The sequence below is a fragment of the Rhinopithecus roxellana genome, chromosome 16 (assembly GCF_007565055.1).
Source record: "Rhinopithecus roxellana isolate Shanxi Qingling chromosome 16, ASM756505v1, whole genome shotgun sequence".
In the NCBI taxonomy this organism is placed as follows: Eukaryota; Metazoa; Chordata; class Mammalia; order Primates; family Cercopithecidae; genus Rhinopithecus; species Rhinopithecus roxellana.
The window spans coordinates 24,354,056-24,587,031 of record NC_044564.1 but is presented as its reverse complement, the minus strand read 5'-3'; the positions used below and the strand labels follow the sequence as shown (position 1 = coordinate 24,587,031).

General features: G+C 49.0%; 6 protein-coding genes and 1 long non-coding RNA gene across 20 annotated transcripts; 2 read left to right on the top strand and 5 right to left on the bottom strand.

The window, feature by feature from the left end:
- Positions 1–13,720: 13,720 nt before the first annotated feature.
- C16H9orf24 (chromosome 16 C9orf24 homolog) lies at positions 13,721–45,491 on the bottom strand. The gene is made up of 7 exons (XM_030919418.1): positions 45,108–45,491; positions 33,348–33,492; positions 30,103–30,215; positions 28,715–28,790; positions 28,261–28,490; positions 27,016–27,102; positions 13,721–13,949 (listed from the first exon to the last, which is right to left on the bottom strand). Exons 1-6 carry the CDS (start codon positions 45,240–45,242, stop codon positions 27,016–27,018), a joined length of 786 nt encoding a protein of 261 aa, XP_030775278.1. The 5' UTR covers positions 45,243–45,491; the 3' UTR covers positions 13,721–13,949.
- On the bottom strand, positions 15,943–24,356 carry MYORG (myogenesis regulating glycosidase (putative)). The gene is made up of 2 exons (XM_010385773.2): positions 24,163–24,356; positions 15,943–20,091 (listed from the first exon to the last, which is right to left on the bottom strand). Exon 2 carries the CDS (start codon positions 20,026–20,028, stop codon positions 17,884–17,886), a length of 2,145 nt encoding a protein of 714 aa, XP_010384075.1. The 5' UTR covers positions 20,029–20,091; positions 24,163–24,356; the 3' UTR covers positions 15,943–17,883.
- Positions 45,492–45,792: 301 nt separating the features above from the next.
- Positions 45,793–104,725, bottom strand: FAM219A (family with sequence similarity 219 member A). 11 transcript variants are annotated; one of them, XM_030919420.1, is made up of 7 exons: positions 104,320–104,725; positions 53,481–53,580; positions 53,248–53,322; positions 50,301–50,403; positions 49,980–50,060; positions 49,260–49,314; positions 45,793–48,731 (listed from the first exon to the last, which is right to left on the bottom strand). In XM_030919420.1, the coding sequence occupies exons 1-7, from the start codon at positions 104,377–104,379 to the stop codon at positions 48,576–48,578; spliced, it is 630 nt and encodes a 209-aa protein (XP_030775280.1). In that variant the 5' UTR covers positions 104,380–104,725; the 3' UTR covers positions 45,793–48,575. The 11 variants fall into 11 exon arrangements, with proteins under 11 accessions (XP_030775280.1, XP_030775279.1, XP_030775281.1 ...); XM_030919419.1 differs by having other exon boundaries at positions 45,793–48,734; positions 104,320–104,721; XM_030919421.1 differs by having other exon boundaries at positions 45,793–48,734; positions 104,353–104,721.
- A 142-nt stretch (positions 104,726–104,867) lies between these two features.
- On the top strand, positions 104,868–169,147 carry DNAI1 (dynein axonemal intermediate chain 1). 3 transcript variants are annotated; one of them, XM_010385784.2, is made up of 20 exons: positions 104,868–105,167; positions 131,264–131,296; positions 133,318–133,416; positions 133,613–133,693; positions 137,501–137,627; positions 138,221–138,345; positions 138,593–138,712; positions 139,719–139,778; positions 141,387–141,521; positions 145,306–145,390; positions 148,920–149,037; positions 149,342–149,385; positions 154,799–155,046; positions 160,159–160,248; positions 160,386–160,473; positions 161,160–161,239; positions 162,451–162,599; positions 162,697–162,796; positions 165,351–165,536; positions 168,820–169,147. In XM_010385784.2, the coding sequence occupies exons 1-20, from the start codon at positions 105,120–105,122 to the stop codon at positions 168,916–168,918; spliced, it is 2,115 nt and encodes a 704-aa protein (XP_010384086.1). In that variant the 5' UTR covers positions 104,868–105,119; the 3' UTR covers positions 168,919–169,147. The 3 variants fall into 3 exon arrangements, with proteins under 3 accessions (XP_010384086.1, XP_010384087.1, XP_010384088.1); XM_010385785.2 differs by having other exon boundaries at positions 104,922–105,167; positions 138,233–138,345; XM_010385786.2 differs by lacking the exons at positions 133,318–133,416; positions 133,613–133,693; positions 137,501–137,627 and adding an exon at positions 136,190–136,196 and having other exon boundaries at positions 105,007–105,167; positions 138,253–138,345.
- Positions 169,148–169,203: 56 nt separating this feature from the next.
- ENHO (energy homeostasis associated) lies at positions 169,204–171,227 on the bottom strand. Its single transcript, XM_030919417.1, has 2 exons — positions 170,937–171,227; positions 169,204–170,018 (listed from the first exon to the last, which is right to left on the bottom strand). Exon 2 carries the CDS (start codon positions 169,855–169,857, stop codon positions 169,627–169,629), a length of 231 nt encoding a protein of 76 aa, XP_030775277.1. The 5' UTR covers positions 169,858–170,018; positions 170,937–171,227; the 3' UTR covers positions 169,204–169,626.
- Positions 171,228–191,321: 20,094 nt separating this feature from the next.
- On the bottom strand, positions 191,322–229,848 carry CNTFR (ciliary neurotrophic factor receptor). 2 transcript variants are annotated; one of them, XM_030920435.1, is made up of 10 exons: positions 229,762–229,848; positions 220,597–220,707; positions 208,626–208,710; positions 204,333–204,566; positions 197,566–197,683; positions 197,224–197,390; positions 195,943–196,106; positions 192,576–192,756; positions 192,049–192,217; positions 191,322–191,960 (listed from the first exon to the last, which is right to left on the bottom strand). In XM_030920435.1, coding segments are annotated over exons 3-10 (1,119 nt in total). In that variant the 5' UTR covers positions 220,597–220,707; positions 229,762–229,848; the 3' UTR covers positions 191,322–191,959. The 2 variants fall into 2 exon arrangements, with proteins under 2 accessions (XP_030776295.1, XP_010384090.1); XM_010385788.2 differs by lacking the exon at positions 229,762–229,848 and adding an exon at positions 229,083–229,246.
- LOC104680007 lies at positions 207,731–222,555 on the top strand. Its single transcript, XR_750388.2, has 5 exons — positions 207,731–207,873; positions 209,147–209,380; positions 210,978–211,075; positions 219,600–219,701; positions 221,827–222,555. It is a non-coding gene; the product is annotated as an uncharacterized LOC104680007 (long non-coding RNA).
- Positions 229,849–232,976: the final 3,128 nt, after the last annotated feature.

The following is a 232,976-nucleotide window of genomic DNA, read 5'->3' as shown; positions in this document are numbered from 1 at the left end:
CATGGTGGCTCACACCTATAATCCCAGCACTTTGAGAGGCCGAGGTGGGTGGATAACTTGAGGTCAGGAGTTTAAGACTATCTTGGCCAACTTGGTGAAACTCTACTAAAAACACAAACAGCTGGGCGTGGTGGTGCACACCTGTAATCCCAGCTTCTTGGGAGGCTGAGGCAGGAGAATTGCTTGAACCTGGGAGGTGGAGGTTGCAGTGAGCTGAGACGGTGCCATTGTACTCCAGCCTAGGCAACAGAGTGAGACTGTCTCAAAAGTAAATAAATAGGCTGGGCACGGTGGCTCACACCTGTAATCCCAGCACTTTGGGAGGCCAAGGCAGGTGGATCTGAAGTCAGGAGCTCAAGACCAGCCTGGCCAACATGGTGAAAACCCGTCTCTACTAAAAATGCAAAAATTAGCCTGGCATGGTGGCTCATGCCTGTAGTCCCAACTACTCGGGAGGCTGAGGCAGGAGAATCACTTGAACCCAGGATGCGGAGGTTGCAGTGAGCTGAGAGCCCACTGCACTCCAGCCTGGGCAACAGAGTGAGATTCCACTTCAAATAAATAAATAATTAGAGATAGAAGGAATTTTGGACTCCCCAAGTCACAACAGAGGAGGGACAGGCAACCCTGGACCCCCAGGTCAGTGACACATGCACTCTGTGGTCTCAGCACAGGCCTGCCTCACAGAGTGATAAGTCTTGTCAACATGACTAAGGTCACTGGGAATGAGGCAAGCCCAGACCCAAAGGAATCTGCTAGGCCACCCAGCAGTCACATCATTACACCTGTGCATTCCTCACCTGCAGCTGCCTTCCCTACCCTCAGCAAAACCTCATCATTAATGTTTCTCTCTTTCTATCTACTTTTTGTTTTGTTTTGTTTTGTTTTGTTTTGTTTTGTTTTGTTTTGAGACAGAGTTTTGCTCTTCTTGCCCTGGCTGAAGTGCAATGGCATGGTCTCAGCTCACTGCAACCTCTGTCTCCTGGGTTCAACTGATTCTCCTGCCTCAGCCTCCCGAGTAGCTGGGATTATAGGCATATGCCACTGTGCCCAGCTAATTTTGTGTTTTTAGTAGAGATGGGATTTCACCACGTTGGTCAGGCTGGTCTCGAACTCTGGACCTCAGATGATCCGCCCACCTTGGCCTCCCAAAGTTCTGGGATTACAGGCGTGAGCCACCACACCCAGCCTTCCTATCTACTCTCTTTGTCCACAACTCCACTGTAAGACCCAGAGATGCTACAGTTGGGTCTCAGCCCTCCCTTGCTACTAGGGCTCAAGGAATGCAGGAGCAGGTGTTAGATCCCACAGCCCTTCCAGGAGCTGTTAGCAGCTGGATTCATGTGGATTTTATTAGAAAGTTGTTGCCCAATGAAGTGCAGAAGATTGAAAGCGAAGGGGCATTGGCAGAGGTCAGCCTGGATTACCAGGGTCAAGAACAGCCACCCCCAAAGGAAGAAAAGACAACTTGCCCAGGTCTTAAGCAGACTTCCAGATGTTTTTAGTCCCCAGTTCTCCGTGCAGACAGGGCAAAAGTACTAGTGAACAGGATCTTGGAGCACAGCCAGGGTTCTGAATGGTTTTGTTCCTCACCCCTCTGAGCAGCATTCTCTGAAGGAGGCCTGCTGCAGGAAGTTTTTGGAGCTTAATGTTCTTTTTCCAGGCCAGCAGGGACCACGTCGCACTGATTTAATAAATGCCTGCTGGGCAGTGGTGCCAAACCACAGACGAGCTGCCTCCTAACAAGGGCTGGCCGGCTCCGCACTCTCAGAATGGGAGGCTGTGGAATCTCAAGTCTAAGATCTCATACATCAAAGTTGGAAGGGACTTGGAAAATGACCTGATTTGGCTGCTCATTTTTATTGCTGGGGAAATTGAGACTTAACATGGTAGATGGCCCTGGCAGTATCTATATGTGGGGTGCTTTGAGGAGTGGGTGCCAGAGGGAAGACTGCTTTAGAATATATATATAGCTTTGAAGTCATTCATCTGGGCCTTACAGAGTGTTCCATTAAAATGTAGGTACTTCAGTTAAGAGGTCACCCGTAAGTTGTATTCTTTTTTTTTTTTTTTGAGAAGGAGTCTCACTGTGTTGCCCAGGCTGGAGTACAGTGGTGTGATCTCGGCTCACTGCCATCTCCGCCTCCTGGGTTCATGCCATTCTCCTGCCTCAGCCTCCGGAGTAGCTGGGACTACAGGTGCCGCCACCACTCCCACCTAATTTTTGTTGTTGTTGTTGTATTTTTAGTAGAGATGCGGTTTCACCTTGTTAGCCAGGATGGTCTCAATCTCCTAACCTTGTGATCCCCCGCCTCGGCCTCCCAAAGTGCTGGGATTGCAGGCGTGAGCCACCGCGCCCAGCTGTAAGTTGTATTATTTGCAGGAATGATTGACAGTAGGGTGGGACTAAAGCATGTTATGGGAGGTGGATGAGGGTGGGAGAGAGAGAGGAGCTGAGATTGGGATGTAGCAGGTGAGTAGGCTTTGACAACATCACCACTTTGCTTTTGGCCAGTGGGGCTTGTTCAATCTGAACTCAGAGGTCCCAGAGCATTACAAAGTCCAGTTTCCATGCCCTACCACCCACCTCTCAACTGGCAGAGCAGCACTCTGCCGATGCCGCACTTTGGGTTAGGCCAGGCCTCAGGGAGACCTCAGCAGAGTTGCACCAGTTCAGGAGATGCTTCCATGTTGAAGTTTTCCTCCAGAGAATGGTGATGGTCAGAACTAATCTAAAATTGGAGGAGAGCCCTGCCCCAGCCCCTCTGAGGGAGAGCTCTCCCCTGGGACCTCAGCCAGTTTACCAGCTCTTTGGCTGGCAGAGTCTCAGAGTTCTAGAGTCCAGTCCTTCCCAGGTTCTTACGTTCTTTTTTTGTTTTTGTTTTGTTTTTTTGAGATGGAGTCTTGCTCTGTTGCCCAGGCTGGAGTGCAGTGGCGCGATCTCAGCTCACTGCAACCTCCACTTCCTGGGTTCAAGTAATTCTCCTGCCTCAGCTCCCCAAGTAGCTGGGATTACTGGCACCCACCACCGTGCCCAGCTAACTTTTGTATTTTTAGTAGAGATGGGGTTTCGTCATGTTGACCGGGCTGGTTTCGAACCTCTGACCTCAGGTGATCCACCCGTCTCAGCCTCTCAAAGTGCTGGCCCAGGTTCTTTTATTTTTATTTTTTATTTTTTATTTTTGAGATGGAGTCTCTCTCTGTCCCCCCAGGCTGGAGTGCAGTAGGGCAATCTTGGCTCACTGCAAGCTCCGCCTCCCATGGCCCAGGTTCTTTATGTAGAGTTTCAGTGGATTAAGTGAGCAGGTCAAGCAGAGATTGCTGACGTGGTCATCTTTACACTCCACAGGAGTTTCCCCAGGAAATAAGCTTAGGGAACAGGGAGCTAGAAGAGCATCTTGCTCCATCATGGAGTTGGCTTCAGAGTGTAGCTTCTTGCTTCTTTTTACAGGTATCAGAAGAAAGATGACCAAGGTTGAGCATGTGGCATTGGCTCACACCTGTAATCCCAGCACTTTGGGAGGAGAGGCAGGAGGATCACTGAGCCCAGGAGTTAGAGACCAGTCTGGGCAATGTAGTGAGACCCCATCTCTACAAAAAAAAAAAATTAGCCAGGCATGGTGGTGTGTACCTGTAGACCCAGCTACTCAGAAGACTGAGGAGGGGAGAACTGCTTAAGCCCAGGAGGTTGAGGTTGCAGTGAACCAAGATTGTGACACTGTGCTCCAGCCTGGGTGCCAGAGCGAGACCCTTATCTCAAAATTAATTAATTTTTTTTTTTTTTGAGATGGAGTCTTGCTCTGTCACCCAGGCTGGAGTGGAGTGGCACAACCTCGACTCACTCCAGCCTCCACCTCCCCAGTTCAAGCGATTCTCCTGCCTCAACTTCCTGAGTAGCTGGGACTATAGGCGTGTGCCACCACACCCAACTAATTTTTTTTTTTTTTTTTTTTTTGTATTTTTAGTAGAGACAGGGTTTCACCGTGTAAACCAGGATGGTCTCAATCTCCCGACCTCATGTTCTTATGATCCACCCGCCTTGACCTCCCAAAGTGTTGGGATTACAGGCGTGAGCCACTGCGCCCAACCAATTAATTTTTTAAAAAAAGGAAGAAAAAGAAAAATGACCAGTCCTTCCCAACTTCTCCACAGAGGGTGACTTAGGGAAGGAGCCTAGGCAGAACCACAGTTTGGAGAGAAGCAGCCTCTGGCTTGACATACCTTTGTTTAAACATTTATGTCATCACTTTTTTTTTTTTTTTTTTTTTTTTTTTTTTTTTTTTTTTTGAGGCAGAGTCTCACTCTGTTGCGCCGGGGCTGGAGTGCAGTGGCCGGATCTCAGCTCACTGCAAGCTCCGCCTCCCGGGTTTACGCCATTCTCCTGCCTCAGCCTCCCGAGTAGCTGGGACTACAGGCGCCCGCCATTTGCCCGGCTAGTTATTGTATTTTTAGTAGAGACGGGGTTTCACCGTGTTAGCCAGGATGGTCTCGATCTCCTGACCTCGTGATCCGCCGGTCTCAGCCTCCCAAAGTGCTGGGATTACAGGCTTTGAGCCACCGCGCCCGGCCGTCATCACTTTTATGGCTCCTAAAGTCCTGCCTCCTTCAAATAGCTTTCCCAGGATACTCAGAAATTGCTGGTTTCTGTTTTCCTTATGGCTACTTCCCCTCTTAAAACTCATCTGGCACCTTAGGAAGTTGTTTCATTAAAAAAAAAAAATCTGCATCCGGTATGACCGTTGCTCCTTTAGCTCAGGGGTGCCTTCCCACCCACCCTCTCAAGATGACTAGTGTTGGCTGGGCACAGTTGCTTACGCATATAATCCCAGCACTTTGGGAGGTCAAGGTGGGTGGATCACCAGAGGTCAGGAGTTCCAGACCAGCCTGACCAACATGGTGAAACCCCGTCTCTACTAAAAAATACAAAATATTAGCCAGGCGTGGTGGCGGGCGCCTATAATCCCAGCTACTCAGGAGGCTGAGGCAGGAGAATCACTTGAACCCGGGAGACAGAGGTTGCAGTGAGCTGAGATCGTGCCATTGCACTTCAGCCAGGGCAAGAAGAGCAAAACTCTGTCTCAAAACAAAACAAAAAAAAAGTAGATAGAAAGAGAGAAACATTAATGATGAGGTTTTGCTGAGGGTGGGGAAGGCAGCTGCAGGTGAGGAATGCACAGGTGTAATGATGTGACTGCTGGGTGGCCTAGCAGATTCCTTTGGGTCTGGGCTTGCCTTATTCCCAGTGACCTTAGTCATGTTGACAAGGCTTATCACTCTGTGAGGCAGGCCTGTGCTGAGACCACAGAGTGCATGTGTCACTGACCTGGGGGTCCAGGGTTGCCTGTCCCTCCTCTGTTGTGACTTGGGGAGTCCAAAATTCCTTCTATCTCTAATTATTTATTTATTTGAAGTAGAATCTCGCTCTGTTGCCCAGGCTGGAGTGCAATGGTGTGCTCTCAGCTCACTGCAACCTCTGCTTCCCGGATCCAAGTGATTCTCCTGCCTCAGCCTCCCGGGTAGCTGGGATTACAGGTGTCCGCCACCATACGTGGCTAGTTTTTGTAGTTTTAGTAGAGACAGGGTTTCACCATCTTGGTCAGTCTGGTCTTGAACTCCTGACCTCAGGTGATCCAACCACCTTGGCCTCCCAAAGTGCTGGGATTACAGGTGTGAGCCACCGAACCCGGACTATCTCAAAGAATTTTTTAATTTATCTTGTGATTTATTATTTGATCACTGGTTATTCAGGAGTGTATTGTTTAAATTCCACACATTTGTTAATTTCTCCAACTTCCTTCTGTTATTAATTTCTAATTTTATTGCATTGTGACTACAGAATATACTTTGTATGATTTCAATCCTTTTAAATGCATTAAGACTTATTTTATGAAATAACAGATTATCTACCTTGGAGAATGTTCCATGTGCTCTTGAGAAGAAGATATATTCTGTTGTTGCTCATGGAGTATACTATAGATGTATTAGGTCTGGTTGGTTCAAATATTCTATTTCCTTGTTGATCTTCTGTCTAGTTGTTCTATGTATTATTGAAAGTGGGGCATGGAAATCTCCAACTATTATTGGTTTTTTTTTGGCCATGGAAAAACCCTCTTATTTATTTGATTAAACAAAAATAAAATAAGCTGCATAGGAACAATTTTAAAGTCCACAGAGACACCAACTTGTTTTAGGGCTGTAGTAGTTGATATAGCATCTCTGCTGCCTTCTCCAGCCTACTCTGTAGACCACAGCAATACATTCAAAAGCTTGTTAGCTAATGCAGGTGTTTTTGAACACTTTTCCATTGGTTCTTCACCTGCTCATTGCCTGTCATATGTGCAGCCTGCAATCATAGCGTTTAAGTTTTAAAAGTGAAAGCCAAAAGAAAAACAAGCAAACAAAAACTCACTTTTGCCTAAAGCTTTGGGCGAAATGTTCATTTCCCCACCCATCCAGTGAATTGACAGAATTCACACCACCATGGCAATACCCTGTTCAAAGTGGCAAAAGGCAGTCAGCCCCCAGAGAAACTTACAGCATGGTTTCTGCAGCCAGGGGAGTTGTTTTGGTAGTACGTAGTCCTTGTATCATGTCTGCCTTGGACAAATAAAAATTAAGAGGTTTAACTTAGTCATTCTAACATAGGCAACATGCCCATGTTAATCCCCCCAATTCTGCATTTACTTTTTTCTTAAAAAAGTAAAATAAACTCAACTGAATCATATGTTCTGCAGTTAAAAATTAAAGCACTAGGCTGGGCACGGTGGCTCATGCCTGTAATCCCAGCAGTTTGGGAAGCCAAGGCAGGCAGATCACAAGGTCGGGAGAGTGATACCATCCTGGCCAATATGGTGAAACCCCATCTCTACTACAAGTACAAAAAAACTAGCTGGGCATGGTGGCATGTGCCTGTACTCTCAGCTACTCGGGAGACTGAGGCAGGAGAATCGCTTGAACCCAGGAAACAGAGGTTACAGTGAGCTGAGATCATATCACTGCACTCCAGCCTGGCTACAGAGCGAGAGTCTGTCTCAAAAAAGAAAGAAAGAAAGAAAAAGAGAAAGGAAGGAAGGAAGGAAGGAAGGAAGGAAGGAAGGAAGGAAAAGGAAAAGGAAGGAAAAAAAAGGAAAGGAAAGGAAGAAAGAAAGGAAAGAAAAGAAAGAAAGAAAGCACTAGCTACTTGGGAGGTTGAGGTGGGAGGATCTCTTGAGCCCAGGAGGTCAAGGTGACAGTGAGCCATGATCACACCACTGCACTCCAGCCTCGGCAACAGAACAAGACCCTGTCTTAAAAAAAAATAATAAATAAATAAAGCATTTTGCCAATATTGCACAAGGTCTAATGGACAGTATTAAGCAAGATTCTAAAAAAATACTAACAACCCTCCTATCTACCCAAGTATACCTAACATGGTAGTAAAAAACAACATCCCTTACCAACCCACCTGCATCGATTTCAGGAGAAAAGGAAAAAAGAATGAAATCTTACCATCCTAAAAACATGATAACTGCAGGAAAAATATTTATCTGAAGAAAGACAACTACAGAGACTGCTAGAAACATAAAGAATGATTACAGAGCTGGTTATTTAAAGCAAGTAAACACTTTGCTACACATATTAACATTCAGTCAGTGTGCTCTAAGACAGTCTTAAGGAAAATAGTACCCGAGCTTTTAAGTTAATACAATCATTAAAAGAAGGTCTAAGACCATATGGATACACAAAACTTTCAGAACCATTATTGGTTAAGCGATGATGGCAAACATCCCACCAGACTGGCTTGTTAACCTGTAAGATGAATTTTAAAAACGGACATTCTCGAGATGTCTCTTCACCATGGTATTTATAAGCCAAACTCACAATAACGACAATGGTTTTAGGACCCTCCTCTCTTCCAACTAAACCAAAAATTAACTAGGGAAGAAAAGAGGCAGGAGGGCCAATACGATATATTTTGGTAATGCGCGTCTCAACTTTATCCAGTATTTAATAAACAAGTAAAGGGGAAAAACAACCCATCAACGTGTTACCTTTGGTAGAAAAAAATTAAAACACAAAACAAAAGAGCAACACACACTTCATCAGTCATTGCTCAGTAAAAACAGTGATTGTCCAATATTGTTATTATTATTATTATTTTTTTGAGACGGAGTCTTGCTGTGTTGCCCAGGCTGGAGTGCAGTGGCGTGATCTCAGCTCACTGCAAGCTCCACCTCCTGGGTTCACGCCATTCTCTCGCCTCAGCCTCCCGAGCAGCTGGGATTACAGGCGCCCACCACACGCCCGGCTAGTTTTTTGTATTTTTAGTAGAGACGGGGTTTCACCGTGTTAGCCAGGATGGTCTCGATCTCCTGACCCCATGATCCGCCCGTCTCGGCCTCCCAAAGTGCTGGAATTACAAGCGTGAGCCACCGCATCCAGCCCAATATTGTTATTTTTAATTTTTTTTTTTTTTTTTTTTTTTAGATGGAGCCTTGCTCTGTTGCCCAGGCTGGAGTACAATGGAGCGATCTCAGCTCACTGCAACCTCCAGCTCACTGCAACCTGCGCCTCCCGGGTTCAAGCAATTCTCCTGCCTCAGCCTCCTGAGTAGCTGGGATTACAGGCACCCGCCACCATACCCAGCTGATTTTTGTATTTTTAGTAGAGACGGGGTTTCACCATTTTGCTCAGGCTGGTCTCGAACTCCTGACCTTGTGATCCGCCCGCCTTGGGCTCCCAAAGTGCTGGGATTACAGGCGTGAGCCACTGCGCCACTGCACCCAGCCCCTTTTCTTTTTATAATAGCGATGGGGTCTCACCGTATTGCCCAGGCTGATCTTGAACTCCTGGGCTCAAGCAATCCTCCCACTTCAGCCTCCCAAAGTGGTAGGATTACAGGTGTGAGGACTGGCTGTTGTTATTGAAATGTCTATTCTGCCTTCAATTCTGACAGTTTTTGCTGTATGTATCTTTGGACTTTTTGTTTCACCCAACTTTTATGCTAAAACTAGAGTTAGACTAAATCATAACTCATCATTGAAGTCCATTAAAAGTGGGTCAAATTGTATGTGTTACACTATCTAAAATCTTGCTTATCATTGCATATCACTTTTTAAATAGAATGTAATTTATTTTGTGGCCAGGCTCAGTGGCTCATGCCTGTAATCCTAGCACTTTGGGAGGCTGAGGCAGGTGGATTGCCTAAACTCAGGAGCTCGAGACCACCCTGGGCAACATGGTCAAACCATGTCTCTACTAAAACACAAAAAATTAGCTGAGTGTGGTGGTGCACACCTGTAGTCCCAGCTGCTCAGGAGGCTGAAGCATGAGAATCATTTGAGCCTGGGAGGCAGAGGTTGCAGTGAGCTGAGATCACACCACTGCACTCCAGCCTAGGTGACAGAAGACTCTGTCTCTGAAAAAAAAAAAAAAAAAAAAAAGAATATAATTTATTTTGTGCTTTTGATTTTTTCTAGAAATTTACTTAGACAAAAAGCACTATTTATTTGTTTTAAAGAGATGGAGTCTTACTATATTAGCTAGGCTGGTCTCAAACTCCTGGCCTCAAGCAATCCTCCCTCCTCAGCCTCCTAAAGTGCTGGGATTACAGGCATTAGCCACTGTGCCCAGCACCTGAAAAAGCACTATTTGGTAGAATCATGTCTTAACATAGACTCAACGGTTCCCTGCCCCGAAGAGGAGTCACAAAGTCCTAGTCTAGCTCCTATGTCATGTTTAAAGGATGGGTCCAGACAGAATCATCAATGGTCAGGGTCAGGGCTCAACCTGGGGTCCAGAGTGGTTATGTCTGGGAGGCTCAGTGGTATCGCTAGGCGTGGAATTCAAGCATAACACTATTGAGAGGCCAATTGCGGGCACTAGGGAGGGAAGAGGGAGCAAGTGTTCTAAGTGCAACAGACTATGTATGTCCCTGTGCCTGAAAGAACTGGTTCCAGCCAGGTTCTGGCCCCCAAGGTTTATAAGGTTTAGAAAGTGGCCAATATCTCTTGTGATGTCTCAGGCACAGAGATGAATGTGCAAGGAACTATGTACCTCTTCTGGCCCCTGTGGGGTAGACTAAGGCTGGGTGATAAGGAAGGCAACTAGGTAAATATTGTGGGAGTCAGTAAAGGTGGGTAGTTTACCTCTTTGTATTGGATGTGGTTTCACCTATGACGGGACATGTGGGGCTGAGACCTCAATTTCCCCTTCAATCGGGAGCCCTCCAAGCTCCAGAGCATCTCCTCCTGGAAACTTTCCCTAATAACCACTCATCCTATTTTCCCACCCACAGGAAAGACGCTCTGCCTGGAGCACCACCTGTTTCCCCACTACCCGCTTCACTGCCCAGAGTGAAGCAGCATCAAATGACCCTCTCCCCAGCAGGATGGTCTTAAGCTTTCACCTCCTAGGGGCATTTAATAGAGGCAGTAGAAAACCAAAATACTCTTTTGACCTTAAAAAAACAATGCCTTACACCTCTATTGAAAGTGCTCGTTTGCTGAATTGAAGACTTTAAGGAATGAAGTTATAGTGGTAGAATATCAACTGAAATTCTTGTGCAGATATGTGACCCCAGGTGAGGCCCCTAGTTTGGGGAGTACAGGCTCTGACCTCTAGCCATCCAGCCTTTAGCCCAACTCATTCTTTCTTTTCTAGAAGTGCCATTCCGCCTTCCCCCTGCTGCTGCCCTCTTGAAGCTGTGCTATGGGGGCCCAATCTCGGTGAGTCTGGTTGTCTGCCTTTCCCCAATCCCCACCAAATCCATTTTCCGTCCCCTCCCACCCCCTATCCTGCTTGGGATTATGTAATAGGAAGTTCTCAACTAGACTCCCTTGGGAGGGAAAAGGGGCCTGAGAGGGAAAAACAGCACAAGAATACAGAGCACATGAGGCACAACCTCTTCCTGTCCTCTAGACTGAGAGCTCCCCAGAACGGGGCCTCCTCTTCTGTTTTCTCCCATACCTCCCCCCAACCCTGGAGCCATGTAACCCAGGGCTTGCCACATAAGGCTGAGTATTCTACCCTCCACTCAAGCTGCTGGAAAGATCCTCGGGCAGGACTAGCCTTAAGATAAAAAGCAGGCTGTTTCCTTGGGAGCAGGGGTGTGTCTGGAGAGGGTAGGGTATCAGCAGAAGCCCCACTGAGTCGAACAATGGCAGGAAAGGAAACCACATAGTTGCCACTGCATTTTTCTTCAAGGCTGAGTCCACGCAGACCTTTCCTGGAAGGGATGGTTGTATAGCTATTTCCAGAATAGAAGGTAGTATTTCTTCAAATGCTTTTCAAAATGGTGTGTGTGTGTGTGTGTGTGTGTGTCCCTCACAGAAGCAGAGACAGAGGAGCAAAAAGGAGCCAGATCATAGAGGCCTTCAGCACCACCAAAATCAAAAAAGCTTTGATTTTTTTCTAAATGACATGATTGAATTTCACAAAGATTTCCTTGGCTGCTGTGTGGATTGGTTTGCTGGGTCCAAGAGCGGAAAGAGTTAGGAGGCCATTACAGTGGTCCAGGCTCCAATTGATTAGTTCCAGTGTGGGATAGTGGTCAGGAGACAAAGAGGTCAACACTGGCCCTTACTCAGGGAGGGGAGAAGGGACCAGAGTACTTGGTGAGGGGAACCAGGAGAATAAGACTTGCTCTAGAGCCAGATCGAGGGTCAGATATCTGGGAAAACAACGACAAGAACTCTCCCAGAAAACCCATAGCTTGGGCTCATAGAACAGGCTTGGCTGGGGCTCAACCCCTTCATATGGTGTTGGAAGGCAAACTGAGACACACTCTCAGGAACAGAGGGTCACAGAATGGGAACCTAGGCTCCAGTCCCAGGCTTCCTGCAATGGTCACTCAGTTCATCCCCATTACTCCTGAAGACGGGAGTTCCCATTTATGCATATCACACCCACCGCCCACCAGCCCAGGGGTAGAGGGGAGACCAATGAGGAATTCTGGCTATGACAAGGCTGCTGGAAGCTCCACAGAGGAGGGTCAGCACCCGCCTCCACCCAGATCCAGATGTACAGAGAGAGATAAATTTAGAATGTGCAGGGATAGGGGACTGGACAAGGCTGGCAGGAGCCAGAGTTCCTGGCACCCTGGGAAATTCGGGATAGGGATAGCTGGCAGCCCAATTCTTTTCTCTTTCCCTAGCTCCAAGAAAGATCCTCGTGAATCCTGACATTTCAGCATGCCCTCCCAATTACTTGAATCTTTTTTTAGTGTCAATGGAGAAAGGGGAAACACTTCTCGGCCTAGAATCAGGCCCACTGGGTGGCAGCTTCAGAGATGCACATTTCAGCCAGCTCCCATCCTTGGAGGTATACAGACTGGGATGGGCCATGCTGTTGAAAGGGGGTGAGTTCTGGGTCTGAGATTCTAGGTCCCTGGAAACAGGATACCAAAGTTCTAGTGCAGCTGTGGTTACTAATTTTCCATATGACCTCAGGCCAATACCCTCCTCTCTCAGAGTTTCAGTTTGTTCTTCTGTGCTTTTGTGATTAATGGGGTCAATGGCAGAAGCCAGACGAGAAACCAGATCCCAAGCCAAGGGCCAGTTTGTTGGAATTTGGCCAGACAGGGTGTGCAGTCTGGTTTCCATCCAGGCCGTCAGACACTCCTGCCTGCCTTCAATGCCCTTCTAAAAGGTACTCCTCCTCCAGGGAAGCCTCACAGATTATCTTCTTCCTCCCCATGTCATACACTGCTTGGTCCAGGGCTGTCCAATAATACTTGTTGCAACTGTGGAAAAGTTCTATAATTTGCACTGTCCAATGTATTAGCCACCAGTCACATATGGCTGTTGAACATTTGAAGTGTGGCTAATGTTCTAAAGAACTGAATTTTAATTAATTTTAAAAGTAAATTGAAGAAGCCATATGTGGCTACTGACTACCATATTGGACAATACAAGTTTTAGCCAAGGCTTTTCTCTCTCTGTTTCTTGGTTATAATAGTTCATAGGAGTTACCATTTATTGAGCACTTACTCTTTGCCAATTTTTACATAAGTGCTTTTTTTTTTCCTCTCTTTTTCTTTCTTTTTATTTATTTATTATACTTTAAGTTCTAGGGTACATGTGCACAACATGCAGGTTTGTTACATATGTATACATGTGCCATGTTGGTGTACTGCACCCATTAATTCATCATTTACATTAGGTACGTCTCCTAATGCTATCCCTCCACCTTCCCCCTGCATAAGTGTTTTATACACATCTCAGTGAATCCTGGAAATTCCATTTTAAAGATGAAGAAACCAAGGTTAGGTAAAACTGGTTTCAGGTTGCATAGAAAGCTGAAGAACCATTCAAGTGTGGGTCATGTTCTCTAGCCATTTAAGGAACTTTCCAGGGCCCAGCCTGGGGTTCTCTTTCTATACTTACTCTAGAGCACATGGCTGGACACCAGGGCCTGGGGAGGCTTATCAGCAAGTATCAATTGGTAGATGGTAGACACCTGATGAAAAGGAGAGAAACTATATTCACTTTCCATCTCCCAGGGACCCAGAAATCCTGGCTCCTGACATCCCACCTTAGGTATCTCTCTTTTTGCCTTTCTCCTGGACTACAGTGTCCTTTGGGTCACAAACTCAGAGCTCAACTGGGTGCTATGTGCAGAGGGCCGGGGAGGGGGTGTCACAGGCAGGCCCAGAGAAAGCCATCTAGGCTGAGCTGGGTTCTAGAAGGATCCTTGTTTTTAATCAAGAAAACAATAAATAGTATTATAATAGCTACCTTTTATTGAGCACCCACTTTGTGCCAGGCACTTTACATACATTTGTGCTTATAATTCTTACAACAACCTGGGGAGGTAGGCATTATTATCATCATTTTACATATGAGAAAACAGAGGCTCAGCAAGGTTAAGCAGCTTGTTCAAGGTCACAGAGCTGGTAGATGAGTGATAGAATCAGCACTTGACTTGTGCATCTGTGAGGGCCCCAAAGCTTTCATCAGGCATTTTCCACACTGAGAAAATAAAGAAGGTAGAGGAGTGGTGTATTAATCTGTTTTCACACTGCTGGTAAAGACATGCCTGAGACTGGGTAATTTATATAGAAAAAGAGGTTTAATGAACTCACAGTTCCATGTGGCTGGGGAGGCCTCACAATCATGGTGGAAGGCGAAAGGCACATCTAACATGGCAGCAGGCAAGAGAGAATGAGAGCCAAGCTAAAGGGGAAACCCCTTATAAAACCATCAGATCTTGTGAGACTTATTCACTACCACCAGAACAGTATGGGAGAAACTGCCCCCATGATTCAATTATCTCCCACCAGGTCCCTCCCACAATTATGGGAGCTACAGTTTAAGGTGAGATGTGGGTGGGGACACAGCCAAACCATATCATTCTCTCCCTGGCCCCTCTCAAATCTCATGTCCTCTCATTTAAAAATCAGTCATGCCTTCCCAACAGTCTCCCAAAGTCTTAACTCATTTCAGCATTAACTCAAAAGTCCACAGTCCAAAGTCTCATCTGAAACAAGGCAAGTCCCTTCCGCCTATGAGCCTGTAAAATCGAAGGCAAGTTAGTTACTTCCTAGATACAATGGAGGTACAGGCATTGGATAAATACACCCATTTCAAGTGGGAGAAGTTGGCCAAAACAAAGGGGCTAATGGCCCCGTGCAGGTCCAAAATCCAGCAGGGCAGTTAAATCTTAAAGCTCCAAAATGATTTCCTTTGACTCCATGTCTCACATCCAGGTCACACTGATGTAGAAGGTGGGTTCTTATGGTCTTGGGCAGCTCCACCCCTGTGGCATTGCAGGGTACAGCCTACTTCTTGGCTGCTTTTACAGGCTGGCATTGAGTGTCTACAGCTTTTCCAGGTGCGTTGTGCAAGCTGTCAGTGGATACACCATTCTGATGTCTGGAGGATGGTGGCCCTCTTCTCACAGCTCTACTAGGCAGTGTCCCAGTGGGGTCTCTGCGTGGGGCCTTCCCCTCCCACATTGTCTTAACAGAGGTTCTCCATGAGGGCCCCACTCCTGTAGCAAACTTCTGCCTGTACATCCATTCATTTCCATACATTCTCTGAAATCTAGGCAGAGGTTCCCAAACCTCAGTTCTTGACTTCTGTGCACCCACAGGCTCAACACTACATGGAAGATGCCAAGGCTTGGGGCTTGCACCCTCTGAAGCCAAGGCCTGAGCTGTACCTTGGCCCCTTTTAGCCATGGCTAGAGCAGCTGGGATGCAGGGTAACAAGTCCCTGGGCTGCACACAGCAGGGGGACCCTGAGCCTGGCCCATGAAACCATTTTTTCCTCCTAGGCCTCCAGGCTTGTGATGGGAGGCACTGCTGCAAAGGTCTCTGACATGCCCTGCAGACATTTTCCCCATGTCTTGGTGATTAACATTTGGCTCCTTGTTACTTATGCAAATTTCTGCAGCAGGCTTGAATTTATCCTCAGAAAATGGGTTTTTCTTTCTGTCTCATCGTCAGGCTGCAAATTTTCCAAACTTTTATGCTCTGTTTCCCTTTTAAAACTGAATGCTTTTAACAGCACCCAAGTCAATTCATGAATACTTTACTGCTTAGAAACTTCTTCTGCCAGATACCCTAAATCATCTCCCTCAAGTTCAAAGTTCCACAAATCTCTAGGGCAGGGGCAAAATGCAGCCAGTCTTTTTGCTAAAACATAGCAAGAGTCACCTGTACTCCAGTATCAAACAAGTTCCTCATCTCTATCTGAGACCACCTCAGCCTGGATTTCATGTCCATATCATTATCAGAATTTTGGTCAAAGCCATTTAACAAGTCTCTAGGAAGTTCCAAACTTTCCCACATTTTCCTGTCTTCTGATCCCTCCAAACAGTTCCAACCTCTGTTTGTTACCCAGTTCCAAAGTTGCTTCCACATTTTCGGGTATTTACAGCAGCGCCCCACTCTACTGGTATCAATTTACAGTATTAGTTCATTTTCACAGTGCTGATAAAGACATAACCAAGACTGGGTAATTATAAAGAAAAAGAGGTTTACTGAACTCAAAGTTCCACATGGCTGGGGAGGCCTCACAATCATGACAGAAAGGCACGTCTTACACGGCGGCAGACAAGAGAGAATGAGAGCCAAGCGAAAGGAGAAAACCCTTAAAAATCATCAGATCTCATGATACCTATTCACTACTACCAGAACAGTATGGTGGAAACTGCTCCCATATTTCAATTGTCTCCCACTGGGTCCTTCCCACAACACATGGCAATTATGGGAGCTACAATTCAAGATGAGTTTTAGGTGGGGACACAGCCAAAGCATATCAGGTAGGGAAAGGGCTGCATTCTTTAGGGGGTAGGGGACTGGTTTTGCTACAAGAGCTGTTGATAGAAGCTAAAGTTCACCCTGTTTCCCACTTACCCTCTCTGGCATGCCACTTTTCTCCAGACTCAGCTGCAAAGTCAGAAAAAACTCACTCCGACTGAGGTTGCTCTTCTTAGAAAGAGAAATGGCTGGTGTGGTGGCTTATGCCTATAATCCCAACAATTCGGGAGGCCAAGGTGGGTGGATCACGAGGTCAGGAGTTTGAGACCAGCCTGGCCAACATGGTGAAACCCCATCTATTAAAAAATACAAAAAGCCAGGCATAGTGATGCACGCCTGTAATCTCAGCTACTCAGGAGGCTGAGGCAGGAGAATCGCTTGAACCTAGGATGGGGAGGTTGCAGTCAGCTGAGATTGTGCCACTGCACTCCAACCTGGGTGACAGAGCAAGACTCCATCTTGGGGAAAAAAAAGAGAGAAAGAAAATGGCTGAGATGAAAGAGCTTCCCATCTGTTTATTGGTAGTTGTCAGCATGTGCATGTAGCCTGTGTTCAGAAGCACAGACCATCAGAATAAGAACATCACTCCCTTCTAGACCACACCCCAGGCACATGTGCAGGGAGTGAGGCAGCTGAGGAATCTTAAAAGGGCTATTTATTTCCTACTAGAGTCCCAGGGAAACCACCTGGGAGGAGGCTGGCTCAGCAGTCAGAGCCTCAAATTTGCTCCATGCTCCCCCTCCAGTTTATCCAGCCTCAGAAAGGTTGTGTTCATTTCATAGATCAGGGACCCATGATTTGTGTCTCTCTCTTTCTCTCACTCTCTCTCTCCCCCTTTCCCCCACAAACACACACACACACACACACACACACACACACTCACACACACTTGAGTTAAGGCACAAAGTCTGGCCTGCATGGCCCTGCAAGTCTGTTTCCATCAGGCACATCTGGCCCAGGGCTGAGGCCATGTATGTACACAAATGGGTGAGTGCAGTGTTAGAAGTCTCTTCACAAATAAGGAACATGATGATGGCTCTGTGCTAAGCCCAGTCCTCCTGTTCCCTGGGAGGGGATCTCTTGCCTCCTTGTCAGTTAGCCAAACACCTTCTCCCCAGATGGACTGGGACCAAATCAGCCACAGTTCAGGTGAGTACTGGGGACTCAGGGCCTGGCTTCTAACACTAAGGAAGCACACTTTCTAAGTGTGGTGGGGGCTATTTGGGGACCTTAAATAAGATCAAGTCCCCACTTCAGATGGAAAAAGATGGCCACCAAAGGAAGGATGGAGAGGTTTCTCTTTGTGCTTTGAAACCTCAAGCATGTATAACAGGAACAGAGCTGACGTTTTTCCTCTAAGCTCTCTGGCTTCCACCCCAGGGAAGAGGTTTCTGCAGACTGGTGTGAGTGTGGGGGTGGAAAGGGCACAGTCAGGACTGTGCGTTGGAGCAGGAGATTGCTTCAGTGCCCCCTCCCCAGACCCCACCCTCAGCAGCTGGTTCCAGCACATTTAGGTCAACAACCATTTAATGGGTGGCATAGAGGTGGAGGTTCCTGGGAGCACATGGTGCGGGTGTGACGGAAGGTTCGAGGTCTGCATGAAGGCTGGGAGCTGTGCGGTTACTGGGCCCTGGGCTGGGTCAGGATGCCCAGGTAAAGTAGGCGATCTCATCCAGGTCGACCGGGTAATCGGTGAGCAGCACCGGCGTCTTGTCGAAAAGCTCACCCTTGTAGCTGCGCCACTTGCCGGCGGGCAAATAGACGTCACGCTCCTGCTTGCCCGGCTCCAGCACCGGGGCCACAAGCAGCGTGTCCCCAATAAGGAACTGAGAGTCTATGCGGTGAGCTGTCTCATCGCCGGGCGCAATCCACCAAAGGGGGCGCACGATGGGGTCACCCGTGTCGGTGACCTCGCCCGCCAGCTCAAGCAACAGCGGCGCCACAAGCGAGGCCCGCAGGGCGGCGAACTTCTGCGCGATGGCCACCACTTCCGCGTCGTAGCGCCAGGGCGGGATAGAGAACTGCATGGCTGGCATAAAAGCGGCCACTTCCAGCCAGCGAATGTAGAGCTCGCGCTCGGGCACATCGCCGCCGGCTGTACGCTGGGGCACGGCGTTGCCGCCCACCATATCGGGTAGGATGAATGGGTAGCCCAGCATGCTGACGGTGAGCACCGCAGGGATGAGTGAGCGCAGCCCCAGGTCGTAGCCCCACACAGAGTCGCGATCAACCAGGCGAAAGAAGCAGGAGATGTTCTGTGACTGGTAGCCCACGCGCACCTCTGCCAGCGAGAAGAAGGGTAGCGCCATCTCAGTGTAGCGCCGGCTCCAGACGCTGGGGTCCGGTAGGGGCCGGTAGGTGCTGAAGTCCCGCGGCAGGTAGCTGACCTCACCCGCGTCAAACTTGAAGGAAGCCACGGAGTAGCGAGAGCGCAGCCTCCGCAGGTGTCCCTGGAACCAGTCGCGGGCTTTTGGGTGCGTGAAGTCGAGCACCGCGCCGATGCCGTTCCACCAGCGCACCAGCGCGGGTAACCGGCCCGTGGGTTCGCGCACGAACAGCTCGCGCTCCACGCCCTCGCCGAAGCGCGACGAGTTGTAGTTGACAAACGGGTGCACCCAGAGCGTGACACGGAAGCCGGCGTCGCGCAGGCGGCGGAACATGTCACTGACGTTGGGGAATTTGATCTCGTCGAAGTCGAAGTCGCCATAAGCAGGTGTGTACATGTCGTCGATTTCCAGGTGGCTGCTGTTGAAGTGGTGCTGGCGGATCTGTTGGGCAAAACGCAGCACCTTGTCCTCGTCCACGGCGCGCCCGTACAGCGCCCACGTGGACCAAATAGGGTCTCGGAAGGCCTCGGGTGCTGGCACCCTCGACGGCTTGTTGAAGTAGCGGCGAACCATGTACTTGTGGATGGAGGTGACGTCCGAGCCCACGCACACTCGGTAGCTCAGCTCTGGTGCTGCGGCGCTGCCGGTGGGTGGCTTGTAGGGCGTGTCGTGGTAGCGCGCCTGAAGCCGCAGCGAGCGCTCCGTGCTGTTCCAGCCCAGGTGGAAGGGCACTGAGTCGTTGACTTTGATGGCGGCCGCGCGCGAAGATAGCCAGTAGCGCTCGAGGATGCCCCCAAACGCGGCATCGGAGGAGTAGACATCGCTTGTGACGAAGGGCTGGGGCTCCTGCTGGCCTTCCAGGCGGATGGGCCAGTGTTGCGTCCTCATCTCGGCGCCACCATACCAGTGGGCCGCTGCGTCGCCCAAGAACATGGCGTGCTCCACGGCCCGGCCCGGCGCCGCCTCTTCCCAGCGCACACGGTAGCACATCACTGTGTCCTTGGGCCGCACGGTCTGGATGAAGAAGTGCAGCGGCCGCCCATCGGCCGTGAGTGAGCAGCCCAGCAGTGCGCCATCGCGACTGCAGGAGTCGAGGTCCAGCGCGCCGGAACGGAAGGCCAGGCGGAAGACCTGCTCTGCCTTCTGGTTGCGGATGGAGAATCCGCCAGCGTTGAGGTCCAGCAGCTCCGCGCGAAGTCGCTCCGCCTTGCGTAGGGAGACGCTGTAGTAGCACCAGGCAACCACCGCGGCCAGCACAAGCAGCAGCCCCAGAACCGCAGAGCCCAGCAGCGGTTTCAGTTCTTTGGAAGGCTTGGGCTTGGCAGGCGAGAAGTTGTCGGGCAGGAAGGTGTACATAGCTGCGGCTGCGATGGCCTCGGGGTTCTGATGGCCTGCGTAGCAGCCAGACCGGCGGCGGCGGGGGTAGGCCTGGCTCTTCTCCTGAGGATTCTGGAGCATTAGTGGGCTGCTAAGAAAGGAGCGGGCCGTGGGACTATCTGACTGAGCTCATCTCAACCTGCTCTGGAAGGAGGAGAGAGAGACAGAACTGAGCTTTCTCATCCCATGATATTTCCATTTGCTGCTGCAAGCTACAAGGAGGTGTATACTTTGGGAAGGTGAATACTGGAACCTGAGGGTTTGACGAGTTTCAAAGGTGAGACCTTTACCAGGACAATCTGTGTCTAACTCACCCTTTCTCATGGGTCCTAATGCTTGCCCAAATTAGGAGTCTGTGACTGGGGGGTGGTGCATGCGACTGGGAGATGGCACGCATCCTTATTTTCCCAGTGGAGAAAAGAACCCTGAGAGGGTCAGGAAGCTTTCCAGGATCACTGGATAAGCCAGGCCTCCCTGGATCACACATGGGGCCTTTTGGGCTGAAGAGACGGGGAAGGAGCTAGAGAAGTCCTGCTCTCCTAGAGGTGTGGATGGCTGGGGTGGGAGAGGGTGGATTGTCCAGCCAGCTCCTTGAGACTTTTTTTTTTTTTGAGATGGTGTCTCCCTCTATCACCCAGACTGGAGTGCAGTGGTGTGATCTCAGCTCACTGTAACCTCTGCCTCTTGGGTTCAAGTGATTCTCCTGCCTCAGCCTCCCGAGTAGCTGGGATTAAAGGCGCACACCACCACACCCAGCTAATTTTTGTATTTTTATTAGAGACGGGGTTTCCCCATGGTGGTCAGGCTGGCCTCGAACTCATGACCTCAAGTGATCCACTTGCCTCCATAATTGCTGGGATTACAGGTGTTAGCCACCTCGCCTGGTTCCCCTTGAGACTTTTAACAGGATGGTAGGCTAGCTTCCCTGTCCCCAGAGCGGGGAGAGGAGGAAGGAAGGGAGAACAGCTCAAGGATGTGTTTTTATCCTGAGTCAAAAGCCTGATGAAATCTGGAGATTAAAGAAGACACCCAAAGCCAGACTTAGTCCCAGGGCCTGGTTTGGAGGGAGGTAGAGTTGGGTTCAGACATTAGGGCCTGGGGCAGGAGCCTGGCATGGGGGCCAGTTGTTTCTCACATCTGCTTCTCTTTGCCCTCAAACTCACCCTGCTGTCAGCCATTCATCACCAAATCCATTTCCCTGCCTGCCTTCCTGCTCTGCTCCTGGCACCACATCTGTGGGCCAGCTACTTCCTAGCTCTGTTTCTGTCATAGTTTGGGCGCTGTCACTTTTCCCCTGTATTACTGAACGCTTTCCCCAATAGGCCTCTCTGCCTCTAACTTCTTTTTTTTTTTGAGACGGAGTCTCGCTCTGTCGTCCAGGCTGGAGTGCAATGGTGGGATCTCAGCTCACTGCAAGCTCCGCCTCTCGGGTTCGCGCCATTCTCCTGCCTCAGCCTCCCGAGTGGCTGGGACTACAGGCGCCCGCCACCTCGCCCAGCTAGTTTTTTGTATTTTTTAGTAGAGACGGGATTTCACCGTGTTCACCAGGATGGTCTCGATCTCCTGACCTCGTGATCCACCCGTCTCGGCCTCCCCAAGTGCTGGGATTACAGGCTTGAGCCACCGCGCCCGGCCTCTGCCTCTAACTTCTTTCTCACCAGTGCCTTCTGATCACGGCAACCACAGTGATCTTTCTACAGCACTTGTCAAACTATGTCTATCCCTAGCTTCGAGAGCTGCTCATTACTTCCATGATGAAATTTAAAAGTGCTTTCCATTGGAGGCATGATGTGTTCTCAGCTACTGTTCTGATTCCATTTCTAGCCAGGCCTATCTTGTGATTACCAAGCTCATTCCTTCCCCACCCTAAATCCTTTAGGCCACCTGCTGCAGGAGATTTCACCCACCTAGCTTCGGCCAATGCACCTCCTCCACCTACCTGCTCTCCAGGGATCGGACACCTACCACTACCACTAACACATATAAACTCTGACATACTATATGCTAAACATCCAGATATGAGGCCATGCACGGTCCTCGTGCCTGTAATCCTAGCACTTTGGGAGGCCAAGGAGGGCTGATCGCTTGAGCTCAGGAGTTTGAGACCAGCCTGGGCAACATGGTGAAACCCTGTCTCTACCAAAAATAAAAAAAATAAAAATAGCCAGGCATGGTGTTGCGCACCTGTAGTCCCAGCTACTTGGGGGGGCTGAGGTGGGAGGATCACTTGAGCCCAGGAGGTCGAGGCTGCAGTAAGCCGAGATTGTGCCACTGCACTCCATCCTGGGTGACAAAACAACGACAACAACAACAACAACAACAACAGATATGACTGCAGGGAAACACAGGCTCAGGGGAAGAATTGTGTCCTACTCTGCCACTCAAGGCCACTGACCGTTCCTGTCCCAGGCTTCAGAGCAGAGTCCAACAAAGAAATAGCACCACCCAGGTGCACACACTTGCATACACACAGCCAGACAGTTGGTTGCCCAACTGCTCCAGCTCAGAGGAAGAGAAAGAGACTGGCAAATAATAATTAGCCTCCTCCCAGATGCCAGTGTCTGTCTCTAAGTCCCCAGGGACTTCCAAGGAGATGCCGGAACTACTCAGGTTTTTCACTTCCCCCATGCAAGAATGTAAGGTGTAGAGCAGAATTTGATCCTACATGTCAATACACAGCTCCTCCCATAGGCACTCCCCACATGGTGCTAGCTCAGGGCCTCATTCTCAGTGCCCTCTGCCCCTAGATGCCTAAGCTTGTCTGGAACAGACTCTTATTCCCTTTCTCTCAGTCTACAATGACTTAGCTTTCCTCCCCATTCCTATATAGATACAGCTTAGAAAACCCCTCCTGGAAAATGTAGCCAGTGGCCTTTAGCTGATGCCCTCAAGCTGAGCAGAACCCAAAGAAGGCCTTAGGTGGTTCAGATCACACCTGTGAGTTTATATTCATTCATTCAAGATAACCAAAGCCCCATTCTGGGCACCAAGGAAATAAGGAGAGAGGGGGTCAGTATCTGAAGAGGAGAGAGACTTCCTCATCCTCAAAACTTTCATATGAAGTCAGCCTATCTCATGAGCCCTGGAGGCAGGAAGAGGCCACCAAGGTGGATTCAAAAGCCTTTCCAATAGTTAGGTTTTGAGAATCTTAATTTTCCGGAATCTGACGTTCTTTGATGAAAGACAGAAGCCCACAGGCCTGGGAACCCACCCGCCCCAGGCACCATGATAGTGTCCCAAATGCCACCATAGCATCCAGTTCTATCAACAATGTGGAACAGCAGACATAGCTACAGTGTCCATTTTACAGATGAGGAAACGTGGCCCAAACAGAGAAAGGAACTTGTCTGAAGTTAGCCAGGTAGCAAGGCTGCCTGGATCTAAAATCCCAGCTCAGCTCCCCACAGTGTTAAGTTTTAGGAGATGGGAGATAATGATCTGAACTGGCTGCCTGAATGCAGTAGCAGAAGGGAGCCCTGGGGCTGAGCTGGTGGGACCGGCTTCCATCAGATGGACATGGCATGGTGAGGCCTGTCTTTCTAAGGGCTGGTGCTGCTGCTTGCTCCATGCCGACCACGAGAGCCTCTTAGGGGCAGCAGAGAGGGCAATTTTAATGGCATCTGGTACCGGGACTTTGGGGAAGTCTGTGGTTCCGGTGTTAACAGTGGTGCTAGAGACCTCTAATCTGCTGCCTCCGCCATCTAGTCAACCCAAGGCTAGTGCTAGCAGGTGGAGTCTGCAGGGTGGGCCTCCCTGGGCTCTGCCCGCTGAGCCTTTCCCCACTGGACCCTCAACCTCAGTCTTGGCTGCCACGGCTAGTCTGGTCTAAGGGGGGAGGGCCACGCCCAGCTCGGCTGAGGGGAACCCATTCCAAGTAGTATCGTTAGTTGAACACGTTCCCGGGGGGGATGGAAATATCAAAGGCAACTCGATCCGGCCCATCTCCCTCTCCTGCCCGGCGACGGGATCCGCGGGGATCGAGTGACTGCTTACACAGCCTGGAATACTGCACAGCCACCCGAGCACCCCGCCCGAAGGCTATACTGTCCGAGGGGCCGACCGAGGTCAAGGGACCTGTCGCCTGGCGGGAATGCGGCCGTGGAATGGGCCCAGGTGTTCAGGCTCGCTCCACCCATTCATCGGTGGGAGCGAAAGTTCAGGAATCGTGCTCCTTCAGCAGCCCCTCGCCTCCCACAGCCCTCCCGCTGGGCTCACCCATTGCAGTTACAGCCCGGCAGAACCGGGGGTGAAGGAGCTTCCCGCCGATCCCCTGCGCTTGAACCAGAGTGAAGCTGCCACCGCGCCGCGCAGGGCTCTGCCTGGCAGAGTACAGCTGAGCCCCTCCTTGGGCCCCGCCCTGGGGCTCCTCGGCCACGCCCCAGTCATCCAGTCTCGCCTCGGGCCTCAGAGTCCAGCCCTGCCCTTGACGTTCGACCCCTCCTCCCAGGTTATCAGGCGGACCTGAGGCCCCGCCCCGCAGCCCCACCTTCCTGCCACTGCTCTGTGCTTTGCCCCTGGCATTTCGGGCTTGCTCAGTCCTGCGTCCCGAGTCTCCGACTCCCGCCGGCGGGCCCGCCCCTGCTGGGCCACTGCTTAACCGCAAGCGGGCTGGGCTCGACCCCAGGCCTGCTGGGACATGTAGTTCTGCAGAAAGGAGCAGCTGCGGGAGGTTGGGGTTCTTGCACCTCTAGGCTAGGTTTGAAATGAGAATGAGAGGGAGAGAGCTGCAGGGTAAAGGAGTAGGGCTGGCCATTGGAATTCCTTTTTTCCTGATTTGGGCAGGTGGAGGCCATATCGGTATAACGCTCTCACAAACCCTCAGTTTTCCATATGGAAAAGTGGTGGCGGAATTCCGCGATTATCTTAGCGCCCAATGCAGGGTGCTTCCAATCAAGGGCCCCACGGAGGGAGCTGTAGTTCCAACCTGCCGGGAGCCCAAGCTGTCGGTTCCCACCAAACCAGCGGTGTCCGAGGTCAGGGACTGAGAAGACCGGTTTCTGCTCGGTGTTTTGCAATGTCACTCGCCTCCCCGACCGATACCCCCAGACTAGTTATTTATAGGGTCCAGCCCCTCCTCCTAAGTTACAGCCTTTAGTTAGAAACGCCCAAGCTGCGGGAAAGTGGGCGTGCCCCGCCATGCCCTTCTCCCCGGGGGCTGGGCAAGACTCTGAGGTTTTATTTCTTTTTTATTTTATTTTTATATTTATTTATTTTTGAGTTTCGTTCTTGTTGCCCAGACTGTAGTGCAATGGCACGATCTCGGCTCACTGTAACCTCCGCCTTCCGGGTTCAAGCAATTCTCCTGCCTCAGCCTCCCAAGTAGCTGGGATTACAGGCACGTGCCACCACACCCAGCTAATTTTGCATTTTTAGTAAAGTTTAGTTTCACCATGTTGGTCAGGCTGGTCTCAAACTCCTGACCTCGGGTGATCTACCTGCCTTGGCCTCCCAAAGTGCTGGGATTACAAGCATGGGCCACCACGTTGGGTCGTATTTTATTTTTTTGAGAGAGGGTCTCGCTCTGTCGCCCAGGCTGGAGTGCAGTGGCGTGAACATAGCTCGCTGCAGCCTCAGTGTCCTTGGTTCAAGCTATCCCCTCCTACCTCAGCCTCCTGAGTAACTGGGACCACATGTACGTGCCACCATACCCTGCTAATTTTTACATTTTTTGTAGAGAAGGGGTCTCCTTATGTTGCCCCAGGCTGTTATCGAATTCCTGGGCACAAGTGATCCTCCTGCCTTGGCCTCCCACAGTGCTGGGATTACAGGTGTGAGCCACTGGACCCAGCTAGTTTCATATCAATTGATGCAGAAAGGAAAATACTGAAGATCCCAGAGATTTTAGAATGGCCCTTCTCGCTCCCTGAGGGGCAGAGAAACAGGGCTTTGTTTTGCAACTTGAAATTTCGTGGTCATGAGACCCTTCAAAATTATGTTTTCACCAGTTGGACTTGGAATGGGGGACACACCTTTGCAGCAAGGGTGTCTGAGCACAGAGAGGCTTTTGGAAGGCTGTGATAGGGACTCCTGGAAGCAGAGATCAAGAGCTTTGGGTGTAGGGATACGGCTTTGACTGTGGAAGGAAGGATCCTGGGTCCTTTGATGAGTGGGAGGGCATCTAAGTTTGGGGGCATACTGAAGAAATGTTAGCTGGAGGGTCTTCGTGGGGTGGGAAGTAGATGGCTCCTGCCTGCATTGCAGGGTGGACCCATTCGTTTGGGCTCTGGGATGCAGGGGAGGAGGACAGCAGCTGGATATAGGGCTACTGTTCTGTGTCAGGAGGGCACTCAGGGACATACTGAGATGATGGGGTTGGAAGGGCTCAGGGAAGGGTGACTTTGAGAAAAATTGCATCTCAGTTGAAGGGGTTTGGTAGAGGCCCGAGTGACTGGCCCTTCACTTCCAGATTCTGCTGGGTAAGGACACAGGAGGCAGGCTTTGGGGGTGAAGAGTTTATTTATTGCTCTGTCCCCGTGGCCCAGCAAGCCCAGGCTCTACCAGCAACGATAGTCAGGATAGGTCTCAGACACAAACTCAGGATGGATAACATAGTTGTTTCTCTGGGGACCACCAGACTTCTTGAAGTGACTTGTGTCCCATCTACAGGAAGAGATGGGTCAGCCCTTTTGGATCCTCATGTGTCAAAGTGAATATCTGACTCCAGTTTGCGATGCTAACCTTATCCCTACACTTTGCCTAGAGCACTGAACTTGGGTTCCAATACTGACCTCCTGACTTTAGGTTCTACTGTTAAGTTGCTGATACCCAATATTTCCTCCGTAACATCGACTTCTTACTCGTTACTTCAAGCTCTAAACCCAACGCCTTTGGCTGTAAGCCCACTGCCAACCTGTAACCCTTCAATACAGGCCTCCCAGCTGTGTCCTAAGGTCCTCTGTCCTTACCACCTTTGACTGCGCCATGGCACTAGCTCCCCCTGGTGGTATCTGCCTGTCAGTGCACCGCAGCGGGGTGTTCTCATCCCATCTACGAGCCATCCTCCCCCAGCCCCGCCTCACCAAGACTCCAGGGTGCGTGTGCAAATGAGTGTGTGCCCGTTAGACTTACCTAAGGTTCGGATATGGGTAGTATGACGGCGGGGGAGTTGTAACAGCACACTGCATTCCGGGCCGGTGCTCGTAGGGAGGTACACAACTGGAGAAGAAGGAAGCCACGAGCAGGGAGGGGTTGGGCCTTTTGACTCTCATCCCCGACTTAGATCAAGCCCTTGGGCGGCACTTAAGGTGTCCGTCTCAAGGCTCGGAAATCTTTCTCTCCTTTCTCACCCTTCAAAACCCCCACTGCAGCACCGACTCGGGAACCCCCCTTGGAAGTCTCCCTCCCGGTAAGGCCTCATTTCTGCCGTTCAGAGAAGAGCGCTGGTCCCTGGGGAGGGTCGGGCTCCGATCGTTAAGGACCTGGAACCACCGGATCCCCGCCACTGAACAGCAATTTCTCCAGCACTAGGATGAGGCATCGTTTCTGAGCTTCCTAGAGGCTGACACTTTCCCACTCCCGTATGCCTTTGAGAGGGGTAAGACTCAGTCTTGCACAATGAATCAGGCTCTCTCGGCCTGGAGAGGGGCGGGGGATCACTATGGACCCCCACTGCACAGCTCTCTGGGCTACCGCGGACAAAGTTCTCCCAGGCTTGGCTGCCGCCGGGTGCAGGACGAATGCCGCGCTGCAGTCTGGGCTCCAGCTGTGCGCTCGGACCCCAGTTTTCTTAGCAATAACACGGGAGAGTGCCTACCTCCGCAGGTGGTGCGGGATCCGAGGAGGCCAGAGCCATTCTGGTAAAGTGGTCACCATTTCCTGGCTCACGTAGCCCCCGCGAATGACCGCACCCACTACCGACGGTGACGGGGGCCCAGCAAGAGAGGACATTTTTCTGAGAACGCAAGACACTCCACAGGCTAGAACCTGCGTCTCTAGGGCCAGGTGTCCAGGGAAGGGGGCAGGGCCGACGAGATGTGGGAAGAGGATGCCACTGATGTGCGGGGTTTCTTCCTCAAAAACCCTCCGGCGGGACCTCCAGAGCACATAGAGAGGCCAGGCTGACCTTGAGCCCAGTTTGAGCGGGACAGGGGTCGGGGACGTAACCTTCGTGCTGGTTCTCCGGCCTCAGTTGTTAGTTCAGGCCTTGGAGCCCGAGGGCGGGACACGGCGCGGCCTCGAGAGCCTGCGGCGCAGTGCTAGAGCAGGCTGGGGGCCGGCACGGAGGCGGGCCGGGCTGGAAGCGGGCGGGGTTCTGGGGCGGGGCTTGTGTGGGGTGGAGCCCGGCTGAGGCGGGCGGAGCCCTGCGAACCTTACAGTCGGTAGCTCTCGGCACCAAGGCCGCAGGCGGCGGTCGGTGCAGGGCGCCCCGCTGGCGTAGTAGTCCATCCCACGCAGACAGTAGTGGCGGCCCGAGCAAGCACTTTCGTAACCTTGGAAGGGCAAGCGGCCGGGCAGCGGGTCCACGCACCCGCATCGGGGCGTGATCCGCGGCAGCTGCTGGTTCCGCGACAGTGAGTTCAGCATGTTCACCATCACTTCGCGCTCTGCGCCCGCGGGTCCCCAGCGCAGGAGACCCCAAGACAGATGCACAGGGATGGGAAGAGGCCGGGTCACAGAGTGAGGCGGAGACAAAAGCAGGGACGGATAGATTCAGGGTTCCACCCTCTCCAGGACCCTCGGCCTCCTACCCATCCTTCAGGTCCCCATCCCGCCCTCCCCCCGGCCTCCTGGAAGGCGTTCTTTCCAACGCCCCACTACCACTCTTTACCGTAGGCATTGAGCCGCTCCGGCTTAGGAGGGCATTCCAAGGGCATTCCTCGAACTGCTGTCTCCATGCCGGCCTCCTGGAAGTGGCACACATGCTACCTCAAGCTCTGACCTGGCAGAGCTGCTCCCTTTTAGGGGTCCTCCCAGAACACCCAGACCTATCGCCACGCCGCGCCTTCTCCCGCCCTTCAGCAGCTCCCCACCTCTCCAGGACTCTGAGTGTTTGCGGCTGTCGCCGGGCAACGCGTTTACGCTGCCTACAGGGGTGGGGTGGGGTGGGGAGAGCTGAAGGTGCATGGGGTTTGGCTCCTGGGCCTGTGACAATCCTGTCTCGGCGTTTGCCTTTGATCTTACCCCTCTTTGTCTAGCTGACTCTGTTTAGCTGTGTCTGGGTGTCTCTCTAATGGGGGGTTTTCAATATTGCTTGCCCATTCCGTGAAGAACTCGTGAAAGATTCTGATTCTTGAGGAAGTTATAATTCAAAAGGGTTCGTCAACCCAGGGTCAGCCATCAGCCTGCAGTTAAGAGCCCCGGCTCTGGTTTTGGGTCCTCTCAGGTGCCCTTGAGTCTGTGGCCATGGCTGGACCTTCTCCTACGTCCTTGGAAGACTCTCCTGTATCTGCACTGCTACTGAGTAGCCTTGGTCTTCCTCCCGTCTGTGCTCACATCACAAAGGAGGAGAAGGTGGAGCAGGGAGATGCAGTGTATCACTGACTCTTTGGCTAGCCCCAGTATCACAGGGGCCAGACTATATGGGGAGGGGTCAGCTGGCAAGCTTCGGAAAAGTAGCATATCATGGAGTGCACACCAGCCATGTCCCTACAGAGCCCAGCCAGGGATTGGGGCCCAGGGCACCCAGTCCCCAGAGACTGAGAACCAGGGGGCCAGCACAGCCCCACTTCTGGGTTCCTTTTTCAACTAAAAAAATTCAAAGCCGGCCAGACGCAGTGGCTCATGCAGGTAATCCCAGCACTTTAGGAGGCCGATGCAGGTGGACCACTTGAGACCAGCCTGGCCAACATGGCAACATCCCCAACTCTACTAAAAATACAAAAATTAGCCAGGTGTGATGGCACACGCCTATAATCCCAGCTGCTCGGGAGTCTGAGGCAGCAGAATTGCTTGAACCCAGGAGGCAGAGGTTGCAGTGAGCCAAGATTGTGCCACTGCACTCCAGCCTGGGTGATAGAGTGAGACTCTATCTAAAAAAAAAAAAAAAAAAAAAAAAAAAAAATACAAACTCTAGTTTCACAGATGGGGAAGAGACCTGGGGCATTTGTTGGGAAAGCAATGATGACCTAATAGTGAAATATCAGTCACTGTGGTTTGGGAGGTGGTGGAGTATGCGTGTCCCAGTCCCCAGGCATCTGTGCAGGGTGCAGTAGATACCTTAGGCAGCCGAGGAAGGTAGGTGGTATACTTGTTACAGCAGCTGCTGTTGTAAGGTTCCATCCTCCATGTGTTGTACCGGTCACTGCCCAGGTAGTTTGGGCTGCATTTGTCTGCAGGATAATAGGAGGGGAGATGTCAAATAGTGTTACTTCTTACTTCTTACTCGACTCCAGGACCTGGGATCCCCTACATGTTTCTCTTCCGATTCCCAGCACAAAGCTGACCCTCACAGACTGTCCTCAAGCCAGACCACAAGCCCAGCCAGGCCTACACTTGTCTTAAACACTGAGATGTAGCCCATGTCCCACCTAAGGCAACCTTCTGAGTTTAGTCTGGATACACTGTGCCAGCCACTTTTCATCCTGCTACTACCCTTTTTGAATCAGCCAGCCTGGACAAGGGGCCTCTTCCCAATTCCTCCCTCTCTCTCATCTTCTACTCTAGGCCCCAAGGTTTGCCTATTCTGCCTCCTTCAAAATCACTTGAATCTAGCCAGGCAAGGTGGCTCATGCCTGTAATCCTAGCACTTTGGGATGCCAGGGCAGGAAGATCACTTGAGATCAGGAGTTTGAGATCAGCCTGGCCAACATGGCAAAATCCTGTCTCTACTAAAATACAAAAATTAGTTGGGCATGGTTGGCATGCACCTGTAAACCCAGCTACTCAGGGGGCTGAGGCACGAGAATCGCTCAAACCAGGGAGGCAGAGGTTTCAGTGAGCCGAGGTTGTGCCACTGCACTCCAGCCTGGGTGACGGATCAAGACTTAGTCTCAATCGATCGATCAATCAATAACTTGAATCTACTCCGTCTTCCAGTACCCCATGATCTCACTTTCATATCTTCTCAGCACCTTAACCAGGAGACAATATAATGTCTTGGTTAATAGATACCTATCTCTGCAGATAGACTGCTTGTGTTTAAATTTCAGTTTTGCCAGTTGTTAGGTGTGTGACCTTGACCAAGTTAATTAATTTTGCTGTGTCTCAGTTTCTCCAACTTTAAAATGGGGATGATAGTACTATTTACTTCACAGGGTTGCTGTGAGGTTTAAATAAGTTAGTATATGTAAGACATTTAGAATGATGCTTGGCACATAAAAAACTATTATGATTATTCTACTATTCTCCTTGCCTCACCTTTGAAATCCTATAATCCAGCCTTGACATAGCAGCTGTGGTACTTTTTCACAAATGAAAATTTGACCGAGACATTCTCCTACTTAAAACCCTACAGGGAGGCCGGGCGCGGTGGCTCAAGCCTGTAATCCCAGCACTTTGGGAGGCCGAGACAGGTGGATCACGAGGTCAGGAGATCGAGACCATCCTGGCTAACACGGTGAAACCCCGTCTCTACTAAAAATACAAAAAACTAGCCGGGCGAGGTGGCGGGCGCCTGTAGTCCCAGCTACTTCGGAGGCTGAGGCAGGAGAATGGCGTAAACCCGGGAGGCGGAGCTTGCAGTGAGTTGAGATCCCGCCACTGCACTCCAGTCCGGGCGACAGAGCAAGACTCCGTCTCAACAAAACAAAACAAAACAAAACAAAACAAAACAAAACAAAACACCCTACAGGGTTTGTCCCCCTTAGCCCCTAGTCGTCTAAAGCCTGTCCTACAAGGCCCTCCACGATCCAACAGTCTGAAAGAATACTTATGTGAGACGGTGTGGAGGAAGCCCTAGCAAAGAGCAGCTGTGTGAGGGGAGGGGTGGAGTGCTGGGATTTGGGGTTCGGGGATGGCGATTTGCACATACTGAAACTGAGGTGTTTGGGGACATCCAGGTCAAGATAACTATAAGCATATGAAGAAGGGTGGAATTCAGGTGAGATGACAAATCTGGAAATTAGGATTTGAAGCTGTCAGTAATTATTAAAGCCTTGTGTTAAATCAAATGGCCTTGGAGGAGGAGCAAGGGGAGAAGAGGGTGCAGGATAACATCCCGAGGAACCCCATGTTTCCACAGTGGATGCACAGGAAAGGTAGGCATCAGACAAACTGAGGAGGAAGTTGTTTCAAGAAATAGAGTGGGGTCATAGCATGTGTGCTGGAGGATTAACATACAAAACAACAACAACAACAAAACAAGTAGACAGTGGTCAGAAGAGTGCAATTCATTGGTCTAGGAGGGTAAAGGTCTCAGAGGGTAAAGACTGCAGACTCCTGTGGATTTGGTAATCAGAGCCATGCAAGAGCAATTTATTGTTTCATTGTAGGAGATGCACATTCCCAACTTCCATTGAGAATTCTCAGTCCATTCAACAAAGACTTATGAAGCCTGGCGCTGTGCTCGATGGAGGGGCACAGCTGTGAATAAGACCAGATTCATAGCTGTACATTCCTTTCGAATGTACAGCTAGACAGATAATAGACATCCAAGCAAATGAGAAAGACAGTTTCTCATAAGGTATAAGAAAGGGTGAGGAAATAGAGACAGTGAGTATGGACCATGTTTCTGAGAACCTAGGCTATTGAGGAGAGGAGCAAGAGATAATTTTTAGTTGGGAAGAAACCAGAGAAGGTTCCAGGTTGAGGGAAAGAGGTGTGGTGGGGCAGAGGGATGCAGGAGAGATGGAGGGAGCTGATGGGAAGAGGGTGGCTGGGAAGATGGGAGGAGATGGCATCCAGAATGCACTTGGAGGGAGCTGTTTGTGGGAAGTTAATCCTTTCTCCAACTCTCTAAGAATAGGACCCAGTGCCCTTCCAGCTTTTTTTTCCCCACAGACAAGAACACCAAAAGACAGGGCCTAGGTCATCTCCTCCAGGGCCAGGGTCAGGTCAGGTGGTTGGGAGTGGAGGGTGGTTAGGGAAGAAATCTAGGTCATGAGTGGAGATAAAGTTGACATCGAATCAGGATGGAGGCTGGGCATGTGGCTCAGGCCTGTAATCCCAGCACTTTGGGAGGCTGAGGCAGGTGGATCACCTGAGGTCAGAAGTTCGAGACCAGCCTGGCCAACATGGTGAAACCCTGTCTCTACTGAAAATGCAAAAATTAGCAGGGCCTGGCGGCACATGCCTGTAGTCCCAGCTACTCAGGAGGCTGAGGTAGGAAAATCACCTGGACCCGGGAGGTGGAAGTGGGTTGCAGTGAGCCGAGATGATCACACCATTGCACCCAGACTGGGCAACAATAGCGAAACTCCGTCTCGAAAAAAAAAAAAAAGAGAGAATCAGGATGGAGGTCAGGATCCAGGTGGTTGGGTTCAGGTTGGGCGTCATTTTAGGGGTCAGCAAAGGGGAGGCCTTACCTTCCTCTTGAGAAAGCCAGTACTTCTCAGGCAAGTAGGGGTGGCCTGATATGGACCCCCTATAAGTGTAGTCCTGTACAGCACATTTGGCCATCTTCTGCAGGGCTTCGGGATCCACATGTCGCTCCATGGTATGAGTCAGACCCTGGGCAAGGGGAGAGGGGAGAAGTGGTTAGGGGCACAGAGACCCCAGCCCTGGGCTCTTGCTGGAACTAGATCCAGCCTCTCTTGAGAAGGTCAGCCCAGGTGGGTCTCCCAACACCCCTCCCCATGTCAGAGGGATTCCCATGCCAGCTTTGGATCCTCTGCACAGTTGTTTTGTCTGAATTACTCTTTCTTCCTTTCTTTTCATCCAAGCTTGGGGCTTGGAGCCAAGCAGTGGCCTTAAGTCAGAGTAGTTTTCTGACTTTCTCATTTCTGCCATTTCGCGGGGAGCTCATGAAGGTCAGAGCTACATGTACCTGTCCTTTTTCTCCTAGACTGTATGCTCCCTGGGAGTAGGGCTGGGTCTCTGCCAACAGTGCATCAGGCCCTGGCACAATCTGTAGTCTCAGAAAAGGGGGCTACCCTGGGAGCTGACTGCCTTATGTAGGTGTCTTGGACAGTAAAGGCTCTCTGGGAATCTGGCATCTTAAAGAAAATGAAGGACAGTGCTGGAGGGGCATCTACTTTAAAATGTAATTCCCGGCTGGGCATAGTGGCTCACACCTGTAATCCTAGCCTTTGGGAGGCCAAGGCGGGCGGATCATGAGGTCAAGACATAGAGACTATCCTGGCCAACATGGTGAAACCCTGTCTCTACTAAAAATACAAAAATTAGCTGGGTGTGGTGGTGAGCTCCTGGACTCAAGGGATCGTCCCATCTTGGCTTCCCAAAATGCTGGGATTACAGGCATGAACCACCACACCTTGCCCTTCTCTTGGCCAAGGCTGAGACCTGGTTGCTCCCAGTGCTCTAACCATCCTGAAAACCTCTCTGCTTAGGGGCTTGTGGGATCAACTGTGCCCAGCTGACATTGTTCTGTGAGCAGATCCTGCACAGTCACACTTCTATGTGGGTGGAGGGCAGAATATGGCAGATGTGGGTGCATGGATCCTGTGACTCAGCATTTCTCTGAGCTTTACACACACACACATACACATACACATGGCCCTGTGTACCCAGATACACCCATAGATGCACATATAGATGAATATTCATACATACACACTCAGATATACCCACTTACACACTAAACACACATACACACACAAAAACAAAACAGTCACTTAGAAGAATTCGTAGATATCATCAATTTTTCTATTAGATGCTTTCCTCAGATGTTTCCTCTTTGTCTGCTCCTGTTGATAAGTAGCAGATTATAAAAGCTTATTGAAGGCTTTGAGCTGTGTGTGGGCTTTGTCCACCATCAGCATCACTGCAGGATGATCTCGTTGGACAATGTTTTGCAAACTCTAATGTCAATATCTGTAGGTCTTTCCTCTTGGCTGATGAGATTCTTCAGAAAAGACTCCTTCAACCTTTGGCCTGAGGTTAATGACTTAGCTGCCAGTGTTCTGAGAATCTAGTGCTGAAGATTGCGCTGGGGATTTTAGCATTTAATATATGGAGGTTCACTTGTTTTCAAAATGGTACCCTGTCCTCAATTGGTATCCCCAGTCCTGAAGTCCTTGCCAAAAATTAGTCTCCTGACTTAGCAGAGACAGAGGTGGGCAGTTACCCTGTGGCATGAAATAGAAGGGGTAATTAGTGGGTTTAACTGCTTTTTTTTTTTTAGATGGAGTTTCGCTCTTCTCACCCAGGCTGGAGTGCAATGGTGCCATCTTGGCTCACTGCAACCTCTGCCTCCCAGGTTCAAGTGATTCTCCTGCCTCAGCCTCCCAAGTAGCTGGGATTATAGGCGCCTGCCACCACGCCCGGCTTTTTTTTTTTTTTTTTTTTTTTTTTTTTTTTTTTTTGTATTTTTAGTAGAGTAGGTTTCACCATGTTGGCCAGGCTGGTCTCAAACTCCTGACCCCAAGTGGTCCGTCCACCTTAGCCTCCCAGAGTGCTGGGATTACAGGCGTGAGCCACCTCGCCTGGCCTAACTACTTCTTAACAGCTTTCAAATAATCCTTATTTTTGCCTTGGTCCTGTCCCATCCTCAGTTCCAGAGAAGCCTAGGATTACCAGTTCCTGAGCCTTTCAGAAATTCTGCAGTTTTAAGTTGAATTATGGCTTGGTTTTTCCATTGCTGGCTTTAGATTTAGCTTTCTCAGATCTGCTAAGTCAGTTACTACTTATTTATCATCTTTTCCAGCTTCCAAAATTGTGTTGTCATTGCCTCTTCCTTCCTACCGTCTCTTAAATATTCATTTACTGTAGTTTTAGAGGGGTTTTAGGAGGGTGTCAAAACATGTGTTCAATTTTAACCAAGAGAATTATAATTCTTTATATATTCTGTATATTAGTCCTTTACTATTGGCACTTATACATGTTGCAAATATCTTTTCTGTTTGTGATTTCTGTCTTATTTTTTTTTTTTTTTTTGGAGATAGGGTTTCACTGTTGCCCACGCTGCAGTGTAGTGGCACAATCACAGTTCACTGCAACCTCTACCTCCTGGGCTAAAGCTATCCTCTTGCCTTAGCCTACCAAGTAGCTGGGACTACAGGTGCACACCACCACACCCAGCTGAATTTTTTTTTTTTTAATTGGTTTGTAGAGAAGATGTCTCCCTGTGTTGCCCAGGGTGGTCTTGAACTACTGAGCTCAAGTGATCCTCCTGCCTTAGACTCCCAAAGTACTTGGATTACAGGTGTGAGCCATTGCACCTGGCTTTTACTTTTCTTTTTGTTTTTTTTTTTTTTTTTTTTGAGACGGAGTCTCGCTCTGTCGCCCAAACTGGAGTGCAGTGGCCGGATCTCAGCTCACTGCAAGCTCCGCCTTTCGAGTTCACGCCATTCTTCTGCCTCAGCCTCCCGAGTAGCTGGGACTATAGGCGCCCGCCACCTCGCCTGGCTAGTTTTTTGTATTTTTTTTAGTAGAGACGGGGGTTTCACCGGGTTAGCCAGGATGGTCTCGATCTCCTGACCTTGTGATCCGCCCGTCTCGGCCTCCCAAAGTGCTGGGATTACAGGCTTGAGCCACCGCGCCCGGCCATACTTTTCTTTATAGTGTCTTGATGAACCTCTTCTTTTGTGGTCAGTGCTTTCTGTGAATTGTTTAAGAAATTCATCCATACTCTCAGATAATGGAGACAATGTTCTGTATTTCCTTGTAAACACAAAACAGTTTTACTTTCCATATTTAATCTGTCAGGAGTTTGGATAACTCATCTTCTTTAGGTGTGTTATAGCTATTTCTTGAACTTTTGCCCATCTCTATAAATTTTTAAAAGTTTGTTGAAGTCTTCAAAAAATCCTGTTGGGATTTTAATTAGTAGCTGGGACTACAGGTATACGCCACCATGCCCTGCCAATTTTTGTATTTTTTGTAGAGATGAGGTTTCACCATATTGCCCAGGCTGGTCTTGAACTCCTGAGTTCAAGCAATCTGCCTGCCTCAGCCTCCTAAAGTGCTGAGAACTGTGCCTGGTGATACTGAATCTTTATGATAGTAACTCTTCCCATTCGTGAGCATGTTATATCTCTCCATTTATTTAAGTATTTTTTTAAAATTATTCAATAAAGTTTTACAATATTATCCATATAGTTTTATACACATCGTTAGATTTCTAATTATTTTTTGATGCTAGAATGAATGATGTATATTTTTAAAATTATGCTTCCTAAATATTTGTTTGTGTGAAGAAATGTGATTGACTTTTAATATTTATCCAATTATTCTAACAATGTGTGTAGATTCTTTTTTTTTTCTAAGACTAGTCCAGCACACTAGTGAGAAGGAGAGAAAGAGTGGAACAAGGAGTTTGATCTGTAACTGACTGTGAACAATCAATTGAGATAACTCACTACCTTGGGCCAGCCAATTTGTAGATTCTATATATGCAGTTGTATTGTCTGCAAATAATGACAATTTTGTTTTTTCCTTTCCTATTCTTATATCTTTTTACTTTTTTTGTGGTGTCCTTGCCAGGACTTCCAGTACAATGCTGAATAGAAGTAGTGAACATCCTTGCCTTGATTCCAACTTTTAAAAGAATGCTTCTAATATTTAATCAGAATAATGTTGACTGTATATTTTTGGTATATTTTTAAAATCAGGTTATATTTGCTAAGTTTTTCTCTTTTAGTTATAAATGGGTAATATATTTTAGCAACTGCTATTTCTGCATGTTTTTTAAATGGCTTCATTGAGGTATAATTTACATACCATAAACTTCACTCAAAGTGTACAGTTCAAGAATTTTTAGTAAGATCTCATGTCCATTTCTGCATATTTTGAAATGATCTTTTTTCTTGAATCTGTTAATGTGATGAATGATATTTATTTTTCTAATGTTAAACCATCCTTGCACTTATGAAATAAATATAATGTAACATCACAAATTATTTTTTATACACTGCTGGATACAGTTTTCTAATATTTTATTTAGAATTTTTGCTTTTGTATTTATGAGTGAATTGGCCTGTATACTTTTTTTCTTATACACTTTTGATTAATTTTTTTTGTGGACTCACGCAGTCCTCCTGCTTCAGCCTCCATAGCAGCTGGGACCATAGGTGTGTGCCACCACACCTGGCTAATTTTTTTTTTTTTTTTTTTTTTTTTGAGGTGGAGTCTCGCTCTGTCGCCCAGGCTGGAGTGCAGTGGCCGGATCTCAGCTCACTGCAAGCTCCGCCTTCCAGGTTTATGCCATTCTCCTGCCTCAGCCTCCCGAGTAGCTGGGACTACAGGCACCCGCCACCTCACCCAGCTAATTTTTGTATTTTTAGTAGAGACGGGGTTTCACCGTGTTAGCCAGGATGGTCTCGATCTCCTGACCTCGTGATCCACCTGTCTCGGCCTCCCAAAGTGCTGGGATTACAGGCTTGAGCCACCGCGCCCGGCCTAATTTTTAAATTTTTTTTAGAGAAGGGGTCTCGCTATGTTGCCCAGGCTGGTCTTGAACTCCTGGGCTCAAGCAATCCTCCTGCCTCAGCCTCTCAAAGTCCTAGGATTACAGGTGTGAGCCACTGCACCTGGCCTTCTTGATTAATTTTGTATCAAAGTTATGCTGGGTTCATAGAATGAGTTAGGAAGCATCCTCTTTTTTTCTGTTCTCTGACAGTTCGTATAAGATTAAGACAACTGTTCTTCAAGCATTTGAGGAATGTAACTGTTTATCTATGCTGGGTGTTTTCTTTGGGGAAAGTTTTCAAATTACTGGTTTAATTTTTTAAATTGTTATAGGAGCATTCAGATTTTTTCCAATTCTTGAACAGGTTTGGCAAGTTTTATTTTTCTAGTGTTTGTCCATTTGTTTTCAATTTTATTAGCATAAAGTTGTTCAGAACATTCTCTTACTTTTTTTCTACATCCATTGTTAGACTCTTCTTTTCTTTGTCTGTGCCTTGTTTTTCTTAATTCTCTAGAGATTTGTCTATTTTATGAGCCTCATCAAAGAACCAACTTTTGCTTGTTCATCTTGCTGAATCTTTGCTTTCTAGTTTAACTTTTGCTCTTATTTTCTTATCTCCATTCTTCTATTTTTTTTACATTTATTCCTTTCCCCGTAAGTTGTTAAGTTTGATGCTGAGGTAATTTAGATTTCACATTTTTTTTTAAGACAAGGATTTAGGGATATAGGTTTTCCTCTACAACTTTTATTGTACCCCACAAGTTTTGATATGCAGTCTTTTCAGTTCTGAATATATTTCCATTTGTTGTGATTTCTTATTTGACCCATTATTTAGAATGGTGTTTTTCAAAATTTTAAACTTACAAAGGATTTTGGTTATCCTTTTCTTGTTGATCTGTAATTTTATTACATTGAGGTTAGAGACAGTTATTTTGCATGATGTCAATCTTTGAATTCTATTTATGTGTGTTTTATAACCTAGTACTTGGTCACCTTTATCATGTTCCTTGTATGTTTAAATCTGTAGTTGTTGGGTTCAGGGTTTTATTTATGTTAAATAAATCAAGTATATTAATTATATTTCAAGAGTTTTAGATCTTTGCTTTTTTGGGGGGTTGGGGATGTCTGCTTGACCTATCAGTAATTGTAGTGTGTTACAATCTAATATGGTATATTTTGCCAATTTCTCAGTCTGGTAATTCTTTATTTTTATTTAAAAAAATTGTAGAGATGATATCTTGCTTTGTTGCTCAGGCTGGCATTTTTGTTTTGTTTTGTTTGTTTTTGTTTTTGTGTTTTTGAGACAGGGTCTCACTTTGTCACCCAGGCTGGAACACAGTGGTGTGATTGTGGTTCATTGCAGCCTCAAACTCCTGGGCTCAAGCCATCTTCCTGTCTCAGCTTCCTGACTATAGGCACACACCATCACACCCAGCTAATTTTTAAATTTTTTTGTGGAGATGGGGATCTTGCTACATTGTCCAGGCTGGTCCTAAACTCCTGGGCTCAAATGATACTCCTACCTGGGCCTCCCAAAGTGCTAGAATTACAGGTCCTTTTAGTAATTCTATCAGGCCAATACAAGTTTGTAATTATAATATCTTTCTGGTGAATTGAAACTTTGTCAATTATGTAGTGATCCATCTAAAAACTGTGTGTGTGTGTGTGTGTGTGTGTTTAATCTGAAAATCTCTTTTGTCTGTTACTTTTTAGCTTACTCAGCTTTTTTTGTTGTATCCATATCAGTCAAATTTGGATCAGAGAAACCACTTTTAGTGATATAGCATAAGGGATTTACTTGAGAGATGAGACTTTACACAATTGTGGATATTGGTTAAGAACTCTGCAAAGCTGTTTCTTTGCATCTATTTTTAAGCCTGAAGTCAGTGGCTGGCATCAGGAAGGAGAACTGGACATGAAGTGGGTAAGAGCAAGGACAAACTGGAACTCATGAGGAGGACAAAGTCAAATTTGCGTCTATCTCATTACCTACAACACTGATGATATGGATAGCCTTCAGGACAAGCTGGTGCCCTTTGCCGTGGAATTGCACATACACCTGGCCCAGGACCCAGAGAGGCTGAAGGAGATACAGTGGGAGCTAGAGGAGTTGTAGCCAAATGCTGCCCTATGGCAATAAGGTGAACTACTAAATCAGCAATATTGTGCATAAGCTGCCACAGTGCTTGGTACCCCACATCAATCTTCAGAGGGTAAAAATGGCTATTCTTTCATTTATGCTTTCCAAATGTGCAGATTTCTCTCCTGGCCAATTGGGAAACATTTAGCAAAGGAAATTCTTGCAAGTATAGTTCCAGCTAGTTGACAGTACAAAACTGTAATATCTTATGCTCTCCTTAGAACAATGGGAGAATCTAGGAACACCTAACTCTGTCCTATTCCAACTTAAATGATAGTTTTCTAATATTTTAGTTCTTCCTTTAAATATTACAAATTAAAAGTCATTGTAATTATTTTCTATAGATAATGTTTGCTTAAATTTACCTCATGTTTATCAGTTCCTTACCATGCATCTCAGACTTTCCTTCTGTGATCGTTTTCCTTCTCCCCAGAGTATATCCTTTAGAAGTTCCTTTATTGTATATAGACCTGATGGTAGTAAACATTTTCATTTTTGTTTGCCTGTAAATGTCTTATCTTTTCTTGGTTTTTGAAAGGATGACACTTTGAAAATATTTTTTTCTCTGTCTGCTTTTAAGGTCATCTCTTAAGCTGGTGAACTGCAATTTCACTGTGAGGTGTCTAACTGTGGAATTTCTTCTATTTTTTTCTCCATTTGTGGATTCACTTATTTTGTTAGTTCTGGAAAATTTTGAGCCTTTTTCTTTGTAGATAATGCCTGTTCTTTATGCTCTTTCCTTCTGAGACTCCCATTAGATGTGTGTGGGATCTTCTCATTCTGTCTTTCATATCGTTTAATGTTTCTTTCATATTTTCATCTCTTTGTCCCTCTGTGCTGCATTCTGGGAAAATTCTTTCAGTCTATTTTGCATTTCACTGGACTTTTCAGCTGTGTTGACTCTGCTCTTTAATCCACCTGCTGAGTTTTTGGTTTAGCAAATACATTTTTCATTTCTAAAAATTCTATTCAGTTCCTTTTTACATTTGTCTACTCATTTTTTAATAATCTCTTAATGCTTGCTTATTTTAATGATTTCATATTTTTAGTTATTTTTATTTTTTAAATAGAGACAAGGTCTCACTATGTTGCCCAGGCTAGTCTTGAACTCTTGGCCTCAAGTGATCTTCCTGTCTCAGCCTTCCAGAGTGCTGGGATTACTACAGGCGTGAGCCACTATGCCTGTCCAGATTTCACATTTTAAAAAAAATCATAATTCTGTATTATTATTATTATTATTATTATTATTTGAGACGGAGTCTCGCTCTGTCACCCAGGCTGGAGTGCAGTGGCACGATCTCGGCTCACTGCAAGCTCTGCCTCCTGGGTTCACGCCATTCTCCTGCCTCAGCCTCCTGAGTAGCTGGGACTACAGGTGCGTGCCACTATGCCGGCTAATTTTTTGTATTTTTTAGTAGAGACAGGGTTTCACTGTGTTAGCCAGGATGGTCTCAACCTCCTGACCTCGTGATCCACCCGCCTTGGCCTCCCAAAGTGCTGGGATTACAGGCGTGAGCCACTGCACCCGGCCCAGTTATTCTATATTATTTAACTGTTAATTCTAATATCTGAAATTCTTGGGAGTTTAAGTTTATTGTTTGTTGTGTCTGCAGATTCTGTAATATGGTGTTTGTTTTCTTTTATCTCTTATTGTGAGCTCATGTTTAATTGCCCTTTCTTCAAAGGATACCTGGAAACCTACATTGAGGATGTTTTCCACCATTGAAGATAAATATTCATGGGGTGTGTGTGTGTATGTGTATGTTGGGGGGCAGAGACATGAAACTTTCTGGTTAAATTTGGAATTTACAGATTTAATTCCTCTATCTTTCAGCTAGTTTAAGGCTTAAATGCCTGTTTGTAGTGCTAATAATGGCATTTGTCCTCAGGACAATCCTGTCTTTTTAACCATACTTACCACTCATCTCCATGACAGTCCAACACAAAATAAAAATTAATTTTTATTCAGAACTTGTTGTTTCAAAGCAGGAGGGCCCTTCAGAGTTTCTAGACCACCACACTGCCAAAAGCAGAAGCCTTTCCTTCTTCTTTTTTTTTTTTTATTTATTTTTTTATTTAAAGAGACAGGGCCTTGCTCTGTCATCCAGGCTGGAGTAAAGTAGTGTGATCACGGCTCACTGCAGCCTCAACCTCCTGGGCTCAAGTGATTCTCCCACCTCAGCCTCCCGAGTAGCTGGGACTATGGGCACATGCCACTGCACCTGGCTAATCTTTGTAGTTTCAGTAGAGACAGGATTTCACCATGTTGCCCAGGCTGGTCTTGAACTCATAGGCTCAAACAATCTGCCTGTCTGCCTCAACCTCCCAAAGTGCTTGGATTACAGGCGCGAGCCACCATGCCTGGCTTTTCCTTCATTCTTAATACCACTGCTATCTGACTTTCACTCCTCGCCATTCACTGAAGCTGTCTGGCTGTTACCAAGAGTCACTACATCCAAGAGATCACTTTCTCTGTCACTAATGCTTGACACTGATCTTTGGCTAATAATGCTGTATTTATTGGTTTATCTTTGATTTTCCTCCTAGTTCTCTGGCAATAATTCCCTGTCTTCTTTTATGGCTTTTCTTCCTTTACCTACCCTTAAATATTTATATTCTCCAAAGTTATGTCCTTGGCCATTTTCTCTCTCTTCTTTGGCAATTTCATCTCTTCCTATGACTTCACCTACCATTTATATGATGATGACTTCAAGATCTCTATCTATAACCCAGACCTTTCCTTTGCTTCAGATAACTATATCTAACTACTTGCCGAACATCTTTTCCTGTATATCCTCAAATATTTTTGTCCTAAAATGAACTCCAAATCTCTAATCTGCTATTCCAAACCTCAGTTGATAGCATTAGCATTCCTCCAGTTGCCACAGCCAAAAACTAGGGTCACCCTAATCTCTCCCCTTACCATCCAGATGGTGACCAAAATCTGTTCATCTACTTTTTAAAATTCCCTCCTATTGAGTATGGAAAAGCAGTCAGGCACTCTCATATTTTGCTTGTGGAAATGTAAATTGTTACAGCCCTTACTTATTATGGCAATTTGAGGTGTAGAGCAAAAGTTTTAAAAATGTGTGTATCCTTTCTCCCAATAATTTCATGTCTAGTAATTTATCCTAAGGGAATAATTGGAAATGTGTACAAAGATACATGTATAAGAATGATTATACTAGCAAAATTTTATAAAGAACCTAAATTTTCAATAAGATTCTTTAAATACAACGTTTTGTAATAAATTTTATTTATTTTTATAATAAACAATATTTGCTTCCTGAAAGGGCATATAATAATATATTAACAATGGTTATTTTAGGTAGTAGGATTTTAGACCTTTTTTCTTTGTGCGTCTCTGAGTTATCCGCATTTTCTACATTGAGCATATATTTATTTTGTAGTTAGACAAAATACATTATTTTAAAAAATTGTCTCCTATTCAACAAATTCATTTTTTCACTGTGACAATCATCTTATCTCCTACCTACATCCTCCTTCCTCATCTTTTACCCCTCGTTGGCCTTCCTGCCCTCAACCCCAGCCCCTGCAGTTCCCTGACACTGTGGCCAGAGTGACCTAACTCACAATTGAACCATGACTCTTCCTCCCAGGTTCAAAAACCTGGAGCCTTATGTCCACGCTCCTAAACATAGCCAGCCAGAGAGGCCCTTCTTGGTCTGGAGACTCCTCCCTCACCCAAGGACTAAACTCTCCTGCTCTAGCAGTTTCAGTTTCTGGTAGGTCCCTGCCCACAGGCTGCCTTTTCTCATGACTCTCTTCTGCTGGAAGCCGCCTCCTCCTGGATCCCTCAGTAGATCTGCCCTTCAGGTTGGGCAGTGCTCTCCCCTTTCTGGCTCTCCACCTCTGCTGGTGCATGTTCCACATCAGGCAACTCTACTTTGTTCACTTGTTTGCTGTGGGCTCCTCAAAGGCAAGGTCTGGCCTTTCCCTTTTGTATCCTGAGTTGCCTACAGATAAAGATACTCAGCAAAGTTTTGTTGGATGGTACACACAGATAAATTCTCTTAGGCAGAGTCACAGTTAGACTCACAGATTTCCTCCCACCTGGCCACCAATCTTCAAGCACAGACGCAAGGAAACTGTGATACATATACATTAAAGGGATGCGTATAGGACAGTTTCTGGCCTATTCCATAGGCAGCCTCAGGGCCTTTGCACTTTCTGATCACTCGTCTGGAACTTTCAGCTCTTCTATTCTTTCAGTTCTTCATGTGGCTAGTTCTATTTCATCCTTCCAGTCTCAGTTTATTGTCACCTTGAGAGAGGGTTTTCCATGACCTAAGTAGCCCTCCCTTTCCATTTCCACTTCCACTACTCTGTTTATTTCCTTTACAGTATTTTTGAAGAATTTATAAAACTCGTGTTTATTTCTTGTTTATTATCTGCCTGTTCCTACCTCCTACCCTAATGTAATTCCATGAAGGCAGGATTTTGTGGTATTTTACATACCATTGTAAATTCTGTGCCTAGGTAAATGAATAAAACACACACACACACAAAGCTACAAATAATTACAAACACACATTGCCAGGCATCCAGACTGGCCATACACTCTGGCCTGCTCCTCCCCGCCAATCTCCCACTTACCGGAGTCAGAAACTTGTTGGCTTCCCAGGCACATAGAGGTGGGTCCTTATAGACCTCCTTGATGGAGGTGGGAGCCCTGTAGGAGTCACTGTAGGTACTGATAGGGGTCTTGGTCTTATGGGAGAACAGGAACATGGTGTGGTCTTGGAGATGCTGTGATGGGCTCTACCTGTCAAGGGCTCCTGCTGGACATCAGTGACCACCCTTCCCCTAGATAACCCACACCTCCAGCCTGGCAGGTGCTCCTAGCTGCTGTAATACCCTCCTGCAGAGGATCTCTCAGCTTCCTTCCCCAACAGCCTTCCTGCTCCCACCCCACACTGATGTCCCCTCCAGCATGGGCACTGCCCATTGTGATATCACCTGACTCAGCCCCATCCCCGGGAAGGTGAGGAGGTCTAATTCCCTCCCTGATCCTGACCCCCTCCTGCCTCAAGTCTATCAAAAAAGCCCAATTTCTAAGAGTTCAGAGGGCCTCTGGAGATCTTCTAGGTCAGGCTTCTCACTGTTGAAGAGAAACAGAGGTTCGGAGGGGTTGTGACTCATCCAGGGTCATGCAGCAGGTCAGTGGCATGCCTGGGAACCCACGGGTGGAGGTGGAGTAACATGTGTGCCCAGAGGACTGGTTCTCTCTGCTTCCCAGCCCATCTGCCCCTTGCCCATACCCCAGGGAGGGAGCTGAGGCTGGCTTGTTTGATGCTTTTAATATCATTATTTATGTTACACGATACACAACCAAGGATGATGGTCAATACTGCAATGAAAATGTTAAAAAAAATATTATACACGGCTCATGTCTTCCACACACCTTCCTGGAAATAAATTAGTGAGCACGGAGAAACCTGGCTGGGTGGCAGCCACGGCTGAGAGAGGAGGGAGTGTTAAGGCAGTATCTACAAGGGGAAGGGTGGCAGGAGGGCAAGCTAAGGCCTAGATTCTTCCCTCCAACCTCCCAGACAGGGAAGGAGGGAGCCACGCCCCTCCCTAGACACGGAAGCTGCCACTGCCGGCTTCCTGCCTCTCTCTGCCACACATACACTGCCTCAGTTGGAAGCCCTTGCCTGCCAGGGAACTAATGTGTCCTGTGGGAGGGAGATTTTCCCTGGTGTCTAAGGGCCACAGGGATTGAACAATGGGCCCGAGTCACACAGCAAGTCAGCAGCAAAGGCAGCAGTCTAAATGAGCCCCCAAAAAGAGGAGGTACCCATGTTCTAGAAAGGTGAATCAAGGAGCCCCGGGGTGGTGGTGGTGGTAGTGGGAGGCCTGGCTCTGGGTTCCAGATGATGGGGGCACAGGGGTTGGGGGGATGTTGATCTGGGTGGGAGAGGTGGGCTCAGATGGGGGCCAGTATGAGCCTTGTGGGTCCTGCAGGTACCTTCTCTGTCCTTGCCTCCCTTTGTTTGGCATTTTCTCATCATCTAACTTGGGTCCCTGGCACTAGAGGAGGTAGGGATGGGTTGGAGGAGTGGGGGTGGTAAGCTGCACCCCAATATTTTGGAGTTGGCACTTCCTGGGTATGATGCAGGGAGAGGTGCCACCCTTCCTAAGCCAACAGCCTCACTCCCTCCTCTCATTGCTCCCCATTCCAGCTGCCACCTCCCAGGACTGGTGTCCAGAGAGTGGGCTGTGGGTGAATCTACTGCATGCCTGCAGCATGTGAGTGGATCTATGGGAGTGGATCCAGCAGCACATGTGGGGTGTTAGCATGAGATGATCCACCTGGGCCTGTGCTATAAGGTATGTGGGCACAGGCCTGTGCAGTTTTAGGCTATCTGTGCTTTCATTTTTCTTCACACGGTGTCAGGTCTACACTGCCCAGCTCCAGAGGAGGGCCTTCCTTACCTCTTCCCTCTTGATTTTCAGCCTCAGCTTTCCGGAACCCTCCCCCAAACCAGCAATAGCAGAAGCAGCTGTATACACATCTTGACCTACAGACACCCTATACAGCCACACACAGTAGACACCCCCCAACACACATACACATTCACAGAAAACACGTAATCCCAAACAGAGCCACGTGTGCTCAGACATACACAGTCCTGATAGGTACTGCCCCTTCCCCTTTCCACAGAGACACACAACTCAGCCCCACCCCAACCTTTAGGTGTACTGAGACACACAGAGATCGCCCCCTCCCCACCACAGAAATTCCTATAAAGAAACTCTTTCAGGTATAAAAGGATTTTAAACATAATTTCAGCTGCTGTTCATTTTCTCGTTGAGGAAACTGAAGACCAGAGAAAGGAAGTGGCTTGTTGAAGATCACAGGGAGGGGCCAGAGCTACAACCAGAACCCAGGCTTCTGACTCCTGGTCCAAGGCTGTCAGCCCATTGCACTGCTGAGCCGCCTTCTGCACTGTAAACAGACCACACAGGCACTTGCCCACCAGGGACACCCACATCTATGACAGGAATAGACTGAGGAGAGACAGGTCCAACAGAGACACACACACACCCACCCCCTGACAGCCTCAGAGACATACACGCATTCTGCTAAGCACTCCCTACCACATCCAAACAACCACATCCATACAACCACTCAGCCCACTGGATTCTCCAAAGCTTGCTCCTGGATTCTTACTGGGAAGCAGCCTCCCGGGTCTTGGGCTGGGATGAGGGGAATGGGCCATTGGAGGCCAGCCTTACTCCCTGCTTCCAGCCTGGGATTGAGACCAATGAGCAGAAGGATAGGTGAGGGTGGGGGTGGGGTGGGCTGGTGGCAGAGAGATAGATGCATTGGTGAAGGGCCAATGAGGACAGATCACACCACTCAAACCTCAGCCTGTCTCTAAGGCCCACCTTACCCTGCCCCACTCCCAGGGAGCAAGGAAGCGGGTGAATGGGTCAAGAGGAGGAAGAAGGCAGTGATCCGATGGGTAAGGGGCACTACCCGGTTGGGCAGCTTTGCCAGGCTTCCCATCTGAGGAGGGGGAAATGCAAATAGAAACATGGACCGGTAGGGGGCATGTGCAGGGGGCTCCGAGGTGCTGGGACCCATCCCCACTGCCCTGGGCCTTTCTCCCTCTGAGCCCATTTCCTGGTTAGGCTGAGGCCGGGGCTGGGGGGTTCATGGCTTCGCTGGGGTGGGGCCAAGCCCCTGGCTTTGTGATCCCCCCACTCATTAATGTTGACCTCCCTCCCGTCCAGTCTTCTCTTTTGGCCACCGGACTGCAGCCCTGGGAAGTGGGGCAGGGTGCTGGGTGAGGTTCCCCCAGGTAACTGAACAAACGGCCCCCACCCCTCCTCAGCTCCTGGGTGGAGAGAGACCCGGTTTTGGTTTCTCCGGCTCCATGAACACACAGAGGTACACGTCCTACCATAGGAGGAAGCAATGACTGTTATACAAGGTTGGCGGCTGTAGGGGCGTGGGGCCGGGGGGCAGACAGACGAGCTGGGGAGGGGTCGGCCTCTGCCCGTCATGCCCAGCCCTTGGCGGCCCCACCCTGGCGGCCGCAGCAGCCCCGCCCGCTACTGAATGTGGCAGGCGGTGGAGGACGTGGCCTGGCAGCACATGCAGGTGGGGTTCACGGACTTGGGGGGGATGAGATCTAGGTCCTCGTCGTCGGGGATCTCATCTAACCGATAGCCATCCTTCAGCAGCTGGATGTTCAAATCTTGGTTGATCTGCTGTAGGCAAAGGGGAGGGAGGTCAGGCCCGAGTGGCAGGGAGGCACCACCCACAGCTCTGCGGCCACTCCAGGCCGTCTGTGCCCCAATCCAGCCGGTGCCTTGGATATCAGCCCCGCTCTGTCCCGCGTCTGTCCATACCCCCAGGCCCTGCTCCTGCCTAGGCGCCCTCCTCCACCTCTGGCCTCTCTTTCTAGTCATCCCTCCCCATTCTAAGGTCAACTTCACACCTCTGGTCCTGTCCCTATCTCAGGCTGGCTACTAGAGGATATCACCTGTATTTTACACCTGTTCTATTTAAATGGCCTGCTGCAATCTAAAGCCCCACTCCTAACCCTAGTCTCCCTGCACTTGAGGCCAGTAACCACTTCTTTTCCATCCTATCCCAGGCCCACCCTGTGCAGGGCACGGCCCAGCCCTGCCCAGCCCTCTTTTTCATTGTACTTGGGCGTTGGCCCCAGCCCTCCCCCTGATGGTGATGATCCTGCCCAGTGGTGTCTAGGGCGAGAAGGGGTAGGGGCTCACCTCAGCAGAGGAGTAGCCGGAGGAGGAGTATCTAGACATATCAAAGTCATCATCGCTGGCCATGGAGGAAAGAGAGGGAAAGTGATACCAAGAAATTAAATAGAAAACTCTCCGCAATCCCACCTCCCATTAGTCAGCATCCCACACCTCCCTCATAGTTCCAAATGGCAAAATCTCAATACAAACTGTACTTGCTGTGCAAATGCAGGATTTTAAAGACAAGTTCCCTAGCCCCACCCTTAAAATCAATTGCTATCCTTAACCTCCTTCTAAATATAGCAGTTACTCCTTTCACCCCCTTCCTTCTCATCTTTTGTTTTTCTAGACTCAAATCACCCTGACTTGTAGGGTATTCCCAAAGTCCAAGTGTAGCCAAGTGTTTTCCAGGGAGTAGGGCTCCTCCCTGAGGGGATGGGGCATTAAGCATCATATTCTGCTGTCCAGAGACAACATCACAGGCCAGTTAGGGACAACCGTTGGATCAGTTGTCCCAGGATGACAGGAGACAGCACAGGCCCCCCTTTCCTCTCTCTGCCACCTTTCTTCAACCCCTAGTCCCTGGTGTAAAAAAATTCCCATCCCTGGAGAATTCACCCTTGGAGAGATTCTGGCTGAAGAATACCCCAGTTCTGACATTAGAGCAGGTATGGCCTGTATAGTCCACTTGTGCTACACAGGTTCCTTTGGGCTGCCCAGCTGCCCCCAAACCCCCATACACACCTGTCCGTGTCAAGGGCTACCAGTGGCTTCTCATCAGGGCTCTGGTCAAGCGAGGAGTACCCTTTATTGGGGACAACCAGCCTGGGTGAAGAATTTTGGGAGTTAAAGTGGCAAGTGGAGCATAGAAACCTGGCAAGAGACTGGGTTAGGTCCCGTCCCACCACTTCCTTCCTTCCCTCCCTCCCCACCTTGGATCCTGTTAAGGCTGTCTCCTCTCAGAGAGGAGCTGGGCCTGAGGAGCAGGGGAAGAGAAGGAGGCTCAGGACCAGCAGAAATAGATCCTGGCTGGCAGGGTCCAGGTTGGGTAGGGAGGGCCTCTACCTTGTTCGGGCCATGACATTGTTCTTCTTGGGTTGCTGGTTGACAGGGCTACCCATGCTGCCATTCTTCAGGGAGCCCTTCCGGGCCAGTTCCCGCTGCTTCTCTGCAAGAGAACATGGGAAGGAAGCTGTGTCCTGCCCCTGAGGCCACCCTGCCTTACTACTCAGGGCAGCCTGGGCTGGGCCTTCACTGTGAAACCACTTGCTCCTAGAAGGACTGAGGCAGGGATCCCAACTCCAGGCCCCTGCTGCTTTGTGGAGCTAGTACCTGGCCCTGCACAACCTGAGGCAGACAGTAGGGGGCAAAAAGAGGAGGCTGTCCCTTGTTTTCCAGGAACTACAACTCCCATGTTAGGGTAGTTAGTGTGTACTTGATGCCAGGGAAAGGCTGGAGGAGAAGAGACAATCACAGAAGGCTGGCACAGTCAGAGAGGGCTTCCTTTAGGTGACACCATGACTTGGAGAGAGGTGGGCATTCTAGGAAGGAGGGACAGTGCATGCAAAAATGCATTTAAAAGTGAGCATAAGTGTCGCTCTGGATAGAGGGGTGAAGAGAAAGGTCAGGTTAGAGAAGTAAAATTCATTTATTCAGCCACTTATTCATTCAACAAATATCCATGTCACTAATTATATGTCAGGTCCTGTGCTAAGGGGCTGAAGACTCTCTCTGGTTACAAACTCAGAACATGAAGGACTTGAATGCCAGACAGAGGAGTTTGGGATTAACACAGAAGGAAAAAGAAGCCACTGAAGATTGTGATGTGGGAGGGGCAGGATGGGGCTGCAAGGTAAGGGGCAGGAGGCTGGGGGAGCCCATTTGGCTACACTGCCTGAGTGGTGCTCCTGACTCCTTTGCCAAGGTCTGAGTTCTCCAAGGTTCCAAAGCCTACCAGGTTCATGGAGCTGGCCATCAGGTGACCCACTCCACTGCCTGGTATGAGACAACTGTTCCCAGAAGTAGCTGCCTGGGTCTTGGAGGAGTCCCATCTGCCCTTCCCTACTCATCTCAATTAAAGCCCAGATCTAGGAAAAGGAACTGTTAGGTAGAGAGGGACACTAGGGAAAATGACTCATAAAATAACCAAATGCTCCAGAGGGTAAGGATGGGGAGGACCTTTACAGCTACTGTGACTCACTTTGAAATTTCCCCTGACCTCATGTCTCTGAATCTCTGTCTCCTACTCTTTGACCCTCTTTCTTTGCCACTGCTCATCTGATTCCAGTTTTTTCCCAGCTTCTTTCCAGCAGGTGGCAGCTGCCATTACCACTGTAGGCCTCTAGGGGGTGCAATTTGCCTTAAAGTTTCTGGCAGTACTTGGTGCAACTGGGACAATGCTGTGAATTTTCATGAGGAGCTTTGATGGTAATGTAATGGGGAGGAAAAAAGATGTGATTTTAAAACTTGCTGAAATTGTCTGAAATAGTGGGAAAAAAGCAAACAATAAACTGGCAAAACCAAACTACAGACTACTATACAACCATTTAAAAGAATGAAGTCACTATATGCTGACATTAGAAGGAGCTCCAAGATTTAGGTGGTGGGAGAGGGAAGGCCAAGTTTCAGAAAATGTGCACAATATGACACCACTTATATTAAAATACAAAGTAAAACTACAAAAACTAAAAAGGCTTGGAACGGTTACCTCTTAGGAGGAGAATGTGATGGGGGAGAGCAAAGAAGTTATGCTTGTTAAAATACTTGTATTGTTACATTAAACAATATTAGGCTGGGCATGGTGGCTCATGTCTGTAATCTCAGCACTTTGAGAGGCCGAGGTGGGTGGATCACTTGAAGCCAGGAGTTCCAGACCAGCCTGGCCAATATGGTGAAAGCCTATCTTTACTAAACATATAAAAATTAGCTGGGCGTGGTGGTGTGCACCTATAATCCCAGCTACTTGGGAGGCTGAGGTAGGAGAATCACTTGAATCGGGGAAGCAGAAGTTGCAGTGAGCCAGGATCATGCCACTGCAGTCCAGCCTGGACAACAGAGAGAGACTCTGTCTCAAAAAAAAAAAAAAAAAGAAAAAAGAAAGAAAAAAAAAAAAAAGACCAACCCCATCCCCCCAGTAAATAAAATTGGCTACAGTTTTAATCTGATGTCCTAGGAATAGAAACAAATTCCAAGGAGAGAACTATTCTCGTTTAGAAAAACAGCTCGAGGGGCTCCTTGGATGTGGTCTGGAAGGAGAGAAGCAAGCAAGGTAAGAAAAAAAAATAGCAGTTGAATAATAAAAGTACAGGCCTCTGTGGAAAGGAGGGAGAAAGCTGTAGGGAAAGGACCCTTAGAACTGAGGAGGCATCAGTAATTGTTGGGCACCTGGAGCCTGAGGAGGAGGATGGACAGGACGGTGGCCTGGATGGCAGAGGAGCTTGGAAGGATAATAATGACCTATATTTAATTGTAAACTCTTTCCTGTATGTCCTGTTTTGTAATTTCTCTTCAAGAAACCAAAGTTTTCATAAAACTATGTTATACACAGCAGCCGTGAGACAGTGAAACTTTGGTCCCTGAAGGGAGAGGGGCAGCACATGGGGTGAAGGGAGGGCAATGGTGGCAGGAGCTGTGGACAGTGGCCAGGAGCGAGGGGACTTCACAGGATCAGGCTGCACAGTAAACTGACTTTGGAGTGGACATGAGACAAAGCCACAAGGGAAATGTGACCCGGAAAGGGAGGGAGATATTTGGGTTTTCTAAGAAATTAAGGGAAAAATCCCTCAAATAGGTGCCAACTGGGCCCAGAGATCTCTAGATGGGCTGAGGTTGTAATCAGGAGAAGGGCCCAGCTTCTAGGATTGAAACTCTCATTCCTTTCTATCCCTTAGACATAACAAGTAACACCCCACTTCTAAGGCAGCTTCCTCTCAGCCTGACCCAGTGTTTGATGGGACTTCCAAGTCCTCTCTCTAGGGTTCCATGAAAACCCTGCAGCTATCCCCCAGAATACCTGGAACGTCCTTGGCTTCAGAGATGCCTCCTAGAGTTTCAGGCTCCTGTAGAGAACTGTAATTGCCCTCTTTGCCTGCAGGAAACAAGGTGCCTGGCAGTGCCAATGACTTGAAGGTTTGAGTCTTGGAATCATCTAGGCTGAGCTGGTTTATTTGTGGCACCTCATTGTAGACCCAGCCCAGAGCATCTTGCCTACTCCCCACATCTCCCTCATCCCCCAGACACACTCACCCAGCTTCACTTGGAGCGGGGATGGTTTGTAATTCATGGCTACTGACTCACCCTCCCGGGCGTCACAGTCTCCGTCTGAGATGGAGGCGGCGGTTGGGTCCTGTGGGGAGAAAGCAGTAAGACAGAGTTGTTAGGGAGTGAAGACAGGGGTTGCTCAGCCCTGAAGCTAGCCTTCCTACCTGCTCTCTGGGCTTCTGTGAGCATTCCCCACTCACAGCAGGCAGGGCATTCAGGGAGAGAGGGGCAGACCTATCTACTGTGGGACAAAAACACTGGGCTAGGTAGAAGAACCAAGGATCTGGGTTTCACGTACACCCAACTTGGTGTCTGTCCTCAAAGTCCTGTGTGGTCCAGCCTCCTCCAGAAAGCCCATCATGATTTCTTTAAACTCACAGGACTTCCTTCTCCTAACTCCCATACTAGTAGCCCTTCCCTTCAGGCCCTTCCTGTGTACTTGCTTGGCAAGGTCTTCCTAGGTTCCTGTGAGTTTAAGTCTGGGTTAAGGGGAGAGTAGGTGCTGTCTGAGATGGGTCGTCTCCCTCTGTTTCCCAGTGCTGGACAGGTTCCTTCACAGGATCCAGAGAACTGACTGGCCAAGCCACACCAGCCTTCAAGGCTACAGCCACTGGACAAAAAATAGTTCTAATGAGGACTTCTCCAGTTCACAAATGACGCCTAAAGAGTGTCTCCTGGGAGAACCTGAAAAGTTGGCTAGGTATGGTAGATGAGAAGACAAATAATGACAAACCAGCAGGTGGCCAGTTAGTCTTTTGCTGCCCAGAGGGCAAAACACTTGATTCTACAGATGGCCAGGAAGATAGGAAAGCACAAATTCTGTGTATTGTCCTGAGTCTGGAACCTCTGACATCCTCTTCACTGCCCTCTTCACTAATCTCTAATTGGGCTGGGTACTGTGCTGTGCAGAGTCTTTTTTTTTTTTTTTTTTTTTTTTTGAGACGGAGTCTTGCTCTGTTGCCCAGGCTGGAGTGCAGTGGTGCAATCTTAGCTTACTACAACCTCCGCCTCCCAGGTTCAAGCGATTCTCCTGCCTCAGCCTCCTAAGCAGTTGGGACTACAGGTGCATGCCACCATGCCCAGCTAATTTTTGTATTTTTAGTAGAGATGGGGTTTCACCATATTGGCCAGGCTGGTCTCGAACTCCTGACCTCATGATCCGCCTGCCTCAGCCTCCCAAAGTGCTAGGATTACAGGTGTGAGCCACCATGCCCAGCTAAGAGTCCTTATCTAGCCTTGCCATCCCCTCCCAAACACCCTCCTCTGCTGCAAGATCCAGGGCCCTGGCCCAGCCTGCCTCAGTCAGTTGGAAGTGGCTGAAGTCATCCACATTCTCCCTGAGACTCTGAGGACCAACCATTGACAGGGGTGCTGCCATCCTAGTTGTCTTTGCATTTTAACCAGGGCCTGTAGAGTGCTAAACCTAAGGTGTGAGGAGTGCAGAGGGGATCCAAGGCTGCTGCCTGTTCTGCCTCTGCGGATGCAGGGAGTAGACAGATGGGCATGTAGAATGCTGCCACGGTGTCAGGCCCAGCGATCTGAGTGGCTGCTGGTGACCCAGCAAGGGAAGGATATATAACCATTATGGTGCCTTCTGTTCCCTTTAAAATGAGGCAGTGGGAATGAAAATATGCTTGTCACTAAGGGGAAAGGGAAAAGTCTAGCAGGTTTGAGAGGGAAATCCTGGCCTTGTCTGTGTTCCTTCAGGCCATCCAGAGCACAAGACTCTGGGTGGGCTGTGTTGCCACAGGGGTTTGCAAGTTCCTGAGGGCAAAACCTGTGCCTCCCTCCCCTGCTTTGATCCCTAGCCCTTAGCCTTGACTGAGTAGAAGGGCAGAAGGCTTTGCTCAGAAAGGCTAGGTGCTGCAGTGCCTGCATCTTGGGCAACTTCCCATGCTGCAAGTCCTTCATCCTCCCTGGCTCAGCAACCTCTTTGAGAGACTCATAGACAACACCTGTCCTGCACAGCCTTGGAGAAGCAAACCTCTACTGGCCCTGATGTGCCTCTCTGCAGCCAAAACAGCCTCTCAGCTGCTACCTGCAGGGGAGGTGAAGATGGAACAGCTGGGTTCTGGATTTCCTGTGGGCCACAGAAAGTGCTCGCTGCAAAGCAGCCAGAGGGAAGGCTTTTTAAAGGGCAAATCCCATAAACATGCTGATAGGACCCTACCAGGGCAGCACTGGCACATTTCCAAGTCCCAAGTCACATTCCCTCACTTTTTTGGTAGCATTCATCACATGTCACATATACCACATCCATTTGGAAAAGGCTTCCTCCCTTGGCTCATCTCTTGCCTCTCTATCATTTCTCTGTCCTCCCACAACCCTTTGCCTCCTCTGTAGGGTCCTGCCCTTGGCCCTCCTCTCGCTCCTCAGGGAGCCCTGATGTCTCCTATAGTTCTGATGGACATTTTTATACTGAAGACTTCTAAATCTGTGGCATTTCAATCCTGCTTCTCCTCCTTAACCTTCCACCCCATCTATCACATGAGAGTGTTAGGCCTCACCATCCTTTCCCTGGGGCTGATTTTTAAAAACACAAGCCCTTAGATGTTTGGGGCTAACTTTTTACTCCTCAGTGCAGATGAGTTAATCAAAGTTTCTTCTCTCAGTCTGGAGGTACTGGGTGTAAATGGTAACATGGGAGGTAGATTGCACAGGAAGGACAGGGCGAGGAAGCTGTTGAGCAACTCTGGTCACAGGGACCCACATGTAGTCCTTGAGGCCTACAGCGCAGTTCCTGGTGGTATTTGATCCTGAGTGAAACTGCCAGCTCCTCTGGACCACAACTTAGGAGGGGCCTGACCAGGTGGCAGAGCCCTAGGCTGAGAGGTCCCATGCAAAGCCCACCATTCAGCATCTCCTCCATCACTATCCATGACAGAAGGCCACCTTCGTGGCAAGCACAAAGATCGCTGGCACTGTGCCTGCAAACATAAGCCTTTACTGTGAGCTTCCTTTATATCTTCCCTTAGAAATGCAGCCAATGCACCACAACCGTCTCATGGCAATGTAATCAGGGAGATTAAATGTAAAATATTCATGAATATAAGTATCAGGAAAGACTCCAGGCAGAAGGAAGTGCCTGGCTCCAAGAAATCAGGGAGAATTTAAAGTGCCCCCCAAGGACATCTGAAGGCGTGAGCTAGATCCGGGAACTAGAGATTAACAAGATTATTAATAAACACTCAGCAGAGACAGACATTGAAATGCATCTCTAACAGCAAACCCTGTTTCTGCAACCCTTCAAATAAATTCTCCAAAGACTGCAGAAATGATTAACAGCCCAGCCTCACTGTTTCTGGGACAGGATATATAGGCTAATGGCTAGTGCAAAGCCAATATAGCTAGAGGAAGGCAAAAGCATCAGAAGAATCCTTAGAATTATAATAGTTTGGTCCACTGATTTTCATTAAACTGTGTTCCCTGAGTGATTGTGAGGGGGGAGCTATAGAATGGGGGTCTGGCTTCCCTTTAATAAAAGTAGATTCACCTTTATTTCATTTATATATTAGCCTGTTGCAACATTTTGGTTGGAGAAAAGGTTCTACTTTTTTTAAAATGTTAAAATCTTTTGATTTTAAATCTTTAAAAATGTTTTATTATGGAAATTATAACAAGTAGAGAAAATAATATAGTGAAATCATGGATACCTATTAACAGCTTCAACAAATATCAACTTATCACCCCTTCTTTTTAAAAATGAGGAAACCTGGGCCGAGAGTAGAAGTGTCTTACCCAAGGTCAGTGATGGAGTCAATAACCTTTCAAAGCATGCAGGGAGGGACATAGGGAAGATAACATGACTTGGGCTTGGAGCTAAAGAGAGGCCCTCTGGGAGGCTGCTCCATTCCTGCAGGCCCAAGCATCAGTCTGCATATTAACCTCTTCCTTTGTCCCCCTGCCCCAGGGCTGTACCAACTCGTGAACTGTCTTTAGCTGGCTGGCTTTACTTGTTGGAGCTGTAGGTATTGCAGCCAATACAATGGTAGGCTGGGACCCAAGAGACCCCAAATAAGCAGGATAAAATTGGGTGGGTAAAAAGGAAACAAAGGAAAAAAACCAAAGTGTAGAACCTTCAAGGCTAATACCTGGAGTCTTAAGAAGGAGGATCTGGAGAAGCAGATGGAAGAGTCTGCTTTCCTGAATGACCCACAGACCTTTACGGGCTACTCTGGTAGGACTCTGGGTGGCAAAAAAGAAGACTTGTAGAGGGTCTTGTAGTTCCTAATGTATGTATTCAGATCCATGAGCTTATCTGATTCTCCTAAGTACCCAGTAGACATGTGATTGCCTCCCCAACATTCAAATTATACTCCTCCACTGGGCAACAGACATATGGCTTGGATGGTCTGACCTCACTCTCAGTGCTAAGGGAATGCTCTGACTAAAGGAAGACAACCTACACAATCCCATTCTCCTTGCCACACAAACTGAAAGGAAGATTGTAATGGTTAAAAGCACAGACTCTGGAGCCAGAGTGCCTAGGTTCAAATTCCAGCTCCTCCAGTTAGTAGCTGTAAGATCTGGGTTTCAGCTTCCTCATCTGTAAATGGGACCAACACTAATACCTAGGTCAAGGGTTCTTGTGAGGATAAAAGGAGTTAATATGTATTAAGCAGTTAGAATAGTCCTTAGCATAGTATACCCTGAGCACTATATCCATGTTAACTATAAAGATATCGCTATTATAGGTTCAGTGAGGAATACACTATCATGGTCAGTGTGCACTGGGAGTGGCTGGCCTGCAGCTGCAGCCCTGATACCACATAGGTTGGAGCCTGGCTTATATATGGAGGTATCTGTAGAAAAGGTGTGCCCTCCTTAGGGTGATGAAAGGCCTGGCCACAGGGCACCCTGTTTCCTCTCTTCCCTCACTCCAGCATGATACAATTCTTTCATTTATTTAATGATGCTAGGGCTCACAAATACAAATAGAAAAGAGTCGCAGCTGGGCATGCTGGCATGCACTTGTAGTCCTGGCTACATGAGGCTGAGACAGGAGGATCATTTAAACCCAGGAGTTCAAGTCCAGTCTGGGCAACATATTGACATATTGAGACCCTGTCTTTAAAAATAAAAATAAAAAAGAAAGAAAAGAAAACAGTTCATCTTTAAGAAGCTCCCAATAATTATTAATAAACATAACCAAGAGCCATATAAAAGTAGAGGGAATGACAAAGGGAGGGTGGTCAAAGGAGACACTTGAAAAGATCTTAAAACATTAGGTCACCAGTTAGTTTAAGAGCGAGGAGTAAGGACATTCAGGGAACATGTGAAAAGTCTCAGAAGCACGAAACTAGCATAGTACATTCAAGGAATGGTCGGCATTTTGCTATAGTTGCAGCTTAGAAGGTATGGTGAAAAGTTGCAGGAAATCAAGTTGGTGGAGTCAGGAGGGAACTCAGATCATGCTGGAATGTGGGCTTTGATTTTTTTCTTTACTCAGAAGACTATGGGGAGCCAATGAAGCCTTAAGAAGGGAGTAACATGTTCAGATTTGAGTTGGAAAAGGACCCTCCGACAGCCATGTGCAAGACGAGTGGGAAGGGAGTGAGACTGGAGGTAAGGATAATTAGGAAACTACCACAACAATGCTTGCAAGAGATAACAGGGGCCTGAACCAAGCAGCAGCAGAAGATAAAAGGACAGAAAGGAAGATGTCAAAAAAGAGTAGAATTGGCAGGCTTCTGATATAAAATGTAAAACAAAGGTTCTGGACATTCCTAGTTTTCTGTCTGGAGTTAATTGGGAAGAGTACTAATTTTTTTTTTTTTTTTTTTGAGACAGAGTCTCACTCTGTCACCCAGGCTGGAGTGCAGTGGCGTGATCTCTGCTCACTGCAAGCTCCACCTCCCGGGTTCACGCCGTTCTCCTGCCTCCACCTCCCGAGTAGCTGGGACTACAGGCGCCTGCCACCACGCCTGGCTAATTTTTTTTTTCGTATTTTCAGTAGAGATGGGGTTTCACCATGTTAGCCAGGATGGTCACGATTTCCTGACCTCGTGATCCGCCCATCTCGGCCTCCCAAAGTGCTGCGATTACAGGCGTGAGCCACTGCGCCCGGCCTAGAGTACTAATTATTAAGACAAGTTATTAAATGCAGAAGAAGGCACAACTGCATTGCTAGGGAAAAATCAGATGAGTTCATTTGGGAACATGTTGAATTTTGAGGTGTCTTTTGGACACCAGATGATATCACTAGTTGGTAGGATTTGAAGTGTGGGAGCTCAGAAAATAGGTGTGGGCTGGTGGTGATGTAAGTCACAGTGAAGAATAAGCTCTCTCAGAATGAGCAGAGTGAAAAAAAACCAAGGGTGAAGTTCTGGGAAATATCCAACCTTAGGTAATGAATGGAGGAAGGAGACTGGGTAGGAGCAGAGAGGAATGTAAGAGTAGAACTAGGAACCATTCAAGTAGAGTTTCAAGGTGGAAGAAATCAACAGTGTCAAATAAGCAGATGGGTCCATAAGATAAAGACAAAATGTAGAAATAAGAAAGTCATAGGTAATCTCAGTGAACACAATTTTAGCTGAAGAGTAGAAACAGAGCCCAGATGACAGGGGATTTAGGAGAGAACAGGAGATGAAGAAGCAGACAGAGTGAGCACAGGCTGTTCTTTAAAGGAGCAAGACTGAGAAGGGAAGGAATGAGAATGGGTGGCAGCCAGAGGGAGCTTTCGATTTCTAGGATTTCTTTATAGCTAGGGAAAACTAGACCTGTCCTACACTGAGGGGAAGGAAGCTGTGTAGAAAAGGAGATGTTTGAGGGGGCATGGTCTTTGAGGAATCATGAGCAGATGGAGCCAGAACTTTGGACCATAGGAGGGAGTCTCCTTAACAAAACAGAAGGGAGGTAAGGAAGGTGAGGTGAGGAGGAGAGGAAAAAAGGAAGGGAGGTGGCAGATTCAGATAACATGGAGGCAGAAAGGGGGTAGAAAATTAGGGGAGCTCCTTCCTAAAAAAACTCATTAGCAAAAGGAAAAAGGTGAACACTAAGGGGTTGGGAAAAAGAGGAATATTTGGTGGCTGGCCAGAGTGGAAGGAGATCAGACTGCCTGGGCTCTCAGCTACAATCCTCATCTTTCACCCACCCACGATCCAGTCCTGAGGATGAAAGGCGCTCTCCGTGGTGCTGAACAATCTTGCCATTGTCTTGTGGACTGAACATGGTAATCCAGGGTAAAGAAATGATTCAGTATCAGCCTTCCCAAGAAGAGAAGGTGACCTCTGTTCTCACCTCCAAGTACTAATTCTCAGGAAGATGAAAATGGAAATGGACTTAGAGTGAGGTATGAAGAAGCAAAGTGTTCATACCAATACTATCTAACCATTCTTCACAGAACACAGAATAATTTTTCTTTAGTTTTAAGGTTAATTGGGGAAGGCAGTTCTGAGTTGGAGAATGCTGGAAGGCTACTTCTGGAATAAAGTCATGTCTGTACCTGTTTATTTTCCCTGGATAATAGCAGGAGGCAGGATAGACAGAAAAGCAGAAAACAGAAATCAGGGCCAAGAAGGATGGTGCTGTTAAGAAATGGGAAGTCAGGGAAGGTCTGTGGCTCAGGCCACTCTCTGACAAGTGGGCACAGTAAAATAGAGCATCAAAGACCAGCTGTTTTATCACAAATTTATCCAGAGGTCAGCTGAGAAACTACTTAGAGCTGTGGTCTTCCTGTTCAGGGCTATTCCATTCCAAAATATCTCATGGCAGTGTGTAGAAATAAACATGTTTAGATATCAAATTTTAGAGGGAGATCCAGCAAATATAACTTCACTAAATGCTCATTGTTGGGTAGAAATCTTGCCTCTGGTCCAAGAATAGTTAGTAGCAATCTATGCATTAGTTAGATGGCTCTACTTCCCTGCTGAGGGCTGTCCATTCAGCCTAAGGCATTCCCATCTTCTCTGACTCAACACCTCAACATATAAGTCATCTGGCCAGTGACAGCTCTTACTCTGCAGTATGACCTGAAGTCATACCTCAACACATTGGCCACTTGTGAATCCCACTGTTGGGCAGCTCCTGTTTTTGTTCCCCATCTCCCTTTCTCCAAGTTTTCTCCAGGCACTGCCTGCAAAGCCAGGTAATTGGCCAGGACTTAGATATTTTTGGGACATATTAAGATCCTTAGGGGATAGGTGCAGCAAGCCACCATGGCACATGTATACCTATGTAACAAACCTGCACATTCTGCACATGTGTCCCAGAACTTAAAGTAAAATAAAATAAAATTAAAAGGTCCTTAGGGATCCCACTTACAGGGAAAGACAGAGACTTCTCATAGGGATAAGGTCTTTGTGGGAGATCTAGAGGAGAATCAGGGGAACATAATGGAGAGGATCTCTCCAAGTGTTAGTGGGTCTTACAAATAGAGGGAGAACAGAAAATCTGGAGAGAAAGTTTGTGAAGCCTACATTTAGGAGAGAGGGCAGAGAATCCTGGCTGGCTCAGGGAGGCTTCTCTTATCAGTTCAAATCTCCCAAATCTTCTAAGTTTTTCTCTAACGGAAGTCCCAATTCAAACAGTCAACACACTGAGTGTCCACTCTCCAGCTCTGGACTATAAGCTGGCAGTAGAATGCAGAAGAGGAAAGCATCTTTTCTCTTTCTTTTCTTTTCTTTGTTTCTTTCTTTTTCTTTTAGTTTTTTAGAGACAGGGTCTCACTCTGTCATCCAGGCTGGAATGCAGTGGTGCTGTCATAGCTCACTGTAACCTTGACCTCCTGGGCTCAAATGACCTCCTACCTCTGCCCCCTGAGTAACTACAACTGTAGGCACACATAACCACTATGCCTGACTAATTTTTTTTTTTCTTTAGAGAGGGGATCTCACTATGATGCCCAAGTTGGGAAAGCACTCTTTCTTTCTACACACATTTCTGCAGAGCATTTGCATTTTGGGGTATAGTCAAGTTCACCAGAAAGAAAGAGAAAGGATTATCATGCTCGGGCTAGAGTTTGGGTCTCCAACTGGTCTTGGGAGTCGCTGAGGATTTTCTGACTCCTTAAACAGCTGCTAGTATAGAATTCATTACCAAAAGTAAGCACTGCCAAGCCTTAGTATCTTGAATGGTATCTGTCACCGGGACAATCAAAATGGAGGAGGGTGCTACTGCCCCCAAGCCTAGTAACAACTGTAGCTATGAAAAGTTTTATAGATTTCTCTACTATAAAGTAATACATGCTAAAATTTTTTAAAATCACCTTTAGTTTCACCACCTTGAGAAAAACACTTGTTAATGTTCTACTGTATCTGAGCCTTTTGCGTATGCTACAGCAGCAACACTCTGGGGCTTCCCTTCCTTCTTTGGGAGTTGGTGCTGTTCCCATCTTCATGGTCATAGGAATAAGCCTCCAGGAACTGTGCTGGTTCTATGTGATTCCACCCCTTTGGATATATGCCTGGATGAGGCAGAGCAAATCAGTCTCCCCCAGAATCGGGAAGTGGGACTTAAATGGAGATGTAAAGTTCAAGACTATGGACTGGGTAACACAGAAAGCCATTGGGGAGGAAAACAAGAATACAGCTGATGTTCAGAAAGAAGTAAACACAAGAGATGGTGAGAGTGCTCCCCAGGTTTCAGGCTCTGGTTCTAGAGCCTGCCTTACCCATCCAAAGCCTGACTTCATGCTGTGCTTAGGCATTAAAAGAAACCCAGCCTAGGCAAGATAGCGAGATGGTGACTCTCCAAAAAGACAAAAAATTAGCCAGGTGTGGTGGCACACACCTGTAGCCCCAGCTACTCAGAAGGCTGAGGTGGGAGGATCGCCTGAGCCCAGGAGGTTGAGGCTGGAGTGAGCCATGATTGTGCCACTGCATTCCAGCCTGAGTGACAGAGTGAAATCCTGAGAAAGAAAAGAAAAAAGAAAAGAAAAGAGAAAAGAAAAAAAAGAGAGAGAAAAGAAAGAAACCCTAGTGTCTTCATAGTCTATTCTCTTTCTTAGCTTCAACTTGGATTTTTTATTTTGTTACTGTAATCAGAGAGTAGCAACTAATACATGTGTATAGAACAACGTTTAAAGAACGTTTAAAGAACACAGCCTGTTTTGTGGCCGGGCGCTGTGGTTCACGCCTGTAATCCCAGCACTTTGGGAGGCCGAGGCAGGAGGATCACTTGAGACCAGGAGTTCGAGCCCAGCTTGGCCAACGTGGCAAAACCCCTTCTCTACTAAAAAATATAAAAGTTAGCTGGGTGTGGTGGGGTGCTGAGGCACGAGAATCACTTGAACCTGGGAGGTGGAGGTTGCAGTGAGCCAAGATTAAGTCACTGGATTCTAGTCTGGGCAACAGCCTGGAGATTCCATCTCAAAAAAAAAAAAAGTATTATATTTTGTATTTCTGTATTTTTAAAATTAGTATCAGAACATAGTCAGCTCTCCATATTCTTTTTTTTTTTTTTTTTTAAATAGAGGCAGGGTCTTTCCTGTTGCTCAGGATGGAGTGCACTGGCTATTCACAGGCACAGTCATAGCTCACTACAGCCTTGAACTCCTGGACTCAAGTGATCCACTACTTCAGCTTCCTGAGTATCTGGGATTACAGGTACATGCCACTGCACCTAGCTTTATATTCTTCTTCCTTTTCTTTCTTTTTTTTTTTTTTTTTTTGGAGTCAGAGTTTCACTCTGTTGCCCAGGCTGGTTGCCTAGGCTGGAGTGCAGTGGTGTGATCTTGGCTCACTGCCTCAGCCTCCCAAGTAGCTGGGATTACAGGCATGCACCACCATATCTGGCTAATTTTTGTATTTTTAGTAGAGACAGGGTTTTGCCATGTTGACCGGGCTGGTCTCGAACTCGTGACCTCAAGTGATCCTCCTGCCTCTGCCTCCCAAAGTACTGGGATTACAGGTGTGAGCCACCATGCCCAGCCCCTAGCTTTATATTCTTACATAGTTTTCGTAACTATTAGTTTAATGGGTGCATAATATCCATAGAGAGGATGTATAGTAACTTTGTAACCATTCATTTATTTTTGACATTTAAGTTGCTTGCAACTTTTCACTATTACAGATAATGCTACACTGAAATCCACATATGTTTACATTTAGGATCATTTCCTAAATAAAGTAGATTACTCAGTAAAAAACATGAGTGCTTTTAAGTTTCTTGATAGATATTGCCAAAATGCTTTCCCAAAGGATTGTTCCAATTTACAATGCCTCCAGTCATGACTGAGAGTATAGCTGGTTTTTAATGCTTTATTTTTCACTGTGTGCCAGGGAATTTCAGGTCATCACATTTACCCATTATCTTCCATGAGAGCTCTGTTCCAGTCCTCATTTACCTGGTTCCCTCTGGGGAATCTTCTTTCATAGAACAGAATTTCCTCTGGGCATCACCTGCCAGACAAAATACTCCTGACTTGAGGCCACCAATTAAGAACGAAAGGAGGGAAGACTCTTACACTGCAGATTGGGAAGGGCTTTAAGTGGAGCACCGGTGCTGCCTGGCAACTGGGCACTGTGCTTTAGCCAGTCCTCCCCTGTGCCAGCATGTCAGCTGTAGGAACCGTGATGGTAATTGCAGAGCTAGAAAGGAAATCTCACAGAGCGTCTCCCTTGCTTTTAGATGTGGGGTGGGAGAATTAACCAAAATGGCTCTGGAGTTACCCCAGCTAGGGCAGCAGCTCCCATTACCTTACCTATTATTTAGTTTTCAGAAGTAGCTACTCAGGAACAGGGAGAGAAAAGGATGGTGAAAGTATGAAGCTGGTAGTGAGATGGCAAAAAAAAAAAAAAAAAAAAAGGATTTGTTTTTGAAATGAAGAGACAGGGGGCCAGTGAATTTTTAAAAAGATGACTTAGAATCCTGCTCTGCTTCTTCATGGTTAGACAAGACTGATGTCTTACATTGATGCTCTGCTATTCATTCCTATTACCATTCACCAGGAAACCCTGTCATCAAAAAGCCTTCATTTGGGAGATAGGATAAATACCTCAACTCAGGGATACTCACTGTAGCTATGGCTTGGGGGAAGCCTGTGCACAAGGGCCTAAGGGCCAAGCCTCATGACCCAGGAGGTAGGTGCCAGAGTCATAAGTGGAGAAGACTTACTTCCTTCTGGGAGGACTGGCTTGGTCTACTCCTGACCCTCATCCCCTGAGCCACATGTTGAGGAGGCTCCTGCCTTACTGTAACTTAGACCAGTTTAAGACATAGGTCTCGGCCTATGTCAAATCTTGTGACCTACAAGGTCTTTGAACCCCACATTACCCTCGCCTCCCCCATTTCAATCTCTTTAGGGAAAGATCACCTAATTTAATGGAGAAAGGGGTTAACATACAAAGTTCTTTTTTTTTTTTTTGAGACGGAGTCTCACTCTGTCACCCAGGCTGGAGTGCAGTGGCTGGATCTCAGCTCACTGCAAGCTCCGCCTCCCGGGTTTACGCCATTCTCCTGCCTCAGCCTCCCAAGTAGCTGGGACTACAGGCGCCCGCCACCACGCCTGGCTAGTTTTTTGTATTTTTTAGTAGAGACGGGGTTTCACTGTGTTAGCCAGGATGGTCTCTATCTCCTGACCTCGTGATCCGTCCATCTCGGCCTCCCAAAGTGCTGGGATTACAGGCTTGAGCCACCGCACCCGGCCAAGGTACAAAGTTCTTTAAAAATAGATCTACAATGGTTAAAATTGGCCAGATGCAGTGGCTCACGCCTGCAATCCCAGCACTTTGGGAGGCCGAGGTGGGTGGATCACTTGAGGCCAGGAGTTTGAGACCAGCCTGGCCAACACGGTGAAATCCTGTCTCTACTAAAAACACACACAAAAAATTAGCCAGGTGTGGTGTTGCACACCTGTTATCCCAACTACTCAGGAGGCTGAGGTAGGAGAATCTCTTGAATCTGGGAGGCAAAGGTTGCAGTGAGCCAAGATTGCACCACTGTACTCCAGCTTGGGTGATAGAGCAAGACTCTGTCACAAACAAACAAACAAACAAACAAACAAACAAAAAAAGCCCCATGATGGTTAAAATGGTAACTTTTATGTTATGCATATTCTAATACAATTTTTTAAAAAAGATTGAGAAGCAGGACCTAGGCAGAAAAATAAGAAGGTGTGTGGTGGGCAGTGGGGAGAAGGCAGTCCCTTCCCTTTTCATATTCAGATTCAGACAACACAGACTTTTGGGGATGAGGCCTTTCAGAGGAGAGGGAAAATTATTCTAAGAACACGGGAGTTGGAGGGGGCTGGGGATTTGGGGTTGGGTTTCTGGGGGCTTTCTACTTGAGGTGCTCCTTAGACAGGGCCCAGAGGACAGAAAGATGGAAAGGTTGTTCAAGGTTAACAGAGCTTTAGGGAGCATGGTCCAGAGGATCTTTCAGTTTCCTTCTAGAATATGGATTCTAGTTCTTCAAGGTAAGGGAGGAGGCACAGACATGGAGGAGAATACTGCCCAGGAATCAGTACAGGACATGTGGTTGGAGACTCCTTGAGAGCCCCACACGTGGTAGGAAGCAGAAGCAGAAATGCCAGCAGACACTGACATTTGTCTGGGCCAGACTGACTTGTGGATCCTTCTCTGAATCTTGGCCCCAAATCTCACTTACGGCTTTTTAGCAAGCTTCAATTACTCAAGGAACTGAGCTTGGCCTGCACTAGTTCATAAATCTTTGGGGCTCCTTGATTTCCCAGGAAAGCAAAGTAATTGGCAGAGTCTATGGGATTTCTTTCCTCAGGCCTTGGAAGAATAAGGACCAACTTGTCTGCAATGGACAATGGACTTGGAGGGCTGGTATCAAACAGCTTTTCCCCTCTGTGGCATTTCCTATCGCTGCCCTTCCTCTCCTTTTTAGCTTGTTCTAAGTCTGTAACCCCAATTATGCCTGGCAGGCACTACTCTTTGCCCACAAAGATAATTTGCAGCTCTGAAGCTCAGCTCTCTAGTCAGAGCAGTCTCCTAGTCTTTCCTTTTTGTCATCTCAATAATTAAACATTGGTGAACTCACCACTTGTTTAGAACTTTGATAGTCACTGAACACCAACAAGGGGGAAGGCACAGTGTACACTGGGGAGGGAAAAACACCAAGCCCTAGTTCTTGCCAAGAAGAATTTAAAAGTGTGGAGATGACAGGCACACACATCAGCCTATTTAAGGAAGAGAGAGGAACAGCAGAGGCAGGAATGCATGGAGGGTGGTAGGAGCACAGAGGACAGCGATAATGATAGCGATATTATCTTCTCTGACATAGAGGACTGGGCCTGGGCAGGAGCTGGGTTAAAGTGGAGACCTGGCTATTGGTCACTGGGTACTTTGGCAGAGGGTTTAAAGCAACTACTGGTGAAGCTCATCCCTGGGGACTAGGACTCTACCCTGATGACTTTTTGTTGCTACTAATGTAGCTCCTACCCTGCCACAGGGCACTCACTTACCCCCCACCTCATTTTCGGGGGGTCAGTTGCAGCAGGGCCTTTTCCTTTACCATTGAGATAAACAGGAAGGTTATAAAGGAAGGTTATAAAGGGAAGGGTCAAGAGGCTCTAGGTCAGTGGCTGGAAAGGGTTTTTATTAAGAAGGCAATCAGGGACTGAGAGTCCTGTCCTAAGAGTGCTTAAGAAAGAGAAAAGCCAGGCATGGTGGCTCATGAGCCTGTAATCTCAGCACTTCAGGAGGCTGAGGCAGGAGGACTGCTTGAGCCCAGGAGTTCAAGACTAGCCTGGGCAACAAAGTGAGACCCCATCTCTACAAAAAAGAAAAAAAACACTTAGCCGGGTGTGGTAGCGTGTGCTTGTGGTCCCAGCTACTTGGGAACCTGAGGCAAGAGGATCACTTGAGCCTGAGAAGTTGAGGCTGCAGTGAGCTGTGATCACACCACTGCACTCCAGCCTGGGTGACAGAGTAAGACTATGTGTGTGTGTGTGTGTGTGTGTGTGTGTGTGTGAGAGAGAGAGAGAGAGAGAGAGAGAGAGCAAGAGAGCGAGAGAGAGAGAATGGCTCTGCTGAAACAAATTTTTGCTGCACCTAACCAAGCCTAGGGCCTGCAGTCACTCTCACAAGGCCTGCTCTGTATAGCAGGGAGGTCAGGGCTGAGGGGCCCATAGAGGCTTGGGGGCCAGCCTGGGGTCAAGCAGGTCAGAGAGGGGAAGGGGAGGGTTAACCCTACTTATGAACTCCCATCTGAGTCTCCCAAGCAAGAAAGTTCATGTGTGTGTTATAGGGGTGCACATGTGCCAGCTGGGGGTACAGAGGTGAGGAGGGGAGACTGTAGCCTAACACCAGCTCAGGGTATGTTTTTAGGGGTGAGGCTAGCCAGTTGCTGGTTATGCATCTCCGTGGAAAACAATACTCATCTGCTAAGCTAGATGGTCCTAGGGTCCTTGCAGGAGTGTCTCTACAGGCTTAGGGCAGTAGAGAGCCTTTCCCTGCCCACCTGTCACTCTCTGGCTGGTGCAGTGACACTCACTGGCTAACTTATACTCAAGGCATCAATAGGAAGGAGCCCTGAAACAGCAAATTACCAATGCCTCCCAAAGAGCCCCTACAGCTCTACAAACCACATCTCTGAGGACACTTCTTCTTTTCTGAGTACACCCCCCTGCCACAGCCTCCCCCACCCCCATACAACCTCTACCTCTTTTAGACAGCTGACACACCTGCACTGCCTCAACCCTCCACCCCTGCTGAACCCATCTGTGCCCCTAGGACAGTGTTTCTTAATATATTAATGCACAGATAAATCATCTGGGCATATTATTTAAATGCAGATTCTGATTCAGTAAGTCTGGAACCTGAATTGTCAGCATTTCATATTAGCTCCCAGGTGGTACCAATGCTGTTAATACAGGGACCACACTTGGAATAGTGTGGCTCTAGGCCAGCCTCTCTATGCCCATACCATTCCCAGGCAGCTTCTCAAAGAGCCCTCCACCCTGACCTTAACCTGGTTACATTTCTAGTGGCAAGAGGGAACAATAGTCTGGGAAGGGAAGAGAGGAGAGGAGGGACCTCTCAAAGCTCACGTTGGGGAGGTAGCTGTGCTAAGAACTCTGGCTGGACCCAGGCAGGGAGTTGTTTGGAACAATGTAGCCCAGGTGTAGTTCTTCCAAAGCTCATCCAATCATTTAGTTAATGTTGCTTAAATACCTGCCAGAGGTACGGCCATGGTGCTAGGTACTTTATCTATATTATTTCATTGAATCCTCCCCAAAACCACGTAAGGCAAATACCATTTTCATTTTAAAATTGAAGAACTAGGTTGCATAAAGTAATATGTCCAAAGTCACACCTTGTAGGCAATTTGAATCTAATTTACTCATCTCTCTTACCCCAGCCCCTTCTAAGAGACTTAGATAAAATCATGAGATTAACAACGCACCAGAACTTACACCTCTGTAGGACTGTTGTCTTGCAAAGCAGTCACTTGGAAGGCTAGTACCTAGTCCAATCATGTCTCTAGAGCTCAACACACACTTGTAGCCCCTCTTTAGAAAATAGCATGGATGCTTTCTGATCACAAGCCTCCTGCTCAGTGAGTTCTCCACAGGAAGGAAATATTGGTGCTACTGAAGCAGTCGATAGCTCAAGATGGAGAGAGAGACTGGCAGGAAGCAGCAAGAAAGAAAATGCATTGGAAACTGAGAATGGTGAGCCCAGGAGACAAAAGAAGAGGGCACTGCAAGAAAAGGAGGTGAAAGGGGCCTTAGCCACCAAATTCAGTTCTGGTCCTACATTTTAAGGGCATCTATATTCTAGGCACTGTCCTGGGTTCTGGACATATAAAAATAATGTGGGCTGGGTGCAGTGGCTCACACCTGTAATCCCAGCACTTTGGAAGGCCGAAGTGGGAGGATTGCTTGAGCCCAGGAGTTTGAGATCAGCCTGGGCAACATAGTAGGACCCCATTTCTACAGAAAAATTAAAGAAAATTAGCCAGGCATGGTGGCAGGTATCTGTAGTCCTAGCTACTCAGAAGGCTGAGGTGGGAGGATTACTTGAGCCTGGGAGGTTGAGACTGTAGTGAGCCATGATTGCACAGAGCGACAGAGTGAGACCCCTTCTTCTAAATAATAATAACAATAATAAGGTCCCTGCCCATGAAGAGCTCATAAGCCAGTGAGGGAAGCAAGTGAATAAGCAGATAATTTTAATAAAAGTAAGCAGAAGACTGACAGCCATGGTCAGAGGGGTAGTAATGAAGGAGAGATCAAAGTCATGGCTGTCTGGGAAAGGCAGAGTTTTGAGAAGAATAATATAAGACAGAGTAACCAGAACCAGAGTCCTAGAGGGGCTTTTGTATGACAAGAGAGACTGGAAAATAGTTGAGGCCGGGGGAAAGAACCAGCAGAGAATGGCCAGCTGTTTGAAGGACTCAAGATGCTGTTCTCAGGCTTGCTGATATTTCAGCAAAAACTTATTTTGTTCTAAGAAAAATTGTGGGTCTGATTCTTGTGAGGCTTGCAAGTCCCCACAGAGAGATGTTCTCTAGTAGAAAAGTCCAGTTACAGTCCAGAGATCATGGCACATCTGCTATTTTTTAGGAAGTGTGGGCAAGGGGTGGGCTGAAGGCAAGGGAGGCTGACCAGGGCTTGACCAATCTAGAGGTAATAGTAAGCAGTTGGGTGGGTAGTCGCCCCAAATTCTGGCTGCCCCAGAGTCCCCTAATTTAGTTTTGGCCTATCTTCCCCAGGCTATGGCAAAAAGCAGCAAAGATCCATGACTTCTAGTCCTTGAGGCAGGGGGCCAAAGCCAACATGGACCTACCAGGAGTGGCCTGAGAATCCAGAACACAGAGAGGAGCAGCCTGCATTGCGATTTTCCCAGAACCCACAACACTTGTTCCACCAACAGTGAACATCCAGAGAGAGGCTCAACCATGGAACCTATACTCTGATATGTGGTGATCATTCTTTCTCATCTTTTTATTTTATTTTTTGAAATAGGATCTCACTCTGTCACTCAGGCTGGAGTGCAATGGCACGATCTCAGGTCACTGCAATCTCCACCTCAGCTCAAGCAACCTGCCACCTTAGCCTCCCAAGTAACTAGGACTACTGGTGCGTACCAGCACACCTAGCTAATTTTTTGTATTTTTGGTAGAGACGGGGTTTTGCCATGTTGCCCAGGCTGGTCTCGAACTCCTGAGCTCAAGCAATCCACCCACCTCGGCCTCCCAAAGTGCTAGAATTACAGGCATGAGCCACCATGCCCAGCCCTTTCTCACTTTTATTATTATTATTCCTCATGCCTAGTCAAAACTTTTTCACATTTAAAACCTTCAGTAATAGTTTTCTGTAAAAATAAACAAATGAGGCTGGGCGCAGTGGCTTATACCTGTAATCCCAGCACTTTGGTAGACCAAGGCAGGCGGATCACCTGTAGTCAGGAGTTTGAGACCAGCCTGGTCAACATGGTGAAACCCTGTCTCTACTGAAAATACAAAAATTAGCTGGGCATGGTGGTGGGTGCCTGTAATCCCAGCTACTTGAGAGGCTGGGGCAAGAGAATCTCATGACCCTGGGAGGTGGAGGTGGCAGTGAGCTGAGATGGTGCCACTGCACTCCAGCCTGGGCAACAAGAACAAACCTCTGTCTTTTAATTAATAAATAAATAAAATAAACAAATGAATAAATACAAATAATCACTTGACTTAATTATTAGTCTTTAGAGCCAGTAATGTAGTCAGTAACCTGCACGCCTCCACTGTGCTCGGAGAAGTTGAAAAATGTGCAGTTAATGTTGGGGGAGATCCTTGTTCTTCTGTCTCCTGCATGTAAACACTGACACCTATGAGTGAGTGGGCAGTGCACTGAGGTGCAGGAAAGCCAGGCTCACACAAGGGCAGAGGACTGACAGCCTCAATGAGGACAGACTGACTTTTCCCAAAACTCTGACCTTTGGGACCTACTGCATTATTTAAAAAAAAAACAACAAAAAAAATCATATTCTGAGAAAGAACAGCCTGTGTTTGGCTATTTACAAAAGTAGGTCTGTGAACGCTGTCAGAGTTGAATGAATGTTTTATGCTATTTGGTGCATTTTAAGTAACCCAATAGGCTGAAATATTTTTGTTGTGAAGGGAATGCTTGTTCTGTAGAATTAAATCTTGGTTAGAATTAGAAACTCCAAAATTCCTTTGTTCCTGGCAGGGGAGCAATAGTTTGTCTTACCCACGCTGCAACCTTGTGGCTGTCAGAGGGTTAGTTATAAGGCCTTCGCATCTGGGCTTCACAGAAGCACAGAATAGCCATTTCAAGGAGTATTTTGGCTTTTATATGGACACCTAATTTCACAGGCAGTAGGATCTTGAATTTTTTTTTTATTATACTTTAAGTTCTAGGGTACATGTGCACAACGTGCAGGTTTGTTACATATGTATACATGTGCCATGTTGGTGTGCTGCACCCATTAACTCGTCATTTACATTAGGTATATCTCCTAATGCTATCCCTCCCCCCAAACCCCTCCCCACAATAGGACACGGTGTGTGATGATCCCCTTCCTGTGTCCAAGTGTTCTCATTGTTCATTTCCCACCTATGAGTGAGAACATGCAGTATTTGGTTTTCTGTTCTTGTGGTAGTTTGCTGAGAATGATGGTTTCACTCTTTCCACCACTCCCTTCTATTTTTCACTCCAATGAAAACATCCCGAATGTTGACACATCAGTGATTTTGTCCTCTTCTGATGTTTAGGAGAGGAAATTTCAGCTCCTTGTTATGTGCAGGTGGGGCTAAGATGAGTTGTATCTTTGTAGATAGGAGAAATGATGGTATATGGAAAGCACCCAAAAATCCCAGACCCTAGTCCATAGCACACCCTGGGCTGTTTTGGATTCTGAGATAATTTTGCATCCTCCTCCTCCCCACCACTGGCCCAGCTCTAGCCAGCTGCAAATTGTCTGGATCGAGCTGCTTCGACATGCTGATGTTATCAGCCTCACAGTGCCTGGAGCATACAGATAGGAACAGGCAATGGCGCCGTCTCACTGGACGTAGTAATGTAATTTAGTTTCTGAAATCCAAGTATAAAATCTTGAAAGCTGACTTTAAAATCTGCCTCAGGAGGGATGGTGGTGGTGTGGAATTCCCAGTAGAACCATCTAAATAGGGAAATAGCTTCTGTCATGTATTGATAAACAGTTTGAGCAATGGAAAAATATAGAGAGAATTGCAGGGAAAGTGAGTGCCTAGTTTTTCTTCCTCCTCCCTCTTCTGAACTGTGCTGCCAGGTGAGGACCACTCCATTTGTGTGATCCCCAGGTTGGGGCTAGAAGCACCTCTCCCTGAGCATTCCTGCGAGGCCCCTCCTGCTAGGAAGATGGAACAGCAGTTTGGGTGGTCTCAAACAGCACTTTTTTTTTTTTTTTTCCAGACCAGGCTAAGAATGATGGTAAAGGAGCAGTCACTTGCCTTTCCTTCTATCTCCCCAATCTCATCTTGTGCCACTAGTTTGCACACTGGTCTTTACTCCTGATGGGGCATCAACATCCTTTTTAACCTCATGCTCCCCTTCTGGTTAATTCTTACTGCATCTTTCAGGCCTCAGCTGACACACATCACCTCTTGTTTTTTTTGAGACCGTGCCTCACTCAGTTGCCCAGGCTGGAGTGCAGTGGTGCAATCTCAGCTCACTGCAGCCTCACCCTCCTGGGCTCAAGTGATCCACCTACCTCAGCCTCCCAAGTACCTGGGACTACAGGTGCACGCCACCACACCTGGCTAATTTTTGTATACATACATATTTTTGTTGACATGGAGTCTATTTTGCCCCGGCTGGGACACAACACCTCTTAAAAGAAGTTTCCCATAAATGCCAGGCTCAGTTAGATCCTTCTATAATGTAGTCTCACAGCCCCTGCTCCCCCATACATTTCTTTCATGCACTTAGCAAATTTTATTTAAATGACTATTTATATAATTTGTTTAATAAATGTTCATGAAGGTAGGGACCGTGCCTGCCTCCACTGTGTCCTCCCAATGCTTGGCATAGAAAATGAAAGGCCATAATCTGAAAAGACAAACACTGCCTTCTACTTGATTTGAAGGCACAGCAAGGATCTTTCTATAACAGAGAGGTGGCAAACACTGCTGACCTATCAGACCACGTTGGGGTCTTGTCTAATGGTGTCCCACAGACAGATGTTTCATTTTGTGCTCTTTGTAGGACTACTTCTTCACTGTAAGCCTCTGGTCGGGCTGAAAGTTATTTTGGAGTCAAAGTAGGAGTCCCCCAAACCCTCCCTCAACTCACCTGAAGGCTTGGCCTACTTAAAACTCCACTTAGGGTCCACAGCCAAAGCAGCAACTCAATTTCAGGTCAACTTCTCATGGAGACTAACAACAAACTGAGCAGATAGATGCAGGTTTCTTTGTGACTAAAGGGCTAAGATCAGCCATTAGCTTGCAGATATATACCTCCACAATCAAATGATTAAGGCCCAACTCTTGTTACTGAGTTCAGAAGAATGGGAAACCAGCTTGGAATCCAAACCATCAGAAAACTCTTTTTTTTTTGAGACGGAGTCTCGCTCTGTCACCCAGGCTGGAGTGCAGTGGCCGGATCTCAGCTTACTGCAAGCTCCAACTCCTGGGTTTACGTCATTCTCCTGCCTCAGCCTCCCGTGTAGCTGGGACTACAGGCGCCCACCACCTTGCCTGGCTAGTTTTTTTTTTTTTTTTTGTATTTTTTAGTAGAGACGGGTTTTCACCGTTTTAGCCAGGATGGTCTCAATCTCCTGACCTCGTGATCCGCCCGTCTCGGCCTCCCAAAGTGCTAGGATTACAGGCTTGAGCCACCGCGCCCGGCCCAGAAAACTCTTTGGAAGGAGATAGGAGTGGGGCTGTTCTGATCCTCTATCTGTTCAGAGTACTTTCTGACAACCTGGGGCTTGTAACCATATTCACCAGGCAGTAAACACCCAAGGCAGGGAAGCTCTTCGGGGTTCACACATAAGGGCAAACGATGGCAAAGGAAAATGCAAGAAACCTCCTGGAATAGTAAACACAACTCTGGCTGCAGAGTAGGGCCTCTGAACGGTTTACCTGTGAACTGCACTGACTCTGAGAGTCTAGACAGGTTGTTTCACTTTCTGAGCTTCTAGGTCTGTTTTTATTCAGGCCCTTAGATCCCAGAAAGAGCCTCCAGGGTAGAGAGGAAATGAGTTGTCCCAGGTCAATGCCAGATGGCAGCCCTGGGATTAGAATTCATGGGCCCTTGTTTCCAGCCAGCTGCGCCCTCCCCTGAGTCCTGTACTGTTTCTTCTTCTGAATGCTCAGGATTGTATTCAATTTAGTAAGGTTTGTGGACACATAATCACAGCTCCTAAATAAAACAATGACTACAGAGCATCCGCTATTAGGAAGACAAACACTGGGCGCCTTTGCCCCTGAGAGCAGACTGAGAGCGAGCTCTGGTTGAGGTTAGGTCTGTTCCACTTGAACAAAACCCAACACAAACAAACCCTCTTGGGATCTGGCAAAGTCCTCATCTGTTCTTGTTTCTTCTCCAAGCTTCCTTGTGCATTAAAATAGCCTGTGCTTAAACCCCACAGTAAGGGCCTCTGCTGGAAGCTGGAATGTGCTGTTTTCAGGAGCAAGAGAGAAGCCAAGCTGAGGGACAGCCTGGATCCAGATCCTCTGAACATTTTTTCACCCATAAATTCATTACTACATTGTCAATGGCCCCATCTCCAGGAGCACTATCATGCAACACCTCTTGAGGTGGGCTGGGGGCAGTCCTAGTCCTTCCAGCCCAAACTCTGCCAGGCCTACTCAAGGCTTAGTGAACACCAAAAGTTCTTTTCTTCTCCTTGCTCTCCCCTCCCACTATGACTGGTTGGTGCTAGAAGAGGGAGCCTGCAGTTGTTCTCTCAGGGCTTCATTATTTAGCATCAATTTCTTTGACTAGGGATTCTTTGAGGTATATGCATGCCTTTGGGCTTGACAGTTCCTTCAGTAAGGGACTGAGAAGCCTAAGAGAGGTGAAGAAAACAAGGTCTCAAAAGGCGGAGGGCCTTGCACAAATTCCAGAGCAGGGCTGGTTGAGAGGAACAGGGTCCTAAGTGTTTTCATTGAGCCTCAATCCAGGCACACTTACCCTCCTCACTCACCAGCTCAGGGAATCATAAAGTGAGAGCTGCTCTGATTCATTTAGCCATGGAAGAGACCTGGAGGTAGAGGAGGAACTTTTAGCCAGAAAATTCAATCCCTAGTATATGATTATGATTCTTCTGACCTTTCAGACTCCTCACACATGACTTGGGGAATTGGGAGGAAATCCCTCTATAGTATGAATTTAACTCTTCTCTGCTTGTGGGCTCTGGGGGCCACATGCATGACTAGTGTGGGGGTGGCAGGTTGCAAGTCTCCAGACTCGCTAGTTTTATTTCTGCTTCCATTTGCTACAACCTCGCCCTCCGACTCATGTCAGTGTCCTTCCCCCCGCAAAAAAAGGACATATTTAAATTAAGTATATTCCTACTGGTAGGCCGAAAGTCCAGTGATGGCTCATGAAAGGATTCTGCTTCAGGCCTTGAAACCTGCTCAGTGTCTCTCCTTAATTTCCCCTCCTCATGCTCTGTTCTCCCAGATTGAAGAGGGAAGTACAGGGGTATTAGAGACAAAGGACCTTTTAATATTCCCTTGTTCCACTGGTTTCTTACCCATCCCCAGGACTCCTACTATCCTGAAGTATTAGGGAATCAGGCCCTGGCCAGGGACAGCTCAGGAGATGACATAATTGTCTTGCAAGCTTACTTCACCTTCAGAGTGGTGGTGACCTCAACAGAGAGCTAGACATGTGTAGGGGAGGTAGGGCAGCACCTGGAGGGGATAAGGGGGAATCCCTAGACCTGCAGGACTGGTCTTGAAAGAGAAGAGGCCATGCCCCTTTCACAGCCAGAGATATGTGCAGGAAGGCTATTCAAAATTAAATAGGCACGGTAGGGCTCAGTGGCTCATCCCTGTAATCCCAGCACTCTGGGAGGCTGAGGTGGGTGGAGCTCTTGAGCCCAGGATATCGAGACCAGCCTAGGCAACATGTCAAAACCCTGTCTCTACAACAAAAATTAAAAAAAAAAAAAAAAAAGAAAAGAAAAAAGAAAAGAAAAGAAAACACACTTTGGGAGGCCGAGGTGGGCAGATCACGAGGTCAGGAGACCGAGACCATCCTGGCTAACATAGTGAAACCCCATCTCTATTAAAAATATGAAAAATTAGCCTGGTGTGGTGGCGGGCACCTGTAGTCCCAGCTACTTGGGAGGCTGAGGCAGGAGAATGGCGTGAACCCATGAGGCGGAACGTGCAGTGAGCCGAGATCACACCACTGCGCTCCAGCCTGGGTGACAGAGCGAGACTCCGTCTCAAAAAACAAACAAACAAACAAACAACAACAACAAAACATTAGCTGGGCACGGTGGTACATGCCTGTGGTCCCAGCTACCCGGGAGGCTGAGGTGGGAGGATCACCTGAGTCTAGCAGGTGGAAGCTGTAGTGAGTAGTGATCATGCCATTACATTCCAGTCTGGGTGCCCGAGTGAGACTGTGTCTCCAAACAACAACAACAACAATAACAACAACAACAACAACAACAACAACAACAAGTTAAATGGGCACCAGGCCTTAAGGACACAGCATCCAAGCCTTTCAGACCCAGCACAAACAGGAGGAGCTCTCCAGGGTTCTGAACCACCTCCCCTTAAGTCCTTGGAGGCTCTAGGCAAGAGCCCTGACTGCTGGTTAATGCCGATCTTACATGCCACTGGCTCATCTCTGCCCATTGTTGATACCAACTGCTTGCTTGGACCCATGGCCCGCATGAACTGAAGTAGCTCCTGCATGACTCCAATCACTCTCTACGGCTGCAGCCTAGGCTTCATGCCAGCAGCCTGGCTGCCTGGCCAGATTTTCAAGGGGTGAGGCAGAGTTTCTTGGTGTGTGTGAAAAAATATCTCCCAGTACCTCTGGAAGCTCAGGATAAAATGGACCTGGCTTGGGGACAAAGTGGCCATAGGGGAGGAAGGGAATTCTCCATGTGATAAATCAATAGACAGCTCATCAGCTCCTCCCCTGCCCTCAGCAGCTGCTGCACACACACGGACACACACACATACTCACACACGCATATACATGCATGCCAGATTCTCCTTCCTGTCACTGCAGAGCCTGTATTGCTGCAGAGAAGGTAGGGTCTCTTCTGTCGGCACTTCAGCAGAATGCACCTGCTTTGTTTCCCTCATAGATACCACAGAAATTTGGCAAAGAGCACCAAAACTTAAAACTTAAATTAAATAAAATAATTATTTCTTTTCCTAAATCCAAGAGGAGAGAGCTGGGTGTGGCGGTATACGCCTGTAGTCCCTGCTACCAGGAAGGCTCAGGTGGGAGGATTGCTTGAGTCCTGGAGTTTGACTCCAGCCTGGGCAACACAGTGAGACCCCCTCTCTAAGAAAAGCTAATAAAAAATAAAAACATTTTAAAAAGAGGAGTACATAGTCACTGTAAAAAGTCCAGATAAGCACAAAAGAAAAAGGAAAAAAAATAAACTTACTCCTACTATCTAGAGCTATCCAGTGTTAATCTCCTGGCACACAGCCCAGGTCCTTGGATGTATGTGCATATGTGCACGCATGTGAGTATGTCAGTAAGAGGCAGTATAGCGCAGTGCTTAAAAGCATTGGTTTTGGAGTAAGTCCTATTTGTGCCGTTTACTTATCTGTGTAATCTGGATAAGTTTCTAACCTCTCTGGGTCTCAGTGTTTCATCTTTAACATGAGGAAAATAATAGTACCTGTAGCTTCCAGTCTACATTCTGTAGCCACAGCCAGGAGATGGCGGGGGCTTCCTTTTGGTCAAAGTTCTCTCTTCTTGAACTTTGGGCCTCAGCCCTTTCACCCACTTGTTCTGGCCATCACTTTCTGCCTTTGTGCCCAGGGTGTACCATTCTTCTCCAGGGGCTCCTTATGTCAGTCTGTTTGCCTGGCTTGGGCAAGCCTGCTCCTCACTCTGAGTCCTGGCAATTTGATTCTCACATCCATCACCCTCACCTCTCCTTACCTGCTCTAACACTGTTCTCCCTGCAGTCAGCACGGAGCTCCTGGTGGCTGAGCGAGTGGCTTTTTCTCAGGTGATCTTCTACCACCTTGGGCATCATTGGACAGTGCTGACCACATTATTCTGCAAGCTATTTTCCCTTGGCTTGTATGGAAACATTATATGTCTCTTTGTTTTGACTGCCCTGCCTACTGTTCCTCCTCTTAAACTCTAGACATAAGTGCCTTTCCCAATGGTCAGTGATTCTCTTTCCACATGTTCTCTCTTCTCATCTCATATAAACATATTAGTTCAAGTAATAGCTCTCTGGGCTTTATAATCCCAAGCCCATATCTCTAGCTCTGACCTCTCTCTCCAGACCGCATTTCCAACTGCCTACTGTCTCCACTGATGTCACGTTCCTCCCCCAACCACGTTGTTCCTTTTAACTATCTTTATCTTGTTATTGGCAAACCACTTTCCCAGTTAAATAAACTCAAAAATGGGGAGGGGCAGTGGGGTATCATTTTGGAAACTTTTAATTATTGAAGTAGTTTTAAAAAATTGTTTAAAGAGGCAGTGTCTCACAATGTTGCCCACGCTGGTCTCGAACTCCTGGCCTCAAGGGATCCTCCTGCCTAAACTTCCTGAGTTGCTGGGATTATAGGCATGAGCCACCATGCCTGGCTTATTATTCAATTTTATTATATTTATAATATTATTCAATTATTATTATAATTTTACATTTACAGAAGAGTTACAAAGACATACAGAGAGTCTTTGTATTCACTTCATAAATAAAAAATTGGAATCCTTCTGAAAGAAATATTTATCCTTTCTCCTCCATTTACTTATTCAATCATGTATTTATATCAGTATGGATTAATGTATACTTATTTTGGGGTGTTATAATCCAATATTATCATATTTGTTTTGTTGCTCAAATGGTTCCAGTTTTGGCCACTGAGAACACTTTCAGGTTGGCTGCTGTTTTAACCTCCCTGTGGGCTCATTTTGATCTACTTCTTTCCCCTTTATCTCTATGGGAAACTAATTATGAACCTAGAAGGTTCTGCAGAATATCTAACGTTTAGCTTAAAAAAAAATTCTCAGCCAACATCCTGCTTCAGGCCCTTCTCAACATATTCCAGGATCACTGCAGTAGTAACCCACTCATCTCCCCACCTTGTCTCCTCTTCCTCCAACTCATCTTGTATGTTACTGTTAAAAGACTCTTCTGATAATTAAATACTGCTCTGATTGCAGTACTCCTTTGCTCAGAACCTTCTGATAGCTCCTACCACTTAAAAACTCCTCAATCTGACATCCAATAAGTTTTAAAAACATGACCCCAGTTTGCCAATCTGGCTGCTCCTCCAACTGCCGTCTTTCTAAATCCTTTGATCTCTTTGCCCTAACTGTCAGCCCTCTATGCAGATGACTTCCAATTTCTATATCCAGACTGACTATCTCATTTTAAGCATTAAAAAAAATCTGTATTGGTTTCCTTAACTTATAAAACTAATGCATATTCAATGGGGAAAGCAAAACAATACAGAAGTGAATCAAGCAGGAAATGAGCCTGTGACTTTCCTCTCTCCTCCCTGTTCCTCAGGTTGGTTTTAAGAATGAAGTGGCCTCTCCAGATTCTTCAGTGTATCTCCTATCTTCCTATTAAATTGCTATACCACAGTAAACAGATTTAGAGACATGCTTCTTGACATAAGAGTTCACAATACAAATCAGAAAAGGTTAAATTCAGAAAATATAGATATTTATTTTTATATTGTAACTTAATACTTCAAGGCTTTTTCCTCATTTTATCTCATTTAATCTCTGATAATCCATCTATCATTTATCTCAATTTTACAGAAAAATAATCTGAAGCCCTATAGAGCAGAGTAACTTCCCTTAAGTCCCATATCCAGAACTGGGTCCCAAGTTTCCTGGTCCCTTTCCAACTTTACCACATAAAATGGCCATACAGAAAACCACAACACAACAAGAGACAACACTAATGGGAGAAAGGCCAGAAGCCAAAGAGAACCATCCAGAACATTCAAGTATTAGTGATCACAGTTTTACCTTGGGGAATGTGACAGTAAATTTGTCCCTGTGCTTTCCTTTTCTTATATGGTGAAAGTGGAACTGTAGGGAGATCTCTCAACAGGGAGTAAGACACAGGAATGTATCTGCTCAGTGTTGATGGTTTTCTTTTTCTTTTTTTAATTTCATTTATTTATTTTTTTGAGACAAAGTCTCACTTTGTCGCCCTGACTGAAGTGCAGTGGCGGGATCTCAGTTCACTGCAACCTCCACCTCCTGGGCTCAAGCGATCCTCCTACCTCAGCCTCCCAAGTAGCTGGGACTACAGGCATGTGCCACCACACCTGGTTAACTTTTTGTATTTTTGGTAGAGATGGGGTTTCACCATGTTGGCCAGGCTAGTCTTGAACTCCTGAGTTCAAGTGATCTGCCTGCCTCGGCCTCCCAAAGTACTGGGATTATAGGCCTGAGCCACTGTGCCTGGCCAATGTTGATGATTTTCTGTTTCCAAAGAAATGCCCTGCCTCCTAGAAGCTACAGGGCTCTGTAGAACTTGAGAAGGAGTTGGGAAGATATGAGTCAAGTGTGGCACATCGAAGCCGGGGTGTGTAGCAGGAACAAGATTGTTTAGAGAAGTGGCACACAGGTCTCTGTCAGGATTTCCACACTCAATTCATCTTACTCCCTTGTTGGTATGCATACGCAATGGAAATATGGAAAAATATGGAAAGCATGAGCTTTATCACCTGGGTAAAAATGACAGAATCAAAGAGCATGATTTTTGACCATTTGTTTCCCCAAATGGAAAAAAAATTCAAAGAAAAAGGTGATGTTGTTTTGTCATAACAAATTCAAATGCAGAAAGGTGAATACAGAATATGAAAGTTCTCCTATAATTCATTACTGTTGCCAGTTTATTTTATGCTTCCAGACTTTAAAAATATATAATCATATATACCAATTTAGACACAGATGGAATCAGATGATCCATCTTCCATATGTATTTTACCGGGTAACTTTTGTGTTATGTGCACTTTACCACAGTGAAATACACCTATCGTGAATATCTTTTTATGTCAATTCATATTAGATTTACATCCTCCTTTTAAAGGGCTGCCCATCTGTATGCTATGGGATGGAGGTATCATGATTTATTAAATCAGTCCTCCCTGATGAAGGTTTAGATTGTGGTTTTTTTTTTTTTTTTTTTTGAGATGGAGTCTCACTGTATCACCCAGGCTGGAGTGCAATGGCACAATCTCAGCTCACTGCAACCCCTGCCTTCTGGATTCAAGCGATTTTCCTGCCTCAGACTCCCAAGTTGCTGGGATTACAAGTGCCCACCACCAGAACTGGCTCATTTTGTATTTTTAGTAAAGATGGGGTTTCACCATGTTGATCAGGCTGGTCTCGAACTCCTGACCTCAAGTGATCTACCTGCCTTGGCTTCCCAATGTGCTGGGATTACAGGTGTGAGCCACCACGCCCAGCCTAGATTGCTCTTTTCCCACCTTTTTCTCACTATTATAATGTTGCAGCTACTAATGACTATTATAATATCTATTATAACTATATTATAAAATTATGTATATGTATTTATGTATAATTATTATAATTTCTGGGGTTTGGGGGGTTTCTTTTTTGAGACAAGGTCTCACTCTGTCACTCAGACTGCAGTGTAGTGGCAACCACAACTCACTGCAGCCTTGACCTCCTGGGTTCAAGTGATCCTCCCATCTCAGCCTCCCAAGCAGCTGGGCTACAGGCACATGCCACCATGCCTGGCTATTTTTTTTTTAAATGTTGTAGAGATGAGGTCTTGCTTTGTTGCCCAGACTGGTCTCAAACTCCTGGGTTCAAGCAATCCTCCCACCTTGGCCTCCCAAAGTGCTGGGATTATAGGTGTGAGCCACAGAGCCTGGCCTATGATAATTTCTTATTAAAGAGTGTCTTTATATGTTTGTCTATTTCTTTAAGAAATTCCTAGAAGTAGAATAGCTGAGGGGGTCAATGGGAAATGTACACATTATATTTTGAGACACTGTTGCCAGTTATTGTTCCAGAGAGGCTGTGACAATGTATACTCTCACCAACTGGCTGTGGGAGGTACTTGGGTTTTGAATTTGAAAAGACCTAGATTAGTTCTCAAGCCAGCTGGTTGTATGACTTTTGGCAAGTTATCTTTCTTAATGTCCCTTTCCCTTCATGGGTGTCATATTACCTACTTTGCAAGGCTGGTGTTAGAATGAGATGAAATAATGTATATAGAACACTTTGCAGCATGCCTGGCATGTACAACAAAGGGTAGCTGGTTTTTGTTTGTTTGTTTTTATGTTGCTCTCTCCTCATTTACTTTGTTTCCATCTAGTCTAAAGTATTCATCAGTCCTAATTTCCCTGCCCCCAGAAGGAACTTGGGATGTGGACTAACTGGAGCTATGAGAATCAGCAGCAAGAGGTGTTGCCCTCTTAATGGGTTTGCACTTCCCAGGAAAGCCTTGAAGTCAATTTTCGGGGCTCTATCTTTCATGAGGATATCGCAAGAAGACAAACACTACTCTCTTCCTCTCAATTATCTTGACTAGGATCTTAATCAGGTCATGCTTATTCTCCAGGACACTGCCGGATCACGCCATGTCAACAGCTCGCCCTTCTCTTTAAAACAGGACACTACATTATGATCTGGAGGCTACAAAGGATCCATGGAAACAGATGGGGTGAGAGACCCTGAGACATATGCACCCTGGAACCCTGGGGAGTCCTGGTTGAATTCTGTCCTCCGTGTCCTTCCACAGCAGGGCCAAAAGTGGAGCGCTAAACTGAAGTGTGGCTTCTTGGGGCTTTCAGTTCTAAAAGATACGGGACTGTTGAATTAACCAGGGCGCAGTGACAATGCTCCAAAATACCAAAAGGGGGCAGTGTAGTGTTACAGTTAAGAGCATGGCCTAAGACTCCATCCACTTGGGCTTGAAATGGTTTTGCCACTTACTAAGTTGTGTGACCTTGGGTCTCACTTTCCTTCTCTGTAGATTAAGGGTATACCTTCTTTGCAGAGTTGAGAGGATTAAATGAAACACTGTGTGTCTGGTGGCAGATAAGCAGTAAGTGCTTCTAAACAGTAGGACACACGTCTGCAGGGTGTATGGTTGAATGTCAGATACGACATGGGTTACCAAGTAAATGAGACTAGAAGACAATTCATTCAGTAATTCATTCATTCAACCAAAAGATAATTTAGTGAATGTCCATTATGTGAAGGCACAGGAGACAAATGGTAAGTAAAAATGAATTTGGTTTCATGCAACAGCCTTCAAAAGGACCCATGTTAATAGACTAATTATACATACTTAAGTAAAATTATAAATGTGAAAAGTGCAATAAGGGGAAGACTACTGACCAAGTCTAGGGATTGTTCTCTGTGATGAAACTATAGCTGAGCTAAGAACTGAAAGATGAGTAGGAGTCAACAACAAAAAAAAGGTAGAAGATGCAGCAAAAGCATTCCAGGCAGCAAGAACATTATGCGCAAAGGCCCTCAAGCAGAAGGGAGCCTGGGACATTAGAGAAGTGGAGGAAAAGCCAGTGAGGCTGAATGCAGTGATGGGGGGTAATGTGGTATGAGACGAACTGAGGAGGAAGGCAGGAGCCAGATCACATATTAGGGTTATATTAAGGATTTGAGTCTTTATAGTAAGAGTGAGTGGAAGCTGTTGAAGTGTCAGGGGCTACACAGGGCACTCCTGCTACTTGGGGACACTTTCCTCTGATGTTTACTTTCATGTGGATAAAAGGAATAGGGCTTCACACAATCCCTTCTGTGACCGCCCAGGAGAGGGGAGCAAAGAAGTAATCGGCAACAGGTCCCTTCCCAAAACAGAATGAGGCCCTCTGGATTCTCACAGCCTCAGGAAGAACTAGACATAAGGAGGAATGTGGGCAGGGTATCCAAGACTGTGAGGTTCTTACCAGGAATCCTGGGTGGTCAGGTACTGGGTGGTCAGCTGTCACTACAGACCCCTGTGTTTTCTAGCTGTTGCACAGCTGGTCCCTAGCTAGCCTCCACCTCTCAGACTTCCTGCTCCATCAGATGCTTCATTGTGTTGGACATAATTATCAGGGGACTAACAGCTCTTAGGCTGGGTGGTAGAGGTGCAAGACTCCCATGGGCAGGGAACCAGACCTAAGGGTGGGTACAGGTTTGCAAGAGGCAGTTCTCAACTTCTGTGTGCTTCCCCAGTGAGCTGGCTTGCAGTGCCTTCAGTGCATGCACTGTATTTGTCTGGGGCACATGTACACACTCTCCTCTGTGAGGAGAGACAATAGGGGTGGAGATACTGGGGCAACACAGGAATGCCAAAGTACCAGAAGGTGTTGATGTGTCCCAGCCCTCACAGGTTTTTTTTTTTTTTTTTTTTTTCTTAATTAAAAAAACAATTTTTAAAGAAATGTTATCTTACTGTGTTGCCCAGGCTAGAGTGCAGTGGCTATTCACAGGCCTGATCATACAGCACTTACAGCCTTTAACTCCTGGGCTCAAGTGATCCTCCTTCTTCAGCCTCTTGAGTAGCTGGGACTCCAGGCTCCACACCTGGCTCTCACATAGGTTTTTAAACTTGGCTGGAAAGAGAAAAGGACCTAAGAGTGCTAGAATTGCCTGTCCCATCCCTCCCCGCAACCTCTCCCGGCTTGTAGCCCAGCTAAACAGGAAACCAGGCTTGGGTCCTTGCCAGGGCCCAGGCTGGGGCAGGAAGCTCAGGAAACAAGTTAAGACCCTCCTCAGCGGCCGGGCGTGTGTGGCTCAAGCCTGTAATCTCAGCACTTTGGGAGGCTGAGACGGGCGGATCATGAGGTCAGGAGATCGAGACCATCCTGGCTAACACGGTGAAACCCCGTCTCTACTAAAAATACAAAAAACTAGCCGGGCGAGGTGGTGGGCGCCTGTAGTCCCAGCTACTCCGGAGGCTGAGGCAGGAGGATGGCGTAAACCTGGGAGGCGGAGCTTGCAGTGAGCTAAGATCCGGCCACTGCACTTCAGCCCGGGCGACAGAGCGAGACTCCATCTCAGAAAAAAAAAAAAAAAAAAAGACCCTCCTCAGCATAGAAGAAGGCTGCTCAGAAATCCTTGGGAAGCTAAAATAAACCCAACCCTTGCTGAACTCTCTCCCAGAGGAGGAAAAGACCACAGTTGCTTCTACTCCCTAGTATGAGTCAAGCATAGCCCTAGGAAGATTCACAGAGAGCAGATGCAGGAGCTTCATGAAGTGAGATACTGCTGTCCCAGTGAGAACACACTCAGTAAGGACCCTCCCCTCAGAGAAGCACAGGGCTTAGTGAAGCAGGGTGGAATACATGTGGACTGAATACACTCCAGGGCTATCTTGGGCTGATAAGGAAGGAAATGATGGTGCAGGATAAGAGCAGTGGTGGAAGCAGAAGACCTAAAGGAGAGAGGGCCTGAGACCAGGTGATACCTGTGGGGTATGAAGGCAGAGAATTAACAGGGTTCTTTGATGTACAAATGTGAAGGAAATTCCTGATGGAATAATGAATCAAGGCAATGACAGTCAAGGGCTGTAAAAACATTAGGTGAAAGGCTGAAGGGGGCTTTTATTTATTTTTTATTTTTGAGACAGGGTCTCACTCTGTTACCCAGGCTGGAGTACAGTGGCACGATCATGGCTCACTGCAGCCTTGACCTCCTGGGCTCAAGCAATCCTCCTGCCTCAGCCTCCCAAGTAGCTAGGACTACAGATGCACGCCACCATGCCTAATTTTTGTATTTTTTTTATGGGGACGGGGTCTCACTATGTTACCCAAACTGGTTTCCAACTCCTGGCCTTAAGTGATCCTCCTGCCTTGGCCACCCAAAGTGCTGAATTACAGGCATGAGCCACTATGATCAGCCAACTTTTATAAAGGAGAGATCAGGTTAACTACACCACGAATCAATGTGAACATCACAAAAAATAGGATGAACATAGGTCATGTGCTTCCTGGTGTGAAATACATACACATCACACCTCAAAAGGTAAACTGTGGCATACACATCACACCTCAGAAGGATACTTTACAAAAAAGTTGAATTTAAGCCTGATCAAACCCTGCGATCTAACTACTGATTTGCAAAAATACAGGAGTCAGAATAGGATAAAAAACATCACAAGGATGCAATAAACACAATCCAGAATGTGGGAAACTCTATAGGACAAAGGACTGAGCTTTTTTTGTTTGTTTTTGTTTTTAACAAATAAATTTCAAGAAAAGAAAAAGTGGTGGGAGAACTACAGATTAGAAGAGACATATCAGGCCAGGCATGGTGGCTCATGCCTGTAATCCCAGCACTTTGGGAGGCTGAGGCAGGTGGATCACCTGAAGTCAGGAGTTTGAGACCAGCCTGGAAAACTTGGCAACACTCTCTCTCTACTGAAAATATGAAAATTAGCTGGGCATGATGGCATGTGCGTGTAATCCCAGCTACTCAGGAGGCTGAGGCAGGAGAATCACTTGAACCTGGGAGACGAAGGTTGTAGTAGGCCAAGATCACATCACTGCACTCCAGCCTGGGTGACAGAGCGAGACTTCGTCTCAAAACAAAACAAAAAAAAGAGACACATCAGCCAAATGCAATGTGTGAGCCAGATCCAAACAAACCAACCAATTTTTATGATATTAAGGAATTAAAGGAGTTTAGGAGTGATAATGGTATTCATGTTAACAACAGTAATGGTGTGATAATGGTAGTTATGTTGAAAATTATCATTTTTAGAGATAGTATAATGTTATAGATGATTATTCACCCATACCCCACCTACTGGATTATCTTGAATATTAAATTATTAAATTTAATTCAAATATTCAAACATTAAATTAAATAGATATTCAAATATTAAATTATCCAAGATAATCCAGTAGGTGGGGTATGGGTGAAATAAGATTAACCTTGTGTTGATAGTTGTTGAAGTTGGGTGACAAGTACTAGGGGATATGTGTTTGAAAATTTCCAGGGCAAACCATTGAAAAATGTGAAGGAAGTGAGCAAACTGGATCTGTCTCTTCTAGCCCACTGACATGGGGGAGAGTAATAGCAATGTCGACTTTTTCATATGTTTCATGAGCCCTGAAAATTGACCTTTGGGAACTGAAACAGCAGTAGGACACCCTCCACTATCACCAATGATGGGGATCTCCAGGAAGGCCCACTCTGCTAACAGACTCAGCCGCCCTCTACAGGTCCCCCAGCCCAGTCCCACTCAATGGGAATCTCTTTCAAAGGTCAGTGAAAGCACAGAGCAGGCCCTTCTCCAGCCTGGCCTCACCACAGCCCTGTCGAGGAGGCCAAAGACTCTTCTCATTTGGTGATGAGAAGAATAACCCATCTCCTCACTCTCTCCCACAAAAGTTCCCTTGGGAATCACAGACAGAAAAAGGAAATCAGCAAGCCTTTCATCATCATCAACACTTAGACCAGAAATAATATAGTAATTTGCAGCTCATTTTCACGTACATGATCTTATTTATTTTACAAATAGCCCGAAAGAGGTTAGGAGGCTGGCCAAAGGTCACAACAAAAATGGTAGTAGCTAGGATGTATCCAGCTTTCTTACCACTGCTGTGCACAGCTCCTGCCCTGGGGCCTGTGCCCCCCATTAGCTTATCCTAATTTCCCCACCCTCTCAAGGATACTCAAACCGATTCCTCCTGTGGGAGCTTCCTGTGACTGTCTCTCTGCTGTATCAGAGCCCATGGCAAATGAAGGATGTGAAATATGAGATTCCATCAGGAAGTTGATAGGGAGGCTAACAGATGGTCAAATCTTGGTTCCTGACTGGTTCCCTTTGGTACCAATGTTTGCTACATTAAATACCACCCTCCAACTTGGTCTCCCTCCCTGACTCCACATAATTCTCCCTCCTCTTCCTTAAAACACGAGCTACCACCACTTCCCCATATCATTATCCCCACTTGGCCTTTCACTGAGTCGTCTAGGCCAGAGCTGGATGCAGCAGGTCAGCTGAGAGGAGAGAAGACTTTCTGGAAGCTAAAATCCTCAGGGAAGAGCTTTGGCATCCATTTGGCATAGGAGGCCCAGTGGAGGCCCCTTTCACCAGCTGCTGCAATCTGTATGCCAATGTGGCTACTGGCTTTCCCACCAGAGGCAAGCCTGCCCCAGACAGAATGACCTATACATTTGGGTTTTGTGGTAAGGAGAACCTCATGCCTGATACACGAAGAACAGGACATCCAGGTTGGCACTCTTCCCTTCCTCCAAGATCCCCAGAGACTTTCTCCATTTCCAGGAGTATATGTACAAGTCATATAATGTTGGAAGACTCAGGTAGGAGCTCTTCATCAGCAAAGCTAAGTTTTTTCCTCATTAAATATTAAAGCTTACAACTCCATTAATAGCTTCTCCAGCCCCCACAACAAAGCTGACAGCACAGTTATCAGCTCTGCTAGCAATGGCAGAAGGGCTAGATTGGCCCTCTTATGTTCTTCTATGTCCCTCACTTCTGAAAACGTACCTAATGCTGCAAAGGGAGAAGATGGGAAAAGGCCAATTTGTAAGGAACTCAGACTGCTAACTCAGCTAGGGACCCCTGCCCACTAGGGAGCCAGGAGCACGTCACTCTTTGTAAGAATCAAATCCTTCTCATCCTGTGGTCTGAGTTCAAACATCACTTTCTCATAGAAGCCTTACCTGACATCCACAATCTAATGTAAGAGAATAATTTATTATTCTCTCTTTTCCTGCTGTATTTCTTGTCTTTTCTATCACTTGTCATAGTTGGTAATTGTGTTTGTGCATTTTGTTTAGTATGTCTCTCCTACTGGATTGCCAGCTTATGAAGGTAGGTACCATGTTTGCTTTATTCATCATTTTACCTCCTATGTTTGGCTCAGTGTCTTGCATATAGCAGATGCTCAAAAGATGTTATTTGAATAATGAATGAATGCCCCATCCCTGTATTCCCCTGAATTTCCCTTAATTCCCCAACATGTAGCTTCCACTCTACTAATTCTCACCTACTCATCCCCCTCTAGGTCTTTACTGTTCCCCTCCTTAGAATAATCTCCCAACCTCCTCTCCACTCTTAACTCATCTTTAAAGGAGCCAGCTGTATTCTTCTATAGTTCTGTTTCATAAGAGCAAGAATCTTCTTTACTAGTCTGTAAGTTCTAGAGGCAGAAGCTACCTGCCAAGGAGATCAAAGGGGAGTTTGGGTGACAAGACTCACAGCACATTAAAGTGGACACCCTAAACCAGAATATCATTTGTATAAAGTTATGTGCTAGAGGTTATAGAGGCTTTGGGATTGGTTAAGAGCTCACTAGAATATTCAGGGAAAGTTCCCTAAAGAATGGGAGTTTATATTGATCTCTGAAGAATGTGTAAGAGTGAAATGGGCAGAAGAGAATTGTTAAGAGGAGAGGAGGCCTCAAGGTGCCAATAGATGAAAGAAGGTGAAGGACATGGCTGGACTTACTAGAAAGAAAGTTGGCTTGAATGGTAGCAAGTACGGCCAGCTTTGAGGAGTAAAAGCCTAGTGTAGATGCCTCAAAAGCCAGTGGAGAAGTTCAAGCTTGATGTAGAACTTAATCGGGTTCCAAGTTGTGAAGGAGGGTCTAATAAAGGCCATGCCAACCTCCAGCTGGGTAATGGCTAAGCCTGTTTACCTTTTTGGGAGTCTGCTTGCAGATCTATAAAGTGGGAATAATTATTTTCCTAATCTACTTAATGAGATGGTTCAGGTGCTTTGGAAACATCTTTTCACTTACCTTAAAAAGAAATTAAAGATAGGCTGGGTGCAGTGGCTCATGCCTGTAATCCCAGCACTTTGGGAGTCTGAGGCGGGAAGATCACTTGAAGTCAGGAGTTTAAGACCAGTCTAGCCAACATTGTGAAACTGTCTCTACTAAAAATACAAAAATTAGCTGGGTATGGTGGTGTGCACCTGCAGTCCCAGCTGCTCGGAAGGCTGAGGTAGAAGAATTGCTTGAACCTGGGAGACAGAGGCTGCAGTGAGCCAAGATCGTGCCACTGCACTCCAGCCTGAGCAACAGAGCTGGGCAGACAGACTCTGTCTCAAAAAAAAAAAAAAAAAAAAAAAAAGAGAGAGGGGGAATTAAAGGTAGGGATAAGACATTGTACTCATAAACTTTACACAATGACAAGGTATTAGGGCCACAGGACAGGTAAATGGAGAGCTCATATCTCACTGAAGGAAAGAAAGGGATACATGAAGAAGATGGTGTTTTTGTGACAGGCCTTGATATATAGGAAAGATTAGCAAACACTGACAGAAAACTAGAAATGTGCTGCTTGTGCTAAGTTCCACGGTGGATTTTTGGACACGTTTATAGTACACACACATAACAGAGCCATGTTTACTGCTAGAATATTACTCCTAGCATCTTCTTTGGAAAGACTAGGGCATTTGCACAGAGCAATGTGTCTTCCTGGTGTCCTGGCCTCTGGCCCAGTTTAAGAACTGCTACCATAGAGAATGTGAGGTAAGAACACATTCACATTCCCACCATGGCTCTGGTTCTCCCTGTGAAGCTACAGATAACATGAAGTCTACCCTCTTTTTCTTTCCTAATCCCAGTCCTTTAGGTATTTGAAAATCTTAAAATGCTTCATCTGAGACTGCTTATTCATAGGCCAAATAGCTCAGTTCTTCCAACTATTCTCACATGACATGGTTTTGACTCCCTTCATTATTCTAGTCACCCAATCTCTTGAATGATGATATCAGTATAGAATGCAGGACTTCAGATGGTGCTGACCAGTACAGAACAGGGCAGAGTAGGATGATTACCTCCTAGGAACTGAACTCCATGCTTCTATTAATGTAGTCCAACAGCACATTAGCTTTGTTATATAGTGGACTTATATTAAGCTTTCTGTCCACTCAAGGTCCCTACCTTCTCCAATCACACAGCCTCCCTAGATTCCTATTGAAATTCCATCTTGCTGAACTCAGCCAGCTACCTTTCTGAGAATAAGAGTCACATTATACATGTGTGGTGTAATTTCTAATAAATGTGGAACCATCATCTCACTATCCTCAGTGGACTCTTACCTGTATTGGCAGTAAGCCTAGCTCAAGATGTGATTCTAGGTTCTTGCCTTGATTTTACACTGCTGAGGGAAAGGGCTACTCTATTCCAGATATGTTCTGAGTTCAATATAACAATAGGGATGGCTATTAAATATGATCATGGAAGCTCAATTGACAATAATAGAAGTACAATATCAATATTATGGGTAGTGGCAGTCCCACAATAATCTGTGCTGTGCAGGTCACATGGAGAGCTCTGTGTTCAGTTTCAGGGGTGAGAAACGTAAAAGTATCCACTAGGGCAGCTAGGATGACTGGGGATTTGGAAGTCAGTGTCCCAGGAAATGGTAAGAAGAAAAAACAGGCCTGTTTAGCCTGGGTAAACAAAAGAGGGCTAAGGCTGTATAACCTATAAAAGGGCCTTTCCACACCAATAACTTCTGGCTTATGGGTCTCTTCTTGTAGCCTATTCCTTCTTGCTCCTTTGGTCAAGGGCTTATAATTTCATATTAAGTATGGTCAACCACTCATATGAAATTCATGAGATCTTTTCCTGAATCTGTTTCTTTTCCCCTCTTATCTGCTCAGCAGAGTCAAGGTTACTCCCTCTCACCTGGCCTATTTATTTCAAAAGGATTTTAAACTTTATATTAATTCAATACTTCAGAAACCAGTGCTGAAGATCAAGTAGAAAAAAACAGTTTTCTTCTTCTTCTTCTTCTTCTTCTTCTTCTTTTTTTTTTTTAAAGTCAGGGTCTTGCTTTGTTGCCTAGGCTAGAGTGTAATGGTACAATCATAGCTCATTGCAGCCTCTAACTCCTGGGCTCAAGTCATCCTCCCACCCCAACCTCCCTAATGGCTAGGACTACAGGCATGCATCATCATGCCTGGCTACTTTTTAATTTTTTGTAGAGACAGGGTCTCACTATGTTGCCCAGGCTGGTCTCGAATTCATGACCTTAAGCAATCCTCCTGCCTTGGCCTCTCTAAGAACTGGGATTACAGGCATGAGCTGCTGCACCTGGCCCCTTTATTCATTTCTTAAGGAGCCATATCATAAAACTTTAGCCCCTCAGTGAAACAGATTGCTTGGCTGGCTAACATCCCCAAGAGTTCGCCTTTCCTGTGTTCTTTGTCCAGGATAACTATGATGATTCAGGGCTGCTGGGATGGCAAGCAGAATACTAGAACTGTTGTTCCCCCTGCTGAAGACCATAGCAGACATGGAAAATCAACCAAACCATGTCAGTCTTTCATGTGGAACCAGGACTCTGCCTTAGCATCCATCTTAACACAATGCTCTAAGCAGCAACTACTGATCAAGGGGCATTGGCATGAAGGGTAATGCCTGTTTATCATCCATGCTTTATGTAGCCTGTGGAGTAGGAGGGTATAAAATAATTATGCAGGAATGTCTCTTGAGCTGTTGTGAACAGTGGGAACATTTACTGATACTGCAGAGGAAGTACTGAAACATCCCCTAATCTGGGAATCCACTATTCACCTTAAATCTCAATTGAGATGGGATTCTTCCTGATAAAAGATTTGGATTATCTTTATCTTCTCTACTGCTTGGCAGAACATGAAAGCACAGAGCACAGCCCAAGGTAAAAATGAGAAATAGAACTAGGCCATGGTGGGAGCTAAGCTATGAGGACACAAAGGCATAAGAATGATATAATGGACTTTGGGGACTCATGGAAGAAGGGTGGGCGAACAGTGAGGGATAAAAGACTACACGTTGGGTACATTGTACACTGCTAGGGTGACACATGCACCAAAATCCCAGAAATTACCAAAGAACTTATCCATGTAACCAAAAACCACCTGTTCCCCAAACACTATTAAAAAAACAAAAACAAAAACAAAAACAAAAACTAACTCAGCCATGGGATAGCCACACCGGTTTAAAAGTAAAGTACTAGTTGGATGCAGTGGCTTACACCTGTGATCTTAGCACTTTGGGAGGGCATGGCAGGTGGATCTCTTGAGCCCAGGAGTTTGAGACCAGCCTGGGCAACAGGGCAAAACCCCATCTGTACCAGAAAAATACAAAAATTAGCTGGGCATGGTGGTACACACCTGTAGTCCTAGTTACTTGGGAGGCGGAGGTGGGAGCTTGGGAAGGTCAAGGCTGTAGGAGACAGAGTGAGACTGTGTCTCAAAAAAAAAAAAAAAAAAGTAAAGTACTAAATGGCTAACATATAGAATATATAAATTATATCTCAATAAAATCGTCCAAAAAAATAAGCATCAAACCAACATTTGGTAGAGGGACATAAGGGAAATAAAACTCCCTTAGAAATATCATAAGAAAAACAAGGCACTTGGTATTTGCCTGTGCACCTAACCAAAGTTCACCAAGAGCTTCCTACTGATAGCAGCAAGTTCAGACCCTGAAACAAATCAGCAACATCCCATTAAACACTAGCATAGGAAAAATGGTGTGGGTTATAAAAGACACTCAAAAGAACTAGGAAGGCCAGGCACGGTGGCTCATGCCTGTAATCCTAGCACTTTGGGAGGCAGAGGAGGGCGGATCACGAGGTCAGGAGATCAAGACCACAGTGAAACCCCATCTCTACTAAAAATACAAAAAATTAGCCAAGCATGGTGGCGGATGCCTGTAGTCCCAGCTACTCGGGAGGCTGAGGCAGGAGAATGGTAGGAACCCGGGAGGCGGAGCTTGCAGTGAACTGAGATTGCGCCACTGCACTCCAGACTGGGTGACAGAGCGAGACTCCGTCTCAAAAAATAAATAAATAAATAAAGGAACTAGGAAGACTATAAATCTAGACTGGATCAGCACAGATACTAATTTCTAAGCTAAAGTTTTTCAAAGAGTATATTCCATGAAACACATTGGTTCTGTAAGATGTTAACAGATGTAACATGAAAAAAGGTTCTACAGTTAAATAAGCTTGGGTAACATTGAATTAAACAAAGTTGAAAAGGTTTCTTTACTGCAGGACATCTCAGAGCCTTTAAAATGTCAGTGGGTATTGTGATGGGATAGAGCATATAGTCTTTCCCAAAGAAATTTTTCTATGGGCCGGGCACGGTGGCTCAAGCCTGTAATCCCAGCACTTTGGGAGGCTGAGACAGGCGGATCACAAGGTCAGGAGATCGAGACCATCCTGGCTAACATGGTGAAACCCTGTCTCTACTAAAAAATACAAAAAATTAGCCGGGCGAGGTGGCGGCCGCCTGTAGTCCCAGCTACTCGGGAGGCTGAGGCAGGAGAATGGCGTAAAAAACCCAGGAGGCGGAGCTTGCAGTGAGATGAGATCCCGTCACTGCACTCCAGCCTGGGCGACAGAGCGAGACTCCGTCTCAAAAAAAAAAAAAAAAAAAGAAATTTTTCTATGGAGCGTCTTTCCCCCATAAAGCATCCCAAAGTATCAATATTCCTAATAGAATACTATAAGAAATCCTAGTCTAAACCATGCATGGCGTGTGGCCAAGGGCTTCACCAATTCCTCCATAAGGATAAAATGGGAAATTAATATGGGAACTAGGTCAGGCATGGTGGCTCACACCTGTAATCCCAGCACTTTGGGAGGCCAAGGTGAAGAGATCACTTGAGCTCAGGAGTTTGCGACCAGTCTGGGCAATATGGCGAAACCCCTTCTCTACAAAAACTACAAAAAATTAGCTGGGCGTGGTGGTGCATGAATGTAGTCCCAGCTACTCAGGAGGGTGAGGCGGGAGGATTGCTTGAGCCTGGAAGGCAGAGGTTGCAGTGAGCCAAGATTAAGTCACTGCACTCCAGCCTTGGTGACAGAGACCCTGTATCAAAAAAAAAGTGGGGGAAACTATAATTTATAGCTCGTACATGATTATGTTTAACTACATAGTGAAATATATGTGGTTCTCACTCCACAGTTTGCATGTAGTTAATTCAATAAATCTTTTTTTTTTTTTTTTTCTTGAGACAGACTCTTGCTCTGTCGCCCAGGCTAGAGTGCAGTGGTACAATCTCGGCTCACTGCAACCTCCGCCTCCTGGGTTCAAGCAATTTTCTGCCTCAGCCTCCCAAGTAGCGGGATTACAGGTGCCCGCCACCATGCCTGGCTAATTTTTGTATTTTTAGTAGGGACAGGATTTTACCATCTTGGCCAGGCTGTTCTTGAACTCCTGACCTCGTGATCCACCTGCCTCGGCTTCCCAAAGTGCTGGAATTGCATGCGTGAGCCACCACGCCCGGCCAATTCAATAAATCTTAAAATGCTCCTTCAGGTATTGTTCTCGATAGATGGGATGTACTCTGCTTATAACAGCCAAGAATCTGGTGGCCAAATCAGGCAAAACCAGGCAAGGAGCCACAATCACTGGTCTTATTTCTGCCTGGATGTGGCCTCTTGTCATATATTTAGACTTAGGGCTGGAATGGTCATTCAGAAAACACCATTCATAGCTGTATGTCCCCTCTTTCTTGCACGCACAGTCACATACCTCGCCACCATCATAAAAACTTAAAATTGACCTTCAATAACCACAACCATCCGATCCTCAATTTGCTATCTCTGAATAACAATAATAACAACAAATACAAGTATAGATTTGCTTGAACTCTCTCCTGAGAACGTAAAGCCTAGGAGGAAACTCCTGCGGGCGTGTCTACCCTCTCTCCCAGACCAGACACTACAGGCCTCTTTCCTAGACAACTTCCCTACTCCAGAGTCCCTCCCTGCAACCAGAAGTTGATTTGACTGTCCCACAGTGAGGCCTGTGGGTCATGTGCCAATTTCTAAACTCCAGAGCAGACTCAAAGCCAGAGCTTGTTCTCCTTCCTACCCTCCTTCCCTCCCTCCCTCCCTTCTTTCCTTCCTCCTGCCCAGAAAGCCAGATTCCCACCAGAGCCTCCATAAGAAACAATGACTTGGGACCCTGCTGAGCCACACCTCTTGCTTCCTTCAACCAGCACCTCTGTTTATCTGCCTCAGCCCAATTCTCCCCTTCCCACATGCTCTGGAGCTCCCTGAACCAGTTCTCCCAGGTCTCTAGGAAGGCACAAAGCAACTAAGCCCAAGAAGCTACATTTCCCATGTTCCCTTTCCAGATACAAGGCTCCACCTGCCTTTTTCAGGAGGCAAGAGGGTCCCTGAGACTAATCAGGTTTGAGTGAAGAAGCCTGTTTTCCATTTCTGCTCACGCTGGGCTATATAGGCACTCAAGGGCAGCAGGCAGCTGGGGCTGGGAATGACTCAGCCTGAACCCCAGCTACCACAGAAGCACCTACCCACAGAGGCCACATGTGGGACCTCTGAGAAGCCAAGTCACCTCTGAGCCATCTCACCCCAGAATTCTGCTCCTTTGGTACACCTTGTCTGGAAGAAGCAACTTGGGCTCTGCTTCTACCCAATTGCAGATTTTCAGGCTGGTCTCAGAAAAGGGAAGTGCACATCCTTTTCCATTATGACTCTTGCAGTGATGTAGTAATACATATATCCATTCCAGAAGGAATCAGTGAAAGAACCCAGCTCAATCAGTCAGAAAAAAAAAAAACCATAGATTTGACTAGAATGATAGTAAAAGGCAAAGCCAGAAACTGCAACATAAAGCACTCAGGCAACAAAGGATTTTATTTTTTCTTCATCAAAGTGCTATTGGAAAGAAAATAACAACAACAAAACCCACTATGGCTCCTTGCTGCTACCACCAATTCTCTTGAATTCATCAAAGCAAGTTGCAGGGGAGAAGTATTCACTGGCAGATGAGCGTGTTTCTCAGCAGCCCTTTTGAGGCAGATGGGGGACCAGTGCCGCTCTGACCTTTGGTTTTCTAGGACTTCTGGGTTCCTCATAACCCCAAAAATGTAGCTTCAGCAGTAGAGCAAAGGAAAACAGCAGCCTTCTCTGTTATAAGAAGTCCCTGAAACCAAACGGTACATGGGCTCCTGAGTTTCCTGAGGTGGTGATGGTCTCTTCCTCCATCCAGGTGTCCATGCCACAAACTCAAGAGTCATCCTTAACTCTCTACCTCTCCATTCCACCTCCCAACAGGTATCATATCCTGCCTATTCCACCTTATTAGTATTTGTGTATCTGTCCCACCATGTTTCTCTGCTTCTGCAGGCCTTTATCATCTCCTAGCAGAATTATTATACCCAGGTCTGTAGTCGTTTTCCAACTTCCAATCTCATCTTCTCCAATCTCTCATCCACCACTGGAGTGATAACCTAAACTCAGATTTGATCATGTTATTCCCTTAATTATAACTCTCCATTCATTCCAAATGCGCTCTTTTGTTTCTTCTTCCATGCCCTTTCTTGGCTTAGCCTCATTTTGTCAGTCTGCCAAGCTTCTAGTACTCTTCCTAGGGCCAGTTCCTAGGGCCTCTGTGAAGCCTTCCCTGACCACTCAATGACAGCCTTTCCTTTCCTGCTTTCATTTGTGCTCCTGGGCCTGGTTCTTCTCTTGCAGTGCTCACTATTCTGTAGTGCCTCAATCTGAGTTCTGGACTGTGCTGTGCATCTCACTGGAGCAACATTCTGTGTTATTGAGCCCAGAACAACATCTAGCAGAGAGTAGGTTCTTAGTTGGTGTTTGTTTGATGAGGAGATGAGTAGTAAGGAGCTGCAGGCTTGAACAAACCTGATCCTCAGTTTGTAATATAGGGCAGGAAAGAAGAGTGCCTCTGCCCAGGAGCTTGAGAAATACTGCTGGGTCATGAGCCACATGGACCCACTAGGAGAATCCACCCTTAAATTGAAAAGTCATCTGGCAAGGAGGCAACTTAAGGTGCCCAGAACATAGAATATATATAGGTCAATTTTCCACAGTGGCTACTTGCTATCTTTAAAATGTTCTCTCTGCCACTTTCAGGAGCTGCTGTGGCCTACCCACTGAATTAAATGTCCCGTCCTAACCATCCCCATCCATCCCTGAGTGTCAGGAAGCAGTAGGAGTCTGAAACTCCCTCCCAAGCTCATGTAATCAAAGAGTCAGAATCTCAGCATTCCTCACCCTCTCCCAAAGGAGGGTGTCACTCTTTCTCATGACACTCCATTGATCTCTACTCTTTTTGACATATATCTAAAAACCTTTCTATAGCCATCTGAGCCCATCCTTCTCTTGGCCACCCACTGGAGAGATCTTACTTGTCCCTGTATCCTTAAAGTACCTGATCTGAGTAGATGCTCGCGAACTAAACCAATGAGTTAACCAATAACCTAGTTTCAGTGAGGCTAGAGTAACATTTCTCTCAGCTGTGCAGAGACCCTGTCTGGTGCCATTTGCCATTCTTTAAGTCTCTTTAGTCCCTGAGAGCACAGGAGACAGGGTGTTGCCTGACACAATTAAGTGCTTAAAAGCTCCATTTGTTCTTCTTACAACAATTCTCTTCCTCTCCAATTGCAGCAGAAGAGAAGACATAGACTGTGTGGCTACACCAACAAGCTGAGCAGACAGACAATAGGGCCAGAGAGCAATATTCCTGTTGCTCATACAAACAATATACCAAACTCAATCCAACTGATCAACAGAGAGCCTTGAGCTGCTGGAACTTCTCTAGATCAGTGAGGTGTATGACTCAGACACAGAGCTGACACACAAAATGTGCCTATCCCTGGCAGTTTCTTTGGGAGAATCTGTGCTCAGAAACACTCAGGATTGTCTGAGAGACAGATACAGCAGGAATGGAGTCCAGTGGATAGGTCTGTAAGAGGAGCTCTCATTTCATAAGAAGATAGGAGGCTGAGTGCGGTGGCTCACGCCTATAATCCCAGCACTTTGGGAAGCCAGGTGGGCAGATCATGAGGTCGAGAGATCGATACCATCCTGGCCAACATGGTGAAACCCCGTCTCTACTAAAAATACAAAAATTAGCTGGGCGTGGTGGTATGCGCCTGTAGTCCCAGCTATTCAGGAGGCTGAGACAGGAGAATCACTTGAACCTTGGAGGCAGAGGTTGCAGTGAGCCGAGATCGCGCCACTGAACTCCAGCCTGGGCAACAGAGTGAGATTCCGTCTCAAAAGAAAAAAAAAAAAAAAAGGAGACAGGAAGAGACCCTGGGGACCTCTCAGGGATAGACCTGGGCCTGGTTCAGCTGCTGAGTTGCAACAAGGCCAATTAAATAATTGGTGTGATGGGGAAAGGAGGGAAGCCACTCCTTTCAGGCAAACTCCTACCAGAGACAGGAGGCTCCATGCAGCTGTGACAACAGCAGCAGCAATAACAGGGCAGGGATCTCCTCCTCTTCCTCCCACTAGCTGAGATCTAATGCTTAAATTAGCACCTTGGAAACACCCAGATCTGCTGGCTGCCTTCTCTGCCAGTTCTGCCACGCCCCCGGGCCTTCTTTTCAAGCCTGAGTTTCTCTTTCAATTAAATAATTTCAAAAATAAAGATGTGCTCTCCCTAGAGTTTATCTTTCCAAGTAGGGAATGGCCGGCCTCTGGATTCTTCCCATCACTATGGGATGGGGAGAGTTATTTGATGATGGCGCCCATGTGACAAGCTTTTATCCATACAGCTTGGTCCAGAAAGGGACAATGATGACACCAGCATTGCCTGGCTCCCTTGGGGCTTAAGGAGTCAGCCCCTACTCTGTCCTCAGTGGAGGATCACACTAAGACAGTGAGCAAGAGAAACAAACTTTGATAAACTGTGAGCTCAAGAGCAGGGTCACATCTGTGTCTGTGTTGCTAACTACTCTATCCCTAATACTCAGTTTAATATTTGGGACAGAGCAGATGCTCAATAGTTATTTGGTAAATTAATTGCTAAATCAATGATATCAGGTCTCTGTGATATTCTTAGAAGGGAGAGTGAGGAGCTATTGTTTAAACTTTAAAGAGATAGTTTGTCTTCATCTCATACATAGAAAAACAGGAGGAGAGACTTCCTAGAGGTCTCAGTAAATGGCAAAAAATGAAATAGGTCATAGCTAAGTCTGAGGCTGGGACCCTGGTTTTCATGGCCTATCCAAATACCCTTAAAGAGCCATTTTGCCCTCTTTTTTGCCCTTTACCTCTATGACATGCTATCTTGATTTTTTTTTTCTTTCTTTCTTTCTTTTTTTTTTTTTTTTGAGACAGAGTCTTGCTCTGTTGCCTAGGCTGGAATGTAGTGGTATGAACATGGCTCACTGCAGCCTCGACCTCCTGGGCTCAAGCAATCCTCCGGCCTCGGCCTCCTGAGTAGCTGGTACTACAGGCATGCAGTACCAAGCTGAGCTAATTTTTAAATATTTTTGCAGAGATGAGTCTCACTATGTTTCCCAGGCTGGGCTATCTTAATTCTTTATGCCGCAAAATGAAGACTCCTGAAGAAACATCACACAAGATTCTGCTGGTCAACAATACACAGGGGATTTAACGGTTTTTGAGGTGCCTCTGGAATACAACCTGGAGACAGAGGTCAGGAAGCGGGGCAATGTCTATGACCCTCAAATGAGGGATGACTATATTGCTATTTCCATAAGGCTCTCACTCAACCTCAATAAAGTATTCTCAGGCCGGGCATAGTGGCTCGCTCTTGTAATCCCAGCATTTTGGGAGGCTGAGGCGCGCAGACCAATTGAGGTCAGGCATTCAAGACCAGCCTGGCCAACATGGTGAAACCCCATCTCTACTAAAAATACAAAAATTAGCCATGTGTGGTGGCAGGGGCCTATAATCCCAGCTATTTGGGAAGCTGAGGTAGGAGAATCGCTTGAATCCAGGAGGTGAAGGTTGCAGTGGGCCAAAATCATGCCACTGCACTCTAGCCTGGGTGACAGAGGGGGACCCTGTCTCAAAAAAATATATATATATTCTCTTGCAGACAAGGGTGACTTTAGCAGTTAAAAGGGTCTGAAGGCAGTCAGAGCTTTTCTAAGTGCCTCCTTGCCACAGATACTTCTCCAACTCCAGGTTCACACAGACCAGAAACAGCTCAAGAGTCCTCTACCCAGCCAAACCACTATTCAGAATTTCAGGCAATAACAGAAGCACCAAGGACAATTGAGAGAGCCTGCTGGCTCTATTTCTTCTCCCCTTTGCTTGAACAGCTATTTCCTCCCTTTTTGGAAACCCCAGCTGGGAGACAAGAAACAACTCATTGCTTCCTTTTCCTGACACATTTGAACCTCCTCTTCCTTCATCCACCCTCTATTTTGATTCTTGATTAGATGCTTAGAACTGGAAGGGCAATCTAGTTTGATAAGTCAGGTTAGCTAGAAAGAGAACTCAGAAAGGAAAATTCTCTTCAGCCAGCCCGAAGTCCTTCTTTAAGTTCATGGGATGGACTTCTCTCCAGGATTTTCTGGCTCCCAAATAATCCAATGATGGCATGAGTCTAGGAAAAAGTCCTGCAATACCTCTCTCTGGTTTAATATTGTATGCTTCTGTAAAACTTCTTTGTTTTGGCTTTTAGAACTGTCTAAGTAGTCATGAAAGGGGGAAAAAGCCTTTTGTCTCCTGCTAAGTGGCCACTAATAATTCTCTCTACCATCCCCCAAAAGGTGTGACAAAAAGGCGGTGATGGGTCCCTGCCAAGGTCCATCTTGGCTGCTGTAATGGGTGGGTTACTCGTCCAGGAAGCTATAAAGCACATCTGTCAGCCAGGGGGTTATAGGCCCAAGGGTAGACCTGTTTCTGGCCACCCTGCCTAACACAGAAGCAGAGCTTCAGAACTTGGAGAGCTCAGCTCTGCTCCAGCCAGCATAGCTCAGAGAAATGGGGCATCCACACTTTCGGGTTTGTAGCCCACCTTGCCTCCTTCCAATTCCAGCTCAGGCTCCAGAGGGATAAAGCGAACACAGCCTAGACATTCCTTGTCTTCTCCCTTCACTATACGAGCTGGCTAGGCCTCCACGTCTCCCACCCGGTTGCCTGACAGACATGCGAGGTCAGGTAGCCCTCGGGGCGGTGGCCAGCAAGCATGGTCTCCCTTAGGCCTACCCTCGGTGCACCCGAGTTGCCCTCCCCCTTCTATTCCCTCCGCGCCAGCAGCGATGACATCATTCCTCCCTGACTCCGGGACCGCGGACAGGCGGCAGGATCCGCGCCCAGCAAGGACTTCAGGCACGTAGGCCTAAGATGATGGGGGCTCTTCCCAACCAGTGGGCACAGGCAACTCCAGCGCGGCCCCACTTCCTCTCCCGTCGGTTCTCGAGCACTCTCATCTGCACCCCGATTCCCCATCTGGTCGCCGTGCACTCTCCTTCCCGGTTTAGATGCCCCCAGCCTGGACTGCCTGCGCTCCCCAACGGAGAATGGAATTCCCAGGTTCTGCACCAACCACCTTCCCCCACTGGGTCCCTCGCCCCGGCCCAGCTTTCCTATCCGTATATCCAGCGGACAGGCGGGCAGGCCCCTCCTCTTCTAAAAGCTGATTCCCAATCTCTCTTAGCCTGATTGCTCCCCCGCCCTAAGCATCACAGGCCTCTAGGATTAAACGCCTCCCCACCTCCCATCCCAGCCCCCTGGGCCTGCCGCCGGCGATGCCCCATGACAGTTCCTTCGCCACCCCCCGCTATGGGCCTCCACTAGCTGTGTGCACCTTTGTGCCACCTCCGTTCCATCCGACGGTGCTCTGTCTCCACCGACGGTGCCCTCCGCCCTTACAGGTCCCTTTGCTCTCATCCAGCATATTCTCCCACGGTTTTCTTGTCCTGCAAGTCCCCGTCCCCCGGCAATACGTTTTCAGGGATCTCTTTGCCCCATCCGATGGCGCCCCTCCGCACAATCCCCCCGGCCTGATTCCCTCCCTCCCCCTCAAGCGACGCCCCCTCCCGGCCTTGGCCTGCCAGCCGCCCGCCCCCTCACCAGCGGCTGCATCTCCGAGTGCGCGGTGGGCACCTGGAACCGGTCGATCTCCTCCATCATGGTGCCGGCGGGCTAGCGGGCCAGGGGCCGGGCGCGGCCAGGGACGCCGACAGGACCGCGCGGGGCGGCGGCCCCAGGAGCCCGGCGGGTGGTGCAGACTAGGCCTTCCCGGACCAGTCGGGCTGGCAGGGGCCGGGCGGATGCAGGGGTGGGCGGGGGCGAGAGGTTCGCAGACTGGCTGAAGCCGGCGTGACTCTGTGGGCTTGCCTAGCACTACCGCGGCTGTGGCCGGGCCGAGCCGCAGGTCTTGCCTCGCCTCCTACTCCGCCGCCGCCTCCTGTCAACAGCTCAGCCACTGCCGTGACTCGGCAACTCCACTTCCGGGTCCGGGACACCGCCCGGGACTTGCATTATTCATGAGGAGGCGGTGTCTGGGGACCCCAGCCCCACCCACATGCGGGAGTTCCGAAGGCGCGCGACCGCCCGGCTGTGATTCCTGAGGGGGCGGGGCTTAGTGGAGACTGGCTCACTGTGCGCCCAACCCCGCTTCCTTCCCGGGCCGGCTGGGCGCGCCAGAGGCGCCTGCGCCTTGGCTGCAGGTCGGTTGCTGGGTAACCGCGTCAGGGAGTTGGATTCTGTCCTGCAAGGGCACGGGGACCCACAACGACGGCTGTCCCTAAAGAACACTTGCGACTGGTAGTTGAAGTGGAGAGTCCAGATTTCTTGTGTGTGGTCAAGGAGACGGACAAACTTTTTGTCTTCAGACGAGGGAGCGTTTTGTAGACTCTCCAGGGGTTGAGATGCTTCCTGCTTCTGCGAAGGCTCCCCATAAACAGTCTCGTAAGCAGGTAACGCACGCACACCTTCCTTCTGATGACCTCTGACCTTCATCGTCGCCAGTGACCACTAATCATACCTCTCCTACTGATCCTTGATCTTTTATCTTTTGACCCCTAACCTTCTCACCCCCGTGACCTCTGGCAAGTGCTCCCACTGACTTCTGACTCTGTCCTACTCTTTCCCACTAATCCTGGCCTCCTCTCCCATACTACCCCAACCCACTGTTTCTTACCTCTCTCCTTTTATCCACCATTCCCATCTCTTCACTTTACCCCACGGACTCATTCTGACCAGTCTATCCTCCTTAACTCCCCCATCCCCATTCCCACGAGTCCCTTCCTCCTTGTCCTCACATTCTTGTCCCAAAGGAATTTTTCTTGTTCTCTTTCTTTCTTTCTTTCTTTCTTTCTTTCTTTCTTTCTTTCTTTCTTTCTTTCTTTCTTTCTTTCTTTCTTTCTTTCTTTCTCTTTCTTTCTCTCTCTCTCTCTCTCTCTCTCTCTCTCTTTCTTCTTTTTTTTGAGACAGAGGCTCACCCTGTAGCCCAGGCTGGAGTGCAGTGGCGCCATCTCAGCTCTCTGTAACCTCTGCCTCCTGGGGGCAAGCGATTCTCCCACAAGCGATTCTCCCACTTCAGCCTCCCGAGTAGCTGGGACCAAAGGCATAGGCCACCACTTCCGGCTAAATTTTGTATTTTTGGTAGAGACAGGGTTTCCCCATGTTGTCCAGGCTCGTCTGGAACTCCTGAGCTCAAGCGATCCCGCTACCTTGACCTCCCGAAGTTCTGGGATTACACGTGAGCCACTGCGCCCGGCCTCAAAGGCATTACTGCGCCCAGCCTCAAAGGCATTCTTTATCCAACCCTTTGCTGTGTGCTTAGCTCCAGGCTAGGTGGCAACACAGGCCTTGCTGTTTGGGAGCCCACAGAGGTTGCGCAAGAGAACTAAACAGAATACAGGATAGGCTATGTGCAGGAGTTTGTTTTATTTTCTGTGCTGGGAGATTTATGAGGAGAAAGAGGGCAGGCAAAGAGGAAGAGGAGAGAGGCCCTTTTCTCATCCCTGTCCCCACCCCTACACTGCACAACCCAGACACTCGCCCCCAACTATTTCTAGAGCCTCATGTGTCTCTCTTCCCTGCGAGCCCCTGGTCCACTCCTGTGATTCATTCAGCTATGTGAACATTATGCTCTGATTACCGCCTGGACAGATGTCATCCCTTCGCACAGGAAACCCGAGTCATACCCCCGTTAACCCACTGAGCACCGAGTTCTGCCTTCTGCCTCAGCATCACCACGGAAGGCTACGCAGTCCCAGTTTCCCAAGGAGTCTTCTGTGATGAAGCAACTTAGTCCTTCAGGAACTTTTTCCAAACCCTTTATGAATTACCACTCTGGCTAATGTGTAGTTTCTAGCTCTGGAAAGCAGGACTTCTATTTATTTATTCCAGATTTACCTCACTCAAGTCTAGGTATATTGAGGTTTAGAGAGCCAATCTGTGTCCATGCTACTTACGACTTTGCATATTTTGGTCTGGCCATCGCCATGTTAGCCTTTGCTCCTCTGCCTCTTTTACCTGGCCTTCTGTAGCAGATGGCTGTGACTTTCTTAGGTCTCTGCAGCCTTGGGGAAGCTGCTAGTCCTGTAAGAACATGCCCTATTTTTATGTCAGGGTTGGGCTTTACGTTGAAGTTCATGTACTGTGTTTTAGCCTCCTGACCCTATATTTACAGGCAGTTTGCTTTTATTTATTTATTATTATTATTTTTTGAGACGGAGTCTCGCTCTGTCGCCCAGGCTGGAGTGCAGTGGCCGGATCTCAGCTCACTGCAAGCTCCGCCTCCCGGGTTTACGCCATTCTCCTGCCTCAGCCTCCCGAGTAGCTGGGACTACAGGAGCCCGCCACCTCGCCCGGCTAGTTTTTTGTATTTTTTAGTAGAGATGGGGTTTCACTGTGTTAGCCAGGATGGTCTCAATCTCCTGACCTCGTGATCCGCCCGTCTCGGCTTCCCAAAGTGCTGGGATTACAGGCTTGAGCCACCGCACCTGGCCTATTTTTTATTATTTATTATTTATTATTTATTATTATTATTATTATTTTTGAGACGGAGTCTCGCTCTGTCTCCCAGGCTCGAGTGCAGTGGTGTGATCTCGGCTCACTGCAAGCTCCACCTCCCGGGTTTACGCCATTCTCCTGCCTCAGGCTCCAGAGTAGCTGAGACTACAGGCGCCCGCCACCGCGCCCGGCTAATTTTTTGTATTTTTTAGTAGAGACGGGGTTTCACTGTGTTAGCCAGGATGGTCTCGATCTCCTGACCTCGTGATCCGCCCGCCTCGGCCTCCCAAAGTGCTGAGATTACAGGCTTGAGCCACCGCGCCCGGCCTATTTTTTATTTTTGAAACGGAGTTTCGCTCTTGTCACCCAGGGTGGAGTGCAGTGGCACGATCTTGGCTCACTGCAACCTCCACCTCCCGGTTCAAGGGATTCTCCTGCCTCAGCCTCCCAAGGAGCTGGGATTACAGGCATCTGCCACCACGCCTGGCTAGTTTTTTTTTTTGTTTTGTTTTTTTGGTTTTTTTTTTTTTTTTTTTTTTTTTGAGACAGGTCTTGCTCTGTCGCCCTCGCTGGAGTGCAGTGGCACGATCTTGGCTCACTGCAAGCTCCGCCTCCTGGGTTCACGTCATTCTCCTGCCTCAGTCTCCTAAGTAGCTGGGACTATAGGCGCCTGCCACCACGCCCGGCTATTTTTTTTGTATTTTTAGTAGAGACAGGGTTTCACTGTGTTAACCACGATGGTCTTGATCTCCTGAACTCGTGATCCGTCCGCTTCGGCCTCCCAAAGTGCTGGGATTACAGGTGTGAGACACCGCACCAAGCCAATTTTTGTATTTTTAGTAGAGACGGGGTTTCACCATATTGGTCAGGCTGGTCTTGGACTCCTGACCTCAGGTGATCCACAGGCCTAGGACTCCCAAAATGCTAGGATTACAGGCGTGAGCCCCCGCGCCCCAGCAGTTTGCTTTTAAAATTATTGAGGTTTGGTTTACATATAATAGAATGTACCATTTTAGTTGTATGTGTTGACAAATTTTAACAAATTTACACACGTATGAACCACGACCGCACTCAAGATATAGGATACTTTCTCTATCCCAAGAAGTTCCCTGTGCCTCATCCCACCTCCTATCCCCCACCCCTGGCCTGCCTAGGTAACCACAGATCTGCTTTCTGTCATTACAGATTCTATTTGTCTTTTCTAGCAACTTGCAATTTGAACAAACTTGGGGATGGGTTGCTGTAGCCCATTAGGGAGACATTAGAGACTAGTTACACTGAGAGGAGAGAGAGGTGATAGTAAACAGAAAGCAGAAAAAACTGGGTCAACTGGCCCCGTACCCATCAGCACTGCTCTATGGAGGGAAGGGTTGTTTTAATTCAGAGTAAATATTGGTGTGCGGGGTGTGAGAAAAGGTTGGGTTGTGCTAGGTTGTATTCATCATTTTCTTGCCTCAGTGAAGACCAATTTGAGTCAGTGCTAATCAGGTGTGGGATGTCCTAGAGATGTTTGAGAAGTTGTCCCTGTCCTCTGGGAATTCAGTTCAATGGGGGAGACAGAACACAGGCATACAAAAATAAAGGAGGATGGAATCCCTGAGGATGAAGGAGAGAGAGGGCTGCAGGTTATAGCAGCAGAAAGACTTCAGAGAGGAGGTAGGTAGGACTGGGATGCCAGGGGTGAGGGATAGAGGGATAGAGGATAGAGAGGAGTTTAAATTCCATTTGTTCATGTCACTCCACTGGTCACCTTTTATTGGTTCCCTGTTGCTCTCAGGATAAAGTCCCAAAAGTCCAATTTGCTTGGTATGGCCTTTGCCACCCTGCATGATCTTGCCTTTGCTACCCATCCTACTTCAAATCACCATCTATATGAAAATTCCACAATCCCAGCAAACTGAACTGCCCTCACTTCCTAGAAAGTAATATTCACACTCGTTATCTCCTCTAAGCTTTTGAAATCTTTTCTGTCTGCTTCTACCTACTCTACTCCATCCTGCCCCAAATCTTTCATTCGTATCCTATTCATACTGCGGGTCTAAGCTTGGCCTTCATATTCTCCTACAAAGGATTAAGTCCCCTTTCTGGAGGCAGGATAGGGTGATATCCCCACTAGACTATAAACTCTGTTATGGTAAGGATCATGTCTGTCTTGTTCATTGTTGATTCCCCTCTGCCTAGCACAATACCTGGAATACATTGAATTCTAAGGAAATGAGTTCAATATGAATTCTGAATGCCCTAAATTGTTCTTGGAAATTATCATCTGAATGTGTTTGAAGGATAGGAAGGGGTGAAACTGGTATGGGGAAACTAGTGGGGAATTATAACAAGGAAATGTAACTGTGTAAGCATGGTTTTCCAGGTGCATGTTTATATCTGCTTCGGCAGTAGGGCTATGAATGATTCAAATTTGAACCATACGTATCCATGCCTTGAGAGATGGGTTTTGGAGACTAAGAGATAAAAATATTGATGTGTAAATATTCATGCAGTAATTATTTATTGTACCCACTCTGTGTTAGGTACTGTTCTAGGTATTGGTGATATAGCAAGAAACAAAACAAACAAAAATCCCTGCTCTCATGGAGCTTATTTTTTAGTTGGAAGTAAAGTGGCAATAAATAAATATGTAAAATATATAGTATATTAGATGGTGATAGATGCCAAGAAGAAAACTAAATCAGAGAAGTAGACTAAGAAGTTCAGGGAATCAGAAGATTATCATTTAAATAGGATGAACAGGGAAGGTATCACAGAGGTGGCGTATGAGCAAAGACCTGAAGGAAATGAAAGAGCTATGCAATATCTAGAGGTGGGATGTGGGGTGAAAGGGTGGGGATAGGGGAAGCATTCCAGACAGATGGCATAGCAAGTATAAAGTCCCTGAGATGGGAGCCTGCTACGCATCTTCTGGATCAGCAAGGAAGGGAGTGGGGAATGTGGCAGGAGATAAGGTCAAAGAGGTATATTCCCCTACTCCATAGAGTTAATCAAATAACCCATGGCATATTAAATTGGTCATTATGGAGCTCCATGAATCATAATTTGTAATTAAAATATATGGATGTCAGGTACCATAAACCATGCATGACCAGCTCAAAACATCACTTGTAATGCCCCAATAGCAAAGCGTCCTTCCTGAAAATTGTGAGAATGCCAACTGGCTGCATGTATACATGTACAGGAGGAGCTTTGCAGCATTGCCAAACATTGCCTGGCAGCCAAACTTCTTAGTAGAAAACCGAATTAGAATCTTCTGTGAACTCCAGTTAAAAGCTAATTTTAGTTTATGACTAGCAAATTTTAGTACCCCTTTATAACTCAGTTGGTTACCATAAAAAAAAAATCAAAGTCTGGAATTTTACATCATTCTCCTGTAAAAGCCAAAGAAAATACTTTTATTTTGGATAATTTTGTGGTCTCTCAAGAAGCTCCTATGGTACAATACTTTTAGAAATATTGATATAGATTAGGGGTGACTAGGGTAGGAGTGAGTGGGCAGGATTGGGCATAAGGCCAAAAGAGAGTCTTGGATGATTCAGAGATTTTGAGCCTGGTGATGGGGCCTGGTATCTGTAGATGAAAAGACAGGAGGTGAACAGAATCTAGGGGAAGTTGATGTGTTTCTGTATGTCCAAAGTAAGATAGCTTCACTCCTGTGACCTCAGTGTCATTCTTACACATATATTCTTCAAGCCCTAGATATGATCTTTTACTCCCTTACCTCTTAAATATGTCTCAAGTTAAACTACTTTTTTCATATACACTGCCACCTCCCTAGCCCAGCCTACAGTCATCTCTCACCAAAGAGTGCTATAAAAGCCATGTAACTAGTCTTCCCTCATTCACTCGTGCCCTTTCCAATCCATTCTCTACACTGCATCAAAAGTGATCTTTTCAAACTGTCAATCTGATTATGCCATCCCCCACTCAGAACACTTCAGTGACTTCCCATTGCTCTTAGGATAGGGACCAGAATTTTAGATAATCCCTCCAGAGGCCTGAATGGGCCTGAGACCTACTTGGGTTTCTATACCTTAATTTGTACCACTCTTCTCCCATTATTGCTGTACCTTTGTTCTATGTGCTGCCCCCTCTTTCTGGAATGCTCTTCACACCCTCCCTCACACATGTACTCACTCCTAAGATTTCAGCCCCCAAATCAATCCCCACAACCTGCCCCAATTCCCTCTGCCCTGTTATGGAAGATAGGGTAAGTTTCCTCTGTTATATAGTCTCATTGCTCTGTGTTCCTTTCTTCCATAGCATGCATCACGGTTTGTAATTATTCACTTATTTGTGTAATTATTTGATTATTGTATATCTCTCCCATTAGATTGTGAGCTCCTTGAGAGCAGGGCCTGTGGATGTTTTTGCTTATATCTGTATTCTCAGCTCCTAAAACAGTGGCCATCATGACCTCAGAAGCTCTTGATGAATGTTGAATGAATGATCAACTGTGGTTGGGGAAGTAGCACAGTGTTCTATGGAAGCACGTGGTAGGCGGTCTTCATTCTGATTCTGGGGAAATTAGGGAAGACTTCTGGGGGAACCACCAGTATTTAAGGTTTGGATAGAAGAAGAAGAGTTCAAAATGGAGAATAAGAAGGCATAATCAGAGAAGTAATAAGACAACAAAGAAAACTAATATCCCAGAAGTCAAAGGACGAATGTGTTTCAGTGAAACTGTATGGTCAGCCAAGTTGCATGTTGCTAAGGTGTCAATGAAGATAAACACTAAGATATAACTATTAGATTTAATAACTTGGAAGTTATTGGGGACCTTGGAAAGGACAATTTCAGAGGGAAAAGCTAAACTGAATTGAGCTAAGAAGGCAGTAAGGACTATGTAGGCAGATTGTTTTTTAAGATGAAAGACTTGAATATATTAAATGCTGAGGGGAAGGATCCTAAACGGAGAGACAAGTTGAAGATAAAGGAGGAAGATTAAATAATGACTAGAGCCAAGTCTCTGAGGAGATGATGTTGTGGACAGGAGGTGGCACACTTTGTAACAGGACAGGAGAAGGGATGGATGCAGTTGATGATAATTCTGAGGTTTAGCAGCAGAAAACTGAGAGAGTGTTTTCTTCTTTCCCCTACTAGTGTTATGGAATTCCTTCTGGAAGTGATAACTAGAAAACAATTTTTGCCAATGGCAGTTCCATTTTGTTATGATTATAGTCATGCTATTTTCAGAGTTAGAGTCTGAGGTTTGTCATGCACAATTATCAGATTACAAAACAGCTGTGAGCATTTGAGGCCAGAACTTGTTTTCCTCCCCTGTGTACTAGGGGGCCTAGCACATTGTTAGCACTCGATACATGCCAGGTACTCAAATAATAATGGCAGAGGGTTCTTGTGCTTGTTGCTGGGCTTTGCAGACTGCAAGTTGATGCTAAGGAGTAATGTTGACTCTCTAACTCCAGCTGTGAACAAGCCACATGAAATTGTTTTCTGCCAGTTAGGAATTTGTATCAAGTGTTCAATCTTTGCAGTCACTGAGCACTGACAGAGTTGTATGCAAGAAGCAAGCAAAGGACAAAGCTGTTGTAACTTTAGTTTCACTGGTTTGAGTTTCGCAACACTTTGTCCTACTCATAGAGTCACTGAATTCTGGTTTGTATGGTGGATTTATGTCCTCTATTTATCTCACCTCCTAAATTGAGAACCCTGGGTGTGAGAACCAGCTCAATCTTGGTTCCTCTTTAGCTGTCATCCAAGGACCTGGCACGTAGTAGATGCTTAATAAATGCTGGATGAATGAATAATGACTGAATGAGTTAGTTGATGAGTGAATAAATGAGTGATGGGAAGGTCTGTACTGTGTTACCCTGAATACTAACTTTTCTTTCTTGTCCTGCAGAAGAAGCAATTCATGCCTCCTTCATCCTAGTCAAAGTAGCCTAATCCTATTAATTATGTAGGGACCCTACCCCTAATGTTAAGCTTATTTTTCTACTTTTATTCTTACGTCACATCCATTTGCTCATTTACTTATTTTCTCAATGTGTCATGTATTCAGCCTCAAATCTTATTTGGGAACAAACTGGAGTGTATATGGACAAAATAATCTGCTGCTCCTTGGAGAGGCATCTGCTTCTGTGCCTCTGTGTCTTTGTTAATTATTTTGTTCCTTCTGCATGGAATGCCCAAGTCTTCTCTACTCTTCCTACCCTTTACAGACCTGGCAAACTCTAAGGCACATTACTTTAGTTAAGTTCTTTAGCTTACAAAGAACAGAGGCTCACTCAAGTTACCTCAGATAAAACAGGATGAGAGAAGGGGGAAGGTATATATGTGGGGAGTTACAGATGGTTATTATAAATACATAGATAACCTAGAATTGAAATTTGAAAACAATTGATTCTGAAACAGGTATAGGAACCAACTGCTTTCTCCATGTTTCTCACGGCCTGTCTATTTATCTTAACAACTATGTTTCATTCTTATTCTTATTTCCCAACTGGCCAGATTTCCATGGTCTCTGCTCCCTCAAAATTTTAGTGTGTTTCCAGCTTATCATAACTGTTCTGACCTCTCTACCTCACAAACATTTCCATCAATATCTCCATCCAACTACTGGTTCACCCTGTAGTCCTAGTTCAAATTCTTAAGGAGGGAATCTGATTGACCCTAGCTCATCTGTTCATGCTAGGCAATGTCAGCAAGGGACAAGATCCTATGGCTTTTAAGCAACCAAAGCTAGAAGGAGGTATTCTCTTTGCTCAGCTCCTCCAGTGGAAGATATAACTTGCTTTACTCTAAAGTAACTTCTATGTTGTTTCTGGTAAATCTCTTTCTCATGAATTGTACAGGAAGGGGCCTCAGATTTCTTCTAGTCCAATGCTTTTATTCAGGGCTTATATTTACATTACAAAAGGTCCTGTCCTTTACAAAATGCTTTACTGTAGGGTTTTAAAAATAGCACATTTCTGCAATGAATTTTAAAATACAGCACACAGGCCGGGCATGATGGCTTATGGCTATAATCCTAGCACTTTGGGAGGCTGAGGCAGGAGGATCACTTGAGCCTAGGAGTTTGAGACCACGCTGGACAACATAGCAAGACCCCATCTCTACACACACATACAAAAATTAGCCAGGTGGCATGCACCTGTAGTTCCAGCTACTCAGAAGGCTGAGGTGGGAGGATGCCTTGAGCCCAGGAGTTCAAGACTCCAGTGAGCTATGATTGTTACCACTGCACTCCAGCCTGGGCAACAGAGTGAGAACCTGTCTCTAAAATAAATAAATAAAATGCAGTATACTTTATATATAACCTTAAAGACCTTGATTTAGGGGATTTATATTCTGGCCATGGTGCAGAAATCTACACTTGACTTTCCCTCCTACTGTAAACAGCTGTAAGCCTGTACACAATATATAACACTAATATTTTTAGGTATTGGACAATAAACAACATAGGACAGTAACTCCTGAGGGAAGGAAAACACTCAACGTGAGTCACACATTTACCCTTGCTCTCTGCCTAAGGACAATTTCTTGATCATGGCTCAGAGAGGTAGATCCAAAGGAGAGCATGATTGTACCAGGGAGTAACCCAGATGTTGGAATTAGCAAGCAATGTCTTTAAGGCAGCTGTTATAAATATATTTATGAACATAAAAGAAATACTGTTTTAATGGATGCACAGATGGAGAATCTAAGCAGAAAAATGGAAACAGTAGAAAAATACAATATCAGAAATAAAAAATTCATTGGATAGGCCTAACAGCTGAATGTGAAGATGGATCTATGGAAATTATTCAATCTGAAGAAGAGAGAGAAAGAAGGTTTTGTTTTGTTTGGTTTGGTTTTTCTTGTAAAAAAGAGAGCCTGGCTGGGTGTGGTACCTCATGCCTATAATCCCAGCACTTTGGGAGGCCGAGATGGAAGGACCACTTGAGCCCAGAAGTTTGAGACCAACCTGGGCAACATAAAAAAAACCTCATCTCTACAAAAAATTTAAAAATTAGCCAGGTGTGGTGGTATGCCCCTGTGGTCCCACTACACAGGAGGCTGAAGTGGAAGGATAGCTTGAACCCAGGAGATCAAGGCTGCAGTGAGCTGTGACTACGCCACTGCACTGCAGTCTGGGTGACAGAGTGAGACCCTGTCTCAAAAAAAAGAGAAAAGAAAAAGAAAAAACAGGCCCACTGTTACTGAGGCTCCATTAAAAAAATAATAATAATAAAAGAGCGGGCCTTAGTGAGCTATGAAATATATATGTATTTGGAACATGTGTATAGTTGGAATACCAGAGGGAAAAAGAGGAGGAAAAAATATTTGAAGAAATAATGGTCAAACGTTTTCTAAACTTGGTGGAAAACATACAGGACTATCAGAAACTCAGTGAGCCCCAAGCAGGATAAATACAAATAAAACTACATCTAGGTCTTTCATAGTCAAACTACTGAAAACCAAAGATAAAACTAAAACCTTGGAAGTAGCCAAAGAAAAATGACACATTGCATACAGAGGAACAATTATATGAATTGTGGTTGACTTCTCATCATAAACAATGTAGGCCAAAAGACAATGGAATGACTTTTTTTTTTTTTTTTTGAGACAGGATCCCACTCTGTCACCCAGGCTGGAGTGCGATGGCGTACTCACAGCTCACTGGAGCCTTGACCTCCTGAGCTCAAGTGATCCTCCTGCCTCAGCCTCCAAAGTAGCTGGGACCACAGGCATGCACCACCAAGCCCAGCTAATTTTTTTTAAATATATATAGAGACAGGGTCTCACTAAGGCTGGTCTTGAATTCTTGGGATCAAGTGATCATCCTACCTCAGCCTCCAAAAGTGCTGGGACTACAGGTGTAAGCCACTGTGCCTGACCTGGAAAGACATATTTAAGGCACTGAAAGAAAATTACCGTCAACTCAGAATTCTATATGCAGAAAAAATACCCCTCAAAAAGGAGGGTGAAATAAATACATTTTCAGATATACTAAAGCTGAGAGTACCATTAATGATAAATATGCGGGTAAAAGTAAAAGACTAGCTTTTTTTCTTTCTATTAATTTTATTTTTTTTGTTGTTTTTGGTTGTTTGAGACAGAGTCTTACTCTGTCGACCAGGCTGGAGTGCAATGGTGTGATCTCAGCTCACTGCAACCTGTGTCTCCCTGGTTCAAGCAATTCTCCTGTCTCAGCCTCCTGAATAGCTAGGATTACAGATGCTCACCACCATAGTGGCTAATTTTTTTTGTATTTTCAGTAGAGACAGTGTTTCACCATGTTGGCCAGGTTTATCTCAAACTCCTGGCCTCAAGTGATCCTACTGTCTCGGCCTCCCAAAGTGCTGAGATTACAGGCGTGAGCCACTGCGTCCAGCCCTTCTATTAATTTTCTTAAAAGACAGATGACTGTTTAAAGCAAAAAACAAAACAAAACCATATTGTCAAGTGGGGCTTATACTGTATACAGAAATAAAATATGTGACAACAATAGGGCAAATGATGAAGTAGTGGTGGTAAACAGAATTAGCATGTTATAAGATTATTACATTGTGAAGTGTGAAGTGTGAATATTTATGTTTAGTAGAATATGATAAGTTCAGGATGCATATTGTAATCCTTAGAGCAACCACACATGCACAAAATACAAAAAGGCACATATGAAAAGACAATAGAGAAAGCAAAATGCAGAACTAAAAAATTTCAGTTAACACAAAAGAAGGCAGAAGATGAACAGAGAAACAAAAGCAGATGAGAAAAAGTAGAAAACAAAGAGCAACATGGTAAAGACCTCCAATTAAGAGGCAGAGTTGATCAGGCTAGGAAAAAGAAGAAAACAACTATATGTTGCCTGTTACAAGAAATATATTTTAAATGTAAAAACATAGAATGTTTGAACATAAAAGAATGTAAAAATAAACTATGCAAATGGAAAGCATAAGAAATCTGTATGAGTGTCATTATCAGACAAAGTAGTCTTCAAGACAAGAAGTATTCCCAGAGATAAATGGGGCCATTTTAAAATGACAAAGGGTCAATTCAAGAGGGATACATAAAATCACGAAGTATATGCCTCAAGATATAAGAATCAAAAGAACTTCAAGATGTAAGCACCAAAAAAATGACAGAACTAAAGGGAGAAGTAGAAATATTCATAATGATAATTCGATATTTTAACATTATTCTCTCGGTAGATCTGAACAGTGCTGCTAACCAACTTGACCTAATTAACATTTATAGAACACTACACTGAAGAACAGTAGAATGAAAACTACGCCCAAGAACTGCAGAATTTTCACAAGGATGAGCCATATACTGGGACATAAAATAAGTTCAAATGCATTTTTAAAAGATTAAAATCTTACAGTTTAACTTAATTCAGATTCAACATTCATCCTTGCCAAAAAAGAATCGCAGCATAGTAAGAGTAGTTTGAACAAAATAGAAGTAAATAATATCTTTAAAATCTCTGGGTATTTAGAAATTAAAGAATACTTCTAAATAACCTATAGGTCAAGAAAATCATAAAGGAAATTAGAAAATATTTTTAATTGTAATGAAAATAAAATGTATAAAAATTGTGAGGTGTTGCTAGAATTGTGCTTGATAGAAAAGTATAGTTTTAAATGCTGTATTAGAAAAAAAAAGGCTAAGTGTGGTGGCTCATGCCTGTAATCCCAGCACTTTGGAAGGCTGAGGTGGGTGGATCACTTGAGCCCAAGAGTGTGAGAACAGACTAGGTAACATAGTGAGACCCCTTCTCTACAAAAAAAGAAAAAAAAGAAAAAGAAAAAATCAGCTGGGTGTGGTGGCGTTTACCTGTACTCCCAGCTACTTGGGAGGCTGAGGTGGGAAGATCGCTGAAGCCCATGAAGTAAACGCTGCAGTGAGCTATAATTGTGTCACTGCACTCCAGCCTCGGCAACAGAGTGAGACCCTGTCTCTCCTGGTCTCCAACCACCACCACCACACACACACACACACACACACACACACACACACACACACACACAAGAAAGAGAAAGAAAAGAAAAGAAAAAAAGTTTAAGATCGGCCAAGCTCAGTGGCTCACGCCTGTAATCCCAGCACTTTGGGAGGCCGAGGCCGGCGAATCACGAGGTCAAGAAATCGAGACCATCCGGGCCAACAAGGTGAAATCCTGTCTCTACTAAAAATACAAAAATTAGCTGGCGTGGTGGCGGGCGCCTGTATTCTCAGCTACTCGGAAGGCTGAGGCAGGAGAATTGTTTGAACCCGGGAGGCAGAGGTGCAGTGAGCCGAGATTGCGCCACTGGACTCCAGCCTGGCGACAGAGCGAGACTCCGTCATAAATAAATAAATAATAAAATTTTAAAAAGTTTAAGATCAGTGTTTTGTTTGGTTTTGTTTTTTTGAGATAGGGTCTTGCTCTGTCACCCAGGTTGGAGTGTAGTGCCCTGATCTCAGCTCACTGAAACCTTCCACCCCTGGGCTCAGGTGATCCTTCTGCCTCAGCCTCCTTAGTAGATGGGACTACAGGTGCATGCCGCCACACCTGGCTAATTCTAGTATTTTTTTTAGTAGAGGCGAGGTTTCACCATGTTGGCCAGGCTGGTCTCAAACTCCTAAAATCAAGTGATCCGCCTGCCTCAACCTCCCCAAGTGCTGGGATTACAGGCATATGCCACAGTGCCCAGCCTGCGATCAGTGTTCTAAGTTTCCATCTTAAGAATATAGAAAAAAATGAGCAAATTAAATCCAAAGAAGTAGAAACAAGATTTATTTCATCAATTCCACTTACTTTATAGTTTCAGAGAAAAATAAGAAAAATAATAGCAAAGCCAGAAGTTGATTATTTGAAAAGATTAATAATAAAGTTGATAAAATCTAGGAAGCCTTATCAAGATACAAAGAAAGCACAATATCCAGTATCAGGAATGAAAAATGAGATTTCAGGACAGACCTTACAGATGTTAAAAAGAATAAAAGGGGAATAGTAGGGAGAACCTTATGCCAATAAATTCATCAACTTAGATGGAATGGATGAAATTTTTGAAAAATGCAGTTTACCTTAACTGACACAAGAAGAAATGGAAAATACTCCATACCTATTAAGAGATTGAATTCATAATTAAGAACCATACCACAAAGAAACTCCAGATGCAAATCATTTCACTGATGAATGGTAATAAGTATGTAAGGAATGAATAACACCAATCTTATACAAAGTCTTTCAGAAAATGAAGGATAAGGGAATAAGTCCCAATTCATTTTATGAATAGCCCTTTTATAACCCTGATATCAAAATCAAAGCATTGCACAAATAGAAAATTATAGGCTGATATTCCTCATGAACATAAATGCAAAGAAAAAACCTTAACAAGATAATATCAAATCTGTTCCAGCAATATATAAAAAGAATAATAGATCAAACCAAGTGGGGTTAATCCCAAGAATACAAAGTTAGCTCATTAAAAAATCAAAGTATTGGCCAGGCCTGGTGGCTCACGCCTGTAATCCCAGCACTTTGGGAGGCTGAGGCGGGAAGATCACGAGGTCAGGAGTTCGAGACCAGCCTGGCCGACATAGTGAAACCCCGTCTCTACTAAAAAATACAAAAAGTTAGCTGGGCGTGGTGGCAGGCACCTGTAACCCCAGCTAGTCAGGAGGTTGAGGAATGAGAATTGCTCGAATCCAGGAGGAGGAGATTGAAGTAAGCTGAGATCACACCATTGCACTCCAGCCTGGGCGACAGTGCGAGACTCTGTTAAAAAAAAAAAAAAATCAGAGTATTTCTTCATATTAACAAGATAAAGAAGAAAACTCCTGTGATGAAGACATCTCAATAGATTCAGAAACAAAAGCATTGACAAGATTAAACATCCATCCACAAAAGATTGTTATAATGATCAAGTAAGATCATATACTCCAAAATGTTTAGTAAACCGAAAGATGCTATAAAAATGGAAAGTATTTTTATTGTCATCCTTCTGCTGTGACACTCTGAGATGCACAGGCTCCTTTCTAATAAGATTTCTTGGGACCTGGAAAACATACTATTCAATTATTCATTCTAAGCCCTCAGAATGGAACTCAATCGCCTTGCATGGCAGACTACACAAAATAATAAAAATAATGACAATCAAAATGTCTACATTGCCACTGGTACTTGAGGGCTTACTTTATGCTGGGGTCTGTGTTAGTGCTCTTCATACATTATTTTATCCTCACAGCAATTCTATAAGGAGGACACTAATATTTTTCTCCCCCTTACAGATGAGGAAATGAAGTTTAGGGACTAAACGCCTTGCTCAATGTCTTACATATAATTCGTAGCAGAGCCAGGTATCCAGCAAAGGCTTACTCAAGAGCTCTAGCTTTTAAACCCTATACTTTCTGGCCTTCTGCAGCCTTATCTGGGAAGAGTCCTATAGAATTGGCTTTTGCCTTCCTGTGTTTCCAGGCAGGAATGGGGCTGGTCTTGTATTCTCTTTTCCAGCATTCTGAGCACTGTGCTAACACTGTATTCATAGGAAAGGAAAATTTATGTCACTGTATCTTGTTGATTTTTACATTCTTAATTAGCATTTGAAATTATAAAAGTAATGCATAGTCACATTTAATATATTAGGCTGGGTGCAGTGGTTCATGCCTCTAATACCAGCATTTTGGGAGGCTGAGGCAGGAGGATCACTTGAGGCCAGAAGTTTGAGACCAGCCTGGGCAACACAGCGAGACACTGCCACTACAAAAGATTTAAAAATTAACCAGGCCTGGTTGGGTGCGGTGGCTCAAGCCTGTAATCCCAGCACTTTGGGAGGCCGAGGCGGGCGGATCACAAGGTCAGGAGATCGAGACCATCCTGGCTAACACGGTGAAACCCCGTCTCTACTAAAAAATACAAAAAACTAGCCGGGCGAGGTGGCGGGCGCCTGTAGTCCCAGCTACTCGGGAGGCTGAGGCAGGAGAATGGCGTGAACCCGGGAGGCGGAGCTTGCAGTGAGCTGAGATCTGGCCAGTGCACTCCAGCTTGGGTGACAGAGCGAGACTCCGTCTCAAAAAAAAAAAAAAAAATTAACCAGGCCTGTTGGTACATGCCTGTATTCCTAGCTACTTGGGAGGGTGAAGCAGGAGGATCCCTTGAGCCCAGGAGGTAACAGCTGCAGTGAGCTGTGATTGTGTTGCTGCACTCTAGCCTGGCGATGGAGTAAGACCCTGACTCAAAAAAAAAAAAAAATTAAAATTAGGACAATGAATATATAACAGTATTAGTCCCCTTCCCCACAATTCTGTAGTCACACTGCCTGAACAGAAACCACTGTCAACAGATTCTATATATTCTTCCAGAAATTTTGTATGTATATGCAAATACACATATACACATATTCTTAAAGTAAACAGATGGGGCATCTATTCCTGTAACTTGCTTTTTTATTTGACAATATGCCTTGGAGAGCTTTCCATAGCAATACATAAACGTTTACTTCATTCTTTCCACTTTATTTTTTCAACAATATACTATTTTTTAATTGACAAATAAAATTGTATATCATGTAAAACATATTTTGAAATATGTATACATTGTGGAATGGCTAAATCAAGCTAATTATTATTATTATTTTGAGACAGAGTCTCGCCCTGTCACCCAGGCTGGAGTGCAGTGGCATGATGTCAGTTCACTGCAACCTCCGCCTCCCAGGTTCAAGCAATTCTCCTGCCTCAGCCTCCCAAGTGGCTGGGATTACAGGTACCTACCACCAGCCTAGCTAATTTTTGTATTTTTAGTAGAGATGGGGTTTCGCCCTGTTGGCCAGGCTGATTTCGAACTCCTGACCTCAAGTGATCCGCCTGCCTTGGCCTCCCAAAATACTGGGATTACAGGTGTGAGCCACAAAACCCAGCCAATCAAGCTAATTAACATAGCATTACCTAGCATATTTATAATTTTTGGGGGTGAGAACACTTAAAACCTATTCTCTTAGCAATTTTCAAGAATACAATACATTGGTTAGTTGGTTGGTGGGTAGGTTGATTGGTTGGTTTGAGACACGGTTTAGCTCTGGTGCCCAGGCTGGAGTGCAGTGCACGATCACAACTCACTGCAGCCTTGACCTTCTGGGCTCAAGTGATCCTCCCACCTCAGCCTCCCAAGTAGCTGAGACTATTGGTACACCCCACTACACCTGGCTAATTTTTTTTAAAAATTTTGTAGGGTCAGGGTATCTTGCTATGTAACCCAGGTTGGTCTCGAACTCCTGGACTCAAGCATTCCTCCTGCCTAGATCTCCCAAAGTACTGGGACTACAGGCATAAACCACCACACCTGGTCCAATACATTGTTATTTACTATAGTCACTATGTTGTATGATAGTTATTCTTTTTAAAATATGCATAACATCCCATTTAATTGCTATAATTATTTTATGTTATTTATTTACCTAGACTCCTATTGGCAAATATTTGTGTTTTTCCATTTTAAAAAATTATAAATAAAGCTGAAGCAAGCAATTTTGTACATACATCTTATGCAGGTGTGACTATTTCTTTTCTTTTTTTTTCTTTTTTTGAGACAGGGACTTGCTCTGTTGCCCAGGCTGGAATGCAGTGGCACAGTCTCAGCTCACTGCAGCCTCTACCTCCCGGGTTCAAGCGATCCTCCCACCTCACCCTTCTGAGTAGCTGGGACTACAGGCATGCACCACCACGACTGGCTAACTTTGTTTATTTTTTTGTAGAGATGAAGTCTCACTATGTTGCCCAGGCTGATCTTGAACCCCTGGACTCAAGTGCTCCTCCTGCCTTGGCCTCCCAAAATGCTGGGAGTATAGGTGTGAGCCACCACACTCAACCTGAGATATGAATATTTCTTTTTTCGTTCTTTCTTTCTTTCTTTCTTTCTTTCTTTCTTTCTTTCTTTCTTTCTTTCTTTCTTTCTTTCTTTCTTTCTTTCTTTCTTTCTTTCTTTCTTTTTAGACGGAGTCTCCCTCTGTCACCCAGGCTGGAGTGAAGTGGCACAATCTCGGTTCACTGCAACCTCCACCTCCTGGGTTCAAGTGATTCTCCTGCCTCAGCCTCCTGAGTAGCTGGGATTATGAGCACGTGCCATCATGTCCGGCTAATTTTTGTATTTTTAGTAGAGACAGGGTTTCACCATGTTGGTCAGACTGGTCTCAAACTTCTGACCTCGTGATCCACCCGCTTCGGCCTCCCAAAGTGCTGGGATTACAGGCGTGAGCCACCGTGCCCAGCGAGGTGTGAATATTTCTATAAGAAAACTCAAGAAAGTGGAGCCATTGAGTTGAGGGGTATATGCATTTTAAACTTTGGTACACATTGCAAACTTTGGTACAAAAAGTTCACATCAAGTGGCACTACCACAACAATGTATGTGTGCCTGTTACCCTGCATAGACCACTATTCAAAGTTTTAATACTTTTTTCAGCTACAAACACTTATTGTGTGCCTTCTGTGTGCTTTAGGCACTGCACTAGGCTCAGAGATTTAAAACATATTCAGTGTAGCTGGAGGAAGATTTGTTGGTGAATTGCTGCTATTCCTTTGGGACTAAGAGCTTTTACCCTTTTAGAAACGGAAACTGCAAGCTGGTGAGGTATTTAGTTTCAATTTAGCTTAATGGAAACCTGTTAGTGAGTTTTAAAATAAGGACCAAGACAACTGAGATGGTAAACGAAGTCTCTTGGGCCCCAGGAAGGAGGATGCAGCATCTGTGGGTCTGCATGCCTCGAAGAGCCCCTCTTTCAGGAACAATCATGTTTCAGCATTGAACTCTTGAGTGGAGATGTGAGCTGCTGAAATCTAGTCACCCCTAAGACAGGTGCTTCCTAGTAGGCAAAGGGCCACACAGATCCTGTGTGGCTGAGAGCAGAGCAGTGTCTGTAAGTGGGAATGTAATGCCATCAGCCATCATTGATTGGGCACACACTCAGGCCAGTTGCACATAAAGTGCACCACACTATGCACCTTATGTGTGTTGACTCAATTAATCCTCATCACAAGCTAATGATTGAGGGTGTCATTGTAATGCCCATTTTAAAAATGAGGATACTGAGGTTCAAAGAAGACAATTAACTTGCCTGGAGCCATAAAACTGTTAGCAGGTAGCAGAGTGGGGACTCAAACCCAGCTATGGCTGACTTTAAAGCCGACACTTGGGTTCCATGGCTCCATCTGATCACATACTCATTTTTAAGATATTATATATTTATGATAGAGAATAGCTTAAGAATTTTTTATCTCCTTATTTATTCCTAAAATATGCTCAGGGACAAATAGATCGCTTACATTGTTCAGTGGGTCATGAACCAAAACAGGTCTAAATGCAGGTAAATGACCAGTAGGTGGTAATAATAATTATCTCTTACATTGACAGAATTTTTGTTTTCAGTGTATCCTTCCATTGACCATGTCATTTGATCTGAACAATTCTCAGTGCCCTTGTCTTTAAAAGGGTAACAGTTTTACCTACTTTGCAGATTGGGAATAATGACCGTACAATGCCCAGCAAGCTGCATAGCTATTAGTGAATGCTCACTAGATTGCAGTTAGGGATGGTGACGATAATCAACTGGTCTCTGCCTCTCCCCTCCCCTAACCCTGCTGCAGATAGTACTAGGTTGATAGACTTCAAACATCTGCCCTTGGTGTGTCACTGCTGTACATGAGAATGTCTCTTTCCAACCACCTCATTCTCTCTCAGAAGCTCCTCTCCACAGCTTTCCAGACTTCTCTGGGACTTCCTGTCTCCCCTTTGGTTTCTTCAAGTGTCCCAGGACTGGCTGAGTGGTGCTGCACTGGAAGCTGCTTATGGAAAAAGACAGTCCTTAGGGCTGGACCAAGTTAGGAGAGGTGTTAACTTAAAGATCATCCAAAAGTGTACTGAGCCAAGGACGTGATCCAGAGCTGTGCTAGAAGAACAAGGGGGTTAGAGGCCCAGAGAGGTGGCATCTTGAATGAGGTAAGGGGACCCATGCAGAGGCTGGCCTGGCAGAAAGGTGGCCAGACATCATGGTTGATAGTATTGAGGGAAGGGAGAAGGACGCTCAGCATAGAGCAGTTAAGTCAGGTGGTCCATGGAAGAAACTTTGTGAACCTAAAGAAAGAGAGGAGGTATTTTATTTGGGCAACTCCCTTCTGAATCAGCCACTATCACCTGTGTGAGGCTTGGGGCATATCTAACCACTGGGCACACAGGCCAGTCCCTCTGCTTACATGGCTCTTTCCTCCATAAGCTTAGGGAGAATTGTACGTGACCGAGTATGGCTGTAGGAGGGGAAAAGTAGGAGATGAGGTAGATACCATGTTCAGGGGCTTGGGCTTCATCTCATGGCAGAGGGTGGGCTCTTGGAGGCTTTATTTTATTTTATTTTATTATTTTATTTTATTTTGAGATAGGGTCTTGCTATGTTGCCCAGATTGGAGTGTAGTGGCACAATCATAGCTCACTGCAGCTTTGAACTCCTGAGCTCAAGCAGTCCTCTTACCTCAGCCTCCCAAGTAGCTGGGACTACAGGCACACATCACCACACCCAACTAATTAAAACAATTTTTTTATGTGGAGACAGGGTGTGGCTTTGTTGCCCAGCCTGGTCTTGAACTCTTGGAGGCTTTAAATCAAGAGAATGACACAATCATATTTTTGTTTTACGAAGATCATTTGTAGATAGTGATTAAGAGTTCAGGTTCAAATCCTGGTCAACTTTGGGTCAGTTGCTTGATGTCTGTATACTTCAGTTTTCTCATTTGTAAAGTAGCTCATACTCCATAGGGTGGTTGTGAAGATTAAATGAAATAATGTACATAAATAGCTGAGTAAATGACTGGCCCAGAGTAAGTGCTCAGTTGCTGAAAATAATTATAATGATATAATTTTTAGAGTAGAGAGAAACTGGAGTCAGGGAGATCAAATATGGTTAGGCAAAAGATAGTAAAGGCCTGAATTAAGGAGAGGATACTTAAGAAAGATATTAAAGAAATGGAATTGTTAGGCTTTGAAACATAACGCTAGTGAGAGGGTGAAGAAAGGGCAAATATCTTCAATGGTTTCCAGTTTCCAACCTGGGTGACCAAATGGATGGTGGTGCACTTCAGTGAGGGGGGGGATCCTGGAGGAAGTGGCTAAGAACATAATGAGGTCAGTTTTAAAGATATTAAGTTTGAGTACTCTGTCATCAATTTGAATATGAGGTTCTGGGAAATCTAAGCTTCAGAAATAGATATGGGGAGACCAAGACCCTGTCCCTCTCTCTCTCTCTTTTTTTTTTTTTTTTTGTCTCAGCTCACTGTGACCTCTGCGTCCCAGGTTCAAGTGATTCTCCTGCCTCAGCCTCCTGAGTAGCTGGCACTACAGGTGTGCACCACCATGCCCGGCTAATTTTTGTATTTTTAGTAGAGACAGGGTTTCACTATGTTGCCCAGGCTGGTCTCAAACTCCTGGCCTCAAGTGATCCGCCCTTCTCAGCCTCCCCAAGTGCTGGGATTACAGGCATGAGCCACAGTGCCTGGCCATGAGACCCTGTCTCAGGGAAAAAATAATAATAATAAATAGATGTGAGCTTTATCATAAGATGGAAGATGAAGTTGCAGGTGGGGATAAGAGCACCCAAGGGGAGGGTGTGCAATAGGAAGACCAGAGGGTCAAGCATATATCCCTGGAAAGGTCAAGGATACTGAGGAGCCATTGGAGAGATCAGTGACATGGAAAAGAAGGTAGAGAAGTTTCAAGAAGGAGGGAGGGAGCCCTCAGCAATGTCAGGTACTATAAGAGAACCGAGAAGTGACCACTAGGCAGCTGAGTTGTAATTGGTGACTTTTATAAGAGCGATGACCTCCATCCAAGTGCTAGCCTCTGTGCTAGTGATCCAAAGATGAATAAGACTCAGTTCCTAATCTCACAGTGCTCACACTGAAACCCACAACAACAAGAATGGAAAAATGCTCTCCTGTGAAAGAGTTCAGGCTGAGACATCTGTTATCCCATTGATCAGCAGGGCTAAATTGTCTGCCACGGGCTGGGAGGGTTTCCCCTCCCTGCCTCACTCTTTCATAGACATCTTCCCTTGGCTAAATAGAATGACCTATCCAAGAGAAGAGGATCTTCTTTGGTTAATAGCATAAGAACGCCAAGATGCCTCCTATGTGTACTGCAGTGTGATGCTTCTTTTCATAATACTATTCCCTTCTGTAGACCAGACCCAGAGACTGTAACAGAGTGTCTATTTACATTTGATCATTCAGTACTTGTGATGGAAGGTGGAGGGTAGCCTTGCTTAAAGTGAGGAAAGGAAGAGTAGAGGGAGGTAAGAGAAAGGTGGAAAAGGAAAAGTTAGGTAAAGGACTAGCAGAGGCTAGTTGGGTAGGGTTTTGTTAGGCAGAGATAGTGGAAGCAGGGAGAGGGAAGGGGAAGACGGCATTCCTGGCAGAGGAATGGTAACAGCAAAGGTGGAGAGGTGGGAAAACACAGGCCAGGCTCAGAAACTCACTGGACTGCACCTCGGAGTCCTAGCACATGATTGGTAGGAGAGCGGGCTGGAATGGAGGCTTGGGGCTGGATAATAGAGTTTTGAGGGCTAGGGAGGAGTCTGAGCTTTCTTCTGTAGTCTGATAGCTTCTGGGAGCAACTATCAAAAGCCTTTCAGGAATTCAGGCTTGTCTGTCTCAGACTTCTCATTCTGCAAGACCAAGGGCCCAAAGTGGCAGCCTGACATTCTATCTCCTTTGCCTTGGTTGGGAAGTTAGGGCTGTAGCTGATTTCATTGGCCTGTTTTGCATTTATTATAGTGTGGCTTTTATAGTGTGTTAATTGAAATATTTCCAACTGCCAAAAACAATTACACTCAAACTGCCTTGTCAGTTCTTTTATTGCCAGATAAATATTTTACAGACGTATTTACAGGGGGCAGCGGTAACTGGATCTCGTTTTCTATTTAAGGCTTGTGGTTTGGGTTGGGATTGGCCCTCCTGTGCTCTATTGTGAGCCTGAAAGTTGTTACACGTTGTGACGCTTCCATCCCATTACCTTATGGAACAGAGGTTCTTCAAAGGAAAGTAGCTCTCTGGCTCATGTGACTTAGCCTCAGAGAAGTGTTCCTATAGTTGGAAACCTTGGCAACCTGACAGAAATTTGAATCCTGCTGCCTGCTCTACCAGCAACAATCCCAGCCCAAGATGAGACATGCTTTTCTCTTTCCCTGAAATTCCTTTCTTCTCTTCCACTCTCCAACCCTCTCCCAAAGACCCTATCATGCAAGAGCTGTAAGAGCCCATCTAGTCTAACTCCCTCTCTTTGCATTTGGGAAACGGAGGCTCCCCCAAGATCACACAGGTGGTGAGCCTGACACCTGTGAGGCTGACAGAGCTGGAAGCCGAGGTTCCTTTCCAATGTGCCCTTCGTCTCCTCTGCTGCATTGAACCCTCCTGCAGTGCACTAGGCCTGCTCCTTCCAAGAGCCCCTCCCTCACGTCTCCAGTCCCCTCATGCTTGATCATCTGAAACACCTATTTGTTCTCTATATATACTGTAGGATTTTTGTTGGTTGGTTTGGTGGAACATTCTTTGTTTTTGTTTTTGTTTTTTGAGATGTAGTCTTACTCTGTCACCCAGGCTGGAGTCCAATGGTGTGATCTTGGCTCACTGCAACCTCTGCCTCCTGGGTTCAAGCGATTCTCCTGCCTCAGCCTCCTGAATAGCTGAGATTACAGGTGCCACCACATCTGGCTAATTTTTTTGTATTTTTAGTAGAGACAGTGTTTCGCCATGTTGGCCAGGCTGGTCTTGAACTCCGGACCTCAGGTGAGCCGCCCACCTCAGCCTCCCAAAGTGCTGGGATTATAGGCATGAGTCACCGCACCTGGCCAAATTTGTACTTGATGTTTTCTCCTATTGAAAAACATTTTCTCCACCTAGACAATGCATACTTGTCCTTTGACACCCAGCTAAGAAATCGTCACCTCTGGCCAGGTGTGGTGGCTCATGTCTGTAATCCCAGCACATTGGGAGGCTGAGGCGGGTAGATCACCTGAGGTCAGGAGTTCGAGACCAGCCTGGCCGACATGGTGAAACCCTGTCTCTACTAAAAAAAATACAAAAAATAGGCTGGGCGCAGTGGCTCATGCCTGTAATCCCAGCTTCTTGGGAGGCAGACGCAGGAGAATTGCTTGAACCTGGGAGGTGGAGGTTGCAGTGAGCTGAAATGGTGTCACTGCACTCTAGCCTCGGCAACAGAGTAAGACTATCTCAAAAATAAATAAATTGACTGGGCGTGGTGGTTCACACCTGTAATCCCAGCACTTTGGGAGTCCGAGGCAGGTGGATCAACTGAGGTCAGGAGTTCAAGACCAGCCTGGCCAACCTAGTGAAACCCCATCTCTGCTAAAAATTCAAAAATTAGCTGGGCGTGGTGGCAGACACCTGTAATCCCAGCTACTCAGGAGGCTGAGGCAGGAGAATCACTTGAAACCAGAAGGCAGAGGTTGCAGTGACCCGAGATCGCGCCACTGTACTCCAGCCTAGGCGAAATAGTGAAACTCTGTCTCAAAATAGTAATAATAATAATAACAACAACAACAACAACAACAAATTTTTAAAAATTAAAAAAATACAAAAAACTAGCCTGGCGTGGTGGCAGGCACCTGTAATCCTAGCTACTTAGGAGGCTGAGGCAGGAGAATCCTTGGACCTGGGAGGCAGAGGTTGCAGTGAGTTGAGATTGCACCATTGACTCCAGCCTGGGCAACAAGAGCAAAACTCCATCTGGTCACCTCTGGAAGCCTTTCCTGTGTATCCCAGCCCCCACCATGTCCTGTGCACATGTATCTCTGATGCTGGCACAGAGTTGACTTTCAAAGAAACGTGTGCTGAATAAGTGGGTGAGTGAGTGAGTGGGTGAGTGAGTGGGTGAGTGGGTGAGTGAGTGGGTGAGTGGGTGAGTGAGTGAGTGAGTGGATGAGTGGGTCAGTGGGTGAGTGAGTGAGTGGGTGAGTGAGTGGGTGAGTGGGTCAGTGAGTGAGTGGGTGGGTGCGTGAGTGATTGAGTGGGTGGGTGAGTGAGTGGGTGAGTGGGTGAGTGAGTGGGTGAGTGGGTGAGTGAGTGAGTGAGTGGATGAGTGGGTCAGTGGGTGAGTGAGTGAGTGGGTGAGTGAGTGGGTGAGTGGGTCAGTGAGTGAGTGGGTGGGTGCGTGAGTGATTGAGTGGGTGGGTGAGTGAGTGGGTGAGTGGGCGAGTGGGTAAGTAGGTGAGTGAGTGGGTGAGTGAGTGGGTGAGTGAGTGACTGGGTGGGTGAGTAGGTGAGTGGGTGAGTGAGGAGCACTGATCACACTCATCTGTCCTCCAGGGACCTTGAGCAAACTGGGGCAGGGACCTCATCTTTCTTTCTCCCACTGCTTAGGTTAGTGCCTGACACACAATTAGATGCGCCACTAATGTTTATCAAATTGATTTGAGCATGTTGCTCTTTGGAACATAAAATTTAAGCATGTTAGAACAGAAGGTTATCATGTCAAATCCTATGCATTTTACTGATAAGGAAACTGAAGATTATAGAGGAAAAGCACTTTTCCCAGGGTTATGATGACTAATGGGTTTTGATGGCATTCATTTATCTATTCAGTAAATATTTCGAACACCTACTATGTTCTGAGCAATGTTCTAGATGCTGGGGCTTTGTGCAGCAGTGTACAAAGCAAATAAAGTGTCTGCTCATGAAAAGCATATATTTATCCCCAAAAGTGTTTATGAATATAACCTGTTTTTGAAATACCTTTATTGCCTGGTACAGAGATGAACACTTAGAATATGCTTTAAAAATATCTGTTGAACTAGTTGCAAATAAGAAATTCCCAGTACTAAGTTACTTGGTTGTGCTCTTCACGGGTCAGTCCCACTGATACTAAAACCGGGTTGCCTCAGATATAGGACCTCTCTGGCTGGGCGAATAAGAGTATGTTGCCTCTGAGACTGTTTCTGAAACTTGGGAAGGTTCAACGTCCTTTGACTGTGGGATCTCTGGGCAGGAGCCTCCCTGAAATACTGTTTATGATATTTCTATGTCAATTTGCTTATGACTTACCTTCTGTTTTCTGTTCTTCATTTAGAGCATCAGCATAGGCAGAGGAACCAGGAAGAGAGTAAGTGCTGAGATTACCATGGTCTTTCAGCAAGATGCTAATAGTGTTTTTTTGGTTGAAAATATTATCTATATGTTTTTAGAAAATGCAAATGAACTAAAAGAAGAATGTTAAAATCACCCTTAAACCTACCATCCTATAATAACTTTAGTTAACATGTGATGTTAGGCCGGGCGCGGTGGCTCAAGCCTGTAATCCCAGCACTTTGGGAGGCCGAGACGGGCGGATCACGAGGTCAGGAGATCGAGACCATCCTGGCTAACACGGTGAAACCCCGTCTCTACTAAAAAAAATACAAAAATCTAGCCGGGCGAGGTGGCGGGCGCCTGTAGTCCCAGCTACTGTGGAGGCTGAGGCAGGAGAATGGCGTAAACCCGGGAGGCAGAGCTTGCAGTGAGCTGAGATCCAGCCACTGCACTCCAGCCCGGGCGACAGAGCGAGACTCCGTCTCAAAAAAAAAACAAAAAAAAAACAAAAAAAATCATGTGATGTTACATCCTCTCAGATATTTTTATGCATATATAAAATTACATGTATTTATTTATTGATTATTTTTCTTTGGAGGAATAAGAGAGATATATTTATTTTTAAGTGGAACCAAACTGTATATGTTATTTTATAACATGTTTTTCATATAAAATATTTAGAGTGCCTTCCATTGCTAATAAATATATTTTTATAGCATCATTTGAAATTACTGCATAATATTTTACCATATGTTCCTTAAGAGTGTACCATAATTTGTTCAACCATGCCTCATTGCTGGACATTTAAATGTTTCCTTTTTTGGCTGGGCGTGGTAGCTCATGCCTGTAATCCCAGCACTTTGGGAGGCCGAGGCAGGCGGATCACTTGAGGTCAGGAGTTCAAGACCAGCCTGGCCAACATGGTGAAACCCTGTCTCGACTAAAATACAAAAATTAGCTAGGCATGGTGGTGCATGCCTGTAGTCCCAGCTACTTGGGAGGCCAAGGCAAGAGAATTGCTTGAACCCAGGAGGTGGAGGTTATGGTGAGCCGAGATTGTCCCACTGCACTCCAGCTTGGGTGACACAGCAAGACTCCATCTCACATAAATAAATAAATAAAAATAAAAATAAAAATAAATGTTTCCTTTTTCACTGTTATTATCAATCTTCTAACAAACATCAGTGCACCTAAATCTTTGGGCATATTCCTTAATATAAATTCCTACATGTACGAATTTGGGTCAAAGAGTATAAGCAGTTATTAGGCTTTGATAAATATTTTCCAATTGATATTTAGAAAGGTTATACTAATTTGTGAGTGCTCATTTTCCCACAGCCTCATGAATGCTGGATATTACTTTTGGTTGTTTTACAGTTTGCCAGTTTTATAGTGAAAAAAATGCATGTTTTATTTTGTATAACTTTGATTGTTAGTGAGGGTGAACACTTAAAAAAATATGTCACGGGCCACTTTGGCAAGATGTTTAAGTGTCTGCCAGGGAAAGGCAAACCACACCCAGCCAAAAAAAGGAAACATTGATTGTTTTGCTCCAAGGGCCTAATGGGACTGTGAGGCTTGAAGTAACTAAGTACAGAGAGTACTGAGTAACCTTAAGGTGGCAGTTGGGAACATAAAATATAAATTAGAGTTGAAGTAACAGCTTGTCATCCTTTCTTGATGTCTAAACCACTTTGCATAAAGCCCTGCCTTTGGCTGTTGGTCCTAGACATTAGCTTCTGGGCTTTACAGAAGGCAGTAGGGAGGAACCAGTTCTTCTGGTCCCACTACTGGGGCCAAAGGCCTGCCACAACATTCTGAGTTCCAGCTAAGCCTGACCCCCAGGGCAAACGTGGCCAGGATCTTCCAGGCAATGAGAACTCTGGCCTGAGCAGTTCTTTTGGACTCTTTCATGAGTGGTATGTTGTACATTTTGTATTCTACGTACAAGGGGCATAGCTTGGCTTCTGCGAGTGTTTGTGAATGAAGGGGCTTCCTGCATGCTTGTCCAAGCAGAGCAGATACTCCCAAGCCTCATGTGAGGTTTTTGTCTAGGATGAAGATTCAGGGACTGAAGTGGGAGAAGGCACAGATGAATGGGCCCAATCCAAAGCCACAGTTAGACCCCCTGACCAGCTGGAGTTGACCGATGCGGTGAGTGAGTAGCCTCTTGTCCTTGCTCCTTGTACCTCTTCCAGTTTCAGAGATGTGTTCTTCCATAGTACATGATTAGGAGCTTGCCCAGAGCCTGGGTGTGAGACATCTGCTGATACTCTGGGGGATCCTCCTAAGCCTCAGATAGGGTTGGGGGGCCTTCATGTACGACTCTCTTGGTATTTCTCTCCCTCAGGAGTTAAAGGAGGAGTTCACTCGGATTTTGACAGCCAACAACCCACACGCACCCCAGAACATTGTCAGGTACAGCTTCAAAGTAAGTCATCCCCTCCTGGGCAGGGACATCTATACCCATCTCCTTGGAGTGACAGTGACTTGCTACATTGCAAAAGCCTCTCAGTAATTCTAGAGGAGAGCACTTTTAAACTGAGGTCCTTGGCTAGAATCCTGAGATTTCACATGGAGTTTTCTAGAAGTTTTTGAAATTTCTTTATGAATCTCCCTTGCAGTCTTGCTAATTGTGGTCTTAAGTGTCCTGCAGAGTCAGTCTTTTCAAGAATCTTGAAATGAATCATTTGGTTAGAAAAATGCTTTTCTGATATATGTAACACATTTTTTACTAACAAACTGTCGAGTCTTCAAAAGCTGAGTTTTCCTCTAGCCAGGCACCTGGATGGAGTACAATTTCCCTCTAGACAAAAGGAGCTGGTCTTCTCCCCTCCCCACCCCCAGACCCACTGGAGAAGCTCTAGCAGGCTCCAGTCTCAGCATTTCTTGACATCACAGCCAGACAGGCCCGTGACCTCATCAGGGCCCTCCTTTAGTACACATGGCGTGGGTGGGTAAGTTCTGACTTGGTAGACACATATTGGTATGCCTATATAGGGGACAATACTGTTTTCACTCATAGCAAGGTCAGCGCCTGTGGGCATGAACTAAAGAGAATTTCCAAGTACCTTTGCGCTGCAGTGGAAGGGGTGCATGTATTTCCTATTTCATTATTCTGAGACCCATTTGTTGCATGCTTACTGTGTGCCAGTGTCAGGTTCTATGTTAGGATTTTTTACATAGAATTTCTCATATAATCCTCCCATTTCTTTGGTATAAGGACTATTAATATTCTAATTTTATGAAAACTTAGATTAAATTAGATAAACAAATTACAAAAGTCACATAACCAGAATTCAAAGCAAGATTTCAACTAGTTTCTCTGACTCCAAAGCAACATTACACTGCTTCTTTAAAATAATTTAAAATATATATGTATAATATTTTGAAAATATAATAGAAACCTATGGTACAAATTTCAAAAGATTCAAAAAACAATGAAAACGCAGTCAAAATGAAACTTCCCTCTTTCCCCTGTCCTCTTTCCTGCAGACAAGCATAGTTTCTTTTTATGTTTTTTTGAAAATTTTATGGAGATTTAATTTACATACTATATAATTCACCCACTTAAAGTGTACAATTCAGTGGCTTTTAGTATATTTGCAGGTTGTACAATGACCACCACAATTTTAGAACATTTTCACTTCCCTCCAAAGAAACCCCAAACCACTTAGCTGTTCCCCTCAGTCTTCCATCCCTTCCAGCCCTTGGCAACCACTAAACTATTTTCTGTTTCTATAGATTTGCCTATTCTGGACATTTCATATAAGTGGAATTATACAGCATGTGGTCTTTTGTGACTGGCTCATCTCATTTAGCATGATGTTTTCAATTCATGTTGTAGCATGTATCGCTACTTCATTTCTTTTTATTGCCAAATAATATTCACTTGTATGAATATACTACATTCTATTTATCCATTCATCAGTTGATATTCATTTGAATTGTTTCTGTTTTTTGGCTATTGTGACTAATGCTGCTATGAACATTTGTGTGAGAGTGTTTGTGAAAGATTTCTTGAACATACTGCTTCTTATTTAAGATTGTGTAGTCAACCCCTACACAAATCCAGAAACGTTTCTTTCTTCTCTTTTTTTTTTTTTTGAGACGGAGTCTCACTCTGTCGCCCAGGCTGGAGTGCAGTGGTGGGATCTCACTGCAAGCTCCGCCTCACTGCAAGCTCCGCCTCCGGAGTTCACACCATTCTGCTGCCTCAGCCCCACCAGTAGCTGGGACTACAAGCGCCTGCCACCACGCCCGGCTAATTTTTTGTATTTTTAGTGGAGATGGGATTTCACTGTGTTAGCCAGGATGGTCTCGATCTCCTAACCTCGTGATCCACCCGCCTTAGCCTCCCAAAGTGCTGGGATTACAGGCATGAGCCACCGCGCCCCGCCCCAGAAACGTTTCTTGAAAGGTGCTACTGGTGAGTTTTGCGAATGGCTTCCCTTGGGCAGCCCGAAAAGGTCAGAGGGAAGCTGCCTTATCCTCCCTGATGTTATGCTGGAGCACAGTGCACTCTATGGGCTCCTGTCCTTCTGACATCTGAAAGAGGACCTCTGTAGGATTCAGCGTGCTGGCCATGGGAAGCACACTACAGGTAAAGGATTGGCATTGCCTTGTCAATTTCAACATACTCCTCTTGCTCCTCATTTGGGAGCCCAAGTCTCCTGGGAAAGCTCACTGTACCCAACCTTCCAACAGCCTCGCATGACTGGTGGCATCTTTCCACAGAGCTGGTTTCCATCTCATTAGTCCTGAAAGAGCTTTAGGTCCCCAAAGCTGCTACTTTCCTTTGATGTGGTGGAGTAGGGAGGCAGATGGTTCTGATCTAGGCATGCCTTCCCTCCTCTCACAGAAGCAATAGAATCTGGATTTCATTCCTAAACTGAAGAGGAAGATCCCAGTCAACTACTGGGGACAGGATGAAGGTGAAATCTCAAATAAAACTGTAAGGGTAATTTATTCCCTTGGGAATCTTCATCATGAAAATAGTTACTATTTTATTGAACATTAATATTGAGCATTTATTATGTGTCAGACACTAATAGTTTGTTTTTATTATTTTTAATACTTACAATTATCATGCAAATTAGATAGTATTAGCCTTCTTTTATAGATGAAGAACTTAGGGCTTAGAGTGGTTAAGCCCAAAGTCATGAAGATAATAAGAAGCAGGATAAAGATTCAAACCCAATTCTGCCTGCCTCCGAAGACCATGCTCTTAACCACCACACTGTCTCATTTTCCCATACATCTGAGTTACTGAAAGAGGAAGGGCTCTGTGGTGACTTTTAAATACAGAGCTTCCCAACTTGGGTGATGGCGATCCTTCCAGTCCTCCAGGGGCAGGGAGATCTGTGCAGCTGGACCCCATGAACTGGTTTCCTCTACTGTAAGTTTACCATAGTGTGCCATACAAACACAGTTTCTATATGGCTTGAAAAGGGTTTGCAGATCTGTTTTAAAAGAAGGAAGACATCTCCAGTCTCCAAGTCAATTTTAGTGGTTGCAAGGGTGCTGATCAATGAGGAGGCTATTTGAAGGAACCAGACTATAAGCTCTGTGAAATAAGGGATTGTGTCTACTTTTTCTCAGCTTTATATCCCAGGCACCTGGAAAATACTTGGCACATTGAAGCTGTTCAAAAATTATTTCAAGAATGGATGAACAAAATGACCTGGGCTGTAAGCCTAATCCTGCTTCTCATTTGCTGTGTGACCCGGACAAATGCCAACCCATATCTTTTCTGGAATTCCATGGTCCTCTTGCATGGAACGAGGGTATTGGGGTTGTCTCTGAGGATCTATCCAGGCTTAGAATCCACTAAGTACAGTAAGAGAGGGCTATGCCAGGTGTGTTTGATGACTATATCTGCCCATATGTGGTATGTGGTATGGCAAGTGAACTAGAAACCCTTGGCATGGAAGTAGGAGACAAGACATATAAGCCGATGATAGGCAAATCTGGAGCCACTTGAGGTTGGAAAGGCAAGGTATTTTAAAATAAATCCTTGATGATAACTTTAAAAAAGATTATATTTCATTTGCCTTCTCTTCCTTTTCTTCTTTAAACTGAAATGCAGTGAAAACTTCAGATTAACTGAGGATTTGGTGAGTTACATTTCCCTTTAACAAAGATGGACTGTCTTTGATCTTAGAGAATGAAAGCAGACTATATTTTGACTCCAGCTCTTTTAAGGACCCCCAGTCTGACTCAGCCCCTCTCTTCTTAGGAAGGCACATATAAGCCTATTGGCTTTGTGAACCAACTGGCAGTTCACTACACCCAGGTTGGGAACCTGATCCCCAAAGACTCAGATGAAGGACGGCGGCAGCATTATCGTGATGAGTTGGTGGCAGGTAGGACTCTGGGCCATCCTGAAGCTACAGCCCTGAGCCTGTTCCCCTTATTCTGGTCACTCTAGGGAGTATACCTCTAAGCCAGTACTTTGCAGAGCCTCTATTAACATAAAGTCCAGGCCGGGCACGGTAGTTCTTGCCTGTAATCTCAGCACTTTGGGAGGCGGGCGGATCATGAGGTTAGGAGATCAAGACCATCCTGGCTAACACAGTGAAACCCCGTTTCTACTAAAAATACAAAAAATTAGCCAGGCGTGGTGGCACGTGCCTATAGTCCCAGCTACTTGGGAGGCTGAAGCAGGGGAATTACTTGAACCTGGGAGGCAGAGGTTGCAGTGAGCCAAGATTGTGCCACCACTGCACTCCAGCCTGGGTGACACAGCAAGACTCCGTCTCAAAAAAAAAAAAAAAAAAAAAAAAAAAAAAAAAAAAAAGCCCAATAGCCGGCTGTCCTGAATAGGTCAGGGAGCCAACCCATGACACTCAGGCCAAGAATAACCCCAGGGACAGGTAGTGTCTGAAAAGCAGAAACCAAGAAGGCCCTCCCTGCCACGGATTGGGAGAGCAGGCTTAGACTTTGAACTCATTGGCAGTATCCTACCAAGGTTCTCAGGAGTCTGCCAAGGTGATTTCAGAAACAGAAAACCTCGAAGAAGATGAAGAGCCCAAGGAGTTAGAAACTGAGTCTGGCAGTCAAACAGATGTGCCTGCAGCTGGGGTACAGTATAATATCGCTCTGTGTCCCTCTTCTTCCAGCTCAAGTTGTGGATGGAGGCTTCATGGGTAACTTGGGAAAGGAGGAGGGAGACCAAAGGTGAGAAAAGAGGCTGCAGGTGCCAATGTGTCTGGCAGCATCACACTCTCCTACCTCTTTCCTATCGCAGAACAGGACTCGCCCCATCTCCCAGTTTTCTACCACCTCCTTCTCACAGCTGGGTCCTGATCCACTGGATCTTTATTTTCAGGCAGCTGAAAAAGTGACTGAAGAAGAATTGATGACTCCTAAGCAGCCCAAAGAGCGAAAGCTCACTAACCAGTTCAACTTCAGTGAGAGGGCCTCACAGACGTTCAACAACCCTCTCCGGGTAGAGCAATCCCCACCCTAGCCCCTTTGCAGCTCTTCACTGTGCCTGGCAAGGAAGAAGCAGGCCTGACCCTGGCCCTAGCAGACCTCAGCCTGGCAGGGGTGACCGGACAACAGATGCTACAGTTTATCTCCCCAGGGAGAGCTGAGAGCATGCATTCAGGTTTCTGTAAGCTATCCAGGCAGGAGTTTAGAGGGAGTAACATGGAGGCTAGAGCTCCCAAAACTCCACTGGGAGACTTCAACTGGATCTGGGCTTTGTAGAGGGGTAGAAATTAGGACTTGGGAGGGGAGGCCACAGTATGTTTATGGAACAGGAGGCCTAGGAGCCAGTTCAACTGAAGTTGATGATCTCTGTGATAGACCAGCTGGCAAAGGCCAGAAAGTTCCCTGACTCGTAAGAGAGGCTCCTGAGAACCAGGCTGAGGGAGCCTCTCAGGGTTTCAGGTGAGAGACTCACACATAAGGGCAGGTTCTACAGAAATGAATCTACAGATGGAGGGCGAGGTCTACAGGGTGAGTTTTTTGACAGTGCCTCGTCACCCTGTGTGGTCCCTATGCTGACATTTGGTAATCTGGGTGATACACAATGGGAAGGGGGCACATTCCCCTGATGGAGCCAGAGACCCTCGTATTAGAGAGGCCTTCTCAGGGCAAGGGGTGTTAGTCTGATGGCCTGCCAGGGGCTGACCTCTATGCCCTGGCCTGGCATCCTGCAGATCTGTTCATCCCCCACTTGGACTGTGCCTTGGTTAAAATGGGCACAGTCAGGCTTCCCTGCCCCTGCTTTCTGGCTTACACTTCTTCTGAAGGAGGCCAGAATGGATGCAATATGGGCTTTGAATGCATCATTCAGTTCTTCACCCAACCCCCTCTTTACTTGCCCAGCTCTGTGTCCCACACCTCCATCAGCCCCAACCAAAATGCTTCTCTCAAAGATATACTGTTAGAATAAGTGAGAAGGAGTTGAGGGCTTTCTGTGGGTCTCCTGTTGTCTTGTTCTTTAGGATCGAGAATGCCAGATGGAACCTCCTCCCAGGACAAACTTTTCAGCCACAGCCAATCAGGTAAGACCCTGGGCCAGCCTGAAACTCGTTACCACCCACCTCTATGTATCCTTTCCTCATTTAGCAGCAAAGGCAACATTGGGTCAAGGGCTCCTCTGGCAGTCTGCCCTCCTCATCTACCTGCCTCTCTGCTCACTGTCCTGAGCATCCAGGCTCTGAACACCAGGCACATGAGACAGTAGGTCCCTATCCAGTGAGCTGTGGGCCAGCCACATGACTCAAGGGCAAGGTTGTCCAAGCTGGAAATAGGCATGGCTTCTGGATGGAGCTTCTTCCATGGCCAGGGGAGAACATTTGTTTCCATGGACTCTCTGGAACCTGTGGCACGCTGTGACTCTGTGACTGACTCCAAAGTGTTAGCACTCTGACCCTGCAGTGTTCCTGCAGCCCCCCTCCTCCCCCTTCAAGTCCTCCTGGATGGCCACACTTATTTGAACAGGATATGGTGCCAGGAGACCTGATCTCAGACCTCACATTTTCTGTTCATACTTTAAGATCCTGAGCAAACCCTGTCACTTTTAATGCCTCAGTTTCTTTCTCTGTAAAGAGAGGATGACAAGCTGCCTCACAGAGTTGTTGGAGGGTCTGAATGAGATAACAAAGATTGGAGTACTTTGCAATGTGGAATAGGAGACTGTGGGGGAATTATTAAATATAAGGTTTGTTTATCTGACCTCCAGGTGGCAGTGACTGCCCAGCTCTAGGGAGCACACGGTGTTATCAGGGGCATTTGCCCAGCCCTAGATCCTTGCTGCTTCCTCTGCTACTATCCTTGGGTTTCTCTTCCTGTCAGATCCATTTAGCAAATGTTCCTTTACCTTTTGCTTACCTCCTTTTAATGCTGAGGTGTGGTCAGTGCCATAGACAGCTAGCCTGAGCCAGTATGTTTATGCCACGTCCAGGGGTAGGGGCGGGGAGATGAAGATATATACATAAAATATATATTTGAGACAAGGCCTTGCTCTGTCACCCAGGCTGGAGTGCAGTGGCACGGTCTTGGCTCACTGCAATTTCTGCCTCCTGGGCTCAAGCGATCCTCCCATCTCAGCCTCCTGAGTAGCTGGGACCACAGGTGCATGCCACCACACCTGGTATATTTTTGTATTTTTTGTAGAGATGGAGTTTTGCCATGTTTCCCAGGCTGGTCTTGAACTTCTGGGCTCAAGCAATCCACCTGCCTCAGCCTCCTAAAGTGCTGGCATTACAGGTGTAAGCCACTGTGCCTGGCCTATTTTTTTTTTAATGTTCTAGTTCAGAGTCTTTTAAATCACCAACAGAAATGGGAACTAGCGTGATGTTTGCCCATTTATTCTGCCTGCTGGGGGCTGCGTGCTAGAACAATGTTGATATGTAGCTGAAGACCCAGCCTCTGGGTTTCAGGGCATTTAAGCCCAGCCCAGAGATGTCCTTAGAACTCTTTCATTCTTGTTCCAGAGCTGATTGTTAGTAGGGAAGACAAGTATTGAATACATAATTCCAATGGGCCAAGTAGAAGATGCTTGTGACCAGGGTTAACATGACCAACTCCTTAAGTCTTGAAGGCTGAAAAGAGCTGTCTGGGTAAAGATTTCACCTTATAATGATCCTTCTCATCTCACCCTTGCCTAGTGGGAGATCTATGATGCCTACGTAGAGGAACTTGAGAAGCAGGAAAAGACCAAAGAGAAAGAGAAGGCAAAGACTCCGGTGGCTAAAAAGTCAGGGAAGATGGCCATGAGGAAGCTGACATCTATGGAGTCTCAGGTTTGGTGTTAGTTCCTACAGCTCTGCCACAGAATTTCTGAATGAGGCCTTGGCCTCTGGGTAGACAGAAGCCTGGCTGTCTGGGAGGGGTTCACAGATACTTAAATCAGGGGCTAATGTTGAGGTATAAATAGTTCTTCCCTTAGGGGAAGATGTGAGGAGAGCTACAACTGCCTCTAGCGTTCCATGCCTCCCTACAGTAAGACAGATCTGGAGGCTAGCAGTATTTCAGAATTATTGAGCTAGAGGGTAACAGAAGACATGATCCTTATTGAAAGCACTATATGCCTTCTGGAAGGGCTGGAGAGTCTGCTCAGGGTGGGGATGGGATGTGAGGATAAAGTACCACTTCCCTGGGCAAGGGCTTATAGGATTTGGGAAAGTGAGATGTTTTTTCACTTTCAGTACTTGGGTTTACTTGTGCCCTATACTGTAGGTGAATCTTCAGGGCCAGGAGCCAGATCAGAGATGATCATAGGTACCACCAATGCTAGGCCAATGGATTTGGCCACCCTGGGCTAGATTTTCCATGAAGAGCCATGTAGAAGTCATTATAAAGGTCACGGTTTGGGGGCTCACTATGGGTCTAGCCAGCATAGGTTTGGGGATCACCATGGGAGTCACAGTGATGAAACTATAGGGAGTCACTGAAGGGAGGGTCGCCACAGGGAGACGCTGAAGGGCCACATTTGTCCGTTTAACAGAGAGAAATCTGGATCAGGAACCAGAGTCCCATTGTGGATCAGGATGGGTTTGACTTGCAGTGGCATGGGAGGGACAATGTCCACAGGAATCTGGGGACTGGTTTCAGCACCTCGGAGAGTTCTCATGGCTGCTCTGGGGGAAGTGGTTCTGCTCCACTCCAGAATTGAAGCTGGACCAGTTAAAGGAAGTGCTGCTTCCTATGCCTGAGGTGTGTCCACTCTTGCTTAATTCCGTTTCATTATCCTGATCATGTCACATTTTAGGGGAAGTTTGAGGGTCCCCTGCCTTGGCTTTATAGGAACTGTCCCAATGCTGTTTTATTCAATCACTGACCACTGACCAAGCACCTAGTGATCACGGCCGTGCTGGGTACTGGAACTCTGAGGTGAAAGATGGAGCCCCTGCCCTGCTACTCTGTGCAGACCCTTGGCTTCCTCTGATCCATTCTCTAGAGGTTAGAGGCTTCACAGGGGCCACGGGCCTAGGTCAGGGTTGACATGAAGATCCATCGGGGTTATGAGGTCTGTGCTGGGACCCATGGTTGCAGAAACCTCAACTATAATCACCAGGACCTAGAAACCAGAAGAAAAGTCCCTGTGGCTGAGACTAGAATCTGACCTGTGTTCTAAGCCTTGCCAGAGTTGGTATCTAACATCCTCAGGGATGAGGGACCATTCCTCTCCATCACACTGGACTCTTCCAGCTTAGCTGACTTGGAAGACTATGGTACAAGCAGATTCCAGCCCTCTGGACCAAGTCCACATGGGAGGCAGGACACCCTCCCCAGCCCCACCCAGTGAATGCCTTGGTGTGCACCCTCTCCCCAAGGCAATAATTAGAAATCCCAAGTACTGGGCCAGGCTGTCTGTGCAACACAGTGGGAGAGGCAGTCACCTTCCCCATTGCCCAGGCCCAGTGCTTGAGAAGAATGACACCGCTTCCTCGAAGAACGGGGTCTGATTATGTGGGTAGAAAACTCAAATGTGCTGGAGGGGAGAAAAGATAAAAACTTCATGATATCCTATAGGAAGGGCCTCCTTGGTGGACCTCAGCTCTCTGTCTTATTAATGATTTGGGTGAATTCACAGAAATCAATGCACATTTGTCTGATCCGAATGATTAGGTAGGAAAGGAGGAAAGAGCTCACAGGCTGCAAGTTCAGTCAGAACCAATAAAGATATGTGACTGCTCCAGTAGTATAGTATCTGGGACAAGGGAGGTGACAGCCCACAACACTCTCCTCAGAACACAACTGGAAACCTGCATCTCCCAGGGCCAGGAGAGGAGTGGTCAGGCTGGGGAGACACTGGCTGGCTGTGTGGGTCTGAGAGCATGGACCCTGGAGCCTACAGACCTGGATTTATATCCTGGCTTTGCCATTTTTTAGCTCAGTTTTTCTGAAACCTCAGTTTCTTCATCTGTAAAGATGCCCTAATGATACTTACTTGGCAAGATTTTCATGAGAACCCAAGATAATACAAGGGCAGCCCCTAATATAACACTTTTGTGCTACTGATCAATAAATGGCAGTTATTGTTATTGATATGCCATGTCATAACTGATGGAGCTGGGAGGAGTCACCCAAGGAAGTGCTGACTTGAGGGCATGTGGCTGTGTCCTCCTACCTCAAAGGAGCTATCACCAAGCATCCAATTCCTTGTGGCCAGAGGACAGAGTTGGGTCCCATAGGTAGAAGATGCAGGGGGGTAGTATCAGCTAACTGGCTATCTGGCCACAGAAAACACTGCCTGACCTGGGGAGAGTCACACTTGCCAGGAAGCTGCTAAGGAGAGAGGATTCCTACTCTGGGTCAGAGAATAGAGAGCATAGCTGGAACCAGGTGAACTCTGAGGTCCGTGACTGCAAGACTCCAATTAATGTCCTCCTTGGTCAGTTTTCTAAGATAAACTTGGAGTCTCTTTCAGGCGTGGCAAAAGGTCCTCAAAGGTCAGTTCCCCAGAATTGACCTCATAACCCTCCGCTGCACTACTCTGCATGTTTCCTCTGACACCATCACCACTGGGAGCTGGGTTAAACACTAACATGTATTATCACATTTCACCATCACAATGATCTGATGAGGCAGATGCCACCATCTGCCCCCACTTACCATGAGGACTCTAAGACTCAGAAAAGCTAAGTAACTTGCCAGAGGTTGCCACCGAGTTCTAATTTTGGTGGGGTGGGATAGGAGTGCAGGTCTGTGTGGCTCTAGAACCCATCCTTTTAACCGCTACCTGACACTGCTGTTTCTGAGACATCGAATCCTTGGGAGCCATGGGCCTGGCCCCCTGGCCCCACCTGGGAGGGCTGCCCATTCAGCTGGCTCACTCCTGCCACCTGCCCTAAACCCTCTGCGCCTTTCCTGTCAGTCCCAAACTCTTTGCTCTTCTGTCAGCCTGCCAAGCACCTCTTCTTGGGGATTTAAGGAATTTCATACAATGGCAAGCTTCCTTTTGGTTCAAGATGAGTCCCGTTTTCCTGAAGTTAAGCTTCCTGCTTTCTCATTGGTCTGGGTTATGGGGAGGGTCTGGAATTAGGAGTCTCAGTTCTGCCTTGTACTCCATGTATATAAGCATGTCTCTCCCCTCTTTGGGCCTTGGTGCCTTCCTCAGCCTTTGAGTAAGGGCTAAAACCAGATGATTTCTGAGGCCTTTAATGGGAGTCTGTCACTCTCTGAGCTGGTAAAACTTTTCTGTCTCCACCAAAGAAGGCTCCAACCTGCCCTTGTCTGCTTTCTGCTGCAGACCCTTCCTGGGCTCTCTTCAATGCCCTGTCTTGTGCTCAGAGATAGGCCTTCTCGAAAACAAGTCCAGAATGAAAGCATGAAGCAGGTTCTACCCAGGGGCCAAGTATATCAGCTCAGACCCTTTGTGCCACTTGTGAGGTAGGAGTTCCTAGAAGAGGGTAGTGGCATGAGCTGAGTCTTGAGATATGCAGAGAAACCTTTACAGAGCTATCTGGGGTGAGTAATGTCAGAGAGGCACTGCTGAATCAATTACAAGTGTGACATGGCTCAGGACATATGACCTTGCCAAGTGCTGGTTTATGAGGACCTGAAGTTTCTGTATCCCCACAGACTGATGATATCATCAAAGTGTCCCAAGCTGCTAAGATCGTGGAGCGGATGGTCAATCAGAATACATACGATGACGTTGCTCAAGGTAAGAAGTTGAAGTTCTGGCAACCACTATTATTGTCTGTATTAAAAAATTCTCGTAAAAGCTTGGGTTATTTGGGTGTCTCGTGCTAGGTCCTATAGGTGCAAGCAGAGAAAAAATAATCCCTCTGTCCTCTGGATGTCACTGGGAAGACAAGATTTATATGGATTAACCATGACTGATGGCATTAGAAACAATGTGCATACTGATGAGATCTGGAAATGGTGCAGCAAAGAATACCTGCACATTGATCCAATCTCATCTTCCTGATAACCCTGGGAGGCAGGCAAAGCAGAGACTTGCCCATACTCTACACATGAGGAAGCTAAGGCTAAAGTCACCTGACTAGTGAGCGGCAGAGAGGGCCCAAATAGGGGTCTCGAGCTTCCTCATTCTATGCTCTGTCCTCTACTCAGTGCACCTTGGGAATGCTATAAATGCCAGAATGTATGGGGTAGACAGAAACCACTCTGGGGATCCTCACGTAGGGGAGAAGGAAAATGAGGGATGAGTGTGAGTAGTTATGGAAGGCTTTAGAGAGGGCTTAGCTAGATGCCAAGGGAGAAGCAGAGTGTGAGAGAGAAGATAGCTACAGGGAGGATGTTCTGGACAGGGGTGGCATGAGCAGTGTCTTGACAGTGAAACCGAATAGGAATGCACTCTGGGGACAAGGGGCAGCAGGCTCCCTGACCCAAACAGGGGCTTCATTGAAAAGAGGTGAGAGTTCAGGCAGAAGAGGTTGTTAGAGCCCATTTATGAAGGGCCTTGAATATCATGCAAGGAATATGACCTATCTCTGCAGACAGTTCAGAGAACTGAAACTTTCTAGGCAGGAACATAGCGCGATGAGAGCAAGGCTGGAAGAAAATGTGATTGGGTAGAATGTAGGGCAGAGGTGAAGGTGAGGCTCAAGTGTGGGGTGGAATGGGCCTTACCATACCTGACCTAACCTGTGTCTTAAGGGATGGAGAAAAGGGAACAGTTATAATTGTGAGAAACAAGCTCCAGCATTCACTGGGAGTAGCCTGTGTGTCAGGCATTGTGCTATGCAATTTACATGTTATTATTTTGTTTGTTCCTGACAGCCACACTGTGAGGTGAATACCATCATTATCTCCATTTTATAGATGAGAAACTCAGGCTGGGATGTTGCCATTTTTTCAAAGTCACAGCTAATGTGAGGTGTGAGTGGCAGCATCAGAACTCGAACACAAGCCCCTTGGATCCACCACCTAAGCACTTTGCCACTAGGCTGCAAAGCCACTGAGCTGGAAGAGGCATTTTAAGTAAACACCCTCAATAGATCTATCCTGGTGATTAATGAGTGATGAGGTGAAGAAAGAGACTGATTCAGAAATGCTTAAATCCTGGGGGCCTGGGAAATTCTGGTGTCTTTGACAGTGTCAGGGAAATGGAATCCTTCCCATGGCATGAACAGCACATTCCCAAGTGGCTTGTATTTCCCTAAGAGGTTGTGCATTTATTTGGAGCAGCTGCCTTCCCAGAGTTGGCAGCTCCTCGATGCTGGCTGGTCTCCTTTGCTGACAGCCTAGGGCTCTTCTTGGTGACTTGATGCTCATTGCTCACCCATGGGACACAGAAACCAGGGCTGCCAAAACCAGCAGCCTAAACAAGCCCCCTCGTTATCATTCAGGCTGGAAAACGACCTTGAGTGCTTTTCAAAGCTGTCAAAGAACACAGCAGCTGTGAATGAGTTTGTCACTCACACAGCGTGGCTTCCTGAAACCCAGCCTCTGCAAGTGGCCCACCAAAGGGCTGCAAACCTGATTAATATCCATGGAGAAATTGGCCTTGGTGAACCACTTTCGTTTATAAGAACACAGTCACATAAAAATGCATTGAACTTTGATTTTTTTAATTGCATACTCTTTTCCCTTTGGAAAAGTGTAATCATGAAGGAGACATGAAAATAGAGAAGTGTTACCAATTAATCTCTGCTCTGAATTCAAGTATTTTCAAAGATAACCCAAGCTGGGGAATCTCTGATGTAATCAAAGCTCACGCCTCTCAGACCACTTGAATCTTTTTTGTTCTGAGACATTTTTGAGGTTTGAGTGAAGTCCCACAACCTCAAGGTATGGGTACTATAGGAGATGTCAGGGTAATGCCTGGGCATGTTCTTGGCTTCACTGAATGACAGGATTCATTTTCTAATTGGTCACCCTTTGTCAAAAGAAGATCAAGAACTACTTCACTTCTGTTAATGGATTTCACTGCATTCTTTAAACAGTTGTTGGTTGTCTGTTTTGTGGCTGGCCCTGTGCTAGGCACTGGAAACCCAGAGAATATATATGTATCCTGCTCTCCAGGATCTGTCTGGTGGGGGAGAACAGGCAAAAAGGATAAACAGAGGCAATTTAGTGTGACAGATGTTTCAGTAGAGGAGAGGCAGGGCTGGAATAGAGGAAGAAATTAACTCTGCTCAAAAGAAAATGAAGGCCTCACAGATGAGGAGGAGTTTGATCTGGATCTGGAGTGAGTAGGAGTTTGCCAGGAAGAACAGGACATCTTAGACATGGAAAACTATGTAGAAAAACACAAAACAGGAGACAACTGGACTCATTGGCATGATTTGATATGGAGGGGACATGGACAGCTGACTAGAAATAACGTGGAAGTGCCAGCCAGGAGCCTTGGTCTGATCTCCTCTGCAAGGGGAGCCACTGAGGGGGTTTCAGTGGAGTGAGGAAAGGGGTGTGGTGAGGTGCCTTGTTTGTACTCACTCTGATTGTTCTGTGAAACAAGGGTTGGAGGAGGAGTTACTGGAGGTAGGAGACCAGTTAGAGGGATGTTGTCATAATACACGGGATGGATGTTGGGGCCTGAACCTGTGTAGGGACTATGGGTTTGGAGAGAAGCGAACGAATTAAAAAGATAGAAGAAAAATATGAGAAATTATGGAAACAGATCAGTCAAGGATTACTCATTTCTTGTTTAGACAAGTGGGAGGATGGGGCATCTAACTTAAAGAAAGTGGGAGGCCAAGACAATTTTGTGGGCAGGAGATGAAGCTGAGTTCAGAGAACCCATGGGGCATCTAGGCAGCTTCATTATAGGGAGGCTTGGCTGTGGATATGAAAATGGGCTGCACTTTAGAGATTTAGGAGGCAGAATTAATAGAACTATTAATCAGCCCCTGGCAGCTGAACCCTTGAAATTTGGCTGCTTCAAACGGAGCCTCCTGAAGTGCTAGGGAAACACATGGGAACAAGGGCTGCGAACCCGGGATTTTATCCATGTAGACATGGCCGGTGTAATGTACCTCCAACAACGACAGTAACAATAGCTAACACAAAGAGCTTACTATGTGCCAGGCATTTTTCTAAATTCTTTGCATATATTAACTCAATTAATATATCCTCACAACAACTCTGAGATAGGTAGTATTATTATTCCCACTCTAAAACAGAGGCTCATTGTTTTGCCCAAGGAGGTACAGACAGTAAGTGGTGGACCTGGGTTTGCCATAAAGCGGCAGTCCCAGGGCCGACTCTGCCTGTGTGTGTTTAAGATTTTAAGTACTATGAGGATGCGGCTGATGAATACCGGGACCAGGTGGGTACCCTGCTGCCGCTCTGGAAGTTCCAAAATGACAAAGCCAAGCGCCTGTCCGTCACCGCCCTCTGCTGGTAAGTATAGGCATTGCAGCAAACCCAGAGCCCCTGAGTGCCCTCTACATCCCAATCCCCAGTACCCCCTTCTGCACTTAACCACCTTGAGTATGGCATGTGACAGTATGGAAAAATATGGAACTTGGATTCTTATGGGATCGCAGGACCACCCGCAGGACTCTCAGGTGTTGAGGTCCTAAGCTGGAGAATAGATGTCTGTAGTATAGTTAGGTACCAGTGCCCACAGGAAGGCCCTTGTCCACAGGAGGGCCATGTTCATTTCCTATGCCAATGGATTTTTTTTTTTTTTTTTTTTTTGCAGGAATCCAAGGTACAGGGATCTGTTTGCAGTGGGACATGGCTCTTGTAAGTGATCCAGCTATTCATTTATTTGCTCATGTAAACAGCAAACACTAAGTACCTACTCTGTACAGAGCTCTTTGCCAGTTGTAAGAAATACAAAGACAACTGCCCGCAGGGGGCTCACAGTCTAATGGGGAAGACCCACAATCCTACTGGCAATTAGTGCTGGATGAAGGAATATTCTAAGCTGAATGTGCCAATGGAGCCTTGAAGGAGTTATGCTGGTGAAGAAAGAGGGGAGAACACTTCTGGCAGAGGGACCTGCATATGCAAAGGCTTGGAGGCATGACAAATATGGCAGAATATGAAGCTGCTGAGGGGGGCCAGGGTCAGCCCTCAAAGGGCCCGGTAAGCCATTCCAAAAAGCTTGGACCTTCTCCTGAGGGGAAGCCACTGAAGGAATTCAAGGACAGGGACATGACCAGTGCAGGGAGGAATTGCAGGCATGGTAGGCCTGAGACTGGAGGCAGGAAACCAGTCAGGAGACTGATACAGGTATCCAAAGGAGAGATGGCAGGACTTCAACTACACGGTAGAGTGGGGATGGAGGCCCCCCTTCCTGCCTTCTCAGGCCTTCCTGATTGGGTGGGTGGGAGCATGGGGGATGGGATCCCCTGAACCTTGGGAGCCCACTGCTATCCAGAGTGTGCCCACCCCTGCCAGTTACCCACCTGAGGCAGGAAGGCAGCACAGTGGAAACTGTGTTCAGGTGATTTGCTTTCCCTTCATGTTACTTGGTCCCAGAAGAAGCCCCTAGTGCTGTGCTGGCCTGGACATTCCCCCTTCCCAACGGGAGAGGGCCCTACACTTCGCAGTAGTCTCGGCTCCCCAGTGCTAACAGCTTGTTCTCTGGCTGGGAGGATCAGCTTCTGCAAACACAAAAACCTTTCCATTCTCCAAGCTGCTGCTGGCTGGCAGGCATACAAGCTCCCAGTCACTGCCCCTCAGACTGCCTGTCCGCCCATTCTTTGACCAGGGTGGGGAGGGGGAGGGGGTGTTTGTCATTCCTCTCAGGGAGGAGACCTTGGAGCTGCTCCCAGTCTTGTGGTCTGGGCCGCCTTTGAGGATGCCCTAAATGCCTGCTTTGTGTCCCCACTCCTGAGGGTGGGCTGCTGCCAAGTGGGAAGTGCCCTCCCCCTCTGGCAGGGAACTAGCACATTCCTCCCCCTCTGCTGCAGCTACTGGGCCTGGAACAGGGCCTGGGGGTTGGGTTGGGCAGGCCCTCCCAGGAGTGGGTGTGGACCCCCTGTGAGGCTGCTCTCAGCCCAGGCTCTCTGCTCAGGACTGAGGCAGGGGTGTCGGGGTTGCTCCCCAGAAGGTAGGAGGAGAAACTGCTTCAGTTTTCACCCCATTCTTCCCCGACCCAGGTTCAGAAGCAGGCTCAGCTGGTTGGGGTCATGTGGAGGCTGTCGTGGGTGCTGGGGTCTGGGCAGCCTTGGGCAGGAGCAGTAGAGTAGGTCACCTCCCACCAGCAGATGACCTCGAGCCTGACAAGCCCAGCAATGTCCTTTGGGCAGGTACTTACCTGAGAATGGTCTTTCCTTGATCCTGTTAGCTACATCCACGTGCCTGAGTGGTACCCATCGTCAGCTACAGTCCTGGGGGTGGGGGTGTCACTTTCCAGTGACACCTGGGGCCAGAAGCCTCTCTGAGCCTTGGTTTCTTCATTGGTGACATGGAAAGGCTGAAAACCTGCCAGGCTGCCATTCCAGGGCTATTGTGAGGTACGCTTGAGAGAGAAGAAGTAAACATGCTGCAAGCGGAGGAACCACCTACACATAAAGGACAATCATTGCTGATTTGTCTGTCATTCTTTCCCCTAGCTTTCCTGCAGTACCTCAGGGGGCCTAAGCAGAGAAGAGGGGTGTGGAGACAGAGGGGAGTCTCCTAGGGAGCAGGGCCCAGTGGCAGCGGCAGTGGTATTTGCTTTTGCTGTCACTGGCTCGGGGGTTGTTGGCCAGCTTTCAGATGAGCATCTATTCTCCAGAGCCTTGCATATCTCGGAACCACCTGCAGAGGCCTGAATAGAGCCAGGCTGGGCTGAGACTCGGGAAGGCCCCTGCATCCATCCTGAGCTTACTTCTGGGAGTCCCATGCTCTTGAGTGCCTCCATGGGAGAAAGAGGGCAAAGCTAGGGCAGACAGAAGGCACCCTAGCTGCTGGATGAGGTCACTATGAGGAGCAGCTGGTCTCCCCAGCATCCATCACACTGTCTTTGGAAGCTCTGATTTTGCCTCATGAGGACAAACACTGGAGTGAGAATTTGGGTTTGATGTTGGATTTGACTCTGGTGAGCTGAGTCTAGACCTCATAAACCTCCTTTTTATGGTATTCCCAGACATTTATTCTGTGACTCAGCCAAATAAAATTTTGGCAGGGGTAGGTATACACCTTAGGAAGGACTGGGGCCGGTCCCTCATTTCTGGCTGGGACAAGCCAGGTTGGTTGGAGCCAGCCAGGAACAAGCAGGTAGAGAAAAGGGAATCTGGGCGATTTCCTGCAACAGCACAGAAACATCCCCACGTGCTTCCCCACTATAGCTGCTGGGTAGCAGGTAGTGAGCACAATAGGCTGCTTAAAGGGCAAAGATTGGGATCCCCCCTAGGGCCAGGCTCCATGTTCCCAGCAGAGTGGAGAAAGAGGCTGTCAGTTGGTATAAAGCAGGTGGAGGAAGGTTAGAAGGTAAAGGAACTAGCCCAGGAAGATGGCCTTAGGACTGCTGGGATGCAATGATGTCAGCTGGCTGTACTGAAGCGGTCCTTTCCAGCCCATTAGCCAATTCATAGCAGGGAAACAGGGACTTCTCATGGTCTGCCAGGCATGGATGGTGGAACAGATCAGGATGCTCTGTGTGGTCCTGAGGCTTTCACACAGGAGATGGGGCAAGAAGCTTCCCAGAGAGCCACGCATTGGAAGAGCAGGGGAGCCAGCTGTCCCCCAGCCCTGCCTCTCTCTGGGGACAGCACCCTCAAAAGGGACCAATGTCAGGCTCTGAGTCCCAGCTCTAAATCCCTTCCCACTCTGTCCCACCACATCCTGGCCTGTCCCTGGGCCTGCCCAGGCCAGAGATACACTTTTAGGGATTTAAATCTTTCCTGATCATTTATTTGTCAGCTTCACTAATTAAGCAGTGTTAATTTCATTTACCGAAAATGGAAATTCATCCACCTCATTTCTCCTCATTCATCCTCCACACACAAAATCCATCACTCCTCGGCTGCAGGCTGCGTAAAATTTACAGGACTAATTATGTTGTCAGGTCTCTTTGTAAATACAGTCCGTAAAGGCCACTGTGCTTGCTGGGTTGTAATGCAAGGGCATTCCTGTTGTTAGTTTAATTACTGGTTAGTTATTTAGGTTCTCAAATGTTTGCCTCATTTTCCCTAAATCAAATTAAATGTCCCGCTTGATGTATTCTGTCTCTAAGGTCTTGCTCTTATTTCCACACTGTTTAAATATTACTTCTAATTGAAAGAGAGTGCCTGGAAAAGCCCAGCTGCTCGAGAGGCTGAGCCCAGCTTGGCACCATGGCCTCTGGGCCATGCTTGAGGTTTTGAATCCTGTAGCAACTGATACCCTTCTTTAGAGCAGTGTTGGGCTGGTCCCCTGCCTTTGGAAACTGTGGAAGTCCTAACACAAGGGGCGTTTTTGTTCCTGGAGTCGATGGTGGCAAGGCTGAGGTATGGGAAATGGAGAGAGGGTTTCATTATTGTCATCAGAAGGGCGGAGGAGCATTGCATCCATCCAGCTGACTTCTAGAGGGACAGCTTCCAAACCATCCCAGAAAAAAAAGTACCATCTATGGGAGTCTCTCTCTCTGATTCCTAAAAGTAGATTTGGGTCAATTTTCCCTAAATGTCTACTATATAAGTTTCCTGTTGCTGCTGGAATAAACTACCATGAATTTAATGGCTTAAAATAACACAAAATTATCATATAGTTCTGGAGATCAGAAGTCCAAAATAGGTTTCACAGAACCAAAACCAGGTGGTAACAGGGCTGCATTCCCTCTTGAGGCTCCAGGGGAGCAGCCCTTTCCCTGCCCTTTCCAATTTCTACAGGCTGCCCACATTCCATGGCTTGTGGCCCCCTTCCAGCAAGCAATCGAATCATTCTGACATCTGCTTCTATGGTTACATCTCCTTCCCTGACTCTCCTGCCTCCCTCTTTCCCTTATAAGAACCCTTGTGATTACACTGAGTCTACCCAGATAATCCAGGATAATCTCCTCCATCTCAAGGTCTTTTACCTAATCAAATCTGCAGAATCCCTTTTGTCATGAAAAGTGACATATTTACAGGCTCAGGGGATTAGGATATGGACGTCTTTGCAGGGGGGCCTTATTCTGCCTACCACACGCCCCCTCCAAGTGCCTCTTGCATGACTTAATAAGGGAGTCATTAAATAGCTGCTGTCTTGGAGCCAGTCCTAGGCTAGACTCATTTAGGACAGCACAGTAAGAGAGGAAGCCTGCTGTCAGTGGCTGGCCTGGTATCTTTGTCTCTGTAGCTTGGCATCTACTTCCTCCTGTCCACTGACCTGGCCTGATGCCCCTACATGCCCTCTGCCTTAGCAGAGTGCCCCCAGGTAGGGGACTGCACTAGCCTTCCACCTCTCCAGCTCCGGCTCCCCTGAGCTTGGTGAGGAGGCTGGGAGGACCGAGCTGGTGGCAGGAGGGTTGGGACTATATTCATGACTACATATCAGGATGAGCGCCAAGTACACAGAAAATGAAAGAAAGAGTGGGAGGCACTCCCTTGACATGGGGCTGGTGGGGAGAAGGGCTTCTGCTGAGTGGTCCATTGTTGATCGCCAAAAGTTGTGCCCAGGCCAAGTAGGCCTGTGGAAGCCTGACTGGCTGGCCTGGGACTTCTGGATTTGGGGACCATGCCTAGATTTAGGGCTCAGGCTGAACCTGGGACTGTGGGGATATGCTCATAGGTGGCTAGTTTGGGACTCACTGTAGACAATTCCATGTTAGTTCAAGTTAGCCTGTACTTGACTGGGGGGAGGGGTACATGGGCATTATCGAGGCATCTGTGGAAAGCTGCCTGCCCTGGGCTGGGCATCCAAACCTCCCCTGAGGGTGTTGCTCCTTCCCAAGGTCACACACCTTCTTCACTTAGCAGCTCTTTGAGCCAGCATCCCCCTTTCCTGCACCTCGGGGAGAATTAGGAGAATAAACCTGGTCTCCTTGATTGGTTGTTGGATCCTTCCATGATCTCTGAGAAGGGAAAGGTCACATCTCATAATTCCACTTCACAGATGGAAAAGACGAAGCCCAGAGAGGAATCCCACACTCTGACAGATGCAGAGCAGAGCAGGGCTTGCCCATCTAGTGGGGTAGGGGTGAGGAGGCTTCCCCAGGCAGGGCAGTTGGATCCTCCAACCTCAGCCACCCATCTTCCCTGGGTAGATGACTTCATGAAGCAGAGCCGGGGCATGCTGCTGCTCTACAGCATGAAGAACCCCAGCTTCCCTGAGTACATGTTCAGCAGCGACAGCGGCATCATGTGTCTTGACATCCACATGGACCACCCCTACCTGGTGGCAGTGGGCCACTATGACGGCAACGTGGCCATTTACAACCTCAAGAAGCCCCACTCCCAGCCCTCCTTCCGCAGCTCAGCCAAGTCTGGCAAGCACTCGGACCCTGTGTGGCAGGTCAGCCTGGAACCAGGATGGGAGGGGTGGGGATGGGAGCAGCATGTGGGCCTGAGGCCACTGGAGGAGGGAGGGAGCCTGGGGAGGAGAGGACCACAGGCAAGAGATGAGGATGGTAGGTACCATCAGGCCAGGATCTGGGTGTCAGAAAAGGCAGAAAAGGGCAGAAGGTGAAAATCAGGCGGCAAGAGGGTCTCCAGTGAGAGCTGGGGTCTGCTGCCCCAGAGCTCCCCTCAGGAGGGCCCCATCTGTTTGCCGAGGATCTCTTGGATGTGGTGATCAGTAACTCAGAAGACATAGCTGGAAGCCTCCAGGGCCTGACAGGCTCCAGCTGAGTACAGTGGGCCCTTGGACAATGTGGGAATGAGGGATACTGAAACCCACACAGTCAAAAATCTGTGTATAACTTTGGAGTCTTCAAAAACGTAACTACTAATAGCTTACTTTTGACCAGAAGCCTTACTGACAACAGTCAAATGACACATATGTTGTGTGTTATGTATATTTTATATACTGTATCCTTACAATTGGGCAAGTAGAGAAAAGAAAATATGTTATTAGGAAAATCATAAGGAAGAAAAAAATATTTATTGTTCATTAAATGTAAGTGGATCATCACAAAGGTCTTCTTCCTCATCATCTTCACACTGAGGAGGCTGAAGAGGAGAAGGAAGAGGAGGGGTTGGTCTTGCTGTCTCAGGGATGGCAGGGGCAGAAGAAAACCTGTGTCTATAGTTGAACCCATGTAGTTCAAAGTCACGTTGGTCAAGGGTCAATGTATGTTAAAGACCAGGTCCTTGTCTACAAGCTTCCTCAACTCCCCACAGGGCCTTTCCTCTGCCATCTGGGCTAGATTTGGGGAAACTCCCAGGCAGGGGTGGCTGCTGCTGGTTGCCTGCCCTTGGGTGGGACTGTAAGGCCTGGTAGGCAGGTCTGCCCCTGAGCCTCTCTGTAGCACCCCCTCTTCTCCAGACATGCCTAGAGTGGTAGGTGGGGCCTCTGCAGAAGTCTGACACCAGCCTGGAACCATTACCTGGACATTGGGGCTGGATTTCACCCTGACTGTGTTTCCCATCATATTCCATGGGGAGTAGATTTCAGTTTCACTCTCAGAGGGTCTCTTAGCTGTGGCGTTGCAGGCCCTTCTTTATTGTGTCCCAAAGGTCCCCTTCCTTCAAAGGCTGTGTACTCTTTTTCCATGGGCAGGTCTGGGAGGACCTAAGGATGAATTTCTGCCTCAAGTTGCTCAAGGTCGCTGGGCTCATCAGGCAGCACTGGGACTCTGTCTTCTCTTCTTTCGATTCCCTCCTGCCCTGAGAGTCTGCAGGCAAGCTCTGCACTCCTGCCTCTTATGGCCCTGAGCTCCCTGAGACATGTGGACACCTTCCCCAGCACTGACAGGCCTGAGCAGAGGGAGGACTGCCCAGGCACAGGGGCAATGGTGCCCTCTCAGCTTTATCCTTTATCCAGAGCCGGGGGCAGAGGGTGGGAGGGAGGCATCTCCTCCTGCCATACACCCTCCCCAGCTACTGTCCAACAAAGCAGAGACCAGAGGTTGCAGCCTCAGGAGTTTTCTCCACCAAAAAGTCCACCTCCCAATTCATCACCAGGCCTTCCAGACACATGTAGGTCTCTAGACTGGGGGAGGATCTCTGTAGAAACTTTAAAACTCATGGAGAGGGGAAAAGGCCTGTCTTGACCATACCCGGCCCAGCCCTGCCGCTGCTTTCCTAGCTCAGCCCAGGGCCAAGTGCAGAGCATCTCTGGTTGGCCTGACCTCAAGCCAAGCAGAAGGGCAGAGGCCCAAGCCAACCACCCTACTCCTACTCTGCTATGTCCTGGAAATCAAATAGCAGATTGCAGGGAAAATGGGGCATTGTAAAGAAACATTATTGCTTTCACTGAGCAGGTCCCAGGAAGACAGGAACTTAGGGGACAGGGAAGGCTTCTGCTCTGCTATCCTGCCAGGAAAACAGGGCTGCTGACTTTGCAAAATGAAAGACTCAGGTTCTTGTATAGAATCATGGCATGTGACATGGGCAGGACCCGCCTGTCTCTCACCTGTTTACTCACATCCTGTTCTCTTCTTTTCTTCTCATTCCTTCCTCCCTCATTCATTCACTTACTCATTCATACATTCACTAACTCCTCCCTGTGTGCTCCTCTGGTTGATCTCTGGAGTTCCTACTGGGGAGATAACCACAGCCACAGGCTGACCAGGGCAGGGCAGTATGCTAAGTGCTAAAGTAGAAGTGTGCAAGGAGGGGCACCCACATTGTCCTGGGCAGGGACCGGGGGTGGAGGGCTGGGCAGGTCTTTCTAGAGGAAGCAACACCTGAGCTGGATTGTGAGGGAGGAGAGTTAGTGAGATGAAGAAGGGTACAAAGGGATCACATGTGCAATGGCATGGGGCATCAAGCAGAGTAGCCTGTTGGGAAGTGACACATCATTTGAAGCACCCTGCGCTTACCTATTAAATTAAGATGCTTGGACAGTGTACGTCTGTGGTTTCAAGCAAAGTGTTCATGCAGAAGCCCCATATATTAAAAAGATGAGAGTGGTGCTTGAGTAGGACCCGGGCCCTGCTTGCTTAAGGGTCCTCTATTTTCACTCCCTCTACCCCCTGAGCATAGTTTCAAAATTGCTGCCCAACCATCAGAGAGTTTGGGGCAGAGGAGTAACACAGTCATGTTTGTCTCTTGGAAAGATCCTCTGGCTGCAGCATGAGTGATTTTGAAGCCTGAGCTAGGGCAGGGGCAGTGGAGACAGAAATGAGAAGACAGGGTTAAGAGCTGGTGGGGTAGTAAAATCAACAGAAGGAAATTATTGATTAGATATAGGGAAAGGGAAGAATTCATGCTGCCTGGGTTTGAGGTGCTTAGTAGGCTATCCATAGAAGTGAGAAATGGCAGCAGAAAGACAGGTTTGGCCAGAAACCAATACAAGAAACCCAAGGGACACCCAGAGGGAGGCATCCTCCAGGCAGTTGGCTATAAGAGCATGGAGCTTGAAGGAGAGCCAGGCTGCTGAATGAGATGTCAGAGACATCAGAGTCTAAGTAACTCTTAACAGGACTGTGTCAGAGATACTGTGTCAGAGATATTTGGGGGAGGCCAGAGAGGTTGTGTTAGATCTCAAATGCCAGGCTGAGGCAGAAGGAGTTTGTTCTGTTGGCAGTGGTGAGCCACGGAAGGTTTTGGAGCCAAGGAGAGGACTGTCTGTTCTAAGAAGATTGGGCTCCTGTCCCACAGCACAGGCTTCTTCTCCAGGGAACCTGCCTGAGTAGCCAGCTCTGTGCAGGCCCTACTGTGAAGCTTCAACCAGCAACACTCTGTGGGGTGTGTGTGTGTGTGTGTGTGTGTGTGTGTGTGTGTGTGCGTGCGCTGGTGCAATTCTGGGGAAGGAGGCAGGAAGGATGTACGAGCAAGAGACTAGGGTCAAGCAGGTCTGCCCTAAGCAAATAAGGCAGAAGAGAATAAATCAGTGAAGCAGGCTCCAGCTCCTCCCTACCACCTGGTCCCTGGGAATTCATTAGTTCTCTTAACCTCACTTACCACCCTCCCTCTTTTGCTTTATTCCTACTGGCTCACCTACACCCTAGGAGCATGTGTGTGACTTGCACACACACATACACACAGTCACTTGCAAATACACACACACCACCCCCCACTGGGCATCAGGCTGCTAAGTGGGGTGTGAAATACAATTTCCATGCGGTGCTGGCTTCTGCTCATTAAACACTTCCCTTTGCAGCTCCCTAGCGCCTCTTACAGCCTGGCCTTTGACACCCCCAGTCCCCTCCCCCTTTTAAAGGGACCACCTTTGCACAGAAGGGGAAGCGGTCTCAATATTATGGCTGGCTCTGACTTACGCCTCACAGGCTCTGTGGCACTCTCAGTCCAGTGAAAGTGCAAAAGAGCCAGCTCCCTGGACAGACCAAGACAGATTCAGCCTGCCCTTCTGAAGCTCCAATCCACCAAGCCTCAGGCTGGCTGGGGAATGACAACCCGTTCTCCACTTCCCTCCAGCCCCCAACAACCCTGGTGACAGCTGCAGTTACAGGCAACAGGCAATGGTACTGGGTTCTTGGCCTCCCTCACTGGTCTTCTGCTTGTGACTGGGGGAGGGGACAGGATGGTGGTCCCAGCATGGGCCGTCTGGAGGGAGCTAGAGAATGGAAAACTCTGGGCACCCAGCCCCACCCCAGCTCTCTGGAACATGGCGTGGCCAGGCCTCCACATCTGGCAGCAGAAACTTGAGTCTCAAGCGTGTCATCTTCATAAGACAACAGCTCTGTCTCCAGAACACTTTCCCATATGTTTGCTTCCAGCCCTGAGAAGATGGGTGGGGCAGGATAATTAACCCCGATTTGCAGCTGGAGAAACCCAAGTCAAATCTGGGACTGGGAGCAAAGTTCTGGGAGCAGAGTTAGTAGCAAAGGAAAGGTAGGAACAGAGGAGACACTTCCTAGAGAAAGGCCAAGCCTGGAAGAGGTGAGCAGGAGAGAGCGGCCTGCTCCTGTTTACCCGCCACAAGCAAGCAGGGAAAGGCCCCTGCAGAACCTTGGCACCCAGATTCCTAGGATGATGGTAATAATGAGGACATTAGCTAACATGTATCGAATACTTCATATGTGCAATGTTCTGACGTAAGGGCTTCACATATATTATCTCATTTATTTCTCACAAAAAACCTATGCTATTATGACTCCTGTTTTACAAACAGGAAACTGGTTGATGGGCCCTGTTCTTTCCAGGCCATGTTTATTTATGTAAGGTAGTTGAACCCATAGCCACTGCCTTCTCCCCATAGTGGAGCTCCTAGAACCCAACCCAGGGAGGGACTGGGTACCTCCACTGCGAAGCCAGTAAATTAAGGCAGTGCTTTGACTGGCACTATTGCTCCAGGATGGTCAAGAAAGGAATGAGAAAGGAATAAGAGACAGAGATGGATGGAAGGAGGGAGAAAGGACCAATCATGGGATTCTGGGAAATGGGCTCCCAGAACTTGCTTCTGAGCCTCAGATGGGTGCTTGGGGGAGTCCTGCTCTGCTTACAGCCCTAACTCAACACCCTAGCAGGGTCCCAGAGCTCACGTTTTGGGATGTTTCAGGTCAAGTGGCAGAAGGATGACATGGACCAAAACCTTAACTTCTTCTCTGTGTCATCTGACGGCAGGATTGTGTCTTGGACTCTCGTGAAGGTGCCTGTTTCCCAGAGAGGGTCATGCTGGGATGACTGGGGAGGCGGGAAGCTAAATAGCAAAGGGCACCCCCCAGCCTTGCTCATCTAACCCAACCCACGTGCCCTCCCCTCACATCCCTCTGTCTGTGGCTACAGAGCGAGCTGGTTCACGTAGATGTTATCAAGCTGAAGGTGGAAGGCAGCACCACGGAAGTTCCTGAGGGGTTGCAGCTGCACACAGTGGGTAGGAGCCCCAGTCCCCTCACCTCCAGGCCTGGCCAGGACATTCAGGCCCAGTGAGGGTCAGTGACAATGGCCCTTTCCCTGACTGAGTGCTCCCTCCCCAACCTGTGCCAAAGCCAACAGGAGGTAATGGGAAGGCCTGGCCCTGTCTGCTGAGCCCTTGGCTGTTTGTAGACCCTCCCTGTTTATGCAGTTCCCATCCCTGTGTTTGCAGACCCTGTTCCTGTTTATGCAGATCAGGTGCTGTTATGCAGATCCAGCCCTGTTTATGCAGATCAGGCCCCTGTTTACCCAGATCCTATCCCTATTTACTCAATTCCTACCCTGTTTATGCAGACTATATCCCTGTTGGCACAGACCATGTCCCTGTTTGCAGACCCTGTCCCTGTTTACCCTGACCCTGACCCTGTTTAACTCAATCCCTGCCTTGTTTACCCAGGCCCCCACTCCTGTCTGCAGAACCCCTGGCCGTTTGCAGAATCCTAACTGCCTGGGACAAGCAGGCCAGAGGGCTGGTTTCTGTTTGCCTGGCCTGGTCCCAGCCCTTACAGGGGCCCAAGTTCAGTCTGTCCTGCGCTGAGTCCTGCACTGAGAGTGCCTGGGCTGAGCTCCTCTGCTGTGTAGGGGAGGCGCTGGGAGCCTCCCTCTTGGAATTGGGCTAAGCCTGCCCCTCCCTCTTCTCCCAAGGTTGTGGCACTGCCTTTGACTTCCACAAAGAGATTGACTACATGTTCCTAGTGGGCACAGAGGAGGGAAAAATCTACAAGGTGAGGCTGCCCTGTGCCAGCTCCGTAGAGGGCCACTTAGGCCTGAGCACCTGGGGAGCTTAGAGTTCTCAACAGATCCTATTTTGATGGATTTTAGTTCCCATCAGTTCTAGAAGGACTCTTGAGGGAAGAGAATGTATTTCTTGACCTGCTTGGGTGACAAGAATAAGGCCTAAATGCAGGAAAGGGGATGGAAAATCTAGAGGGTGACTTTAGCCCAGCCCAGCATCTTTTCCTCCGGGCCCTCCCTCCTTTCCTGGGAGTTGAGGTAGAAGGGGGAATTCTAGTCGGAGGAGTTAGAACATTTTGGGAAAACTTCCTGGAGGAGATTTGTACTTGAGCTGAGCTTTGAAGGCCAGAATTATCTCTGAATACTGGGTACATCCCAGCCAGCAGGATGGAACCTCATGGTCAGTTTCTACAAGGTCTCGGTGGTAGTAGATGAACGTCCTTCTGAACCTCCATCCATCCAGAAATAGCTCTGCTGCAAGCTTTTCTTAGGCTCAGAGACTCAGAATGTTAATTACAGGCAGCCTCTTGGGAGCCCCTGAGGCCCAGCCAGAGCTGGTCTGAATGCAAAAGAAGTCCCCACCCCCTCTTCACCCCTCCCACTGGCAGCCCAAGAGAGGCCAGAGTAACGAGAGACTACTCAGTCATTCTGTCTCCTGGAGGGAGGGAGAAAGGGGCACGCTGGTCAGGGCAAAAAACTGAATAGGATATCTGGAGATCCAAGTCAGCTTCTGGCTCTGCACCTGCTCTTGCCTGGACAAGGTGGGATGTTATCACTGTTGCAAGGATGATGTCTGGGCTGCAGGTGGACCCAGGGCTCTGTCTGTCCACAGGCCTTGGCCTGGATGAATGCCAGACCACACCTCACCCAGGGCCTGAGACCTGCTCTGCCCTCTCTTAAGGAGAGAAGGATTTTTCTGCGTGGCCTGGAATCCTCTGGGGTCAGGGCACTACAGCCCTTTCCTTCATCCTGCAGGAAGGCTCCCCTGCCCATCCTGAACCCCAGGCCCTCAAGCCCTTCCTTTCCCCCAGGGTGTGCTGAGGGTGGGAAGGGCAGCCAGGAGCTTGGCCCCAGTTCAGCTGGAATGCGATGTGGTGTAAGGACAGGAGAGGAGTCTAAGGCTCTGATCCTCCAGGCCCCCAGGGAAGTGGTGGCTGCTGACCTTTCTCTCACTTCTGACCCCTGTTCCCTCCCACACCAGTGCTCTAAATCCTACTCCAGCCAATTCCTCGACACCTATGACGCCCACAACATGGCAGTGGACGCTGTGTCCTGGAACCCATACCACACCAAGGTCTTCATGTCCTGCAGCTCCGACTGGACAGTGAAGATCTGGGACCACACCATCAAGTGAGGGGCCTGTTCCTGGCCCTGTCCTGGGCCCTCCCCTGGGCTATGGCACTGTGAGCCCTCTGTGCCATGGGCTTTCCACCCTTCACCTCTGCAGGACTCCGATGTTCATCTATGACCTGAACTCAGCCGTGGGTGATGTGGCCTGGGCGCCATACTCTTCTACTGTGTTCGCAGCAGTCACCACAGATGGGAAGGTGAGTGCCAGTGTCCTGACCTCACTGAGTCCCTACTGGAGATCAGGTGTGGTATCTCAGGGGCTTCCTGATGGACAACCCACCCCATGCCTAGGTCAGGAAGGAGAAGGTGGGACATAAGGACTGTGTATTCTCAAGGGGCAAGCCATCCAGGGTACAGCTGAAAGAGGAATCATTCATCCCATGAGGCCTCAGGGAGGGAATGGGGCTGTTCACCTTGGAGGAGAAAGCACTCTGGGGGATGAGATTCCATCAAGCAGTTATTTCCTCTGCTCTATGGTGGGGAGCTACAGGGTAGCAGGACCCAGCTCCATCTAAGGAAAAATGTATGAGCCAGAGTTGATCAGTGACTGAACAGTATCTATAAGGTAGTGAAGTCTCCACCCCTGGAAGTGTGCAAGCTGATTCTGAGGGAACTTCAGTGGGGTGGAATGGGAGGGGGCTATTCAACACCGAGAACTGGTGAGAGCTCAGAAACAAACATCTTGTGAGCATATTCTTGGATGCAAACCCGTTTTCCCTATGGGCTTTGATATAAACCGAGAAGCACTGGCTGCCCCAAGGAAAGAATGCAGCGACGAAGGCACCATCCTCAAGTCCGTCAGTCATCTCTTCCTGGAACAAATGACTACTAAGGGCCAACGACGGTGCCCAGCTCCAGGCTGGACTTAGATACCTGCTCTTGCGGAGCTTATGTTCTAGTGAAGGGGAGCTTATGTTCTAGTGAAGGGAAAGATACAAAGAGCAACAACAAAATTCCCAGTGTTAAGTGCTAGGCAGAGAATTATTAATAAAAGACTGTAATACGTAAACATAAATGTTCATGGCAGCATTACTCATAACAGTAAGAGTGGCAACAGCCCAGTGTCCATCAGCTGCTGAATGGATAAACAAAATATAGCCTCTCCTTGGGGATTATGTCAGCAAGGACAAGGAATGACGTGCTGATACATGCTACAACATAGAGGAACCTTGACAACATGCTTAGTGTAAAAAGTCAGTCACAAAAGATCCCATACTGTATAATTCCATTTATATAATACATCCAAAACAGGCAAATGTGTAGAGATGGAAAGTCAATTTGTGTGGCCTAGGGTGGTGAAAATGTTCTAAAATCGGTTGTAGCGAAGGTTGCATAACTGTGAATATACTAACACCAAGAATTTTATACTTTACATGAGTGAATTTTATAGTTATGTGAATTATGTCTCAATAAAGTTGTTACATTAAAAGAAGAAAGATAGGTTCATAGAGACCAGGTAACGAAAAAGAAAGAGAAAAAAGAAAAGGACTGGGTGGTCTCTTGGATACAGCGGTCAGGAAAGGCTTCTTTGAAGAGGTGACACTCCTGCTGCGAGTTCACTAGCAAGAAGGAGGCAGCCATGTGGAGATAGGGCAGGGGAGCAGCCCATGGTGAGGGAGCAGCTGGGGCAGACGCCCTGAGGTGGGAACCAGCGTGGGGTTTAAGGAACAGGAAGGCAAGTGTGGCTAGGGTATAGTAAGCAAGGGGCGAGAACATGAGGTGAGAGTGGGGAGGTGGGCTAGAATGAGGGATCTGGATTTTATTTATAGTGCCAAGGGAGACTGTGGGAGGATTTTAAGTGTTTTAAAGGTAAGCCTGCCACTGTATGGAGGATGGACTGTAGCAAGGCAAGAGTGGAAGTGGGGAGACCAGTTAAGAGGCTGCCACAGTTGTCCAGGCGAGAGTTGATAGCGGTTTGGTCTGAGGGTGTGGTGAAGGTAGCATCCAACATTGATTGAGCACTGGTATGTCAAGCACTGCCTTTGCACTTTACATATATTAACTGGTGTAAGCCCTGGCTCTGCCACTTACTAGCAAGTTAGCCTCTAACTCCTCTGTTATAAAATGAAGATAGTGACAGAACTACCTTGTAGAGTGGTTGTGAAGAGCATAATGAGATGATGCAACCGTGTGATGTGCTTGCCCAGAGTCCAGTACATAGTAAGTGTTCAACAAATGGTAGCTGCTGTTTTCTTTTCTTTTTTCTTTCTTGTTTTTGAGACAAGATCTCACTGTTGCCCAGGCTAGAGTACAGTGGCTCCATTTTGGCTCACTGTAACCTCTGCCTCCCAGGTTCAAGTGATTCTCCCATCTCAGCCTCCCTAGTAGCTGGAACTACAGGCATGGGCCACCATGCTCAGCTAATTTTTTGTATTTCTGATAAAGAGACAGGGTTTCACCATGTTGGCCAGCCTGGTCTCGAACTCCTGACCTCAGGTAATCCACCCACCTTGGCCTCCCAAAGTGCTGGGATTACAGGCATCAGTGCGCCACCACTCCCAGCCTGTAGCTGCTATTATTGTTAATTCTCCATAGATTTAAAATTTCTCCTAAACTTTTTTATTCTCACTCTTTCAACCATAAGAAAAACACAGACAGAGACACAGAATTCCCCTCCCTCCACCTCCAGCTCCAGTGTGCTGCAGCCATTAGCCTTCTACAGTCTTTCCCCAGAAAGTCCAGGGACTGATTCCTCTGAGGTGGAAGACAGGCCTCTTACCCCTGAGTGTGTTGACACCGACCTCTTCACAGGCCCACGTGTTTGACTTGGCCATCAACAAGTATGAGGCCATCTGCAACCAGCCTGTGGCGGCCAAAAAGAAGAACAAGATCACCCACGTGCAGTTCAATCCCATCCACCCCATCATCATTGTGGGCGATGACCGTGGGCATATCATCTGCCTCAAGCTCTCACCCAATTTGCGCAAGATGCCAAAGGTACAGGCTCTGGGACTTTGGGCTGCTGCAAGAGATAAAGTCTCCAGGAGGGTGGGGATGACAGAAGGGAGGAGCCGGGGTGACCCCCCGGTTTCTGGCTTGGGAGACTCAGGGTAAGGATGGTGTCATTGCCTGAATGAGACTCACAGTAGAAGCAGGAGGTTTGTGAGAAAATAGCAGTTTGACATGCTGCATTTGAGTTACCTGTGGGGCCCCAGGTGACTCTCCCAGGTGGAGACATCCAGTGAGCAGGTGGATCTGAAGCCTGCGGAGGCAAATGTGGAGGTATCATTGATTTCTTCCCAGTGGAAATGCTGTGGGTAGGACAGGTCACCCAGGCAGGGGGCTTGGGGCTGAGCCACTGCCTCATTGGCTGGGCTTTCACAGGGCTTCAACCCCAGTGGTCCCTGAACTGGGAGCTGTGGGTCTACACAGAAAGGAAGGAAATGAGCTGTGAGGAGGGTAGCTAGGTCAGCAGCTATGCAGCCCTCCTTCTGAGCTCTGGTTCCTGTTTCTAGGGTCTCCAGTGATGAGGAGACCCTGCCCACAGCCTAAGGACCCCAAATACAGGTCTGGAGCCCAGAGCGATGACCTTAAACTCTAGATCTGAGTCCAGATCCAGACTTATGAACCCGGGCTTTGCAGCCCAGGCCTTAGAATCCTGAGCCCAAGAACCCAGAGCCGGGGCCGGGCGCAGTGGCTCAAGCCTGTAATCCCAGCACTTAGGGAGGCCGAGGCAGGTGGATCACGAGGTCAGGAGATCAAGACCATCCTGGTGAACACGTTGAAACCCTGTCTCTACTAAAATTACAAAAAATTGACCGGGCGTGGTGGCGGGCGCCTGTAGTCCCAGCTACTCGGGAGGCTGAGGCAGGAGAACAGCGTGAACCTGGGAGGCGGAGCTTCCAGTGAGCTGAGATCTCGCCACTGCACTCCAGCCTGGGCGACAGAGCAAGACTCAGTCTCAAAAAACAAACAAGCAAACAAAGAACCCAGAGCCCGGTCCTGCCCATTTGTGTGCTAAGAGTAGAGATGGCTCTTTGCTTTTTGCCAGGTTCTGGGCCAGGATCAGGACTGGGCCAGCTTGCCCTGATGACCATCCCTCCTCGCAATTTGAGGCATTTACTGAAGTTTGAGGCAGTGGCAGGGGCCTGTGTCTTTCGACTACTGACTTCCCTGCACTGTGCTCCTACCAAGGAAGGGACTGCTGCGCCATCCCTCTGGTGCTGGCTTGGTCTGTTCCCCACCATGGCCAGGGAGGCAAGGGCTAGGAGTGTGGCCGGCCCTGTAATTGTAGCCAGCTGAGGGAGGGGGCGGACTTGGCTATAAATACTTAGAAGGCTGCTAAGCGCCTGCAGCTGTGGCCCAGAGGCTGCGGTGGGCTTGATGGGAGGGAGGGAGTCAGGCGTGGTCTGAATCTCTTTGCTGAGCCCAGCTAGTTGGCCTCAAGGAAGAGGAAGGAGGCAGCATAATTTGTGGAATAGATAAAATGTGTTCTTAATTTTCTGCGGAGAGAGACCCAGGTTGAAGCTGGCAGAGTTGGACAACCCTTCAGGAGGGATGATGGTCATTCTTAGGGGGAGGAGTACAGCCATGACACCATGAGGGTGGTAGACATGGGTGGGAGCCTGCCTGCCCACTCTGATCGGGAGGTAAGGATCTCCCACAGTTTCAGTTCCCCTCAGAGAGGGGTCAGTCATGGCTGGGAGAGATGGATTCTGTGTATCTGGGGGCCTACGTCTCTGAGGACCTGAGCAGGGATGGGTGGGGGTTGGTGGGTACTTGAATGGATTAGAAGTTCCTGTGAAATTGCCATCTGACCCTATCAGTCAAGTGATTCATGCAAAACGAAATCCTCTGGGCATCCCTACTGCCCTTCCTCTGTGAGCTGCAGACTCCCTGCCCTTTCCAAAGGGCTTCCCCACAAAGGTCTGGACCTCCCTGCCCAGGGAGTTCCCATGATGGGTGTCAAGAGCCCAAAGTGTCCAAGGCCAAAGACTGTCTTCAGTTTCGATGGGAAACCGAAGCTCAGAAAGGCAAAGGCCTTGCCCAAAGTCATATAGGGAGTTAACGACAGAGCTGCAACTAAAACCAGGTCCCCTAACTCCCAGGGGATGGGGTGAAGCCAAGAAGAGAACCCAAGTTTAATTTAGGAAGGAGAGAGGGAAGAGAGAGAAAAAGAGCTTTTTGTCCTCTGCCTGGAGAGGGTAGAGGTGAGCTAGGTAGTGGCAAAAAGGCACTGAGCTGCAAAGTGATAGGGGAGAAAATTTGGGAGCAGGTACGGGGTCACACCATGGTGTCAGCAGCCAAAAAGGAGCCAGGGAGCCTATTGGTCCTGCACTCACCCCTGCCCCATCCCCTTTACAGCCCTGGCCAGACCAAGGCAAGGCTAGGGTAGGTGTCAGTAAGCAGTGGGCACAGGTGGCTGAGAAGATGGAGGCCCAGAAGCAGAGCGAAGGCAGGAAATGGGGAAATGGCAACTGCCCAGCCTGTCCCAGCGTAGCCCTCACCCCCCAGCCTGGACAGTAGGGAGGGTGGGACTGGTGCTGGTCTGCCAAGGAGTTCTCGGGACCTGTGGGTGGCACTCCAGTGTCCAACTCATAATGGAAGGATTAGAGTGCTTTGCAGGGAGGGTGATGGGTCATAAACTCAGCATCTGGTCTTCTAAGGGACAGCCTCAGCCAACAACACCTGGAGTCACATGGACTATTCCCTCTGCCCTTATGGGTCTCTTGACACTCTTCCCAACCCTGGGTATGTCTGACACAGCAGGTCTCGCCCCAAATGGCACCCACTGCCAACCTGACCTGAAGGCATCAGGTGAGAGGACTAGGTGAGGGCCCCTGAGGCTCTGTCCACAGCCCCTCCCTCCCCAAACACATACCCATTAGCTCCTCGATAGGACTGGGCCAGGGACCTTCCCATGGTAAGGATGGTGCCAGCAGTCAGCCCCCAGCCTTCACAGAGCTGGATCTCCCTGGCCTGGAAGGCTGTTCCCCTGAGGTTCAGGGAATGGATGCCTTTTCCCACTCCCACAAGCATCGAGACCCCATGTCCAAGCCAGAGCTGGACTCCTTTTTGTAGGCTGTCAGCTGAGCCCCTGTGTCACCTAACCTGAGTCGGGGAATGATCATGTCAGGGAGAGGGGAGGCAGGGATCCAGAATTTATTGGGCAGGGGAGGGGTAGGGCACAGCTGGACAGGCTGGGCAGAGGAGGTGGCGCTGCGACCCCGAGACGGGGGACCCACCATTCCTCCCCCATGCATACTTTCCCTCTCCCCAGGAAAAGAAGGGGCAGGAGGTGCAGAAGGGTCCAGCTGTGGAGATTGCGAAACTGGACAAACTGCTGAATCTGGTGAGGGAAGTGAAAATCAAGACCTGAGGGCCCAGCCTCAGCCTCTGTCCCATCGCTTGAATCCAGTACTCCTAGGGCTTAACCCTGGTACCCAGTCCAGCCTTAGCACCCAGCATGTGACCCCACTCCTGATCAGGTCCCAGCATCTTCCCTTCTTATTCTGCTCCTTAAGGTCCCAGCACCTTACTCCAGGACTTGGTCTTCAACCACCATTACCCCTCTAACTTTGCACAAATAAACCTGTCTAGAAACCCACCCCACAGCTTTAATTTTGCTACCATGGGGCCCTCAGGAAGAGAAGAAAATCTCAGGGTAGAGCCATAGTTCCATTTATTATCCAGCAAACAGTGGGAGGACCAGGGGAGGGGCCCAGCCTGGACACCCTCCTATTATTGCCATGGGTTCCAGTTTGCTTCCCCAACCTACAGGGCCTAGAGGTGCTCAGCCTAGGGAAAGAGTGGACCCAGCCCCTGACCCTTGGCCCTTGGAATGGAGCATAGTCCAGATGGCCCTGGCTCTAGCACCAACTCATAAGCCTCCACCCTAGGCCCATCTCCTTAGGGCCACTGAGCTCCTATTGGAGCCAGGCTTGCTAGACTTTGGGCCACTGGGTCCAGCTCCAAGCAGGCAGACTCTTGAGTTCTGGACCCCAGGCTGGCTGAACTCTGGGATCCTAATTCCAGGCTCTAGGTGAGGTGGACTTAGGTCCTAGGCTCCAGGATAGGCCAGGGGCCTTCAGGGCTGCAGCAGGTAGCTGCCTTCATGGCTGGGCTTCTGGGGTGGTGGGGCCTTCTCAGGACAGGGGCCAGGGCTGGAGTTGGGACTGGATTCAGAGAGAGAGTCAACGTCAGCAGAGCGAGAATGGCAGGCCCAGCAGAGGATGACCCAGAGCAGCAGCAGCAAGAAGCCTACGAGACCGTTGCAGACGATGGCGATGAGGGCCCCCTGGGAGATGGCTGCCCCCATGACGGGCAGCACCCTCAGACCAGCACAGACAGTGGAGCTGCCTCGATGGCGAGGCCCATGCCGAGGCAGGACTCTGGTATGGCCGGCCTTCTGAGGAGGCTGTGCTGTCTGCACGTTCAGTGATTCCTGGGCAGTGGAGATGTCTACCTGCAGTCCTGAGCCTGTTGGGGGTACAGAGTAAAGGAGAGGGTGGTGAGGAGGGAGAGTGGGGTGAGGCCTAGGAGGAGAGAGGTAGGGAAGACAGCCTCCCTCCCACATTTCTGGCCTCCCTGGTGAAAGACTTTGGGTCCCAACAGGCTTAAATACCCCACAGAGCCAGCACCCCCATCCGCAGGCCTGGTTCTGGGCACCTGAATGAGTGTGTAGCCAGCGTGGGGAAGCTGAAGTAGGCAGCCGTCATCTCATTCTCCTTAGACCTGGTGGGCATGCCCTGGCCCTACCCACCAAGCTTGCAGCCCTCAAAAGCCGTCTTTTGGTGGGTGGGATCCAGGCAGCCCCCCGCCCAAGAGGATGGGGGTTGTAAGCAGCTCTGGTGTGGCCTGGGCGCCTCCTCTCTCCCAGGACTCCAGCCAGCCCGACCAGAAGACCTCCTGAGGCGCCAGCTTGCACAGAGGGAACTTTGTGGAGGCCCTGGCAGGCATGTGCAGGCTCTGTGCGTCCACGACTGTGTGCCTCTGTGTGGGGCTCTCTCTGGGTCAGGTGTGTGTGTCTGATGTCTCACTGTCCCTCCGTTGGATGTGTGCCTGTGCCTCTGCACACCCACCTCTGTGTGTGTGTGGCTGCCTCTCCGTGTGTCCCCATCTCTGAGTGTGTCTCCTCTGTCTCGTTTCTCTACCAGTGTGTCTCTGTGTATCTCTGCATCAGTCTCTGTGTCTCTCCGTCTCTCTCTTCCAGGCTGTATCCCCCTCTGTTACCATGGACGTATCCCTCTCCCCTTCTCCGTGGGGTCTTTTTGGTGATTCCCGTGTCTCTGTCTTTGTGTTCGTCTCTCTCCGCGGCAGTGTGTCTCTGTCTCTTTATCACCATCTTCGGGTCGCATGTTCTTGGCCCCCGTGCCCGTGGCGGGAGGCCCTTCTTACCTGAGTTGAGCCTGGTGCGCGCCCGCGGGAGGGTCCGGGGCAGCGGGATGCTCGGCGCCGACTAAGACTGGGGAGCCTGCGGGCGGGGGGCGGCGGGAGATGGGAGACCAGCAAAGGCGACGTCCGCTCCCCCGGCCCTCCCCCTCGGCCGCGCAGCCTCCGCCGGCCGCTCCCGCCGCGGCGCGACCGGGGCGGCCTCTGCCGCGGGCGGTCTGCGGCGAGCGGGCACCTCCTCCCCTTGGGGCCGCACCTCCTCCGCGGCCGCGGCTGCTCGCTCGCTCGGCAGCGCTCGGGCGGCGGCGGCGGGAGCTGCGCGGGGTTCGGCTGAGCTCGGCTGCGTTCGGCTGGGCTCGGCTGAGCTCGGCTACGTTCGGCTGGGCTCGGCCGGGCTCGGCCGCCAGCAAAAACAGCGAAGAGCCCCGCCTCCTTGAAGGCCGGCGGCCTGCGGCCCGGGGGCGGAGCCATCCCCGCGCCGCTGCCGCCACTCAATTGGCGGGCCGAGCCCCGGTTCCCGCACCATTGGTGGTGCGCTGGGGTGGAGACCAGCCCGCCTCTCGGGCTGGCGCCGGGCAAGGAGGAGGGCCGAAGGAGTAGCTGGTCCTGGATCTTTCCCAGGAGAGGGGATGGGGTGGGGAGGGGGCGAGGCCTAACCTCTCGTAGGGATTTCTTGCACCTTCTACACATAGAAGGGTTGTACACCCCACATCCGAGAAAGGCCAAGGCCTCTGCATTTCCACATCTGAGGAAACCATCTCTCTGTATCTGGGAGAGGTCTCTAAGCCCGTCATCGGAGGAAGGCCCCGCGTGCCCACACCTGGCAGGAGACTGAACCTTCTCACCTAGGGAACCGCCTATAGTGCAGTCTCGCACTTGCCTCTGCCACCTGGGTGTGGACTCTGCATTCCTACTTTAGAGGGCTCCACGTTCCCTGGCCCTAAGAAGTGTGAAAATCTCTGGCAACACAGGTTCTTTGGACACATTTACTGAGTTCCTACCCAGTGTTGGTCGCAGGCTTGCTGCCAGGCTGTTGGGGAGCCTGGGACAGAAATGGAGTGTCCTGAGCGATGGTTACGCCCTGGCTGGAATAGGTGCAGGCATGGTGGAAGTCCTGCCTCGCCATCCTAAAAGTTCCCCTAAGAAGATAGCTTGGACAGGAGCAGTGAGGTAGACCTTGTCCTCCCCGACCGTCACAGGCCAGTGATTGTCACCTATTCTGATCCAGGCCTTCTTCTCATCCCGCTCTACATGCTCTCCTTGGAGGATCACATCCCTGAAGCTATATCATGAAGTCTCCCAGTGCTCACAAGTCTAGCCTTAACTTCTCTCTGGAATCCTAGACTCATTTAATTAAGTGCCTACGGTAATCGGGACGGTATTGATTCCTAGTTCACTTACTAACTTTGTGATCTTGAGCAAGTTAATCTCTCTTAGCCTCAGCTTCCTCATCTGTAAAGTGGTTGTAGTAATAGCTACCTCTCAGGGTTGTTATTCATTAACTTATGCCAGATCGACCACATCTCAGCTAATGCCAGCTGACACAACCCCCAGGACCATGTGACTAAGAGGCCCCTTCCCCCAATCCAATGCCATGAAATTCACATAAGACCCCTATAAATCCAGAATGCTATCTTGAAAAGAAAGGAAGACTGAGTCATCCAAAGCTACCGAAGTACTTAAGAGACTGTCTAAAATAAATTATTGGATCCTATAGAGTTTACCAGAGTGGATTACTTTTAGCTCCCCCCCACTGCCCATTACCCAGCAGGGTGAGGGCATTGTGAGAAAGATCAGACTAGTTATAGGAAACAGAGGAGACTTAAATCATTGCACATCTGAGTGTAATGTGAGCGAATTTTGTGACCCAGCTGCAGGAGTTCAGATTTTATCCTGAACACAGTGGGGAGCCACTGAAGAATTTTTGAGCAGAAGAGTAATGTGATCATATCCAGAAATTAGTAGGATGATTTGGGCTATGGTGTGGAATGGGGGCTTGAAAGCATTTGAGAGTGAAGGCAAGGATTAATGATGAGGGACTGAAATGGTGGAGGGGGAAAGCTGTGGAGAGAAAAGGAGAGCATTGAGGATATTTGGGAGCTGCTGTTGGTGGGACTTAGAGACCTAGAGGATAGGAGAGGTAAGCAGGAAGGAAAAGTCTGGGATAACTCCCAGGTTACTGACTAGGAATACTGTGATGCCATTTACTGAATACACAGGTTCAGGAGAGAGGTCCAGGCTAAAGATAATATTTTGTGAGTTATCAGCAAAAGAGTGGTAGTTAAATGAGAAAAATAGATGAGCTCACCCAGGGAGAGTGAGAATTAGTTTAAGCAAAAAGATAAATTTATAATCAGATACTGAAACCTAAGGGCAAGGATGACTCAGGAACAACTGAAACTGAGAGATCAAAAGTCACCCAGAAGAGTTCTCTCTCCACCTCTCAACTCTGTTACTTTCTGCCTGCCTCCATTTCCCTTCCCTGCCCCAAGTCCCTGTCCTAAGTCCCTGTCCTCCCCATCCCCAGACTGACTTCCAATATTCTTCTAGTCCACATGGTATAAAACGGGACTTCAGACAATTCTAAAATTTTAAAGTTTGTTGTGTAGGCATCCAAAGAGACTGGCTGCTGCTGCTGCCAGCTCCTCCTTGTCCCCTCCCTCCCTTCCTTCCTTCCTTCTTTTTTTTTTTTTTTTTTTTTGTTTGCAAATTTTTCAGGAAATATTTTGATTCAACTTAGATGCTTACCTCTGGACTAATCAATGGTAGTCAAGGGATGAAGATCAACGATCAAATTGATTAACATGATAACCCTATGGGTAGTGAGGAGGTGGAGGTGGTGGTTTCCAGGGGAAGGAGCATCATAAAGAAGCAAAATGGCAGGTGTCCATACAGTCCACCCTTTGTTTGCCCAACACATACACATTATTTCCTATTACATGATTCCAAAAAGACCCTCATCTACATAATCCAATCATCCTATGATACAAATGCCAATAAATTCGCCTCTTTACAATGGAGAACAATTCAGTGACACACCCATCTGCTGCTTCTGGAGATCATAGCATAGGTTCACTGTTCTTCAGATACAGGTTCTCCCGGTAATGTCCTTTCATGCTCTAGTGAGGTCTCCATGAGGTATGAAATGTGGCTTCTAATAATCCCACTACCTTTTAACTTCCTTTGAACTATCTTTAAACTACTCCCCCTATGAAAAAGTCCTGATATGTAGAGATAGAAGAAATAGAGAATAAAATGGGGTGAAAAGGAAGCACTGTGCATTGGTCACTAATCCAGAACATCATCTACTGTAGATTTTGTTGGCCACGAATAATAATGAAATGATGGGACTAGCAAATCTCATGGCATCTGTTGACTTGCTCCTTTGGCTGTGGAGTTCCTCGGTCAGCCAATCTGGCTGCCTTACTTTTTGCCCACAAGGTAGAGATCCCTTATCCAGTGTTTTGAGAAGGCCATTATGGAGGATTTCTCTGTGCAGCACTGTACTGATTAGCACTACACCTTCTGGTGGTGTTTTACAGATTATCCTGGGATTGAACAATCACAGAGCTCTACACTTAGGAGGATTGGATAAGGGCTTTTCCCTCAACAGGTTATGCAATTCTTTTAAAACCGTAATCAGCTGCCTATCAGTTTCATTTGGAGATATTCCATTTGCTAATAACATGTTGGATTGGTTCTAAGGTGCACTTTTTTTTTTTCCAGTTTAAACAACTATGTAATCAGAATGTGTCTTACAATTAATAGTGTGTAATCATTTTTTAGCCTCTTTCTTCTTTTTATTTTATTTTATTTTATTTATTTATTTTTTTGAGACAGAGTCTCACTCTGTCACCCAGGCTGGAGTGCAGTGGCACAATCTCGGCTCATCACAACCTCTGCCTCCCGTGTTCAAGCGATTCTCCTGCCTCAGCCTCCCAAGTAGCTGGGACTACAGGCGTGTGCCACCATGCCCGGCTAATTTTTGTATTTTTTAGTAGAGGCAGGGTTTCACCATGATAGCCAGGCTGGTTTGGAATTCCTGATCCACCTGCCTCAGCCTCCACAGTGCTAGTATTAAAGGCAAGACCCACTGCACTGGGCCCTCTTTTTTCTTAGTCGTTTATACAATAACTTGCCTCTCATAATCAATGGAATATGAGATTATTAAATATAGTAATTTTATCAGTCAGGGTTCTTTTTCACAAATAATAGAATCCATTCCAGATAAAGCAGAAAAATGATTTGTTAGAAAAGATTATTTAGCTCAAAACTGTTAAGAGGGCTGGGGAAATGGACTTGAGGCTAAGATCCTAGGAACAACACCCAAATCATACCACACACCTGATGGGGAAACCACAGCCATTGCCACTCCGAATACTAAGTACCAAGAGTTCAATTTGACTGCCAATTTTACAAGCTCTATGGCCCTTCTGTGATAGGAACTCAATATTGCAACTACTGGGAAACCACTGCTGTTGCCGCTACCACCCCCAAAAGCTGGACACTTGTGTTACTACTGGCAACAGCAGAAATCGAAGCCCTGTGTCTAACCTGCTTCCTACCTATATCAATCAGGATTGGCTAGGTAACACAATAGTTACAAACAACCTTCAAATCTTACTGACTTAAAACAAGAAAAAATGTATTTCTTCTTCATGCCATAGTTCCAGCATGGGGCAGGGTGGGAGGTCGGGTGGGGAAGTCTTGCTCACTGCAGCCACTCAAACATCTAGGCTTCTGGAGTCTCCACCATCTTGTGATGATACTGCCTTCTTGACCTTCTTGACATGAGCTTTCAGGGTTTGCCGTGGCAAGAGAAAAAAGTGAGGAGAAGCATACGCTGGCTTCTGCTCACATTGCATTGATCAAAACAAATCTCATAGCCATACCTGACATCAAGGGACAGGGGAAGTACAGTCTTCCTGGTACTCAGAAGGAGAGGAAACCCAGAAATATTGGTGAACTTTAACTCATTTTTCTCACTTCCAAATGGAAGTCTCACGTGGGTGAAGTATCATCCCTGTAAACAAGGGTATGCTGTGAATTTCAGTTCTGACTTCTATACTGAGTAGGCTGGATTTTGAAATGGGAATTTTCCCATATTTAAAAAAAACTGTATGAAAGATGAAGGACATCCATGAACACATTTCTACTACCATAATCAATACCAGAATTTTACAGAATCATGCTTCTAGAATCTCTAGGTTTACCAAGATGATTCAGGGCCTGAGCACACTTTTGGAGCAATTTCTCTTTTTTAGCTCCATGTCGGGGTCTTTTTCAGTCCCTCTGACTATGGCTTGTGGCTTCATAGGAAATCATAGCCTGGACTAGAAGGGCTGAGATCCTTTCTTCTTCCACCTGCCCTGGAATAGATGCTCTTGCTTTGCCCATTCCAGTCAATGCACTTTACAATGGGAGACACCATCACATTTGCCTGGCAACAGGGGGACAAGAAGGGCTTTCCAATGCCAAATCTTCCAGTGTAAGTCCTGATTGCTAGACTCTCACAGTTTCCTAATCAGGGTATTAACATTAGAGAGCAGCAAATAACCCAGCTCCTGAAATTCAGCAAGGCACATATTATCTTACTCCTAGTAATCTGAGGTCAAGGCTGAAACAAATTTCCTTATCCAAGTGAAATGCTTACTCTCTTGTCCCCTAACTGCTCACAGACCACCCATTTTGAATAACTCATTTTTGTTGTCTTGACTTTTTATTACCGTATTTTCTCTTCATTTTTGTTTGTTTGTTTGGTTGGGTTTTTTGTTTTGTTTTGTTTTGTTTTTTCAGACAGTCTCACTTTGTCACCCAGGCTGGAGTGCAGTGGGGGCGATCTCGGCTCGCTGCAACCTCTGCCTCCCGGGTTCAACTGATTCTCCTGCCTCAGCCCTCCCAAGTAGCTGGGATTACAAGTGCCCGTCACCATGCCAGGCTAATTTTTAAATTTTTAGCAGAGACGGGGTTTCGACATACTGGCCAGGTTGGTCTGGAACTCCTGACCTCAAGTCATCCCTCTGTCTTGGTCTCCCAAAGTGCTGGAATAGAAGGTGTGAGCCACTGCGCCCGGCCTATTACCATATTTTCAAGTGCTTCAGCTTCAGTTGGCGTATGAGCTAAGACACAAGAGACAACAGGTGCTAGTTCAACTAATTGCTTTGCTACGACAGAAAAAGGACTTCCAGGTTCCCAGGCTGGTTTTAGGAGATTCCTACTGCCTCTCTACACATCTCTTAGTTCCTCACTTTGTTCTGTCATTTAGAATACTTTGGTCCTGATACCTGATTTCTATGTTGTTACAAGTCAAAGAAACCTAACTTGAACTAGTTTAGGCAAAGGGAGGATTTATTTTCAGAAAACTTAGTATTTCATAGAGTCCTAGTGCAACAATATGGCTGGAACTTGGGAACAATTGGATCTGGCAATCTGAATGTCATCAGGACTCTCTACTGCTCATCTACGTGCCTTTCTACTTGCTTCCTCTCTCTCCCTCTCTCTCTCTGTCCTTCTCTCTCTTCCTCTCGATCTCTCCCTCCTTCCCTCTCTTCCTTCATCCTTCAACCTCCCTCTCTAGTCTATGTAATAATAAACCCAGCTCCTAACAATTATCAAACTTTGCAGCTTATAACCCAGGTACCCAAGAAGATGTTGGCTCTTTTTCAGTTCCAGCTCCAGCTTATCCTTCTCAGTTTCAGTTCCATAATTCCTCAGGACTTGCTCTCATCAGCCCGGCTTTGGACAGATGCCATTCCCTGCACCAGTCATCTGTTGGGGAGGTCATAAGACTGTGGCTTCCATGATAACCACGAGAGTGGTTCCCACCAGAAGGGGATGCCTTCCAGCTATAACATAAAGGAGTCCACCATGCTAACTTTTATGGATGCAGGGGAAAAGATAAATCTGCAAAGTAGATAAGGAAGGATATGTCAGAGATGCAGAAGAAAAACTGGGAGAGACCAATAATTTTAGGGAAGCCAAGAAAGGACAGAGGTTCAAGAAGGAAGAAAGGGGTCACTACTCCAAAATTTCAAAGACAGGTGCGGTTATTGTAGAAAAGCGACCGTAGATAGCTATTTTTGTTAGTACTGCCCATCTCCCCTGGGCTGGAAGGGCCAGGAACAGGAGATAAGGCCCTGGCTAAAGGTGTGAACCATTTCAACTTTTTTCCCAAGCCACATTGGAAAGTAGGGCAAAGAGAAGAGGTGCCTGTCCTCAGCACTGGATGAGCCAGGTTGGGGCCCAGGGCACACCCAGGGGCCTGGGATTGTGGGGAGAACAAATGATCCCAAGGCTTGAGCCAGTCCTCAGCGGTGGGGGAAGGGTGTTCACAGAGCAGTTACATCCAGTGACAGGCAAACTTGCCACAGGCGCCGACTTCCCCATCTCAAAACCCTGCCTGTCGCTTCTCTGCCCCCCTACTCACTCCGCAGTGTCACTGCCTAGCTGCCACCTGTTGTCTCAGCTCCACTTCCCCACCTCACATCACTCCCCAGCTGCTGCCCCTGCCTTCCGCTCTCACCATCGCTGAAGCTGGTTCACCAAGGCCACTTTCACCTCCTTGTCACTTCCAGTGAATACCTTTTAGTCCTGATATGTGTTGACTACTTGGCAGCCTTGAAGCTGTTGGCCCTGTTTTGAAACTCTGTCTTCCCATGTCCTCCATGAAGCTGCTCTCTCTGGGAACATTTATTCCTTCTCCTAAAATAACAACTCATTATTAAGCACCTAGTCTCTGTCGGGGCTTTACTAAATTCATTATAGATAATCCTCACCTGGATGGAAGATGGGTCCATGAGACAGACGAGAAAACCGAAGCTCAAGGTGGTCAAGGGGTTTTTCTAAGGCCCCATGGCAGCAGGTGATAGAGCCGGGATTAGAACTGAAATTTGCTTCGCTGACCTCAACTCCAGCTTGTTGTCTCCCTCACCTCTTGGGCCCCTCCTCATCTTCTTTGGTGGGCTGCACTCTCAGCCCCCACCCCCTTCTCCTCACAACTCAAGTGAGCACCTCTGTGTCTGTGGCTTCTGTAACCATTTTTCTTTTCTTTTTTTTTTTTTTTTTTGAGATGGAGTCTTGCTCTCTTGCCCAGGCTGGAGTGCAGTGGCACGATCTGGGCTCAACCTCCACCTTGGCAGCAACCTTTGCCTCCCAGGTTCAAGCAATTCTCATGCCTCAGCCTCCCTAGTAGTTGGGATTACAGGCGTGCGCTACCACGCCTGGCTAATTTTTGTATTTTTAGTAGAGTCAGGGTTTTACCATGTTGGCCAGGCTGGTCTCAAACTTCTGACCTCAAGTTATCAGCCTGCCTCGGCCGCCCAAAGTGCTGGGACTACAGGCGTGAGCCACTGCACCCAGCCAGTGCCTATTTTTGTGCTGATGATGCTTTAATACCCACACCTCACTCCCAAGTCCTAGTCTGGTATGCATTGTTGTTGTGGCTGCTGCTATTGTCATTAAGAACTAAGATTCATGGAGTGTTTATAACATGGCAGGTACCATGCCAGTTTCTTTATATACATTAAATCCTTACAACGGCTGGGCGTGGTGGCTCACGCCTGTAATCCCAGCACTGTGGGAGGCCAAGGCGAGCAAATCACTTGAGCCCAGGAGTTTGAGATCAGCCTGGGCAACATGGCAAAATCCCGTCTCTACAAAAAATACAAAAATTAGCCAGGCGTGGTGGCATACACTTGTAGTCCCAGATACTCGGGAGGCTGAGGTGGGAGGATCCCTTGAGTCCAGGAGACGGAGGTTGCAGTGAGCCAAGATTGCACTGCACTCCAGCCTGGCTAAGAGCGAGACCCTGTCCGAAAAATGAAATAAAATAAAAAATAAAAATCCTTACAACAACCCTATGAGGTAGTTACTATTATCTGATTTTCCACTTAAGGAAACTGAGCGCTAAAGAGATTAATCAGGCTGGGCGCTGTGGCTTACGCCTGTAATGCTAGCACTTCGGAGGCCGAGGTGGGTGGATTGCCTGAGCTCAGGAGTTTGAGACCATCCTGGGCAACATGACGAAATGTCGTCTCTACTAAAAATACAAAAAATTAGCCGGGGGTGGTGGCGCATGCCTGTAATCCCAGCTACTTGGGAGGCTGAGGCACGAGAATTGCTTCAAACCGGGAAGTGGAGGTTGCAGTGAGCCAAGACTGCACCACTGCACTTCAGCCTGGGTGACAGAGTGAGAGACTGTCTGGAAAAAAAAAAAAAATAGAGAGAGATTAATCAACTTGTCCCAAGGTCAACAGGAGCCTAGGTTTGACCCCAGCGTCATTCTCTTAACCGCTATGCTGACTCAGTGTCCTCTCCCAGGAGGTCTCACACTTGACATGTCTGCATCTGAACTCATCTGTCCATTGCTTCGTATACAACTATAGGCAAGTGAATGAATGTCTGAGCCACAGTTGTTTCAACTTGCTCAAAGCCTGTCCTCCTCCCATGCTGTTTCAATAAATAGTCCTGCTGCCTCCCAGTCAACAGGACCTGCACGAGACTCTTCCTTTTCCCTTCCCTCCCCACCACTCACTCATCAAGACATGGCAACTGTGTGCTCTAAGAACCCCATTCTCACTGCCCGGGGCCTAGTCCTCTCCTGCCTGGACATAGCAAGATCCTACTCTCAGGCCTTTCCCATCATTCATTCAAAGAACCTTCCTTAGGCCTGCTCATTTTCTCAGCCACCATGGGTCCCACATTCTCTTCCTTCCTAGCCCTACTCTGCACAGCCCCCAGACCAGTCTTTCCAACACACAAAGCTCACCAGGCCTCCCCAGCTCCCTGAACCCCTGACTCTGAGCAAAAGCTCCTGAACCTCGGCCTGGCTTTCAAACCACAGACTGTGTGGTCCCACCTCCTCTGCAGCCCCAGCACCCACCCAACCCTCTCCTGAGCACAGGAGCATCTGCACCATAGCTGGTCTTCCCGCCCATCCTTTCTCCTGCTCTGCCCTGCATGGGTAGGGGATGTCCTCTGTCTCTCCACAGTCTCAGCCCCACTCCCCATATATGTTTTTCTAGTGACACTAAGCCCAGTGGTAGGCATGCTAAGGTGTGCAAAATCAGTAATGTCTATTTTATAAAAGCTAAATATATGGTTGTGCAGTAATGTGAATGTATTTAATGCCATAGAACTGTACACATAATAATGGTTAAAATGGTGGCTGGACATAGTGGCTCACGCCTGTAATCCCAGCACTTTGGGAGGCTGAGGCAAGAGGATTGCTTGAGCCCAGGAGTTTGAGACCAGCCTAGGCAACACAGGGAGACCCCCCATCTCTATAGAAGATTTAAAAATTAGCCGGATATGGTGGTGTATACCTGTTGGGGACCAGCCTCAACACCACCTGTAGGGTACCCAAAGTCTGGTGGTGACAAAGGATTGAGAAGAGACAAATTAAGATTTGAAAGGTGGGGAGCCCCAGGGGCCAGCTGCAAAATGGAGGCTGCAAAAGGCTCAGAGTTCTGGTCAACACTACTGAGTACAATCACTTAGATCTGAGAAGCAGAGGCCGGGCGCGGTGGCTCAAGCCTGTAATCCCACCACTTTGGGAGGCCGAGACGGGCAGATCACGAAGTCAGGAGATCGAGACCATCCTGGCTAACCCGGTGAAACCCCGTCTCTACTAAAAAATACAAAAAACTAGCCAGGCGAGGTGGTGGGCCCCTGTAGTCCCAGCTACTCGGGAGGCTGAGGCAGGAGAATGGCGTAAACCCGGGAGGCGGAGCTTGCAGTGAGCGGAGATCCGGCCACTGCACTCCAGCCTGGGTGACAGAGCAAGACTCCGTCTCAAAAAAAAAAAAAAAAAAAAAAAAAAAAAAAGAATTTAAAAGATCTGAGAAGCAGATATTCAGGGCGAAACAGTGAAAGGGAGGCAATGCGTCATAGGTGTAATCTATAGCAATAGTGGTTTAAATGAATCTCCTTTGTGCTCAGTGTATCTTTAACTTATCGGAGAGTAGCTAGTGGGAGCACTTAACTAGGAGCCTGCATGTCTGTCCACATTCCAGTGTTTCAAAGGAGTGCCTTTCTCTTGAACAGTGTTTACAGAGAAGACAGCGGGTCTCGCTCTGAGCATGGGAACATGATGGCAATTAGGAGGGTTTCCTCCTCAGAGGCCTTTTGTGGCTTTCCACAACTTGTTGTCCCATATTTTTATGGCCAGTTTATGCAGACACCCCATATGCCTTTTTCCCAATACATGCCTGTAGTCCCAACTACTCAGGAGGCTGAGGTGGGAGGACTGCTTGAGCCCAGGAGGTTGAGGCTGTGGTGAGCCATGATTGCACCACTGCACTCCATCCTGGGCAACAGAGCGAGACCCTGTCTCAAAAATAAAAAAAAAAAGGTTAAAATGGTAAAACAAAACTAAATATAAATGCCTCCCCCAGGGTTCTAGTCCCTGGAGCGAATAGATAGGTCATGATTGGGCCCTCTCCTCACCCCATCCTCCCCAGCTTACAGAGTATTTTATGCTGTGATCCCCATGGGCTCTGCCTGTTGGGAGGTCAATGTCCAGGAGCCTTCCTTCCTAAGCTCCCACTCTGCTTCCACTCCCGGGGTACCATTAGGAAGTATTAGCGGGCCCCCCCTGCCCATGCAACCACAGACTCAGTCTTTTTGTGTGTGTGTCGGGGGGTCTGGATTGCTTCACCTCCTCTCCCTTTGCCTTAGTATAGTCCTCTCAAGAAGTTTAGGTTTCTAGAAGGTCAGGGTCAGGAAGATAGCTGTGGTTGACTTCAGCTTTGGGCCTGAGATCCTCCCTACAAGAGACAAGGATAAAAAAAAAAAAGCCTGACCCGACCTTCTGCACGAGACAAGAAAGGGAAGATTGTGATTGGAGCCAAACTCAGTTAACATCCTGGTCAGTCATTCTGGCACACCAGGTCCTGCAGCAGGCAGTCCAACCCCTTGAGGGCAGAAATCAAAAGTATCCTTCCCTGCATATGCAGACACACACTGACAAACAAGCATACATACAACCCACAAAGCAGAGACACATACATACAAGCAAAGATGTATGTACAGACAAGCCTACCCACAGACACTACACACATACCCATGGCCGGGAAAACACATGAAGAGAGTCACAGGCCTCCATCACTCACACACACACACACACACACACACACACACACACAAAAGATAAGCCTACCTACAGAGTCACTAATAGGTGTCAGCAAATGTGTTCTAGAGATTGGAACAATGTGTGTATGTGGAGGAGGACAGACTGGTGGGAGAGAAAGCCAGATAAACATAGGGAAGGGAGAGATCCGGATGCCAAGAAAGGAGGGTCATGGATAATTATCAGGTGCCAACCTCTCGCCCAGCCCTCATTGATTCATCTGTGCATTAACAGTTACTAAGCTGAGTCCTCTGTTGGGCCTCAGCCCTATCCTCACATATGCACAACCCGGGAGGAAGAGAGACCTGTCCATGAGGAACTATCACACAAAGTGGCACGTGCTAAGGTGGGGGATGCACATCCCCCTCTGGGCAGCAGTGGAGGGCAGATGTCAGGGAAATGTGAGTAAAATGTTGAACAACTTGGCTGGACGAAGGGGATGGACGGGGAGGTCACCTTGGGCCAAGGAAACAGGTGTAAACATTAGTTTCCTTTTGCTGCGGTAACAAATTACCATAAATGTAATGGCTTCAATACAAAAATTAGCCGGGCACCTGTAATCTCAGCTACTTGGGAGGCTGAGTCAGGAGAATCGCTTGAACCTGGGAGGCAAAGGTTGCAGTGAGCTGAGATCGTGCCACTGCACTCCAGCCTGGGTGAGAGAGAGAGACTCGGTCTCAAAAACAAAAACAAAAACACGAAAAACTACACAGATTTATTCTCTTACAATTGACTGCTCAGAGGTCTGAAATCAGTTTTAGTGGAACTCAATGTGTTGGCAGGGCTGGTTCCTTCTGTAGGCTCCAAGAGGAGAATGTATTTCCTTGCCTTTTCGGTATCTAATGGCTGCCTGCATTCCTTGGCTTGTGGACCAGTACTCAATCCTCAAAAGCTCAGCACTCCAGTGTCTGCTTCCATCATTCCACTACTGTCTCCCCTGACTCCTCCTGCCTCCCTCTCTCCTGTTGGAATCATTGTGGTTATATCACCCCACCCCAGATAATGCAGGATAATCGTCTCATCTCAAGATCCTTGACCACATCTGCAAAGTCTCTTTTGCCATATAAGGTAATATTCACAGGTTCTGGGAATTAGGATGTGGGCATCTTGGGACCATTATTCAGCCTATCATTAGGGGAGTGGCATATTATCTCACAGTCTTTAAAATGCCCTCCAATATTGTTATTACCAGGCTGAAGATAAGGAATTGGAGGCTCATAGAAGTTAAGTGATTTACCTTAGACAGGCAGACAGATAGATAAATGATAAGTGTTTTCTAAAATAGACAAAATACAAAGAAAAATGCAACAAAGCACTCAAAACCTCACCACCCAGAAATGATCAGTATTACATTTTGTAACCATATACCTAATATAGAGAAAGAAGCATTGAGAGAGAGAGGCTAGAGAGACAGCCAGTCAGGTAGAAAAAAAAAATCTAAGAATGGGACTGTTCTCATAGTCCTAATGGGACATACTATGGAAACTATTTTTTTAACCAAAAGTAGCAAATGTATATTTACTTGAGTTTAATAGAGAAAAAAAGAAACTGAAGTGAAAATGAAAGAATAGCTGAGATATTTCTTCACCTTAAAAGAACAGTCATTCCTGAAAGACCTCTCTCAAGAACCATTTCAATTAAGAGATTGGGCCAGGCACAATGGCTCACACCTGTAATCCCAACACTTTGGGAGACCTAGGTGGGAGGATCACTTGAGCCCAGGAGTTCGAGACCAGTCTGGGCAACATGGAGAGATCTTGTCTTTACAAAAACTTAAAAATTAGCCAGGCATGGTGGCACATGCCTGTGGTGGTCCCAGCTACTTGAAGGCTGAGGTGGGAGGATTGCTTGATACCAGGAGGTCGAGGCTGCAGTGAGCTGTGATAGTACCATGTCACTCCAGCCAGAACAACAGAGCAAGACCCTGCCTCAAAAAAAAAAAAAAAAAAAAAAAGAGATTGGATTAGGATTTTACCATTATATTCTAGCTTTATCTATTTATTGACTTAGCTATGAACAAAGATGTGAACAAAGATGTGCTTTCCTTGCTACCTCACCTCTTCATTCCAGACTGTGCATATAACTTTCAACTCCCCTGACATTACTAATAGCCCACTGTTGACCAGAAGCCTTATTGATAACATAAACAATTGATTTGCACATATTTTGTATGTTATATGTATTATATATTGTATTCTTATAATAAAGCTAGAGAAAAAAATGTTATTAAGAAAATAATAAGGAAAAAATAATATATTAATATTTACTATTCATTAAGTGCAAGGGGATCATCATAAAGGTCTTCATCCTCATCTTCATGTTGAGGAGGCTGAAGAGGAGGAGGAAGAGGAGGGGTTGGTTTTGCTGCCTCAGGGGTGGCAGAGGCAGAAGAGGGAGAGAGAGGCAGGAGAGGCAGGCACTCTTGGTGTAACTTTTATTGATTTTATTTAATCTGTGAACAAGTGGACCTGCACAGTTCAAACTCGTGTTGTTCAAAGGTCAACTGTATTTACATTGTTTTGTAACTAAAATTCCCACAGTGTAATCTTAGCCTAAATTGAATGAAGGTTAATTCCCAAATGGAATTAATGTCACCACCAGTTCTTTACCATGAATCTCCCTTCCTCAGCTCCTGAACTTGACTAATCTCTTGGCTGACTGAATCTTGTCATTGTATAGTCTTTTCTGGAAAGGCTCATGAGTACACCATCCCCCAAATTCATGACTGAGATCAACCACTCTGTTGGTTATGATTTAGGGTGACACTTTTTAACCCTCAGAACTCTGTAGATATTGTCTTCACTTGTCAAATGCTACCTTGGAGAAGTCTGAGACCAGACTGAATATTCCCCCTCGTAAATAAATGACTTGCTTCTTCTGTCTAGGTGCCTTAAGTATTCTTACTTTAGCCCCAAAGTTTGGTAACTAAATCAATGTGTCTTTTTTCTTTTTTAGAGGGAAGGGTCTCGCTATGTTGCCCAGGCTGGCCTCAAACTCCTGGGCTCAACTGATCCTCCTGCGTAAGTCTCCCAAAGTGGTGGCATTATAGGTGTGAGCCACCTCACCCAGCCAAATCAATGTGTCTTAATGTCAATTATTCTGTGTCAACTTTTCTGGTATACAGTATGCCCCTTTCAATCTGAATATTCAGTTCTTTCATTTCAGGGGATTCTGTGATGGTGTTACTTTGTCTCATTAACTCAGAGGTCCCCACCTTGCTTTGTCCATACCTCTCCCCTTGGACTGCCCCCTCTGGCATCTCCAGCCCCCAGCACTTTCAAGTTCCTGGGATGAGACAAGGGCCCATAGAATTAGGCCTCAGCACACAGTGGGTTTCAGTCCAAGGAAGACAGGGAATGAGCAGGAAGCATTTCATGGAGACAGAGTCAGAGGGAACTTAGATGCTTCTCAGGAGGGCATCTGGGCACAAGCACAGCATGAACGAAGGCATGGATGTAGGAGAGGATGGGAACAATTACTGGGGAACAGGAGGAGTCCAGCTGGAGGAGTGCCAGCTGGAGAAGCAGGGGAGAGGCTGGAGCGGTGGGGCAGGCAGGGTCCAGGCAGGGGCTGCCTTTGTTGTAACCAAAGCACCTAGCTCTTGGGTCTGGAATCTCAGGGATACTAATGGTGGGCGGGGCAGGTGCAGTAAGGAAGCCTGGTTCCCGTTTCTCCTCCCCATCCTCAGCCCCTCCCAGAGACCTTCCTCTGAGTGCTCCTCTCCCAGTGCCCCCTTGTCCTGGTAATGCCCAAGGTGTTCCTGCTGTCATCTTGACAGCTGCAGGTAAAGCCTCAGCCATGGCCACACCAGGCACACGCCATCACACACAAATGTAGCACAGATGCATCCCTAGTCACCTAGCCACACTAAAACAAACATGGTACACAGCTGCATACCATCACTGCCATGTGCACGTGACGGCGCAGTGACACATGCTGTTGTGGGCATACTTTGCACACAGCCCCACAGTCTGGCTCCTTCTCTGGGTCGGTTGCTTCTGAATTTCCTGAGAACCTGTCCTGCCCCCTGGTGGCCATTCCCCAAGCTACTGCCCCTCTGGAAGGACCCCTTCTACATGCTTGCCTTCTGGTCTAGAGCAGGCTCTTCCCTCAAACTGCAACTATGAGACCAGGCCCCTCAGACATCCTCCACACCAGTCTCCCCCATCAGACATCCTCTAGACCAACCTCCCCTGTCAGACATCCTGCAGACCTGCCTCCCACCTCAGACGTCCTTCAGACCAGCCTCCCCCATCAGACTGGTGCTGTCAGGCAAGGCCTTCTCAAACAGGGTGATCGACGTCCCAGTTTGCCTGGGACTGAGGGGTTTCCTGAGACTTGAGATATTCAGTGCTAAAACTGGGAAAGTTCAGGCAGACTAGAACTAGTTGGCGGTTCTAGTCTTCGGATCCGTGTGCCTTCAGCTCAGTCTCCCTTCAGACTGGACCCATCAGACCAGGCCCTTTCAGACACCCTTGGGTCAGCTTACCCCTCAGGCTGGGCCTTTCAAACGAAAGCTCTTCTGATGCGTTCCCAGACAAGCCCTGGCTCAGGCTCACCCTGTCGCATGCGCCCTCTCAGACCCACTCACCCTCAGAATGGCTTCCCCATCAGAATGGCACTGTCAGGTCCCTTCCAGCCTCTCCCCAAACTGGCTCCATCCGACGCCCTTCCTCAGACCTCCTTCCTCTCCCCCTCCTCTGAGAAGAGGCAAGGTGGAGAGATTACATCCCAATCACTCCTGCCCCGAGGGCCTTAGCCCTCCATCTCCAGGCAGGCATCGCCTTCCCAGGGTCCGGCCGCTCTGGGCTGTGGGCCTCAGGACCTGAAGACAGGCAGGTGCAGGATGCAGGACTGGGACTGGAGCCGGGGATTCTGTTCTCTCCACGTGAGAATGAATTTTCTCGGAGTTCCCTCCTACACAGGCAGTGAGCTCACAGGCTCCAGGGAGTTCTCAGGGCCAGAGGCTGCCCAGGAAGGATTCCTGCCTGATGTCGCCCTCTCTCCTGGCTGGCTGCTGGGAACGCACACCAGACATGGGATGTCTGTGCTGAGAGCTGCCAGCCTAGGAGCAGGAATGAAGGGTAGGCGGGCAGCCGAGAGGGGGCAGCAGAAGCCAGGACAGTCCCTGGTGCAGGCCGGAGAGGAGCGGCGGCCACAGGCTGGGGTCTGGATAGGGGTGGGAACACAGAGGGAGGCAAAAAAGAGAAGGACTGACAGAGTCAGGGAAGAGGGAGACAGAGGTGGAGACATGGATAGAGATATATACAGAGAGACACAGAGATGGGGATGGAGACACATGAGACAGAGGGAGAGGGAGAAGGCAGAAAAAGGGAAGACAGACAAGGAAGAAGAGATGCGAAGACAAGCATGGAGAGGGATGGATATAGAGACAAGGAGGGAAGAAGAGACAGGAGAAGAGACACAAGATGGAGACATAGAGAGAGACAGGGATGGAACAGAAACATACAGAAAGAAATGCAGATAGGAAACAGGACAAAGACAGATTCAGAGATAGGAATGGGACAGAAGGCGACAAATATAGGCTGGGTGCAGTGGCTCATGCCTGTAATCCCAGCACTTTGGGAGGCCAAGGTGGGCGGATCATCTGAGGTCAGGAGTTTGACACCAGTCTGGCCAACATGGCAAAACCCCGTCTCTACTAAAAATACAAAAATTAGCCAGGCATGGTGGTGGGCACCTGTAATCCCAGCTACCCGGGAGGTTGAGGCAGGAGAATTGCTTGAACCCGGGAAGTGGAGGTTGCAGTGAGCCTAGATCGCACAGTGAGCCTAGATCGCACCGTTGCACTCCAGCCTTGGTGACAGTGAGACTCTGTCTCAAAAAAAAAAAAAAAAAAAAAAAAAAAAGAAGAGACAAACATAGAAATGAAAATGGGTTCAGCAAGAAGAGAGGGGCGGGGGTGCAGAGAGGCAGGTCTAGACTTGTAAGAATGGAGTAGAGCCACACTGGAAGAGAGATCAAGTGGGCAGGGACTGATAGACTAGGACACAGAGCGGGGCCCAGCCACAGTGTATCGTGGGGCACAAAGAGAAGTAGGGGGCTGGAAGGCTGGGACCCTGTGCAATGTACCTGGGGTCTGGGATCCCAGCCTCCCCTTCCCCCCATGCCTCAGGGTTGTTTTAATTCTCCAGATTCTGTTTTAGCTCCAAGAACTGATGTCTGCAATTATGCCTGGCTCCCCAGAACCACTGTAGGAACTAGATGTGGAGGGACAGTACTAGAGAGAGGTGACAGTCAGCAACTGAGACCCTCCAAGGCGAACAGCCTCTGTGAGGCCAAGGGCCCAGGACCCAAAAGGAGGGTGACCACCCGCAGGCTCAGGGCAGTTGTCTAGTCAGAGGCAATGATGCTGCCCCTCCAGCCACCCTGGGCTTGAGGCAGAGCAGGGTCTCTCTCTTAGAGCTGGGGGAAGAGAGATAGAGGCCCCAGTCCTCCCCTCCATTGGCCTCTGAGGCTCTGGCAGGCCCCCTCCCCTCCTTCTGCCCCCTCCTCCCGAGGCCCCACATAATTACTTTCCCATGTTGCTAATGGAGGCCAGATTGCTGATGCCCAAGCTCTGGGTGGGCGGTGGGTAGGTCAGGGCTGACCAGGGCTCTCAAGGCAGAAAGGCAGCTCAGGCCAGAGACTCCTCACTTCATCCCACCCACCCCAAAGATGAAGGGTGGAAGTTCTGACACATCCCAGGAATGTTCTGGGGGAGACTGTTGGTGACCCCCTGTTACCTCTACTCATGCTGGAGCCTAGGTTTAGGCTGAGCCACACCTCACAGGGACCAGACCCCCAGGCAGAACTCAGGATTCAGGGTACAGAGCAGGTCCACAGCCACCTCTCAGGATGTCCATCCTGGGAGCCTCTTCCTGTGAATGAAGAGCCTTGCATTTCCATAGCTGGGCATGTTCAGCTTGAAAAGCCACAAGCTTCACCTTGATGCCAGGCCTTTGCTTTCATGGGTCTCCCACCTAGAACACCCCTCTCTCTTCTAACCTGGAGAAGAGACGGCCACTTTACTCTGGAGCCCCTTACCAGGCCTCACCTCTGGGACTGTGTCTTGTCCAGGCCGGACTCATCGGTGCTTGAGGCACTGTCAATCCCCTTCCCAGGGCACATTCCCAGGGGGGCCTGGTGATCCCAGGAAGGGGTATCCATTGCCGGAGCCTAGTCTGAGGGGAAGGGTTTGAACTGGGAGAAAGTGTGTGATGGCATCAGGGTGGTTGGTGGCTCTGTGCACACATCTGTGCACAGGTGGGTGTGGGTGTGGACCTGACTTTGACTCCACCCCCCTCTTCTTACTCCAGGCACCCAGAGCAAGGCCAAAACCTGGCTCCCCAGGTCAGAGCTCCAGCCTCTCCTTTCACCCCTGCCCCCAGGTCACAGGGCCTTACTTGGCCCCAGCCCTGGACATTCCCAGCTGAGAATGCCTGCTTACGCTCAGTAAGGCGGCTTCTATAAGTGGGGTCTGGACCTAAGCAGGCCTGGGACAGCCAAGTGTCCTCCTCTGAGGAGAAGTCAGAGGGACCCCGGAGCCCCAGTTTGGGGACTGAAAGGGTGTGGGCAGGATCTGAGGTTGGACCAAAGACTGACCATCCTATAAAGCCAAAGCCCCACCCTCTCCAGCTCCACAGTCCTGACTATAACCCAGCCCTGGGAGTAAGTCTTGTACTCTGTCATTCCAGTTCTGAAGCCCAGGTCCTGTCCCTGGTCATGCTCCAAGCAACCTCCTCCTTCAGGCAGCCGCCCTGCCTGCCCAGGCCCAGGACACTCTGTGCTCTGAGCCCTTGTGGCCTGGCTGAGCCCTAGGCCTGACCTTCTGGCACTCCTGGACTGTCTCTTGGATGGCAGGGATCATGCACACCCCCTGGCCCCAAGGATGAAGCCTGCCCCTCCCCTTCTGCCATCTCTAGCCCTGTGCACTGGGCTCGGGCCAGGGCACTCATGGAAAGCAGTTCTAGAGGTAACCCTTGAAAGGCTTCTGCCCCAGCCAAGACTTGGGCAGCCTCCAGGACTGACTGGATACCCCACGGGATCACTCATTTCCCACAATTTTTCCCTGGCTGCAACCCTGTGCTCCAGGGAAGCCCTACCCGCCAAGAAGTAGACAACACTGTTACCAGATACACTGGCCTGAAAGCTGAACACCTCTCCCCACCTTCCCCAACCACAATTTCTTTCCTCCACCAGCCCTGGAAGGGGCAGGGTCCTTGGAAGAGGGGTACCCTCCCAAAGCGTATCTGTTTCAAGGACTCATGAAATGGTGACGTTTAATGAGAACCCCCCACCCCCCCACCCTGTATATACATCTATAAAAAATTCAAATACAGCAAGTTACCATTGAGTCAGACTAGAAGGGACTGACAGGGCATTAAATACTGTGGGATAGGAGCAGGGTCAGGGGAGGGGTGTACAAAACAGGGCAGAGGGGAGGGGACTGAAAAGTGTGGGCGCTGGGGGGAGGGGGATGGCTGGGCCCCCCAGCATCAGGAGCTTATAATCTGACGGTGGCAACAGAGACCCTGGGATAGACAGGAGGCTGGGGCAGGAGGAGAAATCGGATGTGAGAGGCTCCCCTCACGTGCCCCAAGGGCTCCTGGGAGTCGCTGGCATTGGAGGGTCCAGCCCAAGGGGCCAGGGTGAGGTGGTCTTTGGTGGGTGGGTTAGCTGCATGGCCCACCTCCCCCGAGGGAGGAAGGAGGGCCAGCTTGGTGCGGCAGGGCTGGGGGGCGGCAGGCCCGGGCCCGCCGAGGGTCTCCACAAATTGTGTCTGAAGAGAATGCAAAAGGTCCTCCTGCCCGTGTGCAAAATAGAAACCGGGGTCTGCAGGCTCAGCTCCGGCCTCCTGCTCCTCTGCAGGTGCTCTGCATGTCCTCATGGGGTGCCGGGCTCTGCAGAGACAGGCATGGGCCTGTCAGGGAGGGGACTGGAATGGGGGTTCCCTCGGCTCCCTCTGCCACCCAGCCTCACTCAACCTACCAGATCATGAGACTGCTGGCAGTGGCAGCAGCGGCAGCCAGGGCCAGAGTGATGGGGATGCTGACCAAGAAGGGTGCCGAGGGTCCCCCGCCGCTGCCCAGCTCCCCCGGGTCACAGATCTTCGTGGTAGGTGGGGGTGCCAGGGAGCTGGTGGTGCTGGTCGTGGTCTCTGGGGAACATGGGGGAAACTCAGGGCAAGGCCAGGGCTGGGGTCCTATCCAGATCTGGGGGCTCATGAGACATACCGTTCTGCTTCCTGCATCAGACTGGTACGCCTCCCCCATCAGGCAGATCCTGCTTCCCAAGGCTCACAGATAACCCCTCCACCCAATGACCCCTACCAACGATGTCCAGATAGCATGGACCAGGAATGGCAGGGGTTGGACAGACAGGCAGAAGTGTGGCTGCCACAGAGTGTGGCTACCCCGGGAGCAGAGGCTGGAGGCAGCAGGGTAGAACCAGGCCACAGGTTCTACCACAGGCCTCCAGGACAGCAGAGCCAGGAGGTAGGGCAGGAGCAAGCTCACCCACGGCCTGGGCCTCCGTAGTGAGGTGTCGCGGTTCCTCAGTCCAGGGCGTAGCATGGGCAGCCACGCTCCAGTCACTCCATGTCCCAATTTCATTGTCCTTGGCTGCCACCTGGATAATGTACTCCTTCCCGGCATAGGCATCTGTGATGGTGTGTGCTGTGCCATCAGACAGCTCCACCTGCAGCCAGACCATGGGGTGGGGGTAAGGACACACCTGGGGGCTAGGAGGATGAGGTCCCTCCAGAGGAAGTGAGCATGCCTCTGGGGAGGGGCGAGTGAAGTGCTCTGGGGACAGTGAGGACTTCCCTGGAGGAGAAGGAGGACATGGAGAATATTCTTGCCAGAGATTGGGGACATCTTAGGGAGGAGACCCCACGGGAGAGCAGTTGTCCCTGAAGGAGAGTAATGACATCTTCAAGGAGACCAGAAACACCCCAGGGGATAATAAGGAGGTCTTTGCCCTGTGCCTACGACTCTGCTGTTGCCCCTGCTCTCTCACAGTCCCCAGCCTGGCTGAATCCCGACCACAGTCCCAGCCTGGAGGTGGCAAGGGCAGGGGGTGAAAGGAGATGGTAGTGCCGCCCTCTTCTCCCACCAGGAAGCCACTGAGAGGGGAGGTTCCACACACTGACTGGAGCTAGGCTGCCTGAGTTTCAAATTTGGCCCCATCCCTTAGTAGTGAGGTGACCAAGTTACTTAATATCCTCACACCTTGCCATCCTCATCTGTAAAACGGCGTTCATGAGAGTATCCATCTCTTAGGGTTACAATAAGGACCAACGCATGACGACAGCACCAAATGCACTTCAGCCGGCGCTGTCATTACCATGGCTTCTAGCCAGAGCCTGGGTTCCCAGATGCCCAAGGCACCTACCAGCCCGGCCCCAGCTGAGCCTCCCCTCAGGAAGGCCTCAGTGTGATTATCACCCTGCTGGGGCAGAAAGGGGTGGGGGACAGCCCCTGGGGCTGCAGGGCACAGAACAGCTGCTCCATTTCCTCCTGGAGGCATCGCAACCCCACTCCTGCCCCGCCGGCCCCATCCTGCTGGTCTCCCCCAACCCTCCAGGCCGGGCTGCCTGTCCGGCGCCCCTTCCAGGCCCAGGCTGGGCTCTGGTTCATCTCAGTGGCACCCGCTGCCTCATTAAGCCGCCTCGTAAACAGGGGCAGCCGGCGGGGGCGGAGGAGGGGGCCGCTCTGGGCCACGTCTGGCTTCAGGGCTTTTTTGGTCCCTGTTCCAATCTTCCCCCCAGAAAACTGGGGTCTGGGCTATCTGACCTGACAGGCTGTGAGTGCATGCACACATGTGTGTATGTGTGTATGTGTGTCGGGGCATGTGCTCAGCCTGTGGCCCTGATAACGGTGGTAAAGGTCAGGGTCATGGTGAGACACCTTTTGGGCCCAGACCCTGGGCTCAGTAAATCCTAATCTCAGCCCTGGAAGATCGGAGGGTCCCAAAGACCCTCTTCTCCTGGAGCCAGGGTCCCAGTTCCACCTTTGGCACCCCAGTCCCTTTCTGCTCAGCTCCTTCAGCTCTGTCTCCCTCCTGCCGGGATTAGACCGCAGACCTCCATGTCAGTCTCCCCACAGGGAGGGAGCCATGGGGAACAGATCAAATTGCCGCCTCATTGTGGGCTCTCCTGGGGGCCACATATCCTAGATCAGGATCCTTCTTGCGAGGTTATCAGTGATCCCTTCATCCTCCCTCTCAAGAGAAAGGCTTCTCAACTGACAGGAACTCCCTAGTCACTGACATTGGCCTCCCCTGGGAGTCCTCCTTGGTCTGCTGGAGCAGACGCCCGACACGCCTTCCAGGCCTCCCTGTCCACTTAGGGCCAGGGCAGGAGCTGTAGAGAACCCATGCTGGGTCCCTGTACTTGCCTCTCTCTTGTCCATGCTGAGACAGCCCCTGTCCAGGGCCCATTCTTTTGCAATTCCTGGTCTGGATTTTCCTCCTGAAAATCCAGGTGATGTTTTTCTCTGTTCTGCCCTTCTCGCCCCTCCCAGTCATATACCTGCCTCTCCCCAAGGTCAAGGATTGGGGAGAATAGACTCTGTTCAGAGCAAAACTTTAGATGAAAAGAACCATAAATCTAGCCAGCCCCAGTGCCAGTGAGACACGGAATGGGGCCAGGATGAGCTACAGGCCACGTGTGTTCTCGCCACAGAGCCTGCACACTTTGCTCTTCCCACCTCAGTGTGGGGGTCAGTTTTGCGCATGGTCTTGGCATGTTAGTTGCATACACGTATGGCGTATGATTCCTGCTGGGAGCCGCGCGTGTGTGCATGTTCCCGTGTGTGTGGTGGGCAGTGTGCCAGGTCCACTGCAAGGCGTGTGCGCTGCGAAGTGCGGGGCTGCTGCCTGTAGCTCGTTAGCGGGGGAGGGGGGGCTTGTGAAACTAGACCCTGGTTATTAGCAATGCATTAGGCGCGGGCAGCTGGCCAGGCGGGAGGGACTCCGGACTCTGTCAGGGAACATGTGAGTGCATGAGTAGGCTTTGTGGGGGACAGGCACCCAGGAATCGAATTACACGCTTTAAAGGCCAGACGGGATAGGGGCATGACGAGCTGGAGTTGGAGCCTGGTAGATGAGGTAGGGGTACAAGTTGACCCCCAGGAACCAGCCTGGGTTGTCCCATGGAGTACCCTCCCAACCCCAGTCCTAGCCTACAGGCCTCATGGGCCACACAGAGTGCCCAAAACCCTATGGGCCCAGGGTGCTTAAAGCAAGAGAACTCCAAGTCTGCCCCAAACCTCTGGCTGTTCCCCAGAGCTCTCTATTGTAGCTTGATCCAGACCATAGTCCGACCCCATACTGATTCTTGTCTACTACTTGGTTCCCAGCCAGGCTACCTTCCAACTCATAGCCTCAAGCTGACCCCTAAGCTGGGTCTGACTTTGGAGTTCTGATGCCAGTCAGGGCCTAAACTCACCCTGGACCAGGCTTGACCCCACTGCCTGATCCTGACCCCTTGGGGCCAGCACAGGCCCAGAGCCTGGGCCAGAGTGTAAAGGGGGAGATGTCTTTCAGGGCTGAAAGAGGGAGATGTCTGGTCAGGCTGAGGTAAGGAAAGGGAGCCTTTCCTGCCCTGCCCACTGTCTCCCTTCCTGCATTTCTCTCCACTATCCTGGGGAGCCACAAAAGACATATGTGTTCCCACTGCACTAACAGGGGTCACTGGGAACCCCTAAGGACACCTGCCTCAGCTCCATCCATTCTCCCAGGCCCACCTGGTCCCTTTTCCCCACAGAGAGCCTGACTCATCAGGTCTCACACTGGATCTGCTGCCACATGGGATATGGGTGCCACTCACTCCACATGATTCTAACTCAGGCACCCAGGATCTTGACAGGGCAGGGCACTCACATGCTGCCACTGGTCCAGGATGAGGGGTCGGTAGCGCAGAAAGAACTTGAGAGGAAAAGACTCAGGGTCAGGCCAGGTCGAGGGGGTCTGCCACGTCACCTCCAGTCGGCGAGGGTTGCTGGGCACTGGCCGGGCTACCACATTTTCTGGAGGATCAGGCTTCACTGTTCAGGAGACATAGCTTCATTACTACACTCATCTCTGGCAACAACCCACTTTGTCAACTCTAGCCACCATGTTGACCCTCTCATATTGCCAACCATTGTCATCAATATCATAGTCACCATGCCTCTTCTCTGTTGTCAATTCTGGTAGCTACCATAGAAAACTATCTCATTACTTCCAAGTCTGATATCCCCATCATCACCAATGGCTGTCACTACAGTCACTGTCACCAACTCTTCATATCAACATCCCAAATTTCATCTCATCATCCCATCATCCCAACCCTATCCTCATACTGACCTGCATCCCAGTAACTAAGCCAATATGATGCCTCCATAGTTACCACTGTCACCCCCACTGTCACCTGGATTACCCCCTCCTACCCCAGCATCACACACTCCCCCAAGCCTGGTTTTTCACTTCAACTTTTCCAGTTCCAAACTAAGACCTGGGTCAAGAGTAAAAGAGTCCACAGGTGTTGCAGATCTGGAGGTAGGCTGGGGATCTGATGGGAGTGCGTAAGGGCCCAGCTTATGTAGAAATACTCTGGCTAGGGATCCAGTCATGGGGTCTGGGGAGAAGACAGGGGCAGGCAGAAGATCTGGCTGGGGTGGAGGAATAGCAGGCAGAAAGCCTGCCTGGAATAGGGCAGGGGCAGGTAGAAGGTCTGGCTGGGATGGGGGCGTCAGGGGGAGGACGGTATCTGTCCCAGTCCTGTCTCCTGTTCTGACACCTCATTCATCACAGGACGTAAGGAAGCCATTAGAGTTGGGGGAGTGGTGGTGGAGGCTGCAGCTGCACAAGGGTCTGGCCCAGCCTGCCCCCACTTCCCCCTGCTGCATGTTCTGGGAGCCAGAAAAATGATCGGAAGAGCTGCTGTACAGGTCTCTCGGCCCTTCAGGTAAAGGACATTCACTTACACGTTCACAGGTATATATGTCATGCATATATGTGCACATATATGTGCACTGTACATACCTGTGCAAAGGCATGCACATGCCATGTATACATGTGCATGCATGTAGACATCCCCACCAATGTTCATGTGCCTCTGGCACACATCCACTTACATTCCCACTGGAGTAGGCAGCAGGTTCCCCCAACCACTACACTTACCAATGGTGAACTCATCAAAGGTGATAGCTGTGGCATTGTGGCCCAGGGCATTGCTGACACTTATAGAGACCTTGTACTTGATGGTGGAGAACAGGTGCATGTAGCGAATGTGGCAGCGGTTCTTGAGGGCTGGGTCCTTCTCACAGACCATAATTTTGGAGCCATGCCTGGGGAGAGGTGAGGCCCAGGTACTGTTACCAACATCAAGGGTCAGATGGGGTAGAGGTTGAGGGAAGGTCAAGCCCAAGGCAGGGCTGGGATATGGACGGAGGGCATGGTGGTGGGAAGGGGGTAGAGGTCAGAGGTCAGGGCTGGACCCGGGTCACAGGCACAGCTACTCACAGCACAGTCACATTGAAGGTGTTGGGAATGTAGGTGGGGGTGGGCAGATGCCAGCTGCAGTAGAAGCCCTTGGGGTAAGTGTTGGAGCGGCAGCTGAGCACAGGCTCCCGCGGCGGCACTGGGGGTGAGGACAGTATGGTCAGGGCATTCTTGGAGCTCCCAGTCCCCTGCACTGTATGGGGACAGGTGGGCCCCAGAGCCCCAGCTCTCCCCCCTCAACCCATCATCGATGCCAAAGTTGTGGGGGGGAGGCTGTCAGCGAGGGTCTGAGGCTTCCCAGGCCACAGAGAGCCAGATGTTTAATTAAAGAAAAACAAGGGCTGTGCGGACAGGGAACCCCCCCCTCCACCTGCTCAATGGAGGCAGGAACCGTGGGGAGCAGGGGGCTGCTGGCCTCAACTCATCAATCACAGGATGGAGGTGATGTCTGGGGGAATCGGCCCCAGCCCCACATCTCCTGCCACTTTGTGTCCACTCCCAGAGGAAGACTGTGCTGCGGAGACGAGGGGAGTCTTGAATGGGTCCTCCGACTGCTGGAGTATCGGGTGCACTTCCTGGAGAAGAGACACCCCAGACTTCCCTCAGTAGAGATGGAGACACAAAGACAGGCCTGGTGGCTACACAGGAACGGCACTGGGCAGCTGTTTGTATGCATATCTGTGTTTGTAGATGTCTGCATGCAGGGGTATACATGCTACATACATGTCTCTATGTGACATGAATGAGTGACCAGGGATCCATAGGAGCAGCTATGTGGATGTGTGTGAATCTGCGTGTCTGTGTGATTGTGTGTGTGTACAAGTGCCTGTTGAAAGGAAGCTGCTGTTCCCTTTGTGTGTACCTCATCCCAGTGCCAGCCCCCAGCATCTTCATCGCAGACCCTTTAAGAAGCCCTTTACACGGTAAGCAGCTGCCCTCGACTCTGAAATAGGAAGGCCCAGAGAGGGATAGGGACCTCTCAAGGTCAGACAGTAAGCCAGAGCTGGGACTAAACCCCAGGACAGGGGTAACCCTATATACACACACTTGGGAAGTCCTTTCTGCAGTCTAGCCCGCACTCTTTTTTGCTGCCGTGAGCACTTAGCCCAGCTGTCCCACCCTCAGGCATTGGGTAAGGCGTGAGGACAGGCGGCTCAGGTTCCTGGAAGGAGGCAGCTTATGTGATCTGACCCAAGCAAGGAATGTCCGTCTGTGGCTCCAGGGACACTGACACCTCCCTCCTGTGCCTCCCCCCTCCTCCGCCCCCGGCCTGACAGGTGGACAGGAAATGGGAGGGGGCAGCTCAATAAGCCAGGGACAGTGAAGGGGAGTGCATGTCTATGCTTGTAGAGTGGCCATGGTGACACAGGGGAACAGTGGGCTTCCATCCACAGTGTGCACGTGACTGTGAGTGACTCTGTGTGATTGCGTGTGCGTGTCCAGTATGCGTGATGCTGGGAGGGGCCTGGGGCAGAACCCCCAGGATCCAGATCTGGCTTTGCAGCAGAAGAGGTGAGGGGACAGAGAGGCATCAGGAGAACTCCAGGTGGAGGGGGCAATGCTGTGGGCGGAGGCAGCTCCATTCCCCAGGCTTGTCGGGGAAAGCAGGGCCCAGTTGAGACCCCACAGGGCCAACCTGCGTTCTGCCCTCCACTGTCCGCCTCCCTTGGGAAGCCTTCCAGGCCCTGTGTCCATCTCGTGTCGTTCCATGTTCATCCTGTGTGCCTTTAGTGTCTCTTCCCTGTCTGCCCACGGGTGCAGAACTCTGCCTGGGGGTGGGGCGGGGGGCGGCCAAGGACACAGGAAGTGCCTTCTGGGGGCCTGTTGGCCAGGCCAGAGTTGGCAGCCACCCCAGGAGGAAAGGACATTCCGAGGTCGGCCGAGAAGCCTCCACTCCCCGCTCCTGCCACCGCCCTCCTTACCCCCAGGAAGGGGAAGGGCGCTGGGGGTGGGGTGGGGATCGGAGCCTGCAGAGTCAGCTCCCTGCTGCCCAGGACTCCTCGGAGGGCAGAGCGGGCCACAGCACTGGACTCACAGGCCCCCACCCCCGGCCAGCCTCCCCACTGACCAGGCTCCTCCACTCCCCAACTGTCCTCCCCCCTCAGACCAGCCTCCCCTTCCAACCTCCCCCTCACGCCAGTTCCTCTCCCTGACTGGGGAGGTCACGGTGGGGTGGGGGTTGGGGGGCCGACTGGGGGCTTTGTCTGTCATCTGGCTACTCCTGCCTGGCCCTGGGCCCTGAGCAGGGAAGGGCTTGGGTTTCCTGACAGGGACCAGGTTTCTCAGAGGGAAAAGGAGGAAAGAAAAACAAAAGGAAGAAAAGGAGTGACTTGCTGCAGCTGGAGCCCAGCTGAGGGGCCGGGTGGGTGGAGGTGGGGGTGCTGTGAGATTGTAGGACAGTGTGGGATCAGGATGCCTGTTGTGAGTGTGTTGTGAGTTGGAGAAAAAGCTGTTTTTAAGAAGCTGCGATTGCAAGGCTGTGTGTAACTGTGAGAAGTTCCGCGTGTGTAACTGTGAGACTCTGGGCAGTTGTGTAACTGTATGATGGGAGGCTGTGTGGGACTGGATGACTGTGTTTGCACATGACTCAGGGTGAGGCTGTTCAATTTTGAGACCATCCCTATGTGCAAGGCTGTGTGGCGAAGGTACTCTGTAAGAGTGCCTGTAAATGTGCCATTGTGTCTGAACACAGAGACAGCTAGAGCTCATACATGAGGCAGTGCGTATGTGATGGAGCAAAGTGAGGCTGAATGTATTTTGCAAACTGTGCGTGTGGAAGGTGCCCGGAATTCCCAGCATGTTCACACGTATGAACTGAACACCGTGTGAGTGCATGTTAGAGTGTGTGAGCAAACGCTCCTATGCACACAGGTCACAGTATCAGGCTCTGGGCATACAGGGCATCTGGGTTGCCCCTTGGGGGTCTCTTGAGACACCCAAGTGACTGTGTCAGCCTGTGGCAGGGTGTCCCTAGGTCCCACGTGGGGCCGTGTGCGCGTGTGCATGCGTGCGTGTGCCCCCGCTGGCCCAGGGTTTGTTTGTTTTCCTCCTAATTGACTTGTTTTTCCATGTCCAGCCCACCAAACCGCATGTTTTTCCTCTCATCTCGCCAGCCCGCCTGGGCTGGAGCCCCCGGCACGCATGAGGCCTGCCCGCCGGCCCAGAGAGGAGGAGGGGCAAGCTGCCCACACCCTAGGCCAGGCCTGATCAGGCAGGGTGGGGCAGGATGACCCTTCCACTCCAGCCCTACCCACGCCCCACCCGCATGCTGCCTCCTGCCTGGCATTCGAAGCTCGGGCCTGGTTCAACCTTATCTCGTGGCATCCCTTGACGCATTCCAACTTCTGGACTCCCAAATGCCCCGCCGACCTCCCACTTGTGATTTCTCCCCAGACATTTTCTTTGACCATAGCCTTCTCCCCACTCTTTCCTTTCCAGCCAAACAGGGCTACAGGGAAAGGAGTGCTGAACCAGGGGATCCAGAGCTTCCATCCTAACCAATCAAATAAAAGTTTTAAAAAACTGGACAAGGAACTGTCCATTTAAAAATCATTTTAATCTCTGGTTTGTTTTAGTTTAAGATCAGAATGATACAGAATCAGCAGTGTCTTGTAAATAAAAAGATGCTACTTAAAGGAACACTGTGATCCTGCTTCCTAATGTGGGGGGTCGTTCCGTCATCCTAGGAAGGAGAGGAGTCCTTAGGGCTCTGCTCATGAGGATCCACTTTAGAGCAAGAAGGCGGATCAGGAGAAAGCAGTTCAGGGATTAGCCTGGTTAAGGAGACTTCCAACAGAATACTGTTAAGACCAAGTTCCCTTGTAAATAGAGACATAAAAATTGCACATGTTTAGGATAAATATTAAATAATTTTTGGTTTGAATGACCCATAAATCAGGGGTCACTCTGTCCTGTTCTCTGATAGCTGGCAGGAAGGATAATTTGATATTGAGTGTTGCCAAAGCCAGTCTCTTGTTACTAATATGAAGTGACTGAGACGATAATGATTAATATCCCCTGTTCCTCTGACCAGGTCTTTAGAAGGAAATAATGCAATGAGAGATAAGTACTTGAAACTAATGCTACAGCCAACTCATGGCCAGCCTTCCTCTGGCAGCAGGGCCTGGAGGGCAGCGAGCACTCTATATAAAAGGTCTGGGCCCTGGTTACAACAGGGCAGCTGTGGGCATGTCCTGTGGGTACAGACTATGGACATTACTTCAAGACCCAATTCCCCTCCGACGACCTCTCAAAGAAGATCACATCATCAGCAACAGGGGTCCAGGGCCACCAAGGCCCAGCCATCACAGCCAGCCTTGTCCATCCTGAGGACTTCTGGGACCCAAACTGAGAAGACAGGGATGTGGGTGACCAGTGCCAAGCTGGATTCATCCTTTTTCCACAGCACTCGGTAAATGGCCCTTTTCCCTCTGTAAGGGCCTAGGGCTAGACCGAGTGCTCCACTTCTGATGGACCCCATAGTGGGCCAAGGAGAATTATTAGGCTGGTCCTGCATTTCTCAAGCTGGCCAACAGGGGTCACTCCACCCGTGGCTTGCAACTAAAATGTTGGGTTTTGACTGCCATCTCTTCAGTTCAGACACATTAAAGAATAACCAAAAAAAAGGCCTTCCCATGGGGAAGGGTATATTCCCACCAAAATACATTTTCACACCTCTTTAAGCCCCACAGGTGGGTCAGTGTTTTTGTGGAAGACCCTGAACAACCCTTCAGCCTAACATTTTGCATGGTGGTCTACACTAGTCTTCTGACAACGAGGCAAGTGTCTGCTCCCAGATCCCTTAAACATCTCTTAGGTAGCTTCTAGGGAATTAGGAGATGATTTTTGGGCAGTGGGGTGAACCATACCCAAATAAAATGAGGCCAGAGGAGCTTGATTCATTGGCTCAGGAGAAAAGAAATGAAGAAATGGAACTATGTTCAGAGTATTCACTCTGTTGGTGGGTACCTGCAGCTGGGATCTGGATGCCTGCCCACCTCACCTTCAGCAATGGTGATGGCCTTGTCATTCTGACTTCTCCAGATCCCTCTTCCAAATCACACTCACCTGGTCTTCCCTCTACCTTCTTGCTGGCTCCTTCTTATTTCTTTCTGTGGCTCATTTCCCTCCATCGACCTCTTTACATGCTGATGGTCTTTAGGGCTCAGTTCTGGGTCCTCTTCTCTCTTCACTCCACGATCTCTCCCTTGGCCATCTCACCCCCTCCCATGGCCTTAATGCTGACAACCCCCCACAAATATCCATCTCCAGCAGAGGCCTCTCCCCAAATCCCAGATGCTCAGACCCACTGGTTACCAGCCATCTCAACTCCCGGTTGTCCTCCAAGGATCCCACCGAACAGGTCTGCAGCAGATGTCTAGGGAGCCGCAGATCCCTTGCCCATACTATTAATACTTCTCACTCCCAAATTCTGCAGTTATTCGCCTAAGAGCCTTCTTTTGCTTTGCCTGCTGGGACATCAGGTCAAAAGTGCTGGGGAATCAAAGCGCCTCCCTCCCACCCCAGGTGAATCTCTCAACCACTGATGGGCAGGAGCTAGTATATACACATCCCAGCTCCCTTACCCTCAAGCAGGGCAACTCAGGTGCATGTTCTGCATCTGCACCTTCAGTGGTTAACGTCAGTCGCCAAGAGGCAATGTCTGGATATCTCACTCTTTATTGACTAACTTAACTTCCTTTTTATGTGTCACTTTCCCATTCCTTTATGGTATTTTCCTCACCTGCCAAATAAACTACTTGCATAAGAATTCTCATCTTGGGATCTGATTCTAGGGAAACCCAAACTAAGACACTGTTCAAATAGCACACATCATCTTTTCCTTCTGTTTTCTTCCTGTTGGCAGTCATGAATCCCTCCAGCTGTCTTGACTCCTCCCACCCTCTATTCTCCTGTCCTTCTCACCTCCAATCCATCACCAATTCCTGGAGGTCCAACTGCCCCTTCTCAGCTTCCCCAGCTCCATGCCCTGGTTCCAGGTCCTCATCCTCTCTCCTGCATCCAGTAACAGCCTCCTTCCTACCTTGGTTTTTCTCCATCCAACCTGCCTCCCTCCACTCAGAGTGATCTTTTAGGAACATGACCCAGAAATTGTCACTGCCCAGCTTCCAGGATCATGATCTGCCCCTTGTCCCTTCCTTCAGCTCTCTCTTCACACAGACACCAGCCCAAGTGGCCTTTATGTGCCCTCCCAGCTGCTGAGGCCTACAGTCACACCCAGCTCTCTGCCAGAAATGATGTTTCAATGTGTCTTCTAAATCACCATTCGCTTCCCAAGTCTCCATTCGCTTCCCACTCCAGGATGCCTTCCTCCTTCCCTGGGGCCTCCTGGAGCACCTTGCCTATACCTGTGTAACTACATATCCCAATTCCCTCCCTGAAGCCCTCTGACCAGCCCTTGTGGGAGCAGACACAGTGAGGCTCCTCCAGCTCAGATCTGTGACCTGAGGGTCTCTCCCCACTCATGTCCCAGGTAAGCCATGCCTTACCAGCTCTCTGCCCACACTGTCAGAGGGAATAGGGTTTTAGGATACCTAAGATCTCCACGGGGGTGGGATCATGGGCAAAATGTTTAGGGGTCTGGACTCAGTGGGCAAGACTGGGCTAAGAGGCCAGAAGAGTGGGCCAGGACAGAATCAGAGGGCAAGGGTCAGGCTGCAGCTCTCCCCTCTCCGTGTCCCCCTAACAGGAAGGGGACTTGATCTGGGCTAGGAGTCTGGGTCTCAAGGAAGGAGGGAGGCTGGATGAGGGGTGGGGGCAACACTTACAGCCCACATGCAGCAGGACTTGGTGGCGCAGGTGCCAGGAGTCACGGTGGAAGCAGGCGTACAGGCCACTGTGGCCCAGTTCCAGGCCACGGAGCACCAGCTGAGAGCCGTTGAGCAGGTCAGGGGCCAGGTCTGTCCCGTTTACCCGCCACGTCACTGCTGCATCCCAGTTTGCTGTCCCACATGGCAGTGTCACGTCGGAGCCTAGGCGCTCGTACTGCACATGGGGTGCCTCTGTGGGGGGCGAGGGCAGAGGGCAAAAGTCACAGGTCACAGCCCTGCCCAGCACTCCCAGGTGAATGTGCTCAGACAAGAGCCTGTGAGGATGCATGAGTGAGGATGAGAGGCTCAGTGTCTGACTGTGTGAGTGTCTTGGGGAGATGAAGAGTGTTCAAGTGTGCAAGTGTGTGGGTATATGAGTGTCTCCAAATGTATGCGTGTGCATGTACAGGGGCTAGGTGTGTGACTGGGCAATCTTCTGTGTGTGTGTGTGTTTGCATGTGACAGAGAGTTTGCATAATGCTGAGAGGGGTCAGTTCTCACAGAAAACCCAGTTCCTCTCCAGTTCCTGGGTTTTTTAAAGTTTCCTGACCCCCATGACCCTGATCTCTTGCCACCCACAGGCTCAGCCCAGTCACTGACGTCCATTACCCAGGCAAGCTGGCACTGAGGGGCCCACTCCTGGACTCCTTTTTCTGTCTCCCTATCTATTTCTCTTCCCCACCCCATCCTTGTCTCTTTCTGTCCTGTCTCTATCCCCACCTCCCCCATCTCTCTTCCTGTCTCTCTCCTTTTCCTCCGTCTGCCCAGCCTGCCATCCCATAACAACCTGCCCCTCAGCCATCCAGGGCTCAGGTGGCAGCAGGAGAAGGGAGAATGGGCAGCAGGGAACCCTAGGGAACTCCTAGCAGATGTCAAGTTCACAAGGCAGGAACTACGTAGGGCAGGTTGGGGTCTTGGGGGGTGCAGTGCTGCTGGGATGAAGCGAGCACTCTGACCATTCATCTCCTGCCCCCAGGAGCAGCCTGTCAGAGCCAAAATCAAACCCCAGCCCTGGCTTCAGCAACCCAGGCATGATGGACAGAGCCCAGGAGACTGGAAATGGAAGGGTGGAGGCGAGCACCTGTCGACAGGCAGCGCGAAGTGAGGGAAGCGAGCAGGGCAGAGGCAGATTTAAGACGCAGGCACACAGAGACAGGGAGATGGGAATCTCAAGACACCCCCTTCTCATTCTACCCACTAAGCCTGAGGGACAGACACTTCCCAGGCCTTGGCCAGATCTGTGGAGTGAAGGTGGGAGAGGAGAAGGGAAGGGGGAGGGGGCAGCAGTTTGGTGGGGGCTGCAGGATCCCTCGTTAACACTCGCTTACATCTCCCCTCCAGAGAGTCACCCTGCTGAGCTGGGGAATTTTCAGAGGCAATTCCTGTTAACGAGCCAATTAAGTTGGGCCAGTGGCCTCTTAATTAGACTTGTTAACACCACCAAGACTGCAGGGGTGTAGGGATCCCCCTTGGACCCACTGGCCACTCCCTCCCCCCATTGCAGCCCCCTCCTTGGCACTGCTTTTCTCTGCGCTGGAATGTCTGTCCTGGTTTGCTGCCTCTGTTGTCCTCGCTGTGCCAGGGTCTCTCTGTGACTCCGGGTCTCTCTCCCTCGCTGCCTGTCTCTATCCTGCCCCTCTCTGAGCCTCTCTGTCCCTGTCAGAGGAGAAGGAAGCAGAAAACCCAGCCAGCCCTGACCACTCGTCTGTGGAGCCTGGGACCAGCCGAACAGAGGATGAACGGGCGGAAGGGCGGTGGCTAGGGGCCTTGGAGGCCACAGCTGTGAGGCTGGACCAGACACTAAACAGGGGCCTCCCCCTGACCAGAGGCCCAGTGTCCAAGACTCCGGCCACCGAGCCCCCCCAACAGTCCACCAGCTCCAGTCACTGAGCCCCCCTCCAGCCTCCCTTCCAAAAACCTGGAGCTTCCAGGAAACATGCCAAGCCCCTCTCTCTGCACCCCCTAGCAGAGACTTTGCATCCAGCTGCCTGAGGAGGAGGCTGAAAACTGACCTTTGGGGAGGGGATGTGGCCATCATGGTCCCAGCAGCAACACATCAACACTGACCAGGCAGTTCAATGCTAACATGGACCCAGTGTGGCCCTTAATCCTGGGGAGCAGGTACAGTCACCACACAAGGACACAGCGACCCAACATCACATTATACAATGGCTATGGGATAACACCTCCCGACCACACCTTGCCTGCTCCACAAAAAAAGTAGAAACACAACCTGACAGTAATGACAAACCGATGATGTAAGGGCAGGGCAGGATGAAAAAACGACAACACAATGGCAGAAGACAACGACAGGCCACAATGGAGAGGTGGAGGGGCAACAGGACATAACAAGCACACAGTGTCACAACTGCTACAATAACACAACAATGGCAATACACACAGCCATGCAACTGCTCCAAAGATGGCAGTGATTTAATCTTTTGTCTCTGGACAGCTCTGCTCCCGCCCCGTGGGTGCCCCTACTGATGTGCTGTCCATTTCAGAAATTAAATCAAGCAGCAGGGGGAGGATGGGGTTCTTGGCCCTGACGCGGTGACAAATGCTCCAAAGGAATCAGCTGTGAAAAGGTTGTTAGAAGCCAGGATGAGAGACAGAGACAGGATGAGGTCATGGACATGGAGAACACAGAGGGACAGAGCTGACGGCTCCCTCACACCTGCACACACAGGCTCACAGGGGGACCACATGCCAGAAACAGTCCCCCCAGGCATCCTAAAGCAACTTCACTTTGTCACATACACAGTAACAAGGGCAGTCACCCCTAAAGAAGAAGGACATGCAGGACAGTCATCCACAAGGCCACAGTCACAAGTTCACAGTCACACAGGGACACTGTCTCACTTCAGGGATGGTGACACCTGATACGAGATCACACGTACACATACAAGAAGGGCACCATCACCTGGAGGCACAGCAGTTCCCCCGGGGACACAGGGAGACAGTTTAATACAAACACACGAAGAGAAATAGAGAGATACAATTACATGTGGAGTACAGTCTCAAACGCAAGGATACAGCCCACAAAGGGCATGCAGACAGGCAATGTGACACAGACAGACAGTGTCACACGTGAGGAACAGCCCACAAGAATACAGCCACACGGAGAAATGCACTCAAACAAGGACACGCTCTCACCCTCACAAGAACACAATCTCACACTCTCAGACAGGTGGCCTTATGTCCAGGACCATGGGGGCACAAGGTAGAGACCACTGGCAGGCCCTAGGGACGCCCAGTCAATGCCCCTGGGGGCGGCCAGGATCTCTCTGGGTCTCACTGTTGATCTCATAAAGAAGAGGCCATAGAAGCCTCGACTCACTACTCACAGCCTTGAGGGTGGCAGAGCCCAGCCACCAGGGTCTGCTCCATGCCTGGTTCCTGGAGAGGCCTTCACCCTCTCTGCTTTCACCCAGCCCGACTGACACAGAGTATGAGGTGGGAATCATGCAGGCAGGGAGCTTAAGGAGCCTCGTTCGAGGTGAGTTTTGAGTTCAGACCCTCAGCTGATGTTGCTGTTTGAGGTGCTGCCTCAAGTGCAGTAGAGGGGCAGGAGGTCAAGTTAAGAGGGCCCCTGTTTCTCCCTGCAGGGACACGGTTCCTTGTCCTGTGGGCTGTGGGCAGGCCTTGCCCCTCACTGGAGAAATAGGTAGAGGGAGGGCAGGGAGGCTGCCAATGGCTGAGCCCTGAGCTCTCCCCCATGTGGCCATCCCAGCTGACTAACCTGTCCCTTCCTTAGTGCACTAGCTCTCTCCTGCATGTTACCCTGTCCCCTCATCTTGTTCTCAATCAGTCCACCTTCTCTGTCCCTATCCTCCCTCTGGGATGAAGCTGAGGGTAGAAGGTGACCTGCAGTCTTGCCCACTGTCTCCAATCAGTGCCTCCAACTGCATCCCCACAAATCTCTGAGAGATCCCCTTTCACCCAGATACAATATACAGGTCCTGCCCCAGCCTCCCCCACCAACTCCCATCCCACCTGCCTGTACCCTATGCCACCATAGTAAGAAGACAGATCACCTCAAGCCAGAGACACTGTCAGCATTCGACCACCCAGGTGTGACTGTGGAGGACTGTGCATTTCAGTGTCACATGACTCCATGTCCCTCTGGGTGGTCATGTGTGACAATGCCAGCGTGTGACTCTTGGGTGGTGTCAGAATGCAGCTATGCCAGTGAGGGTTCATGTCCAGCTCTGAGACGGGGGTCAGCAGGCGGCTCCCGTGAGCACTCACCCTGTGGACTGTGTCTCTGGGTGTAGACAACTGCAGCGGCAGCAGCAAGCACAGCGCAGCAGGCCCACGGGACAGGAGCAGCCATCTGTTGGGAGAAACCAGGGTGGGGGAGGGGACAGCATCAGCCCAGGCAGGACTGTCCTGGGGAGCCCCTCCTGTTCTTAGGCAAGACTGGGAAATCCCAGCCCCAGGGCCAGGGCATCTTGACCCCAAAATGCCCTTCTTAATGGGGCTCAAGATCTTCTTTCAGGCAATAGAAAGCAACATTATTGGCATCTGTAGGCAAAGGTTTGCTAAGATGGTAGAAGGCAACCTATGGTGGTTTGCTGTTCGATAAGACTGCTGGCTACACAACGTTGTCAACCGCAAATGAGTTATAGAATATTGGTAATGCCAGGGCCATTTTTCTAAAAAAAATAAAAATAAAAATAACTTTACTGGTGAAGTTAGCTAATTAGCTATAAACATCGTAAACTGAAAGGGTAATGTTTTAATTTAATTGGAGGTCTGTACTTCTCCAGATTGCTTTGAATGGAAGCCCCCTGTTGTGCTCCTGGGGAGACAGCCTGAAACCTGGATGCTCTGGAGCCGCTCAGATCCGTCATCTGTCCCCAACACCCCTGCGGCGAGCCTTGCCACTGGGCCCTGGGAAGCTCAGAGCAGTCGAGTCAGGGTAGTGGGACATGACCCAGGTCAGATGTGACTTTTCCGTAATTGTACACCAATGCTCAAGAGAAAATGAAGGATTTTAATATGTAAGTCCTTGTCAGGGACCCTGGCCCACCCTTGACCCCAGCCATGTGCCCCTAGGAGCCTGGGAACCCCAGCCCAGTAGGTGTGCATCAGTGTCCACACGCACCCATGCAAGTACACAGGATTCACTCAGGACATGGCCCCAGAAGCCAGATGGATCTAGTGCCCCCCAACCTGATGTCCTACTTCCTGAGATGAGTCCAACTATTCTCTTCCCCTCCCCCAGCACACATCTACACTTGATGGCAGGGAAATAATTATTTCCTGCAGAAATAGGCTGCAAATGTAACAACCCCCCCGACCCTCAGTCTGAGGAGAGAGAACTATCAACCACACAGAAGCAAAGATCCAGAGAAACACTGAGGGATGCTACCAGACACTCAACCAGGGCCACCCTCTGATTCCAGCCAGCCACACAGCAAAGATGCTGGCCAGGGACACTGCCCCAAACCACCAGACAGGACCCCAAAGAAACAGCTCCACACATAGTGGAAGATACACCAGAGACTGTTAGAAGGACCATCAGACAAAGCCAAAGAGACAGGTAGATGAAACCAGATAACCAGCCAAAGAGGTGGTCAGAGAACAACCACCCAATCAAAGGGCCCGCCAGAAACACTGGAAAGGACTCAGCTAGACCCAGGCAAACACAGTGCCGAAGGACGGGCAAGGAGCACAGGCAGCAAAGCTGTCGGCGACAAAGCCAGAGAGCTAAGACACTGTCAGAAACAGTGCCAGAGAAACCGTCTGACACACAAGCAGAGAAATACCAGAGAAACTGATAGACACAAACAGGCATACACCCAGAAAAACAGCTCAAGAAAAGAGCCAGAGCCACAGCCAGATGCTCAGTCAGGAAGTATCCACACCACTCCAAACGCTGCCAGAGACACTGTCAGACACACAGTCAGACACACTGCCAGAGACACCGTTAGAAAGACGGCCAGAGAAACAGCCAGACACACAGCCAGAGAAACTGACAGAGACGCAGTGCCAGATACACCCCAAGAAAGTGCCAGAGACTCAGCTCCAGACGGTGCAGACATAGCATAGCAGAGACAAATGTGGGTATCAGCCTGAAGCAGCTGCAGAGAGGTTGGAGAGCAACGGACTTCCTGGGGCTTCCTGTGGGAGAGGGCTCCTGCCTGCCTTTTGCTACCCTTGACCTTCTCCAGGAAAGTCCCCTCCTCTGAGCCTGCTTTTCCTTTCCTCCCTGTCACAGTCACAGGTGCCCTGACTGTCCCTCCCTGGCACAGGAAATCTTTCTGTGTCCCAAGTGGCCCCAGCTACTCTTTGCACATCAGTGACTCCTGGAGCCTTAGCTACCACCTGGCCTGGCTCCTTCTGACCCTCAGCCCCTCCCCACTCTTCAGCTACTCCTCAGGCCTAGGAGGTTAAGACAATGGCCAAAGTTACAGTCAGCAAGCAGTGGAGCCAGGAAAAGAACCCAGGACTGCCTGAATTCAGAGGTGGTGTAAGAGAGAGAAAAAGAGACCAGCAGCCAGAGGCCTACCTGGTTCCCTGACCTCAGCCCTGGCCAGTCGCCCTCAGACCTTCCCCCACTGCCTCTGCCATCTGTCCATGTCTTTTTCCTCACAGCCAGGAAGATCCTCCGCCTCGGTCCCAGGCCCACTGCCCACCACATGGGAGCAGGAACCAGGGCATGGGCAGGCAGAAGAGCAGGCGGAGCGGCTGAGGTTAGATCCAAGGATGGGAGTGTTCAGGGAGAGGAGGAACGGATGGCCTCTACTCCCAGCTCCCTCCTGGTCCACACAAGCACACACTCCCACGTGCATGCGTGCACGCGCACACACACACACACACACACTCAGGCCCCCGCAGGGGGAGGGGTGGCTTCTTCATCAAAGTCGCCTCCATCAGCCCGATGAGTTACTGTAAGGGCCGGGCCCTGGGCCAACAGGGCTGCAGCCACGGGAGACGGGCGCTGCTGAGAGTGAGTGCTGCAGAGTGGGGGTGGGGTGCCAAGACAGACACTGCAGAGTTGGGGGCACCCAGAAAAGGGAGAGACTCAGGAAAGGGAAACAAGAGGCAGGGAGAGAGAAGGAGCTCTGAGTGGAGACCCAGAGGGACAAGGAGAGGCTGAGATAGGAAGAAATAGAAGAGACGCAGGGGGAAAGATGGGGCACATAGGAGATGGGCAGAGACTCAAGGGCAGAGGGACAGATCCAGAGAGAAGGGAGGAGACCACTGGCGGGGTCTCTGCCCACCCTAGAGCATCTCCGTGGCCTGCCCAGCTCCTCTAGCACAAAGGAGGATGGGATGGTGGTCAATGCTATGTGAGGCAAGAGCAGGGCTCTTCTGGAGGCTGGAAGGATTCCTGCTAGGGATCCAGGACCCTAGCCCCTAGGGGACAAGGGTGAAACCCCATCCCTGCCCCTGCCCTGCAGATCCAGAAAGCCCCAGGCCAGTGTCACTTCCCCCTTTCCTCAGACTCCCAACTGGGCCCACTGCCCAGGTCGGAGGTTGAGGCCAGAGGCATCCAGGACACACCTCCATCCTGCCTTGGCTCATTCCAGGCCACCTATCCCAGGGTAAAGAGCATCTTTCCTGGGAATTTTCCAAGTCCACACCCTATGGCTCTGGGATAGATCTGCAGGATGAATCCCATAGAGCCCCAGATAAGGGCTATGCAAACTGGCCCAGGCTTCCTATCAGCCCCTCGAAAAGGTCAGCCCCAGAATGAGGAGTGAACAGAGGGGGTACCCCATAAGCAAGAAAGGAGCCCAGCGCCCAGAAGCCCCTGAATCCCTTGTCAGCACAAGGGTCCCTGCACCTATCCCAGCACAGAACCCCAGTGTCATCATTACACCCACACAGGTAACACATTAAGAGTCAAATTCTAGGGTCCCAACTTACTGCCATTGTCCCGCTGTGGCATAAAGACACCATTACACAATGATAACAACGCCCATTGAAAATGACACAGTTGTACCGTTGACAATGACACACAGGGATGTTGACAGTCACCACAATGACAATAATGCAGTGAGTGACAGTCACATACATTGACACCAACAAACAGGGCAATGACACTGGTTGACAATGACACAGTCACAGTGACAGTAGCCTCAGAATCAAAGATGCAATAAGACTCCATCACATAGAGTAACACTGACGGTGACATCAACACAGTGACAGAGCGATGTTGATGGACTCAGTAACAGTCTCACAGAATGATACTAGTCCACAGTAATGCTGGCACCCCTGGAGTCTGATAGCTGCCATCAGCAACACTGACAGACACTATGACAGGCTCCAGGTCAGGAACCTCTATTACCCAGTTTAAGAATCTGGCTTAGGACCCAAGACCCAAGAACCATCTTGCCAGTCCCAGCAATGTTCCAGTTGCCCTGTGCCCCTCCCCTCACCCCATGCCCAGCTGAGGGTAGAACCTGGGGAAAGGAGGTGAGTTTTGGAAAGCCTCTATTTATCCCTGCAGAATCACAGACAGCAGTTTAGATTGTAGAAGGCCAACCCTGGGGAAGTCCTGCCACCATCAGGTCAGGGTGGGGGATAATGAGCGCCACTAACTGTGTTTCAGCTATAATTGTGTGTGCGTGTTGATCTGTAATAGTGTGTTGTGAACTTCAGGGTTTGGGTTGCTGTGGGCATGCTGAGGGTCAGGTAGGCTCAGTCTTGCCTTGACAATGAATGATCAGGGAGGCCTCAAAACAAGTGACCTCAAAGCAAGGTTATTGTTCCATCTCCGAGGCAGGGAATTAAAATCCAGAGAAGGTCACCAGATGGACTCCCTCCATTGCCAGGGATCAGGGTGGGTTCAGAACATCCATCTGATAAGGGCATCTGGCCCAGCACAGAGCGGAGGGGACTCCCCACAGCTTCCAGTCCCCTCTCTGACTCCCATAGCCCAGACTCCAGAATCCCACAGTGAGGGGAAAAGGCACCTTTTATCCTGGGGCCTCATCTCCTTCACCTCTCCCCACAGCAGCCTAGAGGACCCATCCCAGGAATGAGTCAAGAACATAGGACACAGCATGGACTCACTGATTCAAACGCCTGGGAACTCTAGAAGCCTCAGACCTGCAGAGGAATTACGTTGGAGCAGAGAAAGAGATACATAGACTCAGAGATGGAGAAGGACATGAGAGACAGAGCGGGGGCAGACAGGGACAAGGACATGGTGGGCAGGGAGGAACAGTACTGGCTGAGGGAGAGCCTGGAAGAGACAGTAAGGGCAGGCGGGAAGCTCCAGGACGGGGAGGAGGGGCGGAGGCTGGGAGGCCCCCAGATCCCACCAGGCCTAGGCAGCCTGGACAGCGTGGGCGGTGGGGGCGGGGGCAGAGGCCTGAGCGGTCCAGAGGCTTGGGGGGTGGGGGGACCAGGCCGAGGAGGGAGGCCTGGCCCCTGGCAGCTGGCCCAGCAGGCCCCCCACCAGGGAGGGGTGGGCCTAGGTCAGGGGCCAGCTCGTGGGCTGGGGCTGGCTGGCCATAGGCGGGCAGGCTCCCACTCCCTACGGTGTTTCTCCCTCCTATCTCTGAATCTCTGGTCTCTAGCCCCTTCTCTTTTCCCTCCTCTCTGAATCCAGACCTGCCTCTCCTCTCAGCTCTCTCAGAGACCCCACCCCAAGTGGCATAGGGCTCCAAGCTGTGCCTGGGTTCAGGATTCAAGCTTTACCTCCTCCTGGGCTACCATGTCCCCACCCACACCAGGGGCAAGCCTCAGTCCTCAGGGGAAAGGACCCTACCCAAGCTTAGGCCCCGTCCTCCTCTTTAGAAGGGGGCAGGATAAGCCAAGCATCAGTAGGAGGGGGCCAGGAGGGAGGCAGGGGGAGTGGTCCCCCAGCTCTCAACGCTGGCTGAGGCTGTGGAAAAGGAGGCGGCCCAATTGAGTGAGTTGGGGGGGTGGGTATCCGCACCTGCTGTTGTGACCTCGACAGCCGGAGATGGAGGCCTGGGGGGGACAAGATTCCGATGGATTTTGGCAGCGGCCTGGACTCTGAGTGCTCAAAACCCCCACTCCCAGCCTTTTGCACCATGGGGACCCTGAGATCAGCATGTGCGTGCCCTGCTGCACGTGTGTGCGGGCGTGTTGTTGGGGGAGCCTGGGGCCCTTCCATGATAGGCCTGGCTGGGCAGATGGGGAGGCATCCTGGGGAGATGGGAATCTGTCACCAGCCTGTGCCCACATGTGAAGGCCCACTTGGAGCACTGCGTGTTGCCTGGTGACCTGCGCATGGGCTTGTATATGCACATACATGCAGGCCTGTGCTTAAGTAGCCCTCTAGATGCAGAAGGCCTGGGCTTTTACCCTCAGAAGCCATCTGGTCCAGCCCCCTTCCTCTTGAATGGAGAAGAGGAAGGGGCAGATAAGTTCATATCCTCCCTTTGGATACATAGGCTCTGGAGAGCTTCACAGAACCTGAGGCACTGGTGCCAAATCCCCCAGCCCCCAACCCCAGTCCAGTCTCTTCTGGATTCCACAAGAATCAGGAGGCCCCCTCCACGCAGGAAAGGCACACACTCCAGTCAGGTTAAGTCTGTGGGGAGCGGAGTGCTGCTCTTCTCGGAGGGACAGAATGCTGCAGCATGTTAGACAGCTGGAAGAACTCCATGAAAGGCAGGGGATGGGCAGAACAATAGGGTTGACTAAGACTTCCCTTAGCAGGGGTGATGGGGTAGGGAAAGGCCCGAAGTGGATGCCAGGGACAGGAAGGAGGCTGCAAGGCAGGGCCCCCCATGGAGACAAGGATGGACAGAATGGCTTTCCAGAGTTGGAGACTGGGACAAAGACCTATTTGCCTCAGCATCTCCTACCACACCCACCCCTGGACCCATCACTGCTATGGTGCAGACACACCCTTGAATCCATACACAGAGGTCCATGCATGCAAGCTCGCACACAAACACACACACACACACACACACACACACACACACACACCCCGGGGGGTGGGGTCAGCAGTGCATATGATGCATTGGCTTATAACAAAAAAAACCTGAAGCTGGTCGTTCTGACAGAGCCAGAGTTGGGTGGGGGGAAAAGAAGCTTCGAATGTCTTCTGTGTTCTGTTCTCTCTGCCCCCTAATGTGCACGTGCACCATGCACGCTACTTCTGAGGAGCCTTCTGGTCTGCTGGGCAAGACCAAGCCATCCTTCCTCCCCTTTCCTCCCCTCCTCACACTGAGGAAGCCAGAGCAATCTGTTCCTGATGGGTAAACACAGGCATGAGTACACGCACACACATGCTCACACACCAGCCACTCAGGCCACACAGCGCCCAGTGCTCACTTCATCCTAAGACAGAGCACACACTTGGGCTCTCACTACACCCGGCAGAGCTCTCAAAGCCCCCGCCTCCTCAGACACACAGGACCAGAGCTTCACGGACACACCCAGGCAGCCTTTTGCAGACACTGGCATTCAGAGCCTACCATCGTGGCCACACATCAGGGCCTCCCACATGGATACCCACTCCCACAGCCCCGTACATGCTGGTGTGCGTGCACACACACATTACAGTCACACTCACACACACAGACTCCCTCACACAGCCATGGTCTCACATATGGATACCATCACACACTCCAAACAGTCAACCTTCCACACAGACACCACTGCACACCTCCAGAAGCTCAGGGCCCCCAGTCGCCCTTGGCCCCTCACGCCCCGACACCGGCAATGGGAAACACCCACATACACATCCTGAACAGCCACACTGTGCCAGGACCTCAGGTTGCCTAGTTGTGCCTGAGGGGAGGGAGAGAAAGCCTAGGGTGGCCTAGGGCAGGAAAGAAAAGGAAAGGAAATACTTTGTTGGTCCCTAAATAGATGATTATTCCCCAGGCAGCTCCTTCTTCCCCAAACCCTGCTTTCAACAGCATTAGGGGATGAAGGGAGATCCACTCCATATAGGAGAGGAGAAGGAAGTACCTGGGGGAGACAGATGGTGGCACTGGAATTGGCAAGAGCCAGAAAGGCCCAGAAACCAGCCAACTCCCCAGGCCCTTGCTGCCTCCCCTCATCACCCTCTCTTCGCCACGATGAGGATCAGCAGCAGCTCTCAGCCTAGCTATCTGCTGTGTGATCCCAAGGCCTCTTCAAAACCTCTATATGCCCATAACTGTCTAGCGGGCACCCCGATGTCTGGCCTGGCTGCAGAAGGGGCAGGAGAGGGGAAGGAGATGGGACCTCCACTCCAGCCCCCCAGCCCCCACCAAAGCCCTGGCATCACTGGCAGCCCACAGAGAGGTAGGGCAGATGCCCAGCATGGGGGGGCAGCAGGCAGAGCGAGCGGGTGCTCCTCTAACTAACCACTGAGGAGGAGAGTCCTAAGGTGTCCTTGGACCCTGCAGCCCCGCCCCCATCACTGGAGGAGTAGACACGGAGTCGCTGTCCAGGCAGAATGGAATCCAGGCTGTGCTGGCCAGGCCCCAGCCCAGGAAAGATCGGCAATGCTGCAGACATCCTTGCCACTTGCCACTCCAGGTGTAGCTGGGGCCCTGATGCCTCCATCCTAAAAGGAGCCTGACTTGACTCCATGGAAGCCAGGCAGGACCTAAAGAAACGAGGCAGGGGTAATGCCATAAAGCCAGGTGATAGGGACTTAGGGGAAGCGGGCAGTGGGGACAAATGAAACCAGGCAGTGGGGACTAAAGTTAGCTAGGAGGTGTGGACAAATGAAGCCAGGCTTTGGGGATCAAATTAAACCAGGCAAGAGGCCCACAGGATGTGAGAAAAGAAAGATATCAGGAGCTCATCCCCTCTGTCTAGATGTCACCCCCACACCCTGGGCCTCTCTCTCTGTAGCCCCCCTTCCACTCAGGCGGTGGTCCCCTCCCCCAGGCCGATGGACACAGCCAGAGCCCCCTCCCCTCTCAGAGGCCTGGTCCGATTGCAGCCAATGGGCCCCGGCCCCATCCCTGGGACCTCAGGAAGTCCCAGTCCCTCCCACCGGCTGCAGAGGCAGGGGGGCTGGGGGGAGAGAAAGAGAAGAGAAGAGAGACAGCTTGGCAGGGGGAGCGCGCGGAGCAGCCGCGGGGGGCGGGGGCCGAGAAAGGAGCGGGAAGCGCTGAGGCGGGCTGGGCGGGCTGGCGGGTGGGCGCGGGGCGGGGGCGTCGCGGCGGTGGGGGTGACAAGTCCTCCGGCCCTGCGGCCACTGACCTGGGTCCCCACGCAGGGGCCCCGTCGGTGCCTCCGGCGCTCCGTGGGTCCGCCTGCCCGCCTGCGGGCATCGGGTCTGCGGGGCTGGGGCCCGGGCAGCCGCAACGACCCGGGAGGCAGGAGCAGCCCCCACAGCGGTCCTGGCGGGCGGGTGGGCGAGGGGCCGGGCCGCGCGGTGAGCGACGAGGGCCGAGCCCCGAGTGAGCGACCAGGCAAGCGGGCCAGGAGGAGGGGAGGAAGGAGCGCGCTGCAAGCGAACAAGCAAGCGAGCTAGCGGAGGGAGAGTGAGGGACGGCATGCAGTGAGGTCATCCTTTGAATCTAATTGTCTGAGTCAGGAGGAGATGTGGCACTTGATGCTGGGGGAGGGGAGGCAGAAGGGACCCTCCCCGCTCCGGTCCAGGCCCCACTCCACACCCAGTGGCGGCCGGGGCCTCCCTTCCCCGGCCAAGGAGAATTTGCCGCAGGCCAACTCGGGCAGACCACTGCCGGTCTCAGGGCTGACCTCTGCTGCCTGGGGCTATCAGCAAGCGGTGAGAGATGTGGGACTCGGCCCCAGCTCCGGGCTACCTTCCTCCTCCCGGGGTGACCGCTCCCTCCCAAGGCCCAGCTCACTTTCCCACATTTTTTAGGGCACGGGAGGCTCCCAGCCTACCCCCAGGTCCTATTCCAGGTCCTAGGCCTGCCCTCTGAGGATAAAGCAGGAACTTCAGCCAGCCTTCCAAGTTGCTTACTTTAGAAGCATGGGGCCCCAACTCTATTCCCCAAGTTACTTCCAGTGCTGGAAATTTGGGAGAATCTGGAAACTGAACCCCAGGCTCACCATCCTGCCCTCTGGGAATAACAGTGCAATGCCACCCGTGCTCCAGTGACCTTCTGTATTTGGGATGAGGACCCCACGTCCCCCTTCAGGAGGGGCAGGAGCAGGGCAACTCCTAGGGTCTCCAGGGAGAGACCAGGCTGCCCAGAGGCTGAGGGGCAGGTTGGTCGCTGGACCCCGGGCTTGTCAGGTGTGCACACCCGTACACATACACATGAGCACACGCACACGTGCACACGCACACGTGCACACGCACATGCGTGGGGGGCACCAGACAGCTCGGGATGCTCACACCAAGTGCCATACACCCCTCCCTTCGCCCTCGTGGGGGAGGGGTGATAAATATTTAAGGGGCTTTTAGCTCAAAAGGGGCTGGAATGGGGGAGGGAGGGGGATCCACGCTGCCTGATTAATGGGGTTACGGGCTTGGATCAATCCCTCCGCCCGCCGCTCCCTCCTCCCCCTCCTCCATCCCTCTGCCTAATGCGCTTTATCAGGAGACGCTTTTCTGACTTGGCAGCGTCGGGCGTTTTAAATAGACCCATTTAGAGCTGGGGTTGGGGGAGAAGGAGGGGGGTGGAGAGACAGAGATTGAGACAGGCTGGGAGACAGAGACAAATCAGGAAAGAGAGATGGGCCCTAGAAGAGAGAGACTGGGAGAGGAGAGACAGAAGGAAATGCAGAGATACCATCGAGATAAGACACTGAGGGTGAGGCTCCCACGGAGGCTGAGATGGAGAGAGAGAGGGTGATGGAGAGAGAAAGGGTGATGGGAGGCCAAAGGAAGTTGGGGGGCTGAGGAGCAGAAACAAACAAAAAGAGAGACAAGGAGGAAAGGAACCATGGGCAGCGGGGAGAAACCCAGAGAGAGGCTCTCCACAAGGGCTGAGTGCTAGCCTGGGAGACAGCAGATATTCTTTATTTCCGAAAACAGTTTTTCATCCACTTTGTTAAATTAAAAAGCTGTTTTTAAAATGGTGCTGGAGGTGCTGGCTGGGGGAGGGTGCACAGAACTGCCAAGTCCTCCCTCTCCAGCCTCCTCCTCCTCCTTGGCCCCCACAGAAGCTGCCTCAGCCTGAGCCCCTGGGGTGTTCTCCAGCTCCCCTGCTCGCTGAGGCAATCCTCTGAGATCCCCAGGAAGAGGGTCAGGGCATCTGAGCTACTGTTCACTGGCAGGAAGTCCCTCCTGCTGTCTGGCTTCAGTTCTTCTTGCTGCAAGGAGCCCATTCTGTCCCCGACCACTATCCTTCTCTTCTCCAGCTCCTGTCCTGGTTCCCTAAGGTGTTCCCAGTTTGCAGAGGATTATGCGCCCTCGCGGCCCAGTAGCCCACTTTCCATGTAAGCTATCAGACTCCTCCCAAGGTACCCCCCATAAATATTATCTTTTATTCTGTACATCCATCTCCTAGCCCCATCCTACTCTGAACTATCAGATACATACCCCATGTCCTTGGGTCCTCTGGGAACAGTGGGGTGAAAAGCTTAATTCCCTACAGCCTTCTCAGGCCTCCCTTCCTCCTCTCCTGGGCCCCAGCTCCATCTTAAGTCCCTTTTATGTGTCAGCCTGGGGTCCCCCACTCCACCCTCAACAACACCCTGGTCCTAGTTGTGAAGGGTTAGTTCCCCCTCAGCCCCCAGCCGGGAAAATGGCCAGTCTGTTTGGGAGCTGAGATGAAAAGCCGGGCCGGCCTTTGTGGGCCTCTGGCGGGTTTTGGACAATAGGCCTTTCCGTTCCGCTCCAGTGCCTCGATTCCTTGGATGCCCCCACCCCCAAGCTGCCAATCCAGGGGCCTTGCCTGGCCTGAATGAGAGACAGGGAGAGTCAGGCTCGGCCCCACAGCTGGCCTCAGAAGATTCTGGACTTTCTGACCTCCTGTCCCATCTTTTTAAAGCCTAGCTACTCCAATCAAGCCAGAGAGATGTTTGGAGGGGCAGAGAGGAAACCTGAGGACACTGAAACAGAAACATACTCCCATGTCTGGGACTCAGCTCCCCCTTAGTATAGAACCCAGCTTCCTAACCTGGTGTTGCCCTTGCCTGTGTGACAATAGATAAGTCTCTTCCCTTTCTAGGCCTATTATGAGAGCATGAAAAGCCTCAGTCAGGCTGAGCCCAAAACCTCTGGAAAAAGAAAGGACAGGGGAAGAGAGGAAGGAATCTCAGGTCCTCCTCCACTCATGTCCCCTAGACGTACAGCCCCACTACACCTGCCTGATTCCCTGAGACTGACCTGCCCCACCTGGGCCCCGGCACCTACCTCTTCACCACTGGCCAAACACCAAGCACATCAATGTCCTCCTCCTCCTCCAGACCGACTCTTCAGGACTTCCAAAACCAAGGGGGCAAGATGAGGTGACAAGGCTAGAGTCTAGAAGGGCAAAGGGCACAAATCAGAGGTCACAGAGGAGCCACAGGCCTTAGTCCAACTCAGAAGCCATTCCATACAGCCCCACTGTGAGAAGGGGAGACTGAGGCAGGTAGCAGCTAAAATCTGGAAGAAGAAAAGTTGAGAGTAATACAGACCCCTTCTAGCACCCCTTGCTGACTTCAGGTTCTGAACCACAGGCACAAAGGTTGCCAGAAGGCAGTGGCCTGATACAACACAGAGATACACACCCACAGACAATCCACAATTCCCATACAATCAGTTTGCAGACACACAGGCACCTGTATATCACATGCATCCTCACATGCACAATCCTAGAGTCACAGGGTCACAGGCATGGTGTAAATAACCACCATCATAACACCCCCTTCCTTATCACCACTATGATTTATTGAGCATCTATTATATGCCAGGAACTGTGTTTGGCACTTTATATGCATTATCTTACTTAATCTTCATGATTTCTCCATGAGGTAGGTTTTATTGTTCTTCCCATTTGATAGCCAAGGAGACTGAACTTCAAGGAGGTCTTGCCCTATACCACAGAGCTGATCAGTTCCAGAGCCTAGATTTGAGTCTACATCTAGTTCCAAAACCTTGCTGCTATACCAACTTGCCTGTGCAGATCTCTCACCCACCTGCACAATGCCTTTCCCAATAATAATAGCAGGTATCACTTGTTCAGGGTCCTTGGTTACCTAGACACTGTGATAAGTACTTAATTTACATTTTGGTACTGAATCATCAAAACAAGCTTCAAGGCCGGGCATGGTGGCTCACACCTGTAATCTCAGCACTTTGGGAGGCTGAAGCAGGTAGATCACCTGAGCTTAGGAATTCGAGACTAGCCTGGGCAACATAGTGAAACCCCATCTCTACCAAAAATACAAAAAATTAGCCAGGCATGGTGGCACGTGCCTGTGGTTCCAGCTACTCCTGAGGCTGAGGTGGGAGGATCGCTTGAGCCTGGGAGGTGAAGGTTGCATTGAGCCAAGATTGAGCCACTGCACTCCAGCCTGGGTGATCAAGTGAAACCCTATCTCAAAAAAAAAAAAAAAAAAAAAAAAAAGCTTTGGAGGTAATCCTGTTTGTGTTTTACAGATCCTGAAACTGAGGAGAAGCAGCTTGGCCAAAGTCACACAACTGGTAGTTAGTAAAGGAGCTGGCCTTGAACTCAGGGATATCTTGAAAGCCACTGTTGCTTCTATGGACTCCAGCCATTCAAAAGACCCCTTACCTTCCATAAGACCCCAGGAGATCCTCAGGGTCCAACTGCTCCCCTGAAAACAGGTCCCAGATATATCTGCCAAAGGTATGATTAGATGCCTAAACACATACCATGAGAAAGGGATTCCATGTCTTCCAATCCTGCCCAGAGATGCAGAGACATCACCAACCAGGGAGAGATAGCCAGAAACTAAAATAAGGTATTAGAGACAGGCTGGTTGATAGTGACAGATACACCCACACCAAGACAGGCCCAAAGGGAGGGAGATGGAGGGGAAGCCAGAGACAGAGAGGGACACATTAGGCCAAAGAATGAAAGAGATAGCTAGAAAAGGAGACAATAGGAGTAGAGAAGGGTACAGGCTGACATGAAAAAACACGGACAGATACACTCCAGTATGCAGACAGACACATATAGACCCATCTGACCTTCATAAGAAACAGATTGTGAAAGCAAGCAAAGCTCAGGCTGTGTGTGGCGTGTGTATGTGTGTGTGCGTGTTGTGGGGGGAGCATGCAGAGTCTGTATCGCTACGTACATTACACCAGCTGCTTCCAGCAATTTCATCTGATTAATAATAAATGCCCCATAATTACAGCTGCTCCCCCAGCCCTTCTTCCTGTTTTTTGTCAGCTGCTGCCAGGCCAGCCCCCAATAGACCCCATGGTCCCCTCCATCCTCACCTGCTGTCCTCTAGGAGGCTGAGAGAATGTGAGCTGGTGGAGGAGGCCAGACTCCCAATTTGAGGAGGGATACCCATCTCTCTATCTTGGATTAATGCCCTTTGCTTCCAAGCAAAAAGTCATCTTACTTAGGTCTCATTCAGAACTCTTCTACTGCATAGGTATAACTTGTGACCCCTAATATGGCCTAGGGGCCCACATCTGGGATGCAGAGAGATGAAATCCCCTTGCCCACTCTTTATCACTCGCTGGCCAAGACTCCATCCACAAACTTTACCTAGCCTCAGAACCCTGTAGGCTCAGAGGAGGAAGGGACCAGGACAGGGGCCCTCACCCCATCATTCCAATCCCAGACAGCCCGAATCTTTGCCCACTTGTATACCCTAGAGCTCTGGACACTAGGTGGCCCCGCCTGCCCATTCCTGAGTACCCCCTCAACTCCACCCCCACAGGTCCAGCTCCTTCCAGGCCTCCCACCCAAGCTCTCCAAGGCAGCTCTATCAGAATCAGCTGCGGGGTTGTGCCGATCTGTTTCTAATCGCTGGGGCCTGGTTCACGCTTGCCCCCACCCCCCAATATTGATTCCATTATTTGGAAAGTCACTGACGTCAGGGGCCTGGATGGGTGCCAAAACCGCCTTCTCTCCTGGCCTGGGCCAGGGCCCAGCCCCCTATCCCGCAATTTCACGGAGGGGCCCAGAAGGGTCAGCTCATGGGCCAAGGTCACATGGCATCTTCCCTCTGACTCTGGGCTCCTCTTGGTTTTTGGGACCACTGTGTAGCTCCCTTCTGGAGAGAGGGGCTATGCAAAGGCCTGGGATTTAGAAGTTGGGGGAAGCTATAAACGGGAGTCTTAAGACCCTCATTGGAACTCTGACTGCAAGGAGGGGCTCTGAAGAGGTAAGGAGGAGGGCAGAAGGTCAGAAAAGGGTAGTTGGGAATACTTTTGTGTTTTTTGCCACACTCTTATTTTGGAACATCCTGAAGCTGGTCTTCAAATGAATCCTACAGACTACTTGGTTTTTATTTCTGATATCAGATGTATCTCCAGAGTCTCTTAGAAGGAAATTCTCTGCTGTGTAGGATAACAGATTACCCTAAATTTTGCCATAATTTGACTAGTAATTTTATAAATCTTTGCTCCACATAAAACAAAGGCTCTCTCTGTCGTGCATCTCTCACCTGTGCTGCCTCAGGTTCCCCATATTCACACACTCTCCCAGTCTTTCCTGGCGCTGGGTGTGTTTCTTCCTCTCTGTCTCTATCTGACCAAGATGCAGCCACTGCCACACTGGCCCATGCCAGCAACTCCTGGGCTCTGGCTGGACAGAGTATTTTTAGGATCCGAACCCCGTGTTCTCAGACAGGCATTAATAACCAATACAGACAGTCTGTGTGCCCACAACAGCTACACAGCCTCAGAGCTCAGCCTTGGAAGGTCAGAGATGGGGTCCATTCCCTCAGTTAGAGGGTCCCTGAGGGAATGGACCCCATCTCTTCTCGTCCAAGAAACCCACACCCAGAGAGGGTAAGGGGCATGTTCACCACCACATAGGGAAAAAAGGACCTTACCTTCTGCAAAATCCTGAGGCTGGGAAGGAGCAGGCTGACCTCTGACCTCTGTCACAGAATCAGAGTGATTACCCTGCCCCAGCCTCCTCTGGTCCAGACCTTTCCAAGGAAGGGGCCTATCCTCTGCACTCCTTCCCTGAGTGAAGGAAAGTCCTTCCTCTAGTCTAGCCTGCAAACCAGTCTTCCTTTGAGCCAAACAGGGGTGTAGGACAGGGGATGCTGGGTCTCAAACCACAAATCTCAGGAGCTTCCTTCTCCCCACGATCTGTCCCACTCAGTGATTCATGCTTCAACATTTATTGAGCACTTATTCCCTGCCAGGTACTGTACAGGGAGTCAGGCACATGGTCCTGCCCACAGGGAGCATTTGGTCCAATGAGAAAGAAAAAGATGTATTATTGTTTACACAAGAATGCCTTCCTATGGTGTACAAGGTTTGTGCCAAGAGCAGGCAGGTACAGGGTGAGCAAGGTAGACCCAGTCCTTGAGTCACACAGACCTCACAGGCAACTACTATGCAACCTTAGTGAGTGTCACGTGGGGAAAGTACTGGTAGGCTATATGGTGGGGCACACTGACTGCCCTGGGTCTGGAGAAACCTGTCCTCCTACAGCCTAAGGACTCTTCAGTTTGCTCCTAAACTCAAGACGGGCCCTCAAGCTGAATACAAGTCACTACCATAGTTTAATTTCAGTTCCTGCTACTGTAGTTCTAGTCCCAGCTTTTGGGAGCTGGCTGCCCACAGCAGCAGGGTCTAACTCTTCTTCAACATCTGCTCCAGCTCCTCCTTCCACCCCTTGACCCACAGAGTGCCTAGCTCTGGTGACCTCTAACCAGGCACAGCTCTGTGCTTTGGGACTCTCTTTGCCCTCTGCAGAGGTAAAAGGGATTGATGACCTCAGTGCTCTCCATCCCCAGGGACCACTTGCCTTCCCAGCCCCTCCCCACAGGAAGCCGAGAGCCCTTGTGGGTTTGGTCACTCAGGGCCACAGGAGTTTACAAAGCTGAGGTCTCCCCCACTACCCCCACCCAATGGTGGGTCTAGAGGAAGGGTCAGTTCTCACTTCTCAGGCTCCTTGCTCTCCAGGACCCCCCAAACCAAACACACATGGTCCCCCCCCAACCCATCTGCATTTCAAAGAAAATCCACTCCATATGTTTCCTATTCATTTACACTTCAACTCGCCATGGGGGAGCAGAGAGCAGGGGCGCCTTGCCTCTAAGCCCTCCACCCCCATAGGGGGGCTGGAGAGCATGTGTCCCCTTCAGGACAGGGGGCAGTTACAGCCTAGCCATCTCAGCATTGGGAGGGAACACAGGGCCATGTCCCTACTGTGTGAGCTCCCATGGGGGAAGACAGCATATCTCAGGCAGCCCCACCCACTAATGTCCATAGCAGCAGAGCATGCAAAGTCCAGGGCAGGGTCTCCAGGGGAGTTGGAGTCCCAGGGCTGGCTGCAACCTAGGCCCCCCAGGGCTACTGCTCTTTTGGGAAACAGAGTGGGGAATCCCAGGCATGCCCTGGAGCCAGGATAAGGGCTCAACAGGCAATCCCAGAGACACTGTGGGACACACACAACATAATGTGGTCCCTACCCCTCCCCAGCAAGGGCAGAGAAGAGAAGAGAGCGTGGGATCCCGGATCCCGTCTCTTCCTCCAGCTACCTTCTCCCCACAGATGTGAGGCTGTTATCTCTCCTACAATCACAGATTCAATACCCTGGAGCAGTCGCAGGAGCCAAGGTCTGCTCCCTCCAATCTTCACACCCCTCCCATCCTAAGAATGATTGAGATGTGTGTGTATGGGGCGGGGAAGATGTCTTGGGAGGACAGGAGTCTTATTTCCCCCACCTGGCCTTCTCTACTACAGAAGGGATGCCCAAAACTATTCAAGGGGGATGGGTGTGCATTGACATGGCACACGGAGGAATCTAAGAGTTCATGTCACTCCTGTACCAACGATCCACTCAGATTTTCCTGCCAAGTGCCTAGTCTCCTTATGGAAGGAAAGCAGGGAAATCTGACTGGGTTAGCCTTTACCACCACTCCCCTCCATTAGGCCACAACCCATGTGAGAGATGTGACCAAATGTGTATCCTCTCTCCTCCTCACCTTTGGAGGGGACAGATCCTGTAGCAGTCTCTGTTCCTCACCTCAAGTGCCCCAATACTCACCACAAACCAAAGGAAAGCATGAGCATATCTGACCATGAGTCCTAAGTTCCACTGGGATTGTGAATGCCACAATCTCAGTGTGGATCTGAATGTGAGCCCAGGATGAAAGTGTGAGTTTAAGTGTCACGGTCTAACGTCCCATCTAAGTGTGAACTCCAAGATGCAAGTATGGGTTTGAGTATGAGCCCAGGTCTCAGCACGCATCAGACTGTAAACCCCATTGGGTCTGAATGTGAGCTCCAGGACTGAAGTGTGAGCCTGTGAGTCTCAGGATTCCTGTACAAGTCAGCATAAGCATTAGAGTTCTAGTGTAAGTCTGAGTGTGAGACCCTGGTTGTAAGGGCTTCTGAGCATGAGCTAAGGTAACTCATATGGAGTCCGAGTGTGAGCACTGGTATCCCTTTTTAAGTCTGAGTGTGAGCCCCAAAGTGCCTTTGTAAGACTAAGTGTGAACATCAGAATCCTAGTGTGAGTCTGAATGTGAGTTCTGAGATCCCAATATGAATCTCAGTGAGTCACAGGATTTCACGTGAGTCTGATGGAGTTACCAAGATCCTTGTATGAATCTCTGTGTGAGCCCTAGGTTACCCAAGGAGGCCTGACCCCCAAAGTCCCCATATGAATCTAAGTGTGAACCCAAAGGTCCTAGTGTGAATCTGAGTAAGCTCCAGGGTCCCCATGTGAGTCAATGTGATCCGCAGCTTGGAAGTGTGAATCTGACTATGAACCCCAGTGTCCTCAGTGAGTCCTTGAGTTCAAATGTGAGCCCCATGTTCCCCATGCGAGTCTGACTGTAACTCGGAGTCCCAGAATGTAGGAGTGTATCTGTAACACTAGTTGTTCTGCCTGTAATACTTGGTGAATTTGTGTCTGTGTCACTGACACAGTGTCACTGACACGTGAATTGTGTCTTCGCGTGAGCCCCAGTGTGAGCCCAAGGACCCCAGTGAGATTCTGGGTGTGAGCTCTAGGTCTCAATGTAGATCTAAGCTAAAGGATAAGACTGTGAATCTAAGCATGAGCCTACAGTCCCAGTGTGGGTCCCAGTGTGAGCAGAGTTCCAATGTGAGTCTATGTGGAAACTCCAGGACTGAAGTGTATCCCCGGATATGAGCCCCAAAATGTAAGTGTGAGTCCATATGAATGTAAGCCCCTAGACCCTAGAAGGAGTTGAAGTGTCCCAGTGTGCATCTGAGTATGGATTCCAGAGCCCCCAGAAGTCCTGTGCGTGAACTTTAAACTCCTAGTCTTTGTATAGGCTCATGGTCTCAGTTGGAGTATCAGCCCTGACAGTGTGAACCTTAGCTCCATCTCACCAATGCTGACCAGGAGCCCCTGACACCAGCTGAGAGGATTTGTGTGGGTTGTGACAGTGGAGACAGGGGGCTATAGTTTGAGACACCTAGGCCCTTCTAGCCGCCAAGTCATTGCTAGCCCTACATCCCTAGGAATATGCAATGGTTCAAGCCCCATTCCCACACGTGTAATGACACACCATCACACCCAGAGTTACATACACAAAAATACACCTGGTGTTTCAGTCTCCTTGGACACACAGCAACTACAGATGCACAGACACACCCAGCATTTCAGACTCACCACCTCAGTGATCACAGTCATACAAACACCCCCAGTGACACAGACACAAATTCACCAAGTATTACAGGCAGAACAACTAGTGTTACAAATACACTCCTACAGCGGCATGCAGACACACACCAAGTGTTGCAGACAAGCTGCCAGGCACACAGACACACACAGACGCTTCTCAAAGAGACTGACTAGACGTAAAGAGAAAGAAAATCCTGAATTTTCAACAAGGCGTGAAATAGTCCTGCTGGCCTGAAGCTACTGGAGGGGGGAGGGGGACAAGGGAGCCAGCGAGCTAACGGTGGAGGAGAGGCTCGGGAGAGAAGAGGAGCCGAGAGGGAGAGCTGTCCGTCTGGTGACCTCCCCACGGCCCAGCCCCCACGCACGCGGAGATACACTACTCGGAGCAACACAGGGACACCCAGGCTGGCTCACACTGAGCCGCACTGGAGGAGACACACACGAGCAGACTCACAAAGAGACACTTGGGGATAAACCATAGGCAGACTCACACAAGCCAGGCAGACTTACAAAGAGACACACTGGAGGAGACCCACTACATGGAGATACATCCAGGCGGACTCAAGAGAAAACCATGAGGAGGCCGACCGACACACACACATGCATACACACACACGCGCGCGCGCGCGCGGATTCACACGGACACACATGCACTGGCAGACGCGCAACCGTCCGTTCGTATCCCCGGGCGCTCTGAAGTCCAGATTTCTGCCCGAGAAAGAAGCCACCTTTGGGCGTGCAGGGGCCACTACAAACCCCTGAAGCCCAGGAATTTTTCCAGACCCCGCGTGTGCAGCTGAGGGGTGGGGAGAACAGGGACACTAGGACAAACCGCCGGAGCCACCTCCCTCTAGTCGACAGTCCGGCCCCACCACCACCACCACGCCCAACCCCCGGAGCGCCAGGACGTGGGGGGTCGCTTCTCCAGCGCCCCCGCCCCCGAGTTTGCAGGCAAAGTTTCTCGTGAACTTTCCTGTCGCCCTCGGCCGTAGGCCCACGGGTGTCCCCTCACTCTTCCCGCGCGCACGGTCTGTCGGTCAGTCCGGGCTCTGAGGGTCTGGCCGCGCGCACTCCGCCGCAGGGTACTCACCGCGCCCTCGGGCTACCCGGGCTTCGCGCTGCGCCTTCGGATCGCCCCCGGCAGCGAGCGAGGCAGGGAGCGCGAAGCTAGCACCGCCCGCCGGATCCCACCGCCCAGCCTCGCGCCGCGCCGGCTGGAGCCGCCGCCTCCGCTGCCGCCGCCGCCCGCTCTGCACCGGCTCTTCGGCGCTCGGCGGCTTTAACCCCCCCATCCTCCTCCCTCCCTCGCGGGCTCCCTCCCTCCTTCCCTCGCCCATGTGACCGCGGGCGCCCGCTCGGCCGCGCGCGCCCTCGCTCCCCTCCCCCTCTTGCCTTGTCTCTCCGCGGCCGCGCGCCACGACCCATCCCCGCCACGGGCCCCGCGCGCCCCCGCCTTGGCACGCTCTCGCTCCTGGCACACGAGGCCCGCTCGCCCTGCGCGGGCCTGTGAGCCCCCACTCCCACTCGCCAGGCACTGGCACGCGCTCTGGCCCCCCGCTGGCATACTCGCCCGCACTGGCACGCGTGGCCCCCTCGCGTTCACCCTTTCTCGGGCGCGCCCTCCAGACGGCTGTGGTCCCCGTGCTTCACGCGCAGCCCCGGCCGCGGGTCTCGCAAACGCGCGCGCGCACACACACACACCCACTCCGCCCGCTCCCCTAGGGCGGCTGGGCGCGCACCCACCCCCGGGATCGCTCCTTCACACTCACTCTCCCTCTCAGCCTTGACCAGGTCTCTCCTGCGCACACTCCCGCACGTTCAGGCCCTGACGGCCTCGCACCGACTCCCTGGCACACCCCGGGCCAACTCTCGGGGTCCTTCCTCCGGCGTCGCCGTGAGAGGAACGCGAGCCAGAACCCCCAACCCCCACTTTGGGCAGAAGAAGCCAGAAGAAGCCAGCCGGCTCCGCCCCTCCCCTATTACTACTGCCTCCCGCAACGAATCCCCTCCCGGTCACCCCCTCGCGCAGGGGAAAAGGGCTTCCTTGACCGGGGATGGACCCAGCCGGGAGTCCAGGCCCATACCTCCCATGTCTCCTATGACACCAACACCACTACTAGCATGTTCCTCGCGCTCCGAGGACACACAACCGGGAGAGAAGCCTCCACTGGAATGAAGGGGAAGGGAGGGTGCACCCTCAAAGCTGGGCACAGGCACACCCCTCGATAGGAGGCTCACTCCCTTCGCAGCCTGGGCCTCTGAGGGGCCGGGGTGTTCACTGCACTCGCTCCTGGGCCTCTGGTCTGGCTGCAACATAGGAGGGTAAGGTTAGACAACCTGACCAACTTCTGAGGCCACGTGAGAGCGCAATGGAGTGGCAATGGCAGAGGCGGAGACCGAGATGGCCACCCCGGTCTCCACCCCTTGGATTTTTCACCTGACCCTTGACCCATAATCCTGGGCCCTGCCCCTCCGGGGAGCTGCTCTAGGGCTGAGGGCGAGGAGAAGGGAGGGAAATGTTTCGCTGTTTCCTCACATCCTACCCCAATAGGCTGCCTAGAGCGCCCGGGCCCTTTCCCAACAAATGCCTCAGGGACTCCCACTGCAGAGGAAAATCCTTCTTCCCGCCACGGCCTGGGCTTTTCACTTTCACTTCCGTGGCCACAGAATCCCCTCCCTACAACTGGCAGGGGTCGGCATGGGCTGGAGCTCAGAGACGGCCAGCTAGGACTTCAGGACACACAGCAAACTAGCTGCGCCCCGCTGAGGGCCAGCGCACAGCTGCCCACCCAAGGTGTCCTATCCTCGGGCTCTCCCGGCCACCGGCCTCGTGCTTCCCGGGCCGCAGACCGGGATTAGACTGTGGATGCGGGGAAGGAAGGGGGCGGTGCGACGGGATCTTGAGAGGAGCAGGACTTGCCCCTGCCCCTGCGGCGAAGCTCTAGGCCCTGGCAAGGTTCGGTACACCGGGGGCCGCTCCTCCCCAGGGGGCTGACAGGCCTGGGCGCTCTAATCCGGCAGGGGAGGGGCGAACGGGGTGAAAATTGGCGAGTGGTTTGGGGAACGGTATTGACCTCCAGATGCTCCGGTGTCCCTGGCTCAGCCTCTTTCTGCCAGGTTGGGAGCAGTCGGGAATTCTGTCCCAGTCCAACGTCCCCCTCGTCCCCCTCGGCCCTCGGGGATGCAGAGGCTGCAGTATGCAGAGCCGCAGTCCACGGCTGCGGGGACAAGATCCGCACTGGGCGTCCAGAGTCCTGGAAGTGGACGTGTGGGTGTCAGAGGATAAAGGAAGGGAAGAGACGCACGTCGGACCTCTGTCCAGGCGTCAGGCCGGTCAGCAGCTCCTCCCGGCGCGGGACCCAGCGGCCTCGAGCGCTTCCCCGGGGCCGAAGCGACACCTGGCGGACGGTGCGGGACGTGCGTTCTCTTCTGGCTGCTGCTCCTGCTCCGCGCTGAGGCCTGGGCCACCTACTGAACACCGGGTGCTGCCACCTCTTCACACCGCAGCCACCCGGCTCACAACTAATTTTCCTCCCCCCGGAGCTGGGTCAACAGACTAGTCGTGGTTTCCGCTCCTGCCGCCTCTGATGCCCTATCTAGCCAGTAGCCTTTGAGCTTGTAAGCCTCAGTGCTGAAACCTTCCCACCGCCTTGGGAGCAAAGTTGAGTTTCTTAGGTGGGGCTTCAAAGCCCTGCAGGATCTGGCCCTGCCTCCTCTCCAGTTTTATTAAGCGCCCCTATTCCCGGCCTCCCCAGCTCTGCGCCAGCCCCCTTCTGTGTCATGTCACTTATCCTTAAGCCAAACCCCACTTCACTGACATCCTCTCCCCAACCCCACCTCCAAGAATTCACTGCCTTCCCAATCTTCACTATCTACCTTGCCCATGATGGAGTGGCTGGAAGTAATACCCCCAGGTCAGATCCCTTGTGCCCTGCACGTGATGGGGATCTCACATTTGGGCCTGGGGAAATTAGGGGAAGTTCCTGAGAGGCCTGGGGAAATTAGGGGAAGTTCCTGGTTGACTTGCAGTTCCTGGAGTTCTCTACCATGAAAGGGGCTCTATGGCCAGGATTTCTGACACCACCCTCCACCCTGGCAGGTGACCTAAACTTGGACCCCCCCACACACACACCAAGGGGTCAATTGTGCCATCCCAAGCGTTTGGGCAAGCAAAGACCCTTCCTCATTCTTACTGACATGTCCCCAAGGAAGGAGAGCTCCGTCCCCATCTCCTATGGAGGATCTACCTTTCCAGTGCTCCTTTAGAAAACAGTGATGGTTTCGAACTTGCTATACCATCAGAAAGTTTCCGCCTGGAGCACACACGTGGCTCTCCAAAGTTACAAACACACACACTCTCACACACAGGCTCTCTGTATTACAAATGCCAAATACATGGTCACATAAAGTCACACACCCAATCTCAAACAGTAAAAGGTATATACTCAACTTCACTATGGTACACTGAGAGTCAGGGTCCCCAGCTTAGACTAGGAAGTAGAGCTCCCAAAAGAGTAGGAGAGTCCCTGAGTCACACACACCATACCCACACGTAGACACAGTTACACAGCCATGAACTCAGTCACACTGAGTGTCACACAGGCACACACAGAGTCACACACGCTCTCAATCACACTGGGGTTTGGCGGGTTGGGGCGGGCTCCAGGAGGCAGTTATGTAAACGCCCTCAAGCCCCCCCCTCGCTCCCCCTCACCCCGCCTGCTTCCTTACACAGTGCCAGCGCCCGGGGCGGCTTGGCCGGGACCCGGGAACAGCTCGGCCTCGCGGAGGCTCCAGGCGCCGAGAAACCCGATCCCACACAGCCCCGGGCCGAGCCAGGGAGGGGGGCCCAAAACCCCCCCAACTCAGGGTCCAGCCCAGGCCCCTAGGGACGACTTACCCCTGCATCCAGAGACAGCTCCCAGCACCCTCCTGAGATAGTACCTGGGGCCCACTCACAACATCCCCATCCTGCACACCCCCT

What these genes read in the sequence shown, in the direction of transcription:
- MYORG (XM_010385773.2), bottom strand. Translation starts at nt 20,028, where the DNA reads ATGCTCCAGAATCCTCAGGAGAAGAGCCAGGCCTACCCCCGCCGCCGC.
- C16H9orf24 (XM_030919418.1), bottom strand. Translation starts at nt 45,242, where the DNA reads ATGTTCCTGTTCTCCCATAAGACCAAGACCCCTATCAGTACCTACAGT. An exon ending in ACCTTCCTCGGCTGCCTAAG is followed by an intron (nt 28,791 to 30,102) that starts GTATCTACTGCA and finishes TGCCACTTCCAG; the next exon opens with GAGGCCGGCATGGAGACAGC. An exon ending in GGAGCGGCTCAATGCCTACG is followed by an intron (nt 28,491 to 28,714) that starts GTAAAGAGTGGT and finishes CCGCGGGCGCAG; the next exon opens with AGCGCGAAGTGATGGTGAAC.
- FAM219A (XM_030919419.1), bottom strand. Translation starts at nt 104,379, where the DNA reads ATGATGGAGGAGATCGACCGGTTCCAGGTGCCCACCGCGCACTCGGAG. An exon ending in CCCGCTCCAAGTGAAGCTGG is followed by an intron (nt 53,323 to 53,480) that starts GTGAGTGTGTCT and finishes TGTTTCCTGCAG; the next exon opens with GCAAAGAGGGCAATTACAGT. An exon ending in CCGGCTACTCCTCTGCTGAG is followed by an intron (nt 48,735 to 49,259) that starts GTGAGCCCCTAC and finishes CTTTGCCTACAG; the next exon opens with CAGATCAACCAAGATTTGAA.
- DNAI1 (XM_010385784.2), top strand. Translation starts at nt 105,120, where the DNA reads ATGCTTCCTGCTTCTGCGAAGGCTCCCCATAAACAGTCTCGTAAGCAG. An exon ending in TCGTGATGAGTTGGTGGCAG is followed by an intron (nt 137,628 to 138,220) that starts GTAGGACTCTGG and finishes ACTCATTGGCAG; the next exon opens with TATCCTACCAAGGTTCTCAG. An exon ending in CAGTCACCACAGATGGGAAG is followed by an intron (nt 162,797 to 165,350) that starts GTGAGTGCCAGT and finishes ACCTCTTCACAG; the next exon opens with GCCCACGTGTTTGACTTGGC.
- ENHO (XM_030919417.1), bottom strand. Translation starts at nt 169,857, where the DNA reads ATGGGGGCAGCCATCTCCCAGGGGGCCCTCATCGCCATCGTCTGCAAC.
- CNTFR (XM_030920435.1), bottom strand. Translation starts at nt 208,710, where the DNA reads ATGGCTGCTCCTGTCCCGTGGGCCTGCTGCGCTGTGCTTGCTGCTGCC. An exon ending in CCAGAGACACAGTCCACAGG is followed by an intron (nt 204,567 to 208,625) that starts GTGAGTGCTCAC and finishes CGCCCCCCACAG; the next exon opens with AGGCACCCCATGTGCAGTAC. An exon ending in ACCTTCAATGTGACTGTGCT is followed by an intron (nt 197,391 to 197,565) that starts GTGAGTAGCTGT and finishes ACCTCTCCCCAG; the next exon opens with GCATGGCTCCAAAATTATGG.